Below are 288,358 nucleotides of genomic sequence, written 5' to 3'. Positions count from 1 at the left end.
AAAAAGCAGGAAATCGCGAACGATCGATTTCGGCACATCAAAGAATCTATCCAGACGGACGCACGACGATCAAGAATACGCAAATAATCGCGAATTAATTAAGGCGCTATTTAAAGCGAGTGATTCCGTTTGCTGATGCCGACAGTACGTCGACATAAGACGCGTGTTTAGTTAATTAATGGTCGCGAGCGCGCGGTGGGAGTTGTACAAGATAGCTATGACGAATCGAAGATAACGCGTTGCCCCAAGGATCGCTATTTTATTTTATTTTGCTGATCCGCTACTTTGACTGCAGACTTCGATTGCAGACGTCGACGTCGGTTTTCATGTTTTTAAAAGCATCATTTTCTCGATGCAAATCGACAACGGTACTTGGTACTTTACATACAAAATACACGTGTCAGAATACGTTGCAACTCACATACATTGCATTTGAAATGAGTATGAAATGTGCAGTAGTGAAGTAAGTGGTCAAGGCAATTTTCATCAGATCCGTTCTGCGTTGCGTTTACAATTACGTCTAATTTGTTATATCTTCCCTTTTCCATCTTCAGTCACTTCGACTTCCTTATCACGATAAGCGATCCTGCGCGGCCCACTCTTTCTGCAACCGAGAAAGTGTAAAAAGAGTGTCGTTAATAACTCCCGGCAGCGAGCTACGCGACATTATTTCCTGGTGCTAGTCGCTCATTAAACTCCGCTTCCTGATTTTTTAATGCCCCGTTCTTTCGCTACGCGCGGATGCACCTCTCCTGGCTTCACTTTCAGCCAGACTCGTCTCGTCTCGTCTCGTCTCGTCTCGTCTCGTCTCGTCTCGTCTTGGTTCGTCTAGTTTTCAAGTTCTTCCCTCTGCAACCCATCCGCGAAGCATTCGCACGACCACCCTTTCGCTAACCCCCTTTTTAGCGCCCCTACGCTCGGATACCACTCCACAAGAGACCCCCAAGCACCGACGTGATGCATTTGTGCGCAAGCGAATTCTTGGGAAGGAGAGACTCCTTCACAGGGTAGTGCGCAGGAAATAAATCCCCATCAAAAATCAGTGATGTAGGAAACGGTTGTCACTCGAGTGGCACAGGTTGTCCAGGATATGACTGAGTAATCAGATAAACACCTTAAGGAATCTTTAAGCTTTAGAAAACTATATACTTTCGATAAAGTAGAGAGCGTCCGTTACATAAAGTACACATGCTAAAAGCCTCTTCCGTTCACATTCGCTGGAGTATTACCATTTCATTTATAATCAGGCTGAAAACGTAATAAAATAATCTAAATTAAACCTAAACTTAAATTTAAACTTAATATCATGAAGGAATGAAAGTAAGCATTGAGAAGATAATGAATTTATAATTAACAATATCTTATACACACGCACTGGTGTAGCTATGCCTAATTAGTATTGAAGCTACGCGTTGATCAATAACGGAAGTCAAACTTCTTTCGGCGTTTTCCGAGTACAGAGATTATTTTGGAAAAAAACTGAATTTTTCTATAAATCCTAAGCGGATATAATATACTGGATAATTAAACCGGTCAGGTCGTAATTTGTGTTAAATAACGATCAATTGTGCAAAAGTCGTATTGGATCACCTTTCTAAAGGCGTCAGGATTCTGTTCGTGTGGTCTTTTACTAGCGATTTTTTTTCTTCCTCTTTTTCTCTCCCTCTTCCTCTCTCTCTCTCTCTCTCTGAGAAAGAGAATACTATGCACGCGTTTGTGGGGTATTTGCGGATTCCGTTTTTCTCTGCCACCCACTGGGTGCCGTTGACGTCACGCCCGGATACCATTCGACAAGGAGCTCCGCTCTTCTGGGCCAATAATTCAGACTTCAAGGCGCGGTCGCGAAGATCGCCGTGACGGAATATCAAAAGCCACGTGCTCACCCTTCGCTCGTTCCCTCATCCTTCGTCCCTTAGCTCCAGTCAAAGCGGAGCACAGCGAAGCGAAAGAGTCGGAAAAGTAAAGAGAAGCATGGGGACAAGAGAGAGAGAGAGAGAGAGAGAGAGAGAGAGAGAGAGAGAGAGAGAGAGAGAGAGAGAGAGAGAGAGAGAGAGAGAGAGAGAGAGAGAGAGAGAGAGAGAGAGAGAGAGAGAGAGAGAAGGAGAAATGCTATTTATTCATACACTGCAGCTCAGCACATATTCCCCTAAATACGTGGGATAAACTTGAATAGGGCGTATCATAAAAGGTGTACGTCCATAGCAGGATTCTAAAGATTTAAAACTAACGAAGCGTAGAAGTTTCGATAAATCCACAGTTCCTAATGTTATATACAGGCGTTGTTTAAAAATCTGCGACTCAGATACACGTGGCAGGAAAAGATTAAGAAGTTTAATGTTCCAAACATTATTTAATTCTTAAATCTCAATAGGTATTTAGGCATAATTCGAAGTTTCAAGGGTCTAAATCCCAAAAGGTTTCATACCTTAAGTACGAAAAGATTATTCGAAACTTACTTAAGGATTCATACTTTAAGTACAAAAAGATAAGATTTATTAGTTATTCATAACTGTAGAAAATCATATTTTTCCTGTATTTTATTACATTCTCCATTTTACGGATGCGAAACAGTTCATCTTATTGTAAGGAGCCTTGTTAAATCAGACAGAGTTAACAAATACGTGTAACCAAAGCGACGAATGCAAAAAAGTTGCACAATAACTGCGCCTCGAAATAGGCGCACGGCGCAAAATGACAGAGAGCGTCAGTAAGAATTGCAAAAAATAAAAAGGGCAACAACCGATTCTAGCTATGAGCAGACGGGGTGCCGTTATAGAGGGCCGTGTGTGGAGAATTCTAGAAGAACGCGGGATGGGCAGCAGGGGGAGGAAACTTCCTCCGGGTGACAAACAACCACGCGGATTCCACGGAACCGCGCGGCGCGCAAAGTCCGCGCTAATTAGCGGCTCACGAGCATGCCGAAAAGAGACTGCTAAGGCGAAAAGGAAGAGGAAGGCTGGAAGAAAAAAGCGAGGCGCGAGAGCCACACGTAGCTGGGCAGCTCGGGAGTGAGGCGAGGAGGGGCAGTTAGACGGAAGAGAGATGAAAAGGAGGGAGGAGCCCACCGCAATATGGCAAGCCGAACGGTGCGACGGCGGGGCATTTGAATATATCGGTGCGGGGACAGTGAGCGATGTTGCACCTGCCGCCACGAGTCAGCGTAATAGCTGCGAGATGTCATACCGGTACAACCGTGAACAAAATTCACACGGATACACTTTCCTCGGCAAGACCGCTTGGTCCTTTGCAATCGACGATTATTTTGTGGATTGTGGTCAACATACGTATGGCCTTCATTTCTAACGTTGTTATCCAACACAATCAATAGCATCCATAACTTGTAGCACTTTATGGAAGTCTCGGGAAATATGAGCCGCAAGTCATCATTGTTTAATGGCTTGAGTATACTCCGTTTGCGTACCTTGGATTGTAGTACAGCACGTGAACTGTACATACATTATATATCGCGGATTGTCGGAAAATAGACAGTCAGTTACATGCGTGTGAAAATTTTGAGTACGAACCGAGGTTACGAACGAGTAAGTGACCTATTGATCATCATTAAAATGCGTGACAAATTGACGATCTAATAGTTCAACAAATCGGGTGACGAACGACTGAGAAGATAATCCATTGTGCGCGATAAATCGCGCGTGACAAACGAGCTCGAACGGGCGAGTGTGTGGATTCTAACATACCGACAAGCAAAAAAGACTTTTGTCTCGCGATGTACCTTCGTAGTTTGCGATATATGTAACAGTACGCATCGCTGCCGAGCAAAGTTGGTAGGCGGGACCACAGAAAGACACGCATGGTTGTTACACTCCCCTGCATATTTGTCATCGTGATCGCCCACGTGGTTATCTAGACCAGGCAGCTAAAATCAACATTTTCTACCATGATTTAGAATCAAAATACGGAATCAACAAAGTGAGTCAATGGTGCGACTGCAATCATAATAATCGAAGTGTAACCTCCTTAGTAGGCGTTCTCGAGTCCTAATTTCTAGTCTTATACGTCGATTCGTCTTCACAATAGTTGGCACGAGCATCCAAGATAGACAGATGTGGCTATCTAATCTTCTGAACCTGCAGATTACTAAGATTGTCATACGTAATACGTGTAGAGTTCTGATTAGTAGTGTCAATATTGGATATCCAAGGTGTCTTAATTGGGTTGACTGGGTATCTCGGGTATTCAGGTATTTCAAGTGCTACCTGAGTAACTATATATATATATACTTATGGAGTAACTATATATACTTCAGGTGTTTTTCGGATATTCAGGTATCTTGATATCATCTGGATAATTCGAGTATTACTCAGATATGTTAAATTTACCTGAGTACTCCAGAACTCAGATTTGCCTGCGGATTTGACTACATAAATACTATCAGATATGGAAATCCCTGATACTGCTATAACAATGCTGTTAACTATACCAACTATACGAAGATATAAAGTTATACATTTCGTATAGCTCAAAGAAATACACGTACATGTAAGACTCACTCGCTTGCAATCCTAAATTATCGGAGCGGGGGTTTGCCCGAGCCTACTACCTGACACTTCCAAATCTTGAGCTTCAACCCCTGATTGCACGTGCTACATGAAAAGGACCAACGGAGGACTGTCTGCGAGAAACGACCTGTCTAAGCGGCAGATCGGAATCGGCGATGTGGATACGCACGAGATTATGTCATTAAAGCTGTCACGGTTCGGCGGGCCGTCATCCGCGATCGATCGATGGTTGTTGCACCTGTGTCGTCGTTGTTATTCGTCGCTTTGTTGCGTCCTGTTCCTGCACCATCTTTGCTGATGCTGAAATAACACACCGCGCCGTGAGCACACCACGTGCGCATACGCGTGGCCACGTGTGACGTCGCACACGCTAACGAGCTTCGCTCGTCTATAAGCTGCCAATTAACGAGGTATGAGTCTTGCGAGAGATTGGCCGTCAATTAATTAAAATTTTTACCCTCTTTCTGCCTCCCGATCGGGATTGCTGGCTACGTGTCCTATTGTTAGAATTTTATGTGGTCGAGCATAGACTATTTTGTTGTATCCCGTCGATTTTGTTGGATTCAGTGGATAAGATACTGCACGTGGTCTGCGACTTTTAACGATGCACAGGCCATATTCCGTAAAGCAGACGGCAGATACTTTCTGGATTACTCATATCGCGTCACACTCAGACATCGGTCGTCTGCGTCGATTTCGCGACGATCCTAACGGGGAGAAAGAACAATGTCGGCGCCGCGACGGCGCGTCGCAATAACGCATTTTGATATAATTAGCTAATAATAAGCCGCCTCGTTAGGGACAAATAACGAGGGCAGCGTTGGTGGCGCCCAATGAGTCGCAGATGATTACGTCGTGTACATTTTTCGGGCTGGCAGAAAAATACACGATGCATCATCCCATAAACGAACGTTGCTGGGTCCTATGGAAAGGACCGCGAGAGAGAGAGAGAGAGAGAAAGAGAGAGAGAGAGAGAGAGAGAGAGAGAGAGAGAGAGAATCGTGCCGGATCAAGAAAGGAGATCGGGGCCCGAGAAATCTCGAACGGAACTCTCGGTCATGCCTACCAGTGCCTCAACATCGTTTGGAGTTAATTAATTTTCGCCGACAGGTTTCACCAACATTAACATATCACTTTACATTTGTTATTGATGGAGTTCATAAATCAGGCCCGAGGTTTAAACATTTAAACTTTTAAAAAGCGACCGAAGAGATTTAAATACCTCCAAAATCGTAAACATATATATATATATATATATTTATTTATTTATGACTTCTGCCGAATCCGCTATCTATTTATAATTTAAAAGTGTGACGTTCAACGAGCCCCTTTAACGAGTTGAAGAAGTTGTTAAAAATTATAATTTGTCGAAGTCAAATCCCCCTGAAGAATCGCGGTAGCTTTCTGCCCGTCGAGCAGAAATGTCCGTGGAATCAGAGTACAAAATCCAATCGCTATCTCGCTCATTTACTCGCTATCTTTTTCGGGTGAAGCAATAAATTTAGGCGAATGGTAAACAGTGCGGACCGGCGAGTGCATCGAAGCCCGAAACCCTAAATCACGACGATCCTGACAAGAAAGGGAGAGAGAGAGAGGAAGGAATAGAGAGGGAGAGAGTGCAGGAGAGAGTGTGAGAAGAACAGGGAAGAGCGTGTACATGTGTGTTTCGCGGTCTTTTCTTCATGTGTTGTTCGGATAAATAAACAAATACAGATTAGTTCCGCGAGGGCGCGAGGGTGCGTAAATCATCGCAAAACTCGTTACACACGAGCATGTATGCATATGAGTTGTAATGCGATTTGCTCGTCGATCGACTCACGCGATGTCCCTCCGAGTGAAACAAAAAGTATCGCAAATGATTGTTCTGCGCGTTGAAATGTGCACAGTTAAAAACATTTCGTACTTTTGTTAAAATTATTTGTGTGTAGAAAGTTTTGTGTTAAATTTTTTACACAGTCGTGTGTTAATTTAACATATCGTTGTTGTGTTACCTAGACTTTCTTGTGTTAAATTAAGATGATCTATTTTCAAGTGTTAAAATTACATTTCCAAGTATTAAAATAACACAATTTATATGTAAATGCATGAATTCTTGCTATGACATATTTTTATATGTTGAAGTCAACACCTAAAATGTGTTACTTTCCTTATTCTAATAATTATCACGTGTTAAATGTATAATGTTAACATTTCTGGTATGTGAAGATTGGATTTTTAACACATAGATTATGTCAATCTAACATTTTCATTTCATTAAATCATAGATCATTACTTTTCCCAAATGTTGAAGTAACATTCATTGTATGTCAATTTAACACAAATTCTTGACGGCATTCAAATGTTAAATTTTTGTGTTAATTTTTTACATATTATGTGTGTTATTTTTTAACATATTTGCTGTATGTTAAATTAACACATAAATGAGAGTGGATTTGAGACACATGAAATATGTTAAATTTAACACATCATTTCTTACAGTGTGTGAGTAATTTCATTTTATTTTTTGTTTTACGATGTTCATCTATCTCTCTGTCTATTTTTTTGTACTAGCTATACTTATTTTCAAATTTCTATTAGAGCCAAAGATCAACCTGAGAAATCCATTAGCGAGGAGACAAGCGGTCTGAACCTGGTGGGGTACCTTATATTTTGTTGATATCAAAAGACGCAAGGTGATCCACGTCGCAAGAATATTCCTCCGGGCGCGCGATCGAAGCGCGCGTTTTCCTCTTCCTGGAAGTGGCCGAGGATCATTAATTCTCGGGCTACATTAATTTCCCGCGAGCGCGAGGAGGAGCCCGGAGAGGGCGACGTCAGCCTCCCGAAGCTGGTAACCAGATGGCATAGGACGCGCCCGGTTGTTCCTCATTAGGTCGTCACCGGACCTTCGCGCTTCTTCACAGCCGCGACGTCGTTGGTTGCGCCTACATCCGAAATCCGATGAAACTCTGAAAACGATGCCGCAACAGCGAGCCACGCGTACCATTCAGGAAGTCGGGGGAGTGCGCTCTCGTGTTGGACCACCCAAGCGACGCCACGTCGTTCTTAGACAATCGTCAGTAGCTCGATATCTTAGTTGGCAGAGAGGCTGCGACAACGCGTCGCGTGCGATTAGTCGCGTGAATGATATCCGCCTTTTTGAAAGGTTACAAGATGCATAAGATGCGTCCCGTTCCAGAATTGTATCGTCAGAAGAGAGTTCGCCTTTCAGAGGAAGGTACATCGCCTGGCCTCAAAAACTCGAGCTTTGACCTTAAACTTCAGAGTCCTTCAGGTAACATGAAATATTCGAGAGACAAACATTTTTATCAAATTTTGGCGCTCATTACTCTGGACACAATTACCTAATAAATATTTTTAAAAAGTCTCTATTGGATCACTTGGCGGATGAAATGGCGAGCCAATAAATTCATCATCTACCGAGACGGTCGCGTGCAATCATCGCGTTACGACCCGATACGCCACGGCGGGTGATGCGTTAATCTTTATGAGTGTAAGACTAATCCTTAGGAGTGAAGGCTCCGAAGACTTCTCGTCGTCTCCTCGGATCGTTACCGTTGCCTTCCTCTTTCTGGTTTAATTAATTGGCCATAACTCAGAGAAACCGTAAATCTCTGATCACATTCATACAAGCTCACGCCGCCGGGCCGAAGAATAGATCCGTAGGTGGCGATTGTCTCGAGGCCCACGCCCGATGTGTGGGTGTGCAGAAACCGGCCCGACGCGAAAAAGGTTCGACTGGCCATAAGAACTTAACCACCACTTTGTTGTGTCGATTTACCACCATTCTCTTCACCTTTAAACTCCGCGAACGCTTTTGCAAACATGTCCTTTTTCGCGTGATTTTTACTTAAGTACCCAATATAGCATCCTAATAGTATCCAAATACCCGAATATCTGGATATCTCGGATATCCAGACAACACCCAGGTAACAACCGGATATCCGAGTACTCAAGTACTCGAATTGCCTGAACATTTAGAATTGACATCACCAGAATTGATTTTGACCTGCCTTTACACACCGATTCCACCGATTAATTTACTCGACAAGAATCGTTGTGCCGGAATATCAACGTTTTTATCTACGAGACAAAAATTGATTTCTCAGAATTTTGTTCGCTAGCCCAATAAGACATTTTAAGACATTAAAAGAAGACATTTTTCCAAGAAAGACACAAAGATGAGAGCGATAGAAGCCGACGAGGGAGAGAAATTAGTAGCCGCTCGCATGTCGTCTGGTCTGCAGCGCAGCATCATTGATCATATCCCGCGATGGCGAAGAGTGCGAGAAGCACGGAAGAAACAGGTAGGACCAGAAGGACGGAGACAGGGAAATTTTCGAAGCAAGAGAAAGGATATACGACGTGTCGCGCGGCGACCACACGTGATCACGACAACGTCTTCGGTATTTTGGTCCATCAATAATACCGTGTAAACGAATAAAACTTTCCCGGAGGTATTCGCTGCGCGTCCCTCGCTGAATTCTGCATATTAAGAAATAAGAATATTGCGTGGAACACTCCTGAGAGGATTTTTCCGATTAGGACGTGTCGAATCCCACAAAAGTTTCCAGTGGGCCTGAGCCATATCGACGCTTCGACGACTTGACCGAAGGAAAGTCACGAGTTCGCAAACCGCAAGGAGTTCTCGCTACCTGTCAACTTTACAAACCTCTTTACAGATCGTTATTCGTCCGATCATGGGGCCACACATAAATCGGAGTGCCCAAGTGGAGTGTGGTCGGGAGGTAAACGGGGGGGATCCATGTACGCCGCGCTTACACGCCGTCGGCGTATATTGCGAACGGATCATGTGTGCGAGGATGCGCTTCGTATTCCAACGGAGTGGAAAACTTATTCCGATCTGTCGGCCGGGGGTCAAGGGCTGTCGTAAATATGAATGTGAGCACCTGCTGGGCGCTTCCCTGCGAGACCTCGAAGCAAACCTCTTTACGTCCTTTGCGGGCGGATTCCAGCGGGTGAAGCGTGAACGTAGAGAAACAGAGAGGCGAGAACGGGAGCGCAGCGGGTTGGCGCCTCCTTGGGATTAAGGTAAGAGATATAGCGTTAATATAAAAGGGTCAAATAAAAATCCGAGAATGCGATATGATTTATGAGTCCGAATCTCCTCGCCGCCCGTCCTTCTCCTCCAAACGAAACTAGTTATACAGCATAATCTGAGAATCCACTGACCTAATTTAATGGATTTGGGACTTGAGAGTCCCGGTGAAGGCAGCGAATTGAGAATCCCAGAACGCAAAGTTCTTCATGAACTCAAGGAGCGAGCGAGGCCGAGGCAGCAATTCGAGTGTCAAAAGTGTCTAATGTAATACAGGGACGTAGAATGTCGTTTCTCGTTAACATATGTTTACTCTTATTACTCTTCGGAAACAACATATGCGCCATTCAGACTGTATATTACAGGTATATTTCGTCGCAGGAAATCGTTAGATCTTGGATCGACGTCGTGACGGTTCACTTGATGTCCGCCGGACGCGTAATGCCTCCGCTGTCGGGTAAAACCAAATGGGCTCGTAAAATAAAACATAAAAAACGAGAAACGCCCACCGTACACCGCGCTCGCTGGTGAGCGTTTCTTACGATCATTATTCATAAAATGTTGGACGAGTCTGCCGTGTCTTCCTTCGTGTCGGTCCTTCGAAGTCGGATTTCCGCTGCATGGAGAATCTTCGCGGATTTTCCACTCATATTCATCTTTACGCTCAAGAATTCGGAAAATTGTCATTTCCCTGAATTAACAAGCTAAACAATTAACGAGCCAACAAGTGTCGGAGTAAAGTTTACTTCTTTTTTAGGTGTACTTGTATCGCTACTTCTCTCTCTCTCTCTCTCTCTCTCTCTCTCTCTCTCTCTCTCGTCGCGAAGGAGTTAGATTGACAAACTTCAAACTTTAAAGCACCAACTCCAGTCTCCAACCTACAATCATCGCGCAATATAAACCCGCGGAGAAATAAATCATATTGGCCATAGGTTTGGGTAGTTCGTGTCGTCGCTGAATATGCTGGAAGACATCCACTTCTACAGCATTCCAAGACGAGCGCAGTTGTTATCAATAGTAACAAGGCACTCGAGGTACTCGTGAAGTGCAGTTCAAAGACGAGCTCTTCCTCGAGAATCCTATGCAACTTCCCGAATGAGAGAAGGAGGCTATATTTAACAAAGTTACGTATATTGTGATACGTCGCTGGACGATCGTTCTCACGGTAGGAAACCTTTCCTTCGATTCTCATCGAAGGAAAAGTAGTTGAATCAGTAAAACAAGGAAACTATGAATAAATAATAAATATTATTAAATAATTCACACCTCCTCTCTCTCTCTCTCTCTCTCTCTCTCTCTCTCTCTCTCTCTCTCTCTCTCTCTCTCTCTCTCTCTCTGATTGCTGCTCATTCGCTCATTCTTACTACGGGATTGTATCGGATTATAAGAGGGTCCTGAGATCGTAGAAGTGACCTCGACAGCATGTGTGCCGCGATCGAGCATTTTTGCGGGCCGCCACAAAGAGCCGCCGAAACGGACTATAACGTGATGATCCTGGCGCCAGCTCATTGCGTGGGTGACATGTGATACGTCTGCGGGGGTGTGAACCCCGTTGGTTCTCCAGGTTCGCCCGTGGTATCAGCCAGCCTCTTTCCCGCAACGTCTCTTGTCCTTAGGGTCGCTAATGATGCGTAGAGAAAAGGAAGGCTGGGCGTGCCACGGAATCCGAGCTATTTTCAAAAGACGCCGTTCGAGTAAACGGAGAAGGGAGGGGAGACTTTCCGTCTGCGGACGGCTATGACTAATTATTTATTACAACTGCTGTTGTCGCGGTTTTCGAACACCGCGAGAACTCGAAGACGGAGGAAACAGGATCTCGAATAATAGATCAAAGCGACGCGCATTCGGTATTATGTGGAACCAGGATTATAAATCTTACAGGTGCTGCTACGTGGGTCACAACACTCGAAGTGGCTCGGTTGTAAGGCTACTTTCCAAAGCTCTTGTTTGCGCGAATACATTTACAGAGATCGAGAAAAAAACCATTTTTAAATGTTAACATTTGCTCCAATCTTGCTCTTTGCATAAACAAAATCTCGATATAGTTCTATTTTTGATGACATGGAAAACTGTTTCCGAGATGACTATTCAGGATTCCCCAACCTGTCAGGTTGCAACACTCCGACGCGAATGGCAAATCACCGTGCAGCAGATCCAACAAGGTGCTTTTGTTCGTCAATAACGCGGCGCTTCCCCTAGGCGCGCCATTGGTTGTTCATCAATACATTCTATCTTCACAGAGATAATAATTTTCATCGTGAGCCCCGAAACCCCTATGTACCCCAGGATGTGACGGGAGCCAGAGTCCTTTTGTTGCAACGATGATGACAATGGATATTCGGGCGATTGTATTACGAGGGAAAAATGAAACTTTAGAATGTTCGAAATATCTGGGGGAGAGAGAGAGAGAGAGAGAGAGGGGGAGGGAGGGAGGGAAAGAGAGAGGGATTATTCTAACTATTCTATAATTCTGTAAATTTCTAGTAGTTTTATTCTATAAATTTCAAATAGTTCTTTCGTCTACACAAACTTCTTAACATTGTGTGCAATCTGTGTCGTTTAATTTGCTTCTCCGATGGACCTTCCTGTACATCCCTTATCACTACATTCACATCGTCCAATAACCTTACTTTCCTTCTCACTACGGCGTGCGCGCTCGTGACGTAGTGCGCTGGCTAGAAAATAATAAAAAAAAATCGTCGTCACGACTGACCATAAATCCCGAGCGTCAAGTAACGAGTCGAGTTGCCGGTCTCCGAAGGAACCATTATTTTCGTAGCATCATCCCCAAGGGCCGCTCAGAGAGAAGGGAGTAAAAATGGTGCAATAAAATTCCTCCCGTAACGCTTATGTACGCGGGTGTGGACGCGTGTGTAGGCGTATGTATATGCGGCACCTCGTCTCAGGAGAAGGAAAGGGAGAAGCGAAGGAAAGAGTAAAAAGGAAGAGGCACTAAAAATAAAAGGAGAGGGTGAGTTCGATACAGGGGTTGGGGCGAGCCGAGTTTCGCGTAACGAAGGTAATTTTACTCTTCGTAAGGAAGGTTAGCCTCTACGAGCGAGAGGAGAGGAGGGAAGGCGGGCTGAGAGGGAGGAAGAGCGAGAGGGAGCAGGGGGTGAGAACTGACGGAAGTGGGGTGGAAACCAAGCGAACGAGAGAGTTGCGAGGGTTGCGAAGGGGGAGGAAATCGGGAGAAAGAGGCTATTCTGACAAAGGAGAGGGCTCGGCAGGCTGTGTCGAGTTACTCAGGATAAAAGAAGACTTCTGCAATATAACAAACTGCGAGCAAAATGGCGGAAAAGCTTAGGCACATCGGGGGCGAAAGGAGATACGCAAAGTTATTATAGCGAGGCATTAAATTGACTTTACGGATGTTGAAGTGACGCGCTATGAGCACATCCGATATGTTTTCTAATAGCTGCGACTATTTTTTGTCTTATTGTTCAGTCTGTAATGTTCAGATGCTCTTTTAACGCATTAGATTGGGACGTGCGGAAATAATACACAACAATTACAAGCGATTCGGGGCATAAATCGGCACCAGTGGCGAAACACGCTGCTAAACGACCCTTCGGCGCCGACAGACATGTATTTATAAACACACGTCACCCCGCATTAAACATCGGCACACCTTTTGTGAGCGGCACAAGAGCTTAACACAACACAAAACGCAATAAACCTAAACCCGGGAGCGCGATTCGTGCCGGAGGGACACGCAAGGAGCAGAAGTTCCCGCTTTGCCGAGGTTAACGCGTGAACTTAATGCGATCACTTCCGCTATTTATGCTAAGCATTTGCCGGAACAATGGTGAATGATTTTTGTATATGCCCGACCTAACCTAACTCAACTTAACCACGAAAGATAAAATGAATCGTCTCGATCGAAACTTTTTCGTTGAATTTCATGAAGAGTTGCCTCCATTGCTGGCGATGATCATGATAGCTTAATATATGATCGATGTAAAATCAAATTAAATATGACTGGAGAATCTATTAAACAATTTCTAGCCACGTTTCTCTTTCATAGATTGTCTCTTTCATAGATTGTCAATCTTTTATCGTACGACATTTTGTTTCCGCAAGCGTTTGCATCATACTGTCAAACACAAGTTTTATCTCGAGACGTATTCAGTGATTGTTTGAAGGGGACATTCAAACAAGCAAACCACAGTTGTGGAAGTGAGCATAATATTTGGCTACGTAATCAATCAATTAGCAAGAATATTACTCACGCGCACTAGCCGGCCACCGTTGGTTTAATCAACTCTGTCACCAATCGAATAAACAGCTTCCCCACTTTCGGACATAGATGCATGAGAAAAGTGCAAACGCGACGTTACAGAATCGATTAATATTTTCACCCGTTTCAATTCTTGAGTCGGTTTAAGTTTTATGCATATTGTCTGTGCAGCCGGATATTGTTGCTCTTCAATTCCGACGTCTGCACCCAAAATCGAAAGCCGGAAAACAGAAAGTGATAAGAACCCAATTTTTATTTCCCTAAAAAGTAGGAACTCCGAATTTTTCAAACTGATAAAAATTATACCGGACAATAAAAACTATACTGAAGCGACACTCTAATGCCCCTCGTCTCTTTTTTTTCTTCTTTTTAACTTGAAGCGTTAGTCCCTTTTTGCGAGTGTGTCTTCAATCGAAAATCCTGTAGAGCGAAGCACGCAATCGGTCACGAAGTAGAGGGTCGGTGCTTGAAGAGAGCGGTAGCCGGGATTTCATCCCCGAGCCTTGGTCGCCGTCGCACCCCAATTAGAGAGGAACTTCGCCGACGGTTCAACTCCCACTCTTGTCTCTCTTTCTCCCCTCGTGGTTCTTCTCTCTTTCTCTCTTTCCGCTTACGCCACAGTGACGTCGACGCTCTCGATTTCACCCAAAGCCGACGCTAACGAGCACATGGAAGTCACGTGGAAATACGACGTGAAAAGTGTGGGTGGGGGGTGCGTATTCATCCCCGCCACAGAAAAGCCACGGCGGTCACGTGGATCTGACAGGTGAGCGCGACGGCGACATTTATCCGGCGTCGCAATTGGTCACGCAACCAATAAGAGCGCGGTTGCTTGAGAAAAAGGATTGAATTATATTGTTGCGCGGATTTCAGCGAGTAAGGAAACGAATGAAATAAATCGATAAAATATTGTCGAAAATATCAAAACGAGGTCAAGAGTCCCGATTCTCGTTCATAATTCATCATAGATAATTGCTGGCTTGACGTTTTCGTCAAGGACCAACATTTCAATATTTAGTAACGACCTAAGGATCTCCTTGGAATTAATCCGTTTACGAAATACCGCTTTCGACGAACAACAACGTTTTCCGCAATTTTCGTGAAGAAGCAACAATCATTTACGACAGGTTGTCTGTAAAGCACAGATTTATCTGGTACGTGCGGCTTGGTGCGCGAGTTGCTCGATTCGATAAAGAAGAGTCCGAGCGATAAGGGCGGGGAGTAGGGCAGGGAGAGGATAAAAAGAGAGGAAAGTATCGTGGAGAGCATATGTTAGGGGTTTTCGTCGTCCCCCCTGGGGGTTGCGGGTAGAGTGGCCTACCCCCCAATTACTGGCTCCCCTCTGGCCTCGTCCTCGCAATGTTAGGTGGAACCGACCCTCCAGAAACTACTTCATTACGCAGACAGCCGTGTTGACTTGTATTGTGCCCTCGCTCCACGAGGGAGCCCCTTCAAATAATATCTGTGACGAATCGCTTGCACTTTCCTCGCGCCCCTTTCTCACTCCTCGTTTTTACACCGTTGCTGTCTGGTCCTTCGTGCTGTGCGTATTTTGCCAAGGTATCTAGGAGCCGAGGGACGCTTACGCTCGACTTTGCAGGACTCTTGTGTACATTAAATATTTTATGTTTTACGTCTAACGCCGGTTCTCCTAACGAAAGCCTCGTCGTTCAAATTGCTTCATCGAGAAGCCATAAACTCTCAGATTCTGATTCCTGCAAAAATCCCCGGATTGAATATCTGAGCGTAGCATTTCTCTATCTAGCGACTGATGCGATTGCAATCTACCACATAATACAATTCCGTTTAAATCCACTACAGCGCGCGATCGTGCGATTGCATTTTCTCGCGACAATTCGTCGGGTACGCGCCACTAAATGGCTACAAAAATCGCTTGTTCAGCCCTCTTCCGATATCGGACCGGCGCATCGTAAGCCGCATTATACTACCCTCATGGATTTAATGCCAAAGAAAAGAAGACAGAGAGAGGGGCAGAATGCTGAGCATTTGTCCCAGCAGCCCTAACCCTTCCCCGTGTTCGTGATCGTTGCCATATGAAGACATTAAGCGAATTTATGCTCGCGCCGCAATCAGCTGTGGGCCTCCCCCTTTTTTTCGATGGACGTCTATCGCGCGGTTATGATCCTTGATTGTCGCATTTAGGTCCTGTTGTGTCCTGCCGGCGATACAATCGATCCTGCTACCCGCTTAATTACACGCGAGGGTAAAACCATGACACCGATTAATGTCCGAGCAGGCCCCTTTCCATTGAGATTAAACGCCGGACGATAAATAAAAATCGGAGAAAGAATCACATTTTATTAGAGAATAAACAAAATACGAAAGTGACAAACGACACGCAGAAAACCATCGCTAGTTATATTCGAGAAAAAGGGCGGCAGACTGCGACGGCGAGTCATATCGCGCCGACTGTCTGGTTTCCAAACAAAAACAGGTCCAACGCGGATAAATCCTTTGAGCTGCGCAAACGGATAGAGTTACGCGCTGCCTGTTCGTGTCAAATCCTTACAAAACGGCACCGATCGGCTCGAGCAAACAATGGGGGCCCCTTAAATACTACCCATCTTAATAGCGCTACTGCACTAGTCAAACGGGGCTAAGTATTTAATCAAACACATTTTAATCTGTCGAGCAAACGTCGGTACGAAGAAAGTGGTATGTTCGGGTTAAAGTCAGAGCACAGTCGGATAAGCTGCGTATCAAGCTTTGCAAACTGGGACATCTAGATCCATATATTACAGCAGAGTCGGTACTCTCAAAGTGTCACAACACGTGTAAAGTCGCGCACAACCTCGTGAATCAGTCTCTGGTATAGAGGTTTAATTTCCTCCAAGGTAAAAACATATCCAAAGCCTGGCATTTGGAACAAAGAGCGTTCTTAGCCAGAAATTTGAAGAAGATGAAATAGAAGGTGTCGCGCTTAAGCGTGTCTCAAACGTACGACCGTTCGGAGTGACATATTCGTGACGCGCGCTCTTAAACTTTCAATCTCGGCCAAGTGATTTCTCAAGATTCTTGGCGTGTCCACCTTTACGAGGTGGTGAAAAATGCGTACGCTCACACAGCAGCGGGAGAGAAAGAGAGCATCCATCAATCATACTCGACGATCTGGAATTTTGCGAGGCGCGCACCAATCCGCAGCACGCCCCCGGTATATAATTAGACCAAGAAAGGACTCAATCTCGTTCGGGGTTCCAAGGCTCGAGGTGGCGCGAAGTAGCGCAAGCTACCCCGCTGATTAATGATCTGCAATCAGAGTCAAAGTTGGAGGTTTGGCGCGGCAGCTCGTAAAAGCGGTGTTTAACGTCGCGCATCGCCTCATCATCCCCTCGCTATAAATCAATTTGAGCGTGCACCGGACTGTCTTCCTTTTCGACGGGTTTGCTAGTTTGAGCACATAGAGAAACATTCCCGTGCCTGCCGTCGAACTGTTTTCTCCGTTCATAGGCTCGCTAGCGTCTCCATTCCAATTGTCACCCGATGTGTCTGCGAATGAATCGCGACTGACAAGAATTAAAGGGTTTCCATCAGGGTTTTCCATTATGCGGGGAAACGATGTACTTGAGGTGGAAGAATTGACGGTGGAAAGAGGTACGAGAATTGCTGGCTACATGTCGGCGGTGTTGGCGACGAAATTTCTTTTATTAGCCGATTGGCCTAATAGCTAATCAGTTTATAACTGATTAACGATTAACTAATAATCGACTCGCGATTAGGATCTCCGCGCGCACCCTCGCTACGTGCGTGACGATCGCTTCGTATGATCGGACGAACAATTGGGGACTAACGAACGCGGATCCCGCTTGTCGTGCTTATCAGCTACCAAAAGCGCGCGTAGCCCGGTACAAAATCGTTAAGAGCATTATGCCGCGGAATTAAGACGTGAGTGTTGCGCCAAGAAGCGGCAGCGACGCATTAATCATTCTGGTGCACAGCCGCCGACGGCGATGACGCTGATTCTCCTCTCTGTCGCCATTGTGCCTACGTGGTTTCAATGCCGCGTGATTATAGCACGTGTTACGTGCTGCACGTGGGCACTTTCTCTCTCTCTCTCTCTCTCTCTCTCTCTCTCTCTCCCCCTCTCTCTCTCCCTCTGTCTCTCTTTCCGCCGAAGAAGACTTAGCAGTTCGTAGGCTGCCATTATCAGCGCGAATCGTCGACTAACTCTACGCGATAGCGTGACGCAAACCGGCAGGTGGTGGCAGTGATGGGTTTGTTTCCTTCGAGATATCAGAGATACTGTGGATATCGAAGCACCGAATGAGAGATTAGATGTATTCTTCAGGAGCAAAGGTGTGCACTCCTGAATATACCGTTTGATTACGCACCGGAGAAAGCCATTTGATCTTTATATTACGTGCTAATTGAAATCATAACCAATCTATTTTTTCGTAGGTTTTTCAATCATGCGATACCCCGGCTGTTTGCCTGGGTATCCGGCTAGGTTGAACATTACCTGAGCTCTGGAGTACTGCGGTTGATGTAGCACCTTAGAAGAAGAGGAGATAAGATCAGCTCATGGGAAAATCAACATAACAGACCAGTTATTTTGCCACCCAATTATCCAATTGTTTTCGTGAATGATCAAGTATCTTAGCGTTTGAGGACCAAGTAGATACACTTCTAAAGTTCCTAGGCGAAAGTGTGCTACAATGCAGTTTCCTTAGAAATTTCGCACATCTTGGGCGCTACTCGCGGAATTTTTCTAGGTTATTCGATAAATTGTACCAATTTTTTATACCCTTTCTAAAAAATAACGATTAAAATGCACGAGATTTAGGCATGATTGATATTCCACGTAGGTAGAACATTGCTAAGCCGTCGGCGGTGTGCTCGAATCGCGGTTTGCCTTTTCGATTCCGCTTGGATCATGCTCGCAACAAAGAACAATGGCGCACGGTGGCCGCGCGGGTAGATCATTGTTCTCGTCTGGGAGCCTCGTTTCAGGACTGCCCGGGACGTTCTGACCCCGTCGCGAGATAAGGGAAGCCGGCGGTCCCTTTGAGTATCAGTCGGATCGCCCGAAGAAGATGACTGTTCGACCGACTTTCCAGCGAGATGTTTCGATTCATGGCCACGCTCGCCGGCAGGTCTTACTTGCAGATATCGATATTGCTTCAGAATTGTTCTTGGTACCGGATGTATCGGCACTGTCGCGGGATTGTTCCTTTATCGCTGGCCGTACCTGCCGAAACTGTCGGCGGCGACTCGACTACGACGATAATAATTTCAGATAAAGTTTCATGATCGTGTAAGTCGATCATGTGAGTCAGAATACTGAGGAGATGGATCTGCACGACCTATCAATCTGCTTTATTTCGCGGTTGGACTCTAGGGAAAAAAAAATTTAGATTTTGCTTTTTTTAAAAGCTTGAGAAGTCATTTGGCAAATCTTAAGCTTGCCGCCTTGTGTGCCACTTTTGACCATATGTTCAACCAACATCCAACATCCAATACCTAAACATGTTAAGACTTATCTATTATACCTGAGAAGTAATGCAAATTGATATACATTGATATGCAAATGCAAAAGTTCCTTCAAACACTTCTTAGCGTGAGTAACCTTCAACACGCTAAAATAACAATTGGCGACAATCATACAGTTAGGGGATATTGGTATTCCAAATTTAATAATTATCAAAACAAAAGGCTAATATGACTCAACAGATTTGAAGTCCTGCAGGGAAGCCAAAGAAGTCTTGCGAGCCTTTCCCCTAAAACTTTAAATCTCTTATTTGAAAGTCATCTACGTTAACATTGTAAAATACTATAAAATCATAATCTTCAGTTTCCTTAACAGTCAGCTCGGTCTTATCTGACAGAAACTGATCGCAGCTTCCGTTCGCGGAAGATCTCCTCTCATGGTCGACGAGACTCGCCTAAAATCGTTATCGCTTCGTCACTGTGCAGGTTCCGACGGCGACGCTGACTGGCATATTCTGACCGATGTCAACGGGTCTCAGGAAGGTCCTTCTCGAGCCTCATCTTCACCGTGGGAGAGAAAGGAAAAGAAAGAGAGAGAAAGAGAGAGGGAGGGAGACAGAGAAAGAGAGAAAGAGAGAGAGAGAGGGGGAGAGGGAGAGGGAGAGGGAGAGAGAGAGAGAAAGCAGAAAGCGGCCGTTTTACCGATGGTTGGGGTGTCATGAGTCATCGTCCAGTCATCCTTAAACTGCCTTTTAATATCCTGACTGCATCCGTGGTGACACGAAAAGAGGTGAGAGGGCACACGATGATTGTGGAGGCGACTACCTGCCTGCTTGGCGCTTCGTGTGCCCGATGCGAAGTCGCTCGTTGACGTGGTCGACGCAGGGGCAGGGGGGATGAAATGGTGGAAAGTTTAATAATCGGAGGCTCGAAGGTATTACGAAGCGGATTCTTTCGTAGTCCGACACGCTCTCAGTATGTCGGTCTCGTGATCGGTTGACAGTCATCGCTATGTCCTACCGTCCAGCCTACTGTCTTCTTTCAAGCCTCTGTGCCGAGCGCCGAGATTTCGGATCGGTATATTTGTAACGTGCGTGCGATGGAATTAATTTTGGAATTTCGTCAATGAAATTCCTCGTTTACGGTTCATGCCTCGGCAGACATACAAGACGATGTGACACAACATTTGGAAAAGCCGTCGGAATATTAATGGTACGAGGCATTAAAACGGTACAGCGACTTTAGAAAATCCCGTAATTAAGGGTATTAAACTCGCGTTCATGCGTGTTATTTAGCAACCGGTATTATCACTTGACGCACTTAATATCCTCGTAGTGTCTTTTTATTCGAACGGAGAGAGAGGGGAAAAGAATCACAAACGAATCTTCATGAGAGTTCGATCACCCCGCAATGAGTCTCCATCGAGATTAGCATTAGATATCGAGGAGAAACGAACGCTCGAGAGCGCATCTGGCAGGCACACACTGGCAGGTATTGAATAAAAAGGAACTTATCGGGAAAAACGCCTATCGCGATGTCCAGCCGCGGTCGACAAGGTCCTGTGACAAGAGATCCGTACTTTTCCGGTTGTACCAGCAATTACCACGCACTCTCCGCGCGGCATCGACACATTAGACGCGCACACGCGATGCACCGCGCTATAATCGACCGCGTGTCCGGCATGTATCATTAGTATCATTTCCTCTCTCGTCCTCTCCCTCTTTCTTTTCTTTTGGCTGAATTGTAAAAAATGCGCATTCTGGGAAACCGCGCACGCAGAGACAGCTCTGGATGGGGTAAATTTTCGGGAAAGGCGCCTGTCATCCTTTCGGAAAGGCACGCAACGCCGATTTCGACGGAGGCGCCGGTGGGCCCTTCGAAGAAAACCTAGCCGCTTCGAGAGCCCCCGTCGCCGCGATAGGTAAACAAACGTGGCGTGGACCGCGTCTCTCCGGCAATTTGCCGGAGCGGCGAAGAGATGGGAGGCAGACGATTATCGATATCTACAACAATGTGTTCGCTGGGTAAGAATAGGTTGCACCGGCCAGACTGGAGCATCGGGCTCTCTCGGGACATCCTTCGTGAACCCTTCGCGGGATCCGTGATGCTCCTAAATGGGTCACAAGAACTCTCCCCTGTCTCCTCTGCCCTCTCCCCCGCGCTCCTGGTCCGCGGCGTGGCGAAATTGGCTTCGTTACGTGCGATTGCTCACGAATGACGTTTTTCGATGATTAACGTAATGATTCGTGGAAGATATGGGATAGGCGTGTAAATGTAGCGACATAGAGAACGGGGTTATCAGCGATCGATACGTTTAACACGTGGACCTTTTTGTTGCGGCTTCTTATCGTTTTGCCCGGTTCGTTGCGCAAAATTTTAATCACCAAGTGGACTCTGAAGCAATATGTTCTCAAATAGTTCCAAGGTGTCCTGTTATTACGGCGTGACACTTGGCTTACTTGGCTGCACCGAGCTTTCCTACGTGAAGCGACATTCGCTCGAAGAATTATGCGTTTCTTCTGCGATCCTTCCCGAATACTTCTCAAGAAAGAAACGCTCGGAGGCGTTCAGACGCGATTGCTTCTTCGAAATCTTCGAGAATCTCGAACGTCTGGCTGCAACAATGTCGGCGAGATAAAAACAGGTTGCGGTAGAAGATGGTTCTGATGGAAATGACAAGGATTGGCAGATCGCCACAAACTTTCGCGGGCCCATCGATGGCGGGGCTTTTTTTTCCACATGACGGCTGGGTTCCGACTGCATCGTCCACGGTTCACACACCCCGTGTGATTGGTGGACGGAACACTTTGTTGGGTGCAAGCGCTCGCAAGCGCGAAATAAAGCAATGAGCGTTGCCGTTCTTCAACAGACGATCCGTTTGATGATGTTTTGGAAAGTTTCCATAATTCTCGACTTCTGTCCAAACCTCGTTACGACAGGATCGATTCATTAAGCAATCCGCAAACGAACGGTGGACGGTTAATTCCAAGGGTCCTTCGTATACGAGGGAGAGACAAGGACAGCGATGAAAGAGGGAGCGCGTAATGGGTGGATGTTGTGTTTCTTATTTCTACACGAGAGAATGAAAAGCATAACACACAAGCAGCTTTCGTTAACATTTGTCCGCCGATTGTCGCGGCTTCCTTATTTACGGTCTTACTTGTTCAAGGGTGCTCAAAGTCGCTCATTGTTTGCGTCGGCGACGTAATAGCCGTCGTTAGTTTGGGCGTTAGGCGAGGGTAACGGCGCGGATGTGGACTTGACAGCTCGGCGACGGCGCGAATCGACATGGCAAGGAAGACGTCGGCCACCCCCTGTACTGTACAAACACACCGATGCTTTTTCACTTGGCACCTTCCGCGACACGTCGAAGCGGACGGATGCCGATAACGCCGCTCGTGCGGTGTCGGCGGCGTCCCTCTGATGTCTGATGCCTTCCCCCTCCGCCCGTGCAATGTAATGAGCCACACTTCGTCAGCACACAGCTATCTAAACAACGGTTGTATTTTCAGAAAGAATCCACCCGAGCAGCTTGATGTATTCCAATAATTGCGCGAAGTAGCTCTGTCTTGCGGCGTGGATTTAATCGCGAAACGGATGGAACATTGTTCACGTTCTCAATCGAAGCTTTGTTCCCCAGGACTCTCGGACTGTTTGTCCGGAGTGTTGACTCGCCGAATCGCCGAGAGTTTCAGGTAGCTGTATCACACCACTGAAAAAACGCGCTGCATAAACAAACCGCGGGCTCGCCGCGGTCGCGTCATTTGGTGCTCGCGCTCGTCTCGATAAAGAATGATCGGTTTAACAATTGAAGTCGCACACACACGTACATATTTCTAAGGCCGTCGCAGTGCGCGAGCGCTCCTTATGCGTGCGTACGTCGTTATGTACCTACCGGCCGTCTTGGCGGAACGGTTTCGGAACGTTATATCCTTCGGCACGATTAAAGAACCGACGGCTTTAATCCCGACGGGCATCCTCGGCCGAGCGTTGGAATACGATTCCGGCATAAAGCGACGACTTTATGATTATTCGTCGTACGATTCGCTGACGGGTTCACTTTGTGGGAGACAGCCACGAAGAAGGAGAGAGCCGACGGTGAGGATGAGGAGAAGAGGAAGAGAGGAAGAACAAGGATAAGGAGGAGGGCGACAAAATGCACCAGCAGCCACGCCGGTTCTGCTACCTGAAGGTTCGCTGAGTGCACGCACATTTTCTCCTTAGTAGCGTGTACGCGAAATACAGGCCGGTTCACAGTTGTTTCTCAACGTCCCTGTCGCTTCTTCGTACGTATTCGTCATTTTTGGGGAGCTCAGCCTTCCTTTCGACGGCAATGACATTTGGCCTGATCGTTCGCTTGAACTCCAAAGTTCGATCGAAAGCCAAAGGATGGACTTTGAATTGCGCGTTGTAGGCGAGGCTTTTTGAGGGTAATCAAGATCAAGCAACACGTATTTGTTGAGGAAGTTACCTCTCGCGGGTAATGTGTAAAACGACAAGAATGTATCACGACGAATGAAGCATTGGCTCGAACAAGTCTCGGACGATTTTTGTATATGATGAGCACGCGTCGGAATGGAAATTTCATTCCATAGAGAAAATGATGCAGGAACGTCATGACGAATTAAAGCACGTTCGAGAGAAGAACGCTGATGAACCGCCGTGTACACACAGTCGTACGCGTGACGCTCGCCGTGGAGAAAATGCGCGGCGTTGGGGAGTTGATGTGTGGCCATTGTGACGGAATTTTGATAACGACAGGCAACACCGCGGGATATCCCGCGGGATTCGGAGCTCGGGCATAATTCTCGTAAAATTCCCGGCTTTATGGTAATGTATCTCCCTCCTCCCGCGCCAGCCGCCACCAACCCCCCCCCTCATCTCTCTTTCTCTCTCCTCTCCATATTCCCCTTCCCCTCTCGCTCCTCTGTCTGTCGGCCTCTCTCCCGATGTTTCTCCCTCTGTCTTCACCGCGAGGCCCGCGGTCTCTCTTTCTCGAATTTTGTTCCCTGTGTCAAGCGGATCCTTCGGAACCGCCGCTTGGTGATTCTTTTTTTTCTTATCACGATCACTAGCCACACGACGACGGCGCGCACCAGTGGAAGACGATTTTCTCGTAAGCGGTTGTAATTTTCACGATGATATTTGCCGTTGCGTCTCGTAAGTTTGTCACAGCGAAGCCCGTTGAATCTGATTTTACGTGCTGATTAAGCGTGAGTATATCGCTAGAATACTGCGCGGATCATGGCCTCTAAATTTCATAGACAACACAAAAGTGGAATTTTTGGACTTTTGACACTGCTGCTGAGTTTCAATTGATGTAAAGCCTACTTGAATAAAGCCTACTCAGGAAATACGCAGAAAATTCGAGTATTTAGATAACACACTCATTCATTCAAATACTCGAACATTACTAACCTAGGAATGTCGATGTAATTTCGAGTACTAGAACATCTGAATCAGAGGAAAATAGGAAAAAATATTAATTTTTCGATTATCACATCTTTTCTTAAGAATTAAAAATAATTTACACTTTACGGAAGTCAGCGTTTAAAACTAAAAGCTGAAAATAAAAACTGAGCATTTCCATCTTTTGTACAATTGAAAATAATTTATGCTTTACTCAAGTTAACGTTTAAAGTCCGAAGCTGAGAATAAAAACTGAACATTTTCATTCCTCAATTATCTCTACAATCAGAAAGTTATGATATACTGTTACAAAAGTTCAGCGAGCCAGTCGACGAAAGGATCGCTCGCGTTTCACACGCGAATATTATCTTTTTATTTTTTCTTCTCTTTCTCTCTCGTCTCTACCAATTTCTCACAATCGCTCATCTACGACGAGCAGTTCTCTACCATCGTGTGCACCGTTACCAGCCCGATAAGATCATTCTCGCGGTGGTTACACGTAATGCTGGAAAGCCGCGCGCGCGTCAGCGGTCTAGCCAGCTTGTATCAGCTCCATCTTTATCATCGTCCGTGCGGCGACACCGCGGGATGTCGAGCCCCCTTTCGAGTTCTAATCTCTTCGGGCCCTTTTACGAAGAGAGGAACGCGAAGAAGAGTTCGCTGCCTCGACGCTTCTCACGACTGCCTCTTCCGGCGAGAAAGTGAGAAGCTACGAAAATTCTATGGAATTTTTGCTCCACGGAATGTCGTAGTGCAAGATGGTACGATCTTGGAGGATGCCAGCCTCTCTTATCAATAGATTTTCATTTTGGAATTTATGGAACTTTTGATTCTGCGGCATGCTTTGAGGCCGTGTTCATAGCTTGGACTTTTAAGAAGTAAACGCTGAAGCTTGTGCCACTCGATACATGGAACTTCGCGTAAACTTGAGCTAGCGTGGGTGAGACTTACTTCAAGAAGATGACAAACCTGATTAGATGGAAGTTTAGGATCGAGTTTCCGGTGTATTGTAGTTGCGATATTTTATGATTTATAATGTTTTCGTTATGATTACCTGACATATTCGGGTATAAATAACTAAAAATGTACAGGTGGTACTTCATGCAGGCACCATCTCTTTAATTTATCTTGAGACGTAGATATCCCGAAGATATATAAAATTATCAGAATATCAAGAGAATATATTAGAGTCCCGAACAGATTTTTAAGATTAGTAGAACTGCGGCGTTTACAATTCAGGATGCTCGTTATTTTACCTCAGATTCTGAATCTCTCGCGGGTCCAACGGATACAAGGCTCCAGGACGTCTGTAATCCCGCGTGGAACGTAGGATACCATATGCAGCATATGGTTTTGTATGTGGTACGAATGGGTTGTGGCGCTAGTTGTGGGTTTTTTGCGACGCTGGAAGAAGCGGAGCTATTTATCAGTGGGCCCGCTCCGCGCATACTAAACGAGTCCTTAATCAGCTCGCGCGATTTTTCCGACGCGCCACGCGCGAGGAGAGACGCCGGGAAAAAATCGCGGACAGTGTGCGATAATTGAATCATCCCGAGATTAAGTTAATCTCTTTGGGAACGGCCTTTGAATTGCAAATATACAGAGCCACCTTGATATATTTCTCCGCTCCTCAAACTTTACAGACCAAGGATAGGGTCTTCGAATTTATGAGAACTTTTGAGAGCAACTTTAAATGTTTATGTTTACGTACGTGAAATCTGAAAAATTTAATTTAGAAAATAATTTAGAGAATTTAATTTAGAAGAAAACTTTATCCAAAAATTTAAACGAATAAAAATTGTCAAATCAAGCTCGAGAAATGATCGAGTCGGTAAGAAGAAAGAAGAACTCATTCGAAGAAGGAGATACGGACCTATTCCGCCGGATGAGCGGGGGGGGGGGGGAAGAGCGAGACTGATAATTAAAATGCATTCAGCCGAGTTATAAAGCCTTAACGACGTGTACGCGACTGATTTTTTGCCACGTATGCTGGGAGACTTTACGATACAATTTACTACGTATTTAATTTTACCTTTCTGCTCTCCATTGATTTAGACCTTGCCGGTAGTATTGGAGTCTCGAATTTTTAGGGACATCACCTTTCTCCGTCTTTCCTTACCGCTCTTTTCACTCCCTATCGAGGACGCGGTAGCGCCTCGCTCCTTGTCTAAAGATCTCGAAACCCCTCATCTTCAAATTACCTGCGATATTTAATTTTAATGCCTTTTAGGAATTGTATCTCACTTCGGACCTGCGCGCACTTTTTACACGACTTTACAATACGTGAAAAAAAGCATCGCGAGTACTTCCGCTCACTTCCACGAAACAGAGCGAGACAGTTTTCTCAAACAGAAGCTGCTTCGTGGAAATTAATGTATAACTAACCCCCAAATCGCTCGTGCGATCGAAATTGAAACGATTTAGTGTCAGTGACGAGACGAAATACTAAGTGAATGCTTTCAATCTTATCGGTGAGATTGACTAGTTGAAAGTGCTGAAAGTGCTGAAAGCGCTGAAAGTCCGGATCCTGTCAGCGACTGTAAACGATAATTGTAAATATGGTTTACTCGGTTCAGCAATTTTTAATTTCACTTACAGTTTGCAGGTGATTTGACTACCTGCAGGCCTATACTTCGGCTTGAGGATCTTGGAATTTAATTACTACAGCGTGCAACCAACTTCTACGGTTTGCTGATTATGTCTGCGGTACACCGCTATTGCAGACATGCAAAGAGCGAAATATTGAAGTGTCGAGCGATGTGCAGCTACAAAGATCCCGAGATATGGCGACAACGGTAGCATTACTGACGTGATGTTCCCATCTCCCCGTCATCGGGATGATAAATCAGGCTGAAAGCCTGAATCGATTTGAGAGAGAGAGAGAGAGAGAGAGAGAGAGAGAGAGAGAGAGAGAGAGAGAGAGAGAGAGAGAGAGAGAGAGAGAGAGAGAGAGAGAGAGAGAGAGAGAGAGAGAGAGAGAGAGAGAGAGAGAGCGGCTGTGCGGAAACACGAAGCGCCGATATTTCCAACAACATCGGACAGACGAGCCAAGTTCTCTCTGGTCGCTGGGTTTCGTGCTCGTTTTTCTTATTCCTACTGGTCTGCCGGTACCTCACCCTCTTCCTGGTCGCCCCGCCTCGATTTCTTACGGATATGTCTCGAGGAAACGATAAATCATCTCGTTGCTCGGACAGTCCGCAGTTCGGCGAGCATTTTTATTTGACGTTGGCCACCGCTGGAACCACTTTCCGAACGCTACGTGCACAGTAAATTCAATTCTATCTTCGCAGTGTCGCTATGCTTGAACCATGAAGGGATATAACGATAGAGTAAACGTTTTCAGTCATCATATGGCGTACAAAAGTGTTCAGTTTTCCAACTATTTAGCGTGTACGCTCGCAGAGTTAGAATTTCAAATTTTTGGTTTCGTAATAATGGTTGAATAATAAAGTTTCTTACGGCTGAACCTTTGGAATTTTACATTCTCACATTTCTGAACAATTCAATGTGTCGAACACGATTTTTCTGAACTTTTTCTCAAGTTCGTGGATATTGGTGCATTAAGGATACACGGTCTGCTTCGAATGATTTCTGCGGCGGCGGCCTTGACGCATGAATAACCAACCTCTAACTTCGTGAACGGGTGTCTTAGCGCAGTGTGGGTGGCATTGGGTTTTTTGCTAGATCGCTTGCTGGCATCAGTCTCGGAAATTCTAAGCATGCTGGTAATTATTAGCTTCCCCACTTTATCATTCTGCCGTATATCCAGCTTCCTTCATCCTCCTTTACTCTAATAGCTTCCTCTTTCCTCATCAATGCTAATAAAAAATGGTGTGTTCTCAGTTCAGTACCCAAATATAGGGGTGTATTCTTTAGGTAATTCCATAAATTATGGAGTTTCCGACGGCTTCCATCATACACCAAAAATATATTATTATTTCAGCATTGCACAAAAAGTCCAAATATTCCTAAACAATAATCCACATCTCCCTTAACCTAACGAGACGAAGACATTATCCCTTTATGGCTACAAGATACATTTTTATAGTCCTCACTGTTTTATAAAGATTAAAGATTGACACATTCATCGTAGCGAGTAAAGTGCGTATTAACCGGTTAATCTGAAATCACGAGTATTATTTTCATGTTAACCTATCGGGATATTTCCAAATTACCCTAAAGAGAAGACAAAAAAGGCAAAAGGGAAGGAAAGAGGTGCGCACGAGATAGGTCGGGAGTCGAGATCACGCAGAAGCGCAGGCTTTCGCGGAGAGGAGGGCGGCGGGAAAGGTGAGGGAGGGGAGGGAGTGAGGGGGTCTGATGCGCAAAAGTGCCGAGTAAACATGGCACTGGAATGACTAGGAATAGCGCCGAGGCCGGCAGTGCTTTCCAGCCAACGTGATGAGATGCGAGGCAATCAATGCGCCATCAACTCGCCTCGATTTACGGCTACATCGTCACGAGGCCTATTCCAGCCTCCATTGCTCGCCTCCTCTCGCGCGTTTAAAGCACTCCTGCCAGCCCGTCCGATTCCACTTCGGACTGGCCGACGGCTATTCTCCTCGCTAAGAATTATTTCAATTTACTTTCCTACCCCTTGCCCTCCCTCTTTCCCTCTCTTTCTCTCTTTCCCTCTTTCCCTTTTTGGTTTCTTCTTCCCCTCCGCGCCAGCGCTTTCGAACCGGATCACGAACGGGGATGGATTTACTCGCCCTTTTATGTGACCTTTTTTGGCCCAAAGCGCGCTGTGATTTATGGAGACGCGTCTATTAATGTCGCGACGCGCCGTTTTGAATATTAGGTTGTTACGAGGGTTTTGTGGGTTTTTGTACGGCCGTGAAGATTGAATATGGGAGAGGGGAGGGTGGAGTCGCCTCGGTGACTGACGGGAGCCCAGGATGTTCGAGGATCCGAAGTAATCAGGATCGAAAGTTCTCAAGATTCTCAGATCGGAAGAATCGGGATGTCGTTCGCGATCGGACGAATCACGAATTTCGTATCACACAATTGGAGGTGACGTTCTCGGCGCGCACAAATTCCACCAAGTTCTAGTTACTTCAGCAAACTCAGAACAAGGTAAGACACGGCGCCTCGGCCGTGTGTTGCAGAAAATGCCAGGGAAATGCGCTTCAGGGAAATAGGGGAAAAGAAAACGACGTATCACTTGAGTTGCACGTATTACTTAAGTTACACATAAGAAGGAAATAAAGTTGATCGTGAGAGAAACAATGTACCCGAACGTACAAGCCCACTCCACCCTCGCGCTCTCGAGATACCACGCGAAAAGCCAGTCTCTCGATTACTCCCGACGATGTAAATAATGGCGAATAGACAAGCGAGCGAGTTATTTACCTTAGCGATGCTCCTCATATCGTTTAACTCGTTCCTGCATCCTGCCATCAATATTAACCGTCGAACACTCTCCGGCGGTCGGGCCGTGCGGCGCGCCCGTACACGACGCACACGCGCGCATTGACACATCGACGCGCGCACACACGCGCATCGGCGCGCATCTAAGCGCCTGTCAGCGTCCTCGCAAAGAGGAATATTTAGTGATAGTCGCCCGGAGCAAGAGCAACGGACGTTAACTAATACACACGGACCGGGCCCGTGGACCCAGTGACGTATGGGCCTCGGTAAATAAACTATTAATATTATGGTAACGTCACGCATTCCTATCCATATTGGCTGGCGAGAAGGTCCTCGGCGCCTCCTCCTCGTGCAGCCGCGGAAGGCCCCGCGAGATTTACAGGCCCCGAGAACAAATACGTAAATTACGGAGCCCGGGCTAATGGCGGTGAGTACTAGGACGACCGTTCCAGTTAACCCATTCATGCGCCGAATGGATCGCCCTTGATGCACGATAAGGTGCGATTACGAGGTGCAAGGTAACGACGGTCAGTTCTTGTCGATTTCATCCGAGTCGAGCAATGTCCGCTGTATGCTCGCGCCTTTGACATATAGCGGTCGCTAATGACCGAAATATCTCCGAGTACCGGCGCGGCGGGGCGGACGAAAAAATAGATCGAGAGGCATTACGGGCGCGAATCGACGCTGCGCGCCGAACGACCGCGACCGCGACGGCGAATCACGTTAATCGACGAGTCGGTCTATTCGGCTGTGTGATAGAATGGATCCGCCGTCCGCCGACGAATAAGAATGCAGATTACGAGTGTAAGTTACGAAGGCGATTTGACACGACGGCGATCGGATCGAATGAGACCTGGCACAAAAACGAGCGTCTCGCTGAGCGTTTAATCGCTCCGTGACAACAAGATAGAGACAAGGTAGTCATGGTGCTCGAATCGATTTAGCGGCATTCAGTTAGTGCCGGTATGCATGCGAACGGTAGTTTACGTTGGCCAGCGAAGTGTGTAAGACGATACGTAATATTGCTTCAAGTAGCAACGAGTTACTCGCACATTTGGGATTCCAAAGGCTAACTGATTGCTCGGGCGAATTTCTGGCGAGCGTTCGGCTCCGCGCTAACGTATGCGTGTTGGCTTGAGCGGAGAGGCTCTGTTATGGTCTATATCCTCGTTCAGCGCGATCCTGGTTAACGATAAAGACGGAAGCTCAAATAAATCGTACCACCGCCGGATGCTCGACACCGCTGGAAGAGTAACGAGGATTTCATTCCTGTGGGCTTACTCCGCTTGAAGCGCATTTTCGAGATACAAATATCTCGCGGGGAATATGAAGAAAAGGGACTTTATGGTGGGGATGGCCTAATTTTTTCTCCTTCGTGTAAATATCTCGGATTAATATTCCACAGTGAGAAAAGCTGAAATTAGAAGATTGCTGGGGATAAAATTAAAATGAACCAAAAGTGAGTCGTTTTGTGATCAGAGGCGATCATTTCCGTATCTTGTACGAAAGATAGCTGAAGCTGGTGATGTCGCTCTTAAAGTAAATTATTTCGTGTTCTGTCAAATGGATCGAATAACGCCCTTCAATTAGAGATATCTACGGACGATTACATGACCTACGAGATCTTCGAAATTCGAAGATGTCGAAGGTACCAGAGATATCCTCCAATTGCCGCATGCTCCAGTTGCTGTTCGACGAAGTCATAGCTGTATTAGAAACATGTCGCTCGATCCTGACTAAACGGAAGGTTGCGGAGGAGTCGATTAAGTTTCTCTGCTACAGTTGAGTCTCGCTATCTTCAATGTTCCTGTACCTCAATCTCTCATCCTGCAAACACATAACATACGGTCCATTATGCACCGATAAGACGCATAATTATCGCTTATCGCGATTTTCAATTGGTCTCCAGCGGAGCTTCCGCATCTACGTTGCTCGTGGTGATAATTGAACAGAATCAATTACGGACGCCGCGGACCTGCCCAGCTACAGTTATCGTGCGCGAATCGGCGCCGTGACCAGAACACTTCAAGTGTTCAGCCGAGACTTCGAAGTTCAGGCAGGCGAGACAAAACCATAAGTATACGAGGCGTCTCATATCATATTAAGCGGATAATACGGCTGCTCGCTCGCTTACTTAAATCGAGTGAAATGAGGGGGGCATGCGATTCGCGAAAGGAATCATTCTAGACGGTGGATGCCTTTCCTTCTTTCCTCCTTCCTTCTCTCTTTTTTTCTCTCTTTCTTCCTCTCCCCCTCCTTCGACTCCTCCCTCCCCCCCTCTCTCTTTCTCTCCCTCCGTTTGTTCATGTCGTTTTTATTACCCAGCAAGTACTAGCCGAACGCTCGTATCTGCGGATCTCATGAATCTTACATGCACTGTATAATTATTCGTGTGTAGAAATACAGAACGCGCGTCTGATCAAAGATGGCGACGGCATTGCTGGCGAGAGCGATTTGCGATTTCTCCGTCACCGATTAAACTTCCCTTTCCTCGCCGTTTTATTTCCATTAAAGTTTCGCTCTTGAACGATTACTAAGAATCAATCATGTAATAGGTAGTAGCAACGTAGATCAATCTTAGAATTGATTCGCGCAAAGTGTCATTAATATCGCTGAACCGCCGAACCGAAGGATCCATCACGTATCGATTCAGTCATTTCACGCGCAACGTAGAACAGTGTGAAGGAATTGCGTATTTGGAACGAGATCTGATTCGCCGTCCCTTTGGAGCAAGTTATCGATAGAAAGTGACAACGCGGACGGGAGAATAAAATGGAAAACTTTTCCTTCTCCCTGTGAATCGAACAACTCTTGGCAACTCGTTCACTACCGAATCGCGGCCTCGCTCGATGTCGGGGCGTTAATAACGACGAGATGAAGAGCGGGACGTGCGTCAGGGCATCGTGGGACCCGCGGGCCTCGAGCCATCCCTCGTCGACGTTGACGTGCGCTCGCTTGCCTTTACCGAGTGTGAGATGCGTTTTTCAGCTTCCATTTGCAGACAATCGACGCGGTAATCACGGGTTGGGCGCCGGAAGTCGAGGAGATATTCGCGCGCTCGCAATCAGATAACCCTCCTAGCTGGCTCAGTCTGACCTGCCTCGCTTCTCTTGTCTCTCCCACCCTCCCTTTTCGTCACCGCTCCTCTCTACTCTCGCGCGGGCGCGCGCTGGCGTTATAAGAACAATGAGACAAAGTTAACGCGATTTCATTCATATTTCAGCTACCTCTCTTTTTCCTTATATTTAATTTACTTAGTGTCTTGTGCGGAGCATTCATTACCGCCCACATACTTTGCTTTTTTATATTATATAAGATGCATAGTTCATACACACACACACATACGTGTGTCTCTCTACGTTTTTATAAGGACTAGTTTTGTAAGGATCACAAAGGATTCTTTTGTTAACATCCTCTGTCTCTTTTTCACGTTATACGACTTGAAAAATAATGAAGCGCAAATCTTTAATTTACACGCGCGCCATTGTGTGCTGCACGAATAGCGCCGTGGACATGAAATTGCAAAGAAAACTAACGCAATTTTACGAAACCGATTCTATTTTGTCGTGTAATCCTCCGAGGGAAGCGCTCCGGAAGATCGTAGCAGCTACCGGAACAGTCTGCGTGACAGTCACAGGGCTCGCGCATCTCCTTGACAAGATTCCACGTAAGAGCGAAGCGGCCAAAGGCGGGTCCTTTTTACGGGCGCGCATGTTCTCGCGATCGTCAATTACCCGGACGACAAGCGGCGCTGCTTTTTGTGAGTCCAGCCGTGGAGGAGCGTCGTTGTCCTCCTCCTACTCCTCTTTCTCTTGCCCCTCTCGTCCGAGCGACGCTTCCTGAAGCTCACCCGCGGCACTGAGCTCGATCGGCTGTTGCACCGAGAGCCCGGAAGATCGCCTGGGCGCGCGTCTCCCGCGGGGAAACGCGCCATTTATCCACGTCAGCCTCATTCACCGACACGCGCGCCGGGGCCCGGTCGCAATCTACGATCCTTACCCACGTGACGGTGCCGCGCATAAATACACTTCATGCGCACGCACTCGTCTTCTCTTCCTCCTTCCTTCCTTCTTTCCTTCCTTCCTTCCTTCTTTCTTTCTTTCCCATTCTTGCTTTCTGAGAAAGCAGAATCTTTGCGCGTCCGGGAGGAGCTCAGGGGGTCTCCAGGCGTCAAGATATAGAAAGGATAATAGATTTTAGGAGTACTTTGATGCTTAGAAGCAAAGAAGGCAGGACAAACTGACAAAGTTCACGGAAGACAGTTTACCAGACATACAAAGATGTATAATTAATATTTCGTAAATTTTCGTAAATTCGTCGATTAGACCACACGAGTGAGCTTCAGTCCTCGCTGGCTGCAAGGACGTGTGTTTTCTCGTTTTTCTACCCGACCGGCAAAGAAAAAAGTGATAAAAAAGTCATCCTGCGCGCGTGTGAAGCAACGTAGTCATGCCGACGCGAACACACACGCGTGCGATTAAAGGAGCGAGCACGGCAGATTCACAGTGGAACAGCGGCATCCTGCTGCCTGCGCGGATAGACGTCGCGATAAAACGCGGTTAACGCGGAAATTAACCGTTATATCTTTGCACTTATTTACTCTTACACCGAGAGATAACCTAGCGAGCGCGCCGTGCCGTATTTTACATAATGCAACCGAGCCCCCTCGTACCTCGCGCTTCTCTCATTCTGTCTCTCTTGCGCCACGCGGGACCACGCACTCGTAGACGCTCCCGAGGCCGACCTAAGGATCCGTTAAAACCATTCCTGCCAGGTGTCTTGAATTACTTTCATGCCGAGCAGCGAGGGAAAGACCTACTTTTGTTCACTGAACGGAGACTAACGGGGAACCATTCCCGCTGTGGCTAACGACGCCCGACATTCTCCATTTTGCAGACGAAGAACGCTAGTCTTTTTCTTCCGGTGTCATTTCCGTCGTGATCGATGGTGCCGAGGATTCCGCGATGACGCGGCAATCTTTTTAGCAAGTTCTGTCGTTCGTCGAAACAGCTAACTGTAGACTGCTTGGGAATAAATTTACGGTCGAGTGGATAAATGGATGATGAAGATGCACCTCATCCTCGTGAATATCGGATTGTGCCTACATGATCGCGATTGTTGTATCAACCTGATAAAATGACAGTTTCTGGTGACACGATGATAAACGCGGTAACTCACTAGGCATCGTAGCAAGAACGACTATGACCTTGCCCGATACGCCCAATTGTTAATCTATTGCTAACTTTCAGTAGCAAAGGGTCTTGCTACTCAAATTAAATTTTTACCATATGGGGAAGTAACAAATAATTCTGTCAATATATCGGATATTTATATACTCGGATAACTGGGTAGTGTACCCAGCTGATTACCTAAACTTACAATACTATTCAGATACCCAGATTATTGGATATTGCCCAGACTATTGGATACTACTTGAGTTATTGGGTTTCTGGATAATACTGGGTATTATCCAGATTGATGGGTTTTTGATTAATATTGGATACTACTTGGGTTCTTGAGCTCTCGGGTAATATTTTATCTCAGGTTATATCTGGATAGTACTCGAATATTCCAATTTACGGATACTACTCTAGTTTACGAGTATTTGGACAGCTCTCGAGATATTAGAACGTTCAGAATTGACACCACTAAGGATTGCAATAATTACTAAAATGTCACATCCGCACACACAAAAAGCGGTCTCGAATATCTCCACTTGAACGAATCCCTAATAGAACGTTTGCTCCCCATTTGTGATGAGCACTATGTCCAATAAAGTACATAAGTCTACGTCCAATAAGCCTATTCGTAATGAACACTATGTTCGATAAAGTAAGCCTCATCTCTTGCACATGTACTTCATTCATTCACAATACATGTCCTTCCGATGATATTTCGCCTTCGGCTGAAAACAAGATGAAAAAAAAGAACGAGAGATATGACAGATTCTAAATGTTCGCTGCTCGTATGCCGAATAACGCAGCCTCCATCAGCATCCACCAGATGACTCCCATTCTCGGCAGCATCCGCGAGATGCTGGCGGGAGCATTTCCATCTCCATCTGTTCCTCGTCTCCCCTGATGTCAGTGTAAACCGGCGCATCGACCAATGGGACGACGGCTTTATCGTCGCGCTGGAATCGCTATTGGCTGGCACCAAGCAGGTTCCTATCGAGCGGGCGTCGGAGGGCCGCACCTCACAGAGGCTGCACTGAAGTTAGCGTACCCTCACCTTCCTGGCAGCAGAGAGACAGAGACGAGAGAAGCCGATGAGGAAGAGAAGCAAGTGGGAGATAAGCCAGCGCTTGGTTTGGCTGCTGCTACCGCTGCTGCTTCTTCTTCTTCGTTAGTATTGCTTCCAACCGTCTATCCGTCCGGAGAGTCTCTGATCGATATGACAGCATTCTCCTCCTTTACCACAATGACAGCTTTCTTACATGACGCACTGCGCAACGCGCTCTGTCGCTCGCGTCGTTCGAACTGTCTGAGATCCCGGGGAGAAAGGCAACAATTATACGTGATTGAATTAGACTCAATGAAACCTCGGGTAAATTGGAAATTTTGAGTAAAGAACTCTTTCTAAAAAAGTTGACTCTATTACTTAGGGGGTCTTTAACTTCGAATAATGTGGTTCGAGATCATAATGGCTACAGAATTTTATTCTTAAAACCTTCGCAAGTGGAATCAAATGAAAGGGAAAACTTTTGTTGTAATTTTGGATATAATTATGTGATCACAGTTAAGTATCATTTCACATTACATGTAATGACATCAATACTGAATACACGAATATCTCGGGAACTACCCGGTATCAGGTATCACCCTCAAGTAACATCCATGAGTTTGGCTGCTCGGGTACTATTCAGGTAATACTTTCAATAGTTATTGGTAGTGTCAATCCTGGATATGTGGGTATCAGGTGTATTAAGTATATAGTATCCGCGAATTGGGATATTTAGGTATCTAAAAATACGGGCAGCGTCTATAAATTTGGGCACTCGATCACCCTAAATCTTTCAGGTATCCCAAAGTTGCATTTTGCACCTTATTGTTCAGGATCTTTGATCACGAACTAAATTACAAGTCCGATAGGACGACGTGCAAGATTAACGATAACTCGCGTTTAACGAGAAGTTCGATTTGTAGAAGGCAACTTGATCGTACCACCCGTGGTTAATGAGCCTAATGGGACTAATGAAACCTAATGGGAATCAGGAGCGAAACGACTCTGTCACGTGGAGATGCAATGAATTTTCGCTTTGCCGCTCGCGCGTGCACTGGTTTGCACACTGCTGCCGCCGGTTCGGCCAAATATAGTTGGCTGCGAGTAAATCAGGCAAATCTAAAAGAACTGGTCGTGGCGGACAATGTATCTAACTGTCACTCACGTTATTTAACTACAATTAAAAGGCACTCACGCCGTGCGTGAAGAGTCGCGCACGTGCGTGTGCTAAGTGGCAACACGTCACAGATTTATACTAACAAACCTTATTTTTATCGTGCAGTATATATCAAGATTCAACCACAACTGCAAAGGCTCTTCGAATTCTATTTCAAATCCGAGACTGACGGATATTCTGGATGTTATGAATATTAAAAATCTCATCTTTCAAAAGAGTTCTAAAAAGTCAATATTTGAAATTGTAGATGTTGAAAGCTTCATTGACTTAACTTAAATGTATCGCGAAGTTAAAAGAATTTGATGTCATATTTTTTATGACACCTGAAGAACCTGAAGTTGCGAGTGAAATCTCAGAATTCCAAGCGTCGTAAAAATACATAACGTCTTCCGCGTGTAAAAATACATAAAAACACAATCATATCCCAAAATAGGAACATAATTCCGTGTAAGGTTTATCGAATCGGTGATAGAGAAATGACCAATTTGTATGGTCACAGTCCTCCACAGAGAGATAAAGTGACAAACCGGTGTCGATATTAAAATTGCCACGGGAACACGTTTTTTGCCAGCTGGCGTCGTTTAAGTAATAATTTGTACCTGTATGCGTGACTGACGAGTGACTAACCACTCGCGTGTCACGTCATTTCTCTTCCCAAGAGCTCTTCCCATCGAGATCCCCCGATTGCAAATTAATTGAGAGTGAAATGTGAGCGCGCAAGCGAACGCTTTGCGACCTAGACGTGGACGACTAAGCTAATCATGAATAATGAATGTAGCTTTAACGCAGCTTAGAATATTCCTAGAAACACGAAATCGATGATGTTATTGGAAGCAAATGTTGTAGCAAATTGAAGTAACTCAATAACCATTCGTGCGGTGTTTCGTCTTGCTCTGGCTTATCGATTCGTCACAAAGTACTTTCCTCCAAAGTACTTAAATCGATTTTTTCCTTCTCTTCCGCAGAAATATAAACACGCACACAGACTTTTGAATATGTTTCTTCTATCTTTTAGTCTTTGATCCCCCTGTAAACTAAACGGTTCGCAACCTTTAACAGTCGTAACTTTAAATCACGAAAATTTCGGACTTTTCTAATTTTTGAAAATTTTCACCTACGCGCTATGGAATCTATAAATAATGGATCTATAATGTCGAGATGAGTCCAATGATAACTAAAGGAAGCTCAAAGCCCTATCATATTGTGGGAGAATAAGATGACGCAGACGAAACAGGTCAGACGAAACCAAAAGCGGAAAGATACGAACGAACAGATCATAAATTATACAAGGACGTTTCGAGCAGCATATCTGCCGAGTTAGAGAAGTCCAGGAAAATGCTGCGATGCCCGGACAAATAACATTATCACCAATACCAGTAATAACACGTCCATAGATGATACCAACGACGACCACCAGCCAACACTAGCAAGAGGCAGACAACGATGAAATGCGACGGAGTGAACTACTTTTACATAGAAGACAAAGGGAGCGAGAGAGAGAGAGAGAGAGAGAGAGAGAGAGAGAGAGAGAGAGAGAGAGAGAGAGAGAAAGGGAGGGAGGGAGGGAGGGAGGGAGGGAGAGGGAGGGAGGGAGAGGGAGAAGTAGAAAGAGACAAAGGGAAAGCTACAAAGGCGCCGGCGCAGCGCGCAGACGCCCGGCGTCCCGACGTCTCTACCCCTCAAACCGGCTGCAAAAACCCCACCCCGCCGTTACCGCCCGACGAGATCGCAGCACGAAGGGGTCAACCCCGCTTCCCTGCCGTGGCGACGTCCGCCCCTGGCCCTGGGTGGCCGTTCCAGGATCGTAATATTATGCCGACGGGGAGCAGCTTCCCTCTCGCACGAATCTATCGCGTCTTTCGAACTTCCTTCTCGCACCGTGCCGCTCTCGCGAGTTTTCCGTTCGCGGATTTCCGGCGCGTCAGTTTCCCGCTCGCAGGCAGGTTTTCCGCGCGCAGGTTTCACCAGTGAAAATTTCTCCCTCGCAAGTTTTCCGCTCGTAAATCTCCCGCTCGCGTTCGCCGATTTCCCAGTTCAGCGGGATTTCCCTCGCAAGTTTCGCACTCGACACAATTCGCGAAGACCCGGTCCAGGAGTTTCTCTCCTGCCTCGCATCGTCCGTGGACTTTCCCCCCTCGTGACTCTTTTTCCCCGGATTTTCATCGACCACTGACTGTTCAATGGTAAGTTAAACGTGTTGACGTGTCCACTGACCACGAGGAAAGCGTAAAAGGAGTGCTGGCATTTGACAGGTTAGGTCTAGTGCGGTGAGCAGTGTTGTGACGTACTGATGTCTCACATCTCGAAGATCGAAGGAAGGAAGAATCGACATAGATCGGAAGAATTGAGAGGTGCAATGAGGGTGCGGTGCTTCAAATAAGGGATGAACTGGTGGGTGTAGAATAGGATCATGTTGAAAGTTGTGCGACGCAAGTTATCCGACGGCTCGTGATGATTCGGATTGCTACGAGTTACGTTTGGTGGAAAAAAGAATCTATAAGGATTCAACTAATCTTTGATAATCTAAAAACCTAAAAAGTAAAAATTTCGAAAATTCGATTTCTAAAACCTGCAAAAATTTAGATAGAGAAAACCTAAAACTACAGCATCTTATCAATTACAACTTAATCAGTGCCTTCTCCTAAGTGTGTCAATGATTAAGTTAACTGATATTTCACCTTGAATAATCAGCAACGATAATTGAGTAATTGAAACATAATGAGCTTTTTCAAGCTTATCCCTAAGAATGCTCGAAGTATTCCCTTTCTTCTTGTCGATCTTTTTAAATCAGGAATTTGATGCAAAATAATTATCATTTATTGCATATTTATTATGTTTTAACTGTGTTTGGTATATCGCGCGATTTGAATATTTACTATCTTCTGTACAGTTCTTAGGATTTTCCAATTAACCCTTAGAAGTTGAGAATTCGCGATTTAAAAAAATATTGTATGCAACAGTTTATTCCTGTAAATGAAAGTTTATTCCTGTAAATTTCCTGTAAATGAAATCATTAGCTAGGTGACTCTCGATAATAATTCGCAAGTAACACGCAGACGACAATCTGAAGTGGACACAACTTTGCTGACACTGTCATACAAGCAGATCTCGTCGCGGAGATTCTATTATCGCGGAATGGCAAATCAATGTCATGTAGAGGAATTATCCTCACTCTACATTCCCGCGGCTTTTCTCTTGTTCAGATGATTCATGATTGATGACCGCAACAACTGCTTGGTCGGCTCGAGGCAGCCGAGATTGTCGGAGCGCCGAAATATCCGACGTTGAAACCGCGACACAACCGAGCTGGACTCTCGAAGAATTGACGGGTCTAAGGTGCCGTGATTTGGATGGAAATAGTCGGACGAAGATAAATTCAACGACTGCTTTGTCGCAGAGAAGCGAAAGATAGCCGACGATAGAATTTGCCGTCGGGTTTTCGACTATTTAACCGACTTCAGGTGAGTAAGCAAAGAAGCGATTGTTCAAATTAGTCGGGGGAGTCCTGGTGTCCACCTCGACTGAAATAAGCAAAAGTATTTTCATGGATCTTGATATTTTGGGTGCAAACAGTGATATAAATTCCAAATGTAACGTCGAATACAAAATTTCATTGGTTATAACCTATAAATTTTATACTACATTTCTCGATTAATCCTCGGAAATTCCATTCATGTCCAAAATCTTAAGACGGAGAATAAAGTCGAGTCTCAAAATTCATTGTTGTTTCTTTCCATTTCAATTAAATATCTAGTTATGCTCGGTTATTTTATTGAACACGACGTCTAGCTCCTACACAATGTTGCACATTTTTCCTTAAGAAAACGTTTCACCACGTATATTAAAAGTATTGAGGAATTTCATACAGAATTCACACTGCACAAATGTTCTACACAAATATAATACTAAAAATAATACTTTAGCTTCACGAGTCGACAACTTTCTGATTTGTGGGCTGCTCTTTCATCTCATTTCTCTATCTTTTATCTAGTAACAATATATCTTATTCTCCGACGTATCGCGAACACTTGCTCAGCAAATTATCACACGCACGTCATTCTAACTGACATTGCGTAAGGGCCCTGACATCTTCGTAACGAGGGACGACACCTCGCATTGGTCTCGCAGAAATAGCACGCCGACTGGTAAAAGACCCGACTGAGTTACTGCGGCGATTTGCGAGAGCTTCCGTTAATTAGCACCGCGACCGTGATTCGAAACCGAGAGTCGTTCATTAACGGGTCGCCGACCACGAATTGTTTTCATTCATCGGTTCTTCCTTGCGTACGCCAACCGGGCAGCGTGTCCTGAATGAACATACCTGCGTACAGGCATGACTCGTAAGGTTACTCAAGACACCCCAAACTCGTCGTTACTATTGTAGGATGGAGACCCCGGAAGGAGATTTTCCACTAGCGAATAAACTGATCAGATTATACTATGATAAGCGATAATTTCCATAATTTGGGAGTTTACGTGTAAATGCCGTGTAATGTACCGTGTAACGTACATCGCGAGCGAATGACTGGCAAACTGATACAAGCTTCGATTATCATTCGCTAAATCAATTATAACGTATAACACACTTTCCCCCAATTCCCTTGAGATAAGTATTGCCCGAAACAACTGACGATTCACACATTACACACATCTACATTCCATCAGCTAATTAATTCTTTGCTAAAATGAGGAGATAAGTTCGCGCTTGCCAGCTCCAACACATCGCCTTGTATGACTGCGTGGCGCAACCATTCCCGTATCTCTTAAGTTTTACTTAAGCCAGGTCGAAGGTTTTACGTTACACTCAGTTCTCAGGTATGTGCAACGTGTGTCATGAGAGTTTGCGATAACCACTTGTAGAATGCAGCGGCATGCGTCGTAGCAGCGCGCGGCCAGGGAAATGCTGAAGGAAGTTGGCTGCGGGAGCGCTACACCCCCGCCTGGAGACGGCGGCGGGACAAACAATCGGCAGGTCGGCGCGAACGAGGGCGGCGGCGGCGGTGGCAACGGCGGCGGCAGCGGCGGCGGAGGTGGTGGCGGCGGTGTCAGCATCGCCGAAGGTACTCTCGGCTGCGGCGGCTGCGGAAGGGAAATCGCCGAGCGTTGGTATCTAAAGGCAGCTGATCGCGTATGGCACTGCGGCTGCCTGCGCTGCTGCCATTGCCGAGTCCCTCTCGCCGCTGAGCTCACCTGCTTTGCCCGAGACGGCAACATCTACTGCAAGGAGGATTACTGTAGGTTAGTGCGATTCAAAGCGGACAAAACTACGTGATGCTCGAGCTTGCAGCGAGAGACAGCCAGGAAACGGTTGCGCTACGTTCTCGCTGGAGAAAAATTCACTAGATTTGTGAGATGGAAGAAATTGCAAGATGTGTCGATTCTTTTTCTATCTGTCTGTCGTGCCATTTGCATTTGCTGCAAATTGTGTGATGCTCGCCCTCGTTATTTTTCCCGTCTTCCATGTGATTTGTCGTAAGATTATGCGACGGTTCTTACTCTGGACGACGTATGGAAATTAATTGATGTAAAAGATAGAGTTGGATTAAAGCTAAAGCATCAAGATGAAAAACTGATGCACGCCAAAAGCAATTCAAATATGAACACAAATAAATCAATAAATATATCACACGGAATAATGCGCTTGGGGTGTCCGGTATTTCAGGATGAGAGTAGAACGAAAGACTGAAAAGCGGGTTCGTTAGAGCGAACAAGGGAGGAATTCAACAGCCGTCGTCCATGCAATATGCAACAACGCGAGCCCTTTGTTTCTGTCTACGTGAATGCGAATGGTCCGTTTCGATCGCTTGCGAATTTCACTTCAAGCTGAATTCGTAATACGTACGCAACAATCGCAAGGCAAATAATGCATTGTACCATTAGGATCCCAAACGTATCTTTTCCAAGCTTTTCTAATAGAAATCCTGAACACGGGCAGAGCTAAAATAAATGATACAGCAAATGTTAATACAGTAAATGTTAGAGAGAATATTTCAGGTTTTTAAAATTTGAACGTCATTGCAATTAAATTGTTGCTTGTTTGATATCGACACTATAACAATCTAAACAATGATTCACGGTAAAAATGGTGTGTTGAAACTTTGAAACTTTCAAATCTTCAAGTTTTTATGTTTGGCTTGAAAATAAGCTCAAAGGGTCTCTCTAGCGAAGTTACAGGATTTGACGACGTTCTCGGATAAGAATCACTTATTAGGAAGGTTTAGGTGGTGAAGATTAACTCTTTAATCGTCAAATTTTCTGATCGCAGGCTCTTCGCGGTATCCCGATGCTCTCGATGTCGCGCCGGTATTTCTGCTTCGGAATTGGTGATGCGCGCTCGCGAGCTGGTATATCACGTGGCGTGTTTCACTTGCGCCTCCTGTGGCACCCCGTTGAACAAAGGCGACCATTTCGGGCAGCGGGATGGACTGGTATATTGTAGGTGAGAAACGCGAGCATCTGATCATTACTATCCTTCAAAGGCCGTCTCTCCTTGTTATCAACGAGTTCGATGACGAGATTAACATCAGCATGAAGCACTTTATCGCACCAAGTCATTCCTCTCACCCACCTACCCCTCCCCCGCGCTAATGACAGTTGTCAAGTGCTAATGATGGTAGCTGTAACAAATGAATTGAGTCCCGGGTTCTGAGAAGACGTTCGCAACGATGTGAACTATGTTGCACAAGGATGCTTTATGAACGCGAAAGCCTAAGGAAATCGATATGATTTAAGGGTTTATGGAAGCTGAAACGTCACGTAATCATAGTCATGAAGTGCAAAGGTAAAGGACAACTAAGAATAACAGAGAATTTGAACCATAATTCTGACTGAAAGCTCCGTAGGCTCAAAGACTCAGCATCTAATCTGCATCTATAATTTCTAGTGAACGAAATTCCAAGAACAGAGAGATGCGTGCGGATCTGAACAATGTGCTAAATGAACTGACTCTCTAACTATTCCTCAGCCTTACCGCTCTCTAAATCCAACCCCACAAAATCCAATGAACACGTTTACGAAATCGAACTCGTTCATCGAACTCGACATGTAACGCGGAGGTCAGGTCGTCTATCGACTACTTGACAGAGAGGTTGACGACTGACGAGCACGTCGCTCCCAAGACCTCACTACGAGTTGCTGTGCTGTGCTGGGGATTACGGAGGTGCTGCTGGTAGCATCGAGGATCTCGGCTCACCAGGAGTGTCGCCGCTACCAGCTTACTACGAGCAGAATCCAATAGCCTCCTCTGGCACGGTGCAAAAGGGTCGGCCTAGGAAGCGGAAACTGTCTGAAGTCACCGGCTCCGAGTTTCCCGTCACGATGAGGCTGGCCGCTGGAGCGCTCGGTGAGTCAAGCCAATGTATGTTCCGCGATCTTGTACGATCGTGAACGATTTTCATCTAAGATTCTAATCACTCGATAACGCGATTGTGTTTGACAGTTATACGCCATACTCTTTTCATCCCCTTCAATTGCATCACTTCATCTTTTCATTGTTCTCACATAATGTTATAAATCTTATTGTATTTTTCTACTAGTGCGAGAACAATTTAGACCATGGGTCTATTACTTCTCTTTCATGCTTTCTCTTTAGCCCACACTAGAGCAAACAAGCTAATCGGCGCGATTGCATTATTTGCCCAGGAAAGGGTACGCAATACGGGGCGTTTCTTCGTACAAACATTTGCTCGGTCCTTCAACCCGTTGTTCAGATGTTATTTCATATCGTCTGCGATTATTCGGCTCGTTAATCGGACCGTGTTTAATATCGACGGGTGGAATTCTTCGGTGAATTCTCGCGCGCTACGCAGATGCTAGCCGCTCAATGATTCAATATGTGTGCGAGAGTTCTACAACAGAGATTTACCTTGCTCCCGATGTGTTCCCTTCCATTGCTCTAATTATCGTTTCTAATCGCTTTTAGCCCCTCGTCCGAATAAATAATAACTCGTAAATAATAAATCGTAACATAAAAGGAGTACAAGGAAAGTAATGGGCAGTATAAAATCATAATGTAAGTATCGTACCGGATGATTCCACGAATCTCACTGGCATGCCAGTGGTCTGAAACGATCTTATGCGAATCACGAAGTTAATCGTTGCGACAGGAGCGATTCAATGAAGGAGACTCACGGACAGGAAAGCACTCACGGTGGTTTTAGTCACGAGGGAGGTGAGCGGAATAAAGATTCTTCCGTCGAATTGAAATTGAAGCCATTAATTTCTTCCTTCGTGTCCTCTCGTCTTATGTCATTTGTCGACTGGCACGCTGGTATCACACATTTTTCGATACGATTCTCGCTCGTTTTATGATCGTCTCGGTTTGAACGCAGGCCAAGATGGCGATGCGACTCAACCAGCGTGCGCGCGCGCGCGCGCGCGACTCCAAACTATTTTATAATCGACAAGAGCGAGGATCACTCTCGCTGGACTACCGGTCGGAATTTACGACCAACAGCCATAAAATCGCCCATGAAGTCCTATGCCCTGCAACTGCAGGTGGGAACAACCGGCATGGGAGAAAGAGCCTTGCTGTTTTATTGTCTTTATATATAATTGGGACACTTTTTGCGAAAGAGACACGCCGCCGACGAGATCTCAAGCTATCCCACAGCTAGACGTGGCGACCGACGGTGGACGGCGGAGATTCAGTCCCATAGCAATCGGTCCTTAACATCGAATCAAGAGAATGTTGACTCGATCATTTCCGACGAAGCCGTAATATTACATTTGGCACACTACGCGTAAAAATAGATAAGCGAAAAAAATCGAATTTTACAAAATCGTTACAGGCCGGGGAATCGGAGGAAATCCAAAATTTCCCGTACCCTTAAATACAAGTGGGAATACAAGTGTCTCGTGGGATCCTAAAGAATCTTAAAGAGAAAAACGTTGGTACACAAGAATTTTATTGTGTAACGTTCACACGTGTTGTATGTACGGCTGAAATCTGTCTTATCCCACTCTGCTGCAAAACTGAGAACATTGCTGACATTGCTACGGAGAGAGAGCACGCGAATCTCGGGGGTAAGTTCCGCCGGCCAGCAAATTCGGCGGAAAGAGGGCGCGTGCGCACGCAGATTTGGCGGTATAAGAATGAGATTACAATTTGTCAGGGAGAGTTAGAAGCGAAAATCGTCGAAAGCAAGGACCGAGGATCAACGAAGAAACGAGAGAGGTATTCCCGCTGGCAATACCGAAGCAAGAAACTCGCGCAGGCGGCATTATAGTGCCCCGACCGGCCATTCTGCTGGAAGTGGCCACACATTGGCCACGGCAGCATTCTTTTCCGGGCAGATCGGCCAATCGATGCATCTCTCGACGCCGATACCTATCTGTCACTGTCCGCTGGGACCCGAAGCCGTTCCTCTTTCCGGAGAGACAGAAAGGCCTCGCCGAGAGTCGAAAGCCGCGCACTGGGAAAATCCTATTTCGATTCGATTCGCGTGTGTACCACGATGCCGCAACTGGAAGCTTGTTCTTTTTAGTCGCTCCTTTCTCTCTTACACCATCCGCATGCAAAATGTAATAGATGCGCATTCTCTTTGGCTTTTGGCAACGATGGCGTTCGCAGCTTTTTTCTGTTCCTTCTTATTGCGTCATTCCGTTCGAAGCGAATAGGTCCCTTTCAAGGGCAACGAATGATTTTCTGGAAATACAGCGTCTTTTGCTGCGCTGTCCGTATCTTTCTCGAATATATCGAACGGGCGTCTCAACCGGTCGATTCGCGGTTATGTCATCGTATACGAATTTATCTGAGTTATGGCGAACGAGGATAAAGAAGCGTGGAAAGAGAGTTGCAGGAAAGAGGACGAGTGTGTGCAGTTGCAGTTGTTGCGCGCCGGCGGAGCGAAGGAACGCATCCAATAAATAAGACGACGAGGGTAACCATTAAATTCAATCGGGAGAAGAACGGGTTCCAGTCGGCGAAGGTGGGAGGAGGGGGAGGGGCGAGAAGGGATCCCAGAAGTAAATCCCCGAGCACGTATGCGCCATTACTGTTTATTGTTCCGAACTTCCATTCCCAACGGAATCTGCTGACGATCTGCCGGTTCGTCAAAGAGAGAAAGAGAGGAAGAGGCATCGGAAAGGATAAGGAGAGTGAAAAGGTGCTTTCGCAAACGGCTGTACCGCCGGATCGGATATTTCTTTTTTTTTCATCGAGGTAAACGACACGCATTTCGCTTTTTCCCGGGAGCGATTGGAAAAACACAGTTACGTTCGAAAATTGGGAAGGAAAGCGTATTGGGAAGAAAAGGAATCGATTCCTCGGACCTGTTGGAACACATCGGAGGAGTTAAAATCCTTCTAAGGACATGCCGTTCGGCCGACGCGGCCAACGCATGAATTAAAGAAGACTGCGGAGTGAAGGATGGGTAGAGGTGACAAGGAAATATTAGATAGCCACGGACGATTCGCGGATTTTTGTATGGTAATTCCTAATGGGAGCGTTTGAATGGGATACATTCAAATACTCGGCGACACGCGCTCGACATTTGAGAGACTTACAGTTTCCAAGTCCTTGGAACTCCAATGTGATCTCAAAGACTTAAAAACTCCTTTTACAGTCTCGGTCTCTGATTATCAACTTTAAAGTCTTAAACAGTCAGGTCCTGCAAATTTCGAAACTTTCGATTGTGTAGCATACTACTTTTCGTATGTATAACCATAAAAAAAAATCGATAAAAGTACCAAAAGCTAAAAGAAGCTTTTTCCTCTCCATCGCATGTTGCCTATAAGCTTCAAGTCGGACGAGATTCGAGGTTTGGGTTCCAAGACGTATGATATCGATGGCTTCATGAATTCACGTAAAAAGACACTTTCTAGCAGAAGTCGCCATTGCAGAATTGCTGCAACCCACGGAACTGTCCTCGTCGATGGAGTCGCTAGCTGCGTACGACACGTCCGTAGGCTCTCCGGGACCGGTGCATCAGAGCCAGCGGACGAAACGTATGCGTACTAGTTTCAAACATCATCAATTGCGAACCATGAAAACCTACTTTGCGTTAAATCAAAACCCGGATGCCAAAGACCTGAAGCAACTCGCGCAAAAGACCGGTCTGTCGAAGAGGGTGTTGCAGGTGAGAGCTGCTATCTACGTTCCACTTGCAGCTTGCATGTAGAAAATGAAGCAATGTTCGCGAAGTTAGTTATCGAAGTGGAAGCAATCGAGATTCCTCGGTCGTATCAAACTATTTTGGTCGTAAGCGTGTCTGGCAAAATTAAGTTTCACCAACGTGTTGATTCTTGATTCTAGAAAGGAACAGACCGTTGTTAATCGATCGGCAACTCAAGTAATGCGGTCTCTCGATCTTGCCCGCGTTTGTTTAGGTATGGTTTCAAAACGCCCGTGCGAAATGGCGACGGAACCACATGCGGCAAGAGAGCAGCAACGCCGGCAGCAACGTCGGTTGTTCCGGGACGCCAGTGTCCTCCAGCACCGGCAATTCCCCGAACGTCGGTCCGGCCGCCAACATCCTCGGCGACAGCAACAGCATGCCCTCGACCTCCATGGAGGAGCTACACGCTCTTCATCATCTGCACTCTGGTGTCTCCTCTCAGGTCTCTTTCTCGGACCTCTATAGACGACGACTCGAGATGGAGGAGGATGCTTACAGCAGCCTCTCTAGCCATCTTGGATGAGGGACTATTACGTTTTCTCGCGAATCAATTCCGAGGAACACGGCGAGCCGATGACAAAACCATTATCGTTTCTAAGAAGAATCACTGATAAACGTTCGCGTGAGTTTCTGTTGACTTACTGTAGCAAACGGTCGCCACGTTTGGGTCTGGACTGTGTTCCAAAACGTCCGGAGTGATTCTTGTCGTGGTGGTTTTCATGATAGCTACTTCAATTCCAAGGCAACCTCTACACAGCTGAATTTCACGCAAGGCAAACTTCTTGACCGAAGCAACACTGTACGATCGGTTCCTTCAGGATTTCGATGTCATTTTAAGGATGGAATAAGTAATTCGAAAGCGCTCGTAAGAAAGACGACGTTGAACTTTACAGAGGAAGTGGCCCATCGAAAGATCCTCGCGGTGAGGTGATCTAGTCAGATAGAGTTTAGCGGGTAACTTTGAGGACGATTATGTTTATAAGTAATCAGTGATAATAATCATAGTTCCATGCACGTCCGAATTACCAAAGATTACTAGACGGGAATAGTAAGAATGTAATCTAGATATGTATACAAAGGATATATCATTAGTGATCATGTCGATAAATTATCGATAATTATCGATCGACGGGGCCTCTCAAATACTGATCAATGTACGGGGTGTTCAAAAAAGATACATATCAGTAGCAAGTACGTGTGTTTTCTTCAAAGAACACTCGACGAAAGAATTTTCTAGCTATTTCCCAGCTGAAAGTTTTCCAGCCTTCAATTCACTATAAAAATCTTTACAAAGGCTTGATAAATTATTTTAAACTTATCGAGTATTTTACTGAATTTGAAAACGATGCGAGAAATATGTCAACATTGCCTAATACATCGTACGAACTGTATGCACTTGTTTAGAACACCCTGTATAATATTGTACGGCCGAACTAAACGAAGACTCGTCTGTGCGGACGGATATGTACATTGTGTGCAACGAGATCCTTTCATTTGTCCCTGTTAATTTGTCACGGGACTTCACGCGCGGTTAATTTTCATCGACCTCGCTCCGCCGTCATATCCTCCAAAGTCAAACGATTAAATATTCATCGGTAAAGTCTATTGTGTACGATCGTGATTATGCTGAATACCGAGAAACGATGCAGATATCTTTCCGATGACGCGAATTGTAGACGCAGTATTAATAGACAATTAATATAATTTATTATGACTGTACTTGAGGAGAATGTCAACGAGATGATTTCTATATTACGTAGACACGGAATAGTACGAAAATATAGCATTGAACTTTCCATTGTCATAAGGAGAAGATCGCAAGGCAAGAATCAATGAGATCCGACGATCGAGGTAACATTACGCAAAGCCTGATGAAAATCTAAGTAAGTGTCTGCGATTTTTATATTTAGCGGTGTAAATGTACGAAAAAAAAAAGTTCTTAAAAAACGGCGTTCCTCTGCTCGTGCCAAAACGTAGCTAAGAAACAAATTTTTTAACGAGCTGCTTGAATTCAAAGAACGTGATATATTTTTGCAAATCGCAGCACGGTTGTCACGGGTATCACGAACCATTCGGAAAGCAAACGACTTCGCTTCACGAGTATTTCACGTTATGCGTTCTTACATTCGCTTCTCTCCTCCAAATCGTCATCTTTGAATTCGAGCAATGCGAAGCACACACATACACACACATACGCGCGCACACATACACACGTATTTGACGCAAATATTTGCACAAAGTTGCGAATAAAGATTAGGATGTCGCATATTTGCGGAATTTTAATCAAGTTCGACCCCTCAAGCGTCTATAACGTCATAGAATATTGTAGATTTAATATTTTTCCAAATATTGAAGTATTAGGAATATCGGGGAATCATTGAAGTTAACCACCGAACAAACTATTTTCACAAAGTTTGATCATTATTGAGATAAGCCCTCATTTCTAAACTGTCAATCCTTTTGACACTTAATTTTAAATCATGTCTGAGGGGCTGTAAATAATGCGCAAGATAATTCGTGGAAATTTGGAGTGCGTTATGAAAATCAACAACTTAATTACACAAGACATTCGTCAGTTAATTAAAAAAAAAGGAAATTATGTTAGATTGCGACAATTGTCCAAGATATTTATCTACATATTTTGAAGGTTATTAACACTCCGGAGGAAAAACATATTGAGTGTATTTTTCTAAATATTTCTATATTTTCTATTGCAATTGCTACATTTACATTTTCTTCCATTGCTTGGAAATAAATCGAAATTGTGAATATTTTACGGGCATCCTTTTACGGCGCATCTCTTGCGTACGAAAGTTGACGTTTACGTAACGCTCGACCGAGAAAATCGATAGATCGCACACGTTAGGTATCTGTAGTATAGCGATGATTAAGTGTACATGTTAAAGAGCGAGGCAATTATTTCCAACTGTATAGATAAATTAATGTGCTATATTCGAGTGCAACTAGTAACGCATAATAAACAGTTACGTACGTCTCGACTTATAGACGTAGCTTGTTTTCTCTTCTCTAACTTGTTGCACCTTTTCCGTCCAACATTTAACCACGAGAAGATAAATTCATTTTCTAATTAGTATGGCGGATAAAATGCAGTCAAACTCTCTCCTTCCTCCTCTCTTTCTCTCACGTGCTTCTTTAATGAGTCGCGATAATAATCGTAAAATGTTAAATTGTTAAGAGACGCGTATGTGAAACGATTTGAGATTTTTCTTCTATTTCTTTCGTATAAAGTCGATCATATTTCTGACCCAAAAAAATTGCAAGCACTCGCAGATCAAAAGTCTATAGGTCGCACTAAAGATTCAGACACTCAATGACTTGTGGAAATTTTGACATTGCGAATGCAAGGAAGATTTTAGGAAGCCCTTCATTAAAATTCAACGTAGACGAGATTCGAGCTAATATTTCTCCATGGACATTCTCCACCATCTACCATATGCCACCTCACGAAGATACTACTAGACTTTTCTATTGCACGCGAGCACGCTTTTGCTACTCTCTCGCGAAACGCAACTGCGAGTTCTAATTAGCGTCAAATTAGGTATTTAAGAATTTAACGTTTGTGCTTTCTACTAGAAGCAGGGATAAGCTGAAAGAAAGATATGATGACGAAGATGACAACGACGATGACGATGATGATGATGACGACGACAACGACGACGACGGCGAAGAAGAAGAAGAAGAAGAAGAAGAAGAAGAAGAAGAAGAGGAAGAAGAAGAAGAAGAAGAAGAAGAAGAAGAAGAAGAAGAAGAAGAAGAAGAAGAAGGATAAGAAGGATAAGAAGAATAAGAAGAAGAAGAAGAAAGATAAGACGAAGATAAAGAAGAAGAAAAGGCAGAAGGAAAAGAGCAGGAGAGGGCGAGGGTTCTACTTAGGGGTTATACCAACATAGCGAGCTCTCGTGTAAATTGTAAGCCTCTTGAGTCGTATAAGTGCACCGCATGCCGTATATATTTTGTTGGCGCTCATATAAGTTAATTTTCAATCTATATGCGGGTTCTCTCAGATGGTGCGCGGCGACTCATCAACGAAATGAAGAAATTGAGACTCTCGTTAATATTTAATGAGCAGGCGCGCGCGAGCGCGAGCGCGAGCGCGGATACAATGGCCGTTGGTCCCCGGGCCCGACGCCGGCGGGCCTCGAAATATCACCTCCCCGAGTCGCGTCGCGGACGCGCATTTACATGCACACACGATTCGGTTGCCGGCAGTCGAGAGCGAGTAAGAAGTTTCGGTCGTATCCGTAGGTATCCCGGTGTATTTTCTCCGCGGAGGAAGCCTTTTACAGAGCCGGCAGGTGCGCGCGCGCGGCGGCGGCGACGTTCTTCCTCGTTCCTCCTTTTGGACTGGTCATCGTGAAATATAAGCAATTGCCGTTCGTTTGCTCGTGCGCGGCTCTTCCGATTCTTCTCCTACCTTTCTCGGCTTTTGTGCGAAATGAATAACCCCGTTGTTTCTCGTTGACGGGAGAAATATTTGCGCGCTCAATGTACCAGGACGGTGGGATGATTTTATCTTAACGACCTGCCCGACGTACACGCCAAAGTTGGACAGAGCACGTTCGATTGAGACTTCCGTCGAACCGAACTATGAGGGGGAGGGGGGGGGGAGAGATGTTTACGAAATTTGTTTCCGATATCTCAAAGCCTCACTGATACAATTTGCAGTGGTCGTGTCTCGAAGCCTGTTTAGCGTCTCACACAAATGTTCATCATTTCTAATTACACGATCCAAGCATCAATTACGAGTTCTGGACTTCCCGAGATCCGACGTCTCTCGGCGAGAGCATACACCTCGAGCCGTGTCTATTATTGATTGATCACTTTTAAGCGTTTATACGAGTTGTCAGCCTCGCTCGAAGAGTGTCGACCTCTGACACTTCCGACAGATAACGGCGTAACGATTGGGGTAACAGATTGCCGCGGAGTTGGCGATCACGTGCATTCCAATCTATTGGCAAGAGGGGATACAAACGGAGAAAGGAAGACCGCCTTCCATGACCGATCGAATTTTACGTTAATTAGCTAAGCGTCGTTAAGTCACACGCGAGGCCGTCCAGGTGTCACGAGTAATGAAGGGCCCGCTGTAACGAGAAACACGTCCGAGCAAATTGGTATTTCCACAAAGAAACACTCTTAACGTAATGTAATAAGGTCTTGATACACTATTAAGCGCATCGCATCAGAGTTAAATCATCGCGTATGTGATCTGATCCGTGCGAATCAAAGATCATCGTGTGTCCTGGAATTAACATACTATTAATTACATAAGCGTTAAATATTGGCTGATATTTTTAGAACGTATGTCAAGACAGAATGGGCAGCCAATACCAGGCGAGACATCGACTCCCTCCTCCGTAATTTAAAATTTTTGTTAAGTAATTGATGATATCCGGTCGAACGCCATATCCGAAATTACGCGCCGATCTTCAGCAATTTGGACGCGTAAATTGTGTCCAATTTTCTAGGACTCGGAAACTAGCGTTAAGTTCCGAAAATCACCGAAGTGATAAAAACAATCTCGCGCCCGGGCAGAAGTCGCGTCCGTCGTGTTGCGATGCGCCACCTTTTCGGTAAAAAAAAAAGAACGGAGGATGAAGGACAATAGGGACGAACCGTAGCCGTTACCGTCGTCGAAGGATGTCTGAGCGGCTTAAAAAGTGGACCAATTTTCGGTAATTTGTACGCGATGACTCCTTGGATGTGCACACACTCGCACAGCAGAGAGAGAGAGAGAGAGAGAGAGAGAGAGAGAGAGAGAGAGAGAGAGAGAGAGAGAGAGAGAGAGAGAGAGCTGGTCAAGGAGAGCATCCCTCGAGTTCTTCTCAACCCTTTTACACCCAGGATGGAGGGCGAAGGATGAGCGAAGGTATTTACAGGAGGTGTAAACAGAAAGGATTATTTCAAGGGAAGAATGAAGGGGAGGATCCGTAGAGGTCTACCTTTGAGGGAAGAGAAAGGCCATGAACGAGTTCGGTCGATAGTCTTTTGTTCTGTCAAACGTTGGACGCTCCTGTTCCCTGAGGAAGTTCCTCTTCGTTCAAGGGGAGGAAAATGCGAGGGAGGAAGAGAGGAAAGAGGAGAAGCAGAAGAGAGACGGGAACAACGAGGAACGAGACTCGAAGAGAAGTTTTTATTCGGCTGGCTATGAAAGCGGCGAGACCGCCGACCGTCCATCGCCGGCTCGATGTATATAGGGTGTTTGGTAATTGATGGTAAAAGTGGAAGAGAGTGGTTGCTCGGAAAGGGATGCGGCAGTTTTGACGATTGACGTGTTTTTATGTAAGGATTAACACGAAACACTGAAGGTTTAAACATCAACAATCTATGATTGCAAAGAGTTCTTACGACAAAAAGTCTAAAAGAGCAACCTTGATATCACATTGCCAAGAATCACTAACGTCTTCTGCAATTCGCGTTAACGCATGCTTTGAAAATAACAAAATGCGAATCGACTCTCCACGACGAAGTCTGAAACTGAACACATGAAACGTTACATGTATCGCAAATTTTGGCACACTGAGAGGTCCCTTCGGACTAAAACAACGGTGTGCAGCGGATGACTGAAAATTTAGCAGAGTTCTGTCAAAGAATTCGCATTAATTAGAGTCGCATATACACACGTGCATTCCCGAGTACAAAAGACATCCTTCTGAAAGTCGGTTGCTATTTAGCAGACCATGCTCTCTCGCTGATATCATAGAAGCATAGTATTCCTTTTCTATTTTTCGTGTCTCGTCCGTCTTTTGACGTTCCTAGGTCATTCCTCTTCATCAAGCCCCAATGCAACGATAAGACGACCGTGGTCTCTCCGCTGATTCGATTGCTCGATGAAAGCGGCTGAACACAGCAGATGGCCGCCGAGAGGGTGACAGAGGCACGCGTTACCAGTGTATGTCGGTACGCAAGAAAATGTGGCGCGCGGAAACTTCTTGTTTTGGTACGCTGAACTGGACCCACTACCGGTTCCTCTTTCTCTGGTGTACCGCAAGGCGATGCAGAGGACCAGAGACACGTCGCGCTCTTTTTGTTTGTTTTTTTCTTCCATGCGAAGCCGAGAAAAAGTCGAGCGCGACCGCCGTTACGTTCGTTCGGTCGTTTGCTCTTTCGGGGTGATGAATTCAAGGTAAAATCCCATCGCCGTTCTTTTTAAAATGGCGATACTCAAATTCCTCGGCGAGGTTCCGAACTTTTTACAATTCTGAAAAATATTCTCGTGTTGACGTTTCCTAACGGTACGAAAAGCTTGGTACATTCATATTTTCATATGCATGTGTTAGTAATGCAGACTAGGGATATTTAGCTTTAATGGATGTTCGCGATGAACGTTTTATACACGTGTAATATACGCCCGTCCAAGTGTTCTGAATATGCATGACTGCTACTTTATGTTCGCGTAATTCGCGGCCTCCGGAACGTTTAATGGACGCTCTATCCCGACAGGATACCCCCTTCGAAGGGGTGCACGACGCTATTCCGTCTCGTTTCTTTGCCCTCCCAAGTGTAAGGGAAGACATTATTTTCTCTGTTCTCTTATTTGTCTCAGAATACAAATTGTCTCTCATTTGTAATTATCTATGATTTGAATCGTCATTTCATCGGGATGTGAATAATTATATTTTAATGTCGATACGTATAGAATACCTCATTACGATATCTCCGCGCTTATTAATTATTGCCAATTTCATAATAAATGGAAAAAGATTATAAATTATAAAATTATTTCATATTGAACATTATTTATATGAAAAGTTAAAAATATGGATTTAGAAAATGAATAATCTAGTTATTGCTTCAAACACATTATCAATTAACTTTGTTTTGTTTTCTGTGTGTCGATGACTATAGAAAAATGTATTTACATGCATAGTATATATATATATATATACTACATACATACATAGTATATATATATATATATATATTTAAAGGGAGGAGAGGGAAAGGGAAGGGGTCAGCAGAGGGAGAGAGAGTTTCTCATTGAAACAGCAGCGGCAGATGCTATTGAATATGGAGAACAGAAAAGGAACGAAAGATGGCCGCGCGGGTATCCGGCATTGTCTACCAGAGTCTTCGTTGTAAATAATGTCTCTCCATGGCGGCGAACCAGAAGGTCGGAGAGTTGGCAAACTGTACGCGGTCTGGTTGGCCCCTCACCATCTCTCTCTCTCTCTCTCTCTCTCTCTCTCTCTCTTTCTTTCTTTTCCTCTTTCTCTCTCTCTCTCTCTCTCTCTCTCTCTTCTCTCTCCTCTCTCGGACGCTCTTTCTCTCTCTCTTTAGAACCTGTCGCACATAAACTGATTCGATCCCGATGTCTCCTTGCGCGGGACTCCCATTGGCCACCGCAGTCACGCCGCTCGTTTTGTCCGTTTTGTCGCTTGTCCCCCTCCCACCTGCCTTCTACACCCTGCGGGACCAAGATCACCCTTTTTCTCGTTCTCCAAAGGTCCCAAATATTCGCGAAAGTTACGTGGCTGAACGGTCCATCGAGCGCGTAAATCCTCGTCGAGAGGATCGTCGAAAGGGCAGAGGGAGAGGGTATCTCACTCCTTTAACGAGTCACTCGCCAAACGTGATTCTATAGGATCCACCACTTCCGAGATTCACCGCTGCCCTTCGAAGTACTATCAGTAGAATAGTACTATTAGTACTATTAGTACAAATCGGATAGTTTCTGTATCCAAGTACCCTGCAAGTGAGCAGGCAATTAAATAGGTAGGTAAGTAGTACCAAATTCGCAGGGCAGTCGAGTATTGTTGGAAACAATTGGATACCAGGATGTTCGAGACTGAAAGTCGCGATTGATATCCAAATAAAAAGTTGCTAATTTTTACAGTAATTAACTCTGCATTTATTACCTCGGCGGATGTTTTTATTTTTCTAAGATGTTCGCTACACTACTAACGATGTTAGATAACTCGTCAAGCAATCAGTTACCCAAGGAATATTCGAATGACTCAAGCATCCAAGCAGTATCCAAGTACACGGGTACTCCAATATTAACCCGTTCTTCGTGTCGTATCGACACCGATGACACGTGTTTAACTATTGTGAACTGTCGGCATGACTGACCTGACAAGAAACATTATTGAATAATGCTGAAAGTAAAGAAGTTGCACGGCGCAATCTGGAAGAGTTGAGTTTTTAGGCACCTCAAGATATTTATATTCCGATTCATCATTTGCATCTGACTTATCGATCGTCAACGGCTGATTGGTTGATATTACGTGTAACGAGGTGCTTGCCCCATTTGCGGTTAGCGATTGTATCTAGAAAATCTAACATGTAAATACGCGCGGAATAATAAACCCTCGGCTTCCTTAAACAAATCTAATATTCGTTATCGCTTCGCGCGTCGTCATTGAATACGAATTATTTATACATTCGTCGCGTTCGTTATATTTCGCGCTGTCGTCTGTTAACGATACGTAGCGTTCGATTAATTTCATTAATATTATCGCTGTTATGTAGTCGTTCATTTAGTTAATCGCTCCGCATAACTTCGAGATAATTAAAGTATTCGTGTTCCTTGTCATCTCGAGTGCTTTATTACATATCTTTGCATTATGTGTCAAGCTGATAGTGTAAACTTATTAATTACATAAAACACGATACAAAGACGATTATTTTGTCTTATCATCGTCATTATACTGGGTGAGCCGCAAAGATTCTCACGTTGTATTGAGATATGATCTAAACGCTCGTGCGTATTGTGCGATTACGTAAAAGAAGGAATTGCAATTCACTCTTCCCCGCCGTATTTTATTTCGCGGCCGCGTCACCGTCGCCTAAATTCTGAAATCCGGTGGGTTTTCGAAGATCCACCCTATACATGCTTCTATCTCCGACGGGTAGGCAAAGAGAAGGGGGTGGGCGATGGTTTGCCACAGTGCGAGTTCACGTTTCGCGGTCTTTTTTCTCGGATTATCCAACCGGCGCATCGCTTATTCGTGTATCGACCTTTTTCGCCTTTTTAGCCCTTTTCTCCCAAGAGGGAGGATTCTTTGTTTGCACCGAGTTTCTCTCCAGGAAGAGCAAGAGAGCCGGCTGAGGGAGAGGAGATAGTGGCCATTGTGGCACGATCTGGACAAAAGTCGCTATAGCGACGGAATTCAAAGGAGCTGAGGAATGGCGGCCAATGCAAATTAAAGCTCTTTTTCCCTTCATCTTTCTCCCATTGGCTGTTACAATGTCCACGAACTTTCGCAGACACACGTTGCTTCTAGTAGGCTAAGTAGGAAATGTACGAAGGATACTTCTTGAATCCATATACACGAAATTTGCCATACTTGAAATTATAACAAACAACGATAATGAAGTACGAAATGTCACAAAGAGATTATCGGATGTGTAAAAAAATATATCCGATGGAATGGAAAACGTACGAGATATAAAATATGGAAAGGTGCTACTTTTTGATGCGAATCTCAAAGCGAGTCCTCGCCCCGATCGCTGATTTCGGTCCTCGAAAAACGCGCACGATCGCTGAACCTTTGTCGCTAGGGGGAAATTTCGTGAATGGAACCTCCTAGGAGGCACCATTTATTCCGGAGTTAATTCGCTATCGTACCTGTCGAACGCAGCCTGACAGTGGCCGAGAGATTTACTCCCGATCGGTTGATAACCCAGCAGTGGCCATGTCTGCTATGTCTACAGGGTGTTTTTCAAACAACGCTCCACCGGCGCGAGTATACCCTCCGGTGACTCGGTCGGCCGCTAAATGGACGCAGATAAATATCCCGCACTTTTTTATCTGCTCTTTATTAATATACGCCTTGAGAAAATAACAGAAGAAAACACATAATTGTGACACCAATAAATGTCAGTGGCCGTCAGCGAGTTAAGGATTTATGTCGATAGCATTGAAATAGAGCTATGCACCGAAACCTCTAGATTTAATAATTCTTCCACACAGCGATGCAATTAATATTAAGAGCAAATTATATTTTTTTATATTAAAAGCTAAAAAAGCGAAAATATGCACAAAGACGTTCGAATTAAATTATTACAGATGTTGCCCGCCATTCGAGAGAAGACAATTTCCAAAACTCTAAGATTCCACAGTTCTAAATGTCAAAGTATCGAAAGTTCGTAAGAGACGCGAGCGAGACTTTGACTTGTTATTGTATCGACGGTGTAATTTTTCGGCATGTTAAAACTTTTGCGATCAACTAAACCTCTCGATAAGCTACGCTAGCTCGTAGATTAGGAACTTACGATACTCGTTTCTTAGCTCGTGCGAAGACGAGGCAGCTCATTTCCTGTACGAGTCAAGCGATTTGACCTCCCTTTCCACCTCTTTCTCTCTCTCTCTCTCTCTCTCTCGCTCCCTGTTGCCGTCTCTCTTTCGAGTGGTTTAACGAAGCATTTACACGCGGGAGAGCGGTAGGTCATCGACGAGAAGCTATTCATCACTAATTTCATCTCGCCTTCCGACCGGCTCCTTTCGTGGGCGCGATTTGTTCCGAAGTGGCGTTTTAGGCCCTTCGGAGGAGTGTGGCCCGAGAAGTTCGGCTTCTTAACGTGCTATAACTCAATCGAATGATGAGCTATGGGACACGCCCCGACCCCGCGCGTATTTTCCTATAACTTCGGAACTTTTCTCGAGGAGAATAGAGAAGAAGCACGGCGAATAGAGGAGAAGGACGGTAAGTATAAAGTCACCTGTTCAACCTTTCCCTCCCGCAATAGCAGGTGACTGTAAGATATCTAAGGAGAACAGCGGTTGTTAAATTTGAAGGAAAAAAAATTTATTCGCAGCTCATACTTCATTTTGCATACGATTCGCGAATGTAATTTCTTGAACGTAAGAAATCTCAAGTAATACACAGATATCAAATCTTATCTTATCAGAAACGAGTATATTACAGTTAATTATTTGATATTCTTACACATATCCCTAAATTTCAAAGATCCCCCCTCTTTTTCTCTTTGAAGCGACTTACCTAACCCACCTGGTCGACTCGCGCTGCAGCGACGTAGAGGATAATTCAAGCGAAATATTCCGATTTTTTACTCACGGAAGATCATACAGAAAAGGTCAACCCAGTTACACAGGCTGATGGCACCCGGTGGTTCTTCTCGTTTCATTTTTCTCTAAACAAACACAAAGGCGCATGAGGTATCGCTTCCGCGTGGTAACCTCATGTGTGCGTCCCTTAACCTACGCCCTTCCTCAGCATGCGCGAAGGCGAGGTTTCGCGAAGGGTCAGGGAGAGAGTTTACGTCGGCGTCGGTCGTGATATATACTCGTCGGATGGGCATAGGCGCAAGGCGAGGGGGGAGGAGAGGTGGGGGGAGGCAAAAAGGGCGCAGTCCACCTCGCACGGGCGTAGGTTTGTTTTAACAAGGCATTTAAAGCGTACTCGGTAAACATTCGACGAGAAATATTGGTTGTTTATGGCGCGGTGATTTATCACCTCGCGCGCTTGGACGAACCCGGCGAATGGGATGGGAGTGGAAATAAGTTCAGGTATGGTTCATTTGGCGCGCGCGAGCGCGCGGGAGGAAGAAGGGGGCAGTGGGCGAAGGACCCTGAGGGCGGACTCGGCCCCTCGCTCTCCGCCGACGCGTTCACGTTTTAGCGCCGCTTAGAAGGATAAAGAGGGCCTTCGGACGCGCGTATTTATTTCGCGATGCACGCGAATAAATTTCTCACCGGAGGCCCGTGCTTCGGACCTTCCACTTTCCGGCTGGCTAAGTCGGTGTACGTCGAGGATATTCAAATAACCGAGACGTTGCGTTGTTACGTAATGACACGTAAAAATTTCACTGACACGAGCTTTTGGATCGGACGTATGGATGTATACTTCGCGCGTGACAATGTTAAATTGCAGTTGAACTCGAAGGTCTGCTCTCGATGATTCCTAAAATTCCCTGATTCGCGAGAGTTTGCCCTTTCTACGCTACATATAAATACCGTGGCGGTCCTTCTAAGTGTGCCCCTTTTTTATTCCCAGGATCTCCTCCTGTCTCGCACGCCCATATTCGTCTCGTTAACTTTGGAAACCGTTACCGAATCCTTCGTTCTTGCCGCTTCCCGTCGGAATTAAGAGGTTCGCTCGTTGATCCTGGTCGACTGAAATATTACAAAACGACCGATTCCAGGAAGGGATACGAGGAAGCGTTCGAGAGATGTCTGAAAAAATTCGTCGAGCTATTAAGAAGAATCCTTCATCGCTACCGTTGAAGATGATAATCTCAGGTGGCTACCGTTGCGTCCCACCCCGCGATGACGGGCTGCAAGATAGATTTAACCCAGTGGTTAGCCAAAAGTTCGCCTTAGGAGGTCCTGCCGCTTTGACACTATTAAATCCCATATAGACAATGGCTGCTGGAGCCCGGATCTCACAGGAATGCGCGGGATCGTTGAAACAGAGATGTTTTCGAAATGAGGCGAACTCTTTCACCACAACCATTCTTAATCTTCATTAGTTCGTTTAGGATTTGCATGCCGAGGCACGCATGTTTATCTGATCGGTCGACGCGACCGCACTGAGGGAGAGAAGACGAGCTTTGTCGTCGAATTCTTTTATAAAGATCCCCGAAAAATATTATGTATTAACGTTCAGATAGAGATTATCCACGCTAGCAACAATGATCGAAGAGAGCAAGACGTAACAAATTGTGAGATTTTCCAAATCAAAGAAGATAAAAAGTCTCAAAGAAGCAGAGGGAGAAAGGGAGTTATATATAAATTCAATCTGATAAGCTCCATGATGATTCCATCTGATAAATTCCATTGTTTGTAATTTTAGAAAATGTTACATCGAGACGGTTCATCGGTGAATTAATTAGACAAGTAAATCAACAAATACTGGTTGATTTAACATTCCCAATTTGAAGTATCCACAATTCCGGCGCTCTGTGTAAAGTCACTTTAGCGTTCGGGTACCCCAGAAAATAAATAACGTTACGTAAGCGATCATAAAATAATTTTCTCAATCCGTCGCGGGTCGACGTATCCTCCTCGATGAAAGTTCTGCATACAGTCCCCGGTTATTAGGCCCACCCAATCGGTACTTAATCGTGACCTAACCTCCAGCGCAGCGAGGAACGAAGGGGGCCAAGAAGGTCAAGCTTAGCCCTGAGACGCGGCCACGGCGAACCTTATCGCGCTCCTCCGAGCCCGGGTGGCCTACTCGGCCTTAATTGCGGGCCCATATCACGATCCAATATGGCCGCCCACCGCGAGTATTAGACCCTATAGCGAACGTCAATGTCCGCTTTATGTAAGAAATACGATATCATGCATCGCCCAGCAAATAAACAACCAAGGACACTCACCCATACAGCGCTTTACGGCAATTGCATTGATGAATTGTGCGAGAGTAACGTAGCGTTGTAAAACTCTCTGACGATATCTTCCCTTATTTTGGCCGAAGTTGGCGGCAAAATTTTGGAGAAGAAAGTTACAATTGTAAATTGAGAAGGCAACAGATTAAAAGACCGATGAGAAGACTGTAATCGGGATATGCCGGAAAAGCATAAGAAGAAATAACAAGAAACGCGAAGAAGAAGAAATAGAAGAGATAAATTCCGGAAAGTAGAAATAGAAGATAACGTAAGAAGCAATATACTTCTTCGTACGCAGGACATTCGGAGTTAGAAAATTTTAAGGACCCGCAAACGTCAATTTTCTACTAGAGATGTGCGAACTATTCGAATTCGATTCGAATTCCTATGATTCGAATCCGAATAATTCGAATAGGAATCAAATACATTATCGTTTGCGTACATCAGCTACAAAACGGGCCATCTGGGCCTGTATGTTTGAACCCTTAAGTTATAATTAACTTAACTTATAATTAATAACTTAATTATAAATTACTTTAATTATTTAAATATATATTTTACTTTAAGATGATATTACAATATAACAATATTCCCTTTCATATTAAAATCTTCTATCATTTATTATTTGCCTGTTTAATAGTCATGTTAAACTTTTTAATGATTCGATTCGATTTCATTCGATTCGATTCGAATTCGAGTGAAATTTCATAGATTCAATTCGATTCGAATTCGAATTTAAAAAATGAGATTCGATTCAATTCGATTCGACATAAAAATTCGACATAAAAATTCTTGATTTGCACATCTCTATTTCCTACTCATGTAAAACGAAAGTCAAAGAGACCTACATTTTATCGACTGGTATTTCACAGATTCCAAGTAGAAGACTATATTCCAAAAGAGATCATTAAATTTCTATATTGCCACAATTTGAAAAACAAGAGCCAAGCTCGAACATTCCGTACTTGTAACCGGACACAGATCGCGCAAGGATTTGCCGACAAGTGGTTCGCGGCGAAAAGGAATGCGTATCGCGAGCGAATATCAAGGCATCCTTCGTGAAAATAATTAATCACGTCGCCGATAAGGACCGTCGATGTTGACAGGCGCGGATTGGTTTCATGAGGTACGCAGTATCCTTGTTCGGCGAGAGGAAATGGTTATGCCGGATCGGGATGCCATCTAGAATATGTGAGACTAATGGTCAGCTACCTGATTGAAAAAGGACGAACAGGACGAAAAGAGGACCAAGAATCGGCGTTACCAATCTGGAAAAGTGACGGGTCACACGTACACGTGATCCGCGCCGCGGCGGCAGGATGTCTCTCCTTTCTCTTTCTATCGCTCTTCGTCCCTCTCTCTCTCTCTCTCTCTCTCTCTCTCTCTCTCTCTCTCTCTAGGACGAAGTAGATTGAGACACCGAGCGGTTAACTGATCGCTGATAAGCGGATGGTAAAATGAACATCGGGTGCGCCATGAGCCAACCGCGAGATAAGCATCATTTTTCAGCGTGTTACACGATGAAGAGACCGCATGATGAATGAACGTATCGGCCCGCCGCGATTTTCCACCGCGCGAACCTAGGCCAACGTATAGGCGGCGTATTGGTTGTGTTGGTGGATACACGGGAAGATAACGCGATCGATGTGCCGCAAGGAGAGAAGCCTAGGAGTCGAAGTTGAGCAATTAACGGATTCGAAAGTGTAGATACGAATTTCGAACATTTAACACAAAATTGCCGACTCGAGAGGCACTGGCGCTTCAGATGTCAAGGTATCTCAAAAGTCCAGAAGTGATTGACCTCGGAGAACTTTACGAGCTGCAGAATTGGATTGTGTTGAAAAATAGCGCGCGGGAAAGAGAGGAGAGAAAGTTCCGCTTGCGAAAATCGGACAATACGGCCGAGTTGTTACTTGTCATCGTTTCGATAAGTACCGTGAAGAATCCCTCCGACGACACGAATAATACTTGCTTGATGTGTGTTTCTCCTTACCTCTCATTTCAAACCACTCCGTCAATTGTGCCTGTCGAACAAATCACTTAAACGGAGCTTCGTTAAAACTTCCAGTAAAACCTTCGTGCGAAAACCTTCTTAGATTATCTTCTTATCTCCTCACGCTTCCTTCTCGAAATATCTGTTTCTTTATTCGAAACTTTGGCAACAGCGACGCCTAACCAAACGATCTACGTAACATCTAATTGGAAATGTGAGGATCATCCGACCAAACTTTTCGCTTTCACGTTATACTCTTCCTCTTTAAAAGCTTCATCACAAACGAAGATACCGCAAACTGGCAGCACGCAAATATCATTCCAAGCAGTTTGTTCACAAACAACCATCACGACCATCAACACAACCACCACCACCACCACCACCACCACCACCACAACCACCACCACCACCACCGTCGTCATCTTGAAGAAGTTTTCCCTCGCACGCGTCGTCGACGAACATTCGAAGAGAGAAAGAGGGGGACAGTGCGAAAGGCAGGGCAAAAGCAGAGGGTCGCAGGTGCAATTTTGCGCGAATGCTGCACGCATGTCGAATAGCCGAGAGGGGCGATCAAGGCAAACGCACCCTGGAGGACTGGGCGACGAGAACAAACTAGCCTCTGAGCATCTGTGGTGGCCGTGTTCCGTTCGTTTCCTCTCCGCGGAGCCGAAGAGAGAAGTCGCCCGGTTATGGCTACGCCTGCTACGCCAGAAGAGGCAGTTAACGAGTCTAATTAGCGACGAAAACGAAAACGAGTTTGACCCTTTTTTCTCTCTTTCTCCGTTCCTCTTCCAGCTCCTTCTCATCCACCATCGATCCCTTCCACGCGAGCGTCCTTGTCCGCGAAATGTCTCCTTTCTTCGTCTACACTCGCCTATTTGCTTTCTCTTTGACTGAACGTCTTAAGATTCGAGGATTAAAAAATTTAAGGACATACGGCTTGAAGAATTTCAGGAGGAAATTAATCATCCTAGAATTCGCAGATTGAATCATCAAAGAATTTAAGCGTCTAAAAGCAATCCAAAGATAAAATCCCAGAAATTTACAATTACACAAGGAGCTATCGGGGACTTGAATAATTTCTCGCTGTTTCCCGACAGACGGTGTTATCTTAGCCTTTTTGCATCGGGCAATACTACAGCCAACTTCATCGTGAAGCTCCATCATTAGGCTCGAAGTGACAGTATATGTTATTCCGCCGAAGCGTAACAAACAACGTATTTTTTCATAGCGTTAAACATGTCGAATTTCGTGCCAAAAAAAGAGTATTTGCGGGGAATTTTACTGCATTACTTTTTTCAAAAAAAATCTGTTGCTGAAGCACATAGAATTCTTGTGGAGATTTACGACGACCATGCTCTGTCGGAAACAACATGCAGAGATTGGTTTAGACGCTTTAAAAATAATGATTTTGATGTTGAAGATAAAGAACGCTCTGGCGCACCGAAAAAAGTTTGAAGACGAAGAATTGGAAGCATTACTCGACGATGACCCATGTCAGACGCAAAATGAACTTGCAGAATCATTAGGAGTTGATCACACAACAGTTAACAGTGCCAAACGATTAAAAGCTTTAGGAATGATTCAAAAGCAAGGAAATTGAGTGCCGTACGAATTGAAACCGAGAGACGTCGAACGTTTTTCACGTTTTTTCACGTGTGAACAGCTGCTCCAACGGCAGAAAAGGAAAGGTTTTTTGCATCGTACCGTGACTGGCGATGAAAAATGGATACACTACGATAACCCGAAGCGTAGAAAATCGTGAGGTAAGCCCGGCCATGCATCAACATCGACGGCAAAGCCGAATATCCATGGTTCCAAGCTCATGCTCTGTATTTGGTGGGATCAGCTGGGTGTAGTATATTATGAGCTCCTCAAACTCAACGAAACCATCACGGGAGATCGCTATCGACTACAATTGATGCGTTTGAGCCGAGCATTGAAGGAAAAACGGCCGCGATACGAGGAGAGACACGACAAAGTAATTTTGCAGCATGACAACGCTCGGTCGCATGTTGCAAAACCGGTCAAAACTTATTTGGAAACGCTGGGAAGTCCTACCCCATCCGCCGTATTCACTGGACATTGCTCCTTCCGATTACCACTTGTTCCGATCGATGACTCATGACCTGGTTGAGCAGCACTTCGATTCTTATGAAGATGCCAAAAAATGGGTCGATTCGTGAATAATCTCAAAAGATGAGTCGTTCTTTCGACATGGTATTCGTATGCTGCCAGAAAGATGGGAGAAAATAGTGACTAACGATAGACAATATTTTCAATAACATGCTCTCTACTAATTTTTTTTTAATAAAGCATTTATTTTCACGAAAAAACAGCGAGAACTTATTCAAGTCCCCAATAAAATTTAATTATGTCTACGTCTAGAAATATCAAAAAGCAAAAAGTGAAATATTAAAGAAGTCATTAATTTACAATTTTAGAGGAACTGTAGAAGAAAGGATATTGGGACATACTAGTCAGACCAAAAAAGGAAAATCCATGGATATCCAAAGCTCCGGGGGAAGTCCGAGGATCTAAAGGATCTGAAGAAGCTAAGGGGACCCATGAATCTCTTTAGGTTCATCTCTGTTTTTCTCGCCGCGCGAGATCGTCTCACATCCTTCTCTCTACAAGACAGACCCCTAACCGACTTGAATCCCTCAGCGTCCTTTTCACTCGATAGAAGTGGGGAAGAGTGTGAGAGGAAATGGGGTCAGTGGGACGCACCGAGGTAGGTCGGCTGAGACGAGACTTTAATTTGCGTGCTTCGCCTGATTACGCTTAGGTCGCTATTCGCCGGAGTCTCGCAAAACGCGTAGCTGCCGAAGAAGCCGAAGAGAACGGAAGACGGAAAAAGAAAAAAAGGGAGGGAGGGAGAGAGAGAGAGAGAGAGAGAGAGAAAGAGAGAGAGAGAGAGAGAGAGAGAGAGAGAGAGAGAGAGAGAAAGAGAAGACGAGCAGAGGTGCAGGAGAGTAAGGAAAGGAGGAACAGAGGAGAACAGGGACGCTATCATCGTCGACACGAGAGCGAGAGTAAGGACGCATGGAAGAAGATGAGAATGGTCATTAATTAAGAAGAGGATAACGACCCCGGGATTCGTTAGTATGCCCATGAGCAGTGTCCTAAGACATTCCGTTCGCCGGATATATTCAAGAACCGAACTGCTTTCCGTATATCTCACCGCTCACTCTCATCCTTTAGCTTATCTCCGCACGTCGAGAGAAATTTTTAATTCGACGACAAAGTTATCGCGCTTACGCCTCCGAAATAGAGTCATATATCTGACGCTTCATTTCGAATTTGGTAAATGATGCGTCCGGAACTATCGGCGAGAGTAGGAGCGAAACTGGTTTCTCGCTGGTGAATGAACGTGTATTACTACGTACCATGAATAAACATTGAACATGTCAATTGGATTGAAGTTTTCATACGCGATCGAAACGGCCGGAGACCTTAAACTTGGACGGAAGGGACGATGAGTTACGGAAATTGATTTATAAATATATCAGACGTATAGGAGGGCACGTGCCATCATCTAAAGTTCTTATTTTGTAGAAACGCGCGAATAACAAGAAAGCCGAAAATCACATTGGAACCTGGTTCATACGTATCGCGAGAGATCGAAACACACGGTAGTCTGATGGAAATTTTATCGCGCCCTTATTTCCCTCCTTATTCTTTCCTCGTTTTGTCACAGTCAATATCGAGGATTGGTCGCACGGTTCGTGTAGAGAGGCTCGACTCGCTAATTCTTTATGATCCTAATCGGGACCTAACGCGGTGGCATTTTTTAGGCTACCGTATGGCTTGATTGAGTCTCGGTGAAAAGCATTCGATTTATACGGGGGATATCTTGATCGGCGGTCGCGAGAAGAATGTACCTTCATTAAGACGGCCCGGACGTACACGGTTTCGCTCTCGGTCCGAACTTTGGACCAATAATCACATTTTTTCGTAGAAACCTAGGAGTTCCAGGAGTCGCCCGAGAAATTTGTTTAACCACACCGGCACCGCCGGGAGAATATATATGAGCCTGTTCACGAAATCCACTACTGAAGTTCGCTACTACGCCGAAATCTGTGTCTAGAATCTATTAGGTATTAAACTTAATTTTAAAGGATTTTTTGTGAAAATGAACATTTATTTCGAAACAAAGTGATAAGTACATGTTATTCAAAGTATCGTCCATCGTTAGCTACAACTTTTTCCCATCTTTCTAGTAAAAGGCGGATTCCTCGACGGAAAAACGATTCGTCTTTTGTGATTATCCATTAATCGAGCCATTTTTTTATATCTTCTAAAGAACTGAAGTGCCGGGCAGAAAGGTGATTCTGTATGGATCGAAACAAGTGGAAATCAGAAGGAACAATGTCTGGTGAATACGGCGGATTGGGTAGAACATCCCCATCCGAGCAGCTCTAGAGTTTCCTTCACCGGTCTAGCGACATGTGGCCGAGCATTATCATGCTGGAAAATCCACTTTGTCTTTTGGCGTATTCTGGTCGCTTTTCTTTCAATTCTCGGTTCAGCTGTACTAGTTATTGTCGATAACGGTCCCCAGTAATGGTTTAGTCAGGTTTCAGCAGTTCATAATAGACTACACCCTTCTGATCTCACCAAATACAGAGCATTACCTTCGAACGATGGATAAGTGAAAAATCTCCACTTTTGAATCGTCTAAACGTACTCACCAGCACTCACAAGTTGAGATCGATGGAGTATAATCCCCATAAATTTCGGACAGCAAACGAAGACTTTCAGCTGCCGATTCTTTCAAATGGAAACAAAAAAGTAACGCTTCCCACAAATTGCGTTTCGTTGGCACAAAACTCGACATATTGAATGCGCTAAAAAAATATGTTATTTACACTTCAACCAAATGAAATATACTGATTCTTAAAGTCTAATGACAGGGCTTTCATATGAAGTTGGCTTCAGTATGGGCCGATGCCATTAGGTGCTCATTGCGCCATCTCTTGTAAATCCTTTAAAGTTAAGTTTAATACCCAATATTTTCCTTGGCCCTCGGAATAATTATGCCGAGAGAATCGAGCCGAGTGATATTAAAAATTGCAGCATTTCTCCTCAGTAATTTCTCGAGCAGTGATTTCTCTCGTCTTTAAGATTGCACTACCACCGCGTTATTATTTGACGAATCTGCTGAAGAATAGCCAATCGAGATTGCACCACACCGCGGCCTTGAATAATCGTGTTTGCAGATAAAGAGGGTCATCGAGTTCACGAAGCGACAGACAACTTGACAGACGAGCGAGAGTTAGCAACTCGTGCGGACGAGATATCAGCGGGAAAAAATATATTCTACGAAGACCAAATGCAATTTGTTATGCACTTTGATTGCGTTTTAAATTTAGAATATTCTGCGCGTTAATGTTATTACATTTTGCATCTGCTATCGCCCGGCAGATTGGAGATTACAGGCGTCACCGAATGGGTCACAGTACAAGTCGTATCGCAGCAGAAATGACCTGCAGTCATCATCACTATATTGGGATATGCGCAGAACAAAAATAAACAGATTACATGCACAGCTGAGAAATTTAATTAGCAAACAGGATGATGAACGAATATGATGATACGATGACATAAAGTGAGCTTCTTAATTCATAAATTCACCGCATTTTCATCGGACAAATATAGCGTCTTCGATGGATGTTTAATGGCATATTTTTAAGAACAATCTGATGAATGGATTCAACTGAAGTCAGTAATAAGTACGTACGCATGATCAAGATTGGTAAACATCAATAACTTAATATTTATGTATTAGAGATGCGCGAACTATTCGAATTCGAATCCCTATCATTCGAATCCGAATAATTCGAAAATTCCGAATCGCAAAGATTCGGATATATTAGCGTTTGTGCGCATCAGGGCATAAAACGGGTCATCTGGGCCTGTATGTTTGAATCCTTAACTTATAAGTAATAATTTAATTATAAATTATTTTAAATATTTAAATATATATTTTACTTTAAGACGATATTACAATATCGATATTCCTTTTCATATTAAAATCTTCTATCATTATTTGCATGTTTAATAGTCATGTTAAATTTTTTAACGATTCGATTCAAATTCGAATGAAATTTCATAGATCCGATTCGATTCGAATTCGAATTAAAAAAATGAGATTCGATTCGATTCGACATAAAAATTCTTGATTCGCACATCTCTATTATGTATACATATAATTTTGAAACCTAGACTCTACGAATTATATAAAATTAGTATTAAAATTATAAACATTTTATTTGTAATATACATATTTTTTGCATTTTTTAATCAAAGTACACTCTCTTAGTACATCTCGACTAAAGTATCCTAGATAATTGAAAATATCTTTTAAAGACTATATTTGAATACTATTTTTTAAACAAAGTTATTTATTTTTATATGCATTTCGCATGTACACATTTAATTAATAATAGATCTATGTCATCGTCACTGTGTCGTTAGTTATCAAAAATAAAGTATCAAGAGAAAAATCAAAAAGAAGATTCAGTTTTACAGATGTTTTAAATCATATTTCCATGTCAAAAAATAATCACATACGAACGTTAACATTTTTAAATCAGGAAATTATCCCCACCATATTCAATCAGAAATTTCATCAGTCCATCAAAGCAAAATGAGTTGATGGATCTGATGGACACGTGATGAGTTCAGCGCTGTAAATAAGAACGCAGTGATGTAACGTATCGATAAATAAAAGAACACTTCGCAACATTTGCGCTTCGTGCGATGGATCAATCGATGAATTGAGAAACTCACCTACAATAACAACATCAATGATGAAGTTATATGAAACACGGCGATGTAATAATACGACGAATTTAGAGATTTGTACATCACGCATAGAATAACCTACACCCTCTCCCTTCCCCTCTCGCCAGCCGCACCAGCGGGCGCCATCATCGTGCTATCAGCGGGAAATAAAACGGTATCACAAGTATTCAAGCGGCAGACGTCGAAGCGGAGTTACGCCGCGGGGGTGATCGCGAGGCTAGTCTGCCCCAAAAAGAAAACTCGTCTCGGGCTCTCAGAAGGAGGAGAGTTCGCGCGATGCAAACACGAGGTATTTCGCGGCGCGCGCGCACGGCGATATGTACGAAGGTGCAGGGCAGAAACATTGTCGGCTCGTAGCTGTCGTCGGCTGAGGAGAGCACTCCGTTAGTTCGAGAGCCCGTTGTGTCTGGCTAACAAGTCGACCCTCGTGGCCCCTCGAGGGTGGTCGGCCCCGGGAGGTCTCCCGATCACGCGCCCGGTATCGGCTACTCGGACACGCCCGCGGTCCGTCATCCCATCATCTACGTTCGAACGGCCGTGCACGACACCGAGAAGCCGAAGAGAGCGGCGAGGGCACCGAAAGAGAGAGAGACCCCGCGCGTGCACGCCCGAAGACGGCCACGGGTACCACCGCGGGAGATAGGATAACGTTCCGCTATTTATACGATGCGGCGGCCCACTTCGGACTGCCTCCAGCCACCCATGAAGAGCGAGTCCGAGGAAGGCTCCGGCTGATAGCTCGCGGTCCGCTCGATTGACATGCTATTGTGATCTTGCGATGGCTCAATTAAATCGCCAGAACATTCGTACACGCGATTAAAATAACTCTTACGAAATGCTGTTGCGAGAGGACTGCTCGGGTCAGCAAGCTCGGTGTGTTCGCCTGGCCGAGTGGCTTCTGCGCCAAGTGCGAACATTACGTGAATCTGTGCGCGAGAGACGACTTTTCTTCGTAAAACAGGTTATTCTCGTGATCGTCAAGCTACCACGCAGCCTCGCTTTGCACGCTGCTCGAAGCGGTACAATTTTTTTCGTAATAATGAAGAGTACGATGATGTCTCCAATGGTTCACTTGGACGCAGAATGCTCTTGAAATTTATCATAAAATTATCTTGTATATCACATTGCTATATTTAGCAACATGGCTTCGAGGATTGTCAGCGGTCGACCTAGAAGAGCAAAAGAATTCCAGGGGAGTGTTATATAAATGCTGCTTAGTTCGGTTAGATATTGTTTAAACTACACGATGACGTTAGACAGACGTTAGACAGACGCGACTATTACGTAATTTAGAATATCGAGAAAGGTAAGCGTGTCCTCTCTTCGGACTTATAACGCGATAGGCAGTAATCTTTCCATCTATAAGCGCTCATCTTCCCATCTATTACGCAAGACAAAGTATTGTTATAACGCAGAATTGACGCATTAATGAAGCTGTCGGCCAAGAGAGCCGCGTCATCGAAGGGATTGAATCTAATTGAGGCGCGACAGACGTCTTCTCGCGTCCCACGATGCTTGAGACAAAAAGCTGCGTTACGGCCGACAAAAAAGCCAGGACGTTTCCCACGTGACCCGTCGAAGCGAGGGAGGCTGAATCTACCCTCCTGCTGATCGCGAGTGCTCTTTGTTTCACGGAACAATAATAATCCGCCGCCCGCTATAAGAACTTCAACGACAAGTACGCGAAAAAACTCGACGGGGAGAGATTATAGAATAAAAAGAATGAGAGATATTAAGAGAGAACGGCGAGAAAGAGCGAGAAAGAGAGAATAAATTAGGCGAAGAGGGAGGAAACCGCTAAGACAGCGAAATAACGTATCTGCCGAAAGACGAATGTTAATCCGCACTAAAGAAGAAAAGCTAAAAGAAAAAAATATCTAAAACAACAACTCACGCATCTATTTTGTCGAGGCGTCCAATAAGCAATCACCAATACGATGATACGAGAGGGGTGAAAGGAAAGATGGGAGGGAGCTGTGAGAAAGAGTAAAAAAAAAATTTACGAGGAAGCAGAGACGAAGGGGCGAGGAAGAGATAGATGGGAGAAAAACGTGGGGAGGTAGAAAGATGCAGAGAGAGAGAGAGAGAGAGAGAGAGAGTGCGGATCATGTAGAGGGTGGAGGCGTACAAAGACTGCGCAAAACACACAAACAGGCGTATTGCAATAATGGCTGTGCGTGTTGTACAAATACGATATCGGGTTGAGGGGGCCGCCGCGCAGACACGTGACCCTCTCAAAGGGCTCGCAGTATAACGAACACCCCCGACGGTGAGGCCCCCCGCAGGGGCCGCTCGTGTTCCGCGACCAGTTAGCGGGGTTAACTTACAACCCTGCGGCCAACACGCTCGTCTCGCGACCTCTGAGAGTTAGCACTCTTTTTTTTATATACTTTTTTTTGCTAACACACTATTGCAACGATCGCGCGCGGTAATTTTGTACGTTTTCCGCGTTTTTCCAGGGACGGGAACTTCTCGACGGATATCGCACTATTGTAACCTGGGCCTTCATTAGAGGCGGGCTGGTTGGCGGATTTGGCCTGATAATGAAGTTGCGGCGCGATAATGAATTTGCGAAACGGAATTTCGAATATATAGCTGACCCTAGTTATCGGATTTTATGACACTTCGTATTTCGATACGCCGATTTATTTCAAAACAAGACTTTTTACAGAGAAAGGTGATTCGCTACATTTTGAATAGAAATTTTGCTAGACAGCGTTAAAGCTGACTTTTTATTCTTCCAATTACTGCAACATTTCCGGATTGCCTTTCTCCTAACGAAAAACGATTTTATTTCACTTGCGACAATTAAATAAATAATATCAAAGGGACGAAACTCTCTTTGTATCTCAGATATTCTCAGACTGTACGACTTTCTACGTTTCTTTCCCCAATTTCCTGTCATAATCAACATATTCGGAAAGTTAATGAAATCTCGATCGTCGCCTACGATTTAATGATGAAACAAATTGACGATCCCCGATACGCCCCCGCAACGACGCGACGATTAATATCCCGGCGATGTTCTCTCATGGGAAAATTTCATACGTCGAACGTGGGCGAACATATTCGCCCTCATTAGCGATCCGCATCCTCGCCTCTTTTCGCGTCCCGAGGGCTCTTTTTTTACGCAAGATTTCCATAATAAAGAGAAACGCCACGATATCGGTGGCGAACGTCGACAATACGTTTCGCGTAGTTGACGATTCGAGTAAGGGAGTGACGGCAATTCAAAGGAATCAGTAGGGTCCTGCGCGCGTAATGGGGGGGGTGTACATTCGGAAACTATTACGGGCACGTGATATCTTTCGACACGTGCTCTTACGACTTGTAAATTGCTCGTGTGCGCGTTCATCCTAAGTCCAGCCGCAAATTGAACGAAGGACTGATTGAAAGGACAAGAAGACAAACGGACTGTGTTACGTCTTTAGACGTATACAGAAATAAAGAGACCGAGAGAGAATTGAGTTCGCTCTACGTAGAATAATCATTCCACATTTATTCAAATTTATAAATGTAAAAAATTTCAAATGTCCAAACTTCTATCTTAAACTTTTATTTTATTTTACTTTATTCTATTTTAAACCTTTATTTTAACGATTTAAACTTCTATTTGCTGAACATATCGAAGTTGACGCGTTATAAATTCTTAATATATCGCGTAACATATGTACTAAAGTTCGTTAAACATATTAAAAATTTAATTCTAAAAATTGCTAAAAATTTGTTAAAAAATTATTATAACCGCTTGGAAGTTTCGTACATACTTTTATATTATTGTTCCCGAGCCACGTGACTTTCAACTAGTGGGACGTGCCTGAGAGACCACTGTTACGTTACTCATCCATACATTTTACATTTTCTCTCTATATTGTAATTTTAGTATTATATTTTTTATTGTATTGGACTTTATTTTAATTTTATAGTATTTAATTTAATTTTACAACATTTAATTTAATTCCCTCTTGACATTCAAATTGTCGAAATGCACATGTAATTCCTTCGGGATAACAACCATTTGCGGTAGCTGTTGAAATAAACAATTCGCAAGGAAATAGAAGCCGACAAAAAATAATGGAGTAACATACTTATTTTATGGGTAGATAATGATAAGAAGAGAAGATTTCTAAAATTAACAAGTTAAATTAAAGAAATAAAGAATTAAAAAAATTTTTAAATAATTTCGCAGGTTAATTTGTTAAGTTAAAGAATTAAAGGAAGTATTAATTTTATAACGTGATGATTAGAAACTTACTCCACTCAAAAACTACGTAATGGTAATATTTGTAATCAATAATTATGCGTCAATATTTTAGTATTTCGACTGTATTGTGATTATACTGTCAGCAGCGGAATAGGTAGGTACTTCCTCGGGTAAAGCTTGTATTTACACGCACTGACACAAAATTGACGTGTGAAGTACACACTTGTGTCTGACAGGATGGCCTTCGATGGAAATGACACGAAGTCGGGGTGGAAGCTATTATTCGAATATGCACGGTTTCCAATTATAGAAAAATCGTTACAGGATAGTACATGTGTCACGTAGTTCGATTCGTACTCGAAAAGATGCTTCAATAAATCCAACGTCACAGTCAGTAATTTGTCGTGGATAGAAATGATTTCTCAGACTATGCCACTTGCATGTCGAAGATGTGAGAGGGCAATAAATTTGTGCCACTGCAATGTTTATCACATAGAAAATAAAAATTAGAGAATTTAAAAAAGAATATTTCCGACGCGTAAAAATAAAGTCGATGGCTAATGTTATACGTAAAATATTGATTTTCGTTTATTAAGAATATGTATTATATACAGATAATTATATAATGTTTAATTTTACCTTTCGCTGTCACAAATAAATTCATATTCGTCAAAATCTTCCGACTTGTAAATCCCTATTTTCCTTTCCGTTTTTGTTAAATTTTATATTTTTGTTCTTTTAAACCAGCAGCAAGTGGTTCACTGAAGTATCTTTAGAGGAGAAACCAAACTATGTGATGAAACTGTCGGTCGGAAAAGATATCCGCAGTGGGTAAGGAAGGAAAACGGATCTTTTATTCATTTATTGCTTTCGCGATAATCATCCACTGGTATTCTCACGTCCGATAAACGTGTAAGAAAAAACACGATAATGATATAATCGATTGTGAGTAAAAATAAGCTCGTTGATAAGTTGTTTTGCTTCTGAATATTTCGTGAGAAACTGTGAAGTTTTGAAATCTTGAGACATAATTATAAATGATATATATACGCAAATAAATGTTTTTTTAATTACAATGGATTATTATTATTATTATTAGCATTATTTTACCATGAATATAATTATTTTACGACGATCTTAAAATGTTTTATATAAAGTATAGAAAAATAAATATACATATATTCTGACGCGCCATAAAAGATGCTTCAGGAAAATGTAAAAATATTTCGCAGAGAATGTAACGAAGATGCGGAAGATCTTACCAGGATGAAACAATCTGATCGAGCACCCTGAAAATACCACCGTATATACACACATGTTCGCCGCTTTTGTACTCGCAACGCATAAATTTCGAGCTATCGCTTTCGTAGTTTCGAGTATGTCGTGAAACAAATAAACGGCAGGTTAAACAAATGCAAATAACACTGGCGTGCGGCCAATATCAGCGATCGATTTTGCGGCAGCGATGCCTTTCAAGAAATTCAGGCCGAAGTTCTCCGTTTACCAAGTTTGCGTAACTATACTAGAGGCGAAGCACTTGCCGCAAAACGCAAACCCATTGGTCGTCGTCAAAGTCGGGAATCGTAAGAGAAAGACAATGGTGCGCGAAAGGACCGATAATCCTGTCTACAACGAGGTGAAGTTGACCGACAGTTTGTCAGGACAACGTCCTGACAACGTGAAAATATCGCGATCGCGTAAAGTTATAACGAGTGGAATTAGCAAATTATTTTACGTGCCCTCGTGAATATTCAAATCTTTTAATTCCCGCTAATGTTTTTTGAATTTTCAAATTCAATTCGGCTTTTGGAATTTTCAAATTCAAAATGTTGATGTATAAATCAATGCAGGATATATACAGGATGAATTATATATATTAATTAATTAAAAGTTGCGTATATTTTGAATTTTTGTTTTAAAAATTCATATTCTAAAAAATTTTCTTTCCCGACAAAATTTTCTAAAATTTAATCGTCCAGTTGTCATCAGAGTAATCGGTATAATTTAATAAGTTATCGTTTTATCTGCGCAACTGTAAATTTACGTCTACATATTTATGTAGTGTGTATAATTCTTTGTATAATATGCAGTACTTCGTGTTCGATTTCACGTGCAGTCTCGAGACTTTGCTCAGCACGAGAATTATGATAGCAGTGTACTTGCGAAACGTTCTTCGACAACTAAAATTTCACGGAAGTATTTCCTTTGAGGTCGCAACAGTATGGGAACAGCCAGGTTAGAAAGAAAAGTATTAAAAACCGAATAAAAAGATAGTTAAATTTTACGAGGAACGAGGCGTAGAATTTATAAATTAAAACGAAATAGATAGTTCAAGTTCCTGTAAGTTATAAACAACCCGCTCTACGAAATAATAAATAACGATATCATCGCGATTTCGATTTTTTATAAAAACCTCGTCTCATGTATGGAAAATCTTGGACTGTCTCACGAATGCCGCTTTTTAGATCGGAAGAATATAGGACGTCTTTGATTTTTCCATAAACAGCATTTTATTTCATAAATGTTATTCGTTTATAGATCGACAATATTTTCACAAATGGGCTGTGCTAATGAACCCAAAAGATCCGGCGGCGGGCCCGAAAGGTTACGTGAAGTGCAATATCGTTGTGAACGTGAGGGGTGAGAAAGTTAAAGTGCACCCCGAAACAGAGGGCGAAGAGGACATCGAAGGGTAATTGCTTTACAGGATAAAGATCAAACACTTCGGCATTATTTACATATATTAACGTGCATATTTATAATTTATATTATATTAATCGGCTTCTCTCTCTGAAATCTCACCGCTCGTACCGATTAATGGCCGAACGATCTCCCGTGCGGATTAAACAAGCGCGTAATGTATGAATAAACGTAGGAACTTGCTGTTGCCCCTCGGAGGTGAAAGCTTGCCTTTCAGGCAACGCGCACGATACATTTTTGTTATTTACCGCGCTGATGGATTACCAGATATGAGCAGCTTATGCAGCAAAAGCGATTTCGAGAACATTAACCCCTACGTGCAAATATCGTTCGCCGGGATGAAAGTACGTTACAGCAAATTATTCGACGTTCTAAATTATTCGACGCTGTTCGGAGATGAAAGTTCACGCTAATTGTCGAGCCTTAATTTCGCGTTAGAATTAAGGTATCTATGCGATATCGCTGATTAATTTTGACCGCTTATAATTTCAAGGCCATTGCGATGTCTTGAACTATCTATTTCGTTTTAATTTATAAATTCTACGCCTCGTTCCCCGTAAAATTTAATTATCTCTTTATTCGGCTTTAACTTAATACTGTTCTTTCTAACCTGGCTTTTTGTTCCTCCAAATTTTGTTGCTTTAATTAAGCCGAATATGCTACTGGAACATTATAATTAGACACGCGCGACTGATCGATCGATGATCACTCAGCGGTTCGCATTGAAATTCCTCGATGACCACGCAGAGCCACGGGCGAAACTTGTCGTTCTGCATTCGGAAGTTTGCGATTCTGCGATTTCGATTGCACTTTCCACTTCACCGCGCCACTTACGACGCGATTAATAGTCACATCTTAACGGCGTTTTACGAACGTATCCGCGGGATCGATCGGACGTTTTGATCGATCTCGGAGTGGAATCCACGGATTTGACTAACGCAGGACAAAATCGGGACATGCGAAATTCATTCGACGCGTATCCATCGCGGTGCGGTGGAAATTCCAGCACTTTGGAAATATATTCGCGGCGCAATAAATTCCGGAGATATGTCACACCCGCGCCTCGCGCGGAAAGAATTGCGAGCCGAAGACCCAGCACGCCCGCGCCGATCGCGGAATCACAGAACGTGAGGTTTCCAGGGGGCGACGAGTGAAGAGTGGCAGACCTACTCCCCGAAATTCCACGAGGGTATCATTTTTAAGGAGATGTTCCCCGCGCTCTGCCATCGTGTGAGGATCGCTATAAAACACCGTATCGACAGCCTTCGAACTTGCGTGGTCGCAGTTCATACCCTGGATATGGCGAAGATTTCGAATTCCGAGGAATACGGCAAGTGTTATTCCTCGTCAAATGTACAAATACCTGGGGACACTCCCTTTCCCGGAAAATAGACGACTGCTTTGGGTTTGAGCGAACTTATCGGTGATAACTTGGAATATTTTATACATCGTTTTCTATCTCTTCCGTAACGATATCTTCTTACGAGATTTAAGACAACTATTCATTCAGCAAACTTTTGGAACAGATTTCGTTACGTGACAAACTTTTAGGTAGACATACGTAAATTCGCATAGATTTAAAACAAACTGGTGCTTTCAAGTTTAGCCTGGGCTGAATTTAAACGTATATATTGAAGTTCAAGTAATAACGTGAGAGCGCGACGCGACGCGGGAAATTACGAAAGGTAGCAGGAAACATTTAGCCTTTCAACAGGATTTCTCCCAACTTACGGACCGTCTTTCATCCACTTTTACGGATCCGGGTCGGTGGAAAAGAACGGCTGCTCGGGCAAATGCTTGACGGCTTTGCCTTTGTATCGTGGAAGGGTGCTCGTGTCGCTGAAAACTGAAATGGATGACCCGAACGCATCCCCCGGAATCGGAGTCGAGACAGTTCCAGCATTTCCCATTATCGAGGTGATTCGCTTTCTCTATGTTTTATTTTCGCGGTTATTACCATATTCATACATGCTGATTTTCGGCTTCTGTCATAATCGCGCAAATTCGTTGTCTTTTGGTAACCATAATATCTTATGTAATAATTATAACAATTTTAACAATTGTCTCAATTTATGCTCAAAGAAGTGCGATATATGTAGTTTAATAGGAATGTCCACATTCCTAAATATTTATTAGAAAAGTTTACAGAAACGGATTAAGAGATATCAAAAATTATGACTCGAGGAAATTAAAAATATTTATTGCGATATAAAATAATTGAAGCCAACGCAGTCCGTAGTCCGAGATAGACTGTACTCAGCACAAAAAATTGTTTAAATCTAGAAAAATTTCTGGTCGACCGAGGAATATCTTCTGGTCGGCGTATTGTATGACGTGTGCATGATCGACCGTTCTCGATTCGGGTCAAAATCGATCAGCTTCGAATTGAGCCTGGGTAACGCAGGCAATCAGCAATTCCCACGCAGCCAATGCGCCGAGAACAATAACGACGGCCAATCAGGTGCCCCATAGACTTTTATTTCCACCGGTTATATCGTTGCTTCTATATAAAGCTTATTTTAATGCTAAATGTAATTGCTGTGTGAACAGATGGAAAAGGAAACGAGAAAGTTTTGGTTTACATCGATTTCAAGTATCTAATAGCCCCCACACTCCCTCCTCTTTATCTTCTTTTATCATTTTAATTTAATAAAAGCACGTAATCACGTTATCGACCCCGTCAACTGCAATCTCTAAAAGACGGTTCATGATAACAAGACAAATTCTCAAACGCGATAGAGGGACGAGCATTGCGAGAGAGGAAATTCATGTTCCGCAACGCGCTCCTTTTCGATAAAACCGCGACATCGCGAAGTATCGGAGACTGCGACAATCTTTCTCGCGTCTACGTTCCGGAAAATTTGTCACTATTGTTGAAGGTCATTTTGTACGCTTGTCGTGAAAAATACGCTTTCGCTGTCGACATGAGGCGAACACTAAACTCATTCAGCGCTAAATGCACGACGACGATATATCGCTTTTTCCCCATTTTCGTCCTCGGCAGAAAACGAATTGCGGGAAAAGCGGCCGAGCTTCGTAAGTCAATCAGTATCGCGAGCTACAGGCACCCTGGACGGCAGGTATAATTATCTGCCCCTGGGCTCTAGGAAGCCCTGTTTGTACGTGAAATCCTGGTGGCCAAATTTGGAATATCGAATGTACAACAGCAACAATTTTCAATGTATTGCCGATTTTCTGGTTAGTTACAATTATCATTTATGTCTAACACTTTTCTTTCTTTTTTATCGAGGATGCATTGATTTGTTATTTCGCTACGGTTTCGGTGACGAATTGGACATTGCTTAGAAAAAGATCCGATCGTTGGAAATATTTAATCTTATCTCACTGAACATTCGAGAAAATGAATAATTACTGGGTTGATCGATGACTGATAATGAACCTAGCGTGTTTTCAAGTCGAAAATACGAGTAATTCTATGAATTCTATCGCGAGAAGCATTCTAATCCGCTCGTAGGAGGGAAGACTGGAAAAACTAGAGGCTCTTATAGCCGTGGAGAATCCTAAAGCATTCGCGACCTACAACGAGATGATTCACGCGTTGAGAGCTCACTGCGCGCGCTATTTGCAAATACTGGATGGCAACAAGTACGACGAAAGCGCGACCACTAAGCTCGATCGTCATCGCGCGAATCTCTGCCGCAGAACCATCGCGAATATTCTCAAGAGGATCAGGATCAACGGTGAACTCCCCAACAACAATTACATGAGAATCGCGATGATTCACGCGTACGAGTACTTGAAGAGACTGCGAGACCTGTGCGAAGAGGTGAGTCGACGACTCGAGACGGTCCGGTGTTCTTCATCGAAATAACGAGAAGTAAACGCTATTAGTCGGATATACGACGAATCATTTAAACCGATGTGAACCTGCCAAACAACTTAATCAAAAAAAAAAAAAAAATTCTTAATACTTTCGATCGTATTTCGTTTGTACCTGTTTGTATCACTTTTTGTTTCGTTTGTACCTCAAAGAATAAAAAGATAGGGGGAAGGGGAAAAATAGACAGCAAGCAAGATATGGCCGAAAACGGTCAACGCCATCCGAAAGAGAATCGTTTGTATCTGTTTGTACAACTTCCTTCAAATCGTTTGTACCTGAAAGAAACCGGAAGTACAGAATTTTCAAAAATCATCCAAGAGGTACTTTCGCCAATTTTTGAGATATCGCAAAACGGCCAACGCTATTCGAAAGAGAATCGTTTGTACCTCTCTTCAAATTGTTTGTACCTCAAAGGGACCGAAAGTACGAAAGTAACCTTCCGACATATTTTGAAGATCCTGTACTTCCGGTTCCTTTGAGGTACAAACGATTTGAAGACAGGTATAAACGGGTACAAACGATTCTCTCTCGAATGACATTGGCGAATGGTTTTGCGATATCTCCAAAATTAGCGAAAGTATCTTTTGGACGATTTTTAAAGATTCTGCACTTCCGGTTCCTTCGAGGTGCAAACGGGTACAAACGATTCTCTTTCGGATGGTGTTGGCCGTTTTCGGATATCTTATACATGCTTGCTGGCTATTTTTCTCCCTCCCCCTATCTTTTTATCCTTAGAGATACAAACGAAACAAAAAGTGGCACAAAAACAGGTACAAACGAAGTACAATCGAACCGTATTGCGAATTTTTTTTTATCAAGTTGTTTGCCAGGTTCGCATCGGTGTATCATTTGACTCCGTCTTCGCCTTCGTTCAATTAGCCTCAGCACAGTCTCCCGGACGTCTTCGTCTGGATGATCGCTGGCTCGAAGAGAGTCGCTTACTCGCGCTTACCCGCGCAGCAGATTATCTACTCCGAGGAAACCGCCGAGATGAACGATAAACGCGGCCGGTTAATCAGCCTCTTCCCGAGGAATCCGGAGGACGAAGCCGAAGCTGTCGAATATAGCGCCTGCAAGATCGAAACCTTCCTCTGGCTCGGCAACGCGAAGTACGTTACCGCCTGCTGGAGCGCGATTCCACCGGGATACGAGGTCGATCACGGCGGAAACGTCGATAACTTCCCGAAGTACCTCGAGTACAATCAGTCCTCGGTGAGAAAATAGCGAGAACGATCATCGGGAGAGCGTTGCGGCGCTCGCGAGCGAAGCGTGACGTGACAAAATGTAAAAGGAAAGAGAGGACGCGGGGGAAAAAGAGGGAGAGAAAATAATCGATCGGGTGCAGCGATAAGCGCGCAAAATTAGAAATCGGCTCGTGCACGCAAAAACAACGTTATGACAATGACAACGGTATTGTTGCAGACGTTCCAGCTGCGTGCGCACATATTCCAGGGCCGCTTTAATCCCGGCCCGGACAATTTCGGCCTGCTCGATCCGTTTATCAGCGTTGCGTTCCGGGGATGCACGGCTACCACGCAAGTGAGTTATGCGAGATTTTAATGGAACATGATCGCGCGTGACGTGCAAAGTTTACTCTCCTCGTTTGCGGATACTTGGATTACGAAATTTCGAGCGGAGTTTAACTTGCCTGCCATCTCTCGCAGATGCTGTATTGCGATAATCGCATTTCGCGTGTTGTTCATGCTACGTGTGCGCACGCAATAATAACCCTTGTCAGGAGCGTTGCAAAAATTTCTACCGTATTTCTGCTTCTCTATCTGACATTTCACTTCCACGAGTGCGCGAGGACACTGACGGATGCAACGCGAGTATGATTAATGTTACACGTCGAACGTCGCATTTAAATGAAGGCATCGCTTTCATCAATGTGTCGGTTCAGCACAGTGTATCCATTTGGTGAAAGTGAATTAAGGAGCTTAATAATGATGGTGAAACATTTCAGAGTAATATCAATCTGTCGCGTCGTACTTGTCTGTATCGCATCAATAATTTTATCGATTATATTATAGAGAAAGATTTGTTCTATTGCGTTTATGTGAAATTTGAAATATGGAGGTACGTATAATTGAAAAAAAATTGAAAAGATAAAAACTACGCGAAAGAAAATTACGTTAAATTGAAGTTGCAAATTCTGTTTAAAAAATGTCTGCGAAAGAGAGAGACGTTCGTACGTTTGTGCGCGCGCGTTGCTACTAAAATATTACCTCGAAATGAACATCCGGTGTAATTTTGTGTGCGCAGACAATACGACAAAGCTTTCATCCGTTTTGGGACCAGACATTGATATTTCCTCCGGTCACTTTGCACGGTACGAAGGAGTTCATTAAATCGCACCCACCCGAAGTTGTCTTGCAAGTCTACAATCAGGACTTGTGCGTAAGCAGAACGATGAATTTTTTAGCGCTAGTGAAAAGGAAACGCGCGATGAGAAATATAACACAAATATTTCTAATGCTTTTTTGTGATTACCGGACTGCAATTGCAAGTGCGTTGTATGTTTCACGCTCCGCACGAAAAATCATGCAGGACACGAAGGAATTTTGCGGCAGGTGCATCGCGGTGCCATTAGTGAAGCTCGCAACAGAAACCTACTCGCCGCCCGAATTCCCACCGAAATTGGAATGGCACAAATTTCAATCGCAAAAAGATTGCGCCGGTTCCGTGCTCGCCGCTTTCGAGCTGATAGAAGTGAGCCATCCACCTTTTCTCTCGCGTGCGATAAATCTTGAAAAGTGCGAGCTCCGTTCTTTCCTCAATAAGTAATATAATGTACATTATCCCAACACCATCGCTTCTTGTATCTTCGTGCATGTAATGCACCCGCCATTGATTTTCTCTCCGGCTTGAAAAAGGAGAAAGAAAAGGACGCTATTAACCTCTAGGATACTATCAGAGGGTATTCAGTGCAATGGCCGATAAAATATACATATATGCAGACGGAAAGCGAGGAACACGCAGACATTTCGATGAACGTGTCAACGGAGGACAAGATTTACAGCATCCCGCCGGACATCAGGCCGAAAATGGCGAACCACAGGTTGGAGGTGGTCTTTTGGGGTGTTCGCGACATGAAGAAGATAAACTATATGCCGGTACTGAGACCAAGAATTATAGTCGAGTGCGCCGGAGTCCACATCAAGTCGACGGTAATTGAGGACGCCGCGAAATTCAGCAACTTCCAAGAACCGCACATTATGATCGAGCTGGTAATTGCAGAGCGATTGTAAAGTAGAGATTGTCGTTCCATAATAAGAAGAAAACTGACGCGATGGTGGCGAGGAAACGAACCTCGCGCTTTAAAATGCATTACTCACCAACCAAGGAAATGCCAGAGCTCGACGTTTACTATCCGAGCGTCACCATAAAGGCCTACGAATCCCGCGGATTCGGTTGCTTCAAGTACGCCGGGATCTGCACTATCCCCAGCATTCGCATGTTTCTGGAGCAATTAATAACCGCGGAGGACTATAATAAGCAGATATACGAGTCGAAATTTCTATGGAAATTTCAGCCGGCGAAGCCGGAGGCGACGATAATGTGTAAGTGAGTTCTCGATCCAAAAGCGAAAAACCGAGATGTAAAAACTATTTTATCGTGTAAAATCATTCCTATATTGTTTTATCGTCGTGCGGACAGTGCCTTTGCCGGCGGATTATAGCCCCTCGAAAGAGGAAAAGAAAGGTCTAATCGCGTACAAGAGAATGGCTGGAACTGATATCTACTCCAAGCTGAAGAGACTGCTCGCGATAATAAAGCGGATATTGAAATTTGATTTTCCTACCAAGAGGAAGAAAATGGAGATACAGAAGGATGATGACGACGAGACTCTCGATTGGTGGAGTAAATACTTTGCTTCCCTTCAGGTACGCAAGATGCAATCATGGAATCGGTTCGAGCACGCAGCTGCTCTACTAAATTTCTTCTTAATTCTACCTCGGCAACTCAGAAGTTACTCGAATCAGTTTTACTTGCTCATAATACTTCAGTCACGCTGCTGCTAAATGAACCGATTCTGACGATTGCTACGTAGAACAAGGGAATTTCGACTAAAGCCAATCGAGGCAGCCAATACACGCAAATTAATGTGTCACATTCGATCCGTAGGAAGAGAGAAACCGAGAGCTGGGAATTACAACAGCGTTCCGTCGTAAACTCGTGGCGACGTTCAAGGTACACTTTAATGCGCTTGTATGAACTTGAGAGCTCAGACATTGAAATCAGATCTATTCCACGGAACTAGAGACACAGCCGGAATTCGAAGGGTTTCAAGATCGTATCCGCACTTTTGAACTATGGCGGGGCAGAAAGTGCGAGAATCACGATCAAGCCGAGGATAATTACGTCGGCATATTTAAGGTTTATTTAAGGCATAATTTAAGATTTATTATGTGTGCAAGAATGTGTTATTTCTCGGGGTAATCTAATTTATGTCAAATTAGCAGAAAATTATTTCTTATCTTTGAGAACGTTCCATCTAGATTTTTCTCGATATGGGGGGACAGGGTGTCCGGGCGGGATCTTTTGGAAAAGAAAAATTGGGAAGATTAATCGGATCAGACTGAGAGGAAAAGTCATAAACCATTTTGCAAAAGTCGCAATAGTTATTAAGTTATTAATGATTAATTAATAATTAATTATTAATGATTAATTATGACTACATCCAGAAGCTCTTTTAATTGGTAACTTGAAAACTTACTTGCAAAATGAATAAAGAACTTTTTTATTCAAAATTAACTAATCTACAATTATATGACGGCTGTTATGTCTAGCGACAGGTTCAAGATTCAAAGTTCAAAGTTCAATATACTCATATCTATCGTTAGACACAATAGCCGTCATATAATTGCAAATCAGGTCATTCTGAAGAAAAAAGTGCTTTACCATTTTGCAAAAAAAGTATGCAAATTTTCAAGTTATCAATTAAAAGAGTCATTTTCAATCATTAATAACTTAATAACTATTGCGATTTTTGCAAAATGGTACTTGACTCTTCTTCTCAGTTTGATCTGATTAATCTTCACAATTTTTCTCTCCCAAAAGCGGACCTCAGACATCCTGTATAATAGATAAATCAGTCGAGTGTTTCGAACGCACAATCACAAATAGAGAGCGAGCAAGTATGTAAATATATCAAAAGTTTTGGCTAAATGAAAAATGTACTTGATTCGCAATTGAACTGAACATTTTGAATATCTTTGCAGGGACACATTTCTGTATACCGATGGCCGCACCCTGACAACCTCCCATGCAAAACGAGGAGCGGGAAAGACGCGGCTAATGGCCTGTGCAACGATTATCCACCTCAAGAGTCTGTTAAGCTTCTCGTTAGACTCTACGTTGTAAAGGGTCAGTCATACGCAAAAAAGTTCATCAAAAAAAGAGGATCATGCGTAACTGCGAAGGAGAAATTAATTCTCGAAAATAGCCTTCGCGACTTGTTTTTCGTTAATTAGAGCGTTTCCAAGAAAGAGGGATAAAGAGAAAACTTTAGAAAGTAAACTTTAGAAAGTAAAAAGGCGAGGAATATTTAGAAAACTTTACGAGACAAACACGAATGCCGAAATCATCAAAGATCTATCGGGGACTATAAAACGGAGACGAGCGCGATTTTTGTGAAACATCATGCGCCATTTTTTGATGAAACATTGATTGTCTCGAATTTCTGAGCAATGATATATCGTTCGTACTTCCATTTCATTCGCTTTTACGTCACATCCTGTACTTCTCGATAAACAAAGCACGTCTTCGGTATCGGAGCCGACAGTAAATTTGCCTCCCGCACGCACAGGGATCAACTTACAACCCAAGGATCCTCTCACCGGTAAATCTGACCCATACCTCTACGTGAAGTTGGGAAAAAATTCTATAAGTGACAGGAAGAATTATATTGCCAATCAATTGAACCCCACGTTCGGCCGGTAAGGTCTACAAAAAACCGCCAGCGCTCTTTTCCAAGGCGCCGCGAAGCGTGGCGCTTCGCCCTCTGGACGTTATCGGAAAATATATTTTATCGATATCAATCTGTGCATCCATGCGTATCGACTTTTTGTAGCTTTCAAAGCTGCGCGATCGGAGTTTTTAGTTAGTCTGTTGACGGCAGTAGTGATAGAGACAGGATATTACTTTATCGAGAAGAATATTATTTCATTAAATAATTCGTTTTTCTTCTTCGGAAGATATAAGAGACAATAGACGGTCGTTCGGCTCTTCGGTAACGAACGCTCCCTATAGATTTAATATTAAAGCTGAAAACCGTCAGACATGCCAAATCATTCTAATATTTTTGAAATCGTAAATTCTGTCAGACTGACACAAAATACACTTTTCCCGCCGAATTGTCGAATTAACAATAACAAAAATTTACTTCCGAGCGAAGACGAGACAAATGACCGCGAGCAATCCCTGAGCAATCTCTCTATATTGTCCGGCAGGATGTTCGAGATCGAGGCGAGTTTCCCGCGAGATTACAAACTGACAATTCAAGTGTGGGATTACGACGCGGCGACGGCTGACGATTTGATCGGCGAGACGCGAATTGACATCGAGAATCGATTTTACAGCCGGCATCGGGCGCACTGCGGAATCGCGGACGTTTACAGCAGCGCGGGTTACAACGTTTGGCGGGATCGCGAGAGACCGACGCAGATCCTGGAGCTCCTCTGCAGAACGAACAACCTGCCGTCGCCGGAATATCGCGAAGGCGAAGTTAAGATTGGCAAACAAATTTTCCCCTTCCAGGTCGCGGTCGAACGCGAGGACGAAGCCGGTGCGTAACAGCAATGAGTCATATTACGATAAATGAAACCATCAAGTACACTGGCGCCTCTCTCGGCGGATAATTTGTCCGAAAACTTAGCAAATTTGTACGCTTTTAAACGCCTAAATGGGGTAACATCCTTCGCTCCGCCTCGCTATAAGTATACCCCGCATTGAAAACGTTTTCGCGAGAAGAGTTGAAAGAATTTTGAGCAAAGGAAGGGAGGGAGGGAGGGAGGGAGAGACGCTTTGGAAATAGAGGAAACTTTCATTTGAACGTCGTTGCCGGCAACGAATGAACTTTCGTAGCTCCGCATCACGTACGCGGTGAAGTAACACGTAAACGTATTTATTTCAAATGATCGATGCGCGCCGACAGACAGGAAAGAATGCATGGCTCTGAACGTGCTTCATCGCTGGCAAGATTTCCCCATCTGTGGATGCGCTCTGGTGCCAGAGCACGTTGAGAGGCGATCGCTTTTCAACGCTAAGAGGCCCGGCCTCGAGCAGGTAACACATAACATGCGCGACCTTATGCTCTATGAGAAGTAACCTCGCGCGCCCCTTGGCAAACGTGATCGTCATACGACCGTTGTTTTTTTCCGCGGGGGCGAAGCCATATATCCTAATTATTTTGCCGAGCTACGCTTCTCTGATCCTCGACTGGAATAAATCAGGACGTCGGGGCGACGTCTCTTGTGGTGTTAAGTATTTATGCCAGAACGTCGGAGACGCGCTCGCCTTATCGGACGCATTAAACCATAACGGATGATGATGAAATAGAAACGTTTCCTCAACGACTCCGTCCGGTGGCTCCGCGATTAGACTCCGTATTTTAAACCGCGTCTCAATGCGCCTCAATTTAAAGCGATATTACTCTCTGTGATAAAAAAATCCTCCCTCGCTTCTACGTTTTCTCGTTTGCTCGTTCGTACGGCTAACCGATGCAGCTCGTTTTATGTTCTATTTTGCGGGAGGACGGAAAAACCACGGAAATTACACGTCACAAGGGAAGTTCCTCTGCGGCCGCGACCGCACAGCGTCAACGTAATCGACGTACGAATATCGTCGCAGGGCAAGCTGGAGTTATGGATCGACATGTTTCGAATCGGACAACTGCCGCCGAAATCGGCGACCGATATCGCTCCTCAGACACCGGAGGAGTATGAGATTCGCGTGATTATTTGGAATGCCGAGGATGTGCCGCTGGTCGAAAGTCAATTTCTCACTGGCGAGAAGTGCTCCGACATTTACGTCAAAGGGTACGTCATCGCGAATGTGTGAAAAACGACGAACAAGTTTTTTTACACGATTGCACGGCAATTCGAGAGCACTTTGTGGTAAAATTGCGAAAGCATGTTTGCAACCATTACAACATCCCACCAAGTCATATCCGCACTCTTTTTTTCATATGATTGACGAACAGATTCGTTTACTTTTCTCTCTCCCTCTCTCTCTCTCTCTCTCTCTCTCTCTCTCTTTCTCTTGACACGGTAATTCGATATTGAGAGACAGGTCGTTTAAAACGTTTCATTCCAGAATGTACCAGACGTTAATCTGATTCGTAATCAATTTTTCGATATATAATCGTTCTTAATTCCAATGCGATAAATTATTCAATTTCATCGAGGGGTCGGTCGATCGATTATGTCGATAATCAGATATCCGCAATCGGATTAGAAAAGCGGTTTGCAATTCGCTCCAAATAATTGCGCAGATGGATCCTATATGAGGACTATCAGAAGACCGACGTTCACTATAATTCGCTAAACGGCGAGGGTAACTTCAATTGGAGATTCGTGTTTCGCGTCACGTACTCGAAGGGTGAGAACGTCATGATAGTACGTCGGAAACTGTCGTTGTTTGCCAAAAACGAGACGGAGGAGAAGCTGCCCTGCAGACTTTGCCTGCAAGTCTGGGATAGCGATCACTTTTCGTCGGACGATTTTCTAGGTAATTAAAATATCCTGTCGGTCGGTAGCGCTAAGGAAACGTCATTTTCATAACGATTCTTTTGTTTTTATATTCTAGTCGGTTTATTGCAATATTTATATGTAGAAGCTTATTTTATTGTATTTATATTGTGTTCATTTATATGTAGAATCAATATTTTAACAAAAATTTTTGTATTAAACTGGGAATATGTATGTACCTAGAATTTGCAGCGAAAACTAAAACATTCCTTGTAACAAAAGCTTCCATTTTCAAGACAGGAAAACGATTTTAAAAGTACTGCTGGTGCATATAAGTACCGATCAGCTCGAAGGGGTTGAAGAGACAGATTACAGAAAAATATTGCCTACGATATTCAGATATTCTTATATTTTACAGAATTAATACCTAATTTTTTCGCTATAATTTGGAACTATAATTTTGACTGTAAGCAGGAAATTGCAAGTTTTGAAAATAAATCTAACGTTAAGAAAGTGCTTATTTCTTGTTTAATAATCTTGTCTGATAATAGTTTATTAATTTATTAGTTTAATAATTTATTTCTTATTTATTAGTTTGTAACTGACATAAGATTCGCGAGATATGTGCTTGCTACATATTTTCTAAGACGGAAATCAACATATTGCAGGAGAATTAACGCTGAACCTGTCAAGAATGCCGCGAGGCAGTTCGGTTCCTAAGAAATGTACATTAAAATTGCTCGACTCGCAATTGCCCACAGTGAATCTATTCAAAATTACACGAACTAAAGCTTGGTGGCCTCTTGCGCGCAGCGTCAATGCCGGGAAGTACATTCAAGCGGTAAGTCACTTGAAAAAAATGCTTTTGACAGTTCGATAAATCAGACACATATAATATCAAAAAACCTATCAAAATTTTACTACTAAGTTACGCTTTTACCGCAGAAGATGTGTATAATTCCGGAAAAATATGTGCAGAAGGTTTGAGACGAAAGGGTTTAATTTAATTTGCTTAAGAATGCCGCTTATTACAGGGTAAAATCGAGCTAGAAATATCCGTTTTACGAGCAAAAGACGCGGATAATCAACCAGCTGGCAGAGGAAGAGATCCACCGCAAAACCTTCCACCTCCAAGGTTTATCCATATTCTTACTCATTTTTTAATTGCTCATAGACTTTATAATATGTTTGTTGAATAAACATTGTTTATTTATAAAATGTTTTTTCTTTGGTAGCTTATTTCTTATATCGTAACTTGTAATGTAACAAAAAAAATTATCAATTTCGATTAGACGCAATTGTCTGATAAAAAATCTAACGATACATCTCACAACAATATTTTCCATCGAAAGAGAAGTAAAAAATATCCGGCTTTTTACTAAAACTAATTTTTCAATCACTGCGTCCCTATGTATACACATACGTATTTCTAATTATTAATTATTATACACGTGTTTACAGGCGTCCTGATACTTCCTTCTCCTGGTTTCGTAATCCATGGAGGGCGTTCTACTTCGTTGTTTGTCGCTATTATAAATGGCGAATAGTGTGCTGCTTCCTGTGCGTCCTACTTGTAATGCTTGTAGCGTGCGGAGTATATGCTTTCCCCGGATATTTTGTTAAACGTCTCTTAGGTGCTTAATCCTCGCGTGAGTATGCGACTCGACGACCGATGTTTCGTCTGACAAACTTACCGAACGCTTGCATTTCTAATTGACGGTTAAGAAATAAGTTAGTCAAATATGTTTTTAGTCACGTGTAATCCATCCGTTTGTTAATATGTTAGAGGTACAAATAATTAACGCTTCGTTGAATCCTAACATGTATGGCTTTAGATATTTCGCAATAAAACTAAACAGAAGGTGATATTAATTCTGTGCACAATTGACACAATGGACAATATTCTATACTCATTAAGCGTAATAAATCAGTTTCAGTTCTGATTAAATTTGATGGTTAAAATGTGTGTACTCTTGTTCTATAACCTATATTCTATAACTATAATTATATATGAAGCTTATCGCGTTTGTCAAGAAATACTCAATTATTACTTGTGCCGATAATCGTCAATCATTAGAATAAAAGCTAAAGATTAATTATTCCTTAACGATAATCAAGAGACAAGTTGGATTTTTGGCAGCGGTATTCCTATCTTAAATCTTAGAGGATACGCTAAAAACAGCATTCTTTGATTGCGGTATAAAAAGTTCCCAACGTTAATGACGTGATCACCGCTCGTAATGATGATATTAAATTATGCCGTTTTCCAATTACGACTGACCGCGATATTGGACAGCGGGATAAACCATTCCATGAATTAATTAATGCTTTATGACGACTTATGCGTCGTATTGCTTTCGATATAAATAATACAAGTAACGAACTTAATGTGCCCAGGTTACGAGCAATAAAATGCATTCGTATTGCGGGATAAAACGTCGCGCATTACGCCTTCGCGTGTCTCGTTATTAATTAATAGGCCGCCGATCGATGATAATAGATTAACTGAGATATGACAATACAGCGGATGTCATTTCGATGTTACCGACGATGAATAAATTTCAGTCAGGCTCATCAAAAAATATAGTCGCAGATTTTGCTATCGGAAACGATTACGCAAATATTTTACATGACAAATGAAGCGTTTCTTTTTTAGAGGTTATTGCTTGCGCATGACCGGCTTCAAACGCGATTTCACGCGACAAATTGTTAACGTGTCACGTGTGACTTTGTTATATATCGATCAACAGAACACTCAACAGACTAATCCTTTCACGCGCTAATTGATTAAAAACTGAAAGCATGTTTTTTTAATTATCTTGATTGTACGTTTAGTTTCTCTCCCTACGGTCGTGTGAGATTAAAATATCTCACGCAATCGCGTTTTTATAAACTAACAAGTTTTTGTAATAACATTCTATGCACTTGGAGGTAATGTGCTTTGCTAAATTAAAACGGAAAAAGATACGCACGCTCGCGTCGATGAGACTGGAGACTTTCGTGTTTAGTGCCGGGGAAGGTCATAGAATCATAGAAGTGTCATAGAAAGGTATATCGTGGACAAATTGATTCTAACTTCGTATCTTCAGTTTGATTGCTTTTTTCGAGTATTTGTGCTAAATTGAGTCGAATTTTATTCGGAATAAATCGATATCATTCCGCCTCATGATAATTAATATGATGAAAATTGTCATGCAGAAAATATAATTAGTCGAGCTATCGGATTTCAACAACCAACGTAGGAGTTTTGCATGCAATATCAATTATAACAGTAGAGTAATGAAGATATATTGTATAGTAAATAATTACGTGCCAACGTTTAATTTAATTAAATCGGGCTCGGGATTTTAAAACACGTGCATAAATTATCGTTCAAAATGATGATAATGAATGATGGATAGGCGCGTGTGGCAATACGCTGGATGAACATAAAGCCACGAACATAATCTTTCAGAGGCGAAAGAAATTGTGACTCCGTCACAATAAATCTTTGCTCGAGAATATTTTATTGCCGGGAATTTATGTAGACCGCCGAACCAGGTATTCTCCAGTCACCATATATTCTGAGATCCGATATGATAGTTTCGCGGAAGAAGTTCGATCTTTCGAAGGCGCTTCTCTCACGTTTACGAAAAACATCGAGTCGTAAACCATCGCGATGACAGAAACAATTTGAAACCGAAAAGTCACGTCTTCGATATACCAAAGAGCCTCGAAAGCGTCGCACGAAAATTTTCAGATGTTTAGCAGGCTCTTGCGACACAAATGAATATTTTGTCGCAAGAGGTTTTGTCATAAGGATCGGCAATCAAATTCCACGTAGTGTCCTATTGTAGTCGTGAGGAAATTAAACGGAATCGAATACCTGACATATCGTGTCAGAAAACACATGGCACCAGGTCATTTATCACCGGTCACGTGTGTTCGTTATTTGCGTAACAATAGAACCTGGCGTGCACGTGAAAACGCGACTTGTCTCGTCAGTTAAGGTGGGGAAACATGCTTATGAAATTTTTAACGAACTAAAAACGCTCGGCGCGCGCACGAGCAAATTGTCCTCGTTTCGCCAGGACGAATAAAACTCCGTATGCTCTTCGCGGACGTATTCGCATTCCTTATATTTAAGCCCTTTTTGCGCGCATTATTCCGCGAATTCTCTGGCAAGAACAGAGTCGACGAGAATTAGCAAAAAATTCGAAAGGAAAGAATAACGGATGCAAAAAGAATTCTTTTTGCCGAAGACGAGATCTTTACGGTCGAAGGAAAGCTCGCTTGTTAACTCAATGCATTAACGTTAGTGGATCTTGTTTCGTGAACTCTTCCACCACTTTTTACATATTCCAGGATTAGTTCCAAACATTTCAGTTAAGTTCTAATCTAAATTTGACTCGATAAAAAAAATCAAAATTAAACGGAAGTGAGATAGGACCGATTCAGAATAAAATTTGCGACGCCAACGACTTTATCAAACGCGACAAACAATATTTGCGAGATTTACGTTAGTTTCTTATATTAAGATTCTGTATTTATGGTCTGTAATTATGGTCGCGAATGATTTACGGTCTTTGATTAAGGGCGCAATTACAAATTCATGTTCACGGATCATTACCCAATTGCTTCGCTTGGATGAATATTTCTTACCGCATGAAATAAATACAAATCCAGAGAGACCGACGAATAATCGGAGATTAATGAAGCCGTCGATACGTAATTTATTAAATGATGATAGGCTATGAACGCCGGCCTAAATTTGGACTCGATTATCTCCGTAAATTCGTCAGACGCCAATTAAGACTTTTCTATATAATAATAAATGAATTTATACACTTGGCAACAAGGAGCGTATCATTTCCCGGGTCCCGACATCTCTTGCGCGTCCACTGTCCTCCACAGATTCAGCTGCTCCGTCATCTCTTGGAGATACTGACTGGTGGACGCCGACACACGCGTAAATACGATTCGATTGGAGATAATTAACGTTAATTAACACGATGCCGGTGAGCGCACGGTTAATTACATCAAGAATCGACGGAATGCTGACACACCGACACACGTACACGTACATGCGCGATATGTACATATTGCTTGCGGTTCCGAAACACACGTAACGTAAACACTCGGAAAAGTCAGCGCGACGCACGACAGTTCAATCGTAAACTCGCGAATATTTCACAAGTGCGTTTGCGCCAACGCGAGTTTCACAAATTCGATTCGTAATTATACAAGCGTTAGCGCCATGAGCGAACACATCCGGAGTACCACGACGAGGTAACTACAAATCGCGAGTCAGGAACTGCACCGGGCAAACCAGGACGAAGGGTTGAGACATTAACAGTTAAGTGATATACTATGTATTTCCAGCTAAACTCAACGATCACAAAGACGCCCGAGATCTTAATCTCGGAGGTTAAGCAAACTTGCTAAGAGCTACGAGCAAGACATTTTATAAGAATAAAAAGAAAGGGATACTTGAGCCGAACAATTGCGAGAATGAGCAGATGTTAAAAAGATTTGTAGAAATGTTTCTTCAAGTTTCTTAAATATGAAGAAAACGGCAACAAGTGACCACTTGTGGCATCACGAGAGACCAATAGCCCGTATGATCCTTATCCAAATATCGACGCGTGGCCGCGAGGTAAGAGCAAAGTTTCGGTAGAACTAAAATTCGTACTCTCGGGATATCTCGAGAGTCTTCATTAGTCCTTCAGATCCGATGGGATTTGTCGGATTAATTTCTACCGGGTTTCGGTTTCGCTCTCGAGCCTCTCGACGAGTGTTGAATCTGCAAACGCAGAATTCGCTTGTATCGTTTGCGTTGAGAGGCGCAACTTACGACGGGACTGTATCAACGTGCTCGAATGCACCCCGGACAGGGTGAGTTCGTCGGCCGAGTGGCGGCTTTCGGGGCGAACGAATAGAACGCGAATTCACTTATTGCGGACTGCAGAGTCACGCGAGTGCATATATGCAGTCGCCGGAATGCATGCGCCGGATTGCAGCGCGCCCGGAGTAAATTCGCCCTTAGTGCCTCGCGTGTGTCCTATCCGCGCTCGTATCTCGATATCACGGCCAGGCCAGTGACCTGCCTTCGTTGCCTACAGCCTGCTTTATATGACGCTTTGTCACTAGTTAGAGCACAGAGTGTGTGACTCCTGGCGCAGGAAACGGCTGGCGGTAATTTCATTCGGGAGAAGAAAGAGTTATCAGATGTTGAAAAATACGCTCGCTTTTTGCATTCGGGCCAATTTATACAGGCAATCTCACACGCATACGTGCTGTTTTCGCCTGAAAGTAATACCTATGGTGTACCCATCGATCGGCGATATCTGATATTGAAATCTGCAGGCGAAAAGGACGACAAACGAAATTTCGCCGAGTTCTCATTTCGGAGAAACTAATCCTTCTAAAGATATTTCGAAGAGGGACGTTAATTTCCTCTATTACACTTCTCTAATTCTACTATTCTATTTAATCGGCTCTTCAGGTTCTTAGAGTTCGAGGGATTCTATCTCGCCTGTCATTGTTAGATTCTTTTTTTTTCATTAATTTCGACTTTTGTGACAGAAACTCGACAGAGTCAACTTGATATCGGGAAATTCAACACTTGGCTCGAGAAATTACTTTAAATACAAAGATTAATGAGTCGCGGAGAAAATTACGTATGATTAAATTCTTGTTAATGGAGACTCCGCACGAAATTGATGAAGAAAAGCCCGTTAGATGAGAACGACGGCGATAGTTCTGCTGCATTCCTCATATCGTGCTGTAGAAGAGCAAGCTCTAATTTGCCGACCGTCTAAATTACACGACGCTTTTTAGCGGCGAACTAGCGTGCTAGTTGCTAGTAAACACGCGCGGTGTGATTCAGCCTTATGAAATTTAGTCCGATAGCATCGCGAGTTGCCGGTATAGATGCGTGACTTACCGTCACTTTCCCCTTTCCCCCTCACCCCTCCTGAGAAGGACCGACTTAAGCTCATACCGGTATTAATTTGCCGCGCATCAAGAGAGAACCGATGTCCGCCGAAGACTCACCGCCGAAAATAGGACTGTGTACGTGATAACGTTGCGCAATAAATTGAAATTTTCCTGCCGAGATCCTTGTCTGCGAGGTACTAGGTCCGCGGAGACGTGATTGTCTGTGCAAGAACAAGCGCAAAAATTCAAGATAAGGGAAGCGCAGTAACCAAACCGTGTGTCATATTACGCGGTTGTATCTGCATGGAACACCGTTCTTTGTACGCATAAACAAATTGCGAAATTTCCCGGACAATGAGCGTAAAACGGCCGGCACGAGCCAGGGAATCCCGTGATTAATGCGAGTTACATCATTTGTTGAATTTTAAACTCTCTCCGGGGGCAAAGTTAACTTTACACTTCTCGGCTGCACCTGCGACTGACGCGAAATGCGTCCGCCTCGCGACGTACCGGAGCATTTTTTAATAACTTAATTTGCGCCTGCCCCAAGAAGACGGAGTTTCTCGGTTTCTACCTGGGAGAAACCGAGCCGCGTCTTTTCCATTTCTCTTCGGATTTTTCGTCGGGCTATTCGTAAATCTCCGTGCGAACTTTCGACAGTTTTCGCGATCGCGCTTCGCCGAGTCCTTTCTCGCCGGAGTTTCGCACAATGCTGGGTTGTGCCGTACCCTTTCTCGGTCCGCGCGTCGCAAAGATATGTCGAATTCTCTTTCGTGTTTGCAAGGGCGGCGAAAAATGGAATTGAATTCGGGCGAGAGGTCGGCGCTGCGAAATTAAATCGGAACTTTGTGACCGTGTATGGCTCTGCCGTGTTCGAAATGGACGGACGAAATTTCAAACAGACTCCGCAACGGCAAGTTACAATTTGATCGCGCGTCCGACGCTAAAAGCCTCGCGCGGACGCGGAATCTCAGATCTATCGGCGCGCTAGTCATTCTTCGAGTCGGCCGTGAGTGAGATTTCTTTTCGCGGAGTTAGCGTTCCATTTCATATCTTTCAGCGGCTCTAAATTAAGTCGGGATCGATACGGCGCGGAAACCGGCGTTATCGCGCCGGTTACTGCCACAGTCGCGATATTAATTGCGATGCAGTTCGCAACTGCGCGAAACAGCGCGAAACGCACCTTTCTGTGGATAATGTTGCCGGCGTTGAGGGTGAGAGAAATGCGCCGGAGAGAAGCTCACGGATCGATTGCTTCCTACCGCGTTGAGAGTTCGCGAAATTATTTTCCCCGTCCGCTCATTCGCGCTCCTTCGTTCATCCGCCGCGCAACCCGCCGATCGATCGATCGATCGAATCGATCGATCAAATACTTTTTGCGAAATATTCCTCTCTGTATATTTCTCCTGTGCATTTTTTCATTTTAAGATTTTTACACTCGCTTTCTACAAAAATGAGACATGTTGCATAATCATTTCTTCTTGTACAATTATATTTTCGTAAGAGGGAATCAAGGAGAGCGCGTGAACTTGATTTCTTCTTGGATTCTTTTTTCTTTTCTTGATCAAACGTGAAAAGACTTGACACATTTTGTACAGATCCGAGCCTCACGTGATGCATATTAATTAACAGCACGCCAACGAGAGCCCAATTAAACATTTCAACAGGCCATTGAAATATTTGGTGCATACGCAACGTAAAACTTGGTCACGGAAAGATATACGACGCGATGCGAGAGCCCAAAACAATAGACAAGACAGTCGCATAAACATAGGATGGGATATGCAGAAAAACTTACAAACAACAGGACGCAAACAGTAAGGCCAGGATTACGATGAATTTAACGTAACGGGACGCGACAGGACGTGAAGTGATACAAAACCTAAAACACATTGTTTTATATGCGGCTAGTTACGATCGACTTTACGTAACGTGACGTGAAATATCGGAACTTAACGCGACGTGAAGTTTGCCAATGTCAAGTTTAAATGTTGCGTCCCGTCAAGTCGGACAGTTCATGTGACACTTTCAGCCAATCAACGTTATGCCAGGTTATGCCCGTCACCAAACTGAATTCTTCTTCGAAAAATATATCTCACACCAACCGTTCGTATTCGTTTCCTCTTCCACAGTTGAAGATACAAATACCCAGCCAAAATTAAATTTACAAATTGATAATGCTTCACAGCAGAATTCATTATTACGGCACGTTACGGTGATCGCAATACCAAATATAACCTCAAACGTCAAATTAACGTCACGTCACTTCACGTCCCGTCGCGCCCCGTTACGTAAAGTTCATCGTAATCGCCCTAAGGCCCTAAGGCCGGATCTACAATAGGTGTAGTAGTAAGCTTTAAGCCTTAAGGAATTAACCAATCCTAGTCGATTTTTACAAGAATAATCGAATAAGGTTAGCCAATTTCTTAAGGCTTAAAGTTTACTACACCCGTTATTATAGACCCGGCCTAAAGGTCGTTACCCGTAAAATTTTAACCGTAAGGTGACTGCTTGATTTACTTGCCGCTAAAATTTCTTTTCCTTACCCCCCTCCAACGATCGACGCGCCAAGTGATCGAGCTAAATCGCTCGAGCCTCAAGGTAGGGGTCATTGAGTCGCCGGCGCTTTCGGCATTATTATTGTTCATGTCGGCGAATGATATACGTGTCACGCGTCACGCTTTGTTCTCGTCGATTGATTAAAATATTCCGCCGGGTTTGGAAACAATCAAGTCGTTTGTGACGAACTTACCGAGAGAACCAAGAAATACCCGAGTCGAAATTTAGACTGGTATTCGTAAATTGTCGTTATATGACCAGTAATTACAGCTTTATTAATTTTCGATTATCGGACAATCTGTACTCGTACGTTACATTATTTTATACAAATATTGCAAAGAACGGAGTAACAATCTACGAATACAAATCCAATTAATTTTGTTCCCAAGCGAAGATCTTGAATAATTAACAACCATGAATACCGGCCTTAAAATATAATTTTATATGTATAAGATTTAAATCTTGTAAATTTTAATCTTTGTCTAATAATGTTTCTTGAATCGCGAGACCGACTCTATACAGAATCTTTTTTTCACTTGTTATTACAGAGGAATTCAAACTTAGATTGATACAAATAACATTATTGGACATAACCGTTTTCGACCTTACAGCTTCAAATAAATCAGTTGGATAAACTTTATATCAGCTCTTTTTTTTAAGAGCTCCTATTTATTTTAAACCATCCTTATGTTTTGTCAGGTTATTAATATTCGTTTATCTCTCACGCTATATAAATTATATTTATCGCATATATTATATTATGTGCAGATGAATAAATTATACTATTAAAATTGACGGAATCAGCAATAATAGAATAATTAATCAAAAATTAAAACAAGATTAAATGCAGATGAAAGAACATTGAGATAGTCGAATGTTATATGACGATGAAACGAGTCTTCTTTTAAGAATCAACATCAAGAGAATGACAGTACTCAACATAAAGAGAGCAACAGTAAACAATCATTCGCACGGGTGGGTAAATAGCTATAATATCATATCCTGAAATTCTTCATTGATTCTTCAAGTGCTTCAAGTTCGGCGGAATTTGCAGGGTTGATGTAAATTTAAATTTCGACTCGGGATTACGCGATCATCCCTTTTGTCGTCTCCGCATCATTTCTTCATATTAACATAGTCATAATCAGCTCATTGCAAATCGGATATATATACCTACTTGACAAATTAACATATTAATATTCGATAACGTCACCATTTGCTTACCTTTAATTATCATTTCAATAACGAAACGGTATCGCGCAGTAAATCAAGCGATAAATTTATAAAATCGAGAATTTCAATACATGAAAAAAAAATATTACCGAGAAAAAAAAATTCTTTGCGCTTTTTACATATATACGTTGAAATTTTACACATTGTTAAATTATTAATATCCGCTTATCTTTCGCATTTTATAAAAATTGTACGTGTAAATCATAATTGATTTACTAACAATCTGAAAAAAGATTTGATCAACAATCAGAACAATCAGCGATTCTGAATATTCAAATGAAAGAATATTGAGATCACGAAATATTAAATAAAATTTTTATTTTTTTAATTAAATGAAACTAAAATTTGACTCGCGGGTTGGATCGCCTTGATTCGTTCTCGCATCGAGCTTGATTAAACGTTTACAAATGTGGATTTGATATTACATGAACATTACATGAACATCTCGGGCAGACGGTTCCGCTTTTCTACGTCCCGCGTCGTTTCTTCGCTTCGACGCAAATACGTTTTGCCAGTTGCCAATCGTGCGCGTATCCATTTGCCATTTGTTAGTATATTAGTGTATGACAACAGCACTATTCGTTCATTCTAGTATCATAATACTTTATTTATTTATTTATTTATTTATAATTAATATAGGGTCTGATCCTTTTGGTGTACAAAGATTGAGTCAGTAGTATACGAGTAAGAAAATTCTCATACAATAAAAAGTGAAAGAAAGTAATAAAAAAGAAAAAAAAATACTTGCAATCATCTTGTTCTTGTTCAGTTGAGATATCACGCGAATAATCGAGCGAATAAACAATGTCTGTGGTGACTTTGCAGCCCGTGGGATTTTTCAAGACTCCGGGAGTCTTGTCTCGTCTGGGTAGGAAAAAGAGGAGGGTCACGTATGGAGGAGGCAGACATATGCCACACATATATCGCCATAATTTCTCAAGCTCTTCCACTCCTCCTCTTCAATCTTGGTTGGAATTAGCCCCACTGACTTGCAGCGTGTCTAGCTTTGTTCTACTTGACACAACGAACAGACGAAAGGACGAGGGTGGGACAGACAGTTGGGGGGGTAAAAGAGTTATGCGAAGAGAATAGGGACAGACACTAAGAATGGGCTAAACATAAGTGGCACAGATCAAAGGTCGCTCTGCCGACGCGAATAGCATTAGGTGCAGGAAAGGCGAACAATACTGCAAGGGGTCGAGAAGAGTAAAGGCACACCTATGACCGAGAGAAGAGGGGTGGCGGGAAGGGACGGGATTTTTTTAAAGCAAAAGAATTTATTATCCAGACCGTTCAATATGGCCAAGAATTCCTTCAGTATTTCTTCAGTTTACTGCGCAAACGAAATACGTTTTCTTCCTCCGACCGAACGGTATTACCACAGCGAACGAAAATGGACGAGTGGCTTTCACGCATTCGATGCACCCGGGCGCGCAATAATTATCGAGTTGTTTGCGCGTAAGGAAAACGCGTATCGGTATGGGAAACAGGAGAAATAATTTTTAATATTTCATTGGAAGAATTTGATCAGTTTCTGAAGACTATAAATTCGACCGACGCGTTTAATGCAGAATAAAGAGAAAAAGAAGCAAAAATATCTCGAGACTTTTCTACATTCTTAATATTCTCTTAACCCACACACTATCTTTACTACGAAATAAACCGTATAATTAATATTTTTCTAATTGCAGTTAGGATAAAGTTTAACTCCAATCTAAAAGATATTGAAATATTCAAATATTAAATAATATCGAGATGAGTCTTCCTTTATGATTCTACATCAAGAATACGGCAGAGAAAATTCATTAGCTACATCAAGGTCAATAGCTGTAACGCTATATGTTAAAATTGTTCGTTGACACTTCAAGTTCGACGGGAGTCACAGGACTGAAGCTAAAAGTTCATCTCGTCTCGTCGCGCTTTTCTTCGTAACCACGTCGTTTCCTTGTTTCGACGCAGTTACGTTTCGCCAGTTGCCAATCGTACATATATCCATTTGCCAATGTGTACATTAAAGTATGACAACACCACTATTCGCTTATTCTATCGTGGTACTTGTAATTATCAATCTTCGGTCCGGTGAGGTACTACTATCGCGAATGACAATGGGCGAGTGGCTTTTAGGCCATTCGATGCACCTGGGCACGCAATAATTCTGAAGTTCTTCGTGTATGACGAAAGATGATGAAAGAAGGCAGGTTTGGAGTTTGGAACACCTCGGTTCAACGTGTTGCCATGATAAACTTAAATGGTAGATATTCAATACACATGTATTTTAGAACCAAATTTAACGTAGAGATAAATATGAACTACGGTTGTTGCAAAATTACTTTGCATCGCCAAATATTTGATGAAGTGAAGGAAAAGCCTAAATATATAATGCTTAATAAGGTCCTTAATAAGACAAATGTATACAACTGTCTTAATTGTTAACACATGTCTACTGGAAAGATATACCTTCGATGTAATCTCATAAGACGTGCTCGCAACTGTGAATTTGAATTTATAGAGAGGAAAATAGGAAAATTTTGTCACAGAGAGATAATTCATTTTGTTCAAATGCAAATGTTTTGATGAATTTCTGGATGGAAAAATTTCGGTATATCTTTTGGACTAAGTAATTTTATTAAAAATAATTTAGTCAATCCGTTAATTGCCCTTATTTTTATTATCCAACCATATATATACGTCTACATATTTGCAAGTACTACCATAAAATTAGCCACATCTTTGAAAAATTTAAGATTTTTAAGATTTATTATTAAGATTTAAGATTTGTTAAAATTTATTAAGATTTTTTCATTCATCCAATATTATAGAAAAATTATATTAATATAGGCAAGTTGTTCACATATTCTGTCTTTCTGTCAGAAGTTACAAATTAGACCGCTTTCATCGACTCGAAAAATATGTTTGCTAATGACGTTTTCACTGACGCTCTTATTTGATTTTGTATTATTATTATTATTGTTATAACGTTAAACTGACATTTCCTAGGTTAGGTTAGGTTTCCTATATATATTCTTCATTTCCTACATATAAGCATTGACATGCTCCCTTGATAACCCCCATTGCAAGATAGGAGTTACCTTGAGATTCGAGATCGACGACACGTTGTCGACACGCCTTTAGCTACGACTTTAGCTACTACTATGTAACGTGCAATAATCTATTCCGCTAGGCGTGTATTTTTGAATTTATGTCGCCATGGCGACCTGGCGAATCGCGCGCGCATACAACAACGACATCCGCGCCGGCGATGACACAACGACGACGACGCCGACGACGATAACAATGACGACAGCGACGACGTCAACGACGAGCAAAGGCGGTCGTTAAAGGTGCGCGATATTAACCGCTTTCAGGAGTGGACACTTCGAGCCGACCAGTGACCTATTTCATGAAACTCGACAAATTAACAATCAAACAAATACGTCAACGTACTTTAACGGTTGCACGTTAAAAAAAGAGCGAAAAAGTAGGAAACTTAGCGACGCAATAAATCGAACGGATACATGGAATAACCTGAATGTTATAGCGGTCGGATCGATATCTCGTATATGACAATATCACTCGCTACCTCGCTAACAAGTTTCTTCTAATAAAAAGAAAGAAAGCCGCGCATCACAATCGCCTGATATGTTTTCCTCGCGAGTATATAATCGTCGTAGAAGTATAAAGATGCCGCGGAAAAAAACTTCGTTTGCGCGTCAGGTTTCGCGCGAGCGAATCTGAAATACGTCGACTGTAAAAGTGTGAGATAACAGTTTCTGCCTCGTGTGACAAAAAAAATATATATATATTTATATCGTCGGTGTCACGTCGACAAATTCGTTGAATTCTGTCGACGTGCGTAAAAGTCTCCGCGAAGCTGACGCGCGGCGACAAGCCCTGTCACGGAGATTGAAAAATATTTTTCCAGAATAACGTGCAGCCTTCGACAATCTCAGAAACTGTCGCGCTCGTAAAATCGTACGCGTCACTTTCCACGTCGTAGGCCGCCCGAGAGGGAGCCGCTAACAAGTTCGCGAAGAACACCTAACCCGGGGAAAGTTGTAGCGCGATATCGCGGCGGCCGAAGGGAGGTTCGCGAAAATTGCTGTTTAGAAGGGATTAACCCGCGGCGATGGGTTAATTCGTTTACTGAGAAGAGATGCGCGCTGAGCGTGGGCCGCGCGATAAAGCGAATGTTCGCGGTTGATTCCGCGAGAACTGGCCTCAACTCCGCCGGGAAATCTTCCGTTACGCTATGATGCCGCGGGCCTCGCCGGAGATATTATTTATGGCGTACTTCGTAATCGTATTCGGCGTGTGTATGCCGGTTTTACAGTGGCCTCGCATGCGCCTGTAATTACTCAGCCGCACATTAATTTCGCTAAATTACGAGCCTGTTCAAAGGATCAAAAAAGAAAGGAGTGCACAAGCGCGCTCCGTGTGCAAAAGCGCAGGTAAAAGGCAGCTATTTCGAAGGGGAGGAGGGGGGAGGGGGAGGGGATTATAGTAATTTCACGCAATCGCATCATCGCGCAAGCTCTTACACGGGAATTACTTTTGCGAGAGGCGCGAGCTCTCTCTAACGAAATAATCACGCCATTAAATGCGTCATGATCGCGTAGCGAAAGAGTACGCTTTTGTTATAGATTCGTTAAGAGATTAGGTTATTGGACACGGGAATTGGAATTGCAAGGCACAAGGCAAGAATCGATCTCCTCCTTCCCGGCGTACTCTGGCCCCGGCTATCTGTTGAAATCGATATCAGCAATAATGCTTTCAATCGATCCGCACGAAGAAAGTAAGAAATAATATTGCTGCAGACTCCGGTGTTTAAATTAAGGATGACAATTGCTAGATTAATCATGAGGTAAAGTGCCTGCAAAGACGGTTGGCAGAGGATCGATATCCCCGTGCGCGGTATTCTCGTTGCATCTATTTTTTCTAGCCAATCAGCTTTCACGCGGATAGAATCGACGTTAACCAGGCTAATCAATTATATACCATCGGAATATATGTATATATACATATCGGATCAGAATATACAGTGGCGTGCAAAACTTTTGAGCCATACAATTATTATTATATATTCATTTCATAATAAGCGCTAAAAACTTTACACATATATATATAAACAAAATGTATTTATTTGTCCTACAATTATATAAACTTTACAAACTCTTAATAATTCTAAATACTTTATTTTTACACAATGTCTTATTACAAACAGTGCAAAAGTATTGCGCCAAAAAGTTTTCTTGTGCATAAGAAAAATATATTATTGAAAAATAATAACAGAAAATGTTGTCGACGTTTTTTTAAACTTAATACTTTGTTGCCATGCCTTTGGAAGCAATCATTATAACTCCATTATAAGAAAATGATCCCTAAACCACCACATTACCTCCACCATGTTTTACGGTAGGAATTTGGTATCTCGAGTTATATCTTGTGCCTGTTGGACGTCGTACATATACTTTCTACCGTCACTTCCGAATAACTGAAACTTTAACTTGTCAGAGAAAAGTACTTTTCGCCAATCAACTTCAGTCCAATGTTCAAATTTCCTTGCAAAATCTAATCGAGCTTTCTTATTTTTTGCACTAAGTAATGGTTTTTTTACATTAATACGTCCTAAAAGTCCTACTTCCTTCAGACGTCGAGATATTGTACTTGGACCAATATCAGCAAGATTTTCTTCTCGTAGTTTTCGAGAAATATCCATAGCAGTTTTTCTAACATTTGCTATCGACTTTCTTTTAATCATTTTATCGACGTGCTTTGTAGTTTTGCGAGGTCTACCGTTTCGTGATTTATCAGCTAGAGAATTCAACTTATATTTAGCAATAATCCTATTTACAATTACTTTTATCAATTAATAAGCAATTAGCAATTTCGCGAGAAATCTTTCCTTGTTGAGAAAGATTAATCACGGCGAAGCCGTGATTAACTGAAGGCTTGTATGTTTCGGCATTGCGGTAGACAATAGACTGAACTTAGTTAAAGCAAATATTTACGAAGGAGTTTCATAAAAAACAAATCGGGCTCATAAAGTCATAACAAGAATATGGCTCAATACTTTTGAACACATGTAAATATTATATGACTAAATAATTAGAAACTATGTAATTTCAAAATTTTGTAACTGTACTATTATTTGTAAGAATGTTATGTCAACAATTTTATATAATTAATTTTTAGAGCAAATCAATGTATTGTCATGTATCTTAAAAAGACACTATGGCTCGAAACTTTTGCACGCCACTGTATATGTGTATATATATATATATATTTCGATAACTTTAACGAACGTTGGAAATGAATAACCGATGATACTATCCTTTTTGTTTCTAAGGCTCTCAAATGGCGGAAGGCATGTCATCGTTGAAATATTGAATATTCTCTTGCCCGTCGGCTCTTGAAAACTTGGTGCTGTTGCATCTCGGAACTATTTCGCCTACATGAACTTTAAATAGTTTCGTACCCTAGGTACTCGAAATTGCACGTAGCAGCACTCGAATGTCTTTGCGTACATAGTTGGTCTCATCTATATATAAAGAACCTTGCCTCGCGCTTGAAAGCTCGTCGAGCTAAACTCAAAGATACTTTGTGATTAGACTAATCCTGAACGCTGCATGTAACGTTCTTGCTTCCTCCCCTCTCTCTCTCTCTCTCTCTCTCGGCGGGTGTCTATTTTTACCTCGGCTCCGCCGGAGCCAAACTGTGTAATCCTCGTAAAATCTAAAAATCGAATAGCGCACGCTAGAGTCAATAATCGATACATCACGGGGCGCCGCTCCGAAAAGCCGGTGACCGCGGCGCGTGGATTGGAAATTGCAACGCGCACTCCATGCCGCTTCCACCCCCTCGCAACCCCTTCGCTACGCTGCACCGCGCCGCGCCGCGCCACACGTGACCCCAATGGCGCTATAGACGGGTGCGACGGCCCTGAGGTCGCATCCCGCTCGACTTGGAACGCTTCGGCGGAGCATACCGAGGCCGGCCGACGGCGCACGAGGGCGTAGCGAAGGCAACCACGTTTTCAACCCTATTTCCAGTCCGTCGTGGTGTGTCTCGTCGGCCGCCGGCTCGTCCGACAACCACGCGCGTTGCTCTGTTTTTTCTCTCCCCCTCTCTCTCTCTCTCTCTCTCTATCTCTCTCTTTCTTTCTATCTGTCTCTCTCTCTCTTTCTCTCCATCTGTCTCTCTTTCTCTCTCTCTCTCTCTCTCGCTCGCTCGCTCTCTTTCTTCTCCCGCCCTCCCCCGTTCCTGTTTTTTTTTCACGAACCACCGGCATCCGCAGGGGTGGCCGGCCACGTCGCGTGCGGGGTGTCTGGCCGCGGGAGTGGAAGAGTGGTGCACTTTTCCGCGCGATAGTTATGTTACCGCGCGACTCGCCTTGTGTCGTGTGTGAGCTTTGAAAAATTTCGACCGAGGTGATCGCGGGTGAAGGGTCGCGCCGCGCGCCGCAACGACGTGGGTAGAAGGAAGGGCGGCGATGCAACGCGGCGCAGGGATGAACGTGCTGGCTGCGTGCTGCCGTCGCCCCGGCGCGGGGAGACGCTAAGGTAAGAGGGTTCAACGAACGCCGATCGCGCTGCCACGCGACTTTCACCCCCCGCCACCTCCCCCACCAACCCTCCGCCGCACTGCTCGAAAGACGAAAGGGGCTGTTTACGAAGTTCCGGGAACTTGCGGACTGTCGTAAGCTGCAACCGCTAAGGCGGGATCAAATCTTATCCCGGTGACGTTTTAGAAAATCTTGGAAACTGGGTGAGCGATTTTAATAAATTAGCGCTTCAGCTTGTCGGCGTGCTCTGCTTCTTACACGACTATTAATTATGCGTGCAACTTTTTCCGGGTCGGCGAATTCTTTTTCCTCGCTCCTACTTGGTCATGAAAGTTTACGGAATTATTGTTAACGTCAACTCCTCTCGAGCCAAATTTAATGCAAGGAGCAACGCCGATCGATTCATGCTTTATCCTATTGTTCTTCTACAATCGTTTACACGTAGCGGGTCTCCTTCACTTGTTCGACCAGCAGTCAGCGATAAAATTCTCTTCTTCTGCACGTAAGTGAGAATAAAATACCTCCCCGTCACTGTCGCCGAGATTGTCGCTGCGGTCACTCAATTTTAATCGCGTTAATTGAGAGTTGAACCAGCAGCGCGCAGTTGAGAATTTTATTAGCCGCGACTCGTGCCGCGCAGGAGTTATAAAATTGCTCAACGCTCACAATCGAGAAAATCAGTTCAATCTCTCTGTCTTGGCTGTGAAGTTCCGCCGTTCGAGGAATGCTCTCGGGACTACAAAACTTTTAAGTGGACACACACTTGGGACTTGGGACGTGGTGTGCGTCGGCTTTCGCGTTCGATTATATCTGTCCCGTTTTGTCATTTATCTCCTTGATTCTTAAGCAGTTTCCTTCCGTCGATTGCACGTGGAAGGAGTTTGCCGCGTCTTTATTGCCCGTCACTTAGCAACGTCAAGCGTAGCGCTAAATATGACCGTATGTATAAATATGACGACGTTGACTCGTCGTGCACCACGCGCTGTGTAGCAGGCTGAACGCACGGTGAAAATAAGAGCTTTATCTTCTTCCATCTTCTCCGGGAGGGCGATAGAAGACGGTCGATATGAAGCGTCTGTCTCGGTGTAACGGTTTGATCTATTTTCGTCAGGCATTTTTATATTTCCGCGGGGCTGGCCGCTCGCAAATTTTCTCGCACTTGCTCGACAACGTCGAGCTCCACGGCCTCTTAAACGCGCCATTACGCGCTCGAAGAAGTCTCGCTAACGCGCTGTTCCGCTTATTTGCAAATTTAAATCCCCACCATTTCCGACGTTTTAAGCCGTGGTGCTTGCAAGCCGCGTGTAATTTTTATCGATTTTAATCGCCTCCCAGCTGCGCCTCGGTTGGCTTGGCTTCTCGATGATTATTCCTTGTGGGAAGATTCGGCGCTAGGCCGGATGATTAATAGGATCGATGACTGCGGCGAGGAATCGATTACGCGAGCGACGAGAGGCCCGAGTCGAGTAATCTGCCGGCGAGGAAAAATAAACGCGCGGTCGTAGCTTAGTATCTAACTGGGGAACGGACTGGCAATGATTTCGAGGTCGATTACCCATAACACTTACTTCGCCGATGCTATCGTGGGGCTCGCGCGACCCCTCCCCCCCTCTCCTCTTCCTCCGCGCTGCGAATGCGTTTATCGATTTCTTCTGAAACGTGCACTTTATGTTATTTTGAATCAAAACACAGAGCCGCGCGCGCGCGCGCACACATACACACACACACACATACTCACACATAGAAGGATATTTCTTTCGCTCTCTGAAAAAACTATCACTATATTCTTTTCCAAGTCTGCCCGTGAAAATGGAACGTTCGAAAAAACCAGGAGGTTCGAAATCGAGAACTGCCACGGAGAGTCGCAACCGCCAAAAGAATTGCAAGATGAAAGCGAAGATCGAAGCATCGTACATACGCGTGCATGTTTCGTTTTTTTACCACTAGGTGCACCTAAGCGGTCTCGTCCGGGGTTGTTTGAGCGCGCGCGGACTTCGCGGGTCGATATCCTTTCGCCGGGATAACCGTGTGAGAGATTGGCGTTGCATAATTCTCGTGGTTAGCGAATAAACGAACGGATTGATGAATCGGGAAAAGAATTCCGGGACGGCCCGTTCGTCTACCCGTTCGACGACCCCTCAAAGAGACAAATATAGCGACATAGAGGCAACGTTATCCGACGGCACGAGTTACGTTATATCTGAGGTCATCGCACCTAACGCGATGCACGTATAAAACCATTCGCAACGCCTATCGCGAGTACTTTCGATATTGTTTGGCCTACAACTCGCTTGATTATTTCAAGTCGACGAAAGAAATACCTAAATTTCGTCTCGTTTCCTCCTTTTGCGGAAAAGTAAAAGTCGGAGGTTTCGCGTGTTTGAAAAAGGACCAATGTCGTTTCGCTGACGAACGCTTGCCTGGAAAAGCTCGGCCTGTTTTTGCGTCAAGAATATGACCGCACATTGTCGCATTTCCCAGACGTACCCCTTCTTTTAATACGCGGCGGACTCCCTGCGGTGCTGCCGTTTTTATTACACAACGCGAGTCTCGAATCTCCCCCCTCCTCCAAAAAGAAAAAAAAAAAGAAATACGTGTCGTTTGTTTTAGCGATATCGCGCGTTGCCTTTGTAAAAGGGAAGGAAAAAGCGGGCACATAAAAACTCCATTCATTCCACTTATCGATATCATCTTTCTACCCTCTGTGTCTCTCAAACACAAGTTATCACGACATAGAGCGAGTCTCACCCCGAAATTAACGATCCGTCCTCATTTTTTCATCTATGATCTCTTCCGATTATGACTTCTTGCGTTAAAATTATTGGCTAGAAATGGAACGGGATCGTACGATTAAGCGTTTTCAATTTGACAAAAATTTGATAAAAATTCCATTCTCTCTCTCTCTCTCTCTCTCTCTCTCTCTCTCTCTCTCTCTCTCTCTCGACGTTCTCAAACGCAAAAATAACAATGGAAAGAGCTAATCTTATATTTCTATAATTCTCAGAAATATTGTTAAAAGATCGCTATGCCGCCAATTAAAATAAGGGCTAATGAGCTAAGAATAGATAATAAAATCGACAATTTAATTTAATCCGCAGACTGCAGTTAAAAAATTCTACATTTCCGGTCCTTTCATTTTACTAGTATAGAAATATATCTAAGAAAAATAAGATCGAAATGAGAAAACACATTCGCGGATACTTGGACTTGTTCAAGAAGAAGACGAAAAAGCGTTAACGTTTCGTATTACAACTAAACTCAACGGAGCGGATCGCACGTTAGATGCTTATTGCTGTCGTTTGTAAACAGTTCGCCATGCATTTGTCCTGTTTCATCGCCATCGCTGTACGATCCACCTTCAGCCGCGTTTGCAAGAGAGGGAAATATCGCTGCGGTTTTTCCGCTTCTCATTGTGAATTCTATTATCCGTCCTGGCGGTTGTTGGACTTTCATCGAGTTTCGTTATCACGCGAAGACCTTGGCATCCGAAGCAACGATAATGTATCTTTCACGATCGTTCCGTGTCCGTTTCCGACTCGCTTGTCTCGTTCTCGACGGTTCTCCCTCAGCAGCGCTGGAATTTAACGACATTCGCGGGAACGAGTGGCGCGGAAATTAAATTAATGACTGGAAAGCTATAGATAAGAAAGATAAGAAATTTACTCGGGGACAACAGTCATTGTTCCGGTTGACAATCGGTCACTTTTTGGTATCGCGAGCAGCAAGGGCCTTCAGTTCGACGCGTGCATCAACGACAACATCGTCGTTACCTTCCGACTTGGCAATACGCAATATCGCGTTTGCAACGCGAAGCTTCGATTCGCGCGACGTGAAACACAATGAAAAACTCCGATCGCGCTGCGTCCGGCGCGCGCGCTATAAAGTGACAAGGCGGCTTCGCCGCTATTTCTGCCGGCAAGTCGTATATCCTGACTTTAACGCACCCTTCTCGCTTCCGTCAAATAACTTTCCCAATCAATCTTCGCTCGCAGTGGCTCGCTAATTAAGCGGCCGCGTAAAGCGCTCGCGGGGGAAAATCACAAGCAAATTTCGCGGGAAGTAAGATCGAGTCGCTGATGCGCCCCTTCCACGGCAGACGCCCCGTGAAATTTACGAGCGGCGAAACTCCCGAGTCCCTCGCGATGTTCGCTCGTGTCGATTTATTTTTATCGTGCTCGCTGCACCCGCGGGCTTTCTTTTTTCACCCTGGCGCGGCGCGGCGCGGCGCGCGAAAGACCCGCCGGATGCTCGAGTATGCGCACGAACGAGCGGCAGGCCGACGGAGAGAACAAAACACGGCCATGAGAGGAAAGAGCGCGCTAAAAGACGGAGACACGGTGAAAATCTGGCACAGAGCTGCCATTTCTCTTCTTCCATGCTCAACCGTCTTAACTAATTTACAGCTGCGCGACTCCGCTCTCCGAGCTCCGCGCGCAGTTTTACAATGATTTCTCGCGCCTCCACGCGTGTGTTTATGCGCGCGCCGTTGTTCATTGTTATTAATGATCGAGCCCGTGGCGCGCGCGTTATCCGGCGAACTTGGATCCTGCTTCGGTGGATCCCGAGGTTTTTCCTCGAATAAAACGCCCCGCTGGTCACGCCCGTGAGTCACGAACGATCGGAACAAATATCTCGAGCTCGGTGTTTTTCAGCGGCGAAACTTGAGAATTTTGGCGCTGCGGAACTTGGGAGTTTCGACTTGGAACTTTCGATATTTAGAGAGTCCTGTAAAATTGAACGGAGAACTGCCCTCGTGTATCTCCACTCGCTATCCAAGTTATACTCGCGCAAACGGCCGTCGTGACAACACGCGATCGCGTTCCCGTCGTTAACGATGTATACCGAAGATCTTTATGTGATGACACGTTTCGAGCCGACGTTGTCTCGCGTATCGATCTCCCTTCGCCCTTCGTGCATCACAACCCGGGAGACAACTACCTCTCTTCCTACGTTCTGTTTCCTGATGCCATTTTTTGCTTAGTAAATTAAATAGCATGCTCACACACACACACACACCCATACACGCATGCGCGCACACGGTCCGCCAAATTTATGAAAAAAGGCAAGAGTGCAATCTCTTAGAGACTGCACGAGTACATGAAATATCGTAACAATTTCGTATTTTCAGTAGCATGAACGGCTGAACCGTGACATTTCGCGATCGATTTTCCAAAAATCGCGGAGACCGTAAATTTCGAAATCATATCAATGTTAGTATTTTTATTTCGCGAAACTCAATCTTGTTCCGGCGAGGCAAAATATTGGGATAACAGCCGAATGTTTGAATTGTTGCGATCATGGTGAAAAAAAAAAAGAAAAAAAATATTTGGAATGAAAACTGAAAACGAAGCAAGAGCGCAGATCGATAGGGAAGCGTGAGAGAAAACCGCACGATCATTCAGATTGAGTCTCGTGTATCGATTTCCTCGTCCGACGTTGCGTTCCGAGTCGCCGTCGACGGTATCATCGTCTCCCTTGACTCGATCCTATTGCGCGCCATTATACAACAACGGCCGGGATCATTGGATATGTCGGTGAGACTCTCTCTTTAAGCTCTTCAAGTCGTTAAGCTTGCGTCGCAAATGGAAGGTTCGCGTGTGCGTGTTGCAAATGGAGGGCGCGTGTACATATCGCGACGCCTTCGCCTCAGGAGGTAACGGCATTCTTATCATTAGCGGTGTAATCCGATAATTACGCTCTATAACACACACTAAACGAATACTTTTCATTATGCGCAATCTTTAAAAAGAAAAAAAAGAAGAAAGAAATATCGATAACAGCGAGACCGCTTGTTTTCGCGAGGAAAGATTTTTGAATATTTCGCACGCGACACGTCGGCGCTCTCGGGGGGTAATGTATTCCTGCAACATTATATTATAATGCATATTATATATTATATATTATATGCAATATTATAATTACAAAATAAACCACTCTCTCTCTCTCTCTCCCTCCTTTTCTGTGATTCGACAATATTATTTGAGCAATTCATACAGATGTACATAAAATTACGGACACAAAATTAGATGGAAAATAATTCGGGGTTAATCCAATAGAATTATAATCCATCAAATCGAGCGCTCGAAAGACAATACACATTAGCCGAATGTAATTATTCAAAAGTAATTTCTTCCGCCGAATGACCAGGTGTCGGCTGAACATTTCAGCCCGCGAACTTTATGAGAGAGATTACGTGCCTAGATTATCAGGAGATTATGGTACATCACATATCGTGTCCTTCTTGATATTATCTTTCCGTTCGCCGTCGAAGCGGATATCACAACACTTAATCCTATTGTAGGGCGTCCCGAAGGACAGAGTAGCCTTACTCCGCGCGCGACGCGTGTCCTAAAACACGCACGCGGGAACTCTCGTAATCAGCGGAAGGTCGCGTCAGAACGGTCGTTAAATTATTACGATTAACCGGGAAAATCTGGGCGGGAGCGGGGCTCTCTCTCTCTCTCTCTCTCTCTCTGATTACAGCTCCATTCGCGGTTAAACTTTAAGCGTCGTTTGGTTTTTTAAACAGATTATAGCCATATCGACCGCGTCCGGCGAATGACGTTATTCGCGTGCGAGCGCGGGCGCTTAAAGACGGGCGGCGTTTTATTTCGAGTCGCCGCGTATCCCGCTGACTTTGGGGCTGCTGCGACGTCATAATAAATCGTTTATCACTCGGCACGCCGCGCCGCGCCAGCCGATGTGCATACTCACACGCACCGAGTGCATACACGTGAGCCCGTTAAAGCCATGCAGAGAGATCATTTATCCGGCGACTGCCAAAAGCAACAATGGACAGCCGCGATGTACGACGCGCCGGTGCAGTTGTAACGCTTTTGCCGGTGCTAACCGCTCGTGTGTTTCGGCTCCACTGCGTTTTTCTTTCACTTACGAGCCTTCACTGGAGCGACTCGGTACGAGGTTTTTGCATGGCCAGCTAATAGTCCGCCACCGGTTCTCGTGTCGTAAGCAATTGAATGTACGAACTGAGCCTCGGGGATGCAAATAGATTACGCGGGAGTAGGTAACTGCTCTATAGACTCATATACTGCGCTTACGTGATAACTTATTGTTAGCGAAAGCCTGTCATGTACGAGCGTGCATGTAACTTTAAAATCGCTGATCCTGAAATACTCGCACACACGTGCACACACGTTATGTAAATCTGCCGTAGCGCGTTTCCGCTGCGGGAAAAAGGACTGTTTCACCACGAGAAGACGGTTCTATCGCGATATAATCATGAATATTTGATGCGCGATAAATTAAGGCGCGATAAATGTTTGTATATGCAATGAACGGGTGTGTGTGTGTGTGTGTGTGGGTGAATCATCGACCTTTTAGAGCTCTGCATCTTTCAAACTCTTCGGCACTTGTGAACTTTCACATTATCATAGAAATTGCGACGGCGCGGTGTTACCGCAATAAAGCTTCAAAGAAATTCTTTCGACCTACTACTCAAAGAAAGTCGGTTGCGCGATTACTTTAAGACCGACACACGGCTCTCGCCTTGTCGAGAAAATTTATGCAGCATGAAATTTAATTAATTGCCGCCGCCGTAGAATAATTCCGTACTATCCACTAATTACTGCGAGAATTTAACGATATTAATCATCATCTTCTCGGGGGAGCAATCGAGCATCGTGCTCGGTATAACGGGCACGGTCGAGGGCCGGCTTTGGGGAAACGGCGCGCGAACGGCGCTTACCGCAAAAATTCGCAAATAAAATAAATCAATGTAGAGCGCACACGCTCCAAGGGCGATGCGCTTAATTTAATCCCTTTCGCGGGAGCGTCGCACAAATATTCCCGCACAAAAGCGTAAGAACTTCGGACGCTAAGAGGAAACCATAATTCACTCTTCAACGAATATATTCTCGGCCACGCGGCCCCGTACAAACCGTGTGGTCGTAGGAATAAAAAAAGTTGATAATATTTTCCCGGGATATATTGACGCGAGTCTCAAGATAAACGTCTCATATGGCCGAAGAGCTTCGCTTATCGATATACAACACACGCGGTAGCATGCGGCATATTTTGCAGCGGTGCAACTGAAAATGCTCATAAATTTTACCGGGGAAACGCGCGTAACTATGCGAACGCCAGGCAAGAGTCTGGAAAGCGAAGAGATAATTTTTTGGCGTGTAACTTTGCAAGCTCGCACCGCAAATCGCATGCACGAACGTGCGAGAAAGCCGAAACGCGTTTCTGAGCGTGGCCGGTTCCGCATCGACAATCAAGCGTGTCCCACCTTAATGAATCCTCGATTACAAATGCGCTGAATCGAGAGCGCCGGCGATCGCCGTAATTAGCGATGTTTTTGCGTTAGACGGCGTGAAATATGTATTTTCCGCCACTCGCCACGCATTGATCTTTCGCCAACTCGCATATCACGCCGGCTGGAATAACGAGTTATAAAACATTTCCTCTTTTGTAATCGACGGCGAATTCCCCGTGGTGGGCCACGACAATCCTCGCGCGAGCTTTTGTATTTTAGCCTTCATTGAAGCGCGAGGAACTATTATACGGTTTATACGGCGGGTAGAGAGGCTTTTGTGACTTACGCGCTTTTAAATGGTGCCTCTCGTAAATTGTCCGCGACGAATAGTCGAAATTTGGTCAGCTGGATCGATATTCAGCATCGAGGAAGAATCATCATCGAAGCTTTATAATGACGGTACATTTCCGCTGTTATTAATATTCGTATCAAATGTAATCGGAATACGAAGCTAAATACGTGCTTGTTTCTGCTACCGCCACACACACACACACACACACACACACACACACACCACACAACTTTTCCCTATAGTAATAATTATTATCACTTTACAGAGAGACCTCTCTTTCTCTCTGCAGTTTGAAAATATTTTTGATTATAATTCCCAATCTTTCGTGTCGCGCTGATATTTTTATAAAAATGCATAATATTTACCGTCAAAATATTTACCGTTTATGTTTTCGCTTCATTCTAAAGCGTCGTTCCTATATGGGGGATTTGCAAATTCCACCGAACGCGTGATGATCCCGATAAATCCAGAATCACGTAGGAGGTATCACGTTCTTCGAGCGTATTTCGTGCCGGATCGAATCGCATTTCGCCCGTAATGATTCCCGGTTATTCCGCTCGTCCCGATCACGTTTTATTATCGAGATTCCGTCAGCGCTGTTCGACGTACGGCGAACGAAGGAAAAGGATTCGCTTGAAATTAAAACGGCCGTTTCGACGTAAAATTGACCGCGCCGTTCGCAGAAAAGTACACACGAGTGAAGCGATTCCGGGGGGGCTCCGGGCGGGGGAGCTTTTACACGCTGTGGGAACGCTGTCGAATTAATAATCACGTTGAACAAAAGATGAATTCACAGGAAGAAGCGGCGCTCCTCTCGATCCACACGATCAGCACAAGCGGGAAATATCCCAGGCGTACGTTTCAGCATAACTTGACCCGATATCGCCGAACTCCGTTGTGCCAGCTCGTAGGTGTAACATTCTGTAAGGTCTTAAGTACCCTGGAAATAATAATAATAATCGCCCAGGACATGGTGGTGAGTTTATTGCTGGTCTTAATAAGCCCGACGAACGAGGTCACATGTATCACACGTTAGATATACGCTTACGACATGTACACACCTTGTGTGTGTGCACGGTAAACCACGTTGACGACGGACTCTGAAAGTTCAGCGCGCGAACGACGGTGTGCGAACGAAATGAACGGCGACGAGAGACACACGTCGGACCGGCTGGCGAGCTAATATAGCTGCCCGAGGCCGAGTGGAAACGTAAATAAGGCGCTGGTAAATTGTGCGCTATCGGGGATATTCGAGGGAGTGCTAATAAACGGAACGAAGCGCGGCGCCCAAGTGAATGATGCAAAATTGCGTGGAAAGCCGGCCTCATCATTCCCCGCCTGGTTTTCGCAGGTCCGTTGTTCCCGAGTCGGCTTTCCGGGCTTCGAAAAATGCCGCGGCGCCCTCACTGCGGCGAATTAAATCTCCATTTCAACGCGCCGCAATAAATTCCGCCGACGAATCGAATGATGCCGAAAGACCGCCCGGTGAAAATGTCGGTCGTGGCTGCATAATAATTCGTTCGCGGGCGAAACTCCCGTTCGCCGGAAGCGGCCGATTATTAATCGCCCGTAATTGCGCTGGAATGTTTCGACACGGTAAGCCGTGTTGGCGTATTAAGGAGCGCTTCCTTCGCGTGACGAGATTTCGGCGATGCCGGCCGCTCGTGCCAAAACGCTGCGGTTTGTTACTTCAGAATATATTCCTTGCGGCGCATCGAAGATCAGCTATATAGAGAACTGACGTGTCCCGCGGGAGGAGACTGACTGCCCCGGCGACGTTTTACGATCGCAATATATTTTTTTATGAAGTATTCGCCGGATTGTATATATATATATATATATATATATGTATATTTAATAATTTTGAAATTTCCAAAGGTCGATAAGTTAACAAAACAGTTAGGGCACCATTATAGTAATATATTCTTGATAGTAAATAAAGTAAAAGAGTCTAATATAATTTTTTCTTTCAACGAATAGTTAGCGAGATATCGTAAGTTAAATGTTGAAAAAGTTATCCAGTTTCCCTTAAATATTTAAAAAAATATTAGGCAAATAAAAAAATGTTTCAGACAAAAGTTGTTAAAATTAATTGGTAGAAAAAGAAGATGTAATAAAAAATTGGGCTTTCTATTTTAAAAAATTAAGTTGACCTTCAACTGACCTTGAAAATGCCCTCCAAATAAAAAACTGATAATGCCATTCTCTTTCCCCTTCGAAATCATGGAACACGTATTTTAGCTTTTTTTAATATCTTTCGTAGTTTTCGAGATTTTTTACCCGTTACGTTTGAAATTTAGCACCCTGTATATATTGATTAAAGCCGCTCGGATGCTATCAATCTCAGCGGCAATCAATCGTTTGGACGATCGGTTAAACAGGAAATATTTAGAATGCATTCGCAAAGGCGATCGTCGTCGGAGGGCTCTTATAGCATTTAAGAAACGAAAATAAGTTCTCCGGACTGAATTACGAACTTTGAAGTTACAAGAGGAATTTTGTGTTATCTTTCTCTCTCCTCTCCTTCCCCTCCCTCTCGCCCTTTCCTACGATTTATGGGCGGATTTTCTTCCTCCCGTGAATCACGTTCGAGTTTAGGCGAATTCTGTGCTCGGTTTCTCCAACTGCCTCCTCCCTTCTCTTTCCAGCCTTTACTCATCCCCCATCGATGGAATGAGAAATATTCGGTAGGGTGCGTCAGCGTGTCAGGGGTGTCAGGAGCGTTCAAGGCCGTCAGGAGGTTCGAGACATTTGGAAACACCCTTCAGGTCAAGTAGACGGTCTCGCTCGAATAACCTTCGACGCCAACGATGGGGTCTGCCGATAGTTCCACGTTAGTTCATTAAATAGCGGATTAATGAAGCGCACACGAGTGTCTCGGGGCACAAAATTTCGCATAATCCAATCAGCCATTAGGAACGTTACGTCGCAATTTACGTGGGAAGTTACGCTGTAAGCCACGCATTAAAGTCCGCCCCTATTAAATGGTTATTAGATTGAACTAGTGAGCGGGCAAATGATGTTTCGCGAAGGCACACTGAATGCGCGATTATTATTATCCTCGGATATCGCGAGAAAATGCAAATGTCGTAAAGAGTCATCGAGGAATATTGAAGAACGTTTCAAACTCTTCAAACGCGTTCCGTGGTTACAACGTTTCTTCACATTTACGGAGTTTTCGCGGAAATACGGATGTTCGTCTCGTGAAAGATAAAAATCCGATAAACTGTTATTATTATCGCTGACATGTTTACCATCTTGAGATAACGAATGCATCGCAGAAAATGAAGAATCGAAGAACGTTTCTCCAACTTCTTGAGCTACTTGGATGCGCTTCTCACGCAGTCGCGGTGTGTTTAACCCTCGGAGAACACACAGAGTCAATTTGACCCTTACCTCGAGTTTGATCGTGAATATCTTGAAAGCATTTTGAAAATTGGCGGGCCTGAGGCCCTCTAGCTGTAGTTTGGGGTACTAATTGTACGTTAAGATGCTCCCTTTGTACAGCGCGACACGCAGTAGGCGTTGGGCATTATTCGAAGTCGGTGCGGGGTCATTCTGATCCTGTTGTGTACTAAGCCGTCGGTTTGCTCCGGATAAACATTTTTAATTTCCACCTTCGTCACTTAGCAAAATAAATACCTTTTTTGAAAGGTACACTAAAGGACTATTTTTTTTTTTTAACCCAAGTATATCTTGGGAATATGAAGATAAATTTTCAGCCAAAAATATTGAAAATTGAAAAAGATATTTCTTTTTTTACTAAATTTTGAATTTTGCAGAAAACAATCTTTTGTTGTTAATTTTTTTAAATATGTAAATGATTCGAGCGACACTTTCTTTCCACATCAACAATTGATCCTACGATGTTTGAAGTGTATCTGATAATTTGTTCAAGCTGATCGGATGCGTGTATGTGAAATGGTAGACAATCAAAACGTACGCAGGGTCAAATTGACCCAGAGTGTTCTTCTTGATCGAAAAAAAGGTGTGTTCTCCGAGGCTTAAGGATAGAAGATACGAAAAATCGCTGCTTGTTGACACATTCTCGTCACTTGTCGAATCCTCAAAATTTGCTTCCCTCTTTTTCCTCAAATTCGTCGTTCTTACGTCGCGAGTTTCTTCGGACTCGCAAGCGACCCGGCACCCGTTAACCCCGTTCGTTATCTGCGCTCGTCAATCTCAATCCCCCGGATGACGCGTTAATTCTGTGTCGCTGTAACTTCGGAATGTCGATAAATTTATCGCAATAATGGCAATCGCGCGCGCGGACACCGCCGCATGTCATTACGTCGCTTTTACGTGTCGCATCGTAATCGTATGTAACTATCCCGCGCCTTCATCGCGATGCAAACTGCTGAAAGTCCATTGTGTCGACACGGCCGCATTAGCGACGACCTCGAAATTCTATAAGTGAACGAGTCATGAAGCGTGATTCATTATGAGACCGCGGCGGTTTCGGATTCACCGCGGCGAATCGCCCGCGCCGCGCCGTGCCGTTTGTGTGTCACTGTTTGCCTCGAAGCTTGTTTGTTTCCCCGCCGTCCGTATTTTTCGATTAGAATATATACAAGGCAGATGGCGAAGGAGTATTACACGTTTCGTATGCAAAAGCGGAAAGTCGAGTATCGAGACTCGCGATTGGATCCCGACTCGCTCCTCCGTAAATTTCTTCGTAAAAGTTTCAAACAGCTAAATCTTGCGTGAATAAATATTCGATGTGCCGCAGAATTACATCTCATTAAAATTTATTCCCACGTGTCTGCCTCTTTTCTCCCCATTCCGTCTTTCTACCGTTTAGAAAATGGACATCGCAACTTTGCAGCACGTTGAACGTTTAATTATTTCTATCGCTTCTTCAAAGGAATATGAGTTTTTATTACGCTTCTGCTCGTCTGGCTTAATTGCTCGTTTATATATTTTCCGCAACATTATGAACTTTTACAGTAACTTGAGACCACCCAAGTTTTTCCACTCGCCCCCCGGGGGGGGGGGGGCGGGAGAGCTTTTTGTTCCGTTACTTGCTCATGCGAGCACTGCCGAAAGCAGCGAGAGAGAAAACTCTCTTTTCTTCTCTCTTCTTCTCTATTTAAGCGCGAAGTTTATTACTTCCTTAATCAGCTCTTTCGATTTATTTGCACCGGTATTTTCAGTCGTAATATTCTCGCTCCATCATTGTGTGTGCCAGCATTGTTACATTGCGCGCGTGGAAAAAGGCCATGTTACGCGATATTTGTATTTCTGTGAAATTTACATTGCGTTACGACGAAGCCACTTGCGGCAAATTTTTTCCTCACAACGCGACGCACGATGTATGAAAAACAAGCGGCACAACGCACGGGAAGAGGGTCAATCGCGATTTAAGGGTCTCGCTTTAATTGGTCGTCGATGCGGCTGGAGAGTCACCCTCGGTCGAAATTTATTTTGTTTTCGAGGGGGAGTATTTTAATTGGCTCGTTCGTTCCGCTTTCTAACGCGATCGATCACATCATTCATCGGCGGAATCGGAAATTTGTCACGTTCACGCGGGGCAACGCGGGCTTCCGCTCGTGTTCTTCATTTTACCGCCAGAAATAATTGGCAGTTTATTAGCGCGACAACTATCGAAATTTGACTGAGTTGCGTAGCGTCGCGTTCGCGCGCCCGGAAAAAAAAGTATAATCCCAGGCGGCAATTTGCAAGACATCGCTGTGAAGCGGAAACCCAACGCGGGCAAAATAAGAATCGGACTGAGAGTCAACAATTTGTGCGCACACTTTCGCAAAGAAGAGGAATCCCCGCCGCGTCGACGATCCAGAGGAGACGTATATCCCAGAGAGAGAGAGAGAGAGAAAGAGAGAGAGAGAGAGAGAGAGAGAGAGAGAGAGAGAGAGAGAGAGAGAGAGAGAGAGAGAGAGAGAGAGAGAGAGTTCTTCTCTCTGAGAGAAAGATTTCAACAAATATATTCGACCAATTCGCTCCCGTCATCCCGCGATTCATCAATTTGGAAAATCGGTCGGCCGATTGTTGTGGAGGTCCGCGTCGCATAAGATAACAGTGATTCTCGCGTTTCTCCCCGGTCTTTAACGGCTCATTTGCTCCACACCGCCGGCTGCTGACGAGCCAATCATCGCTCTTGAATAAACAATCAGGCTCGTTCGGGCGCCGGAAAGCGCCGGTCGTTCATCGTTCGGGCTCGCTTATGCGTTTTCATCCGTCCATAATATCTCCCGCACAGAGTGCGGGAGTGGGGGAGCGCCGGGGAGGGTGCTTCGCCGTCAAATACACATGTTTCCCCTCCGCCCTCTCATCCTCCGTTTCCGCAATCCCTCGCACGGAAATTCGACACTCGATGTTCGCTTTATTTTTATCTCGCGCCACCCGGCAATTGCTCTCCTGCCGAATTATTTTACTCTCTTGTCTCTGTCGCTCTCGTCCCCCCTCTCCCTCTCTCTCTCTTGCTCATCCATCCTCCCGCCCGTCCCTCTCCCCGCAGACCTGTTTACTACGCGTTTCGCTTCGCCTCCCCTCCCCCCACCCCGCCCCTGTTGTTCCGGTATGGTTGAAAAAATAGCTGGGGCGGTTGGGGCGCGCGCGAGATCGGCGTTTACTCTATCGATCGAGCTTTTATCTGATCCGTCGTTTATTAGCGAGCTTTTACGCGGACGCGCGGCCGCCCGGGAACGTTAACGCGAGCGAAGTGCGTCGTTACGTCGTAACGACGTTAACCCTTCGTCATATGTTTGCGTTGCGGGTTAACCGGCGCGCGGTAGCTCCGACCTCGGATGTTCTCTCTCTCTCTCTCTCTCTCTCGCTCTCTCGCTCTCTCTCCTATCGTATATTAATAAATAATCGCCCGGCGCTTTGTTTCGCGCTCGCATACGCAATCAAGCGCTTCTTTATCGATATTTCTACGAATCGCGCTCCGGCCGCGATGCAGGCGGATCGGGCCGAGCCTCTGGCTGAGTCGTTCGACGAGCCGCGAGCGAGGTTATTATTAGCGGGAAGACTATGGCCTTAGCGATTTCACGAAAGGAACGTCGACGCTCGAGAGCTCGCTCGATTTCGGCCGAGGTATGTTACGCGGCGGCCAAGTCGGGCGAGTCTCGTTTTATCGAGGCGCGCCGGGAAGTAAACGAGAGGAAGAGAAACGAAATGCTGAGGAATATTTGAGTCGCGGCGCGCGTCACGATTGGTCGTAAGATGCAAAACTGCACGACTGCCGAGTGGCCGGAGAAGCGACAGCGAGGGGGGCGGCAGGCGGGAAGGAGAGGCTTTCTTCGCACGTACAATGGCGCATGAATAAATAAAAATGTAGCGCGCTCTCGCGCGCGAGGGAACATCCCGCGGAGGGTCGACGAGGAAGGGGCAGTTAAGTGCGGGAAAACTCCGGGCACCACCGGGGGCTCTCTCTAGCATGTCGATAATTTTATCGATTCGCCGGGAAGACCCGCGGAGGAAGGTGGTCGCAACTACTTCCGGAAAAAGCCTCCGTGGGGTTCGATTAGATCTCCGGGAAATTTCCTCCTCCGTCTAACTAACGCGATCGGTTTTTGCGCGCGCGCGCGCGCGGTTGCAGTCGATGCGGGCAACTTTTCTTGCGGAGTTGTTCAGCTTTCCTCCGACTCCCCGAGATGTCTCTATCTTGATTGCATACTTTAATTAAATTGCTGATTGCGATAGCGCCATTGCGGCGCGGACGCAACGATGGAGAGGCCGGGGGCAAATATAAGTTTATCCCGCCGCGCGAAAATATCGTCGCGCTGGAGCGACGATACTCCCCGGCTCGGAAAAATTGAAGCAAATTGCTGGGAAACGCTCGCGAGGTCCTCTCAATTTTTGTCCGCTGGATCATCTTGATTTTATCTTGATTTTATTAATCGAGCCCCGAGCGATCGCTTGATATCTCATAACGTTGTGGTAATGGAGAGCGCACCGTTATCTCGCGCGCGAGAGACGAGTCGAGCAGCACACGATCGCAGATACGCAGTTATGAAATTTCGGCTGCACGCTGAGACCGCTACAAGTTCCGCTGGGCATGAAATTTATCGCTCCGCAGAGCGGCAGGCTTGCGTGAAATTCCAACAGAACGGCTTTATAATAAAATTATGCGCGAGACGTGACGTTTTTTGCGCCGGACAGAGGATGGTTGGTTTTTATTATTTACGCAGCCAGCCGTCTCCGGCGACTTATATAAAATACCATTGTGCAAGACTCGTATGCAGAAACGTTCAGTCCGAAACGTGTAAAATAAAAAGAGAGAGGAGAGAGAGAGAGAGAGAGAGAGAGAGAGAGAAACAGCAGGAAAAAAAGGAGACGAGTGGGAGAAGAGGGCGAGATGTGTTACGCAAGATGTTTTCCCTGGATAAATTCTGCGCAATGTCGCCGACGAAAATTCCACCCTGCTTTCATTTCGAGCGAGCTTAAGTTGGGTGGACGGCATTAATCTCGACTTATGCTTAAATCCGGCGATATAATCGTCCGAGCAGCGTTCTCCTTCTTAACGCTTCTTACTACCTACGCAGTCTACTATCTACGTATCTTTTTCTTACCCGGAATTAACGTAATATTAGACCTAACAGTGGATAAACGCCAGCATCGCTCGTCGAATCGTTATTCTCCCTTCCGTGATTACGTATAAGGGATGAAGCGAGTGAGCGCAGTTTCTTCCTTTCGCACGTAAGTGTGTAAAAATTTTGAGAAATTCTGCGAGATGTCACGACTGTACGGTGTAAAATCGACTTTGTAAAAAATATACATTGATCATATTTATATCAGAACCACCAGTACTTTTTGAAAAATGTCTTGAGCTCAAAGGTAGAATTCGCTTCCAGCACCCTTAGGAGAAGAGTTTCGCACGTAAAGACGATGAAAAGCCGGATCTTTCGGCCTTTAAAGATAAGAGCTCAGCGATAACGATCGGGAATCTCACGCGAGAGGATAAGGAGTCAATCTCAACACGCAGCAGGCCAGAGTATTTCGGTCATATCGATCGGTCGGGAACTGGTTTTCTGATTTTTGTCGCTTCCCGAGACGGACTCCTCGCGGTTTCCACGAGGAATCGGGTCGATGATCGATCGGTCGCTCAGTAATGAGGTAACTTTTTCAGCGGTTAGTATCGTCTGACCTCCCGCCGCTCGGTATAAATGATTCAAAGTCTCTCTCGCTCTAATTATGGACGCGAGCATAAAGCAAACGTTGTTAGAGCTCATAAATCATGGATATGACAGAAAATATGTAGAAAAAGCGAATCTCTCTCTCGCTGCAAAGATATCAATGAATATCAATACTTTCAGGTCGCGCAGGGCGATGAAGAAACGGGCGTCTTACCGCCGAGACGATTGGAAAAAAAATCGCCAATATGCAGCGTATAAATGAGACGGTAAAATGAACGTAGACGCGTACAGCACAATCAATTATCGACATTTGCAGAATATCGATGTTGTACAGACGCCGTTATTTGTATTGCCGTGTCCCAAGAGTATCGATAGTACAGCGCGTACTGACAGACAGTAGGACATGAAACAGAGAAAAATTGCGGTTATCAATAACGGGGCATCTCGAACGCTCTTTGAGTCGCGCGAACGAAAGAGAATTGAGGGCTCGGTGAATGGAAATTCTGGGAAGGCAAGCTGACCGCAGTCGGACTTTTGTCCCGACAAATGTCTCAAAAAAAAGCACCAAAATATGTCACGACGAATGTCAGAGAGCAAGTTGACCGCGACGACCATGAATTAAATTCTCGTAATGAGCCGATATCAGCCGCAGAAACGAAGCCTTTGCCGTTAAAAGCCTCCGCGCGTTTTCCGCGGGAGCGTGATGCAATTTCAGTCCTCCGCTTCTCCTCCGGTTCTTGATTGTCCTGCGGCCAAAACTAAATGAACGCAAGCGTTCCCCCGTCAACCAGCTCGACTGACGCCATATTGATTTATCCTCGTTTATTAATCGAGTCCGTTCCGGGACGGAAATGCAAATTGCTCGATGTCTACTTCGCCGTCACCGTCGGAATATTTATACACACGATGTGCAACGTGTCCGACGGTAAATATTTTCGTTGTTGTTATCACGCATCGCGTTTCATATTAATCAACTCCCAATTCCCGCTAACCGAGAGCGCCGGCACTCCAGTCTCTCGACAAAATGTTCTCGACGATCCCGCACGAGCGATAATCTTGAAACGCGTAACGCTTATCAACGCCGTGCATTACGTGCGGAAGTACCCGCGAACTCGATACTTACAAAAAAAGGATATCTCGCAACGGTGCATGCAAATGCATCCAAACGAGTATCGTTATCTCGCGATTAATCGATGTATTCTTAGCGTTATATCGCGAACGCTGCACGGCTGTCGATAAATTGAAGCATTCCATTGAAGGGTGTTGTTCACTTTCGACATTCGATCTCGGATATTCCCTCGTGAAGGATCAACTCTCGAGAGAGAAAACGAGAGACAGACAAATGAGTGATAGCGACAAATGAGTTTGCGAGCCACTTAAAACACCTTCTTGGCGATTGGCTCGAGAGGTAAAAAAAAACAGAGAGAGAGAGAGAGAGAGAGAATTTATGCGTGTGTGTGTGAGCAGCAGAAGCGTCGATATACTGTCTCTGCGAGGACTCTCTGAAATTTGAACATTTTGTTGAGAACGCCAAACGCAACGTTTGAGGCTTGCGACAGATTGAAACAGAGATTTTCGAGAGTTTTCGATAACGTCTACATGAAACGGCATTAAATGAATGAGACTGATGAAATATTAAGGTTTCATGTAAATTTCACCGATGATAAATGCCTGCTAAATAATACAAATATTGTTAAAAGAATAATATAATTAATTAATTATCAAAAATGACACTGATTAATATTTATTTTGTGAATCGATAGCTCTTGCACATTATCATGCGACTATCGAACTGACCGTTTATATGTCTCGCAATATTAATAATTATGACATATTAACGCTCGAGAAATGTAATATAATCCAAAACAGTTACGTCGTTACGTAAAGCGATCTCGCGAACATTTCATGTGTCATCGCTCCTCGGGCATTACCTCCCGCGTAAAAGAAATAAATTTCAGGCAACGCGATATGTGCACGTATAAAATTAAATCCTCCTTCCCCTCTCTGTCACACTCCCAAGTCGGGGTAAAAGCAATGAAAAATTTCGTTAGTCCCGATGCCCGAATCGTATGAATGTTTCACAGTTGGCTGGAGAAGTTTTCATAAGATGCAGCATTACTAAAATATGGCAACACCTTGGTAAGAGATTTTCAGATTCTTCAGACGGGAGGGAATCCTCAGGGTGTCATATTCTTGATAGGACGTGAAATTTTGAAAATCCCAGCGAATTAAGCTTCGCATATTCAAGATACCAAGAAATCCGCGTTTCGCGCTTGGATTCGCGCTTAGATCTTCGAATTTCCGTCTCTGCAGACGAAATTCCTCCGCAATTCCTCCTTAAATATCTCCAACAACATCGAGTGTTCATCGTTCACTTGGCGACGTAATGCCATGTGAGCCGCATTAGGATTTCACGTTACATCTTGTGCGGCAAAAACTTAGCCTCATATTCCCCGAGGGGTCGCCTTAAATAGTTTAACCGGGCTCGTAAAATTGCGAGCCGGTATCGATTCGGTCGTAAATAAACCACCAGAGGTAGCGATTGAATTTCAGTCGTCCGCGAGTCATTAAATATTTCGTGTCGGACGTCAGTATTAATAAACAAAGAATTCAGAAATAGGAGCGACGGCGAGTTAATTAACGGTTAACGTCCATCAGAGCGCTCCGACGGAGCCGAATGTTATTTCGGACGGAGCCAAAATTAAGTGATAACTTTCCAATTGTCCAACTACTCGCCGTAATTGAGGTCTCCGAGTTTCAATTTATCGCAGTTTATAACTTCCTGTCGGAAAATTTTGTTCACCCGAAACGCGAATAAATACGACGTGTACACGCATAATGTATAAATAATGAACGCGGGAAAATACGAATGAAATTTCGCGCACTGCTAAGACAAAGGAAGAGAGTGTAAAATTTGCGCGGGCATCATACCTTTCAAATTATTCCTTATATCTTCATTTGTCCCACGCAGCACGAACGGAATTCTTCGGAAGGGACGCGATGACAAGATGGAGACCTCTGCGTGACGAATCGATTACGAGTTGCGAAGTTACCGTGACAAATTTAAGAAGGGAGGAACGTCGAACGAGAGACGTCTCTTGGCACGTAGTACGCGTCGTGTTATGGGTTGACTTTTACATCTGCTGGATTTACGTTATGGCTCATTCAATGTCGACTATAATCTCCTCTTTACTCTACCCAGCCTGTCCTCCAGGTGACGGAGAATGAAGATCGATATATCGAACCCTCCGGGAGCACTAACGCAGACAGACCTTAACTACGATTGATCATTGGTTCTCGTTCGCTCGGCTCTTTGTGCGTGTCCTTCTTCTACTTTATCCTTTATCCTTATTCGCGGAGTATCGGCCTCGCGCGGGGAATTTCTCTTTATTTAATTCTGCAATTTTAGACGGCGAGTGAAGTGAAACTCCAACTCCAAGAAACATTTGTACGTGATATGATTTCTTCGAAGGGATTAATTACGCGTCCCCAAGGCTGCGATAATCAGAGAGATCGAGAAACCGCGTGTACATATCTATTGCGTTATTACTTCAATAATATTTAGTATAAACTCGCAATTTTTTATACGTACGTGCCGAAAGCATCAATTATAGGCTTCGGCGAGAACGAGTAAAGACATCGGGGCGAAAGAAGCAATTACGAATGAAACATCCGGGAATCCCTCGGCGAAAGAACGTGGCTTTGCGTGCACTTCTGAAATAAATCATTGGTCGTTTTCTTCCTCGCGTCCTTTTTTTGGCGGCGTGCAAGTGGAAATTGACAAATAGCGTTGGAGCTCGCCGCAGTTCTTGCCGGGGGGGGGGGGGAGCACTTTGCACTTTATTTTTCCATGAGATAACGACCGTTCCGTTCTCGATATTCTTCGAAATCGCGGGCAGCAAATTACTTTTCCAATTAGTGCGATTAGAGTCAGTCTCCGGGATCAAGAAGAGGACCGCTGAGACACGACAAAATCATCCTCCCCCGTTGCGAATTTTTCGTGGAATTTAACGGGGCTTCCCCGACATTCGCATTCTTCCCCGCTGGCCTCTTAAGAGAAACGCAGGGCGTTGCAATTTCCTTACGATTGCGGAATTATTTATGAGCCTGGAAGTTCCCCTACTGAAACTTCGGAACGTAGTCCGGCGTTTGAATTTTTAAAAAATATTGGACTGACTGCTGCATTTTTCAAACGGTTCCGCGATGCTACCAGAGTCCACTAAGCGTACGATAAAACGAAGCCATCGGCGGCCGTCCAACACGCTTCTTTTCGATTCCACGAGAGAGTGCGAGGCGAGGGATATTTATAAAGCGCACGACATCATTTTGATTCGTGCATCAACAAAGTGAGAGGAGCCGTGATATTATCGGCCGTCAGCCGCTCCGCGTATAAAGCTTTGACTAGACGTTTGCGAACCGATAGAATATACACGCAATTGCCTATTCTCAATTGCAGGCTAGAGGCCGGCTTCTCGCCGTCTACCCTTTAGACCCGGCAGGCCTTTTTCCCATCGATCCGCGAAGCCTTCATCGGATTTAGCTCTGACGATTGAGTCGGCCGCTTTATTACATTAATCCTGTAGTATTCAATCCGGCGCGCTTTTCTCGGAGGAACTTAATGCCTTCCTTCGTGTTTCGCTTCCCGTTCGTCCCCCTCAAAGCCCCCTTCGCCGACTGACGAAATCTAAGCGCCTCTCGCTGCGTGCTTCGCCGGCCTTTCCTTATTTCTCCATGAATTTCCCGCGAGTTAGCTCGGTGTATCGTCGCGCCGTGCGCTTCCCGAAATCCAATCAGATCCTCATCCGAGAGAAACGGTGTCCATTACTTTCTCGGAGCGAGTCATCTCCGTCGCGCCCCGCAGGCCGAGGCGCTTTCGAGCCGAGCCGCATTCGGTGCCGGCTGAAAAGCGAGCTATAAATTTCCTGATCCGCCGGTCTTTACGTTTCTTATTTCCGCGCGACGTTTTCGCGCGTATTCGGCGAGTCGGAAAAACGAGAGCCGGTCAAAGTCGCACACAATGCGCGAGCCAGCGGGATATAATTCCAAAGGCCGGAAGAAGAATGGCCGGCCGGGAAGAAAGACCGATCGTACCGCAGGACGTTTATCACGAATTAAAGGGATCAGAGGGGATGGACACCTCCCGAGCAAATGGCAAGACGTCATCACTCTGAACCGAGCACTTCGCCCTCGATAGTCGTCCTTTTTCGCGCCACTCCCTCGGCCTTGTTTCCTCGGAAATGGTCAAACGTGGTCTTACGCGAGGATGGATGTGCGAAGCCGCTCTTATGAAAGGTCACTGACATTTTGACGCGAAAAGCGAAAGCTCGAGCGAAAGTCCGGAATCAAATGTGAAAGGCCCTGTATGCAAGCAACAGAGAGTTTCAATATCGTTCCACGAGAATATCCGTACGCGATGAGGCTCGAAGAGTTTTTTTCACTCCCTCGCGAGGATCCGCGAGACTCCATCGGGATATTTTTCGTCGTTATTGTCATCTAAAAGCAAAATATATGGTAGAAATTGGAGAGGACCCGGTACTGTTCAATCGATATTATCCCGACTAGAAATTTTGATCAGGTTCACCCAACATTGATAAGGACCTAAATAGAGCGAATGAAAGGTAATCCTAAGTAAGTCAGTCCTTATAATGTCCTAGCAACAAATGAGTAAGGAAGACCTTTACAAGGTTATAATGATTGGGTCCACATTAGGACCTTAATGTACCAACCTAGTGTATGATATAATATGGTTCGGTTGATCAGGTCCTTGTCGGGATCTTATTCATTGTACCTGATATAATTTGCATTATCGAGTTTTAACAAAACAATTTTTGGGTGTCATTTCCAAATATGAAGATGTTTGCATTGAAAAAACACTTCAGATCACTTGAATATATTTATAAAATGCTATAGAAACTATCCTTTTTTTAGCAGTCAATAAATAGTTGTAAAATTAATGCGACTTTTCTCTTTAACTGCTTCATGTCTTGCCACCTTGTGATACTTTATGATCTTATATGATATTCATTTTATGTTTCTTTTCCGAAACATTTTACAAGTACGCTCAAGCGATCTAAAATATTATCTCATGCAAATATCTTTTTACTTGGGAGTGAGATGAAAGAATTCTCAGCGTATCATTTCTTATTTCTAATGTCATCGTCCAATATAGCCGTGGCGAGTAATCGGAAGCCATAATTTGAAAAAAAAAACATAATAAGGATTCCATGTAACTCAATAAGGACCTGACTATGAATCTTTAGCAAGGTCCTGATATCCACGCTGCGTTACATGACTTACTAGGACCCGATAGTATTATTACCTTATTGGGACTTGATGTCCAAATGAGGTTAACCTGATCAGGATCATGGGATCAATTTCTAGTCGGCTAATGTGTTTCCAGTTGCGCTGGGAAAATCGAAGTTCTCTGCAGAATTTAGAACGTCTCCCGAGCCTCACACGTGCAACAAATCCCCGTTCCAAAGCGTGCATTATAACCGCGTGAGGGGAATTTGGGTTTTCCTCAGGGCTGCATTGTGTTTTTCTCCCGAAGAGCTTCCCTCGGAGAAAGGAGGTACGGTAAATAACGAATCGAAAGCCGCTGCTCGGCAATGCGGAAGCTCCGTATGAAGAACCCCGAGCGGGAGAGAGTAACAAGCAGAGAACAGAAATGCATCTCGCGATACGTCTGGCGATACTCATCCGGGCTCACGCGGGCGGAAAATGCCGTTTCGCCGCGATGCGTTTAGCGATCCGATGATGGAAACGCCGTTACAGCAGCGCATAAAAGCACCGCCGCCGTCGAGAGATCATCTATTTTTACACGCCGGTCCAGGATCCGGATGATAAAGCACTCTTGGAACTTTGCACCCCTCCCCCTATTTATAAACCCGGATTTGGCATCGCGAATACGAGCGATGGCTGTTGCTGTTCGCGGCAAGTCTGACTCCGTAGATCAGATTCCGTACAGCGTGTCGATTTGCTTTACGAGGCATCAGTCAGAGAGTCGTTACTTCAATTGAACATTCACAAAGAAGAGAGAGACACGGCGCGGCGCGGCGCGCTCAGTCATGCGTCGGTGAGCGAGAAAAATCGATCGATGTCTACCTGCGACGAGATTTCAAACACGCACTCGACAGAGAATATACACGGAGGACCGTGTTCTATCTCCGCAAAAACGAACCGGCAAATAATCGCGAGAGCTTTTCCCATTCTTACCGCGTGGGCGGTCTGCTTGTAAATATTTATTTCAAGTAAGATCAATTTCCATTCTCTCTCTCTCTCTCTCTCTCTCGAAGAGATTTCTTTCCCGCGAACTTCCCCGCGTCGGTTATTGGATACTTCAGTAACGTAATTTACCAACAAAAATCCACCCTCTCTCGTACTTTTACCTCCCGTCAGAGAGGGAGCCGTTTTTACAGGAGACCCAGCGTTGTAAATTTAACGGCGTTAAGGTGACCCGGTTCGGCACGGCGAAGCAGCAAAATCCTCGGTATTAATTAGTCAGCAAGCTTGACGCACGTACACCACATTACAACTGCGGCGCGATCGATCGCGCTCGGCGGCGTGGAGAGTACGCGCTGCGATAACGTACACTTTGTCACACCGTATTGTGTCTATCGGCAGATACGAGCGATGATGTTACCATACCATGCGAGACCCATAGCGGCTTCCCGTCTTATTGGCTGAACCGAGCGATAACGCGAGCCAAAGGTCCCGATATTTTCCTCGGGCGTTCCCTGCCAGAGAGAGATTCGACGCGACGATCCATCTTATTCTCATCGGAGCGCACGGAGAGAGACGTGAGAATATATTCGGTCGACGAAGCTCCGAGGGAGTGCGATGCGAGAATTTATAAACGCGATATTTCTGAGAGAGAGAGAGAGAGAGAGAGACCCATCGGCAACGTGCGAATAACATTCCGCGCGTACAAAGAGTGCGAGTTACAGCTGAAGACGCGGCAGAATTACAAGGCGAGCTTGCGTGAATCTCGCTTGAGCGACGATTACGGCGAGTACGTGTGTCGCGTGTAATTCCACGCGTCTCGTATGCGGGTCTTTCACCCGGAGTAAAAGGAGGATTCAAACAGGGCTGTCGCATTGAATGTTTTAAACGCGCGAATCGGCGGACCGACCGACGTGTCGCTTATCGTTAAGCGGTGTCAGTTCCTGCGTCAGTCGGCGTCCATAGTTATTTAAAGGCATCGCGTCTGAGTGCTCCCGAAATAGTGTGACGTGGCTGACGTGGTTTGCGAAGCGCCGGTACGGACGGTTTACTCCGCGCAAAGAGAGAGAGAGAGAGAGAGAGAGAGCGCGATATTCAATTTCGCGTTCATTATTGCGAGACCGTCGGCAATTGAATTCTTCGCGAGGAGCGGCGGCGTGTTACAGCGGCGAGTATCATGTCGATGAAACAGCGTTACGACTCTGACGGGATTTCGAGTGACGACTCGGCTCAGCTCGGCTCGACTCCGCTAATTCTTCATGACTCGGCTTTGGATTCTCTCACGGCGCCCGCCTTTTCGGCGACGCGCTCGAATCGCGCGCGGACGAAGAGTGCAAGTCAGCGATGTGTGTGCGCCTGAATGACGTGGCATTCAATTTGCACGGTGCTCGATTCGCGCGGTTTTAAGCCCCGCTCGCCGGGGCTAATGACAATGACATCCAGTGGACAAAAGTCTTCGACGTGTGCCGTCATCACGGCCGGGATATTCCCGGCTAAATGAGAATCGACTCGCGTGTTAATCCACCCGATTATTTCGCCTGCAGGATATTATGCGCGCCTGCGGCGACCTCCGCCGGTCGATAAACCGAAGATTAGCCTCGAGAGACTGTGATTCGAGCGGAAGAACGATCGCTAATACGCCCGTTGTTCATCTCGCCGATCTGCAGATCGCTACGAAAAGTATGTTATTTTTCGCTTAAACGTTCACACAGACAAGTTGGATATTATTGGGTCATTAAATACGAAACGTCCGATTTCGAATCAAAAGTTTGGTTCACCACATTTCTCCAAACTGGAAGTAGTACAATTAATCAAAGTATGCGCCTAAACTACCGACACAGTTTTGCGACATCTTAACGGTAGCGCTTGTTTATGCCAGTAGCGAAGAAGCTTGAAATCGTGAAAGATTTTCCACAGCTTGTTGGGAATTGAATATTTCTCCAAGAAGTGCTCCTGGAGAAGAAGCGGTAGTTGGTGCAAGGTCTGGTGAAATACGGCGGGTGACAGACAATTTCCAAGTCCAGTTCCTGTAGTTTGAGCAGCGTTATTTGTGCGACATGTAGTCGAGCGTTGTCTTGCAAGAGGATTGGTCTGTTTCTATTGACCAATCTCGGCTGCTTAATCGCAAGCGTCGTCATCATTTCATCCAGCTGATTACAGTAGACATCCGCTGTAATCGCTTGACCAGGTTTCATGAAGCTGTAGTGGATAATATCAGCGGTGGTCCACCATTTTCATGGTGGATATATGGTTTCGGAACTTTATCTATATCCAATTATAGTGCTGAACGCTTGCGATATAAAAGAAAATCCGTCTCTCATCACGCATAACAGTTCGATGCAAAAATATTGGGTTGGCAACTAAGTGATTGCGGATTTTAAATAAGAATGAAAATTCAAAATTTTAAATTTGCTTTTTTAAATTTTTTTCAATGCATGTATGCGATACATTGAGCTTCTCTGCGATATCACGTGTTGTGCTATGACGATCTGAATCGATAATGGCCTTGATATGGGTCTCATTCGACTGGACGGCCGGATCGTTGAGCATTTTTCAATGAAAAATCACCAGAACGAAATCTGGCAAACCAATTTTGACACTGCCTTTCTTTCAAGGCTTCATTCCCATATACGGCACATAACTTCTTGTGTGCTTGCGATGCGTTCTTGCCTTTTCGGAAATAATACAATAAAATATGTCTGAAGTGCACGTCTTGCTCTTCCATTTTTAAATTGGGATAAAAACAAAACTAAAGAACTAATCGATATAATTTTTGTACTAAATGAAAGGTAGAAGTCCAAACAATAAGAAAAAAATATAGGTTAGGTACTTCGAACACGTTAACGAAACAAAAGAAAGTGTAAAATCCATCTGTCGACAAAATCCGCAATCACTTAGTTGCCAACCCAATAGTTCGCCTTCACTGTCGTCGTAGTGAAGAAAGGCAAGCTTTGAGACGATTTCTCTCCAGACGCTCGTTTAATTCATGTGAAATCCAGCCTCTTTACCTCGCTGATTTGTTTCAAATGGTCCAGTACTGTTTCAAATGGTCCGGTACTGTTGTATGGAACAGTAACGTTAGACCTTGTTGCTAATTCACGCGTAGTTTGAGATATATCCGCTTCCACTGCAGCTTTCAGCTCATCGTTATCCACCTTAGTCTCAAGTTACCCACACGACTTATTTTCAAAATTAAAATCGCCAAAACGAAACTTCTCAAACCGTCGACGTTGCTAACTGTGCGGGTTATTAGTCACATCTTCACCAAACACTCTGTTGATATTTCGAGTTGTCTGCGCTGCGTTGATTCCACGACGGAACTCATATTCGAAGATCGCACGAATTTTTTACTTATCCGTGGTTATACAAAAATTGCTGTAATAAAGACAATTCGAAAGATAATCACAAACCGAAACACGCGTTTGAAAGAGTGATGGCGTACCTTCGCGACAAGAAAAAATCAGGAATTATAAAAGTGAAATGTCAAAGATATCGACTGTCGAACCTATTACTTAAGGAAATCGGATTTCATATTTAATTACATTTTAACATCCAAAAAAAATATACTCTATTTGTAAAATGATTTCTCCTATAGTCTCATACCCTGTAAAAGAAAAGCAAAGCTTTTGTTTTACAGAAGAAGGATTCCTCTTTCGATAAAACGATTAAAGTGACCCATTCATCTAAAAGTTTATTAGATATTATTCTAACTTTTTCTAATTCTAATTTTCCTCTTTGAAAAAGATTTCCTCTTATATCAATTTTTCTCTCATATGAAGAGGAATATATGGATTTGAACGGCTTCTTTTGTTCAGTCATGCTCTAGACATGAACGAAAAAGTTATCATATATTATGTTCACGGGTCAGAATATTCGGAACGCTTTTTGAAAAGGGAATGCGTGTTGCAGCAACATATTTATAACGAAGATAATTTACTCATATTTGGTCAAATACAGTTTATAATCTATATTGTAGGAGTTGAATAATATATTCTTTCTTTTAACTATGTTTCATACAATTGATTATGATGAACATCTTTGTAGTTATGAAGTTCATAACAAAACTGATTGGAAATTTATTTGTCATGATGATTTTGTTTCATTCGTGCCTACTTATTGTAGAACTAGAACCAGAAGTACATCTATATATATTATTTTTCGTTGTGTACATTATAACAATTTTTTCAAATTAGCCAGTATAACCAGTAAGAATAAAGTACAATAAGAATAAATAATAAACTTCTTAAAAAAAGATTAAATAATCTGTATGTGTATAAGAGGAAATTTGTATTAAAATCGATAAGACTTGCATTATACATGTAACATAACATATAATCCCTTTAACTTTAAGAATAGTGTATTTATAATATTTTCCTCTTAATTTTAGAGGAATCCTCTCTTGAGGCCATATATAAGAATAAAATCCACTAAAATTTAGATGATTGTTCTGAAATTAATTTTTGTTGAATGTTTGAAACTGGACACGACTTCGTCTTCTGCATGACTCGACAAACCGACCACCTTTCGCATCAACCAAATGTCAGCCGCAACTACGTCAATCCAATTTTTATCAAGGAGTAAATTTGTAACCGTGATATTTTCAAACGATGCAGCAGAGAACAGCAGTTTACAGATTTCGCGTGTTTTAATCCACGTTTCCCGAACGCGAAACGTTGATATTTATCGCGGTCGTGTAAAAAACATTTCCCACCTCGGCCCTCTTTTTTTCCTCTTCCTCTCTCTCTCTCTCTCTCTCTCTCTCTCTCTCTCTCCCTCCCTCCCCCTCTCCAGAGCTTGAAATGTGAGGTTTGAAATGTGAATTTGAACCGCTTTGCGGCTCGGATTACGCCAATTCGTTTCACGTTCCACGCGTTTCTTCTCGCAGGCCGGGCGTAACCTTCGCGATTTGTCGCCGCACGTGTATAATGCCCGCTACGCGCGTGCGGAAGAGCGAAGAAACGCTTCGCCCATCGCGCGGCCGGACCGGATCATTCGCGGCACAAAGCCTGAATTTATCGCGTTCCCGGGGGGACGTTCCGGCATGACGCGGCGCGGCGCGGCGCGGAACTCGCGCGGAACCGAGTTCCCGTAATTCCCGGGAGCGGGGCTGCATACAAAAGCATACGGCATCGCGGCATTCATAACTCCGCTCTGTCACCGCGGCCCCACTGTTCGTCTGTGTCAAGATCTCGCAGGGGTCGCTGGAGGTTTCTACTTTTTCGCGCCCGGAGAGGAGCACTCTCAGCTCGTCCTCCATCCTTTCCCCACTTCATTCCCTCTCGACCAGCTTCTCCTTACTACCGGCCCCCCCCCCCCGCGCACTTGATCCACCCTACCTCGCGCTGTACTTTCGCCCTCGCGCCGAGTACGCGCCGAGTAACAAGACGAGATACGCGGCTGAATCTCGAGCTGGCCGCTTGAAAAATAAGGCCGGCCTGTGCCGATAAGCCTGCGTCTCTCCTGCGTCTCTCCTGCGCTCAATATCGAGTATTGATATACGAGTAGTACCATCGCGGCCTGCCCAGCGGACGTATCGGGACGTCGCGAGAGTTTTTCGGACTGCAAGCGGTGCGTGTCGTCTAATTAGCGAGCGAATTGGCTGCGACGTCGGCCGACAAAACACGCGGATGTGAGACCCGGATTTTGGATTCGGTTCTGCCTCGAGGGGACTGGATCGCGGAAGATCGAGACGTGCGGCGGTTGGGTGTTGACAAAATCGGTATGTGAACGTCTCTCTGCTCATTCGTGCGCATGGCAAGTGCGGGATTTCGGAAGAATCTGATTCATCCGTTGCGAGGGAACGTGCGGCTCAAGCTCGAGAATTTGCAGCTCAAGCGTGTAAGAGACAGAAATAAGAAGAAGCTTGAACATGCGCACACCTCCGAGTGTCGTAGAAATTGGATCTGCTCTCCACTGTCCTATCGAACGGGGTTCATCGCCGTTCTAAAAGTGCCCCGCAGAAAGCCTCGTAATTCCATTGCGCCCTTTCTAACGAGAAGAACCCCTGCTTATCGAGCGAAAAGTGCATCCTTGCGATGCCATGCTCCGCGTAAAGCGATACTTTCTCTGGAACCCTCCTGGAAACTTGTAACAAGATGTTACAAGACGTTCGTGTAATTAAGATAACGGGTAGTCCTCAAACGAGACTACCCGTGCAGCTACGACTACGTCAATTTAATTCGCGGGTCTCGGAGAAGAAATTTGTAACCGTCCTATTTTCCGAAACGATGTTAGCGACAGAGCAGCGGCTCAGACGCGTCCCGCGTGTTCTTTCGACTCAGCTTTCCCAGACGCGAGGTTTTCGGCTTTATCGCAGCCGCGTGCGAAACACTTTTCATGTCGCCCGCCGCCTCTCTTCTTTCTGTCGTTTCCTTTGGACTTTGAAATGTGAAATCCCAAGCAATGCATATTACGGCATAAAATAAAAGATATGACGGAAAAGCGGATTTTCCGTTGCAATTAACAACGAGACTCGCAACGTTTCTCTCTTCGCGCGGGAGCGGGCGGAGAAATTCCCCGATAAAAATACAATCGCGTTATTATGCATGCGATACATCGCGGGATAATTTTATTGGAAGCACGAGGAGCGAGACAAGTGTCGGCGGTCGCAATGGATTCCGAAGTTTCGTTTGTCGAGAGTTTAAGCGCCGGATGAGCGCGAGAACCTGCGCGAGATCGTAATCACGCGCGACGGCATATGAATAAAGCAAACGCGTGCTAATGAGCGTCGACGGGAATACGTAGGCGAGAGATTTTCGACGGCGGACCTATGAATAACGATGACTGGTCGATTTGTCGTTTGACAGATTTAAAGACGCCGCAGCTGCGATATGTTCTCCGCGCTACTTTGACACACTTTGACAGGCTAACCCTGTCGCGCCGTGAGACCTCGCCGCGTTCTTTTGAAAAACGGCCACTACGACGAATGTGTGCGACAGCAGCCAAACCCATAATAAACGTCAAACGGCGCGGTAAACAATGGTCAGTCGCTGTAATCGGCGTTAGAACGGCGTTTCTTTGAAGCCTCTCGATCGTCGAAGTCGCGCCTAGAGACGCTTCGGAGCGTCCGAATATACGAATCGGTTTGGCAAAAGATGTTTCCATCTGTTTCTCGCGGCCACTTCCGGCCGGGGGATTTTAATAGCCGAAGCGTGACATGTTCAACGAGTTGCCAAACTCTTGAGAGTGTGGCGCAACACGTTTCTAAATCCTATTAACTCTGGAACTTAAGCAACTCCGACGCCGGGGGAGTCCGACTCCCGAGATTGTCGCGACGACTCGTGAAATTTTTATCGCGTCGAAACTTCGCCCCATCCCCCGTGCCAAGTCCGGCGCAGCGGCAGTTTCTTAACTAATCTGAATGCACGATTGAGACTCGTCAGGATCTGCATCATGCTAATTGCGAGGATGCGCAGCCGGGCTCCTCAATCCCTCGTTGCTCGGCGACAGCGCGGAATACCAATCAGGAGAGTCGCACGCGATGTAACTGTCGATTTTTCGGACTCGAAGTCGCGGGATTTAAAGGCCTGTAAAGCGGCGCATCGACGCCGACGAAGGAACGTTCGTATGAGGAAATCGGCCGTTTCCTTCCTCTCTCTCTCTCTCTCTCTCTCTCTCTCTCTCTCTCTCTCTCTCTGACTCTGTCTTGCCTTTCGCTCACAGGGGGTAGGCGTTATATTTGAAATTTACTATGACTCGAGACACGTAGCAAAGTGCACATAACTGGAAACGGCTGCGGTAAAGGGCGCGTAAAACGGCGCGGTTGGCCGTCAATTGTCTGTCGTAACTCGCTCGAAACGCGTGCGCGCGCTGCTGTTTACGTTGTGTTACTTGGCGGGGCCCGAAGAGATGGAGTCGGTTTAGGAACGCAACTCCCCCCGGCCGCTCTCTGTGACTGACACTTTAATTCCTAGTTAATTTCGCGGAGAGAAATCGATGGCGGACGACGGCTCCCGGATAGTTTAAGACCGGGCTAATTTATTACGAGCGTTCGTTGCATAACGTCGCGTGACACGATGGCGGCCGCCGGTGTGTGTGTGTGTGTGTGTGTGTCCGCGATCCATAAAAGGGAGACGCGAAATACCCACACAGTTTTTCCGCGCGACGCGCGATACGAGTGACGGATGGCTCACGACGCGCGGGATGGTTTTTGCGCGCGGGCGCATTTGCCGCGCAAGACGGAATGCTACTTGCTAATAATTGAATTTGCTTTTTTTTTTTCCTCTCGGTCCGACCGTAGAAAATGTCCCCGACGTCGGCGGCTTTTGGCTCGGCGACGGCAAAAAGCCCGATTTCACGGCGCTGCGGCCTTTTTCGAGTCGAGTCCGCCGCGCCGGCACACACAGATGGCAGGTCGCAAGAACTTCGCCCGGCGAATTCTTGAAATCGAATTCAAAAGCCCATTAATCTCCTCAGCACGCGAACGTCGATTATTAACGGCATAATGGCCCCGACGTAACGTGCAACTAGGTTATTAGAGTTTTCCAGCCGCACGCACTATCAATCTGTTACACATCGACTTTTTCAAGAAACGGGACATCCGTCATGGTGACAGCTTCGCGTTGATGTCTAAAAGCAGATGTATACGTTTCGAAACAATCAGTAACTTCAGCATGCTGAACGCTGAGGCCGTCTTTTATGCCGACTGACTCGTCGACTGCTACGGTCGACAGCCGCTCCCCTTTCCTTTATCTTGTTATTCGTCAGGCATTTTATATCTCGAAGTAACCTACTCGCTCTCCTGCCAATAAGCAAGCAGCTTTTATAAATATCAATGTGTATAATAATTCCTTTCCGTCGGAAGACGCGGCACGTAAAAATACCTCGCTCACGTGTTCCCGCGAATATAATCACCCTCGGTATAATCACCCTGCGGGGATAATTCTGCGTGACTAGTAGAGCTAGACGCAGCAAAAGGGTTGCGATACATATATTAGGTGTGCGAATGAATAATCCAAACTTTTTTAAACGGAAATTAAGTTTCAAACAATCAAATTTCCCCGCTCTCTCACGGTTATGTAGCGTTGACATGTTATTAATAAAATATAATAGCTATTATTAAAGAAGCTATTACATTTCATGGCAGAAGGCTCAACACAACATCCAAAATTATTCAGTTCGGTACAGTCAAAAGTAGCAACGGCACTGCCGGAATTCTTTACGAATTCCAACAAGGAGAAAACGCTGCAAAAGCATATGAATTGATTTGTTCGTTTCTTCTTCGATGAAGGTGTTGCACGATGTGTGTGTATCTTGGCTTAGATGATTTAAAAGTGGCAGATTTCAATCTGAATGATCAAAGAACGTCCTGGAGGCCCTCGGAAGTGCGGGGGAACAATGACTTGAAGCAACTGCTCGCTGAGAGTTCAGCACAAACGCAAAAAGAGCTTGCAGAGAGTTGGTAGTAACGCAACAAACTATTTCCAAACGCCTGCACGAGATGGAGGAGATTCAGAAAGAAGGAAAATCGGTTCTGCATGAACTCACTGAAGACCAACAAAACTCAACGAGTGGCAGCGTGTCTTTCTCTTCTCAATAAGCAGCATAGTAAGTTTCTCCTGTGAAAAATGGTTACGGGCGATGAGAAGTGGATATTCTCTGACAATCCGAAACGCAGAAAGTCATGAGTAAATCCCGGCGAACCATCAACATCGGTCGCAAAGCCAAAACACTTCGGAGGGAAGATTCTGCTCTGCGTTTGGTGCGATACGAATACGGCGTGATTTATTACGAGCTATTAAAATCGAATGAAGCAATTACTGCGAACCGCTATCAACATCAATTAATCCGTTTGAGTCGAGAATTGGAAAACGCCCGTATAATGGCAGAGGAGAACGTTCTGCGAAATTGTTGCATAACGCTAAACCACACGTTGCTTCTACGACAAAAGACATCATAATGGCTGAGCAGACGTCTCTCGCGGCACGCATTCGTATTCGACGTATCCGATGCAACATGCCTTGTCCGATACACACTTCAAATCACTTCCGGATGAGATCCGAAAATGACTCAACTACCTTATCGCATCCAAAGACACATTTCTCCGACATGGAATTTCCCAACTGCCTGAAGAAGATGGCTTAAAGTTCTAGAAAACAACGGCGAATGCTTTGACTAGACAAATTTACTTTCTTCCAAAATAAACCTTGAATTTAGCTGAAAAATCTGATGATTATTCATTCGTACGTCAAATATTTTGGTAGCTCCAATCGAGGATCACATTATCTCGGAATACGAATCCAAGGTTGAACGTGAGATACGGCCTTGTGTGTTGGCCAGCATAAATCACAAGACGTGAGTTCGGCTCACAAGCGAGCTCTCGTAGCTCGCAGCTCGCAGCTCGCAGCTCACAGCTCATCGTTTACCGCTTTGCCATTCCGCACGCGACCTGAGGATCCGCGTTTCCACGATGGTATCGTGACGAGCGCACGGCGACGGCAGCCGCCGACGTTGCCGTGGACGTTGCCTTCTTCCGTTCGGCGCTATCTGCGCGACAGCGGCGGCGACGACGACGACGACTAAAAGGTTTGTCCCGATTAGATAACGAAGCGTGCATCGAACGCGCGCGCCGCCAGGTGTGCTCGGTTAGGGGGAACTGCGTCGTTGAAATTGATGCGCGGTGCCTGACTCTGATCGAATCGCCTCCATGTCGGCGCTCCGGGTCGGCCAAGTTGCTCTTTGTGAGCTCGCGAAAATAGACGGTCGCAAGAGAGAGAGAGAGAGAGAGAGAGAGAGAACGGGGAAAATGAGGCACAAATTTTCGACGACGTTCTTGCGTGCACGAGGGCGCGCGCACGCGTGTGCGTGTGCGTGTGCGTGAACGCAAGATCATTATGGGTTGTATTATAGGTGGAGCGTTGAAAGTTGAATATGGGGGGGACTCGGGAGGAAGTCAATCCCTCACGACTGACGCGCGCTGGATTATTCAAAGTGGAAAAGGTCGATCGGGGTCGCAGACGGCCTTCGTCGAACTCAGGTTGACTGATGCCGAACCGGCGATATATCGATTTCCCGAGTATACGATTAGCGGCAGAAGCCACGCAACGCGGGCAGGGTCTCAGCGTGCACCTCTCTGGGTGCGTCCTCTGTTTTGTCCGAGAGAAAGGCGGAAGTTGAGTTTCGCGGTACCGCGAATCCGGAAATCGAGCTACGTTCTGGCCGCCATTGTGCAAAATTAATCTCCGTCCTACTCGATCCCCTCCGTCTCGCTCGATCCTCGGATTTCCGCGTTTCGTCGTTGGCGCTCGCTCAGTCGTCTTAGACACATTTCCGTAGAGTAAACGTGCCTGCAAGACGCGACCGGGGGATGAAAAGGTTAAACTCGAGCGGCAAATTCTACCTCGTTAACAGCCGAGCGACCATCGACTGCCGGCGTATAAATTGCAAACTGCACACTCTCCTCGCTCTCTAATTACGAGCCCGGCACGGCTCTAACGAGCTCGCGAGCGACATCGTGATCGCTTCCATAAAGTCGCCCGACTTTATCCCGCGGGGAATAAAAATACCGAGCGCGTGTTCGCGTGCTGCTATCATCCGTCCGTCCATCCGTCTATATATTTATCCATCCACCCATCTACTCACCCGGCGTCTCTCATTTTCACTGACACGAAAATCACGAGGGAAAAAGAGCGCGCACGCTCTCTCCCCCCTTTTTCATACAAACGCGCGGACATTTTATTTAAACTCTAACGTCCCCTTTCCCCTCCCCCCACCTCGCAGCTGCGAATGGACACGCGCCAGCGTGAGCCAGCGTGATGCATTCGCACGTTATCTACGATAACGTAGCGTCCTTTCGCATCGTCCTGAGACCTTTTAGTGTAATGAAGGGGGCGAACCACGTGGGAATTTCGGCGCGGGACCGCCGGAATGGTGGTGTTAATAAGAATTACGGCCGCCGCTCGGGTAAATTATCGTTTAATTAATACGCCAATTTATACGCGACGCTTTCTCGGCCGGGGTCCGCTGCTCCGCCTTTTTTCAGCTCCGCTGAATCTTGCGATACGACGCGATGACGAGAATCACGCCATAGCGCCATGTTCCTTCGACGTATTTTTCCTCCCCTCCCGTCCCCCTCGCCTGCGGGGCAATCATCCTTTCAAAGTTGCCGATCTGTATCCTCGTTTCCCCGGCGTTTTGTGTTTCATGTTGGATGTACGCACAGTTCGTCGCGTAGGAGGTATCGCTCGCTCGCATATTCTCCGCCGGGCGACATTTTATTTCGTTTTATTTTCAATAACGTTCTCGCGCGCGCGCGCGCGCAAAAATGGGGAAAGCGCATCGGAGAAAAATTCTGTCTGCGCGCGCGCGCGCGCGCGCGTGGCGCGACCGATATTCACCTCTCACCTTTTCCACGGACGGCAGCTCGACGAGCTCGCTTGTATTTCGACGGCGAAAAATTACTGCGCGAGTCCCAAAGAGCGGGGATAAGGACTCTCGGGGATGCGAAGTAACGAGCGAGGGAGCTCCGAAGGAGCTCGGCAGGCGAGAGAGAGAGAGAGAGAGAGAGGGAGCGAGGGCGAGAGGAAAAGACCGTTGAAAAATTGAACGCCCGAGGAAAGGCGCATAAGTTTGCGTACGAAATGCGTACGCTTTTTGCGCCGTATTTTATAGATAGAAGCGCGATCCGACGACGGGGAGTTTTCTTGCGCAAAAGTGATCGTGCCGCTTCCGGAAGATTATTTGAGGGACGATGACGTCCTCCTCCTCGCCTCCTCCTCGCGAGCAAAACGCAATCAATCGTCCGATCTCATCGCGCGTTCGTCTCGAAACGTCGAAATCACGACCGACGTACGTAAAACAGCCACCGCTCCATTTTGCACTTTATTTTTTACGCTTGTTTTCGTCAACGCTCCTCGTAAACACACAACGGAGGGGGGAAATGTCCCCCGGCGACCCACACATTTGAAAAAATAACCTGCTGCGTCCTCTCGCGCTCCCTGCAATGCTGTGCTGCTCTTTTTATATTTAATCAACTTCCAATTATCCCGGCTGATTTTCCGCTAAACCGGGGGGAAGGGCTGCCGAGACCCCCGCGAGACCCGATAATACGTTAAGTGAGTCGGAAAAGGGACATCGCTCACACTTATCGCTCGCTTATCATCGCGAATCTCGTGAAGCGGCCGGGACTTGCAGGAGCGTTGCCGGGGCCTGATAAAAGTGGCCGCCCTTTTAAGGTCATTCTACAATACGTCGTAGTAAGTTGTAAGCCGTAAGAACTGACCGATTATAACTGACCGATTATTTTTGTAATAATCGACTATGATTCGTCAATTCTTACGGCTTACAACTTACTACGACGTATTGTAGAATGACCTTAACGACGACTCCGAAGCGTCGTCTGCAATGGCAGTAAGCAGTAAGAAGCGTAAGCGGTAAGAAATAAACCAATCACAGTCGATTATGACAAAAATAATCAACTGTGCTTGGTCTATTTCTTACCGTTCACGTTTCCTTCTTATCGCTTGCTGCCATTGTAGACGACGCTTTAACGTCGCAGTTGTAATTTCGCTTGTAGTCTCGTTTGTTTCGTACACTTTGTAGCCAACTAATTGCGCTAATGTGGTTTCTACGCGACGGTTTCGTGCCCCGTCGCAAGATCGCTCTGATAACGTGGCAGCACTTTGTGAGAAGCAGCCTGAGAGGCGTATTGTACGCTTTCCGCGTGCGTCAAGACGAAATTTCGGCGATACGGACGAGTCAGCCGCGGGATTAACGATTCACCCGAATTAGCATGTAGTCAAGAGCAACGTCGAGTCAACAGGAAAGCAAAGCGAGGCTAATGCACAAAAGGCATCCCGGATGCCGTTGAAATTTATCGTCAACCGTGAGACCAGCCTTAGGCGAGTCAGGCTCGAGCCTGCCTCGCGCGATTCCACTCGCTCGACCCACGCTCGTCACTCGCCGATGAAGATTGCGCGCAAAGTCATCGATTTTTCGCACATCCGGACCCGACATGAAATTCTCACCGAAGCGCGCGCGTTTCATCCGATATTAATTGTGTATCGACATTATTTGTCTCTCGTCCTTAATTCAGTTTGCCGGCCTCGGCGAGGCGACCGTCGTAAATAACCCCGGTGTCGTTTACTGCCCGCACCTCGCGCTCCGCCGCGAACGGCGTTCTAAATGGATCACCCTCTATGTATTAACGTATGTACGTGACGAGACTCGTCAACGGCCTAACCGGCCGACGATGCTAGCTTGGTAAATCTTGCGGCGGGCCGCCGCCGCCGCCGCCGCCGCCGCCGCATCCAGCGCCGGAAATCTCGAAAGGCCACAAACCAGGCCGGACACCACCGCGGTCGATACTCTCGAAGCACTTTCCGAAGGTGACGGCCGAAATTCACCGCTAGCTGCTGCTCGCCGACAGCTCGGAAACCGATATTCACGTGCCTCTCTCTCTCTCTCTCTCTCACTCTCTCTCTCTCACTCTCTCTCTCTCACTCTGGAACTCGCGCTCCGCCATTGATACGGATGATGTATGGCGTTGTTGAATCGTCCGGATACCAGCTTGTTCTCCGCCGTCTCCTGAACTTGTTAATTCCGCAGTTCGCAAGAAAGACAGGACCTGTATGCCGGAGACGTGCGCCGCGGGCGGGGGTGTGAGCCAGGTGGACCGTGTGAATAAATAATGGCCAAGACCAACTTTAGATACACGCGACTTCATCCTTACGGAGCGATTCGTGTAAAATGTAGACGCTGCTCCACCGCTGCTCCCGAACTCTTCGTGTCCCGAGTAAACTGCTAGAGCTAACCGGGACATTCCCGTCTGAATAATGTTCGATAATTCTACGATACTTTTTGGATTTCTTCCTTCTCCTCCTGGCAGATTTTGCTCAGCTCCTCGGTAGCGGTTTCGGCGGTTTCCTCAAAAGCTTCCATGGTGAGTTTGGAAATCTTCCCTCGGACGAGGAGCAATATACGACAAACCAGAGGCTCTGCTTTAAAGCGTCGCTTGAAGGTTCGCTGTTCCCGAGATTGGAGAGTCGCGAAAAGTGCAGGGATCACACGAAAGTATCCGTAGCGATCCGTAGAAATATCGGACTCGAGATTCGAGGCGAAGCCTCAAAGCGTCCCGAATGATAGTTTAAGGCCCTCGCGAATTAAAACAACAAGTGAGTCTGAGCGTCGGGAATAAAATACTCCAAATACCAAGCTGTGCTATTTATTCGCGTTTGCCCGAGGTCTTGGCAGCGAGCGTAAATTTCTAAATTCGTCTCCATCGATCCACCTGTACGTGACCATCCGTGCACATCTCACCATCGTCTGACCGGAGGATCCGAATTTCCGGTTTGGCGAGGGCCCCTGCCTCTAACTAGTTCGCCAACACCTGTTCCAGAGGATGACGACGTGACACGGCGGACTACAAGCCGGCTCGAGATGAACACGAACGGCAACGCGGTTGGTCAAGAAGGTGGCGCCGGTACCGATTACGGTAATGAAGAGACGGCGGCCCTGTTGGGCAGGCAACCGCCGCCGCCGGTCGTGGTGGCCGCGGCGTCTCAGGGCAAGCCGGTGCTCACGCGGCAGGATCGGGCGACCTTCCTGGTCGCCTCGCCGCAATTGTCCGTGTCCGGACTCGGCGGCTCCGAGGAGAGCGGCACTAACGAAGACCCAGCGACCAGATCAGTACCGGACATTGAGCTTCACTGTCGGCTGGACGGCGAGCCACAGGTCCCGCAACTTCCACAGCAGCAGCAACAGCAGCAGCAGCAGCAGCAGCAGCAGCAACAGCCGCAGCACCAGCAGTCGCAAGTGCAGCCATCGTCGCAGCTACAGGCGCACCGCTCGTCTAGGCAGTCGCATCAGTATAGATGCAGATGCGACCGAAGGGACTCCCTCGCACCCACCTCGGCTCTTCATTTGGCCCGCAGCGTCTCCAGGTAGGTAGTAGTTAGGGCAGAGTAGAATCGAGCGAAACGGAATTGCTTATGTATTCCAAATGGAGGATTCCTCCGCTGGAGTACTCAACTGACTGTCGAGTCCGTGATTTCTTCCTCCAAGTAAATGACGTGATGTTGTTACGTTCCTCGTCGATCCATGGAGCGGCAGCTTTCCGTCATTGCGCCGACGTTGGACGTGGAACGATTATTGTCCACACGGACGTATACAGGGATGCTTGATGGGCGCTTTATCCTTCCCATTCTGTCGAAATGGCGTAGACGCGTCGTGTGCGCGCAGAGCTGAACATTTTTCGCGATTCTTCGATATCGCGATGACGTTTATTTTTCACGAGTCGGCTGCTGCGCTGTGTGTGATTTCCGTGTTTGCTGATACACACACGTGCGCGTCCGATCCAGCGTAGCTATTTGTCCGGTCGAGGAGTGCAAAGTACGACCACTCCTCATAATTGTATACGTGTCGAGATTAATAAAAGGGTAAGTTGACGAGTACGAGGCGCAAGAGCGAACGTGTGTATTGTCGGGAACGCCAGAATGTCATGCCATCAGCAGCTAATTACACCCTCCGGGCGACTACCGAATCCGCCATTATTATTAACCTCCACGTTCGCATTACGATACGTAGCGGGCGAAAGAAAGTAGGACTCTCGTGCTGCACACTCTGTCGCGATGTACGATAACGCTGATCCACGAAGGCTCAGCACGCGTCGAAAGAAGGAAACGACAGTCTCGTGTAGCTCTTTAAGCCTGCGCGTAAAGTTTTGACTCGTATAATTGGCAAAGTTTAGCCACTCTGCGAACATTAGTCGGCCGTGCTGCCGTAAACTTGCGTTTGAATGTAACAGAATTGGAGCGAACGCTTCTAGACACAGCGCGTTCGATAGGAGCCGCGCGCGCACAGCAGGTGGCGCTGTACGCCGCGAGCTTTTATTTCCGATACGGTTTATGATTTCGTCCTTTTGTCCGCGTTGTCCGATATTGTTTATACAACCTCGCTACGCACCGCTATCGTTAGTTAATGCTCTGGGTCGCGTCCCAAGGGACTCTCGCGCAATATTCGTCGAATGTGTGCGCGGGGATGTATTTATATGCAATATTTATTCTTAATTAAATGAACGACCCTTTGCATGTATTCGCGACGTAGGAGAAATCAGCTCGCGTCGGTGCGCGCCCGCGGATTGCCCGCTTTTGCACTTTGGGGGAACTTTGTCGGTAACACAAATAACGGCTTGCACTTTGTGACCTCTCGCTCTCGAAGATCGCTACCAGAGCGTTGATTCGAAAGCAACGTCTCGCGCAGCAATTCAACGGTAGGATCGACGCAGGCGACGGGTCGCCTGAATCGAAGAATTCCTCTGGAACCTCCGGAGCGTGAATTTTTACTCGGACCGCGGAGGGAGGAGGAATCTATTCTCAAGATTGCTACGGATCGGCCATTTTTATCTAAGTACGCCCGGCAATTCGTTGGGATCGCCGTTCTCCCGGAAATGCGTCGCACTCGGAAAAATATGAGGCCTGTGTTTCCTTAGACGAGGACCCTCCAGGCGGAAGAAGCTTTTCTCTTCGCCGCGATCCGGGGAATTTCACGCGCTTGCCACCGCCGCGAGTTTTCCAGGACGATCTCGTTCACCGGGTCAGAAGTTCAGCCGTGGAATTTTACGTCCTGTAACTCCTCGGGTCTTCCGGCGGCTGCAAAATATACACCGGGGATTCCCAGAGATAGAGAAACGACGTATAAAAAATGGCAACGGCGGAAATTCCCTACGCGAATATAGTGAAACTGATCTCGCTCGAATCTTTTCATTTTGCGGGACCTTTTCCGCGATCATATTCTAACCGGTTGTTGGCCGTTAGCGGGCCAGTTGGATTGATCGGGTGTGTTAGAGTTTTTGCGCTTTCCCCGATTCCGTTTCAATTTATGCGCGCAAAATCACACAAACCCATATCGCGAAATGAAAACACGGTGATATCGCGAGCCCGTCGTGCGTAAAACCGCGGTTAAAACGAAAAGTTCGAGCGCGGCACCGTATCGCATTATCTGAACAGTTACCATGGCGAGCGTATCTTTGATATATTTGCGACGTAAGAGAAGTGCATCGAACCTCAAAGAGGAGAAGATTCATTGTTATCCCAAGAAGCCGTACAGAAACAAAGAGGGACTCCACTTTCTATCGAAGGCCGAAGTGCACGATAATTAATAATGATCGATATATTCGGGCGACGGTCTTACGTGTGAGCGACGTTCTATATAAATCGCAAGTTCCTGACTCAGGGCATCCTAAAAATAAAGAGTTGCTCCGCGATACGCGGACGTATTCCATCGATAAAATTGAATCGGTCACATCCAGCGTTCCGGCCGGCCTCCGCTAGAATCTCGCTGGAGAATTTCACGGTGAATTTCGCATCTTCGACGTTTCAACAATATCTTACGAAATGTCTTAGAAATCCGACATCTTACATCGGCTACGTTTTCTCGAATCGACTGCTGCTCCGGGAGTGAATCCTTTCCTCTCGAAGAAAATGAGGAAACGAAATCATCGACAACGTCATGTAACAACACGGCTCGTGATTAAACGTCCAGACAGATCCTTCGCCGAGGGAACAGGCGAAATTATCCTGGAATTAAATTCCAGATATCATAAGCTGACGTTATTTACAGTACAAACCAAACAGTTAATCCAAACATAGTGTACGCATAGAAATATAGAAAACAATACATATAAGCGGGAGAGGGCCTCCGCCCCTCCCCCAAAAAATCCTAACCTAACTTATTGGCATCTTTATACATTGTTGGGCGATGTTGAAAAGATTTCCTTAATAGCCACAACACCTAATTATATGCAGATGTTATAAGTTAAGTTGAGCCAGGTGATAGATCTTGAGAGAACTTTTTTCAACAACGTCCAAAAATATATAAAGATGTAATAAGTTAGGTTAGGTTAGGATTTGTTGGGGAGGGGGTGGCGGAGCCCCTCTCCCGCCTACCATGTACTGTCTCCTACATTTAAAGTGAACGCAAACTGCTCGTCTACTTCAAATATACTTCAACGTACAATCACAAAACTTTGAAGTCAAATATCTCAGAAACTACAAGCGACCCCCGTGTATAATTGTATCAGGAAGAGTCACTCAGAATTCCATCCTTTATAACATATTTCAAAATGAAAGAAATCGGTGAGGTGTATCCTTTTCTACTCTATATTTACCCTTTCTTCCGACGAGGAAACAAGATACGTCGGAGGGAGAAGAGAGAATCTCCGCCGCGTTATCCGCTCAGCAAATTTCACCAGCGACGCACGAGCGCGTGATGTTTTCTGTTTTCGCAGAGAGAGCGTGAAAAGCGGTCACCATTGCTGCCCGTGTCAGGCGCCGCCGCCACCGGTGTTGGTAACCACGTCGCCCAGCACGCGCATAATACGGCAGAGCTCGCAGCCGGAGGCATCCGCGTGCTGTTGCTCCGGCTGTTGCTGCCCGTTGCACACCGGCGCGGCACCGAGCGCCGCCTCGCTGCGGCAACTCCGCGAGCCGGGCGACGGGATCGCCGGCATCGCCGCGGACTCGCTGCGGATCAATGGCGGTATACGACAGTTCCGACAGGTAAGCCGCGACCTCGCTTCGTCCGCCTTCTCTCTCTCTCTCTCTCTCTCTCTCTTTCTCTCTCCCCCCTCCTCTCTCTCTCTCTCTCTCTCTCCCGCGAGCTTAACAACAGCACAACGCCCATGATGCAAGAATACCCGGGTATTGTAACCGAACGGCGGCGTACGAACACGTGCACGAGCACACGTATACGCGCGTATACGCTCGTGAAAATCGAATCCATTAGATCGAAAGTGGCGTGTGAGGTACCCTTTGTCTCTCTTCAGAATTTAAAAGGTGAAGAGTCGGGCTGCTCTCTGCCGGCGCGCGCTTCTGCGCCTCGATGTACCTGGGAAAGTAAACATTTCGAGCGGGATTTTCGGCGGGGAGGATAAAGGTTAATTAGCCATCGGCGTTTTGGCACATGGTGAATAAATGATCAGCGGGAAACACATTATTTGCATTGTAAATCCGGTGTTGTGCGCGGACGCGAATTTGTGTAATTTATGCCACTTGAAGACGCTAAGGGATTCGATTAATATTGCAGGTCGTTCATCATCAGGTTGCTTGTCCCATAACGCAGGTATTCGGTGGCACTTCCCGCGGAAGACGAGTATATAACGAGTATTCTCCGGATAAATAATATAGTATAAATGCGCAGTTAATGCGCAATTATGCAAATTCCTGCGGAGGAACAGCCGGAGGACTGGCTGGACTTGTGTATATACGCACAATGAGCACAGATTATAATAGATTTCTCTGGGGGCTCGAAATTCGCGCGTGAACATGGGACAAAAGCCTGATTTATGACGCCGCCATTATGCGCAATGTTGCAGATGGTGGTATTCTTACATTATGCAGAGCAGCTCCTGCGCGCAGCGTAGCACCGTCAACTTTTCCCATCATTGACACTCCCACACGTGCTACAGTTTGTGTCCGCTTTACTTTCATGTTCTATCCTCATGTTTCCACTTCCGGCTGATTCTGTTAATTCAAGAGAGAAAAAAGGAAGAAAGAGATGGAGTCCTATTTGAAAAATTGGTAGACGGTTCACGCACCTGAATGAAGTCTTCAGGAAAATTACGAAAAATCTACGTGAAAGTGGATCTTTAGATCCCATCGAATTATCGGATAACATCAAAGCGCATCTTTTCTCTCTCTCTCTCTCTCTCTCTCTCTCTCTCTCTTTCTCCCTCATCCTTTATCCTTTGTCACTCTCTATTTAATCTGTCGCCTGTCGACATGCTTCTGACTCTTTTCACGCATGTTTTTCACCTTCGTGTATTCGTGTTTCGTCTCTTTTAATGTCACTGTTTTACTGTCAAGTTGCTCACCTCTTTTACTCGTGTTTCCACTCGTTACATTCGTGTTCGAACGTCACAGTAGCGTCGTTTGTGTGTCTCGGATGTGTGTTTTGCAACATTTCATTTTCTCTTGTTGTCTGCTCGGATTCATTCCGTCACTTGTAAGACTTCCCCATTTTCGTTCTCTTCAACACGCGCCTGCCCTATTCTCTGTTTACACCCCCTCGCTGTGAGTTCACCGGCGTGAGTTCGCGGAATCATAAAAGTGAGGATAAAAGGGAAGATAGATAGCGGGCTTTACGGGATCGAAAATTACAAGTTGAACTTTACGAGACAATCAATCGCGTCAGCTCCATCATGAAGAAAGGTGTGACGGTTCTTTCCATGTAGCTTCCCTCGTTAGCCGCTGAAGGGTTAATGGTTCGTCACATCACGTTACAAGACTGGTTTATCGAGACTGTTTGTTCCTCCCCTCGCAGGGTTGCTGAGTCTTTTATGATTGCTTTACACAAACAATTACGATAATCGTTTCGTAGGGAGCTCCAATCATCTTGAATCTATATGGACGGAATTGATCCTTTTGTGGATCCTTGGACACGAGAGCCCAAGAACTTGATTCGAAAATTAATGAATTCAAATATTTGCACTTACTTTGCGCACCATCGAAGTTCTCTGTTATTGGTGAAATTGCGTTTGAAAATGTTATGGACCGATATTAATACGATCGATATTAATACGATAACGATCGACTGACTAGTCGACGATCAAAGTACGTGTGAGAACGAGCAAGAAGCGAGCAGTTTTGAAAATTCAAGGAATTGGAAGCAAGAGCGTGGATTCAGAAATTGCAAATTCAAAATTCATCTCAGTTCAAAGATACACAGGCGGATTTTCGATTCGAGAGATCTCGATTTAGGCAGCCAACACAGCACAAGATAATTGCTGTCCGCATAAGGTACGGCGTATTTTATCGGTAGAGCTCGTATACCGCCATCTGGCGGAGGGTGGAAAGAATTGTAGGAAACCACCCTTGAATGGTAGCTGCATAATCTTACCGGCGGAGAACACAACTGTTATTTGCTCGACGTTCGATACCTCGCTCGCCGGATTTTTTGCCACGTTGTCGTAGAGTCCCGATACGATACAGATGGCAGTCGCAGTAAAAACAAGTCTTGTGACAAGATTTCTGGACCAGAAAAACCGTAATGTCTCTTCGGCCCTTTACGGTCGTGACGGAGAGATCATTCTTTATCCCGGCTATAGTCTGATGAAAAAATTAAATAAAAGCTGCACAGAATTTTCCTAAATGTCTGGCAAAAATTTCCGAGAGAATCGCGAACCGATCGCAATTGAACAACGTTCTATATTTGCTGATCTTATTTCTCTGTCCTTTCATAAAGGTGCTTGATGCTTGTAGCGGTTTTTCTAAAACAAAAATAATTCCGAGAGACTAATTACACAGATTAGAACCGTCTTAACTCCATATTATAATATTTTACAAATCTTTTCTAGAATTACAAGAATTGACCGATTCAAGAATGCAATCAGACGGTCTTAATAAACATCGATTGTCACTCTGAGCGACTTCGTACTTATCGGAAATATTAAAAGAAAAATCTCGGTTTCCCAATGAATTTTATTCGAGACCGCCGCAACCCCTGGAAACGAAGATATCGATTGTATCGAGAGCCGTGCTCTCGATCGGTTCGGCGCTGCCAAAGCACGGAGACACTTACGTAACACAACATAAGTTACATAACGCGACCTAACCTATACTGTCGCGCTGCGCTAACGTGGCCGGCCACTCATTGCGCGCTCATTTCACTGATTCCAGACATGTCGAAACTTTGTAAAGTCATAGCTCGAGAATGAATCAACACAATGAGGCACAAAACGAAAACTAATTTCCTTACTGAGCGCGATCCGCCATGTTTAGACTTCTCTTATTAAGAATTTGAAGAACACCTGCAGTTGCGATAAATTTACGCGAGGAAACTCTCTACAAGACGCACCCTACTTCGCTCGCAGACTTATGTTTATTAAGACTATCGTTTGCTTTCGCAAGTTCTATCGGTCGGTCTGAGGTGTTTGCTTCTGTAATTTTTAAATATTCTGCACGTGTCGAATATTCCCGAGCAATCTTTCTGAAGAAACGCCCTGACGAATTATAACCGTGTTACAATGAAACCATTCTCTTCCTGCCATTAAACATCCCTCGGACTCGTCCCTGCATGAAATTTTCTTCAAAGGACACTGGTGGTGTTCCAAATCAACCGACCAAATCAAGCCAGGTTGCGCGACGAAATAATCCCCCGCCTCTTCTGGAACGTCCCGTGTGCATTGGACTCGTTCTACTTTTTTTCTCCCCAGCCGCAATATCGTAATTTGCTTAATTCCGAGTGGAAGTCCTCTCTCGCGCGAGAGTTGCGCAAACCGAAATTTCCGTCATCATTAAACGAGAGATGTGCGTCGTGAAAGGGAAGAGGGGCGAGACTGTGGGGTGCGGCGGCAGGGGTGGCAGGGCTGACATTGTTAGTTTAATTATATTTCCTTGGCGCATGGAAACGCGCCTGCGGGGTGAGGATCCTTCCGGCGGTAAGGCTCCTGTCCTGTGTTTTTGGCCGGTGGCCAACCAACCAGAGACATCATCATGCATGCCATCGAGATTCGCTGGGACGAGAAACCCTCGACATTTTCCACGGATTGGATGGCCGCTGGGAAACGCGGAGTCGACAAATCAAAGTGAATTGCAGTATGTGATACAGGTGTACGAGTGACGTATATAGCGGGTGACACCCGTGTACATGTACATGCATGTACATTCGGTCCAATCAATCGTGCGCTTTAATCCATTCGCTACTGACTTTGTTGCTTCCGGTCCAAATTCATTTAAAAGTCCAAATTTTTCTCCGATTGTTTCGATACATCACATGTTTGGTTCACCTCTGCCATTTGTCAAGTATATGATCGATTTCTGGCAAAAAGTTATATTTGTCGAGAAAGCACATAAAGCTGTCGGATATATTATTGGTACAACTATCGCTCTGCCGAGGTAACGCCCCGTAAAATGACCAATGACGGGGAAAGGGGCCGTCGAGCATTTTGTTGTCGCACAAGAACGGAAATGTCAGGGAATTTTTGAAACAGCGTGCCCATACATTGCCTTCACGTTACGATCACGTGCGGATAATGACGGCTGCACATGTCTCTTCTCCCGCCTGTTCCTCCCGTGTCTTCAATTATCACGGATTTATGGTGGGACACGCGGCAACGTTTTCTCGCCAGACTGTCAAAATTCGAGATTCCAGCCGAAATGGTGCTGTTCCCCTCTGCGAAAGCGATGCCTCCGAGTTTTACCGCGACGCAACGGTTTTTACGCCTGGAATCCTTTTTTGCGTGTCGTCGCTTTGACATGAGACAGTTTACGTTGCTGAGTCCAGTGGTCCTGATTTTTGCTTAGCTGTGTGAAATATGTTTGTCTGCTGCCGTTCAGTCTGTTATTCAGTCAGTTGATCTATTCTGCTCTATGCGTTTGACGCTAACACGCATCGGTTCTTTTTTCTCAAGATATGTGACAAAGAAATTTTTTCAATACGCACACACGTACACGTACACACATATACGCATACATACGCATTCTTGGCTCTATTGTATTACACATTGTGTACAATTCTTTAAACAACAAGGTATACCTCGTAGATATAAATATACTGTTGATCAAGTTTTTCAGTAGAGATCAGTGTTGAATATAACAAACCTGTTTGATTATTTAGTTTTGAGCTCCGTTTCTGCTAAATAAAAAAGATTTCATGTTTCTTGTATCGACGTTAGAACGTTAGACACATAATATACACGTATCTTTCTTAGTACTTACCTAGATTAAGATAGTAATTACGTAGCGAGTTGTGATTTATTAATACGAGAGTGATAACCTTTTCAAATAAAGAGCATTCCGAAACTGTCAGCACAACAGGTAAAGATCGTATAGTGGAATATCGATAGCTATTCGATTGTATCTGAGCGAAATGCATAGTTCACACGCATATGAACGTGCGGCTCGCATAGGATGTATAGTTGCACAATTCTTTCGACGATCTATCTCTCGCTTAACAATCGGAGACGAGCATCATCGAGATGGTCCGAAGCGTCAAAGCTTCCGTTGACCTTAATGCGCTCGGCATTTACGCGATTACACGTAATTATTATTACATGTCGGCGTTGAGATCCGCGTATCGCGCCGCTGCACCGGACAAATACTCAAACCGTATCTCAATTTGCGAGCAAACTTCAACAGCCGTCAGTCCAAGTTTCCGAAGGAGCGAGAATCACTCGGACTCGCCGTAAGACTCGGTAACGAAATTTCATTTTTATTCGCCGAGTTTCCTCCCGCGCGAGGAGTGGGATATGATAAAACGTTTTAACGGTGAGATGATGTTCCTCAGCCAATTATAAGCGAAACTCACCGCGACGGAACTTCCGCGCGAGACCGCTGAAGATTTTCTCTCGCATCTCTCTCTCTCTCTCTCTCTCTCTCGCTCTCGGAACCTCCCGGCGAGAATTCTACCCGCGAAAACGGAAGCGCAGAGATCGACCGCGAATTAGTCGTAGGAATCGCGAGATTAATTTAATGGCGTCGACGGCGCGCCGGTATGCATATTGATCTTCATTAGTTAATTAATTGTTAATCAAGCGCGCGTAACGGGCTGTAGGGAATGAACGCGACGAGGGAGGCTCTCTCTACTTGTTCGAGGTATTTCGTGGGGGACTTCAGCATCGGCTTTCTATTTGTCTCGGGGACGCTTCCCTCATTATGCGAGATTAAACAAAAAGGATCTGCCCGCGAGGTGCCCCTGCGGGTCCTGAGTCTGAATCTTTCATCGCGCGTTCTGCATACATTAGCCCGCGGAACTTTTAATTTCGCGCCCGTCCCGTAAGGATAATAGCCGAGCATTTGCATAAGGATAACTTTCAACCGCTCCACGTTTCGAACTATTCCACGGGATCATCAGCGCGCAGATAGCCGCGTATCCTTAATCGGCAGAAAAATATCGCCGAAGTTGCAGAACGCGAAATGGCTCTCGCCCGGATCTTCGGGCCGGGATTGTAACTCGAATTGTCGTAGACACTCTACTTTGCTCTCTAAAAATAAAAAGAGATAACCTTTTCTCCCTCCTATTAACTTATCGATCGTCAATGCGAAAGCACAATTGCTAATTACAAGTCAATTTACGCGTAATTACCAAACTTATTATATATCACTCGCGCGTGCTTACGTCATTATTATTATTAATTACGATTGACCGTTGATTGGGAGCCAATCGAGCTGTGCACAACTAATTGCCGGATCGTTCAGTCGTCGTTTCTGTTCCTTTTAAGTGTCGGTAATTGCCGCAAGGTCGCTGACGAATGGATTAGTCTGGTCAGTCCATAACGATCCGTGTGACAGGGTCCTTTCTTTCGAAGACGTAAACGAAGAAATATGTCACCAAATATCGCCCAATAGAACTTGTAAGCTGCCATTTACTTCTGAGTAGTAAATTGTCAATCTTTCCTTCCTCTGATTTCGTGCTGCGATTCCCATCGTGGGAAGTGGATAACAATCGCAAACTGCATTTACAATTGCTTCCCGATTGAAACAATTTTGGTCACACACTGACCTTACAAATTTCGTCAAACTTGAAGTTTGACTATACAGCCATTTCCTCCGTGTTGAAATGTCCTCGAAGAGGATTATATTTAATATTTGATTACCTTAATATATGTGTAGTAAATATATGAGGAGAAGATTACAAAGTTTTAAGTTTCTTCATAATCTCTTTGGTATCCGTTTCTTCCATCGGCGTTCAGATGTATACATATGAAGAATGAATTTATCATTAATTAGTATCGGTACATCTGGAAATATCTGACGCATCGCTGCTCATCCCGACGGACCGCATCGCTTCTCTCGGCTCTCCCACGCAGCATCCTGCATCCTGGCTGACCCTGGCCGGATCATCTGTCCTCTGCCGCTGATATTCGTGCGGATACGCGAAAAACTCGCGAGGAAATTCGCGCGTTAATTAACGCAATGTTGCCGAGAGTTCGCGATTAAATATTTCAACAGCCGGCAAAATATATTTTGCATTTGCGTGCGGAACCGTATCGGTGCACGGATCAGAAAAATACGCGCCGCACAATAACACCAAAATAATCGGCAAAAAACATAGGATCCTCTCCCCCCCCCTCCCCCCACCCCTATCGACTGCAAACAGTCGTGGCCTATTGTCGAGTGCCGAGAGCGATCAAAACATTGTGAAACTTTATGGAAAGGGCACAAACATAACACAACACACTTTCGCGAGCTCCGGACGTCCTTTCAATTCCGAACTAGCAAGCAGTATGTGTGCGCTACGAAACTGTGTGTATTGGTGCACACGTTTGTCCTTTTCTCTCTCTCTCTCTCTCTCTCTCTCTCTCTCTCTCTCTCTCTCTCTCTCTCTCTCTAGTAATGAAAATATTTCGTCAGACTTTGAAAAAAGTCTTCGTTAGTGTCAGACGCTCGTCAGCATTGCGTAATTTAACACGTCTATTTCTTATCAAATCGCATCTACGAGCATCAGCGCCAGTTTCAGAATGCAGGGTCACAGGAAGCCCGGACGCAGCTGAGTCTGAGGCTGAGGTGAGGGCAGCGATATATCATACATTTACGAGGCGCATCGAATAATTTATCATACTGAAAATTTGCGTAAAAATTTTTATGCGAAAGCATATCGGCGCATATCGGAAAAATATGCGTCGCACAATAACACCAAAATAATCGGCACAAAGTATAGGATCATCCTCTCCTATCGACTGTAAACAATCGTTTCGCGAAATTATCGAGAATAAAGAAATATCCGAGTCGAAATCTGAGCCAGTATTTTCGTGTCGGTCTGTCGACATTTGACAAGTAATTATCAGTCTCCGATTATTCTCGACTCTCTCAGCTTATACCTACGCCTATTACCTTATTTTAGAAACAGCCAAAAAACGGTTCATAAATTTTTATGATAACTAATTTATGTTTTCAACCGAAGATCATGAATAATTTATAATTATGAATACTGGCCTTTGAATGTAATTTATATCTCCAAAGTGTTTATTTTAATGTCTAATAATGCTTATTTCATCGCGATCTTTCCATGTCTGTTTAGCTCTCTCGTCATTGTTTAGTCAGATTAAAGTCTCTATTGAGAAACAGCATTATTTTAGACGCATAATTGTTGTCTTGATCTTTATAGCTTCCATCATCAGCTCTTGTAAGAGCTTTAAATCCCATTAAGACTTTCAACGCCAAACGAGAGCAAAGAGATTATAAAAATAAGAATTTTATTGTTCTTTTCACCAATTTACCGGTTTTTGTTAAATTGCTTGATATTTACTTATTCTTTGTATCCTCATATATCCCCATCTATTCTTACACTTGAGTCTAAGTAAATTGTATAGTTAATACATTGCTAATATTAAAAATAGAAATTAAATAGAGATAAGGTATAAAAAGACAAATGAATAATTAAATAATTCTTGCTTTTGAGCTATCTTTTGTGGATTTGTTTCCAACGTTTCGTGAACATTCCGGTTTACCTTTTCAACGAAAGAAGGAAACAACCTGAAAGTCAAAAGACTTTCAGGACATATTTTCAGATGGTTCCTTTCTCTGACCAAAATGAGCTAGGATGTTCACAAAATATCGGAAAAAAATTTATAAAAGACGCAACATCGAACCGGAAGTAAAAAATCGAGTATTTTAACACAACGAAAAAAAATCTAAAATATTAAATTTAATGATTCTTGGACGATCATTTCGTCGAGCTTCTTCAACACAGAGAAAACGACAGGGAACATCTGTTCGTTGTCAGATTAGGAAAGTCTAAATTTCACCCTCAATGCCTAGTTAATATTAAAAATATTTAGATTATTGAATATTCCTCTTATACCCATCGACATATTCTTCAAAAAATACATTTTTACAAACTGAAAAAATTTTTTTCTAGTTTTTTTTTTTCTTCTTTTGGAAGTCTATCCAGATGTTCCGATGTTTTAATTTGGCAACTCTCGTTTGTGTGTACGATCAACAGCAGCTTGTACATGTCTTGAAATTCCTTATCGATCCTTCGACGGAATTTGCAGGGTCAGCATAGAATCAAAATTTCGACTCGGGTTAACGTCCTCGCTAGACCTCGATTCGTTTCCGACTTCGTCAATCACTTCGGCCGATTACTTGGAAGATCTCTCTTCCTTCGCTCACGGCCTCACTGACGGAAAACTCGTTGCACTACGCTCGCAATTTCATGACGAATTACCCAAACTCCGTCGAAAAGTGAGTGGACAGCTATAATTAGCCAGGCGTGGCTAATTAAGCAAGGGGAAACTTAATCAATGTCCCGGCCCCGTCGTTCCGGACGCGGCTTATTAAGCGCATTAATTCTGAACCTTGTGGTAAGATGTCGGTAGATGGAAGGAGTTTTGAATTAGTGGTAATTTTTCATCTCGCTCCGAGTACATTCCGATTATACTCCCGGTGATTATGTAAAAGAAGTTAAAAAGAAACGGAAAGCCTTCTTCTCAGGAAAAGAGTTGAAGCTGCTGTGCAAGAATTACATCGATCGATTCTCACGCACATTTTCACCTCATACACGCTCTCGTTAGTCGTTCATTTGCGAATTTTCAATTCCTCATCGTCTAAAACTCGGAAGGTTATATATTTCTGCACATGAAAGTGTTGCCTCTTTGTATAACATAAAAAATGGAACAATAAAATTGAAGCACCCGGTTGCAGGCCACCTCACTTGAATATTCCTGCACGGAGAATAATAACGGGGAATAATGAGAATTACCTCGCGGGTCATTGATTCGTTCCGAAATGGCGATTTCGGTCATCCACAAAAACCGCGTGTATAATCGCGTGTCGAGCTCCAGTATCTCGAAAATTGATCGCCCACTTTCTCTTCGGCTTCAGAAAAAAGCGCTTGAAACCGTAGCGAGAAGGCGATTCGATCTTTCTCTCTCTTTTCCTCGGCGGAAGTTTCGACCTTCGGAAAAACTCACGAGGGACGAAACCCTCGCGAATGCGATTCGACGAATCCCCGATTGCGAGTCGAGGAGGTACTGATGGTTGTGTTCTTCGTCGTGTGCCCTGCCCCTTCATTAAATTAATTATCACGTTAATTTGCCCCGTGAATTGAATGCTAATAGTTTCCGATGTAACGGGTGTCCATTTTCACTCTCGATCGACTTGGGCTACAATTCGATGTAGCGAGAAAAGATTTTTTTCTTTTTTTCGTTCAAGTCGAACGTGGACCTCATTTGTATCGTTAACTTTCCGCTGGGATTTCGGTGTTCATACATGATGCAACGAATGCATCGTCGCTTGCACCGACGGGCTTAACTGGAAATCAAATTTGCTGCTCTGTCGTCCGAAGAGTTAATCGGCCGGGGCTTCTCACGCACGAGCGACAGCTCAGCCGCGGCGGAAGCGACGTACCGTCGATAAGATTAGAGGTGCCAATCCGTTTCTGTCGTTATCCTGCCTCGCCCGAATCCGGCGTCGTAAATCTGCACGACGCGGTGGGATCCCCCCAGGTTCCAGCGAAAGTGTTTTCCGCTGTCGACTTCCTCACGCGGCTCAACCAGTCGGCCATCTCCGGAGTAGCCTCTCCTCAGCATCACATCCGCACATCATCCTCTTTCTCTCTCTCTCTCTCTCTCTCTCTCTCTCTCTCTCTCTCTCTCTCTCTGTCTCTCTTTTCGTCCTTCAACTACCCCGTCTCTAGCGTTTCCAAGCGCTCTCATCGGTATTCTTCGTTCATTTGATCCCTCGACTAAGCAAGCTACCAACCCGCTCAATCTTTAGTCTAGCAACCCCTTAGGCCGGTTTACACGAAATCAGCGGAGAGGCAAATCCAGTGTTGAGATTACTCGCTTGCTTCTCGAAGCGAGCAACGAGTGGGAATTGATGTGCGCTCGAGAGAGAGTTTTAGCGCTTCCGGAAGTGAGTCTCGTAATAAATGTTCACTTTAAAGTTTCGCCGCCGGAGTTCGTAATTACGACACACAATCAGCGACATAATATTGTTCAGAGGGAATGTCGTTCCTCCCGGGGCCGATAATGAAATCTAATGAGCGACTGTGACGAACGCGCGGAAATCAGTAACTTGTCAATATCGAATCCGACGGAATAAGAAAAATAACAAATGATAGACGAATAAGGGCTGGCGAGTGGCTATATAGAGTGGCTATGTATGCTTGATGAGACCCGTGCCCGGCAAAACTTTTATGTAAGAACCGTTAAACGGGAGCTTTGGGGGTAGAGGGATGCTTTGTAGAGAAAGTTTCAGTTGTCGTTCGACTTTCTTGATAGAAAGGCATATTTCGCCGCGTGTGCCGCGATTCAAAGTCGCGTTTCTCCGTACACATCCGAATGAACCGAAAATGTCAGGTTAAGTGGCTGCTAAATACATGAAAAGGTCTAAGATACATGTAAATAAGTGGATAAATCGTTACTTATAGAGGTGAAATATGTCAAGAAAAAGAAAAAGAGTTGGAGAGTACACGTTTAGAAGTGCTTCTCAAAGTAAGGATTTGGCACTGTGCATATTTTCATAGACAATTCGAGCGTTGCCAAAATGGCCAAAATTTATGAGAGGATTTTATTACCATCTGCCCAAAAGTGGTTTGAAAGGAAAAACCAAAAATGGTTACTACGAGAGAACAATGACCCAAAACACCGGAATCGTTTTTCTACCGTAATGGGAACAAAAAAAATTGACGTTGACATGTGGATTGGCATTGGACATAAATCCCGTCGTTTGGGCATTGATGAAGCTTGATGAGCTTCGTGGCAGGAAAATTTAGAAGGTCAGGAAGTTAGTTCGACAAGTTCAATCGATTTATTAGAGATCTTCACTCGAACAGTATGCCTTAAATTAGTGGAAAGATGCCATGCTGTTATTGATAATGGAGGCGACTGGACAAGTTATTAACAGTAAAACATCACAGCTGTAATCAAGTAATACGTGTGCATTCTTCTCCAAGTTATCACAATAAATTGTTTCCGAGTTACAGGCTGTATGGTAGCAATCGGTGGTTAAAAGTATTGCAACGTTTACACCTCACTGAACTTCGCAACGGGTCCGACACGAGCATTCATTTCTCAAGTAGTTCTTTCTAATCTCTCATTTTTCTATCGAATACCGAATGCGCAGCGAAACTCATCGAGGAAGAGTGTTTTAATTTTAATCGCCTAATTGCACATCGATCTCACGAAATCTATCCGCGTTCAATCGAAGGACGTCGGCCGTCCAATCAACGAAAGAAAGGCTGCAACGAGGTCTTTTACTTCGATGAACTTGGCAACACATCCCGTATCCGATGAGAAAATTCCTGTATCTTCTGAGAATCGCTGAGAAAAGGGGACGCGTTCCTGTTGTTGCGTTGAAGCTTGTAATTCCGTCGGACTCGACATTGACGAGTCATTAATTTTTGTTTGTCACAGCCGTTCGTTAGATTTTACCAACATTCTCTCTGAAATATATTGTAACCCTTTATTCTTTCCACATACGTTCATCGTTGCTAGAACTTCTTCGTCTGCGTATTCTCAATCACATGCCACACGCATAAATCGCGTGGAACCAAAAGAAATAGCCAGCGGTAAAATTCTCGAGGGTACACCAATCTCACACAGTTCGTGCCGATAGTATCGGGAGAAACTTCCTAAGCAAGTACAAATACCAACTTGCTGAACAATCTTCCAGATTCCCGCTCAAAGCAATCGCGTAGGATGTGATGATCGCGTAGATGGCTTGCGCACTCGAGATATCGACGTGATGAGGGAAGGCCGAGGCATATCCCGAGATATAAGGGCTTTTTATTCGCTTGCTTGCCGTGCAATTTGTCTCGTACTTGACTTGTCGTTGACTATCGAACGAGTGGATGCCGGGCAACAACTAGCCCGCAACTAACGAACATACGTGGAAGATACGTGGAAAGATGCGGGGCGAGCTCGTCTGTTTGCGTGAGAATCAACGTTCCTTCGGGGTTACAGCGCTGATTCTATCGACCCGTCCGAACAGACGATCTCCTGCGCGCCGAAGACCGCGCGAGTAACCGATTGTCTCCTCTCATAACGCGAATAACGCACGCATCCAATCTGCCTCCCCGCTGATCACGCGCGTAGACCATTCTCAGTCATCATTTAGACTAGCAGTAGCTCAGAACTAGTGATTAGCGTAGATGACGACCGCTTGCTTAGAAAGACAGAGGTAGAAAGCCGCGCGAGCGTCGGGGCGAACTGAAAGTGTGAGAGACAGCCTTTCTCTCAGGAATGACGAAGAGTTTATACTTTCGGCGAGTCGTCTCTCTCGCGAGTGAGGAATCGCCACTTGTTCGTTGTATCTCCGGGCTGGTTGCACCAACGTCGGCTGCCGCTAACTGCGGTTAACTAAATCCCACTTCTCCATCCGTGTTATGGCGAGCGCGCTGTTTCAATAAACAGCGCAGATTGAATGAGGTGAATAATTAATAGTCGAATAACTTCGATAACTTCTAGTCTCACACACACACACACACACACACACACACACACACGTGTTACATGAAATTATAATAAAGTTGGGAATATTTCAGGAGAGACTAAGATTCAGTAAACGTGCTCGAACAGATTTCCCTCCGTACCGTGATCGAAAGAAAGGAAGTGATAAATTGCTGAACCAAGACTGTCGGTGCAACTGGCCCTTAAGCCCGGCTGCATCATCACTAAGTAAATAGGATACTTGTGGCCAGCTAAATGTTCCCTCGCGGAGAATAGTCGGTTGAGTTAACGTGACAACGAGCGAACCGGGAAGTTTGCGTTTCGGCCGAAGGACAGAATTTCTGGTTCTCTCCGAGTCAAATTCGGTCCCAGGAGCCAGAAATGCCTGTACCCTCCGACCGAAGCGCGCTTGGTCCATCGCCAGGTTAACCCAACCTTTTCCCTCCGTGTTGTGTTTGCGTCACGGTTAGACTTAAGGTCTCTGGAGCTAGACGAGCGATCGCTCGACGGAATTAGCTGTCCCAGGCTGTGATCAGCGAGCTGATCGTGCTCGATACCAATCGCTTCGCCGCTTCGGGACCAATGTACTCGAGTAGATGTTGCCCGCTCGCGCGCCGCAGCCAAGGCTGCGTGAAAGAGAGCCAAGGATAAGAGCCGACACACACTCAAGGGAGTTAGTTAACCGCGGTGCCGTTGGTGCAACCCCGACCCCGTGTCCGTCCACGTGTCTGTCTATATACTGTCTTGCACCTGTGCTGTCTGTCTCGTCGTCCACGTGCACCGCGACGAGCGTCGCGCCATCAGCGAGAGGGTGTTTTGTATTAACCACGTGTTATCGATAACGCGCCCAGTTCCCCTGGTGGTGCAAGTCGTCCTCGGCGACGATGTCGGCGGCGGCGGCGGCGCCCTCCACCACGGCCACGGCGCCCGGCCCAGCCTCCGCCGGCGCCGCTTCCGGCTCTCAGGGCGCCCAGGGCGTCGTACTCTGCCCACGCACGCTGTCGCAGGTGCGACGATCACGACTACGCCGGGCCCTCACCGAGGCAACCGCCGAGACCGTCAACTACGTCAAGACGGTGGGATGACGATTTTTCGCTATCAAGCCGTACAAACACACACGTACACGCGCGCGCCCTCGTACGCCGGGTGTTCCAGACTTCGTTTCCGGGCTTGGGGTTGCTCGGGGTTGCTCGGGATGCTCCTCTTCGATCCTCTCCATCTCGCACAATTAGATCCAAGAGAGAGGATCCAAGAGGGCTCCATTTTGTGAGACCAGCTAACCGACGAGCTGCGATCGAGAAGGATGTTCTTTCGTTCGTACTTCTGACAAACCTTTGGGAGCCTTTGACTCTTTGTGACTCGGATCCTTCGGGGTTCTTTTTCTCGACTGTATTTTCAACGAATACGAAGTTGGCATAGAATTGATTGGAATGGAACGAACACACAATGTTGAGGCGGAGCCCGGCATAGGAGCACAAAGAGTTAACAGCTCGGTGTTATCTGCCGTTGGAGAGGGAACACGCGATTTCTGGAATACCCCGCATGCGAATACACCTTGCATATGTATGCACATGCACGCACGACGCGATTGACGATGATATTAACGGGGCGACGTTCGACGGGAATACTTGACTGCGCGTAAAATAATGACGCCTGCTGGAAATAGCCGTGTACCTTTGCGTGCGGGCCTCACTTTTACGGCTCTCTGCATTGAATGGCGTGATTTCGCTCACGCTGACAACACACCAACGCCATGAAGGGGAATTTAATAAAGATAAACGCGGCTCTACGACGTGCCCCGATGCTGCGATCGAGCATGCTAATCCGTGAAATGCGCGCTTTCACGGATCCTCCGCAAACTGTTTCGCAATTTATTTAGATTGCGTGTGTGCAAAATAGCCGAAAGCAACCTGTCGAGAGCAAGAAGCAGCGATGGAAATACGGCTCCTTGGAAAAGTTGCGCGCGTTCAAGCTAATTCCAAATTTCTCCTGTCGAGTACGCGCGGGATATTCCGCGCGAGGTGCCAATTCTCGGCTGAAAGTGCGAGATGCCGACGCGCGTTGTTACACGACATGCACGGCGGGCGGGAATGCGCGCGCGCTTAAATTCCAAGACACGAAAATGTACACGGCTATAAAAACACAAAAAGCATAAAAAAACAAAGATGCCCGCGATAAAATCCCCGGAGCTTCCGCGAGCTCTCGGCTCGCGTTAAAGTAAGTGCATCTGGCAAATATTGATCGTAACAATCTGCGCTTTACGCCGCTGCATTCCTCGTGCGAGACGCGTTTCCGTAGTAAACGACAAAATATGACGTTCGCGAAATAATAAAATCCTTCTTCGGCGGATAGGGAGGGAGGGAAGGAAGGAGAAAGAGGGAACGAGCGAGCGAGGGCGAAGTCTCTGCGTAGATGGTCGAGCGGAAATTTTCGTCGCGCGAGTTTGGTGACGCCAGAAATGTAAGTTATCGCAAAAGATTGCTCGACCGAGCGTCGCGCGAGACTTCCGCGAGTTTCATACATCGCGCTGGACGAAACTCGCGATGTACAATTCGCCGCAATATCCACCTTCTCATGGACGTCAAGATCCCTCTCTTAACTCTTTGCTGCATAATGGCTCTCCCAGAGTGCCGCCTATCATCCGAGCTTGTTTTTCCAATAATTCAAATTTTTCACATATTTCTTTAGCATATTTGGTATTTATGGACTACTAAAATGTTTCTCTAACTAATACATCAACTTTTAGAGTCATTTCAAATAATTTATTATTAGTAAGCATATACTGAACGAAACTGTCGTTTTTAGAGAATAAATTCGTTTGTATGAAATTTTAAGTGATAACGTATACTGCAAAATCATTATTTGAGGGTTCTTGGGGGTCGCTGAATACAAATCCGATGTGGAAAATTCAACATTCAAAATGGCACGTCCAATGTGACGGACAGAATTTTCAAAATCAGTCGAATTCGTTTGAAACTGGTTAATCGGGGATTTTTTAAGTTGCTGAATACGAATCCGATGTGAAAAATACAAAATTGAAAATGACGGATCTCATATGGTGAACATAATTATAGAAATGAAACAAACTGACTGCACTTGAGAACCGGGCAACCTGATCGGTGTCAACCTTGCCGTATATATCCGTCATAACTCTGGCATTTCGAATCTTCGATAACGAATTTGTAATTAGCAACCCCGTAACTCGAAAACCCGTAAGTAAAAAATTTCAAGCGGCTGATTTTGAAAATTTCGTCCGTCATTTTGAATCTCGCATTTTTCTCACCGGATTTGTATTCAGCGACCCTGAAAACCCCCGAGTAATATTCATTAGAAAAAAACGTGCAACAAAGGGTTAAGGTGCCTTGATGAGAATTTTTTTACGAGGCAAAATTAACGCAAGTGTGAGAAACTCGGTTCATATTATTGCTCTCGACAGGTGCTGGGAAACTCATAAAATTGAAGTTGTACGACAGCAATCGCGTTGAAAAGTGACAGCTATCCTCCCTTCCAGTAAGCTGTGAGCTTACAGGCCGTTGCGAAACAATTTTGCGGAAAGCAAAAATTTAATCCCTCCAACTTCTCTCTTGTTCATTTTATCCGCCCGATAAATTCCATATCGTTTGTCGCTTAATATCCACAATTTTAAAAGTTTAGTATTTTACTATTTTTCGCACGACTCGTCATATTTGTGCACGGTCGTGAAGCGGCGAAATTGCCGAGATTCCTCTGTATGACGAAACGTAAAAAGTGCAGCCAATATTCCATTACCCGAATTTGGAGTTAATCCAAATTCGGTACCGAATTCTAGGACGTTCTAGGATCGCGCTCGCCCTTAGTTGCTGATATTTGTATCTTTTTGATCTTTACTTGTCGCGAGTACAAAAACGCTTTCCGATATCTGACCTCGCCGGTATAGCCACCGTACATATTTCAATGTCAGCTTTTCGCGCGCGTGAGAGCAACATTTCGCGCGAGTGCTTCCGGTATTTCGACAAAAATGCGCAGGATTTATTATGCGGTGTCTCCCAGCTCCTTTTGCGTGAATTTTCTGGCCAACTTCCAGAAAATCCAGAAAATAACATTCCTCCATTTTCCTCACGTTGGCTGCACGTTTGTCTCTCTGCACGGAGCGGAGAGCTTGCGGTCAACCTTCATCCCTGATCACCACTCCGTCGGATTAACATCTTCGATCGTTAATTTCTGCATCGGACAAAAAAGCGCGTTAATGGCATAGCTTTTCACTTCCGACTGTGGAATTACAATTAGCGTACGCGTATGGGAATATAAATTACAATCACGGCACGCAGAGAGTGGTACGTAATATTTCATCCCCCGAACTGCAACGACATGGCGAGTGTCTCGTGGCAGAAGCGGACTCGATAAGCGTGAGCAAATTTATGGAGCGGGAGTTTCATATTTTGCAAACGTTTCGACAAACTTCCGCGGAATCGGTCGCCGCATGCAAACGGCGCGTGCTTCCGTTCTAGACGCGAAATGCGCGATTTCCTTCAGGAGGGGGAGGGCCAAGACTTGCACAAGACATCCGCAATTCCCGATTCTCCTCATACGCCCCTCCCCCCCCCGTTTGTACGTCGTTCAATGCGCGTTTCACCGTGCGTACGTGCAACATGTGTAGCTCACTCACGTAGTTAACACCAGCAACATGTACAGGATGATCCGAGAGCGCCGAGGACCCCCGGAGTGTGGGACGTGCCAGTAAATTTGGGAATGCCGATATATTTGTGTTACACGGAGTTCAGATCTTCCGCGAGCGAGGATCTCCGCCTCCCGGAAGCCCGCGATCCTGAGAACTTGAGGACACGTGAACTCGTGGAGATCTCACAAACCGAGAGTTTTGGAAAATGTAAGAATTTTGAGGTTTCGAGGGGTTGTGCAATTCTGAGGTATTTCGGTTCGCGGGAAGACTTTTGTATCGTGTTTTCAAGAACGCGTTCCGAGTTTCACACAGTTTCCGAGTGCCTTGAGCTTTTTTTGCATTAGAGGATACCGCATTGTTCATAAGATTTGCCGCCTTAAAAGGCACGAGAGAATCCAAGGATTCGACGAATCCGAGGGAAGGCTCGACGTCGTCATGGCGCCGAGTATCCGAAAGCTCGCATTCTCGCTTCGCTGAATTCTCCGCCGTCAATTTCTTAGCCTTTCGCTCCGCTACTACAGTCGGATTGCTGTCGAACTCTCCCCCAGCCCTAACACATTCCGGGTACTCCCGGGTTCTCGGGAGCTTCGCGCGAACGTCTCGCAGCCCCAATCACCTGACACTCCACCGAGCGTTCTCGGCAAGACGGATACTTTCGGATCATCCTGTACAGCACGTTTTTGCACACACCACCACCACCACCACCACCGACATTACCGCCTGTACCGGTGCCCCGTCGGCAGAAGTTAGTTCTGTCCCTCTTCCGCCTCAACCCTGACCTGCATTCTCAAACCGCCGGGTGTATCAAAGGAACGGAGTGCTGCCGATCGGTGGAATTCCAGCGTCTCGGCCGCGCTTCGTTCGCCCTTTATTCCGTCCTTTCGCTCGCTCGTAAAGCCGCCGCGCGATTGGCAGCGTAAAGCTCTCGCGCGTGTCAGCCGGCCGACAAGCGGCAAAGAGCACGTTTGAACAGCTTAATCCGGACTCGATCACGCAAACAAGACCTAAGACGCGTACCACGTCAAAATTGCCGCTCGCGCCTGAAACCACAAGCGATCTTCTCCGGGGTTTCTCTCTCTCTCTCTCTCTCTCTCTCGCTCCCGCTCTCGATTAACTAAACCCTTCGGTCACCCGGCGAACTTTGCGGAGTTCACGCGAACTCGGGATCCCCGAATTCTCCGTGGCTCATATCAATTTGCACACGTCGCTCGTCCCGAGGACCGTGATCTCGTTTGTCGTTTGGTTGTATAATGGATCCTGGCGATCCTCGTGCGATCAGTCACAAGCGGAAGCGACGTGAACGGCTGCTCCCGGGGAGTGGCCGAGAAAATAGAAATCCCGGCCGTCGCGTTTAATAGCCGCGTCGAGATTCTAAAAAAAGCCAACAGAACAGAAAAAGCCGATCGATCTCCCGATGATTAACGACCACCTGCGGCAAATATAGAACAAGTGATCTGAAAAACTCGCTGTTTCTCGTTTGAGAGTGCAGGTGAACGTTGCGACGCCGAGCCCCGACTTCCGAGCGCACTAGAGTATACGGCGTAGCTCCTGTGACTCCACCTCCCCCCCCCCCCCAGATAGTCCCTCGTCGTTTGCAATGAGGCATCCACAATCGCACCGAATATGCAACCCGAGGCGATCTTTTTGTACAGCATGACTGCCTGCTCGTGTTTTGCGAAGCACAAACTCGTTCTGTGTAATCAACGCGCCTACACACAGACGCCGGCAGTGGTTATCGGTGTGTGCGGGCAATGCATGCAGCAGCGAGAAGATTATAAAATAACGCCGGCAAATTGTTGACATTTATGTAACCTTTAAACGTCAGCGCGGGCAGGAAGAGGCGCACAAGATTCTGTGCGGGGCTTCTTATTTTTCTGTCTTTACATACTGACGTTCAAACAGTAGCGGCGAGCAAACGGAACTGGATACCTTCCCGCGAATATTTTTGCGCGCTTTTGTGTGCGTGCGCGCGCGCGCGCGCGAGCAAAACAAGGGACACCTGAGAACTTGAGAACTCGCGGATATTCTCCACGGCTACCACCCGGACTCGACGTGGAATTGCGATTAGCGGCGGCTAAATCGGCGGGATTCTAGCATATACATATTTAACATGCGGTATTAGCTTTTGGTCAAATATACGTTTCATCTCGGCATTGAGCGGGCGTGTTGCACGAACTGTTAATTAGCAATTAACAGTTAATTATGGACGACTCGCTCATGAATCTTTTCTCAGCATTAAAGCGCGCGCGCGCGCGGTTATTGGACGAGTCAATTCCGAGTTCGATCGCAAAATACCTGTGTTATTTGTTAAATCGACATTGTCTCGAGAAGCGCACGCTTGCCCCAAATCTGCGCCCGATTGGAAAAAGAAACGCGCGAGAACGCGGTCTCTCTCCGGCCGCGAGGAGTTTTAATCGCTGCGCGAATATTACCGTGAAATATCGCACGAGCTCGCCAAAGAGCGAATTAATCGGACGCGAAGCTGTGCCGAGGATCCACGTGGAATCCAAGAACCGGAATTTAATATTCAATCGACTACTGTCGCTCTCTTCCCGTGCCGCCATTCCTCCGCGCTTCCCGACACGCAATACAATCGCGGCGATTTCTCTTTCGTAAATCCGGCAAAAAATGGATCGATTGCAGTCGGTTACACCACGCGACCGACCGCGCCGCGGGCTTTACACGGATAATGCATATTCCATAGGAAAAAAAAAAAAAGAAAAAAAAAAGAAGGAAACACGCGATTTCGCAACAATAACGCCTCGGGATTTTGTCCGTCCGATAGAGCCGATTATCTTCGAGCGACGAGTGATCGCGCTGCACGCGCTGTGCCATGTGAATGACGTGATTTCGATTGGAACTTCCCGATTGACGTTTTATTAAAATGTCGAATTTTGATTTTGGAGGAGCACGAGTCGGGGAAAACGAGTCGCCGGATATTAACTTCGGAAAAGGGGAAGCCTCTCTGTGGACTTTTGTCGTTTGCCCTTGACTTCTCATTCGTTACATTTCTCCCCCGCTCGCGCGCATCGTTTCATCTTTCTCGCTCTCCCTCCCTTGTCCTTTTTTCCCTCTTCGCGTAAGCAGCGGGGAGTTAGCAAACCGTGCAGTAATCTGTATTATCGCGTCGCCCGAAGCGAGCCAGGCGCGCCATCCCGCATCGCGACGTCCGATCCCACACCGGACAGATTTTACGGATGACTCCATTAGCGTTAAAAAAAAGCGCGGGGTGACGGGGCGGTTCGACAAAACAGAATGACTTGGCCAACTCTGGCGCGACGTTGCGTCCTCTCAGGACGCACAGACGCACAAGCCAAAGAACTGGACGCTTATTCTCGAAAGGAGGATGTCGGAAAATCGCAATTTTTTAACTATGAGTGAAACGCGTAAAATGTGTATTCTGCATTATCAAGGATATCCTAAATACCATAAAAAAAGTGGTTATATATTCTGGAAACTCGAGGAACATCAATTGCCAGGTCAAAGACGCACATTGTTTAGGATACCCGTTGATCGACTGTTCTGCAAACTCTGTTCACAAAGCAATTCCTCAATTCTAATCCAACAAAACTTTTTACATATCTTAAACTCATAAACCCTAAACCTTTAAATCTCATACACATAAATCCTAAACCTAGAAACCCTAAATACATAAATCCTATACCTTATATATCTCAAAATGATGAATCATAAATCCAGAAATCTTTGAATGAATATTTCTAGACGCTCATGCTTTTCGCATATCACGTGATCGTTATTAAACAAGGTTATATCAATTGTCATTCGCGCTGACGTAAAACCAGATGGTACGGGATGAGATAAGAACTGTCAGGCACTTTTCTTTATTGGGATACCATCTAGCTCCCGGTTAATCAAACGCGCCTTCGCGGAAAGAGAAATGGACATGTTGAAAATTATCGGACGTAAGCAACGAGTACGGGGTTGCGCCTGCCGAGGTGTAAACATCGCCGAGGTCACATTGACGAGGAACGCGGTCGCTAGTATTTTTGCTAGCTCGAAGCCGAAGCACGAGCATGAGAAAAAATATGTCGGTATACATGGAAAAAGAGACTGCCGGAGCAGCGATTCGTTAAATTTTCTTAAATTGACACTGCGCATAAATATTATGCACAAAATATCAGATTAATATTCGTATAAAATGTTGCAGAAAGAAGCCAGCTTCGGTGCAATCAGTACGGTTCTTCATTCGTCAAATCTGTATCTTATCGATTATCACTCTCAAGGTTCCGCGTATAATTTTTCGCAGAATAAATATTTCCTCAATGATCAGAGAGGAAGCAAACAGTGCTTCTCGCAATTCACATTTTTATTAAACTAGATATGAACGCATATTATCGCGCGCTATTTTTTATCTCTCGATTTGGTCGAAAACCAATGCGATTTCCATATGAGCATGCATTATAAAATATGACGCTTTCTGAGCGTTTGATCTGCACACTCACCGACTTTCATTGACTCCTGTGACTCTGCATCCGTCCAATGTCCAGTCTCCTCAGCATCCAGGACAAATTTCTTTTTTCACAATATTTTGTCCCTTTTTCTTCCTCTTCTTTATCTTTTCTCTTTCATTAATTTCGACGGGATTTAAGAAAAAGGAATGGAGACAAAGAAGCATATATGGTCGCGTTCAAGAGATGAGATTTTTATCTCAAAAAGAAGTGAACACGATAAATGGCAATGTTCCGAAAATGTATACGCGAGACGCGATTCGCGTAGAATCAGTCGCGAATGAAACTTACGACGTTCTTAGACAAGAGAACAAAAAAACGAAAATGTTTTGTTTCGCGAACGGTAATTCGAAAGAAACGCACGTCTTGTTTCGTAAGGACTAAGTTGTAATGTAAATAAACGCGCGTACTGAATTTATATCGGTAATTTCAAATGAAATATCGCTTCTGGCATACGTGAAAATTATAGAAAATTGATAAACTCGACAGACATAAAATTTATCAAGCCGAATAAGATAATGGTGAATTTCACGTGCGATGGCACAATTCTGATCAAATTTTAACATTACACACTACTCGAAGCAGGAGTTATATTGATTGAATCGCAGCAAATAATTCCATATCTTGATTTCAATATAATAACAAACTAAAGCATTTGTGTATGTATCTTCTGATGATTCAGAATAAATATAAAAGAGAGAAATATATATTATATCTTAAAGATTTTGTTGCGTAATACGGTCATTGAAAGACACGATCTCCTGATTATTCCGAGCAACGTGTAAAAAAAGTATAATTAAATCGCATTGATTTTCTCGAGATATTGCAAATACCCATCACCATAAATACGTCTTTTTTTCTCTGACTCACCGATACACAGCAGACAGAGTCAGCCGCGTTCTGCTGCGGATCTGTAACAAAAAATATAGTTTCGTTAGTTAAACCGTTAGGTTAAAAGTTAGGTTAGGTTGAGTTCAGTTCGCGGAAGCGCGCACGCAGATACAAACGTTGACTCTTTGCCATCGTAATTCAACGGCTTTTATTACATTCGCTCGGTTTTCGATCGCAATGAATCAAGAAGAAATATACAAACGATCGGTGAACCTCACCTTCAAGCCGACTCTGCTCGGCCCGAACCGGATCCTCCGGTGCGGCATCGGTGCGTCCGTCGAAACTGCGTCCCGGTAACCGCGTGGTCGTAAACTCCAGCAGATCTGTAACAAAAAGCGAGTTTTTTCATTAGTATTGCAGCGACAAATGCGCCCCGCATCAAGAGTACGAAGACTTGAGACTAACTTCGAAATCGAAAGACTCGAAATTAGCTTCTTCAACTTAACCAAATTAACCAGTAAAAGTTTACCTTTAAAGACCATGAAACACCGCTATTGCTCAAGACGCTCCGGATCGTCACGCGCACGCACACACACACACGCACGAATATTACACGTTACATATGCGCGTACACTGTGATCGAGCGCAAAAATTTGGAAATTATTACGCGCGGCGATCCGCCGATCCGTCCGCCGCCGCGGTGTAAACAATAATGGAGACGGTCGCGACAATTGCGTACTTATGAACATGTTGTTTTCAAAGTCGCGCGACCTTGTCCCGCCGGGACGCATCTCAGAGAACCCGTAACGTTGTATAAAACTTACCTTTTTAAACAAAAAGGTAAAAAGAGGCGCCAAGTACACGCGCAACATGTATTGTGTTATTTTTAGAAATTTCAAATTATTTTTTTTCAAATTATATATGTAACATAAAATTTTACAAGTAAAACTTATAACTATAATAAAACTCTACTGCACTGTTCTACTTTACAAAAGAAATGATATATTAAATTAGATAATATTAAAATAGTAACGCCAACTGAGAAACCTAACATATATATATATGATTATAATATAATTAATTCTTTATTCAAAATAAACGGCAATGTTTACGCTTGCTGAGAACAGTCTCAGACGTCGTTCTGGGCAACCAAACATACATACATACATATTGAAGAATGTACTGGAACTGTCGGAAAATCTATTTTAATCGTCGAATTCGGATCACCATATTCATTTTCAACTTCATCATTTTAATACTCTGTCAAACCTCAAAGTAAGACCTTCATTGGATGAACGCGATGCAAATCTGTAACACTTTTGGCAATAGTATTTTTTGTCTCGCTCATAATAATCAGTACGCTTGAGTTTTTCAAGATGCCTTCTGCAGATTTCATAAATCTTTGACATTTTAATAGTGGTTTGCTTTATCGTCCGAATACATATATAATAATGCAAGTAGTGTCATATTTTGAATATGGAAAAGTTCAAGAGAATAGTATTTTACAAAAAAAAGTCATGAGCTAATGCTCATTTTCCATAAACACTTGTACATAATATACATATATATATATATATACTTTCCAAATATTAAAATATAACATATATTACTTCAACATTATAAGAGAAGATAAGATATAATCGATTTGATCTTAACATGTGTGGTAACGTTGTATAAAACAATTTTATCAAATCACTTTGGATTAATTGACAAGCATCTGTTTTTTATAGCAATCAATATTGAGTATTGTTTATGAGTTTAGGACATGTGAATTTAAGTTTTATTGGAACAGAATTGAGGAATTGCTTTGTGAGCGGAGTTTGCAGGACAGTCGAGCAACCTCGCCTAAACAATGTGTATCTTTGACCTGGCAATTGATGTTCCTCGAGTTTCCAGAATATATAACCATTTTTTTTATGTTACTTAGGATATCCTTGATAATGCAGAATGCACATTTTATGTCCTACTTATAGTAAAAAAATCGCGATTTTCCGACATCCTCCTTTGTGACAAACATCGTATATGATATTTCATCAATGGGCAATCTAATTGGCAATTTAATTGGCTGAGAATCGTGATCGTTTAGTAACATTCATGAAATATCGTATGCGACATTTTTCAGGAATCCTAGGCTAATGAGGACGAAATGGACATACGTATCGCGGAGAGGCGGTAGGTGAGAGCGAGAGAATTGTCCTGCGCGAGACACGCGAAAACACATTAATGCGGAAGAAAGTTTTCGCCGTGCTCGCGTCTCTATGAAAATCCCATCTCTGCTCTTCTCCCAGCGACCGCTATTGTGCGCGAAGTGTCGAGTTCGGCAAGAACTTGAAAATGTCGGGGGAGTACGCAGGTAAGAAGTGCGACAGTCGTCGGCACTTGCGTGATTTATGCGCGAAACACAAACGCGAGGTGAAATGCTGAAGTTATTACCAAACATGACGATGAAGTTGGTCAAATTGTACTTGTCGTGGGAACAAGTCCGGGATTGTAGAAAATCCGCGGTAGATGCGAAGTGAGATGACCATAATTTTGTTATATTCATAATCGTCATTTGAAACAAGTTTCCGCTAATGACTATTAATACACACCTAAGACTCGTGTATGCCCGATCTCAATTATCGTTATTAGGATAATTAGACAATTGCTCTCGCAACACGCCTACATTCGGACGAGCGTGATTCACTAGCGATGATAACGATGGCCATTATGCGACGTGCCTATTTAAATGCCTCCAGCTAATTTCTATTAGTGCCTCCTGAAATATGGAACGAGCCTTGTTAGAGCCGAGCGAACGAATCGCAGCCGATTCCCGGTCTCGTAATTATTCAGGCGATCTTGAAGAAGCACCAACGATGATTGTCTCACACAGAAAAAATGTCTTGCCGAGAGAGAGAGAGAGAGAGAGAGAGAGAGAGAGAGAGAGGAGAGAGTTTATGTTTAATAAGGACAAACTCAACAACGTTCCGCGAAAAGTCGGAATTAACTTTGCAAATAAATCACAAAATAAATTTCAAGCGAAAAGATGCATCTTCCGCGGAAGTAGAGTGGAAATATTCAAGTTTGCCTGAATTTGGACATCTCCACTCGACTGTCCGGCCAATCGTGCGTTTGATAAAGTCTTCAAAACGTTCTTATGATCCTTCCTTCGCTCGGCCGATCGAAATTATCGAACAATTAGGGATTACTCGAAGAAGCACGGAACTAATTAAGTATTCGAGAGCCTCTCGGGGTATTTTGAATGTAAAATCTAATTAGGATGCTAAGCTGGTCCGTCAAAAAGCTCGACCGAGCTTACGGCGCTTTTTACCGGTCGAGTTTCCTCGGAGGGTGGTAATGCGATATAAATCTTATTTCGCGGCATTAGTCGGTCATATCAGGAGATCCTGAATCTCGAGATCCTTGATTTCCTCAGATGACAGTTCCATCTGGAAAGGAGGAGACAGTGCCGGGGCAAAGCCGTTGAGAAGCTATCTCGCGCTTAATTCTCGCGCAGAGAAGCAAAGTATCGCAAGAGAGATTTTTAACCGGATGACAGTGAATTTCGCTCAGCGTTGCCTTATCACCCCTTAAGGGTAGGAAAGTGCAAAAGAGTGATTTAGTAAATCTGCACGCGCGGCCGGGAGCCTCCTGTCGACAATAAAGCATTTTTAGCAACTCGTCTTTGCGCTAATGTTTCATTTACAAGGGGAACATCCGCGAAGTGTGTGTTTCCGATTTCGACGAAACTTGACATATTTGCAGAGTAGCCAAAAATAAGAGATCCATGTTTTCTTTTTTATCGGCAATCGGCTCAGATTTAAGGGGTGAAACTGCCCCTCAAAATCTCATTTCCTTCATGCTATCTCGATAATTATTGCAGACAGGAAGAAACTTTTTAAACAAAAATTGTACGGCATAAAAAAATGTACAATTTTTGCTAAAAAAAATTTTTCCCTATCTGCAATAGTTATCGAGATAGCATAGAGGGGATGAAACTTTGAAGAGCAGTTTCACCTCTTAAACCTGCACCATTGCCGATAAAAAGAAACATGGGTCTTTTATTTTTGGCTACTCCACAAATATGTCAAGTTTCGTCAAAATCGGAGACACACGCTTCGCGGATGTTCCTCTTAGTATTTCTTTCAACGCTCCAATCAGCTGATCAGATCTGCGTGTTAGGTCGCTCGTTTGCGACTCGCATCCTCGAAGGGTTGAACGTCAAGGCACTTCCGGTTTGGAAAATGATTTGGAGGCTACGTCGCGGGCCAACAATCGCGGTGGCTCCACCGACAAGAGGCAAATGCATTTCCCGCCGGCGAGGCTGCGCGGATTGGCGTAATCGCCCGATGAAAAATGAAAGCCCACCGAGCCGCTCGGCGCGGACGTACCGTCAGCCGTGCCGGCGTGTTTTACTACTGACAGGAAGTAGTCGTGTAGCGCACGTTGGAATGCGGACGATCGTATAGTGGACGACAACGTGTTCCCCGGCCGGGCCAGTAGTACATCACGCGCCGTGTCAGCCGCAGCGCGCAGCGGCTGTCGTCGCGGTAGTAATGAGACAGGCAAGAGGACGACGACGAGGTGTACGATAGGACGATTGCTTTGTACGTGCACGAAACTCCGTTTTATGACCCGCTCGCGTACAACGTACGATAAACGGACGCTCGTGCAGTTTCTAATCTTGCCGAGAATTCAACGAACCCCGGCACATTCCCCGACGAGGTTAAAATGCGGTCGTGTCCTCCGCTGGTTGGTCAAAGAAGCTGCTTTTTGCGAAGAGATGAACTCTGATTTTTGGGGAGGTTCGTGCGCGTAGTTGATGGGAAATATATCTTCCCGTCGTGCGTGAGTTAAGACCATCACGCACGAACGAACTTAAGCAGTGAGCAAATCGACCAATCACAATCGAAACCTAAAGACGCCATTTTAAGACTTACGAGAATAATTGATAAGTGAGTTGGTCAGTTTCTTTACTGCCTGCCTTCATTTGTGTGTGATGGCCTTTACTTTGCAAAACCCATTAAGAACAAATGTCGCAACCTTCGATTGTCTATGTTGCTCGCGACAAACAGCCGGCGGTGGGAAAAAACTGCGACCCCTTTACCTCGGTGAATTTTAAAACCTGGTATCTGGTATATAACGGGAAAATTTATCTCCCGAGCATTATTGAGAAAGTAACTTTCCCTGCTGAATTCAACCGGTGGCGTTGCGAAATTAATCGAGGTAAAAGGGGTCGCGATATCTTTCTCCCACTGGCTTAGCAGGCAACAACTTTTGATCGAACGCGAGTATATTTTGCAGAACGGATATATACATATACATACATATATATATATATACATTGCTTCGTTATACGAATTACCTCTCAGGGAGCAATCACGAAGAGTCTGAGACGATCGAGGCTGCGCGAGGCTCGACGCGAATGTCATCAAATATGAAGGCAGAAGCACGCCCTCGCGCACGTTCGCTAATTAGCGTGCGATTTAGCGTAACATAGATCGCAAATCCGCTTAACTAGTCGTGGTTTCTCGTCAACGCGGGGAATTATGAAAGAGTTTCCCAGCCGAGGCGGTCGTGAAGCTGCACGTCGCGCGCGAATCGCGAAGTTAATTAAATAACACGCGGCGTATAACAGCCCATGCTTGAATTTATTTAATTTTCATTTATTGATGTTTATATACTTCGCTCTCGTCAATTGTCATTTATCACCGATCAGAGCGGTGGCAGCGAGCCAGGTAATGATCGGCACCGGCTTGTCACTCCCAAATGTCCTAATTACCGGATTCATTCATTATTATCATTATTATGAAGCTGTCGATCGTACGAAAGTAATGAAGCTCCAAAATCCGCTCCATTCATCGCGTCTTTACTATTTCATTATTGTCTCCTCCTCCTCCTCGGACATTTTGCAATCCTCCGTTCGAAGACTACGCGTTCCCCAAATTTCGCAAGATCGAAACTTGTGAAGAAATTGCGGATATTTAAAAAATTCCAAGAACAAGAACACCTCTGAAGCTCATAATAATTAATTATGAATTTTGCATGCTCCCGTTCTTAGAATTTCTTTTCAAACGTTAAAATTCAAAAATATTCAGAAATCAAATATTAAATATTCAAATACGCAAATATTAAATTACATTAATATTCACAACTTCGTATGTCTAATATTAGTCGATGATAATTAACTTTATAATCTCTCTCTTCATACATCGTTAGTTTCAGATATAATCGTTCCCAGCGGAACGAGAAATAAGAATGTTCGGCTCTCGAATTTTTGCGATATTTCGCAACAGTAAGAGAGAGAGAGAGAGAGAGAGAGAGAGAGGCAGGGTGGAATCCGTAAGAGTAAACGGTACATTGCCCGCTATAATAGGTAGGAAAAACTCGAAGGTTTTACCGCGTCGTAATCACACTGCGTAATATGTTACGGCGAGCGCTTTTTCGCGAGATCTCCTGGCCCGGTTATAAAAATGGCAGTTAAACTCGCACGTTTCGCCCGAATATCGCCCGAGAGTGAAACGCTAAAGTTCGCTCGGCTCTAAGTCGCCGGATGCGCACACGCATGCGACATTTCTTCGCATTCTATTTCGCGCCGTATTAATTAGCACTTAGGCGAAACCGCCGCGATCCAAGTTTTAAATGGCCACAATGCCGCGGTCTGAATTTTTAAGTACCTCGCGCGCGGGCCAGCAAGAACATTAATTTCTCGTTATTTAAACGTCACAAGTGTTGTATATCGCAGCCTGTTAATCCGCAGCGCGCTCGCGGAGCGCAGCACTCGGCTGACTGATTGCAGCGCGGAATACCTCCCCCCCCCCCGCTGCATTAATAATACAATCCGCTGCGGACGCGTTAATGAGTCGCGGCTCGGCCGATGTTGCTCTTCCGGCATGTGCCGATGTGTCATGCAAATAGCGGTAGTTTGTTAATTAAATCGCGCATCTCCGTCGTCGGACTCGTCAGTTAATCGCGAGGACAAGTAACACTGCAATTGTAGAAGAACAAGTAAACAGCGATAGATCGTTCGTGCAGTAATGATGTGTCTCATCACGTGATGTAAACTCGGGAGAGACGCGGAGCTCTCTCTCTTTCTCTCTCTCTCTCTCTCTCTGTCGGATAGACAAAGTTTCGGCTATCCAAGAGACCTGAAGTTTCGGCTATGCGAAGTTGCCCGGGCCAAGAAGTTCCAGGTGCGCGCAATCGCGCAGTGATGTTTAACGGAGTTTCGCGTTTATAAAACACGCGGAGCGAAAAGTTGTCGCGAGAAACTTGAGGAGTAGGAACCGGAGGATCGGCGAAGGAGGCGACGGATCGGGAGACTTTTAACGATTCAAATCGGGAGGATTGTCGAGGCGCGCGCAAAAAGGAAGTGCATTCTCCCCGAGGCTCGAATTTCGCAAGGCAAGTTTCGCGAACGTGTGTAAAAAGTCGCAACGTGGCACGTGACGCGCTTGAAAGTGAACGCACAGGACGGAGGACGAGCGGTGGAATTCCGTCGGCGAAACGAAACAGAAGCGCGTCGGCTCCGATTAAGCGACGCGCCGGAGCTTCATAATTCCGTCAACGTGTTTTTATTTGAGCGCAGCTTGGCCGACGTAGATCGTCGGCGGTTTTCGTGCCACGTGTTGCGCGCACATATTGTTCACGCAGCGCGCACGATCGCGTTTCGCGCGCGCGAGAATCCACGTGCTGAATGATAGAACGGCGTGGATGCAAACGATAACGCGCCGCCATGGCGAATTCATAAACCTCGCCCTCTCTCACAGGTCGCCATCAAGTAAATTTCAAAACCTCGCTCGCGTCCCTGTTGCTTTTGTAGCGTCGTCGCTCCAGCATGCCGAGATTCATATCGCCGGTATTTAACGCGCAAATCCACTTTTGTTCCGCGAAGGCGGTGTGTATTGCGCACACATATCACGTTCCGTGCGGCGGACTGTGTGCCTTTCGGCATTTCGTTGAGTCACGGAACGAGAACACACGACTATAATTTTTGCAACCCCCAGTCCCTGTGTCCAGAATATGGACAAACTTCCAAGGCAATCCCACTTCCGGTGTTTTGGAACTTGATAAAAATGTCCCGAATGATCCTAGATGAAAGTTTTTTTTTTCCGTCGTCGGAGACAAAGTCGTATTTTTCACCTTTTTACTACTACTTCTTTTTACTACTTCTCGTTGCGTGAATATATTTCTCGTGTAAAAATTTGTTTTGTTTCTATTTTGTTCTAAAATTCTATTTGTTCTATATTTACCTTTTCGCTCATCGCTTATCGCTTATCGTACGCGCGCGCGCATGTGTGTTTGATTTTTAATTAATTTCCGAACGAGAAGTACGGATAATAAAATTATACATATAATAAATATGTATAAAAACTTGCGAGTATAAAGCATATAATAAATGTATATAAAAATGTGCGAGTTTGTTCTATATTTAGGCTTGACACATATAGTAGTGCATAGCTCTTTACCAATTTAATAAAATATACAAGATTATCGAAAACCTCTATGTGAGTCGTGAAACAAGTGTATACATCTCTACAACTGCAAATTATTAAGTAAAAATTGTTTATGAAAATTATGTCTATACTTAATACCGCTGATAGAGGTCAAGAAAAGATAAACTCTCTTAAAATAGAAGAAACCAAAGTTCTCGTATTATCAGGGGAGTTTTAGTATACTCTTGAGGACTAAGAAGTTAAATCGATCTTCAGCTAAAGATGAACGAACAGATAAATTTATATTTAATGAGAGATCATATTACAAACGTAAAACCAGAGAAAGCGCATTAGCATAGTTGGAAGTTTAAAATTAATATCAAAATCGAAGATATCTAATAAACATCGAAGAGTTGTAATTTCAGAAGAATCAAAACACTAGTGTGTGTGAAGAAAATACATGGTTGATGAAAAAGTTGTTATATTATGTCACAAAAATGTATGATTATTGCGTATTGCTTCGTTGTCAATTTTTCGAACGCGACAAGCAATCCGCGAAAGCAATTTTCTCCCCTGATGAAGTAACGTCGATAGAAATTCGTCGCAGGCCGATATTCGTGTTGTAGAGAAGCGTGCGCGTTATTTTTGGATCAAAGTTATGACGAAGAAGGTTACATCGACGATCCAGGTAAAGTTGTTGAGTTTGACGAATGTAAAATAGGTCGAAAAAAATAACGTGTACGAAGTTGGCCTCGCACTTTTCGAATTTTGTATTTTTTCGAATTGTGCTGCATTGTGTGCATACGTTTGTGCCGTATTGTGCCGCAATCTGCAACCCTGTCACTCAAAGCGTACTCAAGGAAATTAAGAAAAATTAAATTTTTGGTAACCCCGCACTTTTCGAATTTCGAGTTTTTCTTTATTGTGCCGTATTGTGCTATATGTTTGTGCTGATTTGTGCCGCAAACGCGAGTCCGATAAGTTCAATAACATTTGAGAAAAAAAATAAAAACGAAAATTTGCCAGTCCCCCACTTTTGTCCGAATGAACCCAACTTTTGTTTGTGAATTTCTACTCATTTGTGCCGCATTGTGAAGAAACTGGATATCTCCTTTTGTTTAGTAGAAAAAAAATGTTAAAGTTAAAATATAAATTAACAAATAACTTTTTCTACGATGCATTTATCACAAGTCTGCAAGTTGTGCTGAATTGTGCTAATCGAATACAATAAAAAGACCACTTAGAGATATATAGAAAACTACTCAGATTGCAAAAAGAATTTGCAAAAATTGGTGACACCAAAAAAATGTTTATATGAGACACGAATATTTTGAAAGAACCAGGACAGGTATTTTTAATCTGATCTCTGACAAAAATCCTCTTGTGTGCATATATTTAGGACTATTTAAGACAAGTTTCATAAAAATTGGCGGTGGAACCTTTTCGGAAGTTCAGTCGAAAAATCTCCAGAATAAGTGTCGATCTGCCTCAACCGCAATATTTTCAACACGTCGATTTGCAGAACCTCGAAAGTTCGAAGACAGGGAAGCGAAAGTACGTGACAATTATCGCCCTGTGATATGATAACGTTTCATTCTCGACGACACTGGGAAAAACGGGCTTCCTTTGCGGACGAGGAATTTTGCCTCCTTTATCTTCTTTTCCCCTCCATCAGGGAAAAAGGAAAAGAGCGATGAATAGGAGCTCCTCCTTCTTTCCGCTTCGATCGTCCACTTTTTGCGGACGCTCACCTTGGTCCAGCTTTGATCGTAACACTTTTTTGCGAGCAAGTGAAAAAATTGCCAGAAAAAGCTGGAAGTTGATAAGACGCGATCTGAGAATTGTCCGCTATATACTAGATGTTTTTCGTCTGCTGTTCCCCCTGTCTTTTTTGTCAGCGTGGTATTTGGTACATATATCGCGCTCACGAAGAATTATACTCACAGATTTTTATACACGTTTATTGTGTACTTAATTATCCGTATTCATCGTTCGGAAATTAATTAAAAATTAAACACACGTGCGCGCGTGCGATAAGCGACCGAAAGGTAATAAATAAAATTTTGTAGAATTTGACGCGTTTGAATAGCGTGGCCATTGATTCGAGAAGCCGAGAGAAAGAGAGAATTAATTGAATGGAATAACAAATGCAAACACGAATTTATTTATCGCATTATTTCGATCGCGCAACGATTTAAGCTTCTGAACATTTGATGCGTGCCAACGTGACATTCAGCGTGTTAAACTGCAGCGACGTAAACTGCAGATAGCGAGAGAGCTTTGATCCTACTTAATGGATAATGTCAGTAATTAAAAGGTTACAGAAGGTGGAGGCGAATATGTACGTGATAATGCCGCCGAAGAGAGGTCGATGGTTGTTTAAAAATTCTATCCGATTAAATCGGTGAAAGTCATCGTCTTTTACACCTTGTCTCAAACTCCGGTATGTACTTGCCATATATTTTCTTCACACTCGTGTTTCGATTCTCCTGAAATTATAACTCTTTGATGTTTATTAGATATCTGCGATATTAATTTGATATTAATTTTAATTCTTTCAGCTATGTTAATGCGCTTTCTCCAGTTTGTAATATGAATATCCCATTGAATACAAATTTATCTATTCGCTCATCCTTAGCTAAAGATCGATTTGACTTCTTAGTGTTCAAGAATATACTAAATCTCTCTAGATAACACGAGAATTTTGGTTTCTCCAATTTCAAGAGAGTTTATTTAATCATCAATGACTTGGCTAATTTTTTCCATCCGACATTTATGCAGGTATATAATTCATGCGATAGACTGTGTCTCACGCGCACAAAACTGCAACTTTTCCGCGCTGCCTCGTATTCGTTTCCGATGGGCGTCCGCTCGATTTTACACCACACAGCGCGCACGTGTCATTTGTCAAACAAATATGTTCCATACGACAAGAAGTTTAGTACTTTTCCACGCGATACTGTTCGCCTCCGATCATTCACTTATCCTGCCCTGCGCCACATTATTGTCGCTCAAAGTTTTTCCATTAAGGAAGTTTCTTCATTGAAAACTCGCGAGCGGCGATTTATTATTCACATTCTGCGCGGCATGGCCCGCGTCGTTTTTTATCAATTGGCGCGAGTGAAAGCTCACTTCAGCGATAACTAAGCAATGATTTCGCAACTTTGGCGAGCTCCGAAAAGCCCGCGCGGGCGTCCATTGGCCTCTTTCTTCGTACTTAAAAAATTTCCGGGAATTTCCATATATCTGAAACTTGGAAAACTCTCGAGCGAGGCCGAGCACTTGGACTGAGCGACGTGCACGGTGCTTTGTGCGATAACAATTAATCGACCCGGACTGTCTACGCGGCGCAAACACGCGGATAATAGATACCTGATCCATGGCGGATTCGTATAATCGACGCACTTATGGTTCATTGGTGTACACCTGTGCGCGATTATTCGTGATCTATCGTCCGCCTTACATAAATCACCATAATAGACACCATTAATTACTCGTATGGCATACTGTTTCGTGGCGGCGCGTCTCCTGCGACGCCGGATCCACGCCGGATCTGTTTACGGGTGCACCCTTGAATAACGCGCGGCATTGTACCTCATGAATTATTGATACCAATATCTCGATATCGAGTCCTCCGGAGAGATGCGCCCCGCGCAAAACAACGGCACGCTGCATATCGATTTCGGCCGCGCCGTGTGGAAATTAAAAAGCGATATGGCGGCCCGACGAGCGCGATATAAAATGCCTTGACATTTATGTCGAATATGTAACTAACCCCCCCTCCCCCGGATTAACTTTGGGTCCTTGACAGCGTGAGTTCTTTGAGTAGGAACTTTGAGATTTTGGATCGACGCACAACCTCTAGCCTTGTCGAAACCGCGGCGCTCTTTCCTCTCCGTGCCGTTTTCTAGCCTCGCCGGGGAAATTTGCGTGTTTGAGACTGATCTCGACGTTTCAGGAACTCGGAAACTCAAACACACCGGGCACACACACGGAAGTTCGGCATGCGGAGGTATGATATCTCTCTCTCTCTCTCTCTCTCTCTCTCTCTCTCTCTCTCTCTCTCTCTGTCGGAGAAACTCGGAGCAACTGCGCGCGATTCCGCGCGGAATTCTGAGCTATCGGAACTCGACGCCTTTCGAATCCTCAGCTGTTGGCACGTCAAACGTATATATGTCGAAAGTTGAAGCTTAAATTTCCAACTTGGAGACTTTAAGACTCGGAACTCCCAGCGAGTGCCGGCGAGTAGGGCACGTCGTATCGATTCCCGACTGTCACGTGGAAATTAAAGAACGATACCGCGGGAGAACCGCGGCGGCGATATAAATCGCGTCTCGATATTTATGCGGAATGCGTAACAAGCAGCCGCTGAAAAATTCATGAACAACCGTCTCGTTCCGCGCCAGTGTTCATTCGCTGAATTCCACGGCTTTCTCACGCATCGCACGCGATTACCGGAGCATCGGGGAGCTTAACGTTAGTCAGTAACGTTACGGATGTTTATGCGTCATTATTCACGGAGGTGCTCTTTATCCGTCGCAGCGTGCGAGCGACATGATGTAGCTCATATACGCGGCTTTATAAATATACAATATGACCTAGACCTAGAAATAAATGTCACCCACTCTGTTATCTTCAAATGCTTTTGCACGGGTTTCCTCTCTAACGAAGCTCCGCCGGCGGAGCATTATCATTCCGGGGGTATCCAATATTTAAAAATAGAACCCGCGAGGAGAAAAGTCGCGATTGATCGAGTTTCGTTTGCGGAAGCACGGATTCCGCATTAGGAAGGAAAAGAAAAATCTGGACAGCTGCGGAGGGCACGCGATGCGCATGAAAAACACATAAACCAAACACACAACGCGCGGATCATCCTGTTCCTTTGCTGAAAAAATACGCGCTGGCTTGACGTAACGCGTCTCTCGCTGTACCGTTTAAGCCGAACTCGTAAATCGTAATTGAGGTGGAAACGCCGTCGTCTGTTACATAAACGGAATAAAAGAGTGTGTGTGTGTGTGTGTGTGTGTGTGTAAAGACGTGTGTCGAAAGATCTTCACTTTATCTTTACGAGAGAGCGATTTTTCGTGAGAGTACGACAAGTTAATCCACTTTAGTGGCTAAGAGAGAGAGAGAGAGAGAGAGAGAGCGGATTTTCGATACGGCAAATTTGCCATTCCCATGCATCTCAATATACCGCGACATCACGGACGCCATTATTACGACCTGTGTAAATCCCGTCAAGGATACCCGCGCTAATTTCTAGAAAGTGACTCGGCTATATTAGTTGTGTGGGGAACCACGACGCGAGGGTTATTGACCAAGAGTTATTGGTAGTTCCTACCGAGACGCCTGGACCAGCATTGTTGTCGGTGGTCGCTTTTATCGAAATTGTAAACTCTGTAGACTCTACAAGCACACAGCCGCCACTTGCTGTACTTTTACGTGGCGCTTCGCGGACAATACCTCGATAGCGACGAGCGTTTACGGCCGAAGTCCCGTGCCGAATGAACGCAAATTTAATTGCAAAGCTCCAGCGTTCCCCTCGACTACCGTGACTAATGAAACGCGAGAAAACGAGAGAGAGGAAGTTTTAACAGTCGGGGACCGCAAACCAATCGTTTCCGGGATTTGTGTTCGCCTTTTTATTCTTATAAGCTGCGTTTCTGCGGAGTCTGGAATGAAAATCGGAAAGTTCAAAGACGTGGGCCGAAGATCAAGGGCCGAGGAGAGCAAAACACTTTGTAATCCGTAAATTGTAAAATCGTAAGAGGAAGTTTTATTTTGATATTTATCCCTTCGTTACAGTCTAATTTTGACGCTCCTGTCATCCTATCGTCTCGTTGAGGAATCATAAAAGTTTGAATTTTCCATCAGCGTAATTTAGATGGCATGATCAATGACACAGATTTACTCTCGTTCGCTCCGCGTGAAATCTCCTTCCACTTCCCGTCTCTCGCTTATCGCGCGCAGTGAAAAGACGGGCGACCACGCCCGCCATTTATTTCCGAGCATCACATTTCACGTGTTTGGAAGACGGAGATTCGTCAAGATTTTTTAGCACAGCCATTTTTTAGTTCAAAAGTTCTCGTCCACAGCATATTCTACTTATAGTTGGAAGAACGTAAGTATTTTATTAGATGTATAAAAAAGTTGATACACCCTTGTATCCAAAGTAGATCACTAAAATATCCGGCGTTCGAAAGTAAAAAGTTGGGACACGAAGGCTTCGATTATCGGAATCAGTCGAGCACGAGAAAGCAACTTTGGGAACTTTGAAAAACTCAATCAGTAATTCCTGTCATTTCGAGGAGCGAGATGCTGAGCGCTTGAGAGACGAGAATTTGACACTAAAATTTGACACTAAAGTGTCAAGTATTAACCACGCGAATTTAAGCGTTAACGAAGTGAAGACTCTGATATGTATGTAACCATCAACGCAATTAATGCCAAGAACTTACCGACAAACGATAGCTTCAGATTAACATCATCTCTCCGGTACGGTTTGAAGAAATTTCGCTAAAATTAAATTTAGCCGAGCGAACTCTTCGGCAACGTGCGCGACACAAACGGATTATGAGATGTTGCGTCAGCCATAGTGACTTTGTCGGGCCCATTTACCCCTCATTTCCCCATCAACCACCCTCGCTATATCTTCTACCCTCATTATGTCTATCAACTCCTACATCAGTTCGATAGAATACGACGCTCCCTCCCTGCTGGTGCCCAGATTTCCTGCATAAACGAATTCGCACACTCGAGGATTCTCGCATCCCGCGATAACATTGTTTGGTGTCGGTAATTAAATCTCAAAAGGGACCAGAATATACGCATTTCCATCCTGTATATTTTTCTACCTCTGCTGTACATTCGCGATACCTCCGCTGTTTCACATTTTGTTCCGTTCTATATTCTATATGTACTGCCCAATCATCAATCTTACGCAACATCTGTCCGGAAAGAAACCATTTTTTTTCTGTATTTGGCCCTCACTCGCTCGGACGATCTCGTATTTAACACTCGTATCAAGATCATTAGATTCTCGTCAACAATGAGGAGAATAAAGAATAATGCAGAGAGATCATTGTCAATTGCAATCTGTTTAGCAAGAAAGTGTGTGAGTGATATTTTTGTGGAAAATCATAGTAGCACCATCCACCTTATACCGTTTGAATCTTGAAACTAACTTCTTTTGCGCAGTGTACATGAAAAAGTTGCGTTGAGTAGTCGTTAAAAGTAAACATTATTTTTAAAAATGAGTGTAAAATATTTGAAGCGTTAGCAGGCAGTGTTTCTTATTAACCGTTCCAAAGGACCAAAATTAACAATCGCAGCAACTGCTAGTGCAATTAAAAAGTCAGAGGCTTTCGTAAGAAAGTGAGCAAGTAGATTTAAAGCCGCTGGAAATGTTGACGACCTGCCAGAAAGAGGACTGTCTCATGCAACGACTCGGAAGCAGGACAAAGCGATCTTGTGTCTCTTTCAGACAAATCCCAGTCTTACCCTGCGTTAGGCCCAAGTAAAACTCCACCGAAGAGGTCAACGTATCTCGCTTAATATCATCAAAAGCCGCCTGCGTGAAAATAACGTGGTATCACCACATTTCGGTCCACCATGAAAAAACCGCTACTGTCAGAAAAGCTCAAAAATGCCATAACTATGATGGATTGGCCGGCATTCTCTCTAGACGCAAATCCCATCGAAAATACATACAATGTGGTCATACCTTAAGATGAAACTTAAAGGAAAGCGTGTCTTTATTTTTAAGCAGCTGTGCATAAAAATAAAAACAATATGGCGTGCTTTAGCAGAATATGCAAAAATGGTGCCAAGCAATAATTGATAATGGAAGCAACTGGATCAAATATTAGATAATTGCGCATTACTAAAAATCTTCCATTTTCGTTTGAAGAAAACAGCTTGACTTTATCTTTTATTTCTTTCAGATTATCACCAACACTTTCTTGTTGAACAAACTGTATATCATATAATTCTTGTAACGATGGAGTGTCGAGCAATTATCGATCGATAGTGATCGGAGCGGTTTGTCCTCCACTCGTGAGAAGACACCGACAAAAATGATAAATTAATAATAAACAATTAAAAAACATGATATAAGCAACGAACGATATAAAAGTTGACAATCCAGTAAGAAATTAAAAATACTGATACATCTCATACTCATATTGTCCGATCATTCCGTTCTTCATTTTTTTTTCTTTAGTTGCCACTTGGCTCCCCGAGTTTCACCCAACGTGCGCTTTCATGATTCGTACCTGGCTTTTCTCGCAAACGTATTTATTTTACGACCCGCGATATATTTTCACGCGTCACTTCTTCGCTTTAATACAGCCACGTTTCGTCAACACTCGCCATTTAATGTTTCCATATATAATAACGTCACGTTTCGCTCGATTATCCGTCCATTATCGTGTGATTCTTGTGACGATGGGCTATTGAGCAATTATCGAGCGACAGTGATTGTGACGGTTTATCATTGTTCCATGAGAAGACATGTTTTCAAAAACTCCAAGAGTATCTCGTTTGGGGCACGCGTATGCCGCCATAATTTGTCAAGCTTCTTCCACTAGTCCTCCTCTTTGTCACTCGTTGGAGGCGCTGGACCCTCACTGGCCAAAATGCGTGTCTAATCTCGCACATACTCAACAATGTAGGATGAATCTATTAACAGAGGGAGTTAGATAGAGAAAATGGGGGAGATAATACAAACGACGACAGCGGACTGAGCCAAACGATAGAGCAAAGTCCCGCTCCATCGACGTGAAAACTTGAGAAGCAGAGCTAGGGAACAGTACATCCAAGGGGCGGCGGAAAGTGAGCGAGGAGGGGCAACAGGGAGGGAAGGGGAAGATTTGATCGAATCATTAATTGCTCTGAACCGATCGGTGGCTGACTATTTCCGCGCAAACGACATGCGTTTTCTGAGATTTTCCGGCCGAGCGACGCAAATGACAATTGGCGAGTGCTTTCTGCGCCAGGAATGCACCCGTGCGAACAACCCTCTCGATATTGCCCCCGCGAAGCGAGATGCATCGATGGGGGAGGACAGAGCAGCGGCGAGGGGGCGTATTGGATGGCGTCGCTCCAAGATTCCCTCACGGTAGGTAAGTAGCGAAAACCCGCGACACACTTTCAACTAGTCGTGGATTGTTGCATGATTCCTGTAACAATGGATCGCTATCGAGCGATAATGATCGGAGCAGTTTGTCCTCGGCGTGTGGGACAAGACAAATTTTTCAAGAGCCCCCCGGGAGTCTCGTTTAGGCAGGACACGCGTATGCTGCCATAATTTGTCAAACTTCTCCCACCATTTCTCTTTCCCATTCGTTGGGACCCCTAATCCCTCACTGACTTGGAATGCGTGTTTAGTTTTGTCTCTATTAAGTGTAACCGACGCGACGTAGCCTCGCCTCTACTAGACGTAACTCTGTAGAAAACAACAGAGCGGGGCAGGGAGGGCAGGTGGGTTGATTAGTTGTGCAAGGAATAGGAGCATAAACACAAAGAGCAGGCTAGACTATAGAGCCAAAGCCGCTCCGGCGGCACAAAAGCTTCAGGAGCAGGAGAGGTGAACAATACGTCCATAGGGTGAGGAGAATAAACGAAGAGAGACAGTGAGACGGCTTTGTTAAATAAATAATTGCTTCATTCGAGATACCCAACCGCGGCCGGAGACTTTTACCTCTTGTCCTTTCTTCTTTCTCTTTTGCACAAACGATGTTTGTTTCCTCAGGTTTCCGGGGATAGGGATGATCATCGTGAATGACAATGACCGAGTTGCTTCTCTGCATTCGATGTTTCGCGCAGCGTGTAAGTTTCCCGACGGGTTTCTCCCGCGGGGGGAGACGGGCGAACGCCAACGACGGAATCGCGAAGGGCTTGGATTTCCTCGTTGCGGCGTCTCTCTCCTCGGGACATAGTCATTTTGTTCGCGAACATCGACGTGAACATCGGACCTCGAATGCTCGTCGTCGAATCCCCGGGTCTTTCAAAGCAGCACGAATCCTCCGCCGCCGAAGACGGTGAATTTCCGCTGCTCGCGGTCCTACGGCTTCGAACTTGTTACGGTTGCAATCCTTGTCGATTTTCTTGGAATCCTTACCGGTATTGGGTGAGGTTAAAAAGCGTCTCTGCGCTTGGTAAATTTACGCAAATCCAATATTATTACGTCTGGCCGAATCGATAATATCGGGAATACACTATCGCCGGCATTTCTACTTCAGCATGAATGAGTCTGTTTCTCTGACGTTAGCCCCTCCGGCATCCCTTTAGCGTTTCCACGTTAATCCAGGGATGAAAGGACTAAGGGTTAACGCGCAAGTAATACGAAACGCGTACATCGCCGGTGGACCAATAGCGCGTCGCCGGCTGTAATGGGCAAACGAAGCGATATCTCAGCGAAATTGACTAGACCAGAGGGGATGTTTATGCGGCGACCCCAATCGCGGGATTTAAGACGGTTCGGGAGTGTCACGCGCGATCATGGCCATGGAGGAAACGAAGTCCTGAATCGGATCTCGTTGGTGGAAACTCGCACGAATGGGTCGGATGGCAACGAAAAAAGAATCCCTTAGACGTCCACGGGAGGATGAAGGGATCCTCGGGAATGGATAAATGCGGACCGCCCGAAAGGAACGGTTCTCGTAGGAGGAGGAGGTTGCGGGAGACCGAGAGGGAGGGAGTGAAAAGGAGAGAGAGAGAGAGAGAGAGAGAGAGAGAGAGAGAGAGAAAGAAAAAGCGTTTAAGGCGCGGCGTTTAAGAGACAGGTCCGCCAACCTTACGAACCGCAGCTTTATGGAGTGCTTCGTGTCGGCATCCCGGTTGATCCCGCGTGTTCTTATGGATCAAATGACCCAGCACGTGGTGGTGTACGAAGTGTCCCGGGACCGTGATCGCGTCAGGGGGGTAATTCTGGGGGACAAACTGTCTATTGATTTATGCAATTTATGCGCATTATACGGAATGTTAATCAAACGTAATCGACGTGCGGACGCGTTAGCGTGACTATTGCCCTTACAATAATCGCGCTAATTATACGCGGCGGCGTGCAGCTGATTGCGCGCATTCAGCTCTGACACCTGTCTGAAAACTCCGTAAAGCTGTAACACTGCGCGCGCGACGGTGTGCATAACGCAAAGCCCGCCGCAAAGCGAAATATAATCCGTTCCGTCGCCGATATTTCGTGTTGCCGGTTCGCCCAGGGTGACAACGTTTTGCGGACCGAACTCGAGGCACACCGCTATATTATCGATCTCCTCGTTGCCTGCATCAAAGCGGAGTTTCTCGACGGCCTAATGAGCTTTCCATCAAGACGAAGTGAGAAATTAGTTCTCGTCGACGGCCCTCGAGCCGAGCCGTTTCCCCTCCTCGTTTTTAGTGCGCTCCGTGCAAAACGGGCGTTACACTCGAGCGGAGGAATACACTCAAACAGTCAAATTGTCATTACGTTACGCCGTCTTTTTATGAAGCGCTATCAAGCACCGTTTTCAAACAGTATCCTATCAAAGTGAGTTTAGCTCGAAATTAACCGCGGAAAGAACCGCGACCTGGCCCGCTGCTAGTGCGCTACGAACTCAATTTCCCGGAAAAAGCGTTCCAAATACTGCGGACTCTAGCCTCCGGTCTCAATCGCCACGCTGATCATCAAACGTTAATCGAATCGTACGGATGAAATCAACTTTGGTCGCTTCGAAAGTTACGATGACAATCGGCCAAGGGTCTGATTTTTCCCTCAACCCCGTCCATCGGCCGTGTACACGTACACGCGCCTGATGAATGCGAATGCAAATTGAGCGGAAAGCAAAGTCGTTACCTGTAATTTGCGAGGAAACACACAGGTGTATGACACGCCGATCGAGGTGCTAACAATCACCCCCGCGCGCGGTCTCGTTTAAATACTAATCCAACTGGAAGTCCCTTCAAGTGGGAGCGAGAGGGAGGGTAGCAGCGTGTTATCACAGAGAGAAAGACAAATGAATTTCGCATGCGGACAGAGCTGACACGCGCCGCCCGCCGCCCGCGGGAGGAGGTAGCCCTGAGAGCTCCTCCGAAGGATGGAAAGTTCAAGTGCGAGCAGTACTTGCTAATTTCACTTTCAAACGAATGCAAAGTTCTCGCTCTAGGTGAGTACCTTCCGACGATGACGACGACGACGACCAACACGCAACGACGCGTTATTTTTATCTTCACCGACCACGTGTTCAATTCACAACACTGTTGCGAGCTCCGCAGCGGGCAGCAGCTGGCCTTGATGAGGGCGTCACACCACGTCGATATACGCTTCCATCGGCCGACTGCTCAGCCCATTTCTGCCGCTTTACACGGAGTGTAAAGTCAAGGACGGAAAGTCCAGGTCCTGGTGTCGAAGATATATACACCTCAGGATACACGCTCGTCCCTGCGCGCGTCCTCACCAAACGCCGCATTCATACGCAGCCCGAGACAACGCTCGCGAACATAGTTGAAAAACAGCTCGCCGACAGGCAGATTGCGAATAGCTGAAATACAGCTCGCCGACTATCGCGCAGGTGTAACACAGGCCGGCTCCCGGCGGGGATAATCCAAATGTACGGCAAATTGCAGCTATATAGGCGCATTCGTCATGCGAGGAATTCGCCGGACTCATTTCCCCGCGAACACTTCTAGTAAATAGGAATTCCTGTGATTCGCGGTTTCGCCAACGATAACCCCAACGACTCAAGCCCCGTTCAAGCAAAGGGAGCCGAACTCCACGTGCATACCCGCATACAGACGCGCGCGCGCACACAGACACGCGGATTTTGCAGCGGCTCTCGCAACGAGGAGAGATTACAGGCGATCCGTTCACGCGAGACGGAGACGTCAAAAGCCAGACGCTCTCTCTCTCTCTCTCTCTCTCTCGGTGTGGCGTGCCTACCGTTAAAATTCCGCGCTCATCTCTCTCAACGACGCTATCTCGCGCCGCGCGCGGCGTCCACCCTCGAGCTGAGCGGTACAGTTGAAATTAGCCGGCACACGCAAATACGTTTACACGCTTACACGCGACAGGGCTGCTGGCCGATTCCTCGCCTCCCGATCCTCCTCGGCCCCCTGCCTCGTCGTGGTGGAGCCGACCGAGCGTGTGCGCGACGAGGCGGAGGAACGGAAGAAGCGCGGCGGGGATAGCGGCCGTCGCGCTTCGCTCTGCTCATGGTGTCGTGGCCGCGGTGGGGTAGGTGGGTGGCCGCGGCAGGCAGGGGCTGAGAGGGCGCGAGGGGGAGTCGACGATAGGGGGTGAACGCGAGGGTAGCTGCGCGGCTGTGTGGGACGGGGTTGGAAGGGAGCCCGCGGGAGGGAAAGGCTTAAATGGGGAGCGAGACGCAGTCCTGTCGGGAGCGTCGCAGCGGGCGGACGCTCATCACCGACGTTTCTCTCGCTCGCTTCGCCTCGCTCGCTCTCTTTCTTCTCTCTTCCTCTCTCTCCCTCTCCCCCTCTCTCTCTCTCTCTCTCTCCCTCTCTCTCTCTCTCTCTCTCTCTCCGTCTCTCTCTCTCTCTCTCTCCGTCTCCGCTCTCTGTCTCTCTTCTCTCGCTCTCTGTCCTTTCCTGTCTCTGTCACTTCTTTCCCACTTCGCCCCCTTCCTCACGAGAGCACAAGGATCTCGGGGATCCTCACGACCCGTGTCCTGGTGAGCATCTATTCCGAATCCTCAAAGCGGGCGTCGCTCGTTCGCTCGCCTGTCACAGGCAGTGTCCGATCGCGCGCACTCTTCTTACCCACCTACCCCCTTCGTCCATCCCACCTTCGGCTGCCTCCCTCTCGCCCTCTTCCACGTTCCCTACCCCTTCCCTATGAGCACGGCGCGCGACAACTTCCTCGTGAGTCGTGGGATCCACCGTCGAAGCGGAGGCTGCGCCTTCGTTCGATCTCTCCTCGAGACGACGACTACCACGACGACGACGACGACGACGACGACAACGACGACAACGACTACGGTGGCGGCGGCGGCGACGACGATGACGACGACGACGATGACGACGACGACAACGACGACGACAACGGCGGCGACGGCGACGACGACGACGACGACGACGACGACGACGACGAGACGCCGTGATCGATGAGCGCCGTCGGTAGCACGGGGGTGGAGAAGGCGGCTCCATTGCCGCGGAGGGTGGCGATTCCGTCGCGGAATTGACGCGAGTCCGCTCCGAAGCGCGCGCGGGGGTACGTTGTTCGTCGAGGTGGACGACGAGGAAGACGACGGCCGGGACCGACGGCGTCGGCGTCGGCGTCGGCGACGACGTGACGACGATGATGGGCATGACGGAGGGGATATCGCCGTCGCCGGTAACAGTCGCGCCTCGATGCCGTCGCATGGCCGGGAAGCGGCGCGAGAGGAACTGATGTGTGCATACGCATGAATATATTTTAATATATCGAGTGTTCGCAATCTACGACGACTGATCGAGATCGTCGATCACTGCCTTCGTGTGTGAGGTACACCCACCCTGCCACTAGAAATCCGTCATAGAATCGCGGATAGAATACTCGCTCGTTAGAGCGCGAGAACGCACGCGACGGCACGAGAGAGAAAGAGAGCGAGATAGAGAGAGAGAGAGAGAGAGAGAGAGAGAGAGAGAGAGAGAGAGACAGAGAGAGAGAGAGAGACAGAGAGAGAGAGAGAGAGACAGAGAGAGAGAGAGAGAGAGAGAGAGAGATCTACGCGCCGATCTGCCAGCACGAGTGACACGATCACGCCTGATCTGCGATCGCGCGTGGACGACCCAGTGACGAGTGTGCTCGTGGGAAAAGCTGATCGGGACACTGCGCGACGGGAAATATAACCCCGACAGCATGTTGCAGCAGCTCCCTCCGTGTGAGATCTCGCCGCCGTCGCGATGAATTATTCCGTATCGTCGGGCAGACGGATATTGCATGGTGAATAATTACCATCGCCATGGGAGATGAAGGAAAAAGTGAGACCGCGCCGGCGGGGGGGGCCGGCGTCAGGCCCTCGTCCGAACGAGAGCCTTAGACCGAGGAGGTAGAACGAAGACACAGCGACGGACGGAGAGAGAGAGAGAGAGAGAGAGAGAGAGAGAGAGAGAGGGACGATAGAGCGTGGAAATCTGGCAAAATCGGTACATAATGGCGCGATTACGCGAGAACTCGCGACAGATGATGGAGTCTTATTAAGCGGACGGGAATATTATGGGGAGGGGGGGGGCGGAGGGAGCGTGGAGAAAGAATGAAAGTTCAGCGCGTACGATATTAGCATGGCACGGCGGTCCGGGCGAGGAACTTAATTAACACGGGGAGGGGGCGGGGGCGATTAAACAACGCGTGGTTCATTAAGGCCGAGAACTTTCTAATATCGCCGCATATCCGCGCCTAAACTTCGTCCCGCTGATCATTCAAAAATTGCCCGACGACGTCGCCGTTCTCGGCTCTCTCGGCTCGGTCCGTTCTATCGTCTCCCTCGGCTTGATTAACGCGATTTCGATGGAGCAAAACTCGGGACGCCAAAGGAAACTCGAGCGATAAATCAGATCTCTTTAGTACACTGCAATAAACGTAATACACCTGAACACGAACGATAAAGCGGTGTATAACTCACTCGGTGGTCTCTCTCGATGATGCAATTGAGATGAAGAATAACGGAACCGGCATTTTATATCAGGCCAATTAAATTTATCTCCCGCTCTCGTTTTACTCTCTCGTTTTGCCAAAGTTAACAGAGCGGAATAATACGTCCCGGTAATAACAGGTGCGTCTCGCTTGCGTCATTTGTTATTGCATTTGTCACGATTATTATTCATTTTCGTCGCAAAAACGGGAACGTTACTATCGCGCGGAACACGATACTTTTCTCTGACACGCACAAGCGCGATGGATTAACGTTCGGGTGCGAGCACGGGCGTAAAAACAAGGAATAACATCAAAGGGCTGGGAACGACAGGGAGGGGGGGGGGAAGACGGGAGGGGGGAATAACGACGGTGTCGAGCTCGTTCGCGATTTCCCGTCTGCCGTGCCGAATGTCGAAGTCGCCCTCTTGAATAACCCAACGACGAATGACCCGGTGACGTTCCGCCGAATTTGCGATCGTCAAGATCCTCTAGTTCGCTTCGTTAACTCCGGGCAAGGCCCTCCCGAAGGCGAATAGCTCCGAGAGAGCACGATAAGAGAACTTGTGCGGGGGCGTTATTGCTGCACAAGCTGGAATCGCCATGGTTACGCAAGTGAATGGTCTTTTATACCGCCGGTCGCAAATTCATCGAGTCTCCGGACGGCTTTTTTGTTCTTCGTGACTTGAAAAGGAACTCGCGTACATACACGTGTAACAATGCGGAGGGGGAAAGGGGGGTCGAAATAAACAATACTCACGAGGACGCTTGAATCGATCTCTTCGATACAAGTTTCTTTCCGTTTTTTCGTTTGCAATTAGCAAAACACAGCCGAGGATGAAAACGACGATGAATTTTTCCCCAAAATGTGCCCGTCGTTGCAGGGAGGAAAGAGAGCTTTCATTCCACGCTGAAGGAAGTTGATTCGCTTGTCGCGTTTGGCTAATTAGTTTTGAAGACGGTTCCTTTCTTTTTTTTCTTAGAAGAATAGTATTTGATGAAAACGGCGGTTTCTTCATTAATGTGCTGCAAAGTCATAGAGAGACATCGGAAAACACTTGAAAGGGGATACTACATCCGACAGTTGCGAATCGTTCAATATTCTAAGTGCGCGCGAGCGCATAATTATGTAAAAGTAACAGTTAATCGAATAACACGAACCAGCCGAGGCGAGAGATAACAATTATTTAGGTATAATTTTATTCAAATATTACCCAGATCATGTTCCCAGATAATAAGCGGATTAATTTAATAACGAAGAAGAGTAAAGGGGGGAAGGTAGGAGGAGGAGGAGGAGGAGGGTAGTCGGCTCACACGGTCGTTGAAGGTATTTGCTTGATTAAAAATTCGCCAATCGCGGATCTCGCGGCGCGCGCGCGCGCGCGCACGATTATTACATTGAAAGCTGATCGTTTGTTCGTTACAATAAAATTCTTGGCGCGATTCATCGCGAAAAGGGATGAAAGCGCGAGCGGATACGCTAAAATCGTTCTCGTTTTAATGGACCTCTCCACCTTCGCGCGAAAAACGAGGTAAACAAGCAAGCGTACACATTTTGCATTCTTTATGTACAATCGAATGACGGATGTCCGTGAAATGGGTTGATGAGTTTTCTTTTTTTATTTTTATCAGCCGGTGCGCGCGAGATAAAACGTCGGAATATCTGCCACGATACACAAGTAAACACCGCTCTTTCGTCACGGGCCGCGTATGAAAGATTAATATTCTCGAAATAAATCGAAATAACGAGATTCCGCGCTCGCGAGTTGCATTTGCATCGCACGATTCGATTGCGATTTACGTTACGTTGTTCCAACGGGCTTGTCGGTCTCTACATTTGGAGCTCCGAATAATCTTGCAAAGTGAGAAACTTCGAGCTACTCCGGGAGTAAATCAGGAACGCGTCGGGCCATTAGGATCTTTGACAATTGATTTACTCGACCGGACTTGATCCGAACTATTAATCGTATAAGTACTTGGAATCGTTGGGAGGAACTTCGCGTTCTACGTGCCGATCCCTTCGACTCTAAAACGCTGCTTGGTGGTCTCTTTTCCAGTTTAACGGAGCCTGGCCTGGACCCCGAAGATTAAAAATTCCCGCGAATCTCGAGCTTTTGAATTTCGTACGCTCGCGAGAGCGGTCGGTCGATTCTCTGAGAGTCTCCGGCTTGAATCCGAAAGTTCGACAAGCCTGTCGCGCGACAGCCTAATGCACATCGCACTTATCAACCTTTCGTCTTGCAGCAACTTTGTCGCGTATATATATATATATACACACACACACACACACATACACACAGAGAGAGAGAGAGAGAGAGAGACATACATACACACACACGGTTAAATGGTTAAATTCTTCAGACCTACAACGCGTACCGTATATATACCATTTACTCGAAACGCGCGACCAGCCCCGTCGATATATCCGCTCCATCTTGCCCGACGGAACACGAGGACAATGTTTCCTCGGCTTGAATCCGATCTCGAGACTCGCTTTCATGGAAAGAGCCGGCCTTGTTAGTTGCTACCGTGATGGAGGAGGAAGAATGCGAGGATGGTAGCAATCGGCCGGCGAGCGGAAGGAAGCGCAGTCGCGAGGTGGTGCTCTTAAGAGGATCACGGGGATGCATAGTGTTGCCACGATATTGCCGCGATGTTGCCGTGGCAAGGACGTCGAATCAATACAGTGTTATCGGTTATCAAGTGTTCGCTCGCGAGGCGACGCACCTCGTTGTGATGACAAACGATCCCCGGCGTTAATTGGGGGGAGGGGAGGGGGGAGAATTCATTATCCCGGAACTCCTGAAGCAATTCGCGAGCGCGCGCGAACGAATGTGAAGAGCAGTGTGATAACGTAAACGCCGAATGCGGAGCGAGCGGGCACCTCGTCGAATCGTCGAACGGCACGACGAACGATCGCTCGTACGATCGCGCTCTAAATTAATAACTCATCAGCCTGCCTCGTCGCCGAGGGCTTGAAACTCAACATGAGTGACTCGACGAAGCCCGAGGAACGATACTGCGCCGCAGTGCGGCCGATCGAGTTCGATCAAGTGCTTCTATTCGGTAACGAACAATCCGAGTTACCCGAAAGTGCCAGCGACACACCGGACTCGGCGGATTTCTCGAGCAGGAGGACTTGAGGAGGCGGACAATTACACGTAAATGTCACTAAACAGGTTGGTAAAGCGACCAGTTACTCCATACAATCTCACCCGCTGTCTCTCTCTCTCTCTCTCTCTCTCTCTCTCTCTCCCCTTCTCTCTTTCTGTCTTTCTCTCTCTCTCTCTCTCTCTCTCTCGCTGGGGTAACTGAAAAGACCAAGACGATGCGAGTCACTCGGAGCGTGTTACACATCTCAACGTCACGATTTTTCGATCCAGCAGCCGAATTATCTCGATTAATGAGCCCATCTCGATCCGAATCCTCTCGACGGAAACAGCATTATTTATGTATGAAGCTCTCGAGGGATTATTGGGTTTTATCGATTGAATTTCCATGGAAATTGCGAAAATGTCACCGGTACCGCCGGCGGCATTGTAATAGCGCATCTAAAAATCTGTCTCGTCAATCAAGCAACTTCGAGCCAGGTTCGCAACCTGAGCGATTCCCTGAACGAACGAAGGGCTCAGGAAATATGAGAGGAATTACAAGCGGAGCGGAGAGCTCTCCCGCGCGGTCTTTCCACGCGCTGCTCCCATCGAACTACTACGCGCACTACTACGATGTTACATAATGCTGAGTGGCATTTAAAGTAATTCAGTTACTATGCCTAAGTGGATTACAAACCTGCCCGTGATAAGTGAAATCGCGTTCCCCGCTCGCGCGGCCGAACGATCGAAAATTAGGCTACCCTGAAGATCCTCGGATCACATATATCAGATCCACTGTGCCAGTGGATTAGGTCAATTACTAAGAAGTCCTCCAACCGCCCGCTGATCTCTTTTCATCCCGAGAAGGCGCGCGCTACATTTTCCGCACACTTCCATTGAATATCGTCGCAATCAGGCACGAGCGACTCACTTAAAATTTTCCTCGTGTACTGCCTCGCTTCGCGTGCGCTTCTCGTATCGCCGCCCGTCGGCGTCGGTGTGTACGTGTGATCTATCAAGTGGGTCGCAGGAACACCTCCTGAGGGACACCGCGAGATCGTAACGCTGGCAATAAAATAGTGATTTAGCGGGCTGAATGCTAAGAAAAGAAACGAAGAAAGAGAAACGGACGATCTAATAAGACGCTGGGAGACAGAGAGAGAGAGAGAGAGAGAGAGAGAGAGAGAGAGAGAGAGAGAGAGAGAGAGAGAGAGGCGTGCACCCTGACGAAATTCCGATTGATTCGTGCCGATACGGCCGCAGCCGACTCAAATTTTCACCCCGGTCACGTGTCACGCGCCCCTCAACACTCGGCAACTTGCCGGCGATGACTTCCATACACCGTGCGAATCGGACAATTGGGACACTTTATCATTTCGCTTCATCGGTTGCATCGCGGGGTTAAACGGTAAAAGGCGAGGAGTGTGGAGGGTAGGCGCGGACAGGGTCGAGAAAACAATATCACACTTATCGATGGGAAAGTCGCTCTCAGGTCGCAATAACTGGCTGAAGTTTGTTGACGAATTTATCCTCGACGTGGAGTCCTCCTACGGAGATGAATTTCAAAGGGACGCCCCGCTTCACCACCCTCCAGATTTTCCGACGCAGCGGCGGGATGTTACTGGGGAACGTTGCTATCGCGAGTAGAATTTTATGGGAATAATTTCGGTGCTCGCGGTGTACGCGGCGCGTAATATTGCGCTTAAATGTTCCACGCAATGTGTTTTGATGAAACATATGAACCGCGCATTTTTTTACGTATTTTTCGTACCACTCCCCGTATTGTGATTATTGTTATTATTATTTGCCTTCAATCGTATCTAGCTTCGTTTTATTTTGGCATGTTCGAACCGCATGCCGAATTAAATTTCAACCGCAGGCAACACGTGCGAATCTTTTTTCCTCCCAAACGGCGAACAAGTTACCGCGAAGAAATACAGAAGGATGTTACAAGATTGATATGTAAACTTTCCGCCGCGCGAGCCACTTTGCCAACAAGCCATTTCGTTCTCGCTGCAACGTGACGGCGAAATCGAGCGAAAACAATTAACCGGCTGCGCAACGAGGTGAGTTGAGGAAATTGTTGAAACTTTCCGCGATCAGCGAATCATCGCTGAAAATCCCGCAAAGTAATCCGCTGTTCGATGGAGCCGAGGCTTCCGGAACACTTCCCGCTCGAAGTGTATTGCTTTGTAATTTCGTCGGGCTCAGGCCCGGCGATCAGCAGAATCCTCGCTGAAAGTTTCCCACGTAATCGCGACGTAATGGACATCGCGGCCCAGTTTTATCATCGCGCGCTCGTCCGACGCCTCTCTCCGCGTCGCCGAGGTCGGGATTTTTTCGTGGCTCGGCGCGCAAAAAGAAAATAAATAATATATTCACACCGGCGAATCAGCCCCTCTCTGCTTCGCTCGGATTGAAGCAAGAGGAATATTCGCAGAGATTGGTTCCGTTAGGGCTGAGGCGGCAGAAAGATTACAGAAATCGATTTTGCTGGAACAAAAGCGAGAGAAGAATTCGCGGTAATTGGTTCCGCCGGGACAGAAACGAGAAAGGAATTATAAAAATGGATTTCGTTAAAATAGACTTGAGAAAAAATTTATGGAATTGGGCAGAAATTCACTATTGAGCGACGTTTGAGAGCGAATAATATTGCAGTATGACGAGATTATATTCGTAAATGGCGTTAAGATGTATCGCGACGCGGAATCGCGTGAGCGTCGCGTATAATATAACAAGTCTGTGCTGTTCTCCGTTTCCCCGTGAAAAATTCTCTCCGATTTAACACGCGAAGGAACAATATTTCGAGTGTGAATAGCGCGTGTCCAAATAGGATAAGTTGGAGCTGCAAGCCACGTGGACTCTCTCGTCCACCACCTGAACTCCTCCTTGATATTATTGAGGTTAATAGAGAAAGTTTGAGTAAAATCGTGAGACGAGCAATCCCACTCGCGAGAAAATTCATTTGCAGCTAATCCCTTCGGGTTTCATTTTAGTCGGCTGAATGTGACTTGGTGAAGTAAAAAGTCTAAAAATTCCAGAGGAGAACACCAGGGGTTGAAGGTTCGCGAATGAGTATGGCTCTCGGGAACTCAGAGGACCCTGTATTTGCCTTTCCGGGAGATGCAAAGATCCAAGTGTATAATTTCCTCTCTCTCGTCTTTTCCGTAAACACACGCAAGTTGCGTTCATGACATCCGGAAAAAAGTGGATCGATGGATGAAGAAGGAGGCGGGTTAACGGGAGTGCGTGCAGCGGTCGCTGCTATTTTCTTATGGATTTCCCGCGGATCTCACTCGTGTGCAAAATTAGAACGTCCGCGAAGTCTCGTCGGAGATATCCTTCGGCGAGATCCCCCCGGTGGAAGTGGCTTTTGTCAATTTTGCACTTTGGGAAAATGCAAGGTAAAACTGGGAGTGAGCGGAATACATTTTAAAGAGAAGGCTTCGCATTAAGAAATGCGAAAATTTTAAGTAAGAAACGTGGAAGCAGTCTTTCTTCCTCCTACATATTCTTTAGATCTTCTCCGTACCGGCGCGCGATGCTCATTCAAGTTCTCGCAGAAGCTGTAACTTTTGTTATTGAGGAAACCTTTTGTTATTGAAGAGAGTGGCCTGGATATTGTGGAAACAAATCTCTGCCTTTCCCTCTCTCTCTCTCTCTCTCTCTCTCTCTCATTTCGAAAGTTAAGAACGGTGGTCTCAATCGGCGATCCAGTTCGAACAAGCGAATTCAACGCGTCCGTTTTCCGGCGCGCGAGATAATTGATTTAGATAGAAAATTGTATATTCTCCACGAGGACCTGGTCCATCGCGGGTTAATTAAATTCTTCGCCGCCGGTGGCGGTGCTCCAAAAAGCGCTCCCTCGCATTACGCTTTCGCGAAGCATAGTTCCGGTTGACGGATGCGACTATCAACGCCGACTAAATTACAGCCGGCTCTCCATTAAAAACGCTTACTCGCCTTCGCGAGCTATCCTCTCTCGTGCTAGGTAAACGTAATTAAGAGACTGCCTCGCCACTTTCTTGTATTACTCTTGCCGAGATTTCGCGCTCCTCCCCCGAAAGGAGAAACTTTACGACGACCGATGGACGTCGTCTCTCGTGTTTCACACATTTCGCCCCGCTTCACCCGCTTCGAAATTTATTCCGACGTGTTTCTTCGACCGTAACACGTATCGTGCTGCTCCACATACGTCACATACTGCGAAAACATTTTTTTTCGCCCTCGTAACGTACCGCGTGATTCCCGTGCTTCGGATACGACTGTTTAATGGAAAAGCAACAGCGGCGGCTGCTAGCGCAGTTGACTTTAAATCTCGCGTTTTATTAATCGGTGTGGCACTTGGAAAAAACATTCTATTCCCGTAGAAGTCGGGAGAAGCGCGATTCGTAACAAGGCAACGTTTAATCGGGTTTTAATTAATTCGTTTGCCAGCACTATTTCCCTCGTTTGTTCGCGCAAAATTCGAGACTCCTCGCGAGACTCGTGTCTACACGATTCTAGATATTTGAGGAATCTCCATCTCTTTGTCTTTTTATCTTTCTAGCTGGCCGTTTCTCCCTCCCTCCCTCTCTCTCTCTCTCTCTCTCTCTCTCTCTTTCCGTTTGCCCTTGACTTGGGATAAACGGGATTAAAAATTTAACAACACGACCTACAGACGATTGATCGCCAACATTACTTGCGCGCACCAATGCCGGTGACACGAGGCCTGTGCCGCCGGCAACGCTTTCGTCGATACCATGCACAGAGATATTTTTATGCGATTGTCGGTGCCATTATTTTCTTCATCCTTGTCCCACCGGGCGAACGTTTGGAGCCTCAATCGAGAGACTCGGTTTGCATGAAACGTGAACGGAAAACTGAACGGAGCGGCTCTCGAAATCGCGCGCCTCGCGAATTTAAAGAAGCAATTTTCCTAAGATGTCGAGATTCACGGGACGGGGAATTTGTAAAACGAACATAAGGATTCGCAGGATTCACAGAATATTCCCGGAATAACGGTATAAAGTCCGGACGAGTTAAAATTAAAAAGCCTGCGCATTTGGATCTGAGAATGCAAGAACCCACCGCAAAAACCCCCGTGCGCTTAAAAACCCATCGATCTCATGCCATCTAAGGAACAAGAGGTTTGCCTTAATAAAGGCTTAATAAAGGCAATAAAGGATTGTTCTTGCGTGGCGTCCTTTGTACTCACGTACACGCCCATATTTTTCTCCCACCGAGACCGCGTAGAAATCGCGTTTTGCGTGGCCGTACCTCCACGACGGAAAGTGTTTTCGTTCATGCGGCTACATACAAGTCTAAAACCTTGTTCTCTTCCTCTGTGTATGTGTTTTATTTTTATTTCGCTCGCCGTAGTTTGATTTCAAACTTTAGAAACGCTCTTCACCGACAGGAATACACACCGATCCGCAACGTCCGTTCGCGACGCAACATAAAATGTTGCGACTCCCTGCTTTTCTTTCGGCCCGTTACTTTCGTTACCGAGTGCCGTTGAAACTATTTCACTGCCGTTTACCAATTCGCGAAATCTACGTGAAAACAAAAAGAAAGGGGATGAAAGAAAACGTTGCGAGACGAGAGAGAGAGAGAGAGAGAATGAGCGAGCGGGGAAGCAATACTAGCGCAGCTCGGTTGGAAATTGCCTCTGCTCTTCCTGCTTCGCCTATTCGGCCGAACGAGGCGCGCCCGAATATTTTTCCTTTAATCCTCGGCTAGGTTTGGCCGAGTGGCGCTCCTCGCATAAAGTAACAGAAGCCGAACATCGCATAACGTCGTCGAAAGACTTGAGTGTCTCCGGAGAGATTCGGAACACGTGATGCCTCGGAAAAGTCGATCCTGGGAAACCATCGACGTGCGAAAAATGCGAAAAGCTCCGGAAAGAGCCGGAAGGGCTCGAGAATTCCTCAATTCCGAAATCCGGAAAGAAGCGGAAATGAAATTTTAACGCCTACGAGCGGTCCGAGGATCCAGACGTCCAGAGTCTTAAATTTTCCACGAAGGCGAGGCCGCGAGAATTCCCTTTCCTGCGAAATGAGAAGAAAATTCTTCGCGTCCTGGTGGAGGTCCACCGTCCGTCGTAATTATTTTCTAAAGTTCGCCCTCTCTCCCCCCCCCTCTCTCTCACACACTCTCTCTCTCTCTCTCTCTCTCTCTTCTCTTTGTCTTTCTCTGTCTCAAGTTTTCCGATAGGATCTCGCGGAAGGCATTCTTCCCAGGAGGAGGAGGCAGCGCCGGCGCGATAATCCAAAGTACAGACAATCCGTCGCGAGTTAAATCTCGGTAAACTAAAACGAGGCGATATCGACGGACGCGAGTGGAATAATTCGGGAAATATACAATGGCACGTGCAAGCGTAAGCCACGAAATTATAGAGGTCCCCTCCGGATAAATTGCGACGGCTGTCTTTACGTTTCCTCGAGTATCCTTCGCGTAATCCTGCAGCGACAGGAGCTCGGAGAGGCGCGGTTGTGCTCGCCGGGAAATGACTCCTGCTGCATAAGGAAAGGCTTACGACAGCACGTACTTTATACCGCGTTGCATCGTCCGTCGTAATGCCGGCAATTTGGTGGAATGCCGCTTCTCCTTGTAAAGTTCGTTCGTTAAGCAACGCGCGCACGGCGAATAAATTGTTCGCAATTTCCATTCTCGTTACCAGCCGAACCGTTGCCGCTTGCCGAGCGCGACAATATCATCTCTCCCCCTCCACCACCACCAATCCCCGGAAACCATAAGCTCTTTATCGTTGGACGATCGATACAGAATAATTCCACTTTCAATATGGCGAATATTTCGTCGGATTGTTAATGGGCTCGGCGCGTATGTGTATATTATCGCACACGGGTGCGCAATAATTACTTAAAAAGTCGCAATATATCGCCGATCAAGTTCTACACGCTCATTATAAAATAAATCAAATAAACGGAGACTCCGAGCCGGTGATATCCGGTAGATTATTTATACGCTTGTATAAATAAATGCGGAAACGACGATACATAGGCAGGGGGAACGATTATCTCGCAGCCGTATTTGTTTCCGACATGATACGAATTTGAAAGAATTTGATAATTTTTCCGATAATGTGCACGTCGAAAAAATCGACGTGAAATAAACGTGACAGAAAGAAGCGAAAGACGTAAATGCGAAAATGTCTATCGAATTTCGATAGAAAAGATTCTGCGGGCTCGGATTCGCCGACGAAAGCCGAAGAGTGTATAGTATTTCGATACTATAATATATAGGGCGTCCCGGAAACATTCAGCCGAACGTTACCGCTATATTCTAGAAATAGAAATAAACAAAATGCGCGTTTAACAAACATGAGTCTGGAAGCCAACCATTAACGAATCACGCTAATTTAAACTTGTGAATGCTAACCCAACATAATTACAAATAAATTAGCATCAAACTCGCATAAAGTTACAGGAGCTGTTTACAAAGCGACTACAAGCGAGTAGCAATTCACGCCTCAGCGTGACACACTTTCTCAGCAACTGTTGAGCTCGATCGAAAATAATAGGACAGTTGCATATGCTATCAAACGAATATGCTCTCAAAGTTTGTCGATATTTCGGATAAGCTCTGCTGGTGCAAGCCAAAGTTTCAAGATGATCCCTGAAGAAAATCAATGGAACCGACATCTGATGAACAAAGAGGCCAAGAAGTCGAACCACCTCTTCACCAATCCAACGTCCAATCCAGCCGGGCAGATTTTGAAAGAGTGACGAGCTAAAGAAAAATATATCACATTGCTTTCTTTACATAATTTCGAAAATAATTTTGAACGCCATGAAACACTCTGACACAATTCGTTAACGATGCTGTTTTCCGGACTGTTTATTAAGCCTTCTTCTTACTTCATCTCTAGAATATAGTGCTCGGCCGAACGTTGATTTACGGCCTGTAATCAACGATCAATTATCTCCATTTGTCGTGAACTTGGTGAGGCGAAATTTACGTGACTTCTCGCGTTGCCACTGAAGTTTCGCGGCGGCGAAATTTCCAAGGTGCTCCTGCAATTTCGCGTGGCGAAATTAATAAGCGCAGCCGGTCGAATATCCTTGTTAAACTCCGACGCGGAGTAATCCCTCGTGACCATTCCCTTAGAATCTCCGAAACGCGAAACGCGAAATGCGTGGTAATGCGCGTGCAATTTTCGACGCGCGGCTCTCGTTCATTAACAAAGTTGCGAAGTGCCGTGAAATTTCTCACTGTATGTACGCGGCCCGAGATTAATCCCCGATGCTTGAAACTAGACATTCGGCCGACCGAACGAGGACTCCGGACATTTCGCGCTTTATATCGTGCCGGGTCGCGTACTGACAATCGACCCGATATCGACCCGGCGGCCGCCGGCTGCGGACTTCGAAAGACATGCAATTCTGATTTGTTAACGAGAGAGAAGAAAATCGATGTTTCCATCTTGCGAGAGCTCCCGCCGCCTTTCCCCGCTGCGTTTCGCCACTTTTTCGCGCAGTCGAGCGGGCTGTCGCGTCGCGAGATTCAACAACCTCCGCTTTCGCGAATCTCGCGCGCTGCAAAAACAGCATCGTGCGACCGCTCGCTAATTACGTAACTGGATTGCGCAACGACACGGGTCTCGGCAAAAACGACCGTGGAAACAATGGTCATTTCGTCGAAAGGAAAGGACACAGCGGCGCGTGTTGCGAAGTTAAGGACAAATATCGATACGACACATTCCGCTGGCATCGTTCCCGTGCCTCGTCGTCGGTATAATAGTGCCGGCCGATTTCCGCGGCGAGTAAGAGCGTGCCGAAGCGAAGGCGCGCGCGCGCGCTAGGTATGGCTTCGATTTCGTCAATATCGACGCGAAACGGTGACAAGCAGGCGCAAACGAGTGCGATTATTTCGCGGAAAAACACGGCGCGGTGCGACAGCTAGGCAGAAAGCGCGTAGCTGAAATTGCGACAGCGCCGAGAGAAATCAGCAGCGAGCGAGCGGACGAGCGGTTGACGCTCTTCATTTGGCCGATTTAGCGCCGCGCGATACGCGGCACATGAAACTTACCCCCCCCTCCCCCCCCCGACTCGGTGTGCGAGTGTCGAGGGTAACGTTATAATTCGCCGTATTTGCTGAATTATTGGACACCGATTATATACACAGGAGCTGCTCTCCCGCGAAGCACCAATCTCTTCTCCGGAGCATTATCTCGCGGTTCCATTAGAGAGATTATGCTCGCGGACGGCAATGAAGTCGATGGGAGGAGGGGTTGTACGGCATAATCGCCGAAAACTGGAGCGAGACGAGACCGCTCGGGCGAGCGGCGGAAAGCTGCTCCGGCAATTATTGTTACCACTTACAATGGACTTCGCGACGCGACACACGCTCGCTCTCTTTCCTCCCCCCCCTCTCTCTCACTCTCTCTCTCTCTCTCTCTCTTTCTATCTCTCCACCTCTATTCCCGAGCTGGCGCATTATACCGTCGGCGATGTGCAAGCGAGCGAAAGTATGGCTAACGGCGGCCATTTATCGCCGCGAATTATCGTACGGGGCGGCGCACTTACGGTCGCGGGAATTAAAAGGCGGGCGATCGCGCTCGGCGATATTAATGCGCAGCTAGTTCCGCCGGTCGGAAAAGCCGGATCGCGAACTTCATTAACCCGCTCCTCTCCCTTTCCGCCGCGGTTCTTTCCCTCTTTATTTATTAGAGGCGGAAACACGCGAATTGCTTGCGGAACCCGCTGCGCGCTCGCGAGCGACCGCGGGCGAGTTTGAAGCGTCGCGTGAAATATTCAGGGGGGGCTTCCCCGGACTGCGTTCATCGCGACTTTACAGCAGCGCCGGCGACCGTCGGCGCGCCGTGTCGATGGGAGGACATACTCCCACGGGGGGACGCGCGCTATCGGCGACCGGGCGTTGTTGATTAACAATCATCGTTACCGATAAATCAACGCGGTGGCTAACGACGGCCTGATTAATCCCCAGGCAACTACTGTCTAACGTGTCTACGTGTTGGGAAGCGAACAGCCATTACTTCGACAGCTGTCGATTAAAGCGCGCTTGTGCGACGACTGAGCCGCGAGTAATCGCGCCGCGCGTACACTTGACTCGTCCTTCTTCGCCTTTCGAGCGACACCGCCCGCCTTCTCGCTGGCTGCCGTGACTGAATATGCGACAATGTAGCGAGTCGAGTGTGAAACCCGAGTGCGCGGTATCGAATACTCGACAAATACGCGCCGCGGAGATCATACCCTCGCTATCTCTCTCTCTCTCTCTCTCTCTCTCTCCCTCTCTCTCTCTCTCTCTCTCTCTCTCTCTCTCTCCCTCCCTCTCTCCTTCACTCACTTTCTTGTTCTTCGTCTCCATTTCTCCGCGACAGCCGACAGTTTTATCGCCTTCCTCGCGTGCGAGAGGAAACTGCAAGTCGCCGGAAAGATTGCGGCTTCGCGAGAGAGGAGAGTTGACTTTATTAGACGTCGACGGACGCGGAAGGAGGAAGAGGAAGAAGAATAGATGGAAGGGACTTGGGCAGGAAATTAATTCGATTCAATTCCGTGAGAAGGCGTGACCAAGTCGCGAGATATCATTCGCCCGGAAATGGCGGCGACGTAACATTGTGCGCGCGAGGGGGCTGTAAATCAGGAAACATAAAAATAACGGAAGGTGGGGGAGGAGAAAGACACGAGAGGAAGAGAGCGATCCCAAGTTGATAAGGAAGAAAAAAGAAAAAAGGAAGAAGAAACAGAGAGCCGCGAGAAACTGCAAGTTCGGTTCGTCCTCGCTTAGCGTAAAAAAGCCCTTGAGAAAACAATGCCGTTTGATCGTATCGTCGACTGCGTGAGAATTAGATTCTAATCGGATCCATCGTTCGGCTGGAACGATCTCGCTTTAAAGACCAATCGAGTCGAATCTGAAGGGGTTAAAACCGTCCGGGAACGTCGACGAGTACGCTGCCGCGCGTTATTGTTCCAGCAAGGGTGGAGGTAGTGCGAGGCATATATAGCGGCCGCTCTTCTCTCTTATCGCGGTCATGAGCAATCGCGGGGCAAAGATGAGAAAGAGAGCGAAGCTTTATCAGGCATATACAAGTTTAAGATTGCTCGAGCCAATCAAGCTTTGAATTAAGGAAGCCTCTCGGGACATGGTCTCCATGACTACCATCCTGTCTCTGTGTATTCCCCTTTCTGTCCTACCCCAATATAACACACACACACACACACACAGTGCCTCCTCCCCTTCCTCCCTCTCCCGCCATCGCCGCCGCCGCCGCCGCCGCCGCCTCCCTTCAGCCCCCGTGAGAAAGGTCACGGGGTCACGCCGTGCAAAATCTCCCCGCCGGTGCATTCCAGCCTCCCCGTTGATTACCCGAGATCATAGTTGAGTGATGTTCCACTGTCGCGGCACGGCGAACGAAACAAAAACGAGCCCCGCGCCGATACTTGAGCGTACAGTATCTCGACATGTAATTAATTCGAACGCCCAGGGCTCCCTCGGTTATGGCGGGTAAATTAATATCGCCGGGAAACTGCCGCCGTTGTCCGCGAAACCCTCTTAATTTCAGACACTTTTATCGATTTATTCGAGAGAGGGCGAGAGAAAAGAAAAAACAAAGAACAAGGAACACCTGGTGGAAGTCGCGGGCGGATTAAAAGGGACGGAGTGAAAAAACAGAGAGAGAGAGAGAGAGAGAGAGAAAGCACCCCTTCGCAGACACTCCCCGCCGCCTGCGCCGGTTCACGGAACCAACACCCGTGGAAGACGTTACGCACGGAAAATATAGCGGGAGATCGATAGACCGCGCGTAGATTCGCGTACGTGTGCAACCCTGTACACCCTATACACTGGCAGACAGGTGCATGCGCCCCGTGCAACGCATGCAAACGTACGTGGAGTGCATCGACGGAGCGGAGCGGAGCGGCGCGACGCGACGCGACGCGACGCCCGGTGCGTCCAATATATGAAGCGGATCGGATGGTGTATACGAAATACGGGCTGACAAGGCAGCCACATGGCGTGGAGCGCTCAGATTCCGCTCGTCTTTGGCGGACGGAGCGAGTAAGGCGATCGTGTGTAAACCTGAAGCAGCGACGGCGATCGCGACATCGCTCTGCGCGGGGGGAGAATATTAGACAGCTTCTTTCTTAGATAAATTCTCTCGTCGACCGCGTTACTTTCTCACCAGCAGTGCAGCAGTGGACCATCAGCAGGGCTTATCTTGCTGAGAAACGTAGTACAGATACTTTAATTTTAACACCAGTAAACTCCACAATTATTGTTGAGTTGTGCCGTTGAGTAGACAGCTCTTTCGCAATTGTTCGTTAATAGCATGCTTGAACTTCTTCTGAGGTAGCGCATATGAAATAGAAGGAAAACCCAATTCACACATGTTATTCATATTGGGGAGAATATCGACTTTTTCCTCGCAGGTCAAGCTTTCTTGATTGAAACATTCTAGAGAGAGAAAAATTCTCGCTACATGCCCAAAAAAAAGTAATTTCAGAACGAGCGGAATCATTGAAATTTTACAAAATTTTATTCTTATATTGGCTTCCAATACATGGCTTCGAGAGGATTCCTCTAGGATTAAGAGAAAAATATTATAAACATATTATTCTTAAAGTTAGAGGGATTATATGTTATATGTATGATGCAAATCTTATTGATTTTAATATAAATTTCCTCTTATACACAAATTATTTAATCTTCTTTTAAGAGGATTATTATTTATTCACACTGTACTTTATTCTTGCTAGTTATACTGGTTAATTTGAAAAGAGTACAATATATAGCGGAAAATAATACATTTAGATGTACTTCTGGCTCCAGTTCTACAATAAGTAGGCACGAATGAAATAAGATCGTCATAACAAATAAGTTGCCAATCAGTTTTGTTATGGACTTTATAGCTACTAAGATGTTCATCGTAACCAATTGTATGAAGCACAGTTAAGAGAAAGAAAATATTATTCAACCTCTTGCAACAGATTATAAACTGTATTTGACCAAATGTGGGTAAGTTATCTTCGTTATATGTTACAGCAACACACATACCTTTTTTGAAAAGCGTTCCAAATAAATTCTGACCCATGACGGTTATTTTTTCATTCATGTCTGGAGGTAGAGCATGACTGAACAAAAGAAGCCGACATATTCCTCTTCGTGTAAGAGGAATATGAATCGATATAAGAGGAAATCCTCTCGAAATAAGGGGAAAACAGTTAGAATAATATCTAACAAATTTTAGATGAATGATTCACTTTAATCGTTTTATCGAAAGAGGAATTCTTTCTCTGTAAAAGGCTTCGCTTAGAATATGAGATTTTGAGTTCCGCTACTTTCTCACGAGCAGTGCAGCAGAGGACCATCGGCAGGACTTATCTTGCTGAGGAACGCGGTACAAATACTTTGATTTTAATAGTAAACTCCAGTTATTGTGCTGAGTTACTATTTAGTAAACAGCTTTTTTTCTAATTATTCGTTAACAGCAAAAACTTTAGCTTCTTCCGAAACAGTGCATATGGAACGGAAAAGCCATTTCACACGTATTATTTCGTTCATATTGGAGAAAATGTCGATTTGTTCGTCGCAGCTTAAAATTCCTAAATTGAAACATTCTAGAGAGAAAAGAACTTTCATCGTACAATTCGTGTGTGATATCGAATGACGCGGTCGGTAATTGCCGCTGCTTAATGACTCCGTGATATTGGTTGGACACGCAGTGACCGCTCTCGAACGATTCTACGGGAAACTATCGGCTCGACCGCGTAGAAAGCGACTTTAACGTCACGTTTGATTCAGCGTAGCAATAAGCGGCCGATCGAGCCCAGCACTTTGCGCTGTTGAGTGGATAGCCGATCGTTTTCGAATCTTGCAAACTTCACGACGAGTTTCCATATTTTTCACTCGGTGCTTGTCGACTTTGTTTTAAAACTCTGTCGGGGCACACACACAGACACACGAATTTCACTGTGGAATTTTCCGCGACTAACGGTGAGTCAGTGTTGTTACATTCGCGATCCAGAAAGTGATCCAGTAATTCAACCGTCGACTTTATTCGCCCAACGTGAAAATCAGGTGTATTATCGGGCGTGCGGGGACGAGCGGACGTCGCGCTGCAGATAAAACAACAGCAGTGGGAGCAACGAAACAGGCATGATCAGCCTTCTTCATCGGAGTTTGTTTACTCGAAAAAAAAATCAATTCGTCAACAGCAGCGCGCGAAATCCGGGGTGGAATGAACGCCGCTGCGGGGGTTTCCAAACGGCGAGAAGAGAAAAAGCGGGGAGAACACCCCGACTTTTCTCCTTCGTGCCGGCTAAAATCCCAGCTCGCATTTATTTATGCTGTCTGAAATTTCGCCCGAAGGCGCGAAGCGCGGCTACTTCGGCTCGCTCGGCGTAACTGATAGACATAACACAATTACGGCTCTGTTACAGGGAAAAGCCATTTAAAGCCCTCGGACGGGATGCTGAATTTTTGATAGCGTATCGTTTCGATTTGCACGAGGGACCGGGCCGCAACACGAAAGGGAAGATCGTAAAGGAACCGCGCGCAACCGAGGCACCCGTTAGCTCGTATCGTCGTCTGGCCGGCTGGACGGAATAATTTCGGTCGATCGAAAGCTGTCCCGAAGTTCTTGGAAGTTTCGCTCGGAAGAGATTTCTCACGACCGCCCACGCTCCCGCCACATTACGTCCGATAAATCGAGACTGTACGATTGTTATCTGGCCGTCCTTCTGCGACAGGCGTCGTTCGTTTGGCGAATGGTTTAACGATCGGTTACATTTGAGCGAAAAGCGGATGAAGATACAGCGAAAGAGTCTCTCTGGCAGGGAACAAAGCGGTGTCGCCTGCGCTGCCGACGGCCTGCGGAGGCAGGAAAGTCCAATGTAAAATAATATTTGAATAACTCTGCAAACACCTTAGACACACACCCACACACCCACACACACACACGCGCGCGCGCGCGCGAGACTGCAAAAAGTGACACGTCGTAGTACATGTATGTGTTAATATGTGCCTCTGCAATTGCATTGGAGTCGCCTTCATTGATTCGTGCAATTCTACTGAGAGTGCGAATCTACTCTCCTCCGTAGGAAGGAAGAGAGCGCTCGTTTTCGCTACTTTTCGAGCTACTCCCCCTTATCGCCTGTCCTAAATCTTTTCCGCTTTTCGTCTCTTGAACGCGTGACTTGGCACAACTTTTACGCGACTCGACTCACTCACTCACACGCCCTGAAACACTTCCAAGCGCGGGGAATCGCGTTATCATCTCGCGCGCGCGCGCGCGCGAGAACGAGGCACCGAGAGACACTGAGAAGTTAGCCCCAATGCGAATTTATAATCGAGACCGAGAGAAGCGCCCTGGGTCGCGGAACAGGCAAGTACGCAGGTAAAGTCAGATTACCTTAGCGAGACTATTCCCCTCTGCAACCACCCTACTCCACCTGTGCATATTACAAGAATAAGCGGCGCACAAGCGCGAGCTTGAGCTCCGACGCGACACACCGCTTCAGCCCGACCGTGTTCCCGCTTTAATCGTCCTGCTCGCGCTGTTCCAGCTGCGGAAGCCAGTGTCGACTCTCTCGATCCCGGGGGCGATGAAGAACAGTGGCGGGGTGGCCGGCGGGGGCGGCTCGGGGGCGGCAGGAGTGGCTGCCGGCTGCGGCAGCGCCGGGGGCGCCGGTGCCGGCGAGGACCCCGGAGTCTCCCTCGTGAGCGTCCACAACGAATACCCCCGTTACATGGACGATCGCATGCTGGGCGGTGGTGGCGGCTCCCTCAAGGGCCAGTCCGGCGGTGGCAGCATCGGGCCCGGGTCCAAGCACAAGCCGAACGTCGGCTACCGGCTGGGCAAGCGGAAGGCCCTCTTCGAGAAGCGCAAGCGCATCAGCGACTACGCCCTCGTGATGGGCATGTTTGGCATCATCATAATGGTCATCGAAAACGAACTGTCCAGCGCCGGCATTTACAGCAAGGTGAGTGTGACCCCAAGTCTCGCGTAGCGTTCATTCGCGAGCACAGTGGGGCCAGACGACATTCTTTGGTTGAAAATTCTCTAGAGACCTGAATTTCCAACCGATCGTCGATACGCCAATAGATGAGGCTGATCCTGAACAAATTCCGAAGAGATCTGTCCTGTCGAAATGTAAACAAAAATTTTTCTCTCGAATTACTAACCCCCCCCAAAAGAGGAAGAATTATCGTTAAACGCGAGATACTTGTGAAATATTCATTGTTCGACACTTATTTCTATCTAATAGCGTATTCAGCGGATTTAAACTATGAAGACAATCAACAGACACCTCGAGAGATTTATCGATCTTGAACCAGAAACCCATTAACCCGAAACTCATATGCTCAAAATAATTCAGCTACAAAACATTAAGTTGGAACCTAGAAATGCTGAATGCCAAATCCCGAATATTCGATAGCTCTTAATCTTGGAGCTTGGGATCCCATAGCCCATTAGCTCAAAACCTTTAGGGCCTGAACGCGGAAACCACCGAGCCTGCAACATATATTCAATTCTCAATCCAACATCCGAGAATTCTCGGATGCATCGACTCTTCGGATCCATTGAGGTCGAACCCAAGACACTGTACTTCAAACGATAAACTTTCAAGACAAACCCCAAACCCATGAACCCTGAACCGATAATTTTTTCAAAATTTCGCCTAGACAGATCTCTGGGGAATTTGTCCAGGATCAGCCTTATTCATCGGTGTCGATGATCGGTTGAAAATTCAGGTCTCTAGAGGATTTTGAACCAAAAAATGTCATCTGGCCCCACTGTGCGACGACGTGTTGCTTGCGTGTTGCTACGATTCTTCTCGCTTGGAGAGCTTGAGATTGCGGGGAAAGACACTGGCATTTAGATTGAAGAGAGTTCGCGAGGATCGCATGACCGCGGGAGCGAGCGTGATGAAGCCCTCTCAGTTGGACGCGGATACGCATACGTGGATGAAAGTCGTAAACAGGCGCGGAGCTTCCCGAGCGGCAGCGTTGCAAGCAACTTGCACCCACCGGGCGGCCGATTAATTTACACTTGACCCGCTAATAGGTCAGTCAAACTTTCGCCGGGGTTCTTGTAAACTCGCCGCGAGCTGCTCGCTCGCTCGCGTGCGGGAGCGAGCTTGCCGGCAATTCAGAAGTTAAATACCGAAGGCGCGTGTCACGAGCTCGGCGGCTCCGCTGCTTGGCGTTCACGATGCAAACACGATGTTTGCAAGCCCGAAGAGTTGGTAATCGAATTACCAGCGGAAGAATATCGCCGTCACAAATTCGACGCTCGTGAGCGTACAGCCGGCGAACGCGAACCACGACGCCTGCACGCACCTGCTGTTCTATTGTTCTCATTGATCTTATCTGATTATCGTCACTCTAACTTGAGGGTATTCGGATATTCATCGAGCCCCAGCCTCAAGCAAATCGGAGATTACGTCGCTTGTGTCAAATCGTCTCAAGCGGCCGTGGAGTGTGCGATGCAGTATATACATGATGGCGACGATAAAATCAAAATTGCAATTGCAATAAAAACGGACTTCGTCGTCCGTTGTAAGCTACCGGGCGGGCATTCTATTGCGTTCGCGCGACAGTCGCGTCTTCGTTACGGATGATTCGCGACATTTATAAGTGTTGGATATTTACGTACCTGGAAACACCCGCGGCTTATTCAGCCTCGGTGGTCTCTCTTTCTCGAAATCCTCTGAATAACTCACGAGAGTCAATGATAAATGATGAAAGTTCACAATCGAGCTCGAGGAGAGCGAAGATCGAGACCGTTCGCTGAATATTTATCGCCAGTAGGAATGCTCTGTGGCGAAACGTTAATTCATTCGCCATCGATCACGACCCTCGAAGCCGCTGTGAAAAGTGCAAAGCGGTGTAGCCGCGTGAATATTACACCAGCCGCGGCCGAAAAGGGTACATCAGCGGCTGGATTTTATTCTCGAAAGAATTCCCTCCGATCGATTCCTCCTTCTGCGAAGGCTCAGCGATTATATATTCAGCCCAAGTGGCTCTCTTATTTACAAGACCGAATAATTTGCCGGTCGAAACGTCACCGCTGAATTAAGCAAATTTCCGAAAAAGGCCAGATTCTCTCTCGGGAGAGCGAAAATTACTTGGCGCGGCACTTGGCTGGGTTTAAAGCGCTCTAAGTCTCTTACGTTGCGAAGGTATTAGGAAGACGGCGAAGTTCCGAGAGCTGAAGTATCCGCAAAGACGGAAGAATTTTCATATTTTCCAGTTGGCTGATTGTGGAAGCCTCCGCTAAATGAAATAAATTTTCACGCTAATGTACCCTCTAAAGTAAAGAGTAACTCGCTGATCGATGCTGACGACGACGGGAAACTCCCGCGGAGGAGCGAGGCCGAGATCTTGCCGAGATCTACCAAGAGAACAGCTTGTCACGTAAATCTCGTAGCGTATAAAAGAATTCCCTGAAACGCTCTGTAGGCGTGTATCGCGGAAACTGGGAGAAGCCCGCCGACAGTCGTCTCAACTCCTTTCAACCCCGAGGAGATTCGCGCTCGAGCGGACGCGAAGTGAGATGAAGACCTCCTCCCCGCGTCGGCAAATGTATACACGACACTAGCACTCGCTCCTGCTCCGAACAATCCTCACAGGATGTAGATCGGACTCCTTCCCTACGGCCCACGTATATCGTTATCCTTTCACGTCCCACCCTCTCTCCGCCGTCTCACCATGGTAAAGTGGAATCAATGCTGTCGGGGGTGCTCATGCTGTCACGGATAACAACTCTTTCCTTGTACGACCAGGCTCGCGACGTGGATTTGAATGATAGATCTCCCTCCCCGTTCATGCGGAACGAAGCGGCAAGTTCAAGGACTCGCGGCGATCGAAGGGATATCGACGAGAATGACAAGTGAACTTTGCGCGGGCAAAGGGCTCCGCGCGGTATAACGATATGCATACGGAAATTGAAAAGCTTTCGGGGACCATTAGGGAAATTTCCGAAACTCGCGCGAGACGCGCGAGATCCCGAGAGAGTCCGGAATACACCGACAAACAGAAATTCCTAGATGACCGGCGGAAGGCTCGAGAGGAAAGCGACGATTCCCCTGGTCCCTTCAATTTTCGGGACTTATTCGGTTTGCAGGACAACCCCAGACCTTGACCAGATCTCATAATCCTGCGGTGCAACGCTCTCGGACCGAGCGGATTCGGCCATTGCAGGATTTCGATTTTGTTCCGTCCCCCCGAGAGGCTCCGAGAGATTTTTACATTTACATATCGCGACTCGAGATTGTCATTTACATGTACTAATTGAACGCCATAGGACCCGCTCGATAGATCCTTAATTAGCATGATACATGTATAATGCACGATGGACGGCGCATTATAATGCGCGTCGTGCGCTTTCACTCAGCAAGTGCGCCGAGCACCTCCGCTCGCAATGCGCGCCCACTGCTAATGCACCTGTCTCTCTCTCTCTCTCTCTCTCTCTCTCTCTCTCTCTCTCTCTCTCTCTCTCTCTCTCTCTCTCTAACTATATCGAGGTATACCACCTTGCCGCGAATCGCTACCTTCGAGGATTAAACCCTTCATTTAGGACAGTCAAATTGATTCACGTTGCACACGTTGCCGGTATAATGAATCGAAGTGCTCTCGCAATAAAGCGGTCTGTCGGGAGCGCGCTCGGTCTTCGCCGATAGACCACTTCCAATTTAACCGTCCAGCGCTATAATAGTCGCTCGGCTACTTTTGCAATCGCTATTGCAGGATCTCCGCGACGAGCATAGGGAGTCCCTGCGTGGGTCCGACAGCATTAAAATTCGCCTCGCGTTTTCCCGCAACAATTTCGGAACTTATGAACGCCCGACGCGCGGAATTCGAAAGCGATCTGCGCTCGAGCGGCGGAAATGTTCCTCCAACGATTACCATCTGTAATGCGGAGGACAACAAACCGGGAGCACAAACAACGGCCAGCGCGGCGGGGCGTTACATGAAAGGGTCCTTGATTGTTAACGAAATACGCGACGTCGGCGATAAACGGCGAGCGATGCAATTCGAGAGAGCCTAAGCTTGGCGAGGTCGAAGAGCCGTACTTGAAGGAATGTGCTATATGCGAAATGGAAACGACGCAATTCACAAGCATGTTTGAACTCGCGACATTTGTGTTCTTTCGTTTTCTTGCGAGATCGCTCGCGCATTGCCAGTTAACTTTCGAGCAGTAACGCGAGACGAAGAACGCGTCGAGAAATGTGAGAAGAGAGTGCACAAAAAGCGTCTCAATAGCAGGTCTTCTGCTATATTTCCGCTTCCTCAACATTTAATCCTAACATCGGATATTAGATATTTTCTAACTGCACATTGCATTAGACATAGAGGTGTGTATCAGTCATGTCAGATTATAGGAATTATGGTACATGTCAGATTATAGGGATATTATTATTGTTGTATCAAACATTATCATAAATCCGTAATATTGTCCTGATTTACACCCAACAAAAAGTATTCTATTTGTAAAGTGATTTTTCTCATAGTCTCATATTCTAAACGAAGCCTCTTATAGGAAAAGGATTCCTCTTTCGATGAAGCGATCAAAGTGAACCATTCATCTAAAATTTATTGGATATTATTCTGTTTTCCTTTTATTTCAAGAGAATTTCCTCTTATATCAATTAATTTCTCTCTTATACGAAGAGGAATATGTGGATTTGAATGTCAGATTCTTTTGTTCAGTCATGTTCTGCTTTCAGACATGAACGAAAAAATAACCATATGCTCATGGGTCGGAATATTTGGAACGCTTTTTAACAAAGATATGTATGTTGTTGTAACATATAACAAAGATAATTTACCCATATTTAGTCAAATACAGTTTATAATCTATTGCAAGAAGTTGAATAATATATTTTTTCTTTTAACTATGTTTCATACAACTGATTATGATGAGCATTTTTGTAGCTATAAAAGTCCGTAACAAAACTGATTGGAAATTTATTTGTTATAATGATTTTATTTCATTCATGCCTACTTATTGTAGAACCAAAAGTACATCTATATGTATTATTTTTCGCTATACATTATAATTTCTTTCAAATTGACCAGTATAACCAGTAAGAATAAATAACAATCCTCTTGAAGAAAAAATTAATCTGCGTATAAGGGGAAATTTATATTAAAATCAATAAGATTCGCATTATACATATAACACATATAACCCCTCTAACTTTAAGAATAATATGTTTATAATATTTTTCTCTTACTCCTAGAGGAATCCTCTTGAAGCCATGTATAAGAATAAAATTCTCTAAAATTTAAATGATTCCGCTCGTCCTGAAATTACTTTTTTTTCGGGTGTTGTACCTGTGATATACCTGTTTAACATGTGATATTGCTAACTAAAAACAGCACGCTCGATCGCACAATTTTTCAGGGACAATCTATTCGTTGCTCTATAATAATTGCCGCGTTTAATGTATCCAGAATCCATTTTCGGTCATGTGAAATATTACCGCGACCTCGCGAATCCGCGAGCGTTATCGACTAAAAATGCCGCGACTCGTCGACGTGCCGGATATAACGAGCGGATATTCAAGGCGGCACATGACAAGCGCGAGACATCCTGTATATCCCGTCGGCATCGAGAACCCGGTTCGATATCGCGATTACGAAGGAGAACCGCCTTGACCCCGGCCTATCCTTTTCCCAATGTTGAGCAGGGAAGCTCGTCCCCAGAGCGCTTTCGGCCGAAAGCTCGCGAGTGTCTTTTCGCTTCTCCGCGACGTCTGTATTTATTCCGATTCCCGGCGGGAATATTCTTCCCCGAAAGAATTTCCCTAGGCACCGTCGCGGATTCTATTGTTGACCGACCAATCCTACGTTTGATCCTGCGCCAAGAGCGAAGCGCGACGGATTAACAATGTCGATATTACAAACTCGAGGACAATCGTCGTCTTCCTCCACCTCCTCCTCCTCATCTCCGCCGCGCGGGTAGAGGGCGATTGAGAAAAAGAGAAAGAGACCCATCCGAGAATTGGACGTAGTCATGCGGGAGAATCGACTACAAGATGTTAGCCTTCAGCGGAATTTTAGAGGAAGCGTCGATGTTTAACTGCGTTTCGCAGAGAACCAGCCGGAAAACTACGCTGGTCGCAGTTTAGTCGACCGACTTGGAAAGTACGGAACCTTCCTCGATGGATCTTGGAATGTTTATATTCTTGAAACTTTCACATCTCTCAGTTCTCTCCGATAGACGTAAGACGATTTAAACGGCGAAAAATGAGGTATACAGAAACCGAGACCACCGAAGTCTATCGCGCTTACGAACAGTTTTATTCGTATTTCATATTTTTTACGTACGTATCTCTCTCTCTCTCTCTCTCTCTCTCTCTCTCTCTCTCTCTCTCTCTCTCTCAAATCCTTCAAACATCACAGAGATAGGAAACATTTGAATCACATACAAGAATCACGGAGTTTCGTGAATTTTTTACTTCTGGTGTCGTAAAAATGAAAAATTTTCCCAACATTTATCCCCTTCTCTCCCTCTCTCTCTCTCTCTATCTATCTATCTCTCTTGTTTATCTTTCCCGATGCTAAATATGTTCAGGCACCGAATGGCAAATTTTTGCAGTCGGGAAATCGTGTGAGAATTCTTCAATATTCCTCACATTTCAGCTCTTTATTGGACTTTCCAATTTATAGCTTCTCGGATACTTAGCTGCTTGACTTTTCCGATCTTTACCTCCATATTCAAGAAGATGGCACAACAGAGAGCCGCATGCGGGCTTTCTGTCGCAGCAGCGTTGGTCTCGGGATATTCAACTGTCAGAAGTTTAAAGATCGAAGGATCGATCCTATGGCTTCCGTCCGCGTATGCGCACGCATACGAATTGCAAATTTCTCGGTGAACGCCGGCAGAAATTCCGTGGCGTCGCAAAGTCGAAGGCATCGGCGCGTTATGTTCGCGCCGAAATTCGCATGCACGGAGGCGATCGAATTACTCGGCTGAAATTCGCTCGACTCGCCCGCGATGGCATGCGACGCGCTTTAACTTATTTTTCCCGCGACCACATTTCATCCGAATAACAGATTCCCCGCGTCATTCGAGTTGACGATCTGACGGACGTGCGAATAATCAAAGTCACGGGTATAAATTTCCGTCTGATGCACAAAAATACGGCTCCTGATCAGAAGAGGAGGGCGAGGCGTGTAATTTTTCTCTATTAAGATTTCCGTGGATGCACCCTTTCTCGATTGCGTTACCGCGACTTTTTATCTCCCCGTGCAAGTGACAGCCAACAAATGCTAACGCTCGCAATTATACAAATATAAACGGAATCATCCTTCTCTCCTGCGCGAATGGAGGATCGATCACGCTGACGACGGCAGTGTGCGGAATGAAAAATTGCGCCATCACACTGTCGCGAGAATCCCCGAATGACCTCAATGTCGCGAAGACCTCGACAAAGTGGAGGAAGAAGACGGCAATTATGCGGTCGCGAGAACTAATGTTATTATAAAGTGGAATCGTGACACAAGGCGAAGGTAGGCCGTCAGGGAAGCCCTAACGAAGCGGAATGGAAAGTCGAGAATTAACTGGAGAGTCGCGACGACGACGAGACAACGACGTTGACGACGGCGAAGAAGAAGAAAACGTTATGGTGTTAAATGGTCGAGTCGAAGGACGTCTCGTACCGTTTGTCACACCTGGTTATCCTCTGGTTCGATTTTCATCTCCTAACGTCTCGCCCTGATGTCTCTCGATATTTCATCAGCTGCTGGATTCTTCTCGTCCCTCTCTCTCTCTCTCTCTCTCTCTCTCTCTCTCTCTCTCTTTCTCTCTCTCGTTAATGTGCGCGTTTGATTAAATTTTACGATTGAATAATACACAAGAGCGGCAGATCTCGCACTTGAATATTTTATACATTGCGGGTATTTGGTATGGATACAAGCAGCGGAAAATTACAGAAAAGATGCGTACTCTTTTCCATGTAATTACGTGGACTAGTTTCGCAAGGAGAGAGAGAGAGAGAGAGAGAGAGAGAGAGAAAGATAAATCAGGTCGAATGGAAAACGTACACTCGACTGCACATGCAATTTTATACTACCTCGCGAGTAAAGAATTTCCATTTTTACTCAAATGTCCAAGCCGCGTTGCTCGCCTGACGAGTTTGAAGCTTAAAGCTTGAAGATTCCAAGGATGTGAAATTTTGCGTAAATGGCGGAGTCGCGATATCGCTGGAGAAGAGCGTGCTGAATGGCTCGGCGGGCAAAAATGAGCAATGACAAACGACGCGCGACACGAATTCCAGTTTGATCGTTTAACGCCGCATTATCTACTTTCTCGGGACGTCTATTAAGCGCTTACGACCCGGTCCCGATGCCTGATAGCGGCTCTTATGCACTCCTCTGTTTTCGTCGCGGGATAACCTGGTGAATGTGCCACGTGTATGTGTGTGTGTGTGTGTGTGTGTGTTATGCAAGGATTAAGGTTCTTCTCCCGCATCACCGTCGTCGAGAGATAAAAACGGGTCAGGGAGCTTTTAGCGTGGTGGATTAACGAATGGATCCGCCGTGTCGTTCAAGCAGCCTCCTGTTTGCGATTTTATCGAGTTTACCGATACGTTTCACGCATAGCCCGTGAGGATCAACGCTGCAGCCATTCCGCGAGCGTATTCGATTTCTTCGTTTCTCCACCTCTCACCACCTTTGCGCGCTTGAGTGGTTCGTAATTAACGTATTTCGAGATACGCGTCGTAATATCCGAAACTTCAAAATCCAAAGACCCCGAGATCTCTCCCGAAGCCTTCCCGAGAGATGCAAATTGAACGATGCGACGCACGTTTTACGCAAGTTTCTTTATAGTTCTTCGCTGCGCGTTTTACTTGCACCGAATTATTTTCGGCAAACAAACGCGCCTGTCCCTCGCGGTCCCTCAGAATTGTTCAATCATCATCGGGATTACTTGGCGCGGCTCCTAAGTCGACCGAAAGGAACTATAATTTAGAAGTGAGTGCTTTATCGCCTAGAGGAGAGATTTCCCGTGGAAAACTGCGGAAGATTTCTCGGGAATTCGGAGTCGGCGTCCTCGCGTTCTCGCGCGCGCGACTCGTCGCGAGGATTAAGCTTCCATAATCGAGCTTTTTTGCGGCGATAAGTTCCTCAAAGGCTAAATCCGGCGAAAAAGCCGGCTTTTAAGTTCCCGCCGGTTGGTTGGCTGGCTGGCTGGCTGACGCGCGATGCATTCTTTTTTCTCTTCCGCAAACCGCGAACAGACTTTCCCCGACTTCGCTCCCGGCTAACGTGGCTGAAAGCGCGAGATGCCGCGAAATAAACGAGCATGCATTCCGCGATAGAGCGACGACAAAATTAAGGATAAATTCTCACCACAATGCTATCGTATCCGTTTTACGCAAAGCCGGAATCTTTGGTAATGAAGCGCAGTTGGCTGCACGACGCAGCGAGTGTATTTTATAACGATATCATATATGAGGCATACGTTTCGTAATACGTCTCGTAATTACACGAGGATTACTACCGTATATTTTTTTTCAGAGACAAGCAGCGATGAAACATTTGTTTAGATCGCTATATTGGTTTCCCGTCGCTTTCTTTCATGAATGTTGCATGAGTGATCATATCCGGATGATAAAGGGATTGGTTTGGTATTTCTCGCGTTGGCTGATCATTGTTATCAATAATAAACGTTTTATACGTTAATAATAAACGTTTCATCCCATTATAATTACATTATGTTTTGCATTCCTCATTAGACGTCCATATTAATTATCATAAAGCACAGAAGTCCAGTGTGAAACAACTCGGTTTTTATTTTTCCGCTTAAATGTATTATCCTTTTCGTTCCTTTCTTAGTTGGCTTCTTGCGTTATCTCTTTACTGTTTAATTAGATTGCCGCTCCTGTGCCTCAATTTTAAATTCGATATCTGATGACTGGAACGTTCAGTAATAACATAAATTGATGTTAAATTTACGTTATTGCAATTATCCTGTGGGTGCCTCGGGGTGGCGTTTATTGCGAAATAATTAAACGCTCCGGTCATTTGTATTCATTTGTCTTTCGGCGTTCGTATTTAAGATACAACACCTGGCGTATATTTTGCGAACGACGGAAACGCGGTTCCACGGATTCCCTTCGTTCCCGTAAATTGTAACAAATCACGCATCGCGCGACGGATCCAAATGAAATTTCTGGCAAACAAACTTTCACATTGGACGACGAGATTTTGTCGTACACACCAGCTCGACCAGAAGCAAGGGTTGCGAATAATTATTTTTCACTGTCGCAGACGTATTTGTCGGCATTTCCAGGCGAAACGAGCTCCGATGTTAGGAAACTGTCCGCGATGCATCCCTCCGCAACGCTGTGACCAACGAAGATGAATTCTCTGAGATTAAACTTTTTGGAATTTCTCTCAGTTTTTAAGACTCGGCGCTTATAACGCAATTAGAACAATATCACGCGAAAATGAGCGAACCTACCGAGAAGTAGTTTCGTAAATAAATGAAGTTGATAACTTTTACATTCCTGTTTGCAGAAATTTCAGAAATGTAAGTCTCGTAATGTCTGTTATCGTTAGAATCCTTTAATACTTAGCGAGAAATCTTTCTTGAAATCTTACATTTGTCAAAATTTGCTTCTTGAAGAAGAGCTCCTTAAAATCCTCATAAATCAAAGTTTCTCGCTTTAATAACATGACGATATTATGATATCCCACTTCTCAATTATCCTACCTTTCAATTTCTTGCAATTCGGAATTTCGAGCGGTAGAAAAAATCCTCGAACGCCTCGATCTTTGTTAAAAGCTTCGACTTTTGAAGATTTTTTTCAATCGGATTTCTGAGCAGACCGCATCTATTTCCAATCTCCGCGAAAAGTCCACGCAAGTCAGCTTTGGAACTTCCGAATGTCCAAACTTTCACCGGCACTCTCCGGCAAGTTTCTCGCCGATAGAACGTTTTGCCAATGAGACGCAAGCCGTGAAAAGCTTGAGTAATTATTTCCCACTTCAAAGGAATAGTCGATCCCTTCCACGAGCTTCTTCTCTTTCCCATCAACTCCCTTTCCTTTGACGTCGTCGCTGGAACGTCTTCCTTGTCGAGGATTAATTTTTCAGGCGCGGCGGAACGCCACGAGTTCACTCTTCAAATCTTTCGTCTTATTTCCTCTTGTCGGACTTCTCCGAAAAAAGGCAACCGGTACCGAGTTTACCGAGAGTGAGAGAGAGAGAGAGAGAGAGAGAGAGAGAGAGAGGGAGGAGGACAAAGGAGAGAGGACGAGCGATGATCGCTTTATAATCTGCGCAGGACGAGGGTATATTCTCGGCGATGTATCGGCGGAAGCGACTACAATAAGGGAGAGATTCTGTTCGCCGCTTCCCGTCGACTGCGAAAATTACTCTGGCAAAACGCGCGATCAGTTAAGAAAAATCATTTGTCATTCTTACCGTCATGACGGAACGAAAATTAATTCTGATAATTGTGCCTTTTGTATATTCATGTCCGCCTGTTCCCGCCGCGTTTCTTTTTTCTCGCCTCAACCTAGAATGTACTTCCGCTCGTACAAAGCGAGCCGGATTAACCGCATGTCAGCTCACGTCGATCACTCGAGCACTTTCGAGCATATTGATTTCTCTCCGGTGTGTTTGCAGTGTTTTAATCCTCAAATCGAAATTCCGTCTAAGTAAAGTTGACATTTAATATCGAGCAATGCTCGATTCCCTTTATCCCGTATTTGAGCTCCGATTGTAAAACAAGCTCCATTTCTGATTATTTACGAGGAAACCGTTGATGCGGACCAACGCGCTGCCGCTGCCGCATAATTTATACTTAGGCAGAATGTTGGGTCTGAGGTTTACACAACCCGTCTGTACACTGATGAAACACGTGTGTGATTCGATGCCTCGCAAGACACGTTGCGTCGCGGGAGTAACCACTGACTAGAGTTGATTTTTATCGCCAAAGGTGGAGTCGCACGTGCGTCGAAGGAATGTCCGACAGCTAAAGGCAACCTAAATCCGAAATAACCATCTATAAATAACCACCCGTGTTATAAATCGACGTACGCTTGTCCGAAGGATCGAAACGCGAGGCGAACCGAAGATCCCGCCCGTCGTCGATAAATACGTTATTAGCGAATTATAAAAAGTCATTTCCGGCGGTTGTCAGCTGCAAGTTCAAGTTCGATACTGTCTAGTCTCTCCCCTCCCCCCCCCTCTCTCTCTCTCTCTCTCTCTTTCTCTCTCTGTTTCTCTCAGCAGTTTTCGGCCCGCTGCTGCTTCCGCTTGCTATTTTTCTACTCTGTTCCTTTAGGCACTAAATAAAAAAAAGTCCGAATATTTTCACAGTTTGTTTTTCTTCATTGAAAAAAAGAAAAAAGTTCCTTTTGGCAAACTCAAATTTTTCAGCGCACATATCATGTGCCGAATTGAATTTCTCGCGATATACCGAAGCAACATACGTATCTCGTTTCGAAAAATCGCACGTCACGACGCATGTTACGCGCTTTATATTATATATTCGCCGTCTTCATCAAGGGCGTAAAATTCCGCCATCGAAACTCGCGATGTCCTGAAACGCGATTACTTTAACGCGTCAGTTTCCTCCTCCCCCCCCCTCCCCTCCCCGACAGAGGTAGAGAGATAAAAACAGCAAAGGGGTTTCTGCTAATTTCACAGGGCGTGACTACACAAACGACGCGCGGCTCGCTCGGTCGAAAGCGCGACATGCGCACAAACACGCGCGAATAGATCATGCCGTCGCTATAGTAACCTCCTGAGTCTCTGAAAGCCCGCACCCCGGCATTCGACAAATATTTTATTTACGAGTTGCGATATTACGGTATATATACCGCGAGCGTCAATGAGGAAGGAACCTCTTCGAACATCGTTCCCATTTTTATTAAAGCTGGGATACTTGAAATACCGATAAAGGCAAAATTAAGAGGCGAAGTAATATGAAGCCTTGTGTGCTTGACCACAGAGAGAGAGAGAGAGAGAGAGAGAGAGAGAGAGAGAGAGAGAGAGAGAGAGAGAGAGAGGGAGAACATATTATAGATGTGCGCGCGTTTCAATATTGCATTATACAGATATAATTAATAATAAAATATTATTCCACCGCACTGTCATAATTGCGGCAAAAAGTACGAAGCAGAACCATCTGTTAAATATGAAATTACAAAGGACTGAGCTTGTCTGTCAAATAACCCTGTAATTAAGAACGCCGTTAAATATTCGATGGCCGCGATATTATCTCCCGAGTTTCTCTCTCGGGTGAGAGGCCGAGGTCAGGAAGAAAACGGGATAATGACGGGGATTCCTGTGGGGAATCGCACGTGCGAGATCCTCCATTAAAACAGCGAAGTATTCGACGAGAGGAAACGCGCGTAAAATCTCGCCATCGAGCGTTTCCGCGCGAGTCGCGAGAAGCGGCAGCTAATGCAATCGGCATCAGGACGAATGGCAGTCCGAGCGCGCATGCGAGCCAAGACGTCGTCGGAAGGAGCTTGATGATGCGAGGCGAACAGAAATCCTCGGAATCGCCAAGAGCGACGGCTTGGCACGGTTCCCTATATTGTTCCAATCGATCGGCCAGGCCTTTTAGGGGATGGTTACCCGCCTAAGTTTTCGAGAGGAGCCCATTAAAATCCCTCGTGGTATAGTGAGAACAGGCCAAATCCCACCGGAAAGGGCCAGAAACACGATTTCGTGAAAGATAAATAAGGATATTTTCATCCTTCCGCTCTTCCGCGTCGAGTATACACGTTTGTATCGTACACACACATTTTTGTATAGTTCTTTTACAATATAGACATGCGTATAATATTATATAATACGTAATAATATGTAATATATATATTACAATACATATATATATATATAATATATTATAATATATTACAATATATATATATATATATATAAAATATTATAATACATATAACATGTATATGCATATATATGTACAGGCTTATATGCACATGTGTGTGTTGTACGCGCTCATATTTCCGGGGGAATTGTTTTTCTCTAATTATGAGCCAAGTTATTAGTGCTTTGACATTCTTGGCTAGGACAAATCGATTCCAATTCGCAACAGTTGCAACATATACTGCAGTTACCGCTGCCCAGACGGATTTTAATGGCAAGTTCCCTCACAAGTCGATCTTCCTTTGACAGAACTCAGCGAGGAGAGAAAGAGAGAGAGAGAGAGAGAGAGAGAGAGAGAGAGAGAAAGGGGGGTTTTAATTACACGAGGACATTTAATATCGCAATGCTTTTGAAAAACGTGGCAAAAACATTTTAGGAGTGGCCTAATTTCTGAGAGGCGCCCTTTAAAGTCGCGCGCCTTTCGGACTCCTTCTCGCGTCGCTAGTTGTAAAGCGACGCACATTGTACCCGACGCGAATAAACACGCAATAAAATAAGACGGCTATAATATGCAAATAAAAAACTAGATACACGCGCGAAAAAAGGGCCGTTCTAAAGATAACGCGTGTAAAGATATCCCCCGACAGAGATACATACCCTGCGTCATCGGGACACCGACGGGAGAGCCATATTCATTCGCCGAACGCGGAAACGCTGACGTGATTTCCCGAGATGAACTCGCGGCGGGGAAATCGGCTCTGTTGCGATCGCAATAATTCACGGGCCGCGGTTGCGGCTCGTATAATCCTCTCCCCTGTCCTCTCCATCTTCCTGTATCGACACGCTCCTTTAGCGGGCGATATCAGGGTACAATCGACGGCCAGCTCGTAAATTTATTATGGCGAATCCCAGCGCCCGCATACGTAGCACGTCGGAACTCACGGCTCTCAACTTTAAGACACGATGACCGGTGATTGGCTCACCTCGTTAATCCGTTTACGGCGAATTCGGCCGACTGTTCGTGACGACAGGATCTCGCCTATATATCGGCGTGCCGATGACGTTTTGCAAATGAACAGTTGTGGTCTTGTTATTCTTACTTGTTGTGCTCCGTCGGATCTGCGCGTGACAGACGATTTACTCTCGGCGCCGAAATTTCGATGGTCTCAGATTTTTCACGCTTGTGCAGATGCGCGGAATCGATCGCTCGGAACTCTTTGGCCTTCTGCCTCTCGAGCGTTAAGCATCGGGCGGAAATCCCGTGAGAGTCTCGGGCATCGGGGAAAATTTCGACGCTAAACTAGATATAGATAAAAATTGGACGGCAACGGTAACGCGAAATTTACATCTGATATTCGATAAAAAATATACACGTATGATGTATTTCCTTTTATTTTATTATAACTTTCGCGGGACGTATGTACAAAATGTTTCATTTTGCTCTTTCTCTCTACAACGAAAAATCCTCCCTCGATATCTCGAGTGTTGATACTCCCGCGCTGATATTCCAAGATTTTAATGTAACTTTACGTGACTTGTTAATCCTCTCTCGTGCTCGAATATCTCACCATTTGCGAAATTTATTATCTTCGAGATTTGGAAAGGAAGCCTCACGGGAGAGCGAGAGAGAGAGAGAGAGAGAGAGAGAGAGAGAGAGAGAGAGAGAGAGAAATCCGGAGAGGCAAGCAACCGATGTCGGGATTGGCTCCTTTCATTCTTACGAGTCCTTAATCCCTTCCCAGGTTACATGGCGGAAAGGGGCTTTGCCCGGCCAGCGCTCTTGTTGTCGTCGTCGTCGTTCTTCCGGAAAGCAGCGCGTTATTGCCATCCACAATTCACATGGTCGGAAATCTCTTAAGCCGCTCTCACACACGCGCCCGCGCCGGATATATTATTTACACGTGCGCATGCAAGAATTATCAAAACTATCCTGCCGAGTGCGAACAACGTCGAAGGACGAGCCGGTAGAAATGTTAGCTCCGCTTCGACACCGCGACGATGTCTCTCGACGCTCCTTCTGCAACACGTATACTCGGATATATAACACGGAGCACAATTTCCCTCCAAGTATCACATTCAATTAGCCTCGCGTGAGTCAAGTTCGCGAGCGAGTTGACCGAACGAAATTCCCAGGTCGCTCGAGTTGCCGCGAGTGTAACTTAAATCGCCGAGAATAACACGGCGTCTCGATCGACGGGACTCGAACCGAGCCCCGAGCAGCGACCCCGACGACGACGACGACGACGACGTCGCTTCATGGGAATTAGCCTTCGTAAATTTCAGACGTCAGAAAGTCGCCTGTAAACTCGGACGGGTAAGATCGTAGGCGGATTTACGGCACGCGATAAAGCGCGCGCCATATTTCACACTGAAATTTTCGCGCGATCGCCGGGATTAAGTGACCATCGGGCGCCCTTTGGGTTCCCCTCGTCTCGATAGACCCGCTGATACTTTCGCCCATTTGCTGTCGGGCTCACTGCTCATTACTCCGTCTAATGAACTCTGCAGATTCGATATTCAGCGTATCGATGCTTCTTCCGTTCGACGCGACAGTTGCCCGACGCCGAAGAAAGGCCGAAGAATGAATACGGGAAATTCGGGAAATCGCAAAAAGCACGGCGATTTCTCTCAGCGAATTTCTTCGCAGAATGCCAAGTCGAACGGCGGGAGGAGCGGGGAGATTTTAGTTTTTTTCTTTCCTCCGCTTTTAAAGCGCAGAGCGTTCTTTACGTTCTTTTCGGCGCTTTTTACGAGCGCTGCAAACGGTTAGCGCCTTTTCTGACCACGTCGTGAATTTTAAGCTGTTAGCAAAAGCGCTGTGCTCGACTTTTACGATAGGGTAATATATAACTTTTTGCAGAAGCGCGTGAATGTTTCATTGTCTGAGGGACGGGGATAATTAACGCGCGGCAAAATCACGCTTCTCGGCCACGTCTGCGTTTAATTAATTCAGTTCGACATTAATTCGCCGATACATTATCGAATGCTCGATTGTTTACAGATCGAGAGGCGCGAGTATTTCTCAACCGCCCGGTTGTTTCGGTTATTATTATCTCCGTTTGTGAAGAGCAGTCAGTTACAATTTTCCGGGACACATCTTCGCATGAACGGCCGCACATTTAGCACATGTATTATCTGTCCGAGACAATAAGGAGAGCAAAACTGTGTACACTATATTATATGATTAATTAAAAGTTATCATACACCCTCTGTCCCAAAAATAACCGGAATGGCTTTAAAAAAAGATAAAAATAGTTAAGAAATCTTGACAAAAATCATTTTATTTATTCGAAATATTCTGCCTCAGCAGAAATACAACGATTTGCACGTTCAAGAAGTGCATCAAATGACTTTTTTATGTCGCTGATTGAAATGATGTTGAGGTTGCTCAGTCATTGACCGTTGAATGTCTTCTTGAATTGATGTAAAACGGTTTCCTTTCATCGCCAAATGCAGCTTAGGGAATAGAAAATAGTCGCAGGGTGCCAAATCGGGTGAATACGGGGGATGATGTTGAAGCAATAAAATTTGATTTTTAGTCAAAAAATCAGTGATGAATTGACGAGAACGATGAGAAGGTGCATTATCGTGCAACGATCGTCACCTTCGACCGAGATATCAAACTACTGTCACTCAAATGCGTCGTATCTTGGCTTCTAGTGAACGAGATGTCACGAAATGTTTACAGGTTATTAAGAAAGGTTGACACTTTCTAACTCAATCCCCCACCAACAGAAGGCGCCATTAATTTCCTTAAAATAGAGCTATTCCGGGCTTATTCTTGGGTGCAGAGGATGCATCGAAGTCGATGTGATTTCCCAAACAAGCAGGAACAAGGAGTGCTTCTGTGTTTCAGGCCTCGTTTTGGTCGACAGCACTGAAAACCCTGATCTCTGTGTCTACTGTGATACTGCTTGGCCTCATATTTGCTTACCATGCCTTAGAAGTTCAGGTACGTATAACTAACGAAGTGCACACGCACAACGCACACGCAGACGCATTAAAATAAAGTGGAGTACCTCGAAGTGTGCACCAGCGGCGCGCGACGAGAGTCTAGTACGGATTAAACAAGATACGAAAATCGCGCTGATTGCTCAGCGAGAAAATAAGAAAGCTATCTTTAGCCCGTTCGTTCGCACGATTGCCGCAGTTTTATCATTTTCGCGTACAGAGGATCGCTCGCCTCCGTGAAAGACATTCCGAGTTTCAGCGAGTATTTTTCCGTCCCGAGACATGTGGATTGTCGTCACCTACTGCCATTCTTATCGCGGACAGATTATTATTACAAATAACGCGCTGTATCACCGCCAACGCGTCGCTGTAACAATGGTCATTTGTCCGTTGTGAATTATCAGCTTAAATTATTACTGTAATTATGTATCGCGAAAATAACCACACCGTTATCTCCGTGTGACTTGTCGTGAAACGTACACACACATACAAATACGCGAATTAACGCTATAAATAAAATAAACAAACGTATGAAATCGGGAAACACAATTCAGGGCGGCGAGTCGTCCCGTCGTTCCGAGGGAGCCGAGCGCGACATTACGCCTCGGTGATCGCGGAAGGGGGAGGGGTTTAACAGCCGTCCATTGCACCGTCAAAATCGCGGGAAACCGACGGCAAGCTAATCGAAACGATATCGCAAGTAGCTTGGACAATTTCGGTAGTATGAGGCCGTGTGTCCCGGGGCGCGCCGGACTATTAATGCGCCGCTAATAAAAGGCCAATTAAGCTGCGCGTGATCAAATTTTATCTACAATTACTCGCGCACGATGTGACGCCATCGACTTCCGGGTTATTTATTTCACGCTACACACACAAGTGGATATATTAAAGGTGTCCCTATAAGTGATCAAATATTTATGATACCTTTATTCTTGTCAATTTTTGCTTAGCTTGTGCGGTTAATGTGCTATTCGAGTAAATAATTCAACCTTATATCGTTGATTAAAAACCTCTGGACGAAAGCTTAATATGTCGATATTAAATATATCGTATATAGACATGATACACTGGGGCTTCCTATAAGCAATCAAGTATTTATGAGATTTTTATTCTTATGACTTTCTACTTGAGCAATATACAGCGTATAAACAATATATTATTTAGTGCAATATTTGGACAAAGTTGCAGGGCACTGCCTCAAACTCCAACGTTGAAATTTCTCGTGGATTTGAAAGCAAAATATTAAGAATAATAACATATGCCCCTTGGCACATCACAAAAGTGAAATTATCTATCGCAACCTCTGAGGATTCTCTCGATTAAAAAAGTCAAAAAAACTGGCAAGAAACACCGGAACTAGAGAAAAAATCATCCGAATCTTCCTACATAACTACCCTTATGAAGGAAAGCAGTTTAGAGAAGATTAAAGAGACTAAAGAGAAAGCTACTCCGAAACTTGCCTAATTAATTAATAATCGATAAATATATACGCTACAGAGATATGTCAGAAGGAGCTAAGCACAAATATTACTTAATGTTCATAAATGAACAGATTGTATTAAAGATAAGCATTAAAAAGAATGGAGTCAAAGACTCAACTCATATCGCTAATAAAAGCCTACGGCGAGGAAGCCTTAACGTATTGATATTCAAAGCTTCGTTTATGCCATCAATTGCAAAATAAAAAAAATTATCTGTCCTTATTTTTAAAAATATTTTATTTTGAAGTATTTGATTACTCTCATGAAGCTAACATCACCTAACATACATTTCAAGTTTCCCCAGTTTAGAACGAAAAATCGTCGCGAAGTTCTCGCGACTTAAACGCGGATTATGAGTGATCCCGATGGTCTTAGCGATAATGTCGTCGGAGGAGAAACGACAACAATCTTGTGACAGCGGAGAGCCGGTAAGTGTTGACCGTAACATCTTCGGCGAGAGGAAGTCTCCGCTGGCTCTCGGCTCGCTTCCGGCCTGGCCGGAACTCCTCTTAATGAGATACCAATGGTTGGCAGCGAAGTGAGCCTCATGAAGCCCCACGAAAGAGCCCGAACGAACGCGCTTCAAGCGCCAACTCAAATATTAACGCTACGGCCATCTTTCACGTTGGAGGCTCTTTTATACGTGCGGGCTGATTCGCAAAGATACACTGTGTAACTTCGGTATTCGGTCCTTTCGGGCAACTCCGCTCCGTCGAGCGGATTCATATAAATGTGCACGATCGGATATCGTATGACAATGGAACCCGAGACATTTGAATCTCGAGAGAAAAAGACGATGCGTCGCGAATTCTTTCGGAATTGTCGGCAAGTACTACGATCTTTTAAGTCGAGCTCGTCGGGGGATCCACGATGAATTCGTGATGAATTTTATTTGGACATCTCGTGACGTACGAGCGAAGTTGGCAATTTTTCGGTAAACACGTCTCTTCGGCGAAGCTCGTTGTCTTAACTGGCGGATCAGCCGAGACTTCTCTGACTCGAGTGTTTTCATGCCGGGAGGAACGTCGAAGCCGATTATGAAGTGAAAAAGGAAAAAGACGCTAGCTGCCAATGTCCTTCGCATATCCCGAAGCGAATAATCCGGACTCAATGTGCCGGAAAAATCTCCTCGTCAAGCTTGCAGTCGTCCCACGATGCAATTCCGATGCGATATATCGAGGTCCCCGATATTGCCGCGGCCTCGCAACGCGACAGCCAAAATCGACGCGGCGGTCGATTTCCGCGATAGAAGCAAGTCCTGTTCGTCTATTTCTAGAGGTAAAAAAAAAAGGGAATTGTTTGGAGACTTTGCTTTTAATGGAATTTCGGGCGCGCGCGCGTGCGCGTTCGTTGTATGGATTTATCCATAAAAACGCCTTTTTCTTCTCGGAACAGCGAGTTCCTTCCTGAAATAAATATTCCTCTCCGCGCGCGCAGACTGCAGGCTCCGATCTTACTTTAATAGGAAATTCCAGAATCGTCAAGTTGGATTGTCAAACTATTGGATATACTTTAGCGGCAAATGGGAAAACGAATTTACAGTTGACTGTTGATCGAGGAAGCTGACTATTATGTGCTGTGAATAACAAATATATCTCGCAGAAGAGAGCAGAGCCTCGAATCAAGTCACTGGCACGAAAAGACCTGATCAGACCGAACGATAAGGGCAATCTATTATCTGTCATCTCGAGAGATCGTAGCTTGTTATATAATATCAACCCGAGAGAGTTAAGGTCCGTCGAGAGAGAGAGAGAGAGAGAGAGAGAGAGAGTTCCTCGTTTTTTGCTCTCTTCATTCCACTCTTAAAGCGAAGCATCGGTATCGATGATTGGATATATTGCCGGCCAAGTGTAGAACGATGACCGTTCCGGCTACTCCAAGTTGGCTTGCGCAACCTTGCGGCAACAACAGGCTGGCTTGGAGTCTAATGGCTCGTTGACCTTTCGGCACCTGTTGATTGTCGTTTATCAACGATTTGCATATCCAGATTTGCTAGGATTCACTTGGCTCTGCGGAGCTAAGGAGTTTCCTTTGGGAGGCATCGGCCCTTGATCGATGTCGCTCGCACAGCTTCCTGATCTAGCTTTTCTTCTCTTCCCGTTGCCTCTTATTCTCTGCACACTTGGCACAAGCCGTTGACCCGCTCATATTTCTGTAATGAAGTTATCATAGCGCGCTGATAGATGAGACCTCCGATACCGCGAGAACATCCCTCATGTCCTAGATACGAATGATGAATCGATTTCATGAAACTCCACCACTTCCCCCATCGGCGAAATCTCCAATTTACGAGCGTTCGACTGACGATCATGGCTTTTTTAATGGCTCCTTAAAGAATAACGAATAAGGTGAAAAATCGTTGGCTATGATCATACGTCGATGGCAAGAAAAAAATTAATGAATCGCACCTGAAGAACCGTGTCGTAAATCCAGCCCACGTTATCGGATATTCGACGAAAGTTATCCAAGTTATATCCTGTATCTTCAAAATTCAGAAATCTGCGGTATTAGCTATTCGTTTTAATAAGCAATCTGCGAAGAAATCGCGAATGCATGATATCAAGGCTCCTAAATTTGTCGATTGCCGCAAAAGCCAAAAGTTATACAGCATGCAGGTCATGGCTTCTCGAATCAACACGTATGTTGAATTTGCATGCGTCACCGATCGACGTTCCATCCTCGATCTCTTTAAACGCGTACAACGCGCATTCTGCGGCACTTCTGCCGCGATCGATGCCTGATATCGCGTATTCGTCCTTTCACGGTTTCCCGATACGATGCAGTCCTCTGTCTCCTCGTTATACGAATCTCCATGTTTCCCGGATTATTCCCCCAGATAAATGGACTCCTATCGCATTATGCTAATCTATTCAGTCCGCTGGCGGGTCGCATCTTTCGCGCCAGGTGAAAAATATGAGCTGCAAAGTATCCGCGATATATCAGATGTGAGATATCGCCGCGATGTAAGAGGTTTCGCGCGCTATGATAGATGCATCGTGTTCGGCTCGGGGAATCGCAACAATGAGACAACCTCATTGTTAAAACACGGCCTCTAGTGGAACTTTAAAAAGCACCAGATGCGACCGCGCTTGTATCTTGCCATCTTGCAGCGCAAAATGCGATGCGATATCGCGAGTCTAAATAATTTCCCGAAAAGGGAATTTCTAACAGCGAGAATCCTACGACGCGCAGAAAATCCGCAGTTCGAGCCAATGAGATCCCCGATATTGAGAGTCCTGCTACAGATTTGCTGCAGATTTGCAAAATTAACGAGCAATTCAGGATCCACGAGGTGTGAGCAGCGTGTAGCATGAAAAGCGAGACACGGAAACGGAATTCATGGAGCAAAAGACAAAAAGAATCCGCATTGCTGAAGTATTCATGGCGCTGAAGATGTGTAATGCCAAAAGTCCACTCTGCGTAAATCACACGCCTCGAGCGGCACGTGTCGCGGTGTGTAGGACCCTTTAAGCGCGAGGTGTTTTAGGTCCGGAAGGATCGTTAAGGATGATTTGTTGCCAGGATGACAGCGGCAGTGGTGGTATACGGTTACAACGACGCGCGGTTCTCTCTTTCTCTCTCTCTCTCTCTCTCTCTCTCTCTCTCTCTCTCTCTCTCTCTGTCTCTTTCTCTCTCGCTCGCGCGCGCGAAATAGACGGCGATAAACAACGAGTACGTGTTGCATCGTTTTAATTAAGTTATGGCAAAGCGGTTGGTATTCATATTAATCGGCTGGGCTCAAAGAGTGAGCTTTCATATCGGCATACGTGAGCTCATTTCTGTCGATTGGGTAATTGGCAATATCACGTGCAATCGATATCGCGCACTGGCATACCTAAAAATTGCTTTGAACGCGTCCTGCGTATGATAATGGGATGGCTCGACATGATTAATTTACTCGTTTATTTATTCGCTGAGCAATCGTGCGAAATGGTCATGCATAAAGAGACACATCGTAATGATATTCAGGCTCGATGAGAATCTGAACGATTAATAATACTTCTCGATTAGCCGGACAATATTGCACGTGTTAATTCCCTGCGAGGTATATGGAGAAAAGAGATTCTAAAAATACAGCCAAAGGTAACGCAGGCGTTCGTTAAGACGTTGAACTTTGGGCTAATTTATCGAGCGATATAGCCCGACAGCGCTGCCCTGATAGTCCGCGTATTTTTTCAAGTATATTTCGCTAAGTTATCGTCCTCGCGAGCCGCGTGCAGATAACGTGCAGGAAACATGTCCTCGACGCACCATGATGAACACTCGTGAACTTTTATGTTTTGTGGGCTGACAGTTGTTCATGATCGATAACTGCGCGGACGACTGGCGGATCGCGATGACCTGGCAGCGGATCGCGCAGATCTCGTTGGAGCTGGTGATCTGCGCGATCCACCCGATTCCGGGCGAGTACTACTTCCTGTGGACGACCAAGCTGGCGAACAAAAACGGCGACATCGGCTCCAAGTGGGTGCCGTATGACGTGACCCTCTCGTTGCCGATGTTCCTCAGGCTCTACCTCATCTGCCGAGTGATGCTGCTGCACTCGAAGCTCTTTACGGACGCGTCGTCGCGCAGTATAGGAGCCTTGAATCGCATCAACTTCAACACCAGGTTCGTCCTCAAGACCCTGATGACCATCTGCCCCGGCACGGTACTGCTGGTCTTCATGGTCTCCCTGTGGATCATCGCCTCGTGGACGCTGCGACAGTGCGAGAGGTAAAAGCCCGGCTCGACATCACCTATTTTTATCTTAAACAGACTTAGGATTATCAACACCTTTCGACGACCGAGCATTTCGATCGCGCTTCGCGATGAAATATTAAATTACATTTCCGGCCAGAGGATTATCGTTCGCTATGTATATTCTATTCAGCATCAGAATTTGATTTCTCTTCAACGATGTATCTAGCGAGCAATATAATTCTGTAATTAACGACGGCATTGCGACTATCGTTGGACTTATCTTTCTCAAGCTCTCCCCGTCTCTTTCTTTATTTATCCGCCGAAGAAGCGCAACGGCAACTGTTCCATTTCGTCCACGTGAGACATTACCTGCGGCAGGAAGCAGTGACACGCGCATTTCGGAATTATACACAGTTCAATGGACACGGCTTATTTGCGTGCGTTCCAAACGATGATTGATCTACGACGTAATGGCACGTCCGTCCGTCCGTCCCCGTCCGTCGCGTCGTAATCATAAATCTCGGCGTCCTCGCTGGCGGGACAAGTCCGATTGAGGTCGCCGTTGGCGAAGCCGCGGGATTTAGTGGATTCTGGAGCTGATAATTAAATTCTCCCGTAAATAGTCGCGTCGATTTCGGGAATAATCAATCTTGCCTGGGTAATATCGCGAAGCGCTGCTTGGAGGATTCCAGCAGCGCCAGGTAGCTCGACGAAGGAGAGAATCCTTCCTCTATCCGCCGCCTCGATAAAACCTCCGGTTCTCCTTAATGGATGAGCTCTCTTCCACCCACGTTCTTAACAGAAATATTTATCACTCGGAAAATGTTGATCTCTCTTGCTGGCTTCAGCATCCTGCGTGAAAGTCCTTGATGAGCAAGCCCACGAGCGATCCTTAGCCGTGGGAATAGCGACGGATTGTTTCACTGTTATCCGATCCGAAGGGCGATCATTGAAAGCGGCTTTCGTGTTTGATATATCACGCATCCCACCTCTTTTACACTTGCCTCCCTCCTCTCATTTTTCCGATAGAGCAAATTATGATAATATTTCCGATAATGTTACAAGCATTCAGCATTCCGACGTATTTTCATGTCGGGTGTCACATGAACACGCGAGTATCGCGAATGTGTCGACGTTCCTTGCGAAAAATTCTGTTTCTACAAACGTCGTTTGCTTACGAGGAAGGCTTCAATTTTTTAACATCGTGATTTAGTTGCCGACGTTTAATTTGATCAAATAAAACGCTACGCGCAGGCACGTACGTGGAACATCAATATTTATGATACGGACTCTCTCTCTCTCTCTCTCTCCCTCTCTCTCTCTCTCTCTCTCTCTCTCTCTCTTTTCTTGTCACGAGCGCTCTCCGTGAGTCAGAGAAACTTTGAATTTCGTTCAGAAAGAGATACCAAGCGCGGCTTCTCTCCCAACGGTACTCTCAGTCGCATCGAGCGAACTTTAAATACCGCTCATCCGATAAATTGGAAATTGCACCGTGATCAACCGTCTTTGTCGGTGTGCGCCTCTGCCGTCTGTTAATCACGTCGCGTATTGCGCGAAGCGGCACTTTTTTCCTCTTTCCTGAAAGTTTATTTCGCGAGATAAATCTACCGTAGACACGAATGTCACGAATTACCGCGACAACAATGCCGCGATTAAATAACAGGCGTGTTATTAAATAACGTCGCGCGTGTTATTCATCAATAACGCGCGCGCACCGCCCGGGAGAATCGGCGGCGGTTTCTGCACTCGCGTCCCGAATCTGGTCCCGTTTTTCAGAATTAACAAATCAATTCAATAATTCGGATCGCACACGCCCGCGAACGGCGATCGTGCCCGAGGCCAGTTTTACGCACGGATTATCGGACCTCGAATTATCGCGAAATTTTAACGATATTTTATTCATCCCGATGTACGTCCGCATGCGGCAGCGTGAATTTCCGCCGCGATAACGCAATTTTCACGGAACGCAGCCGGCGATCAATCATGCAATCAACGTTACTATGAGAATAATACCGTTCCACGGTAGCGCTACTGGACGGGGAAGCGTAGCGTCAAGTGTGGATGATCAATTTCGTAGGAGAAACGAGAGAGAGAGAGAGAGAAAGAGAGAGAGAGAGAGAGGAAGAGAGAGAGACTATCGCGGTTCATTTCGTCGAAACAACTCGTTTCCTCGTGCCTCGCCTTCGTCATTTCGAGAGACTGTTATTGTTATCGTGCGCACTGTTAAACCTGCATTACTATCCATATTTTTTTTATGCTCTCACGTGGGGAAGGAGCATTATAACGAACACATCAGGCTCCTAATATCAGCGATTTAGCGCTTTAAGCGCGACTCAGTTAACGGTTACGATTCGGTCGGTCGGGCGGGGCGATAACACCGAGCAGTTGGGTCGACTCGCAGATATCGTCCGGAGTCCGGAACTTTTCATGGGCCGTAAAAGAGTCGCGCTAAGGCGGAAACATGTAACATCGGCCTGGCTCGTTAAAACACTTTACGACGCGGATTAGAGCCAGTGTGCCGTCCACCTCGTCCCAACCTCCTTCGCGTCCCAATAATGAATCTCGCGGAGGCGCATTATGCTGTCTTTCACTCTATAACTTACCGTAGTCACCCCAATGCTCGCTCATACCCCCGGGCGAAGGGATGAATACTGGCCGTGGTGAAACGGATATATCGAACCACCGAGAAAAAAGTCACGACTGCTGAAACTTCCCTTTCCGGCAAGCGGCGCGGCCTCCTCTTATCGGAAAGGTCGGCAAGTTATCCGGTATGGAGAGAACGGTTCTCTCCATCGTATATTTTGAGCTCAAATAATTGTGCCCCGCAAGTGTGTCTCTATCGCGCGCACGCCTCGCGGTGACTCGAGGAAATCTGACCACCACTTTGGATAATTTTATTACTTTTCTAGTGGCAGAAAGATTAAAACAACCAAAGCAAGGGGGAATTACTTCAACTTCAATCTTTTTTGTCTCCAGACCGACTAGAATATTTCATTCGTAAAGAAACCTTGAGAAACCTAAGCCCGTGAATCTTTAAGTATAGAGACCGGTACTCTCTGACTAACGAAATGTGCCAGAGACGAAAAAGAGATCCAAGACGAAAGTCTGAAACAAAGTCTGAGAGGATGTCGCATCAGCGTACGCGTTGCTTGCTTGCTCGTCGAAATAATCCAGGCGTCACTTTGCCGTGACAGGTACCATGACGAGGAACACGCAAATCTCCTCAACGCCATGTGGCTCATCGCCATCACGTTCCTGAGCGTCGGTTTCGGCGACATCGTGCCCAACACATACTGCGGTCGAGGTATTGCCGTCTCCACCGGAATGATGGTAAGGGCAGGACGTAAATTGGCAGCAAGTCGCGGAAGTTCTCGCCACCTCGCAAATTACTTCGTATCATCCGGGACCATCGTGGTGGCGTACCTTCCACGCTCACTTCGCCGCTCCACCGGCCACCGATCATCACCCTGACCAGAATCGCCGAAAATAGCCGGCGAAGTTGCTACCGGTCGAGTGGATCGTTAATCCCCGCCGAAATCAAGTCTGGTCTAGCGAACTATAAATCGCGTAGTGCACGCTCGCCCGCCTCCGCCGCTTCTAACGCGCGCTTTAGCGCGACAGAATCTGGGTTCCGCAAACATGTAACTCGGTGTAACTCGCGTTAAATGGTACGCCGCATACCGGCATCGGCACCGTGGAAGCTTCATTACGACCGGCGCGCATGGGAACCATATAATGGACCGAGCGCGTCGCGATCGATCGGCTCGTTCGACCGTTGCAAAACGCCCGCTGTGATTTACACCGTTGCATTCGGCCGCTCTCGCCGCAGTCATTATACGGCCCGCTTGTAATTAAACGCGGCGAAGGACACGATCAACGCCGTGTCCATCCTCTCACCCTCGGGAATGCCCCCGGGTCGTTCCTTATTGTTATCGCACTCTCCCGTTTCCCGTTCTTCCCCTTCCCCCTCCCCTCCCCTCTCCCCCTCCCTCCCCGCGCGCCCGTCCGAACAACTCCCAGCCATTCCCACGTTAACCCACGTTAGATTTGTAACTATCGCCGAGCTTTAACCGGCACGGCCGGCTCCAACGTTGCGGGCTAATTCCTCGTAAACTTCCGCCGCCGGAGAACGGCTGTTGTTTCCGGAAGTCCACTTCCGATCACAATTCACAATAGATTTCGGAATCCCGCCCCTCCCCCTCTCGCCAGTCCCTTTCATTTGTGAGATTTCCTCTCTCTCTCTCTCTCTCTCTCTCTCTCTCGCGCCGCGCTCCTCCCCCTATCTCGCTCTCGCTATCTCGCTGTTTCACATGCACTCACGCGCACACAACGCTTCTCGTAAATGGCGCGAAATTGCCCGCTCTCTGTCTGGGATTCTGGCTATTAATTCGGCACGGCGAATGCGAAACGGCCCGATAGCAGTCCTGTTTTCCAGCGTCGCAGGCGTCGTGCTCCCCCCGATGAAATAGTTAGCGGGATAAATAATGCAAATCGCTCGATCGCCATCGGCGATGCAGAGGCTCTGCCTCGCAGCGCTTCGCGGCGGAAAATCCTCATTACTTCCAGTCCGATGTTACATAATTACGGATTAGGCAAAAATATCGCCACCTGTTCGACGGTGATTACAATACGCCACTACAAATCGTGATTTCGTAATTTGTTCAGGGCGCCGGATGCACCGCTCTGTTGGTGGCGGTCGTCTCCAGAAAGCTCGAGCTTACGCGGGCGGAGAAACACGTGCACAACTTCATGATGGACACACAATTAACGAAGAGGGTAAGATGTGCCAATGTGGCAATGTGCAAAAGACAAGCCGTAAAACACCTGTATACTTCAGTACAGTAACGTGAATTTTAGCGGCACGAGAAATCCTCGTAGGACATCAAAAATCCTTGTATTGCATTTAATTTATTTGAATTCTCTTTAACCGCGTTTACATCGCACTCTCGATATCTGTATATTCAGCGCTTTTAAACATGAATAATGAAGGACTAGGATCGTCTGCCACGAATGTGAAACTATCTTTTTTGAACATTCATTCAGCTCGCAAAGTCGCTCAAGTGTCGCGCGAGAGATCCGTCTGTAAGTTCTTGGTTCGTGAATATTTTAGCGAAAAATTTCACTAACAGAATACGGCACTTCGGTCATCGTAAAATCGTTAAAGTAATCCGACGCACAGAGAATTATACGGAATTCATGTGATATTTGAGCAATAATTAAGTAATAATTTAAATAACGTTTCTGTCTTGTCTGTATATAAATATAATCTTAATTCGATAATTCGTGTCAAGTGAAGTTAAAGAAATATCACGCGAATATTGGGGGGAGTTACGTTTTGTTCTTTTTATAATAATGAACTACGGTACGTTCTTTGTACATTGTTTGATCTATCGAAGTTTCTAAAACAAATAGGGTAACTTTTAATAATATGCATAGCAGATACGTTTCTAGAACGGAACGACGAGTTGTGAAAGCAGTCATAGAAGGAGAAACTATGTTACTCTATATTCTCGAGCGAAATTCTCATTCGATTTTGGGATGATATTTGAAACGCATTCTGCATGAAAGAGAAAAAGAAATAAATTGGTGGCTCCTTGTAATTAGACAACTGCTCAGTAGAATTTACATCTACAAGACCTGTAAGAAACCTGAATTCGAAGTCTGTTTAAATTCAAAGAACGCGGTTTTGATATCTTTGAGTTCCTATCGCGACATTTGTAGTTGCGATCGCGACGAAAGTCCATGGATTATGATTATTTGAACTTCAGAAGCGCCAAATTTCTTAAATAAAGAGAATTATAGGGGTCGTGAATATAATTGCAAGGAAGCATTCGAAATTATGCTCACCGCGGGTATCCCGTAAGAATCAGAAAAACGAATTAAGGACGAATGAGAGCATGATGGATATCACTCTCTATGTATATAGAGCAATGTAATTTTCCGGCTGAGCCACGTAATAAGAAAGTATCCCACTGCGAGTAAGGTTGCCTCGGAAATAAGCAGACCTGTACGAAGTCGCTTGATAAAGTCGCTGTGACCTTTAGGAAGAAGGATTTTCTTTCGTCGGTAATCTAAATTCTTGACTTTGATATCGTAGTACTTAAAATTCAGAAGCGGAACTTACGCAAGGAGCATTCAAAAACGTAAGCATTCGAAAGTCTCTCGTGTAATCGCTGGGTTCCGAGAATTCGCGCGCACAAGCAGAATCAAAAATTAGAAAATTATGGATTCCAGAAACTAAAAATTTCTAGATCAGTTATCCAGATATTCCAGCAATATTATTAAATATTAAAAAGCCTGACGAGACACAAATTTCGATCCAACGCTTGAAGAATTTGACGGGTCTTAGGAATTTTAAACAAATATTTTCAAACTCAAAAGTATTAGAAAATTTAAGATACTATACAAACGTGGTAAAATCGACAAAATGAAAGTGAAATAAATATTTGTAAGCTTAGAAACCCCCAAGAATGAGAAAATTCGTAAATAAGCTAAATCTGTGGTTTAAACGTTCCAGCCTTTGAAAGTTGATAGATTTCAAAGTTTTACAAATCTAAAAGTCTGTCGAAAAGTTCAAGGACTTGGATATTCAAGCCTTTCTATTAGTTCTAGATTAGACGAATAAGAAAAAACGCCTGCCGGAGTAAAGAATGTTATCTTCCGCCCAGGCAATGGACCGAAACTTGGGAAGTCGGCTAATGTGTCCTTGTCATTTTAGCCTTTATCGCTGTGAAAATAGCATGGCATCAATCGATCAATCCCACCAAACTTGTAAAAAGAAAGATTCGAAAGGCACTTCGAAGTAAATCGTAAAGCGATAATAGAACGACTGCTAGTAACGACCCGCGAGTGCTTTCCGCGGAAATATCGCGCGGAAGATTTCGGTGACACTTCAACAAAATTTCGTAACAACAATAGGTGCCATAATTCGCTGTCGCATTTCATTGACCTTAGATTCCAAGCTGAAAAGTTGGACACGTTTGCGATTGGAACTTTAGGAAAGCATTACAAACTGAAAGTAGAAAAATCCAGGTACATAGATCTTCACACTACACAGGATGTAGAAAAAATGAAGATGCAATGATAGTTTAACTTTGAAGAGCGAAACAAGAAATTACGAACCATTAGGTCCGAAAAATTCAAAAATCGTACAGAATTTAGGCAAATTGTAGATATTTGCCGTATATATATGTCATAACAACTTCTAAAATATTCTAGATATTCCAACACATGTTTGCAACATTCTAAAAACACATGTTGCAAAACTTCGAAATATTTCGAAATATTCCACGCGATTTAGCATAGAGATTCTTCCTATTGCTGCGCTCGGTAAGCTATGCATAAGTACGACCGCTTCTCTCTCTCTCCATTCTTGGATCGAAGCCTTCAACCACATACCTACTGAAATAATTATTAGCCAACGTTATTTATAAACCTTGCAAATATCAAGGAGTGGTAACACAGAGCTATACGCGTGGCCGTATCGACGAGTCTTTTTACGCCGCTTTAACCCTCGGATGCATATCGCTTTTTTCACGTCATTGTGTAAGCGGAATCGATCTGATCCCATCAGTCGTAACAGAACAAGTGTCAACTCTTTCGAAACATTTTTCTCTGCTCACGTAAGATTTAAAAGCTAAATACGCTCTTTCAAAAAGCCTTGATTATATTTAAAAAGAGTCTTTCTTCAAATAATGTTTGACAGTTGCAATAATTCTAACATAAATCGTTTCTCGAGTATCCAAATATCTGTCTGTCTGACCCTCAAATTTGTGGGTACTGAAGAAAATATTTAGATATGATCCGAAATAACTCACACACCTAGGAAATACGAAGTAAAAAATATCGCGATAATATCCGAATATTGTCTGTTATTTTTAATTTCTGTTTGGCGATTGATCTCGCGTTAAGTTTCTCTTACTTCTCTAAGATACACTACTAACCGCGATGCTTGACTAATCGGATAAATTATACGATTCGTAGATATTATTATCTTGAAAGAAACCAAGAAATTAAATGTCCAGGTAATACCTGAATACTTAGGTATCCAAGTCAGGCATCCAGACAGCGCAGATGCAAAGTAGGATCGAATGATCTTGTGTAATGACAACGAAGCATTCAGCTTCACCCTTCACGACAAATATGCGGTCTTAAAAGTGTTATTAAGTAAATTCGAAACGTGAGCATAGTGTAGATTACAGAAATACGGTTTTACGGTGTATTCAATTCGAAGAAAGTTACGGTTGGCGGGGCTACAGTGACGACGACAACTCGCTCTGTTTCAGTTGAAGAACGCCGCAGCAAACGTGTTGCGGGAAACGTGGCTGATTTACAAGCACACCCGCTTGGTGAAGCGCGTCAATCCCGGACGCGTGCGGACCCATCAGCGGAAATTCCTATTGGCTATATACGCGTAAGTCGATACTACCTCCGGCCCCGATTAGAACCCCCGAGCATCGTAGTAGCCTAGCACGTAATTGCGCTCTATCGTCGAACTTTCAGACTCAGGAAGGTGAAAATGGATCAGCGTAAATTGATGGACAACGCCAACACTATAACGGATATGGCCAAGGTGAGAATTGGCGCTAACGAGAAGAACCACTCTCCCGCTTGCAAATCCCGATAGAATATCGCAACAGCGAGTCAAGGGGATAGGCTGTTGAACAGGATTACGATTAAAAGCTTCGCCCGCTGCCGAGGCAGCGAGTAGCTTTTCCACAAATAAATACTTTCTACGAACTCCTTTTTACCGTGAAAAAGGATTAAATTCCCAAGCATCAGCGTAGCGATAGCGTTCGGTATCCATTCTAACAACTTCCCACGCTTTCGTGGAAACGCTCGCGGGAGACAAAAATCTATAAATCCGCAAACGCAACACACACGCTCGTCGTGATAAACGAAAAACAAGAAAAGAAAGAAAAAAGACCCAACCCCACAATCAATGACAAGATCGCCTCGATTACTGTGGTCGTTGCTGACGGTTGTGCTATCTGATCCACTTCGACAGACGCAGAACACCGTCTACGAGATTGTCTCGGACATGAGCACGCGACAAGACGCGCTGGAGGAGCGTCTAGAGGGTGTGGAGAGCCGTCTGGCCGGCCTAGATGAGAAGCTGACCTCGTTGCAGGGTCAGCTGGAGCTGCTGCCCGAGGTGCTGACCCGCTGTTTGGCCCAACACGCGGAACGGATGGAGCAGCGGCGTAACTTCCTCCACCCTGACACCGCGGTGGCAATGGCGACTTCCGGTGGCGGTGGCGGCGGCGGTGGCGGCGGCGGCGGCGGCGGCGGCGGCGGCGGCGGCGGCGGCGGCGGCGGCGGCGGCGGTGGCGTTGGCGGTGGCGGTGGCGGCGGCGGAGGTGCTATCTCGTCGGGGACGAGCCTGGGCGTCTCCGGCGGCAGCACATCCGCACACCACCCTCTCGCCAGTCTTTCCAACTCACCCCTCTTGCCGCACTCGCGTAGTGTACCCAGCGCGCCCAGCACCATGTCCCTCCACCCGTGGCCGGTCAGCCCGGTCCTTCCCCCCGTCTCCAGTCGCACGCCCCACCTGGTGCCGGAAACCGGCAGGCATCATGGCCTCAGCCACTCCGCTACGGTGACCGCTACGACCTCGCAGTCGGCCACCAGGCTCACCTCGCAGGCCGGCATGGGTGGGCTAGGCAACAGCCAAGGCTCGGACACGTCGGCGCACAGCTGAGTCTCGTCTCTGCAGCCGCAGCACTCGTACTAAGGCCCATCCTGAGGTCGGTTTCCGCGTATCACAGACTGTGGTCGGTGCCACCGTCATCGGTGCACGGTTACGATCGGTATATAAGCTATACTGCCGGGATACAATCGCACGGTCGAATACGACGGTCGATCGGCCGGCGGTTTGATTCTTCGCACAAACGAACGTGAAAACTCCCGTTTAGAGCGGTGTTTCCCCCTCCCCCTCTTCTTCCTACGTCAGCCATATTCACGTCTACAGCGGTCCACTTTAACGGAAGTTTGTCTTTAATTTGATCACGTACGTCGCGGTGGTCAGTTTTCGCCGAGAGAAAAAACGGGAGGAAGGAAACGCGGACGCTAATGGGAAAAACAACTTCGACTGTGGAATCCACTTTACGTTCGATTTACCCTTGTTTCTCGTAAGCGGCAACTTATTGTGCATCATACACAGTGGATTCTGCGCACAGATACGCAAATTAGTTCGCGTCGAGCGCATATTCGCGTACAAATTTCCTTGGTATCCTCCTCGCGGTTGACGATTCTTTCAAAATCCACGATAACGAAATCGTCGAAGCCTGTTTTTCTATGTGTGTACTATGGAATACTTTTCTTTTCGTTTACGACCAATGATCCTCGCTTTAGCACGGACCAAAGCCTGTGGAGGTATGATAGTCGGGTGCTACGTGGAGAAGCATTGCTCTAAGTGTGAGTTCCGTGGTGACCAGGTTTGCGATACCGCGGTCTGTTTTTCGTGTGAAACTCGTCTAACGATGGGCCTTCTTGCGTCCTGCGCGTACCTTCGAGTTCCTCCTGAAGTCACGCTCGCAACGAAAATTCAGTCAGGATTTTGTGCGACGTGCGGCACATCGCGCGATTGGGATTGAAAAACCGAGGGACGGGAGAGGGAGGGAGGGCAAGAATTGTCCGAGCGTCACTCTACGTGTGTTCTTGATATAGCTACCATGGGTCACTCGGCGTTCATCTTCCCCGCACGAAACTCCTCAAACATCTGATTCTGTTTCCCACTTCAAAATATGAAGATTTTCTACTTTAAAGAAGCGGGACTAAGAGAAAAGTCGAGGAAAGTGTAATCGATAAACTGTACTTCGAACTGTACGAACGATACTTTGTTCGAAAGGATGAGGAGGTTCACCATCGGAAGTAGCCACTTGTTCGAATCATGTCTCTCGATCTCCCATTCGTGTGAACCCTTTAATCGCCTACTTTGATCAGCCGTTTCCACCTAATCCCTTCCAACCCCCAACCCTTCACTCGCCAATTTCGACGAAAGTACGCATCAATCAAGAGGTTGGGATTTCACACAAGTAGACAATTAAACGGGGTTAAGGGAATTAGAAGTGGCGCAAAATAACGAAGGCAAAAGCGAAGGATCGGCACGTCCTAACCTGGCGAAACGGATCGGACAACCGGACCGACGTTGTCGTTGGATCTATCGATCTATTGACCGATCGGCGGCATAACGGACGAGAAGGAGAGGAACTCTCGAGGTACGCGCGGCTTCTTCCACTGGCTGCGCGCTGCTCCCCTGCCCAACTTGCGTGCCTGAATAACTGTTTTCTTAATAACTAAATGTACATTCGACACAGGAATTCCACCTTGTATCTCTGTATACCTCGTGAAGAGCGCGGACGGGCACAACGTGTGTGTACAAGAAGAGCATGTGCGGACAAGGATTAGCCCGGAGGTGAATCAAGCTGGCTCTTAAAGCCCGTGCGCGATGAAGTTAAACTGTCCTTTCTCCTAGACTCAGAGTATACAAGAGGTCCCCCACTCTAGCTGCTTCGCACTAAGGCCCGTATTCATACCTCACGTTCAGAGCTAAGCGCGACCGTCTGCTTCTCGGTAACTTTCTATAACGACCCTCGCACGAGGTAAGCGAATAACCAAGTGTCATAGATGCATAATTTACAGCCCCTGACGTTTCAGCAACGGAAAGCTGTGTGTACTGGCGATTCTTTTTTACTTCAGTCAATTACACGGTACGCGACGTATATTTGCGATTTTCCAACGAGAGATTCAGGAACAAACGGTCACATTTAATGATGAACATGCGATACCAATACGGACTCGATTCACGGTGATTGTTTTCGACTGCTTTACCTCGCGCCCTCTCGCCCCCCTCCCCCTCCCCTCCTTTTACCGTTTTCCACTTTTCATCATGCCTCTCTCGGCCTATTTATCGGTAAAATGGAAAAATTAACGACGAACATCACACGTTGTGAATCGCATAGTTACATCGGAGAAAATTTTCCCACTTGGACGGCACCTAAAGACGCGCTTTGAGAGCCGGTGCGAACCCGACGGATGTCCGCTAAACGAATAGAGGGAGAATGCAAAGTGATCTTATCCGCTTTAACGTCCGTAGGTTACATAGGATATTATATTGTTAATGTATACTTGTACATGTGGCGCACGGGTATAAAAGCGGCTACGTTTCCATTGAGGGAAAGAGGGAGGGGGAGTTGAAGATTTTTTATAACGGGGCAGCTATCGCGCGAAGAGATAGCGCGGTGTGCGGGGGGGGGGGTAGGCTTAATTAAACGGATCGACCAGACAATGGGAAACTACTTATTTGCCAACGACTTCCCGTTCGGAGGCGTCCACCAGGCTTTTTTGTTCACCGTGTCTCATCACTGAAATATTCTTATGTTCATTCACGGTCACGTAGAAAATGTCCGACGTGTGAAGAAATGCAAGTCTCAGCGGAACAGAAACTTTCCCGCATTAATTATTTTATAATTGTTACTTCGTTACCAGCGCATTTTATTTTTAGATCAGTATTATTTTATATTATTGTTATATACCGTTTTATTTTCAACGTTTAAGCTATAATTCGGAGAAGCCAAGTCTCCCCGGTAGTTTGTCATTCGACTAACAGAAGAAACGTCATTTCGTGAATGAAGAGGCCTGGTGCGTCGAAAGTACAGAGTGTCCCGAAAAGAACCGAATGCGTGGCTAACGATTGATCGACTTCAGACCCGAAGAGCCTGGATGTGCCAGTCCAAGTTGCTCGGTTTCTTCCGGAACACGATGTACATTTGCTATAATTCGCGGCCATAATGCAGCGCGTATGTTCATTCTTTCCGACGCGATTTGTCTCGAAGATGTTCAGATCTCAACGCACCGGCACGACGGTGTTTGTTAGCGCAACCATAACCATATTGGTCGACACACGACAACTGAGATTTTGTCGAGGTTCATCAAGGCGAGCTCGAGCAACTCTGATCCCTTTAGTTAGTGTGAAACTGAACGTGAAAGTTTTCGAACGTGTGTGCGTGCGGAGAACGTTTAGTTTAATTTAGACCTCAACTCACTTCCCGCAAAACAGAAGTGGATCGAGAAGAGACAATTAGCACGTACTCGTTTTATATAAGAATAAAATCGCTTCTTTCCTATGAGAAGATTTTCACTTCGTTCTAAGAACGTCAGAAAATCTCTACTCATTTAGCCGTCTCTAATTTTCCTCGGTGCATTTCGGATTAGTTTTTTAGTGCGTTAGTCTAGCAGATGGATCGTTGGTGTTAGCCTCTCAGCACCGTTATTAACGGCATTCAGTTTATTCGAATTTAATCGATAACTTCGTCGATTGCTATTAAATAATGTTGCAGAAAGGGAAAGATCGGTCGAGCCGCCTTCAGTATCTTCGACCGTTCACAAGAAAAAGCTCACGCGGAAAAAGCTCACAAAAACGCGGATAAAGCTGGGACCTGGTTTGTCTTGTCCGTCATCGTTTCATTTCGAAAGCGTAGTTTCGCGGCTAATCGCAAAGCGAAACGGGACCAAAACAGACACAATTTTCACAACGTTTTTCTCATACTATCCCTTTTTCTGTCTCTCTCTCTCTCTCTCTCTCTCTCTCTTTCACTCTCTCTCTCTCTCTCTCTCTCTCTCTCTCACTCTCTCTCACTCTCTCTCTCTCTCTCACTCTCTCTCTCTCTCTCTCTCTTTTTCTCTTTTCCTTCACTCTCCTCTGTTTCTCACAGTTGGGCAGACTTTTCATCTAACAAAAGGATCTACGCAATGATGAGAGCAAATACTTTGCTAATCTTTATTGAATTGAAAATTCACTCGAAAATAGAGATGTCTTTTTATTCGAAAGTAAGAAGAAGTACTTGTCTCACTTCTTTAAAAAAAAAAAAAAACTTGTGTGTTATTGCAAAATATTTTCTTCATTTTTTATAGTTTGTACTCACGAATAGATTGTACGACGGAAATTTTCTATAGATAGAGACGTTTAGACATATTAGCGTAATAAAAAGGATTCTTACATAGGAATTCTCCTCTTTTTCCATAAGGAAGGCTGTGTTGAGCTTTTAATTGATTTTATAATAATCTTGATCTATTTGACTTGTATCGTTAATATGAAAAATATTCGAGGAATAATTTATTCGCAGATATACAGATAAAAGAGACGAAGAATATATTGAAAAGAAACATTTCTTCTGTAATGAATAGAACGCTTCATCTTCGAGTAGAAAAAGGAAAACAGTCGCTTTTTGTCGCATAGAATAAATTTGCATTCGGAATTCGAATAAAAAAAGTTATCTCGCGCGTGAGGACGGAGATAACTCTTTCATTTATTCGATTTTCTCAGTCGAATGAAATTTTCGATCGAATAATGTCCAACTCGTCCATTTTTTCCCCCTGGTTTCTTTCAATCAATTTTTCCTGTACTTCCTCGGCGTTCCCCTCCCCCCTTTCTTCATCACCCTTCTCGCTATTTTCCGTATTTTACTTTCCCACCACTATTTACATCCTGTTCAAAAAGCATTCCTCTTTCGCGCGCGACTAAACGCACTGGACACGACAACTCTACGATATTTTTATATAGATTTCTTAAAAGTGCATTATGGTGCCAGGAAGACCACGCCAAGTAAAAAAAAAAAAAGAAAAAAACGTAAAAATATAAAACGATTTCAATATTGGATCCTTAGGCGATAGAAACCGATTCTATGATATTGTTAGTACGTAATATAACATGGATATATAGATAATTACCGAATTCTTCGACATAGTGAAGCTACGTGAAGCCACTTTCATGATAAAGGAAAAGAATGGAAAAGGAAGAAGAAACGCAGAGAGAAACGCATTCGTCGCGGATTGCGCTTAGAGCGCAGACCTGAGAACATTGGACCCGTATTTTCCAATTCTTACATTCGTAGATCTATGAAAGTACGGTTGCTTGATACACTTAGGTGGAAATCTTCTCGAAATTTTTACCTGCGGTGAAACACCGAATTCCTAGAACTGAAAATCTTGGCAGTTTTCATTATTACACATGCGCTAGAACTGGAAAGATTTTATGGAACTGGGGATTCACGGAAATTCCAGTTTGCTGATCTACACGATGCGATGAGAACTTGACTGAAGGTGTTTGCCTAGAAGAGTACGGGATTCTTAAAAACTGGAAGTCTTACGTCTTGAGTTTCATGTTTTCGGCTTAGGAGTACATGCGGAACCAAATTGTTAACATTCTGGAAATATTGAACATACTTTGAAACTTTTCAATTCTTGACTCGTAGATTGTCGATTTCATAGACTTGGATTTAATATAAAGACGCAGACACGAAAAGTGGGGCGGTCTCTTTTTTATTCCTTTCACCCGTTTCGCAACGATAATTTGTCCACTAAGATCGCAGACGATCGGTTTAATTTCCAGCGCGATGAGGATTGCACCGATACTTTTTAAGGGCCAACCGCGGCGCGATATTCCACACTAAAAGCGAAAATATTCGAGAAAGAGAGAGAGAGAAAGAGAGAGAGAGAGAGAGAGAGGAGGTCGAGGATCAAAAACGGTGATCGATTGAACTCTTTACGCGCAATTAGCTGACGGTAAAATAAATGAGACGAAAAGCGGAGGAAAAGTTAAAAGTGCGTGCGAGCGCAGCCTCGGGCGAATTTATATGAGCATTACGGTTATTACTATCTATATTCGTTTATTATCATTGTTATTGTTATGATTATTACAATTATTATCGTCACGACGATGAATAACGGTAGCGTTTAAACGGTTTTAACTCTCAAACACTTTACGGAGCTCTTATACCAACATTACTTATACTTAGCGGGCTGTCGCCGTATAACTGTTACGTAAAATGACCAACAATGATTAAAATAATTAACTGTTAATTATTATCTATTAATCTATAGGACGATCTAGCGACCACGTATTAAGGGAATCGTTCTTTTTAACAAGCTCTTTTTCTCTCTCTATCTCAAATTCTACTTCTATCTCTCTTTCGACACCTCGAGAGCGTTCGAAGAACACACATAAGACACACAACGTAACATGCATTGTTGTTATTCACTCGTGCCGTTGATATCGTCATCATCGTCACCACGGTCGTTCGAACAATCTGAAAAATCTTCATAATCTCGTTCTAATCTCATTATAAAACGCCAGTAACTTCGTTCAATCGTTCAATCGTCGCTCGCTCGACATCATCGTCGATTTGGAAGAACCCAAATCGGGAAATGTAAGATTCTGAAAATCGGCTCTTCGAACTTTGGACTTCTAATTTTGGAACTTGTGGACCTTGGCACCGGGAATTTTGAAATTTTGATTCCTCGAGTGAATCGTGTTAGAACTCGGAATTCTTCGGGCATCTCGCTCGTTTGAGCTTTCGGGAATGTGAGTGCGTGTGCCTGATGCGTGTGTCTGTTGCGTGTGTGCACACAACATTGAGTCCTCGAAGAATTCTGAAATTCTGAGCCCCGTCTCTTGCAGTAATTCCCAAATTTTTGCAAGTTCTTACAATTTTCTTCAAAATCACCCACAATCGCCTCATTTTAAATCTCACATCTTAAACATTTCGTAGGCTTGAATTCTCGAGCTTTATCCCGATGGAATTTTAATTCGTCGCGTGGAATCTTCGAAAAATTCGAGTCCTTAGAGATATTGAGGAATTCAATTTCGGGGCGAGTCTGAAAGAAAAACCGCGTGAAATCTCGAAGCGTCATCGTGTCGTCATCGCGGCGCATGTAGAGTCCTACGCACGTTTTATTACGGAGTCATTGGAAGGTAACATCGTTGAACGCGTTATATTGCGCTATCTGATATTCGCCATCGATATTCAACATCGCTGGACACTGTACATCTCTTCACCAATGCAACTCGGTATTGTTTGCGACATACGACGCGACTATGATACTTTCCCATTTGATCACGCGCATGATACCATACCATTGATAATATATTCACGATCTTGGAACAAAACGGACTACTATTAACGACTAGAAGAAGTTTTCTCCCTACAGGTTTAGGGCAATAGGTCTATACATATATATACAAATATATATGCATATATATACATATACAAAAACATACACATATTTACATTCATATACATATATATATATATATACACATACATATATATGAATGTAAATACATACATACATACATACATATACTCTCAGTTAATATGATATCGTGTAAGTTGTTACCACTAATTAGTCTCGATTACCTTACGACGGCGGACATAGGACAAGGCACAAATTAGACGTATAATTACGTACATATATATATATATATATATATAAAATATATATATAAATAAAGTAAAGTAAATACATATGAGTAACTAAAACACATTCTTATTAGAAGGGACGAGGGCGCACTGTGGCGTGCGAGGCGTGCGAGTGCATCATCGCGGTAGAAACTTCGTAGGGCTAAAGTGGTTTTGATACTATACGAAGCACCGAAAGCGAACTTTTCTTACGATGAGACTTATCGATATTTTTTTAGACTCCGCTAACGAATCGACTAACTATGTTAATCGCGCGCATGTCAATCGCGGCGAACGGAACTTCGCGGCACGTTGACCGGTTAACGCGTTCCTATTAACGCTCTAGCCGATTTCCCATCTCCTGTTGATCGACTCTCAATGAACACACGTGGACTGTGAAATCTTGGTTCCTTGAAGCCCAAAACCTTACGGTGTACTTTGTACACACCCTTGAGGCTGGAAGTCTCGGGGACTTCTCGATCGGGAATTTCGGGAACGTTTGATCCCTTTAGAAATCCCTTTAGAGATTCAGAAATCGTGTATCATCAAAGTTTCGTCGTTCGGGATTTTGTGATTCTTAGAACCTCTTTTGGAACCTTGAAACTTCAGAAATTTGAATTTGCAATAACTTTGGCAATTTTAGATTAGGGAATTTTAGGTCTTAAATTGTCTTAAAAACGACACATTCTCGAAACGTCCGAAACTCGAAGAGCTAGGAGATTTTCGCAAATATGTGTGTGACTGTGCATACTGTCTTTCTTTCAAGATACCTTGGATGTTTAGAATTTTTCAGTTGGTACTACAAATCCCGGTATGTTTGATCTTAAAAATTTTGGATTTGAAAACACTGGATCTCCTTCGGACAACTCCCGGGTAGGACTTTAAATCTCGACGTTTTTAACTATACTTTAACTTTAACGTTTTGGAACCTTGGATTCATGGATGTTCTTCCAAAATTCCGACATTGATTAACGGTACACCGTCAGATCGATAATACCCTGCGATGACTTTACTAACGCTGACCGTCATATATTCAATGACACAACGCTCTCATTACCTGCCAATCGAAATCCGAATGAAGCACATTTAGAAGTAAACTACGACGTAGAAAGAAACACAAGATACTGCCCGCCGATCCGGAAAAAATGCATCGCTTGACACTGATACTTCTGACACTCGGTCGAATTTTATTTTACACACGTGATAGAAAAAAAAAAAAAACAATAATTACGATCGATGAGAAAGAAACAAATGGTGAGAGAAATTTTCAACATTGAAGCCCTGACAAATCCTGAGAGAAAATCAGTTTGCAATTTTTGCCAAATGATTTCTATCTTCTCCCGATGAAGTACACTGAAAAAGTTACAACTGAAGTGGTGGGGCTAAGGAAAAGAGCACATTAACAACTTGCGTGTAGAACGTGAGTGTGAAGAAGGTCTTTATTTTATTCTACAGGATAAACTCTGTGATAAACTCCGATAGAAAGTTGCAATTGGCTGACAGTATTTTGTAGAAGACTACAGAAAACTTGAAATTGATTCTCTTCACACAGCAGGTCTTTACTTGCACGTGTCCTTCTCTCAGTCACCGTATTAATTGCTTTCTCACAGACTTCTGATTCTCATGCGAACACACTTCCCGAAATTATTCGAACACTTTGGTTTCCGCGCGTACCTTCCTATCATAAGATGTCCTATTCGCGCCTGTTCATACGCAAATCTCATAATGTAATATACGATTATCCTTAGACGATTCTCAGACTTTGTCGAGTCTGTATTCGTACTATAATCGATACTTCGAGAAACTCGCGCGATTCGCAAAGCGATCGCCTAGAGGGACGCGGAGGATTCTCCCGAAGGACTCCTCTCCTACACACGCTGCATCTTCTGTGTATCCTTTCGATATCGAGCCGACTCAACGAGCCGAGCTCACAAGAAAGTAACGCACAGGGTGTCGTGTTAATACTTCACGTCGTTGCCCAAGAACTATGTAAGCGCTACATGCAGTTCGATGAACGTTCTTATAGTTATAATTATAATTACATTGTTTTCCTTTCCGACACATATTCGTTTCTTTCTTTCGAAGAATATGCAATTATAATTGTAACTCCCGGAGAGGTGGCGATCTTTAGTTTGAAATCTCGATTCTCGCAGATCCAGCTCTCATCGGGAGGTCGGACCCTTGGAGAGGCATTCTTGGCACTCACGGGATGCAAGTTTCGATATTCTCCAGGCTTCGATGTTTTATGATATTAGAATCGCGAAGCAACGTCAACTTCATGTCGAAGATGCAAATTTAAAGTTGCGGGTCGCGTCAAGAAATGTAGACTCAGGACTTGAAGTTCTCGGAACCCGAGTCCTTGAGATTGCGCGTTTTCGGAACCACGAGTTCGTGGAACATTGAATATGTTATCTCCTTGCGTTTTTTTAAGATCTTACACCGAGTTCCGAGACCCGAACCTGGAAATCTTGGAACTCTCTTTCGATCTCCGTACGCTTACGGCGGCTGAACTCTAATTTTATCCGTAATGTATAATTATAACTATGTCACGTCGAGAGATGGTACGTTGTCGGTGTTGTAATGACGTTGTGACGATCGTCGAGACACAGTCAGGCACTTCTGTGATTCCTAGACTCGAACGATGTAACGATGTTGAGTTTGTCACTTAACAAACGCCCGCGCAAACGATAGCACTCGTCCTGCGTCAGGACAGGATCGGCCCTCGATCACCGAGGCCCTGACGAAGAAGTTTGTCTCTCACGACTAGCCATTCGAGCTTGTGCCAACTCTTTCGCGAGACTTAACTCTTCGAATACCGAGTAAAGAGTAGTTCTGGTTCGTTGCACACTGTATATAATCGCTTCGAGTCTAACATTGATTATGATAAATGCACTATCTCGACTAATTAACAATCGAATACTTTCCAATTCTTTTTTATCGCCTTTGTAATCTGTAAAAGAGGACATTTTAGTCGCATGCATTCGTGCACACCTACAATTCTCTGTATTATTTCCGTATTAATTATCCAAGTTGTTTGTTGGCACTTTAAAAGAAAGAGAGAGAGAGAGAGAGAGAGAGAGAAAGAGAGAGAGGGGGGAGACTCTGAGATATATCAATAATTCTATAATACATCTGATCACACGAAGAACTAGCTTGTAAAATAAAAACTGAATATCTCGAAAAATCGTTAGCCTGTGAATCTGTATTGAGGACTCATTGAGAACTTTTTGGTTGCTCTGCAGTGTATTTTCCATTAGCCGATTAACTCTTTGTCAGCAATTTTGGAATACGCTGTACGCAGATACAACGGCACAGAAACAATAAAGATATGTTACAGAAGTTCAGGAAGCGCGTATTTCAAGGGTAAAGTCAATTCGCTGCTAACTATAATTAGCGTCAGCACGACGCGTCATTAGGGAGATATTTTGCAATACCGTCTCAGGCACGATAAACGTAAATCGTGAACGTTATTCGCTCAGAAATAACGTCGCAATGTACGCGACGCAATAACATTCACGATTTGCGTTGATCGTGTCTGAGTGATGGTATTGCAAAAACTCCCCATTATGATCACTACTAAATGTTCTAAGAGAGTAGGGAAGAGCGCTATCGTTCGCGTTGTTTAATCTAAATGAACAAATTCTACGCAACGAATCTTGAAAGTAGTCAATATCTAATCAATTTCAAGGATAGGATGAACTTAGAGGATAATTAAATCGACGAGAGAAGGACGAAGGGAAACGTAACCCCAATAAATTTAAAGCAGCGGGACGTTTCGACGGAACGATAAATATCTTCCATTAGACTTCGACATCAACGGCAGGAAAGCGTTGTGACGAGTTTTGCCATATAATGTGGGGTGCAATTACGCGAAGTATGTACATACGTCACGTGTATTAATTATAATAGCGGCGACAGGAACGTAGCGCATATTTTTAAAGGAGACAAAATATACGAACGTCATGGCACTAAGCGATCGATTGGATTGCGATCCCGCGTTAAAAATAGGACCCGGTCGATACTCTACAAACTAGCGTAATCAAGCTGATCGATCACTATTTACGAGGGAGGGAACGCGCGTATGTAATTATACGGTGTCTATGAACCAACTCGTTTTCATGCCGAAAATAAATAAATTTGCAAGACAGGAAGGATGTGCATTCTGGCGTTTTTACTCCCCATCTGTCGATCCCTAATTAACGTTGCGGTGCTTGTTTTCGAAATCAAAGAGATGCCCCCCAAGTGTACACTATATATTTCTTTTTAAATAAATAGAGATTACTGCAAATCATTTCCGTAATCTCTTAAAAAGACTACATAGAATTTTCAGGTTTTTCATATCATAATAAATAACTTTACGCACTTTTCCTCGCAATGAGCATTAGTTTTACTGAATTCAGTACGTTTTTTCTTAGCTCTTTTCTTAGCTACGATACAATCGAGAAGAATCATGACTACTGTTGGTCACGTAAAATTTTCTCAATCAATACGTGCAGAGCAAAATGGTGTAGCGAATAGACACACCGAAGAGAAATGTGTTAGTTTATGTGAGCAAGAGAAAACAAATGGGAAAAGTGAAATAGAAATAGAATAGCTGAAGAAAGTCAAATAAAGATGAGGAAAAGTCAGAGAAGGAGAACGCTGGATATTATAATAAATTATATTTTACTTCAGCATCTATTTCGTTTCAAATAGGAATTAACTTTTGTGTTTCGAAAATGTCAAACTATACATTTATGTATACTTATATATATTCTACATCTTTTCTTCCATTTATATATCCATCGCAATCTTGCCGAAGTATAATTGGCTAATATACTGCAAGAACCTATACATGTATGTAGATACATGAAAATGACGAAATTTTTTAGTCAATGCACAAAGTTTATACATATGAGATAAAGAGGGAAGAACGAAAATACCGATGCGATATAAATAATAATGTAACTTCTTGACCAGGAATCGATATCAATTTCTTTCACGTGGCAGTTCCGTTGAATTTATAGACTGGATTCTGTCTGGATGTGCGATAACGATCTGGAACGGAGGAGATCCCTGCTATTTCTGCAGCAGAATCTCTATACGTTAATTATCTTTATGAACATCGGATGCATTCGCATAAGATTCAGAAGGTTACTTCTCATCTCAAACACGTCATCAAGTAAGTTCATAAAACAGGAATCAATCCCCGGAAAATTGCTCATAAATATACAAAAAAAATTACATAACAAAATAATCATTTATAAATCTCGTTCTTTTATTACATTTTTATAAAATGAAAAAAGAAAAAACTAAATCATGCTTTCAAGTCCTGTTGATTCGCGGCTACTTCCTGTTGCGCTTTCGTCACCTTCAGCGACTCTTGTTGGATGACTACGTCCGATATTTTGTTCACGTTTTCGCTAACGTTGGTTTCGGGAACAGCTTTCGACCACGAAACACTTCTTCGATCTGGAGATCTCGGCACAGACCACGAACTGCTACGCGACCTCCGCTTGGGCGATGCAGTTCGCGATTTTGCTCGTGTGATCCTGACAACTGAGGAGGATCTCCCACCGTGTCTCTTCCTGTAACGATTCCTAGCGCTGCCGCGGGATCTGGAGCGACTTTTGGATCGCGACTTCCGCCTGGACCTCGAACGACGTGTTCTGGACCGTGATACTGATCTGCTGCTGCGTCGTTTGCTGCGCGAGCTGCTGCGTCTTTTGCTACGTGACCTGGTGGCGCTCCTGTGTTTCGAACCCGACCTCGATCTCGTCCTCGTTCTTGTCCTTTTTCTCGAAGCAGATCTACTGGCCGATTTTCGCCGGCTCCGTGATTTAGAGCGGCTCCTGGAACGCGATTTTCGTCTGGATCTGGAGCGGCGCGATCGCGATCTGGAGCGCGATCTGGACGTTGACTTCGATCTCTTACCGCTGCTTCTGAAACGCGAACCGCTGCGTCTCCTGCTGCGAGATCTAGAGGCGCTTCTGGCTCTTGTCTTACTATTCGACCTAGTTTTCGAGTTTCTCGTTTTCGAGATTGATCTGCTCGTGGACTTTCGACGGTTGCGCGACTTAGATGACTGCCGCTTCGAGTCTTGATTAACTATATGCGTAAAGTACTCGTAATAATCCTCGTTGTATAAGTAAGGATTGGTCAACGCATAAGAGCTCACATCGCAACGTGGGAAATATCCTCGACCCCTACGCATAGATGACACGGGATAATGATACCTCGCCATTGGCTCTCTTAGCATCTGTGCTCCCGGATACCGAGACATTGGTATTCTCATCATTTGCATTCCTGGCGACATTGACGGATACCTCGACATCGTCGATATCCTCAGCATCTGTATCGGGTCGTAAGCGTCGGCATAAGGGAGAGTTGCGTCTGAAACAACAGCATTTTTAATCGATGTCATCATGCAGCGTCTATTTATTCTACGGTAATATGTCAATAAACAAACTTTATACACTCGAGATTTACCTGCCGATGATGGTGTGCAATTATTTTTCGTCAAAACGTTCTTCATCTTTTTATTACTTGTCTCCTTATCCAAAGTTTCTAACGAACTGTCTGATCCGGAATCGTCGTCCTTTCTTCGTTTTTTCTTTCGTTTTTTCTGCGGGAGATAATCGATGTTAATTTTTTACGATGTCTTTTAAATAATATTTATGTAAGCAAATAAAATAATTTTCAAGAACTGGTAATAAATATTATGTAAAACCGAGTATTTCGATTAAACACCTTTTTCTTTTTTTCTTTCTTCAATTTCTTCTTCTTAACATCTTCCTTCTTGCCTTTCTTCTCACTTTCCGAATCTAATTTATTAGCATTTTCGCCCGTCTGATCGTTCTTCTTGTCATCCTTTCTCGCTTCTACATTCATATTTTGGCCTAATTTAATTTCGTTTTTCTCCACTTTGGTCTAAAATTAAAATAGACATTATTGATAAATAATGTCACTCTCTCCTATTTTGATATTCATTGAAAATAAATTCTGACTGTATCGCGTACTTTTATTCTATCAAACAATTCATCCAACAATCGCATGCTCTCCAATTGTCGTTGAGCTTTTATTAATTTCTGCTCCTCTCTGGCAATCTTCATAGACACTTTGTCTTCCTCTTGCTTGCGAAACATTTTGAGAGCTTTCCGTTTTCGCTTTTCTTCCCGCTTTTGCTGTCGACTTACTTTCGCCGCCGAATCCGCCTCTTCCTTTTTTCTAAGATAAAGATAAAAGTACGAAAATATCAAAAGGGCAATTCTATATTTACAAAACTCATCTCGGGCTACATTATTTTGACGCTTACTTTTGTTCTTCTCGTCGTTTCTTTTCCTCTTCCTCTTTTTTTCGCAGCTTCTCCGCCGCTAAATTGTCTTGCGCTATTAAGCGTTTTCTTTCGAAATCTCGATGCGACACAGAATTGTCACTCATATGTTTCGTCTTATCAAAATCAACCTGGACAGAATTATTTCGTTGCGCATCATAAAATATATCATAGTGCTATTACATAACTACTAGATTTTTCTGTTTCACTTAGTTTCACGAATTTTGTCTTTGTGTGTGTTTGTTAATAATCGACTTTATTCTCGTTAATTTTAGTATTTCAAAATCCATTCCCTTCCTCCTTTTTAAGGCAATTAAAACCAATGTTGTGAAAAATATCGCTCTAATAAAATGCAAACTACTTGTCAAAATCAATTAAAATGTTCTTCTAAAAGGATGATATTCTAAGTTTACGGTAGATACGAAATTTTTCATTGGTTATACCTTCATCGTTGCTGTTAGCGAGTTTTGCTCGTCTTTTTTCAGCAACTTCATGCCGCGCAGGGCATCCATCGCTCTAACGAAAGCCATATATTCCACATACTGTATGTACACATCGAAATATATCCCTTCTTCGTAACTGAATTTATGAATATTGTTACCGAGGCGCATTCTAGACCTGTAAGGGTCTGCCGCGGGCACATCGACTCTTCTCAATGCGCCCCATTTCTTAAAGATCTTGACGATCAGTGACTCACTCGGAGTATTCGAATCGTCCTCAGTGAACCATTTAACGGGCAAGCCGGAAATGTGGATGGTGTCTGGCCTTTCGCCAGCTTTTAACTCGTTCATGTGCTTTGCGTCCCTGAAGTAGGAGTCCCAGTTGTGTCTGGTTGGAAAGTCGTCCTTTGTTTCTGCCGCACGGACCTTAATATTGAGTCACATAGCTCTTACACATTGTTATTTATACATGATGTATGCGGTTATCAATATACATCCATGGCATGAGCAACCATAGACGGCAAAGGTCATTTTGTCAAAATGAAATCAAGGTTGCGCAAAATAGTAAACCCTACTCGGTATTATGATACCTTGAGAACGCTTGTGAAGCCAGCTAGATTCAAGCGTTGCAAATCCAGCCTGGCCAGCACCCTTTGCAACCTGCATCGATCCCGCAGGTCGCCCTCCAGTCGGATAAACTCTAAAGTGCTCTTGGCCACTTTCAGGGAAACAAACTCGTCTGGCAGAATAAGCGCACGTATCTTCTCCATTACCTCCCATGTTGATATTGTCTTTCCTGTTTATAGCGCAGTTAATTTTCTGTAAGAAGCTATCTTTATGGGACGATCATTACAAGTGCTCGTGGCTTCGCACGGATCACTTGGGATTATTTTCTTCCATCAGTTGAACAATATGTAAATCCCTTGTTGGCAGAAATCGTCGAGTGCACAAGAGAGCAAGAATGCGACTGTGACAATGTGACAAACTCAATATATGGAGAGGAATTAATTTCATCTATTCAATGAATACCAAAGAAAATTAAATGAATCAATAATTGATGTGACAAGGACCTATTGACTAAGACTAATTTGAGCAATGCAGCCTGAAGAATATATTGCAACAAATCAGTAATGAATTTCACCTCCCTAAGACAAACCTAACGGATATGGCACAGCATGAAAAATTGCAATTAAAGCTTATCGAAATAATAAAAACATATACGTATGTACCTTACCATCAACTTGTTTTTACCAAGTTCCCTATTGCAGAGAATGTATATACACTATCTTTCTAAAGGAGAAAGATTATAGTGACAAAATTATATAAAATAACTACCCAAAATGTTATGAAATCTTTCCTCAAATAAACTATAGAGAATAACAAAAAATTTTGAGTTGGTACTTTAGAGTAGCGAGACCTTTTCTATAAGACAAATAAGTTATGTTTACCGCACTAAATAGAGAGAATGAGAAACCGATAAGAAGCAAAGAGAGGAAAATAAGAAATTATGACCCAACCTCTAAGGAGGAGGCCAATGATAGAGATGCCATATTACTAACGATGATATTTTACCTGGAGTTTTCAGTTGGGGTAGATTCACTGACACATTAACTTTGGCAAGTGGTTTCAGATAAAGTGCGCGCGGTGGATACAGCGACACGATGTCGCTCAGATCCCTACAGCTTCGAAATCGATTAGCAACCTCGCTACTAGAAGTTTCACCTACCTGCTTATCGTCATCCATCGTTATCGGCTAAATAAAAAAAAAAGACTACTACGGAGAAGACGCGTATTGACTTCTAATGACTCAATCGAACGACTCTCACTTTATGCTCCTCTCTTTGCATTTCTCTTACAAGCTGGCAAGATGAGAATGTCCCAGTAGGGAGGTTGCATTGCGCGAAGCTAGCGACTATCGTTCCGGTGTTGATGATGTCGCCGCGTTACACTCGCCGTCCGTCCAGTGGCAAACTCATGTGCATGCGGATCAACGAAGTATCATGGATAATCTTCGTGGACGATCTTCGATGCAGACACGAACATACTATTTATGCTTTCTCCTTCTTTGCGCGCGCGCACCGATGAGACCAAATCTTCGACAAAATGTGATATAGATAAGACCGGAAAAAAGCCTAAGGCCGATATTCATAGACTGGTATTCATAGTCCGGTCTTATATTTAAGATCGTCTTAAGTTCATCTTCAGATGCTACATAGATCATTTCATTGGCTACAGAATATCTGAACGTGAACTCAAGACGGTCTTAAATATAAGATCCGACTATGAATACGGCCCATAGTCGGATCTTTTAGGCCAGTATTCATAGCCGGATCTTATATTTAAGACCGTCTTAAGTTCATCTTTAGATGCTGTATAAATTACTTCATTGGCTACGGGGTATCTGAAGGTGAACTTAAGATGGTCTTGAATATAAGACGCGACTATGGCCGTGTTCCAAAATTCACTGCCAGTACTGAAAGTATATAGTTTGTGTCACGCAAATTATAACTTTTCAGCGCTGGCAGTGAATTTTGGAACATGGCCTATGAATACCTAGATCGGATCTTCAAGATCGTCTTAAGTTCATCTCCAAATGCTGTATGATTATTTTATTAGCTACGGGATATCTGAAGATGAACTTAAAACGATCTTCAATATAAGACCTAACTATGAATACGGCCTAAAAGCGAGCGTCCCGTAAAAGTCCCAAAGAATGCACTTTCCAACGTGCAACTGAGTTTCTAACTGAGAGAAAGCATTTAAACCACGTCTGTTGAGTGCATTTTTCGATGATGATGGTACAGTCGCTTGGTTCGTATCTACACTACTTCGATGCAATAGCAAGTGAAGAAAGGACAAATATATCGCTCTGTTCTTGTCTTATCGTTTACGAATAGACCACACAGAGATAAGCATTATCACGAAGCTTATCTCAACCGTTTCATGTCCACTACTGTATAATCCATTCGTAAGTAGTCAGACAAGGATACAACAGTTGTCTGTCTTTTCCTGACTTGCCATCATTTTATCGAAGTATGGACACAAACCACATGATTTTACCGTTACCACTGAAAAATGCATTCAACGAAGGTAGTTTAAACATACTCTCGAATAGGGAGCGCGCGCGTCGGAAAGTGCATTCTCCCTCACGGAATGCCCGTTCTTTCCAATCTTCGTTAACTCAACTGGCGGCTGGTTTCAACGGAACTGACCAATTGCATTTGTCGTTAAATAGAGCTGACAAATTCGATTGGTTAAATTAACCACAGCTGGTAGAAACAAGCATGATACAATTTTAGCAACTACTTTCGTATTATTCGGATGTAGTGTTGCCATGTTATCTTTATACTCAAGAACTTTTGTTTTTACAAAATTTTTCGGGAAAATTGAGGGAATGTTCATGAGAGAAATTTAAAATATCAAAGAACTCATCTAGGAAATTGTACTTATAGAATTATAGAACTATTAGACTTATAGAATTGAATTGTACCAGTTTATTTATTTTAGTACCAGTTTAGATATATTTAAACGCGTGCCCTTATTTTATCCACAAGAAATGAAAATGAACTCTATCATACTTCTAATCTATCAGAAGATTGGCTTGGATTGTTTCTTGCTTTTTTTACCTCAAGCTTCTGTGATAGTTTATTTAATTGCTACATTGAGCATCACCTGTGCCTCTTTTCACGCACACAAATTTTGTATTCCTCTCTTTTACTATTATCTCAATTTCGTTATAAAATGTGTTAATTTCTCATTAATATGCAACAATAGCAACATTTAGTTTTTTCTTCCTTATATCATGGATCATAAAATATTATGATAATTCTTCTAAAATCTTCTAAAAAAGCAATGCTGAGAGCGCCGCTTGCTGAATGCTAATGCACTATATATTGAATAAAGGAGGGTCTTCGAGGAATAATGGGTCAGATAAAAGCATGAATAAGAACGTACTTCCATATTCTGTCAGGTTGCATTGCTTTTTGCTCTACCAATTTCTTGTGGCCTAATGTTATTTTTGTATTTATGAGTATTTCATCGTCGTTTGGCATTACTCCTCTGCTAACACAAGGCTTTAACTAAGGGTCTGTTCTTTATAGCTGAACTACTGAACTAGTGCAATAAGTTAAAATGAGACAACTATATTCTTTCTCATTCTAACTTACTGCACTAGTTCGGCAGTGCAACTATAAAGAACAGACCATAGGATTACTGACAATGGTCCTGAAACTAAAATTCTCATTGGCTGGCGACCAGCGCCCGAGAGAACATTAACGGCGCCATTTGTTTGGACGCGCTACGGAGTTGCTCCGTGTTGAAGGAGGGCTTCGCGAGAGAAAGGATCAGGTGGGATCAGAGATATGCTCAGAAGACAGCGCGACTATGAGCTGATTCCCAATTGAGGCACTCGAAGATCATGCTGCGAGGAACAATCACCATCGCTTTGCGAATCAATAGGGACGCGCAACCACCTCGGTCTAACGGCCTTTGAACACTGGGTCTATCCCCCGATCCCGAGGAAAGGAAGACGTCAACGAGCGGGCTAGGATGTCTTTGAGCGCCAGCGCAGAGAATTTGACGTCCGACGGACAAGTGAGTGAATCGAAGCGAGTGTAACCGCCGACGAAGATGATTCTCCCACGCGTGACTCACGCTCACTTCCCGCTGCCACACCTGTTTCTTCATACTAGTCACGTTTTGTGTATCCGTTTATCCTGCTCTTGCATGGTGTAACTTGTACTCCGGAACAGGTTTACACTCGACCCATGACATTTCACTTCACTAACTTGGTCGAACGATCATGGATTTCACACTTTCGTGCATGTTTAATTGTCCTCAAGATGCGGAGAAACTTTGGTCATTGATGTCAAATTGATGTTCTCCAGCGAGCTTTGTTATGTTTGATGAATGGCCCATTCTGTCCATGTGGGATGGACACAACAGAAGCTTTCATTCATTGCTCTTTTATCTCTTATCTTGTCACTTTTTTTGCCATCACTATATTGACTTCCTCTGCATTCAATGAGAATAAAATGTCATGCTTGATATTTCTCCTGTCTTATATCCTTAATTTTATGAATCTCTCCTATTCTTATGATGTCACACACTTGTAGCACAAAATAAAAATAAAAATTTTATTCATTTTGCGTACTTCATTTGTATCTTCAATATGAAAAAGCCACAAACCAGCATATTAATCATTAAATGCGGAAAATATAGATAACCATTTGGCACTTTTAACAAAAAAATTATTCAGAATTCCAACTCTAATCTAGTTTAACCTCTCTAATATTTCTCAAATAATTTAATAAATTTATCTCCATGTTGTAATAAGTTTATGACAACACCCGATTAATTTGTGGATGGTTTTACATACAGAATATTTCAATACGATATTTTGCAATGCTTAACAGAATAGCGAGAGATGGAATATGTGCCTGGAATTAGCACTGGAGGGTGAACGCCTGTGCAAAGCCGGCGACTGCAAGACCGGCGTAGCGTTCTTTCAAGCTGCGATCCAGGCTGGCACGGACGATCTGCGGACGTTAAGCGCAATTTACAGCCAATTGGGCAATGCGTACTTTTACCTAGGTGACTATGTCAAGGCGATGCAATATCACAAGTTAGATCTGACACTTGCCAGAAACATGGGTGACAAGTTAGGTGAAGCTAAGTCCAGCGGAAATTTGGGCAACACATTGAAAGTTATGGGCAAATTTGACGAAGCTATGATATGCTGCAAGAGGCATCTGGAGATCTCCAGAGAGATCGGGGATAAGGTATATCTTGCCGATAGATTAATAGAAAAGAGAAATATAAAAGTATTCTCTAAAATTATACTCTTGATTATACTCTTTGCAAATTAATCATCTCTCTTATCAGTTCCTACAATTTTCCTTTTTGGAGATATCTCTTACTTTCCATTTATTTTAAATGGTACATTTGTCACTTATTTCTGATTTCATGCAGCTTAGCGAAGGAAGAGCCCTTTACAATCTGGGGAATGTCTATCATGCCAAGGGTAAGCAAGCCAGTAGGATAGGTCATCAGGATCCTGGAGAATTCCCCGAGGATGTTCGACAGTGTTTGATGCAGGCTGTGCGCTATTATGAGTAAGAGCTCATCTCTGATTGAATGCTGTTGATTAACTCCTAAATTTGTTCTATCAACGTCGAGTGACATACTCGCATACAGAGGCACGATTATGTTCCTTTTTTATTTCCATTTCACAGAGACAATTTAGAGCTGATGAGAGAACTGGAAGATTCCGCAGCGCAAGGTAGAGCGTGCGGTAACTTGGGCAATACGTTTTACTTATTGGGCGACTTCCAGCAGGCCATTTATTACCACAATGAACGTTTAAAAATCGCCAGAGAGTTCTGCGACAAGCCGGCCGAGAGGAGAGCCAACAGCAATTTAGGAAACTCCCACATATTTCTGGGCGAGTTCGAGATAGCCGCGCAGCATTACAAGTAAATCTCACAGTTTTATTGACTTCAATGTGTCGCGTTAATTGGAATTATCGGTTACAGCACGATGTTTAGTTCTCACTAATTTCTCACAAATCGCTGATACGAATTTTCACTCGATTTCCAGAAGAACTTTAGTCCTCGCGCAGGAATTGGGTGATCGCGAAGTAGAGGCGCAGGCATGCTACTCTTTGGGCAACACGTACACTTTGCTACGCGACTATCCGGCGGCCATCGAATATCATCTGTGGCACTTGGGCATAGCCCAGCAACTGAAGGACCGCGTCGGCGAAGGACGCGCCTGCTGGTCATTGGGTAACGCGTACGCCGCGATGGGTAATCACGAGAAAGCGTTGCACTACGCGAATTTGCACCTGCACATCTCGAAGGAGTTGGAGGATCAAATGGGTCAAGCCACCGCGCAGATGAACGTGGACGACCTGCAGAAGATCCTCGGTCTAGAGAAGAGCCAACAGGAGAGCAACAAGGAGAATCTCAACACGCAACAGAAAGTAGCCGCGAACGCAACGTCGAACATCTCGACAGCCACACCCTACAGATACAGACTCAGGCGACAAAGTATGGACAACTTGGATCTCATCAAGGTTCGTGATTTTAAATCTCCTTTGGTTGAACATTCACAACAATTGTTCTCTTTTTTTTTACTTCGCTAAGTTAATGAAACTGACGAATGAGCGTCCGTTGTTTGATCAGCTTACACCCGACATCAAACAAAAGGAACAATCGGAAGACCTATTGCACAAAAGCGACAGTATCGAGTCGCAACCGTCTCAGAAGGAAGAAGACAATTTCTTCGATCTCCTGTCTCGGTTTCAATCGGGCAGAATGGACGACCAACGTTGTGCGCTCAATACGAAGCACAACCCAAAATACCGGACAATCACACCAGATGCGTCCGACATGGAGGATAAGTAAGTGATAATATTAATTCGACTCTTGAAAGATGAATAGTCGACCGCTCTCGCTCGTTACCACCATATATGGTGTTTAATCTCCATGACCATCGAACATTGGACAACATTATTGTGCAGAGATGGAGAAGACTTGCTGGAATTAATCGCCGGGATGCAAAGCAAGCGGATGGACGAGCAACGAGTGACATTACCCTACCTGCCAGGACTGAATACCAATCAGGACGCGGACGATTCTTTTATCGAGATGCTTCTTAAATGTCAGGTACACGCGGAAACCACTGCATTATTGCATCTCAAAACTCGGATGTGCTCCCTACCGTCGGAGAAAAGCCTAATGAGCCCAAAAAAATTGCACATTTCAGAGTTCGCGTTTGGAAGATCAACGGAGTCCCCTACCGGCCGCATCGACGTTGCAAGATGGCGAAGAAGAAAGAGGTCGAAGGACCAACGGAAACGCTCAATCGGGCTCCACCGTGCCCGAGGAGGATCTTTTCGCCCTGATCCAAAGACTTCAAGCTGGACGCATGGAAGATCAAAGGGCTTCCGGTCCTGGCAAAGCGTGCTAGACTCACAGACAGTGACTTAATGCTAAGTCATCATGATACGTTCCACTCACTCACTGAATTTTATCGCCTTACGTACTCCCGACTTACCGATTTCTTCATCGATCCGTCATTCGTCGTTGCGCGATGCTATTTTCTTGATTACTTAATAGAAAATCAAAGGCTGGTAATATCTGAACGGTTCCTGTGGCATAAACAATTACTATATTCTGGTTCCAATTCAGACAAGCGACGACTCGAAATACCTGATTGCAGGAATCAATCATGACGTCAGAAAACAAGAATATTTAAAGAGTCAAAAGAATCAGCACAATATTTATCATGAAAATAGTCGAGAAACTTTTGGAACGAAGAATTTCATTAGTCGCCTTATTATGAATATTCGAATATATAAGAAAACGTCAGAGAATATCTTATTTCTTATCTTTCTCTTTCTTCTTCCTCAATCTCAAAGTGATGGAAAGCATCGAACAAAAAAGTGAACTGATTTTTGCATTCAGGTTTTCGATTCCGTTCAGATACACTTAATTATATATTCACATAGATGTGGGCTATATCTACAGTGGAGAACAATCGATATTCTCGTAACATTCAGAATATTGATACTCAATATTCCAAAGTTGTTCGATCACTAGAAGTCAGTCATTAAAGCACTAAGATGCTATACCGTATAGATTCTTTAATAATAAATCACTTTAGTAACGCAGGACCGTTGTTACCGTCGGGATGGATCGAAGTCCTTAGAAAGCCGGTGGTTCAGTGAATAAAACCTTCCGGAATCCTCCAAGTTTTGTAGAAGTACATGTATTTAATGGGAGCGATTACACGCTTATAACGAGACACTTTCATCCGCGCCTCGCTCGTCTACCAGCACGGGCAGATTATAAAATAATATTAAACACTAGTGACTCTTACGTCTAAGAGAATAGTGACGTATGCGGAAAGTGTGCTAACGAGTGAGAGTATCTTACCGTAGATTTGAGCGAGCAATCGGAAATCGTGCGATGCTCACGTGTGCGAGCAAAGTCCAAGTCCCCGCGCGAATTCTTTGTAGCGCGGTGCATTAACTCGCAGTCTGATTACCGATCGCTCATTCCGATCCGCTGAGTGACTTATTATTCAAGAATACATACGGCGAAAATTAATGTAGCATTTTAGGGCTAGAGCACGCAGTCGTACGAAAGCATTGCGGAACAGTACGATAATGAGCAACATTTTAGTTGTCCGTCTAGTAATAATAACTGCCGTTATAGGTCTTTGGCTATTCGGTCAAATGAACTACCACCACTGAGTGATTGGTAGATACGGGCTACGTTCGATAAAATTAGTTGTTTGTCAAACGTAAATAAATCGCGACTGTTGAGTGAATAGTGCAAACTTTTGCAGACTGACGACTTCGTGATTCATGTGACAAGCCAGTAGTTGTAGCACCGGGGTTAGTATTATATTGAGAACTTCATGATATCGGTTTTGTGCAGAGCTACAATTGCGCATGCAAAAACACGTTTCACAAACACTGCCAGTTCGAGGATATGAATTCTTTTCAGACAGTTTGGTCGCAGTAAACGTCGGAGGCCCCTTAATATTTACTTCCGCGTTCTCTCACAAGAGCGTATTCTCATTATTTTATACATATATACATATATATATATTTTTGGTGCATACTTCGATTTACTTCTCCACAAGGAAAAGTGGGATTATTTTTTTAAAGAATATTACGTGTAGATATTATACAATGGATGAGAGAGAGAGAGAGAGAGAGAGAGAGAGAGAGAGAGAGAGAGAGAGAGAGAGAGAGAGAAGGGGAGAGGAAGTATCCGTGAAACTCGTAACGAATATCAGTGCCAAAGATTCTCGATATGCTAAAAAAAAAAGGACACTGTAAAAGAGCAAAAACAGAAAGATGCCTATTGAAAGAATCTCTATTCGTCGTTGTGATTAATATTGTTTCTGTAAAACTTTATTCTTATCATAACGAAACAATCGACGAAGATTATGATGGTTATGCTGTTTGAAGTTGGCAAAATCTTGTAAAACTCATCGCATTCATCATTTTCACAAGGCAGAATATTATTGAAACAATTTTCTCTGTAAAGTATTTCCTTATTCTATCCTAGCTAATTATGGAAGAGATTCCCGAGAAATGTTATTTTTTCTGTAATTTGACGGTTTTTATCTATTAAAATACTAACAGACGACTCGCTTACGGACCTAAATCAGGCTGACCAGCCGATCAAATGTACAAACATGAAGGATGTAGCTATCTGTTTTAACGGTCAAACGTTTATATTAATTAAGTATTCCTGTCACAACATTGAGATGTTGACTTAGCGACGAACCGAATTGCAACGACGTTGTTATTTACGCTAAAAAGAAAAGTACTATCTCTAATGTACATGAGGAATAAGTTGATAATTGGTTCAACAAGAGTGCAAGAATAGAAATATACTAATTACCAAATAGATTGCTGAATATCTTTTGCTATATATTGTTATGACATTATGATTACGATCAACTGTATATACATAAGTAGCCTTGATTTCTTCGAAGAGCCAGGAATATCGCTGAGACGAGATTAAATAACAAATCAATTATGCTGATCGTAGACTTTTCGTAGGAAATTTACCATTATATATTTTCTAGGATATTTTAGATTATACAATTATTTTTTTTAGCTTATACCTTTTGTGAGAAGCTCTCGTTACGGTAGACATAGGTATTAACAGCATAGATTCTCCACACTAATCAAATTGTTATTCTTATTTTGCAATTCTGTACGAAAATATAAATACATTCCACATTCTGTCCATATTATAATGTATAATATACAGATAAATCAATAAATGTATACTTTTTTCAGAACGGACGTTAAATATCCAGCCTTTCACCCCCTCTAGATACTTCTCTATCCTATGAATATATCGCTTTTCTTTCCTCTTGAAATATTTCCCGCAATATGTCAGAAGGATCAAAGAGCTTTTTCACCGCTGAAAGTAATCATCACTACGCCGCAAATACGTCGTGGCCGGAGTGGAAAGATGCCGATATAAACAACGAGAAGTGGGAAACTCTTAAAGATGAGTTATTCCTGGATGCTGAACCTGTCAAGATGCCGCAATCCTTAGAACCTTATCAATGGATACGAGCGAAGGACTTAGAGTATATGACTGTACTTTTACTACTGTTTTAATTATAAGCTTCAGATCGAATGTTTTTGCATATTAATCTCTTATATTCGCCGAATTTAAACCAAATTTAACGGAGGGCGGGGGGGGGGTTACTTTAGAATTCTGACGTTGCACGCATCGGTCGATGAATATCCTGATTTAATCTCGAACAATACGCATTTGCTTCACAGTGAGGTATTTATTTCACTCTAATTCTATGTAAAATCCATCAAACTGTAAATTGCTATAATGTGCGATAATAATAAATAAGAAATAATAATAATAATTTCTAGTTTGTGAGATGCTTTATTTCTGCACTGGCAAACTTGCACTATTGCGGCCGGCAAGGGTTGGAAATCAGCGGGGAGGGCTCGAATTTCGCTTGGATCGGTCGCCATGAACCTTGGCATGGTGTGATGCACGTATATTCTTTGAACAAGGCAGGAAAAGGTGTTGAACATCGACCCGCGCTAAACCCAAACGGTGGCCAATATATCAAATTTTATAAAACCTGCTTCAATGTTATTCTCATAGAAAAATTGTTAAATCTTACCTCGAGCCTCGAGCTGTATCGATAATTAATTAAAATATATTTCTCTTTAATTAATTCTCGTAATTAAATCGATTAATATATAGGGGTCCGCGCGTGATCCCGATCAATGTAACGAACAATACGCGGCAATATTTTTCAGGCAAGTACATCGTGAGATTATATCACATGGGATGCTGGCGTCGTATCGCGGTGGACGATATTATACCCATCGATCAGAATGGCACATCACTTTTGCCGCGTACGTCCAACAACACAGAGCTATGGCCGATGCTTCTGGCCAAAGCATTGCTGAAAATTGCCTCGCTCACCTGGACTGAACGACGTGAAATCGTCGACTTTCATCCAATTTCTTGTCTAACAGGTGGATACCATTCCTGCCTTTATCATTTTATAATTTCATTTTTTCTACTATGTATGGAAAAAATATTTTCTTTTTTTCTGAAATTTGTTAATTCCCAATTCTCTACGAAAAATCTACGAACTATCGTCCACAAATTACGAGATCACGTTGATTGATCCTGTTGAGCTTTTCGAGAATTCTATATCTACTACTTTATCTTTCCCCCATTATACACTTGGATAATATAGAAGCTTAAAATGATAATGCAGGCTGGACCTGCCTGACATTAAACATCGCGCATTTATCGTGGCAAGATAAGTGGGACTTCCTGACCAAGTATTGCGATCATTTTGTGTGGTCACCACGAACCGTCGAGGGTCACGTTCTAGGTCTGACCGTACCGAATGTATTTATTCACACGAACGTAATTGCCGACAGCTTGTTTAACGCGACGTTATATCTGTTTGCATTTCCAAACAGAAAGCTCTGAGAGTATTATAAACAACAATACGGCGAAACCGAACAAAACTCTGCGGCTACTCAGCCAAGCCGGGAAACCTCAACCGATCACGTTGTTTCTCCAGTTGGGCGACATGCGAAAACTCGGAAATGATGCAGTGCCTGGTCTATCGCCGTGCTGGGATCATGTGATCCATGTTGTCCAATCACGCGATATTCCTCTGAATCCCAAAGATGTGAGCAACAAATTTCAGATTTGTTCAATCATCTTTCTCTAAAGATAAATTCTTTGCGTACTGAATAAAAAAGTCACAGTCCTGTGATATATAACTTGTCCCAAGTGAGGTAAAAGTCTAAAAAATTACACACATATATACACACATTTTATATACACACATATAACATATATATATATATATATATATATATATATATATACATTTTTTAGCAAAGGTCTAAAAGTACTTCACGTACTTTTGTCTAGACTTTATGACTGACTCAAAATTAAATTATGTTCCAAGGTAAAACCACCATTGGAAAGATGGAAATTACATCGCTGGTTAAAATGGGCTACTTCGCGGGGTATAATCGATCCTGCTGATTACTTCGTCCCAATCCGTTATTTGAGAGTGATTAGTCCCTTGAAAAAATACAATGAAAGTCTTACTTATATTCACAATGATGTTGGAAATAATTCAATCCTTCCAAGCGAAATCGAACAGTCTGACAAAGTCAAGTTGAAAACAAAGTCTCGGAACGCGAAGAATTTGCTCACCACAACGAAAAATAAGGAAACTGACATCAGTCGATGGGTTGACTTCAATAAGATGGCACCGTACGTGACGGAAGTGCATATTTTTTATAAACTGGAATATTTTCAGCGCTCGTTTCAAGTAACAAATGAAGCGATAAAACTCAACAAGGATCATAAAGCAACCGCCATAAATGAGATGAAAAAGGAGAGAGAAGGTATTCCAAGCTTATTTCGATATTACCTGCGAATCCGATCAAAACCCTTTCCCTCCACTCTCTTATTCTTTGGAAATTTGCAGACGAAAACGTCAGGTCTCACAAAATTCAGAAATCCAGATACGAACCTCTGTATTTGTTCTGTGACTCCCCGGAGGAGAAATTCTTCCTTGTCAATCTTTGCGCTACGCCAAACAAGAAAGATTACTTCATCCTGGAAAGGCACAACTGGTTCTTCGGACCGAATCAATCGGATCAATTGGCGACTATCTGCACAACCGGCAGCAAGTCAACCGTCATAGAACTGGAAGCTGGAAGACAACTGTTGCGAATTGACGCCAGTCCGGAGTTTGGCTTGGCGACTATCTCTTCTGACACGGCATTTCATCTTGGAAGTCACGCGACTGTACAACAGCTGATGACTACGGAATCGAACAGAACCGAGCAACTGTCGAAGATAATCAGCCACAGTCTATGCGAAGCTTATCGATCATTTGGAACTGAGAATCACCCGATAATGTTGAGGAACTATTATCAAAGTTACATGCCCAGTTTGCCAAGTGAAACTTCGGGAAAAGACAAGAAGTTTCTTCGAATGTTGATACACAGTTTCTTCATGGAAGAACAAGTTCGACTGATCATGGAAGCCTTTGCCGATAAAGAACGTGAAAGGATTCTTCATTCTTTGAGGGTGTTCTTTCTGAATCCAGATATTAGACGAGAATATTTCGATTCCACACGAGGTCAAAGTAACTTTCAGAGCTTCACAACAGAACAGACATCGAAAATACCGTACTCTCACAAATTAAACAGAGAGGCACTGAATCAAGCAGCCACAAAAATTAAATCCTTCTTCAAAACGGCTCTTATAAAACAATATAAATCCCTTCACAATTCTCATCACGCTCAGCACGCGCAAATTCGCGAGGAACTTCGGAAGATATCCGATCTATTCGACTTATCCGTGACAAGTCAATTGCTGAGGAATATTATCAAACGTTACGACAAACTGCGGGACTTGTATCCTTGTTCTAAAGACTTCGTACATGTTCTAAATTTTCAAGAATTCAAGGGTGCTTTAGAGAACGTCAAACATGACCAATGGTTCCCCATCGCTAGGATTATTGTGAGTCCTAAATCTTCCGAAACAGTACTCGCGGCTTTCGAGCTACTAGTCGATATTCCTCGTTTTACACTACGTGTCTTCAACAACCGGAATCAACGTGAAATGACGCGTCTCATAAGCCACGTGACTCCAGGTTGTTATAGATATCATCCAACTGGTTATACGGTATTCGCTTATGGCTGGAACGACAAACGGCGCCTCAAAGAGCTCAACTGGACAATTCGCATCGTTACTATGAAAGGAGAGCCGGTATTCTATCAACTGAACGAACAATGGTTCCCATCCTTGGAAACTAAACCACCCAATCTGGTGGTCGAAAAATTGGCCGCAATATACATTCCGAATGCCAAAAACTATATTTCGCGCTGGATCTTGCGAGCAATATCGGGAAGTATCGTTTCTATGAGATTGACAACATCCTACGACATGGTGAAAACCAGAATGAAACTCATCGATAATGAGGGCAACGTCTTAATTAACATGGACGGCGGTTCTACGATCTTGTTACCATCGGTGATTTTAGATCAAGCCGCTGCGAATCAAAATCGTCACGAAATCGAAACTGGAAACGCAGACGTTAACGAAAAGTTAACGTCTGCGTTTCCAGAGAACGCAGCGAAAACGAAGAAATTATACTACGTGGAAGCATTTGTGCGTAACGAAAGCTGGCCTCTCACGGATGTTGAGTGGACTGTCGTGAATCAGACGAAGATAAATAACACAGAAAACTTTAAAACAAAGATACAATCTGATAATAAAAGATCGTCAACGTCAAACTTGGTGACGGCGAGAAAGGACACGAAGCAAGCTGTAAATGATAATCAAGTCTTGGAGACACCGTACTGGATACTTCAAGTTGTCACAGACGATAGAAACGCGATAGAGGTATGTATAATTTGTCATATACTCGTGTCGATTCGAATAACAAAAGTTATTTCATTAAAAAGTTGTTGGGGAGAGAAGAGGAGAGTGTTTTCCTCCTCTTTCCAGAAAGACTTAGAGGATTTATTGCGGATATATCGAGGATATGCTAGATTGTTTTTTTCCGGTGAAGTCAGGATTATTTTCGGACTAGGTTCGGATTCTTTGGTAGTCAACTTGAAAACTTAGCTTCGAAAGGAAGACAGAGTTGGAAGCAGCATTGGATCGCAGATTTGCTTCCAAACCTTACCGAAAAAATTATTCGGAGGACTCGGTGCCAAAGGGGATATCACGCGGGGTGGTGGGAGGAAAGTTGGAGAAGTTGCTCTCCTGATTCTGATATCCTGCTTGGACAGTAGATAGCACGGAGGTCTCGTAATTCTCGGAGGAGAAAGATCTATGGGGATTAATTTCCAATTACCAAAATGGTAATGATTCCCCGAGATATTTATACCTTCGACCGTAGCTCTAAACATCTCTACTCTGTACCAAGTCAGTTATCTCCAAGGCGAGAGGACTCTTTCCCTATCCTCCGTTCGATGAACACGCTTCTCTTTGAAGGATCCAACTCGTAGTTTGATCTGTGAGAATTGTCTACAAAGAACGCGCCATCTAACGAGCGTTGCAGTTACTAGTTACGTAGGCTAGGCCCTCGCACTTCTTACGTGTCGGAGAAAGCAATGTAGCTCGTCGCCAAGTTAAAATAATTTTTAATATTAATTCTTATGAAAATGTTATTTTGCGCAAGTCTTTTCTATTTTTAATTACCAAGAATTGTATCATACTCGTATTCAGTATGTCGACATGTCTTCATCAGATTTGTCAAGACAAAAGAAGAGAACATGAAATAGCATTGTTGAAGGAGTCTTGGTGGTTGAACGATCCAACACGATCTGAACGTGGAAGAAAGCTTCGAGAATCTTTTCTGAACACGCATTTGAAAACTGAAGACGTGATATTTCCAGAACAAAATGAAAAATCTATTGGAGCAGAAACTGAAGATACGGCATTTTGTCAATCACATGAGAAGCGACGAAGAACTCTAAAGTCACCCGAATCTTACCGCTTACCTACTTTGGATTTGACGAAATATATGACGAGAGACGAGGTCGTGACGGATTATTACATAAAAATGGAAAGCGACTATCAGATATGGAGAGAACAGCATATTATCAACATCGTCAACAGTCAAAAGAATCATTCCCTCTACTTGGAGAATTTAGATAAAGTGATGAGCAAGCAAGTTCGAAGATATGCAAAGCTGTTCAGCAAGAAAGAAGAGAGCTTCTGGAAGAGAAGAGCTCTGGTGGACGATGTTTACGAATCAAGAAAAGTTTACACTGATAATTTGATATCTCCGAAAGCGAAAGTCAAAAAGGAACAAAATGACAAATTGAATTCTAATTTTGTGGAATGACAGATAAATATACAATTATTTGTCCGTTATTATATTGCTTCTTATCAAGTAACATGTATTAAACATAACGAAAAGCGCACACGATTGTCGTAATTAATTAATAGGAAATTGAAATAAACCGTTAACTAAACGCTGCTAACTAACTAAACATTATAAGAAAAGATGCGCGTATTTTCAATCAAAGTCGATAAAATATCACGAAAGTTGTTTTTGCGAGAGTGCTGTGCTCCGAAGAGAGCTATACTTGCTTCGCGCGTTGATGACTGTCTACGATCTACCTTTTAATGACGCCTCCCTGATCATCCAAGAAAGAAATAACGGCGACCCGTCTATTTTTCATTCGGGACCAGTCCACGCGGTCTAGTAAGATTATTATGGGACTACGAGAGAGGTCTAGACTAAGTGCCCCAAGGTGTACAGTGTCCGCAATAAACGGCTACCGATATTGTGATATTCTGTCATTCTTGCGAAAATAACTGCTAGTTCAGCTGGGAAAGCCGAAAAACGACATTGACAAATTCGCACTTTCGAAGCTGAAGCTTCGATTTTGGACTTTGTACTTCAAGTTTTCCACTCTGATTCTGAGTTTAATCTCGACTTGAATTTTCTGACTTTCTCTTCGGTCTAAACTAAAGTTTAGACTTCGGTAAATCTCGATTTCCGCTTCACCGCCAAGTCCGTATTCATTTCTACGGTTTAACGGTACGGTCAATCTCATAATTCGCTTTCGGCTCAAATAAACCGAGCTTCCTGACTAAAATAAACCGAGCCGTCTATCGTACACATTGTACACCGCGGCAGGCTACACGTTGATTGCAGGTGCAGCTGTTGCCGCACTCGCGATCGACGGTAGCCGAGCCAGCAATCACTGTCGATTATGTTTGTGTTAGACAATCCCTGTCGCACGACGAATTACGATCATCGTCGAGCGTGCATACCTGCATCGTATCGATACGATGAATAATACAGTGCAAAAGTACTTCCGAGCGCACAACTCTAGAAGATAACTTCAATTCTTCATCGCGAAGCGACATCCTATCGTGAAATAGTATATGCGCTGATATCCGACACGACGTCGAACCCATCAAGGTGAGTCTCTCTACTTTATACATGCCGAAAAAAGCGCTCGATTTCAGGATAACCCAAGAGGAGCGAGTAGCAGCGTCCTTGACATGCCTCGTTTACCGCCAGGAATTCGCATAAGAAAAGTCGAATTAAAACTCCTTCCCTAGTTGCTTACTAACGACGACGTGCGGCAAACTGCATTCTTCGGTCACCCTTGTTATTTGCGTACGAACAAACATCCATTAAAAACAGCACGTGGTGATTGTATCGCGCACAAAGTAGGTACGGGTAGGTATTGTTTTAATGTTTTCCAAATTATTATTAATGAAAGCCACGGAGCTTCACCGGCGACGTAGCTTTTTCAAGTAAAAATACGGAGTCGCGAGTTGAGGCACTGTCGCGTGCCGTACCGGCATGATATATCGTATTTATGGACGCGAGGCCAGAAGCTGAAACCACGTGGGTGCGAAACGCATGATCGCTACGAGAGACGACAGCTCGCTGAGAGATTCCGTGGATGCAGAATGCGAGTGGGGAGCGATTTTACGAGGCGTTTTATCAGGCATCTCTCGGTCTCTCGGCTTGCGCTCGAGTCATCCCGGCATACCGAGTCGCGCTCGGATACGCTTTATGCGTCCCTATTAGCTGCGTATATCTCATCTCTCTCTCTGGGTCTCCTTCCTCGGCATACATGTACTTGTACGCGTGCATGCCCGTACACGCTACTCCGTCGTCGTGTTCCCACCCGCATCATCTAGACCCGACCTGAAAACCCTGAAGGGTTGCGCTGGGT

General features: G+C 45.0%; 6 protein-coding genes across 18 annotated transcripts; 5 read left to right on the top strand and 1 right to left on the bottom strand.

The window, feature by feature from the left end:
* Window positions 1-39,126: 39,126 nt before the first annotated feature.
* On the top strand, window positions 39,127-51,553 carry LOC105189330 (LIM/homeobox protein Lhx9). Of its 2 annotated transcripts, XM_025301187.1 has the most exons (8): window positions 39,127-39,625; window positions 39,695-39,833; window positions 40,646-40,903; window positions 42,303-42,680; window positions 43,708-43,881; window positions 44,561-44,784; window positions 48,285-48,520; window positions 48,771-51,553. In XM_025301187.1, the coding sequence occupies exons 4-8, from the start codon at window positions 42,343-42,345 to the stop codon at window positions 49,080-49,082; spliced, it is 1,284 nt and encodes a 427-aa protein (XP_025156972.1). In that variant the 5' UTR covers window positions 39,127-39,625; window positions 39,695-39,833; window positions 40,646-40,903; window positions 42,303-42,342; the 3' UTR covers window positions 49,083-51,553. The 2 variants fall into 2 exon arrangements, with proteins under 2 accessions (XP_025156972.1, XP_025156973.1); XM_025301188.1 differs by having other exon boundaries at window positions 39,127-39,833.
* A 25,791-nt stretch (window positions 51,554-77,344) lies between these two features.
* Window positions 77,345-92,872, top strand: LOC105189331 (otoferlin). The gene is made up of 27 exons (XM_011151377.3): window positions 77,345-77,515; window positions 77,970-78,114; window positions 78,418-78,571; window positions 78,755-78,923; window positions 79,720-79,909; window positions 80,294-80,496; window positions 80,863-81,040; window positions 81,584-81,777; window positions 82,055-82,366; window positions 83,300-83,632; window positions 83,843-83,959; window positions 84,683-84,817; window positions 84,968-85,129; window positions 85,378-85,647; window positions 85,764-85,980; window positions 86,078-86,304; window positions 86,546-86,611; window positions 86,663-86,797; window positions 87,643-87,787; window positions 88,230-88,359; window positions 88,873-89,207; window positions 89,577-89,707; window positions 90,272-90,459; window positions 90,915-91,150; window positions 91,779-91,951; window positions 92,145-92,245; window positions 92,572-92,872. The coding sequence occupies exons 1-27, from the start codon at window positions 77,345-77,347 to the stop codon at window positions 92,750-92,752; spliced, it is 4,998 nt and encodes a 1,665-aa protein (XP_011149679.2). The 3' UTR covers window positions 92,753-92,872.
* Window positions 92,873-109,055: 16,183 nt separating this feature from the next.
* SK (small conductance calcium-activated potassium channel) lies at window positions 109,056-255,909 on the top strand. 8 transcript variants are annotated; one of them, XM_025301155.1, is made up of 13 exons: window positions 109,056-109,379; window positions 135,809-135,944; window positions 149,599-150,142; window positions 153,487-153,757; window positions 168,441-168,665; window positions 220,178-220,594; window positions 238,330-238,425; window positions 244,200-244,621; window positions 247,783-247,918; window positions 249,254-249,364; window positions 252,874-253,001; window positions 253,091-253,160; window positions 253,596-255,909. In XM_025301155.1, exons 2-13 carry the CDS (start codon window positions 135,815-135,817, stop codon window positions 254,286-254,288), a joined length of 3,243 nt encoding a protein of 1,080 aa, XP_025156940.1. In that variant the 5' UTR covers window positions 109,056-109,379; window positions 135,809-135,814; the 3' UTR covers window positions 254,289-255,909. The 8 variants fall into 8 exon arrangements, with proteins under 8 accessions (XP_025156940.1, XP_025156941.1, XP_025156942.1 ...); XM_025301156.1 differs by lacking the exon at window positions 135,809-135,944 and having other exon boundaries at window positions 109,057-109,379; window positions 253,596-254,288; XM_025301157.1 differs by lacking the exon at window positions 168,441-168,665 and having other exon boundaries at window positions 109,057-109,379; window positions 253,596-254,288.
* An 11,139-nt stretch (window positions 255,910-267,048) lies between these two features.
* Window positions 267,049-271,674, bottom strand: LOC105189333 (A-kinase anchor protein 17A). 5 transcript variants are annotated; one of them, XM_025301130.1, is made up of 10 exons: window positions 271,407-271,674; window positions 271,153-271,333; window positions 270,171-270,376; window positions 269,584-270,006; window positions 269,123-269,271; window positions 268,827-269,034; window positions 268,558-268,737; window positions 268,297-268,432; window positions 267,986-268,200; window positions 267,049-267,915 (listed from the first exon to the last, which is right to left on the bottom strand). In XM_025301130.1, the coding sequence occupies exons 1-10, from the start codon at window positions 271,425-271,427 to the stop codon at window positions 267,220-267,222; spliced, it is 2,415 nt and encodes an 804-aa protein (XP_025156915.1). In that variant the 5' UTR covers window positions 271,428-271,674; the 3' UTR covers window positions 267,049-267,219. The 5 variants fall into 5 exon arrangements, with proteins under 5 accessions (XP_025156915.1, XP_019699825.1, XP_025156918.1 ...); XM_019844266.2 differs by having other exon boundaries at window positions 267,049-268,200; XM_025301133.1 differs by having other exon boundaries at window positions 267,049-268,200; window positions 270,171-270,399; window positions 271,153-271,262.
* A 2,454-nt stretch (window positions 271,675-274,128) lies between these two features.
* On the top strand, window positions 274,129-280,351 carry pins (G-protein-signaling modulator pins). The gene is made up of 8 exons (XM_011151266.3): window positions 274,129-274,173; window positions 274,995-275,360; window positions 275,551-275,693; window positions 275,814-276,053; window positions 276,178-276,655; window positions 276,765-276,982; window positions 277,103-277,247; window positions 277,348-280,351. Exons 1-8 carry the CDS (start codon window positions 274,129-274,131, stop codon window positions 277,549-277,551), a joined length of 1,839 nt encoding a protein of 612 aa, XP_011149568.1. The 3' UTR covers window positions 277,552-280,351.
* Window positions 280,352-281,433: 1,082 nt separating this feature from the next.
* LOC112589115 (androglobin-like) lies at window positions 281,434-282,345 on the top strand. The gene is made up of 3 exons (XM_025301206.1): window positions 281,434-281,629; window positions 281,878-281,997; window positions 282,089-282,345. Exons 1-3 carry the CDS (start codon window positions 281,434-281,436, stop codon window positions 282,343-282,345), a joined length of 573 nt encoding a protein of 190 aa, XP_025156991.1.
* The last annotated feature ends 6,013 nt before the right edge of the window (window positions 282,346-288,358 follow it).

Source organism: Harpegnathos saltator, unplaced genomic scaffold (genome assembly GCF_003227715.2).
Source record: "Harpegnathos saltator strain DR-91 unplaced genomic scaffold, Hsal_v8.6 scaffold403, whole genome shotgun sequence".
NCBI classification, from domain to species: domain Eukaryota; kingdom Metazoa; phylum Arthropoda; class Insecta; order Hymenoptera; family Formicidae; genus Harpegnathos; species Harpegnathos saltator.
The sequence above is the reverse complement of the archived record's forward strand: the minus strand, read 5'-3'. Positions and strand labels throughout refer to the sequence as shown.

Excerpts from the sequence above, each read along its gene's own strand:
- LOC105189330 (XM_025301187.1), top strand. The coding sequence starts at position 42,343 with ATGCTGAAGGAAGTTGGCTGCGGGAGCGCTACACCCCCGCCTGGAGAC. Across the intron at positions 42,681-43,707 it reads TGCAAGGAGGATTACTGTAG|GCTCTTCGCGGTATCCCGAT; the intron begins GTTAGTGCGATT and ends TTCTGATCGCAG. Across the intron at positions 44,785-48,284 it reads GCTGGCCGCTGGAGCGCTCG|AATTGCTGCAACCCACGGAA; the intron begins GTGAGTCAAGCC and ends TCGCCATTGCAG.
- LOC105189331 (XM_011151377.3), top strand. The coding sequence starts at position 77,345 with ATGCCTTTCAAGAAATTCAGGCCGAAGTTCTCCGTTTACCAAGTTTGC. Across the intron at positions 85,130-85,377 it reads CCGCTTTCGAGCTGATAGAA|ACGGAAAGCGAGGAACACGC; the intron begins GTGAGCCATCCA and ends ACATATATGCAG. Across the intron at positions 92,246-92,571 it reads CAAAACCTTCCACCTCCAAG|GCGTCCTGATACTTCCTTCT; the intron begins GTTTATCCATAT and ends ACGTGTTTACAG.
- SK (XM_025301155.1), top strand. The coding sequence starts at position 135,815 with ATGCGCGCCTGCGGCGACCTCCGCCGGTCGATAAACCGAAGATTAGCC. Across the intron at positions 244,622-247,782 it reads ACGCTGCGACAGTGCGAGAG|GTACCATGACGAGGAACACG; the intron begins GTAAAAGCCCGG and ends TTGCCGTGACAG. Across the intron at positions 247,919-249,253 it reads CCGTCTCCACCGGAATGATG|GGCGCCGGATGCACCGCTCT; the intron begins GTAAGGGCAGGA and ends TAATTTGTTCAG.
- LOC105189333 (XM_019844266.2), bottom strand. The coding sequence starts at position 271,427 with ATGCAAAGAGAGGAGCATAAA. Across the intron at positions 269,272-269,583 it reads CGCTAACAGCAACGATGAAG|GTTGATTTTGATAAGACGAA; the intron begins GTATAACCAATG and ends AATTCTGTCCAG. Across the intron at positions 269,035-269,122 it reads AAACGACGAGAAGAACAAAA|AAAAAAGGAAGAGGCGGATT; the intron begins GTAAGCGTCAAA and ends TCTTTATCTTAG.
- pins (XM_011151266.3), top strand. The coding sequence starts at position 274,129 with ATGTCTTTGAGCGCCAGCGCAGAGAATTTGACGTCCGACGGACAA. Across the intron at positions 276,054-276,177 it reads ATAGCCGCGCAGCATTACAA|AAGAACTTTAGTCCTCGCGC; the intron begins GTAAATCTCACA and ends CTCGATTTCCAG. Across the intron at positions 276,656-276,764 it reads ACAACTTGGATCTCATCAAG|CTTACACCCGACATCAAACA; the intron begins GTTCGTGATTTT and ends TTGTTTGATCAG.
- LOC112589115 (XM_025301206.1), top strand. The coding sequence starts at position 281,434 with ATGGGATGCTGGCGTCGTATCGCGGTGGACGATATTATACCCATCGAT. Across the intron at positions 281,630-281,877 it reads TCCAATTTCTTGTCTAACAG|GCTGGACCTGCCTGACATTA; the intron begins GTGGATACCATT and ends ATGATAATGCAG. Across the intron at positions 281,998-282,088 it reads CGTCGAGGGTCACGTTCTAG|AAAGCTCTGAGAGTATTATA; the intron begins GTCTGACCGTAC and ends ATTTCCAAACAG.